The 288,358-nt window shown below is 43.6% G+C and overlaps 11 protein-coding genes and 3 pseudogenes across 12 annotated transcripts; 4 read left to right on the forward strand and 10 right to left on the reverse strand.

The window, feature by feature from the left end:
* The first annotated feature begins 13,907 nt into the window (after nt 1–13,907).
* FOCAD (focadhesin) lies at nt 13,908–162,691 on the forward strand. Of its 2 annotated transcripts, none has more exons than XM_066613797.1 (44): nt 13,908–13,989; nt 16,710–16,801; nt 18,193–18,267; nt 18,579–18,733; nt 24,131–24,232; nt 32,055–32,156; nt 34,317–34,527; nt 37,306–37,512; nt 40,389–40,476; nt 42,304–42,506; nt 48,491–48,748; nt 60,474–60,578; nt 62,543–62,644; nt 64,870–65,000; nt 65,982–66,108; nt 95,735–95,869; nt 97,885–97,935; nt 99,954–100,037; nt 102,060–102,195; nt 105,354–105,542; nt 107,649–107,770; nt 119,937–120,029; nt 121,431–121,519; nt 123,227–123,268; nt 124,010–124,118; nt 124,751–124,867; nt 127,426–127,664; nt 129,276–129,365; nt 134,445–134,592; nt 134,745–134,864; nt 137,040–137,162; nt 138,414–138,491; nt 140,918–140,989; nt 142,441–142,543; nt 143,393–143,473; nt 144,504–144,632; nt 146,011–146,126; nt 149,648–149,908; nt 153,886–153,975; nt 155,792–155,969; nt 157,121–157,218; nt 158,557–158,808; nt 159,957–160,032; nt 162,275–162,691. In XM_066613797.1, exons 2-44 carry the CDS (start codon nt 16,745–16,747, stop codon nt 162,346–162,348), a joined length of 5,418 nt encoding a protein of 1,805 aa, XP_066469894.1. In that variant the 5' UTR covers nt 13,908–13,989; nt 16,710–16,744; the 3' UTR covers nt 162,349–162,691. The 2 variants fall into 2 exon arrangements, with proteins under 2 accessions (XP_066469894.1, XP_066469893.1); XM_066613796.1 differs by having other exon boundaries at nt 13,913–13,989; nt 16,713–16,801.
* LOC136642244 (5S ribosomal RNA) lies at nt 106,773–106,889 on the forward strand (annotated as a pseudogene).
* On the reverse strand, nt 137,594–137,713 carry LOC136642424 (5S ribosomal RNA; annotated as a pseudogene).
* A 487-nt stretch (nt 162,692–163,178) lies between the features above and the next one.
* Nucleotides 163,179–181,791, reverse strand: HACD4 (3-hydroxyacyl-CoA dehydratase 4). Its single transcript, XM_066616075.1, has 7 exons — nt 181,656–181,791; nt 178,844–178,947; nt 175,971–176,098; nt 170,358–170,470; nt 168,466–168,572; nt 167,469–167,600; nt 163,179–165,789 (listed from the first exon to the last, which is right to left on the reverse strand). The coding sequence occupies exons 2-7, from the start codon at nt 178,938–178,940 to the stop codon at nt 165,707–165,709; spliced, it is 660 nt and encodes a 219-aa protein (XP_066472172.1). The 5' UTR covers nt 178,941–178,947; nt 181,656–181,791; the 3' UTR covers nt 163,179–165,706.
* LOC136643036 (5S ribosomal RNA) lies at nt 170,158–170,277 on the reverse strand (annotated as a pseudogene).
* Nucleotides 181,792–193,795: 12,004 nt separating the features above from the next.
* On the reverse strand, nt 193,796–194,350 carry LOC136638543 (interferon beta-like). The gene has a single exon (XM_066612585.1). The coding sequence runs from the start codon at nt 194,348–194,350 to the stop codon at nt 193,796–193,798; it is 555 nt and encodes a 184-aa protein (XP_066468682.1).
* Nucleotides 194,351–213,834: 19,484 nt separating this feature from the next.
* Nucleotides 213,835–214,416, reverse strand: LOC136638544 (interferon alpha-5-like). The gene has a single exon (XM_066612586.1). It carries the CDS (start codon nt 214,414–214,416, stop codon nt 213,835–213,837), a length of 582 nt encoding a protein of 193 aa, XP_066468683.1.
* Nucleotides 214,417–222,419: 8,003 nt separating this feature from the next.
* Nucleotides 222,420–223,001, reverse strand: LOC136638545 (interferon alpha-5-like). The gene has a single exon (XM_066612587.1). The coding sequence runs from the start codon at nt 222,999–223,001 to the stop codon at nt 222,420–222,422; it is 582 nt and encodes a 193-aa protein (XP_066468684.1).
* A 15,482-nt stretch (nt 223,002–238,483) lies between these two features.
* On the reverse strand, nt 238,484–239,041 carry LOC136638546 (interferon tau-9-like). The gene has a single exon (XM_066612588.1). The coding sequence runs from the start codon at nt 239,039–239,041 to the stop codon at nt 238,484–238,486; it is 558 nt and encodes a 185-aa protein (XP_066468685.1).
* Nucleotides 239,042–244,310: 5,269 nt separating this feature from the next.
* Nucleotides 244,311–244,889, reverse strand: LOC136638547 (interferon alpha-8-like). Its single transcript, XM_066612589.1, has one exon. It carries the CDS (start codon nt 244,887–244,889, stop codon nt 244,311–244,313), a length of 579 nt encoding a protein of 192 aa, XP_066468686.1.
* Nucleotides 244,890–249,276: 4,387 nt separating this feature from the next.
* Nucleotides 249,277–249,834, forward strand: LOC136638548 (interferon tau-9-like). The gene has a single exon (XM_066612590.1). The coding sequence runs from the start codon at nt 249,277–249,279 to the stop codon at nt 249,832–249,834; it is 558 nt and encodes a 185-aa protein (XP_066468687.1).
* Nucleotides 249,835–261,853: 12,019 nt separating this feature from the next.
* On the reverse strand, nt 261,854–262,435 carry LOC136638549 (interferon alpha-5-like). Its single transcript, XM_066612592.1, has one exon. It carries the CDS (start codon nt 262,433–262,435, stop codon nt 261,854–261,856), a length of 582 nt encoding a protein of 193 aa, XP_066468689.1.
* A 4,724-nt stretch (nt 262,436–267,159) lies between these two features.
* LOC136638550 (interferon alpha-8-like) lies at nt 267,160–267,741 on the forward strand. Its single transcript, XM_066612593.1, has one exon. It carries the CDS (start codon nt 267,160–267,162, stop codon nt 267,739–267,741), a length of 582 nt encoding a protein of 193 aa, XP_066468690.1.
* An 11,577-nt stretch (nt 267,742–279,318) lies between these two features.
* On the reverse strand, nt 279,319–279,897 carry LOC136638551 (interferon alpha-8-like). The gene has a single exon (XM_066612594.1). It carries the CDS (start codon nt 279,895–279,897, stop codon nt 279,319–279,321), a length of 579 nt encoding a protein of 192 aa, XP_066468691.1.
* Nucleotides 279,898–288,358: the final 8,461 nt, after the last annotated feature.

A 288,358-nucleotide genomic window follows, 5' to 3' on the forward strand; every position in this document is an offset into this window, starting at 1 on the left:
TAAACAGTTATTATAAGTTATATACAGATCAGGGACATGGGGGGGGGGTGGCAAGTGAGACAGAACTGCCCCATCGTAATCTATGGAAAAGTAACACAGTTGCTCTACTTGCTTACACCTGAGGAAGCCCTCCTTACACCTGAGAAAGCAGATGTAAGGAGAGCTTCCCTGGGAGTAAGCAGACAGGCAGCTGCAGTGCTTTTCCATGGACTATGATGGGATGGTTCTACCTCACCTGTTGTTCTCCCACTCCACATGTCCCTGATACAGATCCTGGCAGGAGGTCTGGTCTAGAGAGTAGAGCCTCCGTTAGCCCGAAGATAACATCAGGAGGTCGCCAGTTCGAGGACACCAGCAGCTCCCTGAAGGGCTGAGAATGGCGAGACCTTGAAGCAGCTGACAAGCCCAGCTGAGTGATTCCACCTGGTCTTGGTGTGAGCAAGAGGCGTCTTGGCTGCCCTCCATGTGAGAGCTGGAGCTGCTTGTCAGCCCACGTGGGAGAACTGGAGGCCGGAAGTGAGACCAAACCAGGAAGATCCATTCTGAAATGTTGTTGGTTCTTGAAAGAGAGAACCTCTATGACTGTAAAAATTCCCTTGAAGGATTTAGAAACGCCTGTCTATGTAAACCTCCTTGAATAAAGTCAGAGGAGTAATCTGATGACCAGAAAGGTGGTATATAAATACCAAGTTATTATTATTATTATATCCCTTGTAGGGCTCTTAATCTAAGCATACAGAAGGATTTACTGTGTAGGTTGATGAAAGGGGGAAGCTGGATTGTTCTTGAGGGGACAGTAACCTCTCAATCATAATAAGCTGTGTTAGATGGTATAGTAACCATGGAGATTCTTCATGGTTATAGTCCTCACACTGCTGCCCCACAGTCTGCCCAGTGTCCCTAATCTTGGGGAGAATCTCTCCCTGAGAAAAGTGTCTTCAGACAAACACTGAAACTGTGGGATGGGACTAGAAGGGGCAGGCTACATAGTACAGCAGAACTGGGGTTTGCTGGTGCACATTATAACCAGAGATACTCCCAAGTGTTGCTACAAGGTCTGAACAAGGCAATTCTCAGTGTTGAGTTGCAAAGCAACTACTTAGCATTTCATAGGATATTTCAAATGTTCAAAGTACTTCACATACATTACCTCAGCAATCTTTGCAACAACCCTGTAAAGTGGACCACTGTTATTACCCCAAATTGCAGGCATAGGACTCAGGCTGAGAGATAGGTGACTTTTTGAAGGCTGCAATCCTATATACAGTTACTTGGAAGCAAGACCTATTGTTCTTGATGGGGCTTACTTTTGAGTAAATATACACAGGATGGCACTGTTAGACACACATTCCAGGGAGTAAGCTCCACTAAAGGCAAAGGGATTTACTAATGAGTAAGTATGCATAGGATTGCACTGTAAGTCTACTTGGGCTGCAATTCTAACCACACTTTCCTGAGAGTAAGCCTCATTGAACAAACTAGGACTTACTTATGAGTAGACCTGGTTAGAATCAGAGATATCACAGCTCACACTCTTAACTACCATTTCACCAGCTCCCTGTTCTAGCTTATTAAATGCCTGTTAGATGATTGGGGACAGGATTTGGAGTGGCAGGATTTTTATTGTCAAAGTGGCAAAGCCATGTATTTCTTGGAGGGTGAAGGGAGAATCAGAGAATCGGGTACACAATCTGAAGGGTTTGGTGCTCCATGCACATTTCAGGTTGCCACTGAAAAGTTCCTCTCACCTAGTCAGAGGCTGAAGCATCTGAAGTGAGAATGGGATCAGTTCCATGTGTGGCTTAGCTTGGTCCAGGTCTGCTCCTGGCTACTGTTATGAGGTTGACTTTGTGTGGAATTGTTCTGATTGTTACCTGTGAAGCTGTCTTAACCTGGCAGACTACTGATCCATTCAGCCCAGCAGTGTCAGCTCTGATTGGCAGTGACCCTTCAAGATCTCAGTCACAGGTCTTTCCCACCTCATTTAACTGGAAAGCCTTTAAACCAGAAACCCTGGATATTGCATCAGAGACCTTCTGAATACAAAGCACATATTTCACCACTGAGCGAGGAAGCCTCACCTTATAAAATAGCAGCCACTATGTCTGATTTTCCACATAATTCTTTTAATCAAGTTTTCCTGGAAAGCATATATAATCAGTTTTCTATCTGTTGTGGAAGTACTTAAACAGTTTTGAGCCCTAGGTGTGTGAGTGTTAATGAAGCCTCAAAGTCTGTACAGTACATACAGAGTCCAGATACTTTTCTATATTCAGGGCTCTCTCTTTCCATGATAATATCTTATCACCTGTATAACAGCCAAATCTTAACTAATAGACAGTGGAGCAGAGGTTCCAGTGTTGTAAATGGGTAAACACAGGGCACAAGCCCAACCATGTCTACTCAGAAGTAAGTCCTATTTTGTTCAATGGGGTTTACTCTCAGGAAAGCGTGGTTAGGATTGCAGCCACAGTGCCTGCAGCATGCTACTGGCAGTCATTTTGGAGCCATAGCAGTTTCAGTGGCGGTATTGGCTGCTCACCGCTGCAGCCAGCAACATGCTAGAGTGCAGGTAAGTGAGGTGAGCAGGGAAAGCAGTAGGAGGAAAGGGGTGGGGAGGGGGAGGAATGGGGAGCATCTGGGCAGATAGGGGGAGGGAGGTGGTGGATCCCAGCATCAGTGACTTGCGCCAGTATCATAGCCCGTCCCGTCTTCCTTACTCTCCTTCAACTTCACCAGCAAAAAAGCTGGCGTGGATCTGAGGCGACAAACTGGGGAAGTGGAGGCTTACCCTCAGGGAAAGATATGAAAGTAAGGTAACATTGGCCCAAGGTAAGGGAAAGTTGTGTGGCTGCATTGGCACTGGGGGAGTTAGGACTGGACTCTTAGGGTGCAATCCAAAGTGCTCCTTATGCTGGCCCAAGTTCCTTGGGACGGCATAAGAGGGTCGCAAATGTGCCGTAAAGCAGAGGCTGGCATAAGCCTCCGCTGCGGCTTCCCCGCAGCCACTTGCGTCGGCGTGCTTGCACTGGCACAAGCAGCAAAGGTAGGCATGGGGGGGGACGGGGAGGAGGAGGGAAGGAGGCGTTTTTGGGCGGGGGGAGGGCAGGCAATGGGCAGCCCCTGGGGCGGGCACGCGGGGAGCTGGAGGCAGGGCTGGGACCCCGCAGTTATGCCGGATCCCAATCCCCATCCCCACAGAAAACGGAGTGGCTTCAAGCTGCTCCACTCTCCTCGGACTTGCGCTACCTCCAGAGGTGGTGCAGGTCCGAGGAGACCCATTAGGACCAGCAGCCCTTACCCAGGGGTAAGAGGAAGAGTTTCCCCTTGCTTCTGGCTGAGCTGCTGCTGCCAACAAACCTGCATTGGATGCAGCGCAAGCCTCCTGGCTTGCCTGCTCCAGCACAGGTTTGGATTGCGCCCTTAGGTTAAAATCCTATCCACACTTACCTGGGAGTGAGCCCCACTGACTACAATGGGATTTACTTCTGAGTAGATATGGCTAGGATTGGACTCTCAAATCTGACAAAAACATCCCACAATATAACCGTCAGATAAAACGTGTTCAGAATGCCAAGACCTGCTTTTTCTATATCAGGGGTGCCCAAACCCCGGCTCTGGGGCCACTTGCGGCCCTTGAGGCCTCTCAATGCGGCCCTCAGGGAGCCCCCAGTCTCCAATGAGCCTCTGGCCCTCCAGAGATTTGTTGGAGCCCACACTGTCCTGACACAGCATGAGGGCGACTGTTTGACCTCTTGTATGAGCTGTGGGACGAGGGCTCTCTCCACTGCTTGTTGTTTCACGTCTGTGATGCAGTAGCGGCAGCGAAGGAAAGGCCAGCCTTGCTTTGTGCAAGGCCTTTTATAGGCCTTGAGCTATTGCAAGACCTTCATTCATTCATATAAGTTCATCTTTAATATATTCATCTATGTAAACATATGTAAATTTATTCAAATTTTAAATGTAAATTAATTCTTCCCCCCCCCGGCCCCTGACACAGTGTCAGAGAGACGATGTGGCCCTCCTGCCAAAAACTTTGGACACCCCTGTTCTATATGAACCTGTAACATCACCTTCAGGGGCTTTCCTTCAGGTGCCATTTTCGTTATGGCAAAGGCAGGCGGCACAGCATCAGATTGCAGCCACAGGATAAAGACAGGAACATATTCTACATATGGCAAAAAGCAGTTTGAACACATTCTCTACCTGAAAAATAAATGACTCAAATATGTGTTCAAGCCACTTCTAGTTTAGAATGTCTGACTCCAACCTCAATGGCTGTTGCTGCCTTAAGCCTGAAGTAAAGAATAGGCTTTGTTTCTAAGTATGGCTGCTCTTCTACATATATTTTCCTGGAAACTTAGTGCAGGGGCTGGGTGGATGAGCACTTATCTTGAACGCAGGAGGAAATCCCTGACATCTCTTGAGGAGTGATTGGAATACCCGTCTGAAATCCTATTTTTCAATATGCTATACAGGCTTGTGTATATAGCATGTGTATGTAGTCCGCCTTCACTAAACAGGCTATAGGGCAGTGCTCTTCAATCTTTTCCCCCTATAAACAAGTGCAATAATAATATCACATACCCTCAAAATCATACTCTTGAGCTTAGTCTGAAAATGTCTGACACGTAGTATAAAACAAGAAATATAGTTTAAAAGATAATACTAAATATTATGGTTACAAAACAAGCCAGAAAGGTAACTACCAGTAATATTTAATTGTAAGCACAAGCCTATGCTTTTCTACTCAGAAGTAAGTCCTATTGTCTTCAATGGAGTTTACTCTCAAGAAAGTGCACATAGGATTGCAGCCTGAGTTAAATAAACTTGAATTCTCGGTGTACTTTGCAAATGCACACACATTCACTTTTGTTTTATCTTGCAACCCAGTGAAGAATAACAACAACAACAACAACAACAACAACAACAACAACAACAGGTATTTATATACCGACTTTCTTGGCCTTTATTCAAGACTTTATTCAAGGTGGTTTACATAGGCAGGCTTTATTTAAATCCCTTATTAAATAGGGATTTTTACAATTTGAAAGAAGGTTCTTTCTTTCAAGAACCACTACATTCAGGTGTTTCATTCCGATCTGGCTTCACATTCTGGCCTCCATCCTCCCACGGTCAGAGCAGATGGAATAGCTTGGCTTCAGCTTGTCAGCTGCTTCAAGGTCGCATGGTGCCGGTGACCTCGAACTGGCAACCTTGTGGATGTTATCTTTAGGCAGACGGAGGCTCTACCCTCTAGACCAGACCTCCTGCCCTCTAGACCAGACCTCCTGCCCGTGAAAAGCATCTTATGACTCCTTATGACATCTTATGGCATCTTATGACAATATGATTATTGGGTGACCTGTACTTTGAAGAACACTGCTCTGGGAGGAAGAGCAGAATTGCAGGAAAAGAAGCCAGTGGCTGTAAACAGCTTCTCATTCCAATAATCCAGCTTCTCTCACCACATAACTTTGGTCAATTTTAGCAAACACGTTTCTCTCTTCCCTATAAGATGCAGTTTGCACAGCCCTCCAAATATTCAAGTCCATATTGATCAACTCTGGGTGCTCCTCTCCCTCACACACCAGATGGGACTCTTCACTCAGCTGCCACCAGACTGAGGATCTTAGATCTTGGCTGAACTATGTCAGACTGCCAGTGGAGGCTCTCTGACAGAAACCCTCTCCAATACACAATCATCCTGCAGGTAGACAGTGAAGTTCTTACCTAGTTTCCTTGGTGCTCTTCTCCTTGCCCTGCTTATTTTTTATCTTCAGTTTATTCCAACCCATGAACCTTGTCCTATAGCCCTCCCAGTGGTAATGTCCAGAATTGGCTGTTCGTCTTCATTGAGACCTAAGACTCTGTTGGCAATCAAAGCTCCTGAAGTCTTTATCATGGTACTGAGAGCAGCTGATGAACCCTGCATCCTCTTCTCTGAAACAATGTCAGGGCCACTGATGCACCTGCCATTGAAAAGGCGTGGCAAGCCCTGGGTGCCCTCAGCACAACCTTTGCAGCCGCCCTTGTTGTTGATGGCTGTGTTCAATTGCCAAAACCCTGCATGCTTTGGTTCAAGTTTAGGCCGCAACTTAACCTTCCTAGGAAGGAAATCCCAACATGGAATAGCACTTTTACTACCCTTGTAGGATACATTAAATTCTGGCTTGTAATGTCAAGCCAAGTAGAGCAGTAATACTGCTGACTACCGTGCTTGACAAACAGCACCAGGTTCTAAGTGTTCTTTAAACTCAGGTGGGAAGGCCCCTAAACATCCTCCTTCAAAGCATATAGTTGTTGTCTCCTATGATGGTCTGTGTACTGTTAAAGCTCTCATTGCTCGCTTGGAAGCTCTGAAGAAATCTAGGGCTGAGGCTAAGCAGCATAGCAAGGAAGTAGCAAGCCTTTTAGCTCACACTCATGCTGTGCATAGTTAAGAAAGGAATCTCATGCAAATCTTATTCAATCTTTATTTTCTAGGCTTGAAGCCTTGGAGAAAGCTGAAAATTGATGGCTGTATTCCCCGCTGGAGGGTTGATCTGGTGCTTCTCTCCCTGCCTGTACACCTGTTTTGGCTGCTGTACCTATGCGGAAGCATTCTATGATGTATTGATCTTCTTTGGAGACTACAAAGATTTCCTCTGGAGACTAGTTAGACCAGGGGTGTCAAACGTGTTTCATACAGCGAGCTGAAGAGCATTTATCATGCCTGTTGAGGGCCAGAAATGATGTCATTAGGTAGGAAATGATATCATTAAAAAGGTTATAACCAGAAATAAGCAATTTTTTCTCACTAAGGAACACATTAGCTATAAATGACAGAAAATATGCACATCTTGATCATATTTCAGGACATAGCAGAGCCCAATTATCATGCAGGCTGCCCTTTCAGCAGTAACACCTCAGCACTGCTCAGCAGCTGAGAGTTCAAGGGCTGGATAAAAAGCTTCAGCGGGCCGCATCTGACCCATGGCCTTGTTTGACACTCCTGAGTTAGACTATTCTCAATGCATTTAACGCTGCTGTTTTGGTCATCATATTTTGTCACTGATTTGTGTTGCTAGCTGCCCTGAACAACTTCAGAGTGGAGGGGAAAGGCAGGATATATATTTTTGAATATCCAACAGCCCAATGCTATCAGTGGGATACACTGATGAATAACAAGTTCCCCTAGCGCATATCCTGCAGGCCAACATTGTGGAAACCCTTCTGCCATTCTGTAGAGAACTGCCAACAGTGTAAGGCACTCTGAGTCTCACGCTGTCACCAGCAATCTGCAAACTGGACATCAGCTAGTGTCAGCTGGCAGCAGGGGTGGATCAAGGTTGGAATGGAGAGAATCTTGTTGGAAGTAGTGGTTGCTGAATCCTACCTTCTTAGCCTGGACCAGACACACCCCCTGCCCCCTTCATAAGTACACCAGGAAAAGAGTGGGCGTGGATCTATAAGGGACTGGGCAGCCATCAGAAAGGTAAATACAGGGCCGCCCCACATCCACAGATCCCATAGCTGCAATTTCAGGTATCTGTGGATGTGGGAGCCCCAACCCCACACCGTTTACCTAGTTTAAAGGTTTGCTGGGTGAAGAAAATCTTCCTTAAACTGAGCACTGAAAGCCTACAGGCTTATAGTGCTTTACAAGCAGCCTCGAAGCAGTTAGCACACCTGGAAAAAACTGAAGGAGGTCAATACGAAGCACTAATTTCATTTCCTGTTGACTTCGGAGTTTTTTTTTTTAAAGTGTTCCAGCTGTAGGAACATTTGCCTTTAAACCAGATAAATGAGCGCGGGGGGGGGGGCATACTCTGTATCCTCAGGAAGGAGCAAGAACACATCCCCCACAGATACTGGGGCACACCTGAAAATTTTTTCTTTACTTACACTTCCTGGGCTGCCAGATCCTCTGCTGTTGTGCAGGATATGAGTGGACACTGCCAGCAACCCTGTGCACCAGCAGGGTATAGAACTGGGACATAACTGCTGGCTAAACTTATTCCAAATCCTCTATCAATATATCCTTATTGAAGAGGCAACTACCTAACATAAGAACAGCCCCACTGGATCAGGCCATAGGCCCATCTAGTCCAGCTTCCTGTATCTCACAGCAGCCCACCAAATGCCCCAGGGAGCACACCAGATAACAAGAGACCTCATCCTGGTGCCCTCCCTTGCATCTGGCATTCTGACATAGCCCATTTCTGAAATCAGGAGGTTGCACATACACATCATGGCTTGTAACCTGTAATGGATTTTTCCTCCAGAAACTTTTAAAGGCATCCAGGCCAGATGCCATCACCACATCCTGTGGCAAGGAGTTCCACAGACCAACTACACACTGAGTAAAGAAATATTTTCTTTTGTCTGTTCTAACTCTCCCAACACTCAATTTTAGTGGATGTCACCTGGTTCTGGTGTTATGTGAACATAGCTGATTCCAAACTGACATGGACTTGGAGTAGCCATTCCCAGTGCACCATAAGAACAGCCCCGCTGGGTTAGGCCATAGGCCCATCGAGTTCAGCTTCCTGCATCTCACAGTGGCCTACCAAATGCCCCAGGGAGCACACAAGGCAACAACGACTTTGATAACCTTTATTGGCATATTGGGAGTCCACAAGCAATAATAAATATAACATAACAAATAAATAAACTTTACAGGGTATTAGCTTCTGACCTTTGCCTTAGAAACTACCGCTAAAAATTCCGCCACCAAATTGGTGATGGAAGGGGAGTAATGACTAAGGAGAACTGGGAAAGGATCAACAAGGGAAACAGGAAGAGAAGAAAGAAAAGGGTCAAGTAAGTGGGACCTGAGATTATGATGACATTATGATTATCCACTGAAGGAGAATGTGATCCAGAGTACATGGATGTGATCCACAAGGCAACAATAGACCTGCGTCCTGGTGCCCTCTGCATCTGACATTCTGAGGTAATCCACTTCTAAAATCAGGAGGTTACAGATACACATCATGGTTTGTAACCCGTGATGGCCTGTTCCTCCAGAAATTTGTCCAATCCCCGTTTAAAGGCTTCTAGGCCAGATGCCATCACCACAACCTGTGGTAAGGAGTTCCACAGATTAACTACATGCTGAATAAAGAAATACAGGTTGAGTCTCAGCATCCACGAAGGTTCCCTTCCAGGAACCTCTGTGGATGTTGATTTAAACAATGTTTAACATTAATGTTAAACAAAAGCAATTTGAAGATAAACATTCTTTTAGGAACCAGTTTAAAAATATCTGTTTACCATGATAACATGACAGCTGGCAATCAATCTACCTCATTCTCCCTCTGCAGGGCTTAGAAACCCCTTCCCCCTGGAGCACATGGCAGAATGCAAAGCAATTAGAGTGATTATCACTTTGCATTCTTTCGCTGCTCTGGGGGAAGGGAGGAGTCTGCCTAGCAGCTGAAAGAAGCTGTTCTAAGCCAGAGAGGGAGGGTGAGATTGCCAGTTGCCATGATAAGCAGGTTGTTTTTAAACCTAAAGGGATGTTTATCTTTTAATTTAATGGGACCTTGTTAGTGTTGAGGTGCAACCTCAGGTGAAAAAAACCGCTGATAATTAAGTTATACCTGTATTTTCTTTTGTCTGTCCTAACTCTCCCAACACTCAATTTTGGTGGTTGCCCCCTAGTTCTGGTGTTGTGTGAGAGGCAAAAGAGCTTCTCCCTATCCACTCTGTCCACCCCCTGCATAATTTTGTATGTCTCAATCATGTCCCCCCTCAGGCGCCTTTTTTCTAGACTGAAGAGTTCCAAACGCCGTAGCCTTTCCTCATAAGGAAGGTGCCCCAGCCCTGTAATCATCTTAGTCACTCTTTTGCACCTTTTCCATTTCCACTATGTCCTTTTTGAGATGTGGCAACCAGGGCGCAATACTCCAGGTGTGGCCTCACCATTGATTTGTACAATGGCATTATACGTATTATATTAATATAATATTTGAGCCCTGTTCTCTTGCAGGGGAGGCAGCGATGCGATTGCCAGAATCATGTCGCTTTGGATGGGCACAGAGGCCTGCTTCCACTTACCAGAGTCTGGAGCAGACTGCCAGGGATGCGGGAGCCCTGCGCCAGCCTCTGCAGGGCCCCCTGAAGTGCACAGACACTCAAAATAATGATCACAACCCACTTCCGATTTTTGGTCGCAAAACTGGAAGTAGGTCACAATCATTTTTTTGACAGTTTTCGTGCTTCGGGACGCCCTGCGCAGGCTGGCACTGGCATCGCTGCCTCTCCCCCTCCCTGCCCCTTAAAGGTGCAGAGGCCGGGGCTCTCTGGCTGGAGCATCACAACACCCCACTTAGAGAACCACTGCATTAGCTGTTTTATTCTCAATACCTTTCTAATGATACCAGGCATACAACTGGCCTTCTTCATTGCTGCCGCACACTGGTTTGAACTTTTATCAAGCTGTCCACCAGCACCCCAAGATCCCTCTTCTGTTCTGTCACAGACAGCTCAGAACCCATTAAGCTATATGTAAAGTTTGAATTTTTTGCCCCAATGTACATGACTTTACACTTACCTACATTGAAATGCATCTGCCATTTTGCTACCCATTCTGCCAGTTTGGAGAGATTTTTCTGGAGCTTCTCACAATTGCTTCTGGTCACCACTCAAAAAAGTTTGGTGTCATGTGCAACTTAGCCACCCCACTACTTAACCGTCTCCAGGGCATTTATGAACAGGTTATGAAAACCACTGGTCCCAGGACAGATATTTGGGGCAAACCACTTTTTTCCTCTCTCCATTGTTAAAATTATCCATTGACACCCACTCTCTATTTCCTGGTCTTCAACCAGTTCCCAATCCATGAGAGGACCTGTCCTCTAATTCCCTGACTGTAGAGTTTTCTCAGTAGCCTTTGGTGAGGGACCACATCAAACGCCTTCTGAAAGTCCAGATAATATAATGTCCACGGGTTCTCCCGCATCCACATGCTTGTTGAACTTTTCAAAGAATTCTATAAGGTTTGTGAGGCAAGACTTACCCTTACAGAAGCCATGCTGATTCACCCTCAGCAAGGCCTGTTCGTCTATGTGTTTTGAGAGTCTGTCTTTGATGAGGCATTCCACCATCTTTCCCGGTATAGATGTTAGTCTGACCAGTCTATAGTTTCCCGGGTCCCCCCTCCTTCCCTTTTTAAAGATCAGTGTGACATTTGCTATCCTCCAATCCTCTGGCACTGTGGCCTTTTCAAGGGACAGGTTGCATATTTTAGTCAAGAGAGCAGCAACTTCATTCTTCAGTTCCTTCATAATTCTTGGGTGGATGCCATCTGGGCCCGGTGACTTATTTATCTTTAATTTGCCAATTAGGTCTGAAACATCTTCTCTTTCAACCTCTATCTGACTTAATTCCTTGGTCAGGAGCAGCCATTTGGGCAGTGGTATCTGCCTGAGGTTTTCTGCCGTGAAGACAGATGCAAAGAACTCATTTAATTTCTCTGCCATCTCTAAGTCTCCTTTTATCTCCCCTTTCCCTCCAACACCATCCAGAGGGCCAACCGCTTCTCTGGCGGGTTTCCTGCTTCTAACATATTTGAAGAAGCTTTTATTATTCCCCTTAATGTTGCTGACCATGTGTTCTTCATAGTCTCTCTTGGCCTTCCTTATCACCGTCTTACATTTCTTTTGCCATAGTTTATGTTCCTTTTTATTCTCCTAATTAGGGCAAGGCCATTTATGGAAGGAAGCTTCCTTGCCCTTTATAGCCTCTCTAACTTTGCTCGTTAGCCATGTGGATGTTCTCTGGACTTAGTCAAGCCCTTCTTCCTTTGTGGTCTACACTTCTGCTGGGTCTCTATTACCATTGTTTTAAGCTCTGCAGACATCTGCTTAGCACATTTACATATACCCCAAACATTCATGTCTAGGGGTCTTGTAGTCATTCGCTATGACGCCGACACCCACATACTGTCACCATAAGAATATAAGGGATAGGAAATCAGACACCATTCCATTTCAGACAACTAAATTATTGAGATTAATATAATAACTAAAAGAGATAATATAAAATCATGCTTTAATATACCGCAGACACTCTCCCATAAGTCGATCCCACAGATAAGCCGAGGGCAGGTTTGGACCCAACAATTATGGAATTTTCTATAACCCTCAGATAAGTTGGGGGGGGTAAACTTAGGGGGGTGTCTGACTATAGTTTTGTCTGATTTTACCCAAGGCCAGATCCTGAAAAATAACGTACCACTAATTGTTACCCAAGAACTGTAGACTCTCATTTATTAAAAACATAACAAAAGATCATAAGATACATTTTTATTCTTTTTAAATTCTGGTCTTGACCACCTTTTTGTAAACATTACCAGAGTAAGTGCACTGTAAACAACATACCAGCAGAACAGTGGTTCTCAGCCTGGGATTCATGTACTCCCAGGGACACTCAACAGGACCTTTAGGGGTACTTGAAAAAGAATGGAATAATGGCAGAAAAAGGCAGGTTGTGCTCCAGAATGCCTTGCAAGTACCAGCAAGGCAGGAAGGGAGGTAGCTAGTTGGCTGTGAAAGCCCCACCAATAGCTAGTTTTTGGTCATCAATTCATGTATGAACCAGTGATTGAAAACCAGCACAGTCAAAAAGCTGAAACATAATACGGAAAGTGATCAATCACCCAGAATTTCTCAGCACACTTCTCAGCACACTTCTGGTGCAAAACTGCAAAGGCAGAGTCTTCTGTTCTTCAAACAGATGAAATAGGAGAGGGACTCTGATTGTATTCTGTTCTTATTAATATGTAAATTCAGGGGTCCCCAAACTTTTAGCTGCCAGCGCCACATCACTCAGTCTTGCTCTTATGGTGGTCCAGAGTGGATCAATTATAGAAAATAATAGATACATTTTGTACATAACTCTAAGAATTTCATAATATGAGAGAAATATTTGCAACAAAAGCAGCTGCAGGGAAGCTTGCTATCTCTGTTTCAGCAAGAGCAATCCAGTCTAGGAATTGCTTCATTCAGCAGGAGCAAGAATGTAATGGTGGTGGTGGGTGGGGACAAAAGAGGTGGGGGGGGCCTCACAATACTACTACATTACAACAATGCTGGGCTCAATGGTCTGGTCAAAATGTGTTCTTGAGCCAGTTGTGACCTGGATTTCTTGACTGGATTTCTAAGTACAGTATTTTTTTTTTCTTTTTAAAATTGTTCTTAGATTGAAATCTCACATATCCTTTGGACTTATTACATTCTAAATTGATTTACCAATAACTTAAACGTAATGTTTGGGTGGAATGTGTAAGTTTGTATGTTTAAACACCTTAAATTTTGCACTTCGCATGCCCAGGATTTCTTTTTGATTGCAAATAATTGAAATGTTTTACAAGATTCTTTTTTTCTTGTCTAAGTACTTTACGTTCTGTGCTTTGAGTGACTCTGTACAGTCCTGATATGTTTGTTTTTGATCATTTGTAGCTAACTTTGCAAAGCAATGCTATGCATTTCTACTCAGGAGTCAGTGAAAATTGAGTAATTTCCCACTTTAGTTGGATCTATAAAAATCTTCATTTAAAGGTGCTGATTGTTGAGCTGGTGTGTAAACTTGTGATTTTGTTTGCATTTGTTTAAGATTTAGTATAGGCTGTGTAATATTTTTTTTTCTGTTTTTGTATACACTATAATTTTTTTTTTATCCTAGGGCAAGTTTTTTACACACACACACACGGTTTACTCAGAAGCAAGCTCTGTTGATAGCAAAAGGCACCACTCCCAAGCAATCATTGCTCTGAATCTTAGAAACAGAAGAAGAGGGTAGAGCAAGGGCAAACTGCAGCGTCGTTGTCATTACTACGCATGCTCCTTTTCTTTGGCATGCCCAGTCCGGATAGCGAAGCCAAGCCGCCCTTTGGTTGCCAGTTTCTGGCTGAGACTGAGAGCGGCCTCTACTGAGCCTGCGCTCCTGCAGCGCGTTGCGTGGAATGTTGGGCTTGGCATGGATAGTCTCAGTGGAACGCAGGTGAGCGGTTGTTTAGGGTCTCGCGGAATCCTTAGAGTGCTCTATTAGAACGTTGGCAAGCGCTGCCTTCTAGGATGGGACTGGGGCAGGCGTCCAGCAAGGAGCATTGGAAAGTGAAACCTGACACTGACAGCAAGCCATGTAACTTTTTTTTTTTTTTATAGGACTAGGGATTGTTAAGTTATAGTTGTAGCCACTGGACTGTGAGAATGCAACAGTTTCTTTTAGAAAGGAACATATGTTTGAAAAAACTAAAGGAAGGCTGATCTGTGTGTGTTGCTTTGAGAGGGAGGTGTGTTCTGAAGAGTCATGACAAATTAAGAATACATGGTGGTTTGGGTAGACTTTCCTTGATGTAGAGTGAATTTGATTTAGGGCCCAATCCTAGCCAAATTTTCAACGCCGGTGCAGCTGCAATGCATCCCCTAGGCAAAAGAACAAATGTTCCCTTACTTTATGGAGGCCTCCATAACTACCCTCCCACCACAGGATGCAGCGCAAACCCCATTGGCACAGCTACACCAGGGCTGGAAAGTTGGATAGGATTTGGCTTTTAAATATCTACAAAATCAAGGAGCTTTACATGATCAGGAAAGCCGTGGTTTAAGCATGTACTGTACTTTAAATCCGGTTCCCCCCAGACATAATTACCTGTAATATAATTTTGAAAGTGTGTGCTTGCAAAATGAGCTCAAGGACAGTTAGAAGATATTGGTGTGCAGCTACCTCATGGGGCAGAGGGATGTGCCGAAGGACCCTGGTGGGCTTGTGTAAGAGTAGGCAGGCCTTGAAAACCTGATTCCAAGTTGCACATGCATCAGTAGTTGGAATCGGTTCCTTGAACAGGGCTTGGAAGCAAACTGGGAGCCAGCATAATTGTTTTAAAACTGATGGGATGCGTTTCGCATGCCCAGTGCCAGTTAGTAACTTGATGGCCATATTTTGTACTAACTGAAGTTTAAGATTGGCCCTGCAGTAGTCTAAATGGGATGATGTCAGGATGTGGATGACCCTGATGTGACTAGACATATCTCTATCTAGCAGCGGCTATAGTTGGTGAAGGGTGTTTTGTACTGCTGTTGACCCTTGGACTTCAAAAGATACAGACAGATCTAATAGCACCCCCAGATGATGGACGTGATCCTTTATGGGTAGTACCACCCATAACAGGCAACTCATCTTTTTTCAAATCAGACCCATCAGCTATCAACAGGATAACCATCTTGTCAAGCCTGTCAGTTTATTGACTCTGGATAGTCAGTCACAGTGACTAGAAATATGGAATCCATGCTGCAAGCTGTTTGCGCTTGCAAAAAATCATGTGCAACAGCAAAACTGGGTGCAAGCAAGCAGCTTTGTATGGTGAGAGGCACAATCTGTAAGGCAACATGATTTGTATGTCTTTTTGTATTTTGTCAGACAAAATGTGTACTGTTGATATGTGCTTCAGAAAACATAATTCTAATTGTTTGAAGTCTTCCAGGCCTATATGTAAAACATCTACTATACTGCTGAATATTATATTCTTTTTTTTAGGGAATTGCAATTTACTTATGTGTTTACTGCCTTCACTTACAAAGAGTTTGCCTATTACTGAATTGATTCACATAAGTAAATGTTCTCTGTTTTTATCATTGTAATAAGCGGAAGCCAGTTGTACGTTGTGTAGCTTCTTAGTCTGTTTCTGTGTATATAAAAGCAGAACTTACATTTACATATATGTAAAATACATATATGTGACTGTAAATACCATAGTCTTTCGAGACTGAAGGTTGCCAACATTAGACAGTAAATAAATCCTCTTCTATTTTACTCCAAATATATATTAATGTTCACAAATTGATCACTTCATCAACAAAAAATATACAAAAATGACATCATGTAGTTTTTCATACATGGTATATGAAAAACAACAAGGCTTAAGGCTCTGTGTAGTGCCAGGTTGGAGTCAGTACATTATCCAGGATAGCTGCACACTTGAATTGGAGTGTATAGATGGAAGATCCTGCTAGAGGGGGCTTAAACTTGTGTGTGTGTGTGTGTGTGTGTGTGTGTGTGTGAGAGAGAGAGAGAGAGAGAGAGAGAGAGAGAGAATAGGATCAGTGGTGGTATCAGGTTGCTGGAGGTCATGGGGCAAAACCTTGCACACTGCCTCTGTGGACCCAATCCTATCTAACTTTCCAGCACTGATGCAACCATGCCAATGGGCTGTGCTGCATCTTGTGATGGTGGGGGTAGTTACGAGGCCTCCTCAAGGTAAGGGAACATTTGTTCCTCCACCTTGGAGCTTCACTGTGGTTTCATTGATTCTGGAAAGTTGAATAGAATTGGGCTGTCAATGCAATTCTCACCTGATCATGCAGTGGACACTGCCACTGCCATTGGTACTATGAGAGTTCAGGGATCAAGCTATAGGTGGGCCTTCTGATGGGTATGGCCTCTCAGCCAGTGGCTGACCACTGACATCACCCCTGGGTGGGATGAGGGCATCTCATGAGGGCACTGACATCTCCCCTGGGTGGGATGAGGTCAACAACACAGAAAGGAATCTGTGTGAAATTGGGAGGAAAAAGGAAACCGTATGGTGTTTGGGAATAGGTAAAGAGCTATATTTTCCATCTGCCAAATTATTAGACATTGAATTACTGCTGCCTGTTGTGAATAGCTATTTACTTCTATTTGCACTACATACCTATGTGTTGTCATACTTCTCTCTGAAGCAGAAGCTGAATGAGTTTAAGTGAAAGTAGCAAACATGTCAGAAGAAATCAGAAAAAGATTTGATTTTCCTAACAGCCTTATACAGTGTCAGGTAAGTAACATGACATTACTTATTACTTAATTATAGTAAAACCCAAGAAAGAGTATTTGGTATCTCTTGCTAATGTATTTTAATTCTTATATATTTTTGCCTCAGTGGTAGAGCACATGCTTTGCATGCAAAAGTCCTGGGTTCAACCCTTTGTATGTTTAGGTATGGTTGGAAAAGTCTCCTGTCTAAATCCCAGAGAGCCACTGCCAATCAGTGTAAACAATCCTAAACTAGGCTGACCACCGGTCTGACTCGGAATAAGGAAACTTCCTGTATTTTCTAATTTGCTCTTTCTCCTAGGAGCTTAGAGCAGGATATGTAACAGTTTTCCAGTTTGTTTCCCATTCAAAAACCGAATGATCTCTGGGCCAAGAGATGCCTGCCTACTTTTCTTCAACCATTCTCTGGTTGAAGACACATTCATATGAGCTGATCAGGCTTTTCTGATGTTCAATTATATCTCCCGATGGTATGTACCTGCAGCCTTGCTGTGTGGAAAAACATGTTCCCAGGGAACTTAGATTTGAATCACATGTTATAAAGATCACTTTCCTGATTGTCAATTTGTGTAAATGCTTCTCCATTAATTTTTGTAGCTATAGTTGAGTTAAACAGAAACCTCTCTTTACCTCTCTAGGGTATCCAGAATGTGATGAGCACTGTGTTGGACACCTGATCCTCCCATTGTTGCATTCTCCTATGGGGTGTTCATAGTATACAAGCTCTCCCCCTGTACCATACTCTGCCCATCAAAATAACAGTAATTTTGCTATCAATAAATCAAAAACCTTCAAATATAAAAAGCGGAGTTTCTCAGTCTTGAATCAGAAGTGCACTAATTGCAGCTGAATGGAAAATGAGGCTTACAAATTTTGGTCCAGTGGGAGGGCTCAGTCCATCCTTCATGTTAGGTGCACAATAACAATAGAAAACATTTTTTAATGTCACCAGAATAGTTGGATATAAGACGCCCTCTTTTCCCAGCAAACTCACAATGGAGTGCTTTACTTTTTGTCACATCTATAACATTTTTTATCATAGATCTCCATTGGGCAGCCAGGGCTGGCTCAACTGTGCAAGCAACTCTCAAGTGGGACACCAGTATTTTGGTGTGTGCCTTTCCAGCATTGCGTGTGTTTATCACTGCACTCCAGGATCCCCAACAAAGAGGATGCTAGGGTGCAGGTCTTGGATTGTTTGCAGCCATGTGATCTTCTAAGTCATAGCACACCAGCATCGTCCATGGTATAGTCTGGGATCTAGAACCCACCTCTTGGATTTCATGGTTCAAGCTTGTAGGTCAGCAGAATGTCCTACTTGACCTGTCCCTGCAGGCAATGATAAGGAACTTAACCTCAGTTGCCTGCTGGTGATTTCTGTCTCCTTCACAGACTGTGGGCCACCTTGTTGCTGCAGTGCTGAAAGAGAACGTTACATCTAACAAGATCAGCCAGTCCACTAACCAGGTTTGTGGTTTTGCTTTCATTCTTTCATGGTCACATCACCTTGGAAGGTTATATTACGCTATTGCAACACCACTGTGATATTACTTGTGTGGTATTATTCCTAATAATAATATTATGCTGTTTGAGTGGCAAGAATATGCTTTTGTGTGACCCTGGGAACGTTAAATCTTTCTGGCTTCAGTGTAATTCTTTGGAAGGGGGGAGTGAAATTGTATATTTAATAGTATCAGTTTGCAAAACAGAGATTTTTTTGTGTGTGGGTGATTACCTGTTTCTGACTGGACTTGTTTCTCCTCTGGGTTTCATTTCAGACTCCAGCATTGAACTTGCTCTGGGAAAAGTGCAGCAGTGACAATGTGGTTGTCCGAACGGCATGCTGTGAGGCGCTGGTGACGCTTGTTGCACAGGATCGTGCAGAGTTCAATTATGTCCTTAACAGTGCTCTCAACCTGATTCCTTCTGCAAGGTAATCATCGTTTATCTCATTCACACCTTGCCCCACTTAAAAAATGTTTTGGATGTATTTCATCTTAGCTCTCTCTGACAGCTATGTTGCATTCATAGTGATCTTGTGTTTATTCTTCAGAGCAGGAGGCTTGTGAAAGTCTAAATTATGGCAAGAGAGCCCAATCCTATCCCCTGTCAACCTATAGCAGGGGTCTCCAAACCCAGCCCGGGGGCCAGATGCGGCCTGCAGCAAGCCTCTATTCGGCTTGCGGCCAGCCCCTTATCCCCTGAAAGAGGACTGAACACTCGACTGAACATGACCAGAGCTGTGCTCTGATTGCATTTGGAGGGTGTTCTGAGGGCCGGAGAGGCTGAGTGAATGAGCCCACTCATTCATTTATTCATTCATCTAAACTCCATCTCTACTTTATTTATTTAAATTTTATATTTACATTTTTTTCCGGCCCTCAGTACTGTGCCAGATATTTCATGTGGCCCTCTGGCCAAAATGTTTGGAGACCCCTGACCTATAGCATGGAGCATGTACTGCATGCTGGTGGTAACCAGGTGGCCCTGGAAAGATAAGTAAAAATCTTTTTTATTTGTCTCCCTGTAGGCCACCTGGCCTCAATGGGTCTCCTCAAACCTATGCTAGCTGTTGAGCTGGAGTAACTCCAAGGAGACTTAGGGGGTGGTTTGGGGTGGGGAAAGGGAGATAGGTTCACAGCATGCATAGTTATCCCTGAGATCCTCCCCTGACTGAGCCTGATCTCCTCCTCTAAAGCGCACAAGTACACTGTACAGCTGGGACTTGACCACATGGCTGCCAGATATATGCTCAACCCTCCAACCACTGAAACACGCATAAGCTCTCAGTTTTGTTTTTGTTAAATAATTTTTGACAGGTTTGGAACTTGAAAGGTTTGTTTCCTAGGGAAGACCTCAGGCCTAGGTGGGGATGGCTGAGAGCCTTTATACTGCTTGCCTTGGCTGTCTGGATTAATTTGTGAACTCTTTGTGTTATATCCTAAGGGCACAATCCTAACCCCTTATGTCACTGCTTTCTAGCACTGGCATAGTGGTGCCAATAGGACGTGTGCTGCATCCTGCAGTTGGGTATCACTCATGGAGGCCTCCTCAAAGTAAGGAAATGTTTGTTCCCTTACCTCAGAGCTGCATTGCCCTTCTGTCACTGCTAGAAAGCAGTAACATAAGGGGTTAGGATTGTGCCCTAAGTCTGCAATCCTGTATGCACTCATGTGGGAGTAAATTCCATTGAACACAGTGGGGCTTTCTTCTGAGTAGACATGCATAGCCTTGTGCTGAAAGTCTAGTTAGTTATGATTAACTTCCTTAGTCTAGGCTAGTTAGATTTAAGATACAGCTCTTTGTTTACAAGATGAAGCTAGGGGCCGCATTAGATGAGCTTGTGAACGCCTGCTACATAATGCATGTGGGAACTTAATCTTTTTGTAGGGAGGGAACTTTTTGTGTATGTGTATCTGTATATTTTAAATCCTCAAACTTTACAGCTGTAAGAAGAAAAGCTGTCAAGTCCTTTTTGGTCTTCTTGATTTTTCTTAAAAGCAAAGCTGAACACTTTAGGAAAATTGACTTTAGATGTAATGAAACAGAATGACCAGTACCTTTTAATGCATGTAATATAGTTCTTGGCCTAGGCCCAAAGAGTTGACTACTGAAGATAAATAGGTGCCTTTACACCCTGCATCTCTTCTTGTGTTCTTAAATGGGAATGTGCGTCGTGGGGGTGGAGAGGGCAGGAGAGGAGGAATCAATTAAAATAAATAGGTAAAGGATAAAAGGAAGAACAGTTGTGGTGAAGCCTTAAGCTTAATTGGCTACAGGTTTCCTGCTCTTTGCTTTGAGAACACTAGTTTGTTTTCTTGCTTGGGGCGAGTAATTTGGTGTTCCACCTGTGCTGTATTATAGGGTCATGGTAGTGACCCAAGAGTTGGAGTTTCCAGGATATGTACCACTCAAAACATACTTTTTGTCCCTTCTAATTTTAACAAAATTATATTTTAGTCTGAATTTCTTATACCTTACATAAGTTGGTTCCCAAAAAGAAAAGGGAACCTCAACCCTGCCCCCCCCCAAACCCCATAAACTTGCAGGGAACTTTGCGACACCAGTCTTTTTGAGAAGTCAATAATTGAACTTAAAAGGGGAAAAAACCACAAGGCACTTCATCCAACACCAACTGATAATTCAAATTGAATTATACTAAGCCTATTCTGTGGAAGTGCATGCCTTATAATGTACTTAACTGACTGGGGTTAATACAAAGACAACAGATTTGTAAATGCCTGAGGTGGTTAAATAGACTTCCATAGGACACCACAGCCATACACTATGGAAAACAGCACTTTCTCAATAAGAAGTGAAATAATGGTGGACAACTAACCCCAAAGATAACTTTTCTACAATTACTAGTGATTGGTATCTTAGCTAGGGATCCATCTAGTCCTTTCTTGAAACTAGTGGTTTTCAACTTATGAAGAGCTGAGATGTATCTCAAATTCCAACTCACATCATGGAACCTATCTTTAAGAGTCCAGTGAGTGAGCAGGGTGCAGTGAGCATCTGTGACATGCTTTTTTTCAGCCTTTTGGTTGTCAGCATGAGCAACCATTCTATCGTCCTGTCCCTTCTTTTTTTTCAGGTTGGTTGTAAGGAGATTGGACAGAGATTAGCATGGCAACAGTATGTACTCTGCCTTTCAAAACTGAAGGAGAAAAAGAAGTGAGGCGAAGCAGAGTAGAGGAAGTTCCATGGCAGGGAGAGGAGAGCAGATGGAGGGCGGTCAGAAACTGGGAGGGACCACTGAAGATTGTAGGTCTTGTCTCCAGCAAAACATACCTAATCTAAGAATGCTAGTTTTGACTACCATTTGAACTGTGCTAACATGAGCCTCAGTGTCAAACAACAGCGGCAGCACTGCTTTGATCCACATGAGGTTGGGTTGGGACTAGCTTCTGGTCTAAAAAGTACAAGGTGATGGAGATGGTGGGTATTGTTACCCTGTTTATTGTATGTTTTCAGTGTGCCTTTGTGGCAACTAGGCCCAAGATGCTTATTCTGTACCCTGTAGATCAGTGGTTCTCAAACCTTTAGCATTGGGACCCACTTTTTAGAATCAGAATCTTTCAGGACCCTCTGGAAGTGATGTCATGACCAGATGTGACATAATCACGCAGAAAATCTTTAACAAACCTAGACTGCAATCCTACTCACACTTACCCAGGAGTAAGTCCCATTTACGAGGGACTCGTACTATCATTGTTCAAAGCATATGCAGAGTAGCCTGATAAAAGTACAGGTCTGTTACATTTCCCCAGATGCAGTCACATACCATGGTAGCATCAGGTCTGATATATGAGAAATAAAATACTGAAATGAATGGGGACCCACCTGAAATTTGCTCGCGGCCCATCTAGTAGGTCGTGACCTACAGTTTGAGAAACACTGCTGTAGATAGTTTAGGCACAGCAAGCCTTTGTCTAGATCAGCCATTCTCAGCGGAAGCCATATGGTACCCTGCAGTACCCTGGCATGTTTGAAGACTGAAAACTGAAGATAAAAATAAACTATTATCTGCTTGTGTTGTATCCTTGTTTGGTGGGGAAGGGGGAGGGTTGGGACCTGAGAAGAGCTCCTAGGGGCAGCCAAAATAGCAAATTAGGTTATGTTCTGGAATGCTCCTTCATACAAAACAAATCATTAGCGTAGTAATAAGAAATGTTCAGGTTTCTTGGCCATGGTCTATGAAGATTTTTATTTCCTAACATTTTTATTTCCTTACTATAACACTAATAGTAAGAACATAAGAACATAAGAACAGCCCCACTGGATCAGGCCATAGGCCCATCTAGTCCAGCTTCCTGTATCTCACAGCGGCCCACCAAATGCCCTAGGGAGCACACCAGATAATAAGAGACCTCATCCTGGTGCCCTCCCTTGCATCTGGCATTCTGACATAACCCATTTCTAAAATCAGGAGGTTGCGCATACACATCATGGCTTGTACCCCGTAATGGATTTTTCTTCCAGAAACTTGTCCAATCCCCTTTTAAAGGTGTCCAGGCTAGACGCCATTATCACATCCTGTGGCAAGGAGTTCCACAGACCAACCACACGCTGAGTAAAGAAATATTTTCTCTTGTCTGTTCTAACTCTCCCAACACTCAGTTTTAGTGGATGTCCCCTGATTCTGGTGTTATGTGAGAGTGTAAAGAGCATCTCTCTATCCACTCTGTCCATCCCCTGCATAATTTTGTATGTCTCAATCATGTCCCCCCTCAGGCGCCTCTTTTCTAGGCTGAAGAGGCCCAAACGCCGTAGCCTTTCCTCATAAGGAAGGTGCCCCAGCCCAGTAATCATCTTAGTCGTTCTCTTTTGCACCTTTTCCATTTCCACTATGTCTTTTTTGAGATGTGGCGACCAGAACTGGACACAATACTCCAGGTGTGGCCTTACCATAGATTTGTATAACGGCATTATAATATTAGCCGTTTTGTTCTCAATACCTTTCCTAATGATCCCAAGCATAGAATTGGCCTTCTTCACTGCCGCCGCACATTGGGTTGACACTTTCATCGACCTGTCCACCACCACCCCAAGATCTCTCTCCTGATCTGTCACAGACAGCTCAGAACCCATCAGCCTATATCTAAAGTTTTGATTTTTTGCCCCAATGTGCATGACTTTACACTTACTGACATTGAAGCGCATTTGCTATTTTGCTGCCCATTCTGCCAGTCTGGAGAGATCCTTCTGGAGCTCCTCACAATCACTTCTGGTCTTCACCACTTGGAAAAGTTTGGTGTCATCTGCAAACTTAGCCACCTCACTGCTCACCGGCCATGAAAGCCTAAGGCGTAATCCTAACCAGCTTTCTAGTGCTGACATAGCTGTGCCAATGTGGCATGCACTGCATCCTGCAGTGGGGAGGCAGTCAAGGGGGCCCCCTCAAGGTAAGGGCATGTTTGTTACCTTACTTTGGGGCTGCATTGTGACTGGAAAATTGGTTAGGAAAGTGCTGGAAAGTTGGTTAGGATTGCGCCCTTAGATTATATGTTAAAACAAATCACGTTATTTGAGGCTACACCTGTAGTGTGAAGTGGTTTAGCTCAGACATTGATTTACTATCTAAGTAAGAATTTTGTCTGAGAGTGCACCATTGATGCACAGAGATCCAAGAGAGGTACAGATGTTCCCATGTTGGGAAATTAGTGTAAAACCATTCCTTGCTGACAGGAAGATTGAGATTTGCTGAACTTGATGGAACTTAAAATACCCAGCCCTACACTGGTACATGTGTGAAGTTATCTTGTATGCATGTTTGAAGAAGAGTAGAGAAAAATCTCCTGATGACACTGTCTTTTTTTAAAAATAGGAACGTCCATGGTTTGATAAAAATAGTTGTGAAACTACTACAGATGCAGGCTGTGATGGTGAAGAAATCTGGAGAAGAAATATGCGACTTGTATGCAATCAGGTAAGCTTTACATGTGTAAATACCGAGTGACATTTGGAATTATGGTAACATACACTGCATGTGTACCTACAGAGATTTTAAGAAAGAGCTGTCATGTCAGATGCTGATGCTCTGAATCAATTAGAAGAAAAAAAAGCTGCACTTTAGTCTGTGTTCTTATGGCCTTACAAAAACCTGCAGTAGCGGTTCCCAAACTCCCGGAGAGTAAGAGTTTGTGGGAGAGGGGCAAAGGCAGCGACACGATTGCCAGAATTGCGCTGCTGCTGGGGATGAAAGGGTTTTTTTGTTAACCTGCTGGGGCAGTACTGACCTCCCTTGGGGCACGGGGAGCCTGTGGATGCCTCTGCAGGGCCCCCCAAGCCTCACATTGTCTAAAACTAGCTATCATTTCCGGTTTGTGGTTGTGAAACCGGAAGTGGGTCTCGATAGCTATTTTTAAATATTCCGAGGCTTGGGGAGCCCTGTGGAGGCATCCTTGCACCCCTTGGAAGGCAGGTGCTGCCACTACTGACTATAAGAAAGCCCCTTTGTCCCTGGCAGCAGCACAATCCTAACAATCCTGCCGCTGCCTTCACCCCTCCCCTGCAAAGACTTACAGAGGTTCTCAGATTTCCGCAGAGCTTGGGAACCACTGGTCTATACTATACAATCCTAGACTCTGTAGGATTGCAGCCTAAAGAGTACAATCTTTTGGCCCAGTCCTGTTGACCTACTGCACCTCTGGAATGTGCGTCCCAGCAGTGCAGTGCGCTTTGTGGCGGCTGCAAAACATGGCCTGCCATTCTGCATGACTGGGCTGTCACTGCAAATGGTGAGTGGTGGTACCCAGGCAACAGCCAGTGGAATCACTGGCACCCGTGAGGCAGTGGTGGGCCATAGGTGGGGAGGGGAAGTAGCCAGGGGTGGGGAGGAGGCAGGAGGGAATAGATCTAGTGGCAGTGGCACACTTCTGCACCTCACTCCCCCTTTTCTGTCCTTGAACATACGCCACCCAAATAGGTGGCATGTGTTTGAGGAGACCCATTGGCGATAGGTCAGCCTACCAGAAGGTAAGTGCAAAATATTTTCATTTACCTTCTGCAGACTCCCCCCCCCCAGTAGAATGCAGCATACACCCTTTTGCACAGCTGCATTGGCGACAGTGGCAGGGGATAGGATTGGATTGTTTAATTTGTAAAGTCCTTCATTCAAAAAATTTGTACTGAAGGACTCCATTTTTCTCTGTCTCATCTCCATGCACAATATGGGAATGTTAATGCTGATCACTTTAGGATATCCAAGTTCTGTACAAACTTTCCACTGTTGTTGTTGTTGATGAAAGTATTCATCAAATATGTAGCTGTGTTGACATTTGGAAGCATGTTTCTCCTACCCAATACATTCAGCTGATTTCACCTCCCCCCCCCCCGCCCCCTTGGCTTGTCACCAAATTGTGGAATTGAAATTCCAGGCAGGAAGAAAAATGCTTTAAAAATGCATATGTGAGGTAGTAAAGTGCTGCGCTGTGTTATGGAGAGAATCGGGGTCACAGCTGTATGCATGAAAATGCACGGTGACCGCTGACATTGTTTCCTCATACACGAAAAGCAATCTGGCTGTCTCTGAATTTATGATGTAAATGAAATTGTAGCTTTCCTATAGTCAAGAGATGTAAGGGGGTTGGGGGGGTGACCTAAAGGCTTCAGATAATTCAGTTTTTGTTGGCTCCTTTGGTTGGAGCTTTCTTTGTTTCATCAGGGACTGTTGCAACACTGACTCCTGATGCACAAATATGAATCAATCAATCAATCCTGTAGACTGGCCTTGTGCACATTTATTTCAATGAGTTTTCTAATTGGTTGACAGCTCTGGAATTAATGGCCCATGGAAATCTTTGCTCAATCACATCACTTTTTGGTACATGATATTGACTCTGTTCACACAGCATACAGCAGAAGATGGTGTCTCTCTCTCCGCCATGTGGTCCAGTGTATTGGGGCCACTTCCTCCTTTTGAAGCAGAAGTATCCAGATGTTCAGCTACCTGGTATACATCACTCCATGTTGGTCTTCTGTACAAAATCTTTAAATGACCCACCATAACTCCAAAAATTTTCACAGTAGTGGCGGGTGGGGCTGGAGAGGGAAGAGTTCCGTGGTGGCAGGCCACAGCAGGTGTAGGACTGATTATGGTTCCTCTGTCATCGGTGCTCTTGATGTGAGCAACCCAGCCCAGTATTGCTTTATCTAGTAGGGGGGAAAAATTTATGGTGGTGGGGGTAGATGAGGTGGGAGGGGGCCCCATACATAATTATTATGCCACTGGACTAAGTGGGCTGATCAAAAGCCATTGGTGGGCTGAATATGTCTCATGGGTCTTTGCTTGGGAGGCTTTAATGTTGGACAGGTACTCTTATGTTCAAAGATATGTGGCAAACATGGATCCGGGTGCCTTGACTTTGTACTTTGAGGTGCTTGTTTAGTTATGGTGTGTTTTCACAAGTCTGATTACACTTTAAATATTCCAATAATAATGCTTATGGCTACCAACTGCCCCCAGAGACTTACCTTCAGAGACCCACGAGGAGGAGCCTGGAATCAGAAAAATGGCAGCTTTATTTTGGGGGTATATACAGAATCATATTTTTAAGAGGACACCCCCAAAAATCTCCTCAAAGGCAAAATAGGGGCAGTGATGTTGCATGGGCAGGGCAAACAGAAAATGGGTATTAGACCTGATAAATAGGGACAAAGTGGGGTATATGTGCTTCCCTTCATGGTAGATATCTGCAGATGAATAGGTGCTGGAGTGGAAGCAATTGGCAGAGGAAGCAATCTTAAAATAATTGCTCTGCAGCTCTCTTCTTGTGTGTACTGTATTGATAGCTCTCAGATACAGTTACAGAGAACCTTTCTGTATGCCCTTAACCCTAGATTATGGATCAAATTGCTTGTTGGCCACACGTGTGGGAGCAGTGGCGTAGCTAAGGAATCTGGCACCTGGGGGTGCAAAACAGTTTTACACCCCCTGCCATACGACAAAATCTGGATGTAATTGCAGAGATGTGATAATGTCACCACCAATTTCTTCTGGATTAAGGTGAACATGGAGTGGTTGCACCTTTTTTTTTACCTTTTTTTCTGAAAAAGGGGGGGGGGAGCGATAAAACCACAGGTCACTCAATAAATCAGTAACTAATAAAAAACCAGTGGCCAGCTTGATGACACTCACACAATTGAAAAGGAGTTCTAGTATTATCATTAAGAATATTTATGTACCACTTTTCAGCAAAAAGTGTTCAAAGTTGTTTACAGACAAGATCAAATGACTAAATGGCTCCCTGTCCCAAAAGAGCTCGCAATCTAAAAAGATGACACCTGTCTTTTAAAAAAAGAAGAATCCCAGTAAACAGCCACTAGAAAAGACACTGCTTAGGTGAAGAGGGTCAGTTATTTTTCCCCTGCTAAATATAAGAGGAGCACCACTTGAAAAAGTTCCTGTTTACCTAGTCAGCAGTGGTAACTGTATTATGATACACAGATGCATAGCTGGTCAGTGTACAGCCCCGGAGTACACTGGTCACTTCACTGCCCCTCCAACTCTGCCCCTTTCAACCCAGAAGTAACTGTGATGTTGACACTGCAGTTACTTCTGGGATGCTGCGGAGGTGGTGGGCAGGTCCTCCTACTGTCTGCCTCTTGGCACCGTTGTTGGGAGAGAGGCTGAGCAGCTTTGCTTCCAGCAAGCAGGTCAAGAATGACTACTGCAGAGGCAACGGGCAGGTCCTCCTACCGCCTGCTGTCGCTGCAGTGATTCTTGTCATAGTTACTGGAAAAGAGGCTGACCAGCTTCGCTTCTAGCAAGTGCGCTGGGAATGCCCCCTCCAGGAGACACAGAGTGCCATCTGGTACCATGTGGTAGTGGTACCACTGAGCCTGCCTCAGGTACATCGCTGTGTGTGAGTGTTTAAGTTAAATAGCAGCTTGGGAGGGGGAAAGCAGGGCTGGGAGTGTGGCCCACATTTTCCTTATGCCATATCCCTAACAAAAATGTTACCTTTACACTGCTAGTTGGTGCAAATGGACTCTTCTGGTCTTATCGCAGTTTTGAGAAGAGGGCTTGTTTTCATCAGGATTGTGGCATAAGTAGAAGGTTAAACACCACCTCCCCACGTGCCATGGTCCAGTTCGTTCCCCTGTAATATTATTTCATATTTTTTTAAAAAAATGTCACACATGCAGAGCCAAACTATGCATTTCATGTAATGTATAGTTGGACATTCCATGTGTGGATGAAATAAGCAGGAAAGCAGTTGCTCTAAGACAGCCACACGTATTAATTTAATTGCAGTGCTGCAATAATTACTGTGAATGCAGTAATTGCAATAAAGCACTCTGGTATGGCTAAGTGAACAATGGAAATAATAATTATGATGATGGGCCCTCTTTGACTGGCACCTCTATTTTGTTCTAATACATTTACCTGAATGGTGAAGTTGAGGTCCTTATTCTCAGCTGCACTGAATTAAACACCTTTGGGAACTAACCATGTGGGGGGAGGGGGAAGTTGCTTTTGCTTTGGAAACCACAGAGTATTATCAGAGCAGGATATTAAAATCTTGTGAAGCCCTGCAGCTACGTTGTGTCGACTGAATGGCAGTGGCCTTTGAGTTCATGAGGTCATTCATACGCAATCGTGGTGTATTTCCCCCAACAGAAGGATTAATATTTGTGGTTTGCTTGCCTGTTTGGTCTCTCCAGACAGTCTCCTAAAGAAAACAAAGGACATCTAGTTATAGATTAAAAAAAATAAAAAGAAACCATCCTTCCATCAACTGGGGTAACCCATCAGCCCTTTCATTTGGCTAATGGTGACATTTATGGCTCTTTAAGTAAAATGAAATGCATTCACTTACCCAGTGTCCTAATAAGGTCACAGGGAATATTAAAGCACTAATACAAAGTGTTTCAAATTAGATTTCAAATGTACATTAGTTTATTTTGAAGGAATAGTCTATTACTATCTGTATTGCCTCTCATTGTGGAGAATATGGGATGTCATTGTCTTTCAGTCCAGAGATAGCTAAAACCTGTTGAGGTCCCACTTAGATTGTTCTCTTAGGCTGCAATCCTGTACACACTTGCTGGGAGTAAGCCCTGTCTACTACTAGCACAGGATTGTGCTAGTAGTATCTCTAGAGTCTGAATGCAAGATTGTACTCCTTAAAAGTAGGAACAATTCAGGGACAAGGATCCCTTTAGTTATTTTATTTTCTCTGTAAACTACTTTGTGAATTTCTTAGTTGAAAAACAGTATATAAATATTTTTAATAATTTTAATAATACAGCAGTATTGGGAGCTCTCAATGTACACAGGGAATGTGCGCAAATATTAAAAACACATAAATTACAATTTCCCATAGGAACCAGTGTACTGTAACTGGTATACGTTAGGGCAGCGAATGTCCACCTTTTTCATCTCATAGTACACCGACAAAGTAGTAAAACTTTCAGGGCACGCCAGCGGTTTTTTAGATTTTTTAGATTGTGAGCCCTTTTGGGACAGGGAGCCATTAGTTATTTGATTTTTTTCTCTGTAAACCGCTTTGTGAACTTTTAGTTGAAAAGCGGTATATAAATACTGTTAATAATAATAATAATAATAATAATTTTTTGACAATCGCAAGGCACAACACATGGTCAGTGCCCAAGATGTCATAAAGGGAGGTTACTGGGAGTTAATGGCTACTGATGTCAGTGGTTGAGGAAAAAGTGATGAAAACAAAGATGCCAGCAAGGAAACAGAGAAAGCAGGAAGTGACATATGAATGCATTTTCCTTTTCTCTCTTTTACCTTCTGCCTTTAGGGAAGACCCCTCTCCCCCCCCCCCCAAGCTGCCAGGATCTAATGGGTTTGCTTGTTAGCAACTGATTAGCAGCTAATTGACTGTGTTATTTCAAAAACTGCCAGCATAAATTAGACTTCCAGAATTCACTTGCAAACTGCACTATATCCAAAATGTGGAAATTAAGACCATGTTAATCAAGAACTGCCTGCACTGTATATCTAAATTAGAATGGAACTATAATGGTTTCATTTTTCAAGAAAGCAAATCTGCCTGCAGGCCGAAGTGCTTGATTTCCACAGTCCCTGCTTACTAGGTACAATCTCTCTTTTCTGATAGCTGTCCCTGGCAAAATGCTATTACTGTTTTTTTGCCTTTTGGAGATCTGCTAGAGGTGCACTGGCCTCTTCCCCAGAGTCTCTAGAAGTTCAATAACCCGGTTATTGAACTTCTAGAGACTCTGGAGATGAAGCCAGTGCACCTCTAGCGTGAACCCAAGCACATCATCAGCATTTTATTTTGAATCTAGCAGGCATGCTTCATACTGCTTACTGCTTCCCACAACTGCCTGCCTAGATTGTGAACATTTACTAATGAAAAATTTACCCAATTTCTAACTTATTCCAGCATGCTTGACTTTTCGCTATAGAAGGTGCTACCAAATCTATTATTGGATTAAGCATTCTGAACTTCCATGTCATAAGCACATAAGAGTCTTGCTGGATCAGGCCAGGAGCCCAAGTAGTCCAGCTTCCTGTATCTCACAGTGGCCCACCAGTTGCCTCTGGGTGCACACAAGGCAACAAGATACCTGTATCCCAGTGCCACTCCCTTGCAGCTGACACTCAGAGATAGGCTACCTCTAAAACTCACATGCGGTCATCAGTTTAACAGTGTGCCTCAGAAACAAATGCAGAGCAGGCTATTGGTTTACAACAGTAAATGTGTACATTGTACGCCTCAGTTTTCAGCATTGTGCGATTGGGAAGAATAGGACTGGCCCATCCGTGAAGCCAACTGAAATGGTTGTCGGGCAGCCCAATCCTGAGCTGCCCAGGGTGCCCAGCTTCGGTGGCACCAAAAACAGCTGCCACTACATCCTCTGCACCCCAGGTTACTGCAGACGGCACTTTTGTCCCCTTCTCCAGGGTAAGGGAAGCAGCTCCGCCATGGGGCTACTCACGTTACTGCTGACCAAAAGGTCGGCGGTAAGGTAACGGCGTTCGTGTAGGGCGCAGAGCCCCACACGAACGCCTTGGATCTGATAGAGCGGAGCTTCACTGGACCTGCCTCCCTCCCCCTGGCACGCCTCCCACCCGCCCTCTCCCCGCCTCCGCGTCACTCCCCAGATTGGAAAAGGAACAGACAGAGAGGAAGAGGAAATGAGGGGAGGGGATTGGAGTGCTGAGCTAGTACATTGGAGAGTGGGAGCAGCAGGCACATCATCCGGTAAGGAGGGGGCGGCATTTGCCTTGTCGCTTCATGTGTCAGGAGGTCTTTGGGCCTGCCCTGGGGGGAAGGGAAGATGTGGGAGCTTAGGCACTGATCTTTGTGAGGATAAGGGCATTAATGAGTACACAAGAGTGTCACTGTATTCGTCTCTGAAATGGTGGATGGTTTGAACTTCTTAAAAATGAGACTTAGTTCAATTCTTGTGAAATCTTGACTTGTTTCCCATGTGTTTTCAGCCACGTGAAATGAAGAGGTGTGGCAGGAAGGGAATAGGAGAAAGCACATGACAAAGATATGCAGCAACAGTTATTATTAAGATACATTTATCAGCATCTGTGGTTTGGCTGCTTGGCCTTGCTTAGGGGCTGCCTCTTTAAATTAGGAAATTTAGTTTGCACACCTTATTTGTACAGCTTAGTATTTTATTCTGTGTTTTGATGAAATACGTACTAGAAACTTTAATTGCTTCAAGTTGTATTTGAAGGTTATTGAGTGTCGCTTGCTCCAAACCAGGTTGCATTCTTTGTATTTATTTATTGTTTCCAGGAAGTCTCCTCATCCCTTGATCACCATACTTGAGAACAGACCGGACTGCTGGCCAGTTCTCCTACAGCAGATGACAGCCTTTTTCCAGCACTGCCCAGAAAGGTAGACACACTGATTAGCCTATATGTCCATGAGATGGGGATGAGAGTGAGGTGGCCTATACACCAGCAACATGCAGTCCCTGAGCCATTTTGTGTGGGGCCTGAAGGTTCTTATTTGAATTCAAGCTTAAAACAATTCAAAGCAGTGGTGTTTCTGCCCTCAAAGGAGTGGTGTTTCAGAGGTATATGGCATTTTCCAGCATATCAAAAAAGATGTTAAGATAACAAAGTATAAATTCTTTGTTTTTTAACTCTTTAATGCCACTGTACTACATCAGAATATGTGTGGGATATTGCTTTTTGGAATTGCTCCCTCATATAAATCTCCCTGTATGTAGAAATCAACAGTGTTGGGGGTGGGGGAGACTAGACATCTCCTCCTTGCTCCTTTTATCTGGTGTGCTCCCTGGGGCATTTGGTGGGCTGCTGTGAGATACAGGAAGCTGGACTAGATGGGCCTATGGCCTGATCCAGCGGGGCTGTTCTTATGTTCCTATGTTCTTATGCTATAGAAATCTTCCACTGGATTTGTAGCTTAGTTTTCTCTCCTATACTCAAACTCTCCTGTAAAGCAGAGCTTCCCGTGCTGGATGCAGTCCGTGCACTGGCCAAGCTGCTCGGCCAAGCTGCTCAGGGTGAGTGCAGAGGATTGTGGAGTAAAAGCTCTGCTCCACTTGGTGAGGGCTACATGGGATGAGGTTTGGGCCCTTCCTGCCCTCCCTGACTGGCTTTATGGCAATTTTTAGGTTTTCTTTTTTTTTTAGCCAGTGTGACCCAGAAGTGTCAATGACATCATTGTGTTGCGCATTATTGACACTTCTGGGTTCTGTGACAGTCGGCAGTATGAACAGGGCATCACAGGCCTGGTAAGTTTGGGAAGCTCTACTGTAAAGGGAGACTTTGATGTTCAGACGTTTTAAAGTTATTTCCCCACTTCCTCATAAGGTGAATCAGTTGTGTGGATTGTACAAGGTGCTCTTCTGCATGATTCAGTTACCTCTAAGTGTATCAGTGAGGATTTTTAAAGTGTTGACATGGTTTTGTTGTTGCAGAATTCAGAATGGTGTATGGTGTATGGTGTATGGAGTATGGTGGGATAAGTGTGTGTTACCAGTGATAAACTGGCTGCATATGAAAAGGTTAGATACATACAACTAGTATAGATTTATTAATTGCACATCTCAGCATAGTGCTGCATTTCTGACATATGCTTGACAAGTTGTCTGGTTGGGCAGCCATGTTGATTAATGGGTCTATGCTAGTTGCATGCAACTACCCCTTTCATTTGATGCCAGTTTATCACATGATAACATGTTGAGACCCTGCAGTGAGTTTTATACTTTGAAGCATTGCATAGGAAGGCGAATGTAGGTGAAAGGACACTCAGCATGCAGTAAAAGGTTTTGCCACTCCTTTAGTAACAAGGGTGGTCATGCTTTTTTCCCTCTCCTTTTGGTTGCTCCCCTTTTGGTTCAGTGCCATAGATTTACATACAATGGTCAAATGTGAATGCATATCACCCAGTTGGTGCTACATTGTCTAGGGCAGGGGTGTCCAAAATTTTGGCAGGAGGGCCACATCATCTCTCTGACACTGTGTTGGGGGCCGGGGAAAAAAAGAATTAATTTACATTTAAAATTTGAATAAATTTACATAAGTTTACATAAATGAATATATTAAATATGAACTTATATGAATGAATGAAGGTCTTGAAATAGCTCGAAGCCTATAAAAGGCCTTGCACAATGCAAGCCCGGCCTTTCCTTTGCTGCTGCTACTGCATCACAGACCTGAAACAGCAAGCAGTGGAGGAAGCCCTCATCCCACAGCTCACGCAAGAGGTCAAACAGTTGCTCTCATGCTGAGAGCAGTTGTGTCAGGCCAGTGCAGGCTCCAGCAGATCTCCAGAGGACCAGAGTCTCATTGGAGACTGGGGGCTCCCTGAGGTCTGCATTGAGAGGCCTCGAGGGCTGCAAGTGGCCCCAGAGCTGGGGTTTGGGCACCCCTGGTTAAGGGTAATCTCTCTTCCCAGTCAGTATCACTCAGTTCTCCATTTCTTGTCAATCTCTGAATTTGTCATAATTACACTGAAAACACAATTTGCTTCCTCAGTGTTCTGTGGTTGGACTTTTGTGTGATCTTTTCAAATTCTTTTCTTCAGCTGTAGTGCAGAAAGCTCACATGTCTCTATAATGACACCATTTCTAAGATATCTCTACTGTGAGCCTTGCCAACAACGGGAACATGCTGAATTACGAATGGGTCTGCTTCGAGTCTGCCTTCAGCCGTTTGGGCACAAGAACAAAGAAAAGCCCTCTGTCCTTGAGTGTTATCTCCTTCAGCTCTTCTGTGACTTGGTTCCACATTGTCAGGTGGGATTTATGTCTAGTCTGTCTGTAAATGCACACAGTTAAGGAGCTTTTGTTGGTACAGGTGCAGGGAGGAAGGGAGAAAGAAGTAATGCATAGACCAACAGTTTCCAAACTGGAGACCACTGTGTCTGGGAAAAGCCCTCCCCCTCCCAAAAGGCACTTAGCATTCTGCCATGTCACCACTTATTTTCCAAGCCAGTTGCTGCACAGGGACACTCTGGGCAGTTGCGTGTATTGCCCTGTATCCCAGCAGGCTCTGCAGCAGGATGTCAAGCAAACACAATTGCCCAGAGCGTCCCTGTGCAGCAATCAGCTTGTAAAATAAGCTGTGACATGGCAGAATGGTATGTGCTGCTCACAGGGTGGGGGTGGGGGGCTTTTTCCAGCTCGCAGGCCGGGGTTTGGAGAGCCCTAGTGTAGACCACAGAGGATATCCAGAACTGAAGTAAAAAGGTGTTTCATAGTCCTGTGTGGTATGTATTCCCCAAGTCTGATGTGTGCCAACATAGGATATTTACTATGTTGAGCTCTCCCCCCACAACCAAAAAGAGGGTCAAAGATTGCAAATTAATACCACACTTAGCAGAGATGAGAGAGTTGGTGATTGGATGCAACAGAGGACAGGACTCCTGTTCCTTTAAAAGTGTGTGGAATAGCAAACTTCTGTACAAATGGCTTTCTCACACCTCTAGCACTATGACACAGCAAACTGCATCTACCAGCATGCCCTCTTCTCACTTTACCTTTCAAGCCCTTCATGGTTTGGGTTTTAGAGTACATGAAAACATCTTCTCCAATATGTGCTTACTTGAGGTAATCTTTGGAGGATTTTAAGTGACTCCTGCCATTTAGGATGATGCAAATGAAGACTTGGACGAGGGCTTTCTCGATGTTCACACCCTGTTTGTGGAACAGGGACAGCTGTTTCCCTTGGACAGCTTGTCTGGTGTCTGCTTTGGCATCTTTTGATGTAGATAAGTGTTGTGGGAGGTTTGGGTGTGTGTAGGAGTCTCCAACAGAGCAAAATCAAACGGCAGCACAACAGAAACTCGAGGCTGATGTCCAAGGCAATCTCTCAGAAGGCAAAGAAGCACTTGACACGAGAGGTAGGTTCCATCACCAAGATATATTATATACAAGGATATTTACAGCAACACTGGTCAGTCATACAGCAACACACATATACGGCATCCTGATTCCTATTCCTTAACACTCACCACCCTACACGCTCACCCTCACTCACCGAGGAGTGTTTGTCTGCGGCCTTGGTATATGCACAAGGCACACCCACAATCAGCTGCACAGAGTCAGCAATCAGGAACAGCTGCTGCCTGTTACGTGCTACAAACAGACTATAAACCATAGTGTTTGTTGCATTCCCTCCTGTGCACAGGACCTGAGTGATTTCCTGGGTTCAGACCTCAACAATAAGGACTTTTATATTATCCTAAACCAGTGGTTTGTGCACAATGGCACCTTAGGGCACTGAAGCACACTCACAGGAGCGCCATGAGATGTCCCTGGTCTATCCTCCAACAGTTCTGCTGGGTGCTGCTATCTTGGATCTCACATGATTTGGGTCTTTTGAGATTTTGTGAGATCCAGGATGGTGGCACCTGACTAAGCTGGGAAGAAGACACTGCAGGGGTACCATGTCCCCGGCAAGTTTGGGAACTCTATCCTAGACTTTTAATTGTTCTTATGCTGTTTTCTTTCTGCTGCTCTTTCTTTGCATGGTTTTTATTGTCGTTTTTGTCGTTAACTTTGTAGGCCTCTTAAAAAAATGCTTTTATTCATCAGCAGCATATGAATTCTTGAAATAAATAAGAAAATACAATATAAATACTATTAAAAATACAGGAACTCTGTCATCTACTGCATCTGGTTACAATACATGAGATTATCAGTCCACATATTTCTAGGGTCACAGTTTTGTTTTTTTGCTTAAGACATTCCTTCTCTGTGAGCAGGTGGCTCTTGGCCTTTCTCCAGATTATCTTTAGGATTGTGGAGCATCACTTTTGGAGCTCGTGGAGGCCTGGAGTATTTGCTCTGCAAAAAGCAGCTTGCTGTGTGTGCCAGCTTTTTCCACCACTTATTGTTATACTCTCTAACTGCTTACCTTGAAACACTGGCCACAAGCATTCTCATGAAGGAATGGCTCCATTTCCATTATTATTTGCTGCTTTCATTTTCCCCTATACACTCTTGTGGAGACTTATGGAAGAGAGTGGGAGGCGGTTTGCAGGATGTCCTGGCTTCTCCTCATTAGGAGATTCTCATGTGTGAACCTCCCTCTCCAGTTTGTTTGGAATGTATTGTTGGAGGACAACCACGTCATCATAATGATCTTGTTTATAATGGTAAATAATTAAATGACAGGACAGATTGATGTAATGGTTGACTACTCACCCCCCCAGCTTTTAATGGTAACCTACCAAAACTATAAAATCACTTGACATTTTCCCCCCTGCCTAGGAGCAAAAGTTCTAAGGAAGGAAGTCTTGTGAATGATAATGAAGTTAAGCCATTTCTTCCCAAGGTTGCATATTAAGGTCTGATTCACATATGAAGGACACTACTTGATTATGTGCTTAGGAATCTTGAAACTGACACTACTGAAAAGCATTCTGTGAAAGTTCTGTGTCTCTTATTTGATCTATGTTGGCTCACTCTCACTCTCAGGCCCATTATTGCCTGATGCTCTTGATAGTAGGTGAACCTATATGCAAAAATACACTCTCAATCTTGGTTTTTTTCTCTCTCTTCCTTTTGCAGATAAAAGATCTGCCACAAATCACAGAAACTCTGCTTTTTCTGAAGGAGTTATTCCAGAGTCTGCTGCGCTACCCTCTTTTTTGGAAAGTCCAGTTACACCAACTCTGTCTGCAGTTTTTGTGCTTCTGTGAGGTTTGCCTGCATGCCACAGGGGAATGCTCATCTTTAATTTGCTTAATGGAGGAAAATATTGAGTGCTTGAAAGAGGTAGGCTGTGAACAGATAATTTTCTCATGTACCTTAAATACTTGACTCGGTCGCTACCAAACTCATTTTACTTGAAGACATTTGTGCCCTAGAATATATCTGGTCTATGTTCATGTATAGCTGTAGCAGGCATGAAGAAATGAAAGGATTCTTGATGGTGTCTGTTGACCTCATGGTTAACGTGAGAACCTTTGTCCCATTATTAAATTCACATTCATCATGTGAATAGGAAGTGTCTTAAAAACAGAGAATACATAGATGCTTCCATTAATTGGGAGTTTTTGGGTGTTTACTAAAGTCCTTCAAGACTGTACCACTTCAGAATGCAAGAAGAGAATTGTATGATTGACTATTCTTCTGTATCAAAGACTTTTCATTTGAATGAGACCAGCAATAGATGGTCTCTAGTCACATTAGTTTTATATATACAGGGAGGGTTTTTTTTTTAATGTTTGGAAGCATTCCGCTGTCACACCCATAAACTCTTATCAGTTGTTCCCAAACTGGTAGGTTGTGACCCACCAGCCAAGAGAGCACTTCTCCCTGCCTTTTTAAGGAGTGGGGAGGGGGGGAAGGCAGCAGCGTGATCCCCAGGATTACACTGCTGCTGGGGATGGGAAGGAGTTTTTTTTAATTACCTGCAACCAGCGCTGCAGTCCTGGGGGGGTCCGGGGAGCTCTTTGCAGGGCTCTCTATGCCTTTAAAAGTCTTTAAAAAAAAAAAACAGGCACTTTGGGTTTTGTCAAGAAAACAGGAAGTGCCCTTTTTACTCTCCATAGGGCACAATCCTAACCAGGTCTACTCAGAAGTAAGTCCTATTTTGTTCAATGGGGCTTACTCTCAGGAAAGTGTGGTTAGAAAGTGTGGGCCTTAGGGCCCAATCCTATCCAATTTTCCAGCACTGATGCAGTCATGCCAATAGGGCATGTGCCTGCATTCTGTGATAGGGGTAGTCACAGAGGCCTCCTCAAGGTTAGGGAACATTTGTTCCCTTACTAAGGGAGCTACATTGAGGCTTCATCAGCACTGGAAAGTTGAATAGGATTGGGCCCTTAGACTTTTACAGGCACAGGAAGCCCCGCAGGGAGCTTCCTGGACTTCCTAGGACTGCAGCAGTGGCTGCAGGTAAGTAAAAAAGCACCCCTCCCATCCCCAGCAGCAGTGCAATCCTGATGATCACACTGCTGTCTTCCCCGCTCCCTGCAACAGCTTACAGTGCTCCCAACTCCCTTGTAGAAGTTTGGGAAGCAATGCTGTATTCCATAATTGTACACTTCAGAATGGATGCACTGTGTCTCATTTCTGAACATTTAGATTGGCATTTATGCCTAGGATTTTACTCTCCTGCAGTAAACTAGAGAAAACTGCTGCAGTCCAGGCGTTGGTAAAACTAAATTTGCTTGCTTCAGTACTGCAAAGATGCATGAATGATTGTAATAGGACTGGTTTGATCCTTCCCAGGTCCCATGAAAGGAATCACAGAATGGCTCCTTCCCATGACATCATTGTTACCTCTCACAGAAGTAATAATGATAGTATTATTATTACAGGTTGGGCATCCCTTATCCGGAATTCCGAAATATGGAGTATTCCAAAATATAGAATGCCAACATGACTCTACATTTTTGCCTAAAGGAATAAAATCATAAACTGTGTTTCATGTACAAAATTATTTAAAATATTGTATAAAATTACCTTCATGCTATGTGTGTAAGGCTGCAGTTTTCACACTCTCCGGGAGTTTGAAACCTGCAGTAAGTCTTGGCGGGGGTGGGGGGGGAGGCAGCAGGGGAAGGGGGAAGGCATCCCCAGGATCGCGTCGCTCAGGGGGCTGGCTGCAGGGACTGGGATGTGCTCACCAGTCCCTGCAGCAGCCATCCCTGTGTGTGGGGAGCCCTGCGCGGGCGCCTGCAAGGCGCCCCAGGTCAGGGAAAGGTAGAGTGGGGCGATCTGCTCTGCCTCCGCAAAAGCAGAAGTGGAGTGTGATCGCCCCACTCTCCCTTTCTCTGACCTGGGGAGCCCTGCAGGTGCTCGCTCAGGGCTCCCCGCACACAGGGACGGCTGCTGCAGGGACTGGTGAGTGCACCCCAGTCCCTGTAGCCCCGTCAGAAGAGAAAGCAGAGCGATCCTTCTCCGCTTCCGGTTTTGTGGAGTGGGGCGCAATCGCTCTGCTTTCACTTTTCCTGACCTGGGGAGCCCTGCTGAAGGTTGCGCAGGGCTCCCTGCACTCCTGGGAGGCTGCAGGAGGCTTGGTCCAGTGCACCCAAGCCCCTGCAGCCCCCCTGAGCGGCGCGATCCTGTGGATCATGCTGCTGCCTTCCCCATCTCCTGGCTGCCCTCACCCCTTAAGAGGGCAGAGGCCAGGACCCACAGGATGGGGGGTCAAGATGCCCCAGTTGGAATACCACTGGTATAAGGGGTATATGAAACATAAATGAATTTTGTTTTTCAACATGGGCCCCCTCAACTCTCATTATGTATATGCAAATATTTCAGAATACAGAAAAATCTGATATCCAAAACACTTCTGGTCTCAAGCATTTTGGGTAAGGGATGCCGAACCTGTACATCCCAACCTATTATAAATAAAAAAGTTGCATTGCCAGCTTCTCACACGAGACTTCAGATATCCAGTGTTCCCAAAGCAATGCGAGGAGAGGTCAGCTATGGCATTTCTCAGTTCTCACATCTCTGAGTTACACTGGAAAAGGCTCTAGTTTGTTTCTTTTAGGGACCAAGCTTGGACTTACCCAGTATATTCAACATGCTGTATTTTGGAAAAACAAGGATGCGAAATATTGTCACGATTCTTTGCTTTTCCACAAGCTGTTGTCAATGAAGAGATTTCAACTTGATTATCTTTCCTTCTTCTGCAGGGCTTTCCATTTGAGATGGCTATAATTGAATTAGGTTTGCTCTTGTTGCAAACTCCAGCTAGTCAGCAAAGTCCCATCTTAAACTTTGGTAAGGTTTTGTTGTAGAAATATCTGTGTTCAAGTTGTTTGCTTTCATGTCATCTTTTTGTTCATCCAGAGACTTTAGCTGATGTCTATAAGTTCTATTCCCCATTTTCATTGCATTGGAAATAGTAATCAGAATGTAAATTAGGAGGAGTTTTTTCCCTTTATCTTCTATTGTATCCTTGGCATAGGTGTGTTGGAGCAAGTCTTCACTAGATACAATCCTAACCCACTTTCTAGCACTGTCATAAGGGCAATGCAGCTCTGAGATAAGGGAACAAACATTCCCTTTCTTTGAGGAGGCCTCTGTGAGTGCCTCCCAACTGCAGGATACACCACACATCCAATTGGGACAGCTATGCCACAGCTGGAAAGTTGGTTAGGATTTTGGCCAAAGCTGGACACTTTCGTCTTGCAATTTCCGTTAAATTGGCCTCTTGGGATTTGGAAGGTTGAGTCTTGGTATTAATGTTTTTTACTGCTTTATCTGCAACTTTAGGATTCAGTTTTGAGCTTTGAGGTTCCATACCTAAAAGCTGCCTTGATTTGACTTGGTGAATGTGTTTGGCTCACTTTCTTTGCGGGAGGGGAGGGGGGTCAGGAAGAAATTTCTCTTTCCACCCTAAGTCAGATTGGCCAACAGCCTTGGCAGGACGCTTTCTGCTGTGCAGCTTGCCTTTCTTTGTGTTTCTACCACCTACAGGATCCAATCTTCCCTATTTCTCTCCTGCCCTATTTTACATTCTGCTGCCTGCCTTATTTTTTTCAAATATAATCCTATTTCTTTAATTTTAATTTTTCATCACAATCTTTACCGCTCTTTTCTTTTTTAATCATAACTTTCTGTTTCTTACATGCAAATGTATTCCTTCTCTGGCTGCTGATGACCTTTCATCTTTGTCTGGTGCTGTTTCTTAACTTTGCAACACTTTACCTGACAATATTCATTTAATTGATTCTTTCCTCTTTATTTCACTTAGGGTGGAATCCTAACCCCTTATGTCAGTGCTTTCCAGCACTGGCATAGCAGTGCCAGTGGGACATGTGCTGCATCCTGCAGTTGGGTGTCACTCACTGAGTCCTCCTCAAAGTAAGGGAATGCTGGAAAGCACTGACATAAGGGGTTAGGATTGCGCCCATAGTCTCTAATTGTGTTTGGCCTTTTTTTGCCAGTGTTTTATTTTCATTTATTTTCTTCTTCATTTACATTGTAAACCCCTTGGTTAGTTCCTATCTATTAATGTATATTGTACAGTGCCTAGTTTCTTTTTTTGGACCTTCCCAAATCATTTGTGTGCAGAGGATCAGTGGGAAAGTGCAAGGCCCTGAATTTGTATAAGGCCCTATAAGCAGAGAGTTGATCTTTTGGGGTCTTCTCACTTTGAATGATATAGTAATTGTAGCACAAAGTCAAGGTTTATAGTGGGGCTACCAATTATCATAACTGTTGAACACTTGTGGGACCTATTCCTATTTACCAAACATGTGGAGGTTAGAAGCGGGGTCAACCAACATGATTCCATTCCCCTTCCTCACTTTTCATTCTATGTGGGGATGTTACATGAGAAGGGGGCTAGTATAGTTCAAGTACTACAGAGAGAAGCTTAATATCACTTTGCTGCACCCAATTACCATGTGATGTAGAGGCATCGATTGCCAAATAACTGAATGTTGTACATATGTGCTCCAAACTAGAATGTTATCACATTCTGGTGGGCAATTCTTTGTTTTGGACAGTAGATTTTATCACAGTGCAGGACTACTGCCTTTCTCATAACACATTACCTAGAATGTTTTCATTCCAGGTGCAATTTTGCTTTTACCCCACTAGCCATCAAGCTGCTTTCCTATCCAGAAACCAAGACAACTCTCCCCACAGCCCTCATCCTGGTGATGCCTGCACTACAGATCTTATCTTCCACAACGATTGAGAACTGTGTGTCTGAGGATGATGGTGGCATCACTAGGCAACAGTTGGCCATAAATCTTCTGGAAATTATACAGCAGGAAGAACTGAAAGTGAAAAAGGAATCGGTGATGTTTCCATTCAGATTTTATCGGTTTTTTGGTGGGAAGCATATAGTACAGTGCTTCCCAAACTCCTAGAAGGGAGTTGGGAACACCCTAAGGGCCAAATCCTATCTAGTTTTCCAGCTCTGGTGCAGCTGTGCCAGTGAGGCATGCACTACATCCTGTAGTAGGGGAATAGTCACTGAGGCCTCCTCCAGGTAAGGGAACATTTGTTCTCTTTCCTCAGTGCTCTATTGTGTTTGCACTGACACTGGAAAGTTGGATAGGACTGGGTCCAAGGTGTGTGTGTGTGGGGGGAGGGGCTATGGCAGCAATGCAATCTCGAGGATCATGCTGCTGCTGGAGATGGGAGGAGGGTTTTTACTTACTGGGACCCAGCGCCAGAGTCCTGGGGATCTGGGAAGCCCTCTGCAGGGCTCTCTGTGTCTTCAAACATATAAAAAAGGGGAGGAAAAAGAGCGGACACTTCTGGTTTCATGGCAAAAACATGAAGTTCCTTTTCTTCTCCTTTTTTTAGATGTTAGGAGATGCGGGGAGCTCTGTGGAGGCTCTCTGGGTCCCCCAGGACTCAGTCGCTGGCTGCCAGTAAATAAAAAATATATCTCCCGTGATCCTAGGCATTGTGTTGCTGTCTTACCTCCTCCCTGCTCTTTAAAGGGGCAGGAACAAGTGCTTCCCTGGCTAGTGGGTTGTGACCCATCAGTTTGGGAGCTAATATAGTGTATATATCGCTCTGATCTTTTGGTTTGTGTTAATGAAGCATGTTCCATCTCACCCCATCCAAACCTAGCACTGTAAGAGTGAGAGCCAGAATGAAATCTGAATTAGAGCATGGATGATTGATGTGTTGAGAGGGTAGACCACATCCTGTTTAACTCTGTGACTGAGCATGTGTGTTAGCTGTTAGCAAAGCTGAAGTGTGCTATTAAGTGCTTCAGTCCACATGAGACTGACAGCTACAATGTACTCTTCAAAGTAGCATAGTGGCAAAGAGACAGAACTCTTACAGCCCAGTTCATTTCTTGTCTCTGCTATTATTGGACTACAGCAGTACTGCTCTTGATTCTGTCATTATGGCAGCTTGGAGTGGTAGAGAATCAGGGCCTTAACTATGATTGCTCTTAAGCTCTTCCACCTGAAGGTGTTAGAAAACCTATGTCTCTGTTGAGTTTTGGAAAGAGTTTAAAACTTTCCCCCTGTGTCTCAGTGATTTTTCTGGTTTTGCAGCTGGTTCTTGGATCTTGGCTTATTTTTGGTTGAGATTGCTTTGAAGTGGTTTTATCATTTTTGTATGTTTTCCTGTTAACAGCTTTGAGTTCATGGGAATGCAGTCTACAAATTCTTTTGTAGGTTGATGGGTTAAGATTAAATGATGGGTTTAAAAAAGCTGTTTCTCACATTGAACTGAGAAAAGCAACAAGATTCTTAAGAGCAACTCTTAAGAAAGATGTCTCCTAATCCTATACAGATTTACTTGTAAGTAAGATTTGATCAACACATACAGCAGAAATGAGATAGTAGAATGGACTGTATTACTTCAGGTTGCAGATAGAGATGCCGCTGTTAAATTGCCCTCTATATAAAAATACTCCCTGAAAGTAAAGACCAGTACATTAGGGAGAATGTTTCTAGCCTAGAGCACTTGCTATTGTGCTACTTTTCTGTTCACAGAGGGTTTTTAGTCATAGGAAGTTGCTTTATACTGAATCAGACCATTGGTCCATCTATGTTAGTATTGTCGGCACAGTGGTTCCAGAAAGGACTTTTCCTCTGCCCTACCTTGGAGATACTGGGGGTTGAAGCAAGGTCCTTCTACATGCAAAGCAGATGTTTTTCTTACTGAGCTACTACCCCTCTCTTGATGTAGAGAGCAGTCAAAAATGTGACTTCCCCACCCCTGCAGTCTGGTAGAGTATTTCTACCTCCTCATTCTGTAGCGTGGGTAGACCGGGCCTCAGTCTTACTTTAAAAATTATTTTCAAATAGGTGTGACCTCAGACTGTAATCTCATGCACACTTCCTTGAGAGTAGGTTCCACTGAACAGAGAGAGACTTAGGGTGCAATCCTAACCCCTTATGTCAGTGCTTTCCAGCACTGGCATAGTGGTGCTAATGGGACATGTGCTGCATCCTGCAGTTGGGTGGCACTCACAGAGGCCTTCTCAAAGTAAGGGAATGTTTGTTCCCTTACCTCAGAGCTGCATTACCCTTATGTCAGTGCTGGAAAACACTGACATAAGGAGTTAGGATTGTGCCCTTACTCTCTAGGAAACATATGAAGACTTGGGTTGTCATGCTGCAAATACAAGCATCTCTACCATCATACCTTTTGATAAGAATAGCACTGATCTATTACAGCACTCATCATCCTGGTGTGATTGATATCCATTTTAACCCATGGGAGCAGTGCATTTTGGGCTACTGCAGTCCCCATTTCCTAATTGCTAGGAATGTCTCTAAGTAGGGCTGTTTAACATCTTCAGTAGGGCTGTTTCACACCGCACTCAGCTTCCGGAATTGTTTTCCTTGTGCAATCCCAAGGTACTATTGTATTTGGAAGTAACTTCTGTTGAAGTTGGTGGCACTTATCTCCAAAGGCCTTCTGTTTAAACTCCACCTACTGCCCCTTCTTTAAAATAGAATGGCAGTTTCCTATTTCTAGAATGTAGCTGCTTGGAGAACAGTGGCTTTTATTTTAAGGGAAATTGTGATATGCTGAAGCTATTTTGAAAATCTTAACAACCATACATCCTTCTGACCATCTTTAATGGCACAGAAAACACTTGTCTTGCAGGACTGGATTCCTGCGAGATAGGTCCTTAAAATCTTCTATGTTTCCATATTAGGAAGCAGAATGAAAACAGTTGAAGATAGTAAGAGCCCTCTGGGAGCAGTGAAGGGGAAGCGTTTACATTTAAGCAATTCCATCAGTCAAAGTGGCAACTTTGCAGGTGGCTGGATCTTAATTTTCTAGGTGCAATAATTGAAAGCAATAAATGGGGGGCTAACAATCTAAAATATTCTTCTACATGAAATGGCTTTTTAAAAGGTCATTTAGAGTACAGGAGTATTATACTCCCCATTATCCAAAATGAATTTACATTACATTGAGCAATGTAATTAAAACGGGTGTGTGCCATTCAGTGGAACTGCTTTGGCTGCTCATTCAAACACCACTTGGCAGATCTGAACCCTGAGAACAAAATTGTCTTCTGTCATTAAGGCCCAATTTATATGTTACCTTAGAGCCAAACTAGGCAAAACAAGGAATGCATCATTGCATTTCATCTTTTCAACTTAAAAAAAAAAAAAAGACAGTCACTGATGGGACCCCCCCCCCCAGTCTGGATCAGAACCACATTGGGAGTATGTGTTAAACTTTCCCCCAAAGCTGTCTTCCAGGTGAAAATCATGCATCCCTGAAGCTTCTACTTTCTTATGGAAGAAAAAAAAAAGGCACTTATATGGCTTTTCTCCTGGGGCAAATAGCATCTTTTTGTAACCACATATTTATGTGAAGAGGATCCCAGGGATAAGCAAGAGGGAGGAAGTTCCTGCATGAGTCTTGTGCAGTGGTTCCTTCTCTCTTCCCCCCCCCTCCGCCCCCCCAAACAGTTTGCTTGGTCTGAGAGATCCTCTGAATGCAGTTGACCCGAGGACCAAGCCAAGGCAGCCAGTGGCAGTGTGCTCTGACTGCCCACCTACAATGCTGCCACCTCCCCGGTAGATAGGTGGAGGGAATGCCAGAAAGGGTTGGAGGAGGTACAAGGAAGCTGCAGGGGAGAGGGGAAAGCTGTGACGGGTCCATACACATGCAGGACCTAAAAACATAAAGTGCCGAGGATCTGGTACAACCTCATGCCAGCTATACTGCTGTGGTTCTGATCCAGATCAGACATACCTTGGCAGGGCTGCAGTTAGGTTGGGGTTAGTCGATCCACCTAGAGTACTGCTTCATTCCTTCTAGAACAGGGGTGTCAAACTCGTTTCATTCAGAGGGCCGGACTGCATTCATCATGCCTGCTGAGGGCCGGAGGTGATGTCATTAGGCAGGAAGTGATGTCATTAAACAGGTCACAACCAAAAGTAAGCACTTTTTTTCTCACTTAAGAACTCATTAGCTGCAAAAGACAGAAGAGAAAATACACAAATCTTGATCATATTTCAAGATATGGGAGTGCCCAATTTTCATGTGGGATGTTCTTTCAGCAGTAACACCTCAGCAGCTGAAAGCCTGAGAGCCGGATAAAAAGCTTCCATGGGCCGCCTCTGGCCCCCGGGCCTTAAGTTTGACACCCCTGTTCTAGAACGTCTGAGGAAATTGGCTTTTTAATAATTTGTGATATGACAACCCATATTTAAACAATGTGAACTTGTTTGACAGGAACAACTGCAGTTTAAAAAAGTAAATCTGTGTTGGTCTTCTCTGTCCTACCCACCTGGAACTCAGAAGGAGCTCTGCTCCTTCAAGATTTTCCCTGGCTTAGGGTGATTTTTCATTATCACAACAATCATTCTTTTGCTTGCTTAGTGATCTTGAATGAACATCTTACATTAGCCATTAGGGCGATGAGTAGAGCAAGGTGCTTAAAAGTGGACAGAGAAAAGTCTATGTATGGAAACAGCTTACAAGCCAAAATATATTACTCCTCCTTCCCTTGGGTTGTTAGGAGTGCTACTTTAAAAAATCTCTCTTCTGGGAACGGAATATAATTACAGTACTCTCTATATTAAAGAAGTGGAGAAAATTTTAGCATAGCAGAAACCTCACAGTTCTTGGAGCTTGGAAGCTGGTCATAACTTTTCCAACAGAACTCTCTCATGCTTTCCTACAATGATTAGCATTTTGGGAAGTAGAAGGGGATTGTAATATTGTAATCACAGCCAGTGGTATAACTAGGATTCGCATCACCTGGTGCAGGAGGCTGGCGCGTCACCCCATGTAGTGGGCGGGGCAATGCCCCAGGTGGGCGTGGTGATGTACCATCACCCCGCCCCAACTGGTTTTCTGGCTGCACCTTTTGTTAGAACACAGATATTTCAATGTGGTTTGTTTCTTTGCATTCTGCATGAAATTGCGCATTGATTGATATATAACATGATGGTCTTATTCCTCCAAATTCTGATTTTAGTGATTTTGAAAACTTGTAGAGTCTCACACACACACACCCCGTGTCAACTTACTAACAACTTATTGCAGCAGTTCTCAAACTTTTAGCACTGGGACCCACTTTTTAAAATGGCAATCTGTCCAGGACCCATTGGAAGTGATGTCATGGCCAGAAGTGACATCATCAAGCAATTAAAATAAATAATTAAATTAAAATAAAATAATTAAATAAGGGGGAGCCAGCCCTGTTCCACCAAGTGAATTTTCTCTGTGTCTGCCTGCAATAACACCCCCCCCAAAAAGAATCAGTGAGATTTCCAGCCCTCCCCAGTGCCCAGTTTAAAGTTCTTCTATTTCAAGCATATCAAGATAAAGACCCACCTGGCTTTACAAGTGCAAAATAGAAAACATTCCCCCTACCAGTTGAAGCCTCTTATTTTTGTCCTTTTTTGTTGGGGGGGGGGGGGCTGCCTTCTGGATCATTTGTTGTGCTCCAGTTCCATCGGGCCCATCCAGTTCCATCAGGCCCATCTTGGTGTCCTCACATTCCCCTTTGCCTGTCCTGATCAGAAGCCAAGGCATGTCTGCCTACTTGCAAGTAAACGTGACTGTGTGGCTTAGTTTCGCTTTCCATAGGGCTCAATACACTTGCAGTTGGGAGGGAGGAACTTTATTTGAAGGGAAAAGCTTTTATAGCCATAGGATGGTGTCGTATTATTCTTCATGTGTATTTTAGGCAAATAACTGAGGAACAATTTATATTGAATTTTCATTTTAAATTAGAGGCCCGTATTTGAAAGTTGAGTGGATAAAAAACTTAATCTGGCCTTTCATAATTCTTTTCATAATTCTGCCTTTCTTTTTTGGTTTCCATCAGACCTCCTGTGAGCCCTTCTTCCCCATTACCGGTTCTTATGGTTTCTTGCATACCACCTGGAAGATCCTTGTGTCCACGAGGGAGAAGTCTTCCATGTCTGACTGGTTGTCTTCTATGAAATCCATGCTCCCTGTTACAACTCAAGTCCCTATCCATGTTTTCCTTCTGCTTGCCTACTTGCTTGTTCACGAAAATGGGGCTGGTCTTCGTAGCGTACTGGCTGCCACTACAGAAATAGCCAAAGCAGATTCATCCCAGGTAAGAATAACTATAAATACAGATTTAGGGGCCTGCAGCCAACTTTGGCTGAGTGGTTAGAAATTGACCTCTTTGTGTACTTCTGCACTGAAACTCCTAGTTCACCTCATTCCACTCCCTGCTCTTTCACTTTGCAGCCTCAAGGCTGGCTTCCTAAAGCTTTAAATGAGACTGTTGCCTCAGGTTGCAGAGGCTACTTTTGCCTCCTCATCCTGCTGCCCAGCCACTCATACAGTCTTTGTTCTGTTGCCACTGAAGAGAGGAGGCGCTCTAGCTCAGCTCTGTGGGCAGCATTCTTTTCTCCAGCATGACCGTATCTCCAGCCCCCCCCCCCATCTTGAAAGTTGGTGCAGGAGAACGTAGTTGTGCGAATTTTGCCTGGCTGCTAACTAGGAATGCCATCACTGCACCTTTAGGTAAGGGAATGGGGGGTGGAAGTGCCAGAGGACTAGATGAGCAGTGTTTTGGTGCCTTACTTTGGGCACCAAGATACCTAGGGCTGTGCTTGGTCAGATTCCTTCTGGTTTTCTTCTCTTTCTTTTGTTCTGCAGGTCCACTCCGTTCCGTTTTCCTGTTTTGGGTTCAGAAATTATCACGTCCATATTTATATTCACATTTACTTTATTGGGATAACTAGCATAATTTCTTTTCACATTTGATTCAAGTAGTGTTCCTATTCCTCTAGGCGTGATTCCCTCCGTGTGTGTGTGTGTGTGAGAGAGAGAGAGAGAGAGAGAGAGAGAGAGAGAGAAATTCTATGCATACTTTTCTGGGAATTCTGAGTAGACATGCATAAGGTTACACTACCAGACTTCAGATAGCTGTGTAAGTGCAAATTAAAAACCTAGCTTACTCCTCTTTCATCCAAAAGGTAGTCATCCCTGAACCTCCATGCATGGAAGGGAGATGCTCCTACAAAACAGTGTCCTTTTGCAATACCAGCAGATGCAACTGAAGCAAGGAAAATAGGGCTGAAGGCTTGTTGAAGGCCTCGTACTGTACTATATTGTACTGTACTGTACTAAAAGAAGATGCACCTTTACCCAAAGCTTTGCCCCCCCCAACAGTGTGTCTTGTGAATTATACAACATCTGGTAACTTTATTTATTGTTTATTCAGTCTTTCACTCAATTGCTTAGATCAGGGTTTTTCAAACTGGGGTGTCATGACACCCCAGCCTATGGGCCCTGGCCTCTACCCCCTTAAGGGGTGGGAGCAGCCAGGACGCAGGGAGGAGGCAGTGGTGTGATCCCCAGGATTGTGCTGCTCAGGGGGCTGTAGGGGCTTGGCTGTACTTACCAGAGCCTCCTGCAGCCTCCCAGGTGTGCAGGGAGCCCTGCGCGACTGTCTGCAGGACTTCCAAATGCTTTAGAAGTGAAAGTGGAGTGATCGCACTCCACTTCTGCTAAACCGGGAGTGGAGCGCGATCGCTCCACTTTCACCTACGCAGCTTTAGGGAGCCCTGCAGACGCTTGCGCAGGGCTCCCTGCACCCCCAGGTGGTTGCAGGAGGCTCTGGTAAGTGCACCCAAACCCTTGCAGTGCCCTGAGCAGTGCAAACCTGGGGATCATGGTGCTGCCTTCCCCCTGACCCCGCTGCCTTGCTCCCGCAAGGTCTTATAGCGGTTTTCAAACTCCCAGCAACTTTGAAAACCGCTGGCTTAGATTGCTGTGCATGGCAAACCTCCCAGAAAGGCCACCTATTTATTTATTTCATTGTGCTCAAAAGCACAGTCTTTGAATATCTTAATTTGTACAGGAAAGGGTAGAGTACATACTCCAGTGGCAACCCAGCCAGCTGCCCTTAAATGAGGGAAAGAAGTTAATGAACATTCTTCCTCTTTTTTTTTTTTTTTGGTCTTTAGACTTCTGAAAGCAGCTCTAGGCTTTTTCTGAAATCTTTCTTCCTTGGCTAGTCTCTGTTTCTGCTCTGTTTCTACTAGCTTCCTAAGCAGCCTGGGAGCCTATTCATGCCCCCTTCCTATGCATGAATAGGCTCCCCAACATGCAATATTCACAGTTCTTGGATGGAGGGGTGGTTTGAACCCGTGGGCCTCTTGCCTCATGATTCCTTCCTTCTTGATCAGCTGCCATAAAAACATGGCGACTTGACTGCATTCATGGCCAGGCTGCTGTTCCCTCTGCAGTTCACCTTAGATATCACCCCCGTGACATCCCTCTTTTCCTGGCATTGACCCTGTTCCTGACCTTGGAGCAGTTGAGGGGGTACTCCTTGAAGCACCACACTATGACAAACATCTTTCTGTTTTCTTGGCTGTTTCTACTTTGTTTTCATAACACTTTTCAAAGTAATAAAAGAAGAGCTGGTAGTCTGATGGGCAGTCACATCAAGATCAGTTTGATGGTGGCTGTCTCACCAGAATAGCTTCTTGTGTAGGCAAGCCGTGTTTTTATAAGCATGTGTGAATCTGCCCTCAAGCCTCGCTGTTGGTTGGAGGTATTAAAATGTCATAATGTTCACATTGATTAAAATGCACAAAACTGTCTGACGTGGCAAATACTTTACAATGGGGAGGATAACACAAAGGTGTGAAATATTTTGCATTTATATGCTGGTGACATTGAAATGCCATGAAACACTTTATTACTGTTCCTTTAAAACATTGGTCACTGTAAAATCATTGAAGGATACAGAACAGTGCTCTTCTAATGGCTATTTATGTACCAGAAAGTACAACAGCGATGTAGTAAAAACAAAACACTTCTTTGGAAATCCTATAGACGATCACTGTATTTAATTTCCTTGTGTGTCTCTTTGTTTTTAGTGAGATCCACTCAAAATGCAAAAAAGGCCAAAACAATGATAGCTAGAAAATCGCTCCATATAGTTTGCAGCTCTCAGTGGGAACAGCTGTCTGCAGATGGTTTGTTCGGGTTGCTTTTATTGTATTAATTGAAAACAGATAAATGGGAACTACTTTACAAGAAATGGGGAGCTTGGGAATTTTCTTTTAAACCTCAAATGGCTTGGGTTGTCTTTGTTTGAGGTCTTCCGTTTGGAATAAAAAACAAATTTGCTTCCTTGGCTAGGTAATGGGGGAAAGGGGGGGATTGGAACCATAGAGAGCCTGGTGCCAGTGGTGGTCTGCTGTAAATTATTTGCATAGTCATGGATCAGGATATGGGTTAACCCCAGGTCAACCACATTGCCTGCTACAAAAATGCATTTTGGATCTATAAACCTCAGGTATTTGAGTTGTTGGGAAGTTTAATGGTTGCATTTATTATTAGCAGAAGGGCCCCAGATTTTGTAGCAACTTTTCTTTAGATCTGCATACATGGCTTACGGTAGAATATTGAAAATGTTGAGAATTAAGTAGATTAGAAATATTGAGAATTAAACAGATTTTTCTCCTAAGTAAAATTCAGGCAGGAGTTCTTAATTGTGAAGGCAGTAAACAGTCTGTATGTGAAACTGGTGATTTGGAGAACAACAGGCAATAATTAGAAGAGTGTAAATTGTAACTGAAGTACTGAAAACAAGGACATTTTTTTTGCAAGGACAGGCTATTGCGAGCAATTTGGTAGTTACTTTACAATGTCAGAGCCCTGAGACTTGGAGAGGTGGAGTAGCATTGTGGCTAAGCTGCCTTTGAATCTTGTCTCTGCCATGAACTCATTAGGTGGCTTGTGGCAAGTCCTTCTGTCTCAGCCTCAGCTTCCCAGTTGCGGCATGGAGATAATAATACTACGAGTCCCACCCTGCAATATGGGGATAATAATACTAAGAGCCCAATCCTGTTCTTCCCCCCCTTGCATCTATGTAGCGGTGCCAAAATCCTGCATCCTGCTGCTGCATCCTGTGAGAGGTGAGGGGGTGGCGCCAGTTGAGGAGATCTCTTCTGATTGTTCCCTTACCCAGAGGTAAGCCTCTGAGGTGCAGAGGGGTCTACTTGGACCTGTGTGGACCTGCACCACAGGATCATATCTAGGAAGGAGGTTATGATTCAGCAGCGGATCTGCTGTGCTCTCCTCTGCCCCTGTTACTGCCCTGTTCCACCCTCCCGCCACCCCTCCTGCCTTCCCCCACCACATTACCTTTGGTGACAGACAGATCAGGATCCACTGGCATGAGCTGACCAACTCCAACTTTTCTGCCAGTGTTCTGGCAGCACGCTACTGAACATGCTGCTGGAGTGCCTTTTATGAGTGGCGCTGACTGCTTTATGGCAGTGCCAGTGGAAGAGGTTCTCCGTCATTGGCCAGCCCCTTTTGGATTGGGCCATTACTCACTTTACAGGTTTGTTGTAGGGACAACATCAAGGTAATTCATGAAGCATTTTTCACACTCAAAGTGCTAAATAAATGTGAAATGTTATTTTTTTAATAAGCTGCACACTGGAACTAAGTTTCGTTTAAATCTCTGGAGCTCAGCATTCACATAAATGCGGCTTAAAATTGAGTCGCATTAGGAATAATCGTTGTGGGAAATATATTTATTAACAAGACATTTTCACTATTTGGCAGATGAAAAATCAAGCATCCTAATTTATACATTGTTACTTGGGATGATCTTGAGATACTGAAAGTATCGTGGTAGGACTCCAGAGTCGTGTCTTGTTACTGTGATAAAAGTTAAATTTTCTACTAGAATCTCTATTGGGATCTATATGAGGCTGTGCCCATGTGAGTTAGGAATGCCTCCGTATACCCTGAAACCCAAACCAGGCAATTTTTCACTCCCTGTAATTGAGTCATGTTGAGCCTGCTAATGGGAGCCATAAACAGTTACTTTTTTGTTCTAGTTAATGGTAAAATTTGAAATGCTTTTCTGCAAAGAATGTGAAGCATCTAACTCTTGGTGTCTTCTTTCTAGCCAACATAATAAAGCAATTGTGGCGCTGGCAATACGGTGTAATTTTGAAGGCTGTCTTTTAAGACCTTGAAATGAGCAGATTCCTCTCCGTCAGGAATGGATGCAAGTCCTGTCATTCTCCTGAGCCTTGTTGCCTTGTGCCTTGAATGTATTGCACAGTAGGTGATATGAAGACACTGCGTTCATCTGGGGAGGGCTAGGGCCCTTGGCACCTGATCGCTAGGTGTGCACAAGCCTTGCACTGTGGGAGAGAAACCATCAATTTCATCCCTGAGTTTTGATTTCAGAATGTAATGAATGCAGATATGATGCCTTTTTTGGTTCCCAAAAGGGAAGACAGAATGGAAAGCTTGCTACCTGGCATATTCAGACAGATTTTTTTTTTCCAGTATTCTTTGCTTTTACGTTTAACTGTTTATGGCAAAACTGAAATTTTGGGGATTTTTTGTAGCTATGTTGCTGTGTGTTAAATTTCTGTACTGATCCAGCACATGGGTGATTTCTTGATCTGTGAACTAAAGTCACAACCAGGATATCAGACATGTATCTTTTAGAGTCCAGGATGCTGCAGGAGAAGAGGAAGCAGCAAAATAATACAGTGGGCCCTCGGTATCCATGGGGGATCCATTCTATGACATCCCACGGATACTGAAATCTGCAGATGCTGGAATTCGTGGGGGGCCTGGCACAGCACCTCAATTACATTAGGGCTGCACTGGCCCCTCTGGGGGCTGTACCGGGCCTGCAGCCCACTCCCTGCCTCCTCAGAACACCCCTCTGGCACGTCTGCAAACTGGAATTGTTTCTGGTTGCATCAGAGAGGTGTTCTGAGGCTGGAGAAGGCCTGTGGAATGGGCTGCGGGCCTCCATGCACCTCAGAACATCTTCTAGTCATTACCAGAAGTGATTTCCAGTGATGTCTTGGAGGCCCTCTGATGTGGATGGTAGAATCTGCAGATGCCGAGTCTGTGGACACCGAAGGAGCACTATACATGTGAAGCTCTGTGCACACTACAAAAGCGCTACGTAGATGCATATTATTACAATTCTGCAGTATTTTTACCATATTTGCACAGCATCCCTTGAAGAGTAGGTCACCATTATTCCCATTAAATAGATGAGGTATTAATGTTCAGTAATTTGCCCAAGGCCATATAGGGAGTTCATATTAGAAGTGGGACTTGAACCTGTGTTTCCCCACATGCATCTGTCACTGAGCTGAGTAGGAGGTAACTTGTACCCAAAGCGAGAGAGCGTACATGCTTACTCTGTGATAAAGCTATTTAAATGAATATGTGAGGGATGGCCCTTATTGGAAGAGGAGAGAGGTGGTGGCCTGGAACACTGTCCAGAAGCATAGGAATCCTTGAGTGCATATGGAAGTAGCTTGGCTTAGACAAAATCACTGCAGAGGCCACATTGCCTTGTTCTGTTTCTAAAAGACTTTAATACAGTTTTCCTAATCGTATGAATTGTCCCATTGTGCAAAAACAACAACAACAAAAAACTGTTGTTATGCTGTGTGTGAATCCAACCGTGCTGTAAGAGGAAAAAATTAAATCGTTTGACTGAGAGGTCATTTGTGCATTGTAGCACAAGATCTATTACCATTATTAGAGGATTATGAGTCTTTGGAGAATATTCCCCTTTTTATGGCGTATATCAACTTCGGGAATAAAATATTTGGCTGGTAAATGACACCCTTCTGGGGAATTCATCTCAAGAAGTATTATTGTTTGTACTTTTGCTTTTTAAAAAATCCTACGGATAAAACAAAATGTGATCTTGTTCAGGTAAAAGTCTGAGTATTTAAAAAGTCAATAAAACTTAGTTGGTTGTCTGAAAGGTACCTTAAGCCATGATGACAGTACTGTAAATCTTCTGGTCTTGGGAACCAGGGTGTGGTGGTTTTGTAGTGAGTGAATATAGGATTTCAGTACTCATTTTTTGGTAGTTTTGTTGCTAGAAGTTCAGAAGTTGAAAGTGGAGCATATCAAGTGTGACACAGATCAGAGAGTAGCAATAGATTGTGTTGATGCTATAATGAATAAATAAATCTTTGTTGACTGGAGAAGATACTGAAAACTCAATGATGGGTACTCTGTAGCTGAGTAGCAACAGGGCAGCTTATTGTTCTAGAACAGGGCTCTCCAGAATCCAGCCCATGGGCCAGATCTGGGCATGCACGACTGGCCAGTATGAAAGTTGGGGGCAATCTGTAGTGTGAATGGGAGGCCCCCAGGCAGAACGGTAAGCTCCGTCTGCGTTGGGAATGGCTTTACTGGCGCAAGGCAATCTCCAATTTGGAGGCCGCTGTTCTAGAATATGCACTCTTTACTGGATGTGTTAAAGTACTAAGCAAGGTGAATAATAGGTATTTTCTGCTTTTGCAGTCTTCTTTGGGTGATTTGTAATGTAGACTCTTTGGACTATATCCCACATATCAAATGCAAAAGCAGTTGTTCTGCTAGCTGGGGAAGGAACATCACATGCAGCAAAATACCAGGACCTGAGTGCTGGGAGTACCAGATGTACTGGCATCAGAACAGCTTAAGAGAGCATGTCTGGATTCCCGCAACAAATGAGTAATATACACTGATTGTAATTAAAAAAAAGAAGCGGGCAAAAATCCTGAAGGACTATATTTGTCTACCTTTATTAAATATTTTAAATAGAAACACTATTTAAAAACAAGTGCACTGGTATTTGGTTTTTTTTTTTAAATATACTTAATATGTAATTATTTGGTGAAAGCTCTACCTCTGTTTAAACATACTGAGACAAGCCTGGCATTTATATGTTTTGTGTTTAATCATTAGCACCAACAGAAGCGTTTAAATTTTGAGACAGGCGACGAGAAAGAAATTCATTACATTTCTTTGTCCGAACCAGCTGAAAGGTTTTTAAAGCAGGCTACTGGTTCTGCGGCTGAACGAATGCCAAGCTGAAAGCAGGTCATAAATGTGCTGAAAAGTTGTATTTGATGAAAGTATCATATTTTCATACCAGCTAATAATCTGAAGGCATGTTAGTTCTGTTTGCAAGACCAACATGTTAAGATTTGACATCGTTGTGAAATGCAGATTCTAGTTTTGGGTTTTTTTAAAGACAAATTGGTAAACCCTTTGTCAGGCACCTAATGGAGAGGGTTGACCTAATGCTGAATCTTTGGGGATGGTGAGGGATTGAAAATGCTGTGTTGCTAAGCAACGCGTTCAGTGGATTTCTGAGTGTGCTCATATGCACTGAGAGTTAATGAATCTGGAGGGTGATTGCTGGAAAACTGTTGAAAAAACAGATGCTCACTTAGCATTGGCAAGAACCTCGCTTTGCTTTATTTACGTTTTAGGTTAGGAGGCGGCTTTTATTCCTTTTTTTTTTTAGAAAAGCTATTATCTTTGAACAAAATAACATGAAAACATTTATATTTTGCGGTAATAAGTAGATGCCTATAAGATAAATATATCTATAAGCCCTGTAAAAGTTGGTGTGTGTACATGCATGTATATACACATACATACATACATCTGTGTGTATATATATCATGTACTTATGTATATATATGTTCATGAGTCATGTGAGCAAACACACAATTGTATATGCTTGTTCATCACTGACCATAGCCCTGGTGTAGACATTGGTACGTATTTTAAATATTTTTATCTTGCCAATGAGTCGCTCTCCTTTCTGTGGACAAGAGTAAAGTTTAGCAGAGAATCAAGCTTTGTCTTTGGCAAGATGGATGAGTTTTCCTAAGCATGGAAAGTCATACACCAGTAGTTCTCAAACTTTTAGCACCGGGACCCACTTTTTAGAATGAACACCTATTAGAACCCAACAGAAGTGATGTCATGACCAGAAGTGCCATCATCAAGCAGGAAAATTTTTAACAATCCTGGGCTGCAATCCTATCCACTCTTGTCCAGGAGTAAGTTCCATTTACTATCATTGTTAAAAGTATATACAACCTGCAAATGTACAGCTCTGTAACATTTCCCCAATGCAGTCACATGCCATGGTAGCATCAAGTCTAATATATGAATAATAAAATATTGAAATAAATGGGAACCCACCTGAAATTGGTTTGCGACCCACCTAGTGGGTCCCAACCCACAGTTTGAGAAATACTGTTGTACACTCTAAACTTTCCACCAAAATTGTAAGCTTCTGTGATCAAAGGAATTCAGATTTTTTCTCTTCTAAAAACAGAGCAGAGAAATATCACTTTTAAAAAAGTTCCTTAGTTTTAAGGGAATATTATAGTTTTGAAGCCAACATTTTCTCAGCTAAGATATTGTGAAATACGTGACAGTAAGACTAGTAAGTACTTTTTCAGGCGTTCCTATCTAAACTGTAATTTTAATGTATTTTTTAATGTTTGAAGTAATCTTTGCTACTCTTGCCAAGGTAGACATCATGGGAACACTGCCTAAACCTTTGAAACCATCCAGCATTTGAGTGTTTGGTTTCTGTTTAAGGTTACATTAATTTCAGTAAAATATTTATCATGTGAAAGTTTTTCAAGATAAAAAATTACGTTCCTTAAATAATTCTAAATTTCTAATGTGATTATAGATGATCTGTTTTTTATGTCTGTTAAGACATACATAAAAAGTGTTTAAACAAACCTCTCTTTTCCCAAAATTAAAAGAATTCAGGGGTCTTTCTGCCTGGGATTACATCTCAGCTCTTCTCTTCTGCACTTAAACTGGACTTTGTTCAGCCTAATGAGTCGCAGCTTCATTCTGCCCCAATTGGATATAGCCCATCAGGTGGAAAGGAAATGAGATGATTATATGGGGAAAATCTGGCCAATATCTAGTCTCGGATCTTCATGGTGGAAGATTCATTCTGCGTCTGAACCTGCTTATCTGATGCCTGTTTGGCCCTACTGTCCACACCTTCCTGGATTTGGTCCATAGGGAGCTTAATCCTTTTTCCAACTGATTATTTGGTTTTATAATGTCCTAGGGATGCTTTAATCATTTCTCTGAGTTATTGCACAGATTCTGACTTCTTTCGAGCCTATGGTCTTAGTAACTCAGAGAGAGTAAGTTGTTTGTGCACCAGAAACAATGAAGTTTCTAGAAATCCACCCACTTTTGTACACCCACCCAGTGCACAAAAAGTGGACCGACCGTTTTGCCTCTAACAAATGTTGGCCTCTAACTCACCTGTTATGCCATCAAGAATAACTTTTTTTTTGTATTCGCCAGTAATGTAAGAACTATATGAAGAAAGTAATACTGTATAAATGGAAACATTTTCATGCAGAGCATGTATTCTATTATTAATTTATGACCTTTTCCCATAACCTCTTATATTCAGTCAGTAGAAATGAATAAGCTCTGAGATGCCATAATTTGGTTTGGGAAATTGGACTGAAATCTGTTCTTGCAAGAGCTGTATGCTTTGTCAAATATTTGAGTGTGCTCTGCTTTTATGGAGACATTGGTGGTGGGGTTTATGCATTGTAGGGTTGTACCTTACCTGTATGTGGAAACTGCAAAAGAGATGTGAATAATTCCAGTCAGGAAAAAGCTAATTGTCCTTTGTTGCTCACCAAAAGCTCTAAGGTGGCATTTTCATTTTAGAGAAATCCACATTTAAAAGGGTGTCATAGTTTTGTTACTACATTTGTCATTCATTACACAAAACTGCAGTGAATTGAATACAATGCTGTATAAGGATGAGAATTAGATATGTAGAATGCTGAAGCGCTGAACAGTTTGAATGTTTGCAGCAGAATGTTTGCAGGAGCATCAGTCAGCTACTTAGCATCCAACGAGAGAAAAGCTTTAATAATAAGGCCAACCCCCCCCCCCCTTTCAAGAGATGACAGTTCTGCCCAGTTGGGGTAATCAATTCTATTTCTGCAGACTATTGTTCACCATACAAATAATTTTTGTTGCATCAAGCAATTTGTTTTCAAAGGAAAAGTACACACTCTGATAAATAAAGCAAAAGTTGGTGACCACGAACTTATTCACAGCTCCAACAAAACCTAAAGGTGCACTCTTGTGTCCATCAGGACTAAATCCCATTGAACTCACTGTGATTTACTGTCTGGATGATCATTCATCACATCCCCCCCCCCTTTCTTGTCCTCCTATTATCTCTCCATTGCTGGTGTTGAGATTTTATATATCACGGGGACTGGATCATGTTGCTGCTTGTTTAAAAACAAATGTTATGTATGCTGACATTTAATCAACATGAATGCCAAAACTAACTGTGGTGTCCTATCATAATGAGGTTAGAAGCCAGAATTCTGTAATGCTCTTAGAAGTTATTTAATTTCCTGTCGCACCCAGGAACTGAAATAAAATTTCAGAAAGGTTCAAAAATTGAGCTGTCTCTGAAAGAATTTAGTGTTAGGGCTCCACTGTCTAGTCTCTCTGCCTGTGTGCCCACAGACTAATAAGTGTGGGATTTGGTTTGAATTTATTCTCTGGTCTCCAGCCAGCATGTCCAAACTCGGGGATCATTGAATACATTCTAAAGTTACAGTAATTGTGGTGGAATTGGATTCCAATTTGGGTGGAATCCAAAGCCAAAAACAAAAGAACTGATCCTCATTTAGGAAGCAAATAGTAAAACTGGAGTGGAAAACTTTATAATATTCCACTGGCAAATTTAATGAATGGAAGTTTTGAAATGACAAGAGCCTTCAAATAACTTTTGCCACAACAGACACAGAACTGAACTTCGGATGTCAAAAAATAGCGCACATTCCTTGTTCACTATTTTTTGTTATAACTTATTTTTTACTGGAAGATTTTGAGAATGTAACAAAAAAATAAAGATGATGTTTATCATTGCTTCTTGTGTCATTTATTGTATCAGTAACACAGGAGTCTGTACTGTATGTGGATTTCATTTATTTTAGGTGCCAAATCTGATTCCGGTCCTGATGTTTAAATTGGGAAGACCACTGGAGCCTGCACTGTATAAGGATATCTTGTATACTTTGCCTGCTTTGGGTGTGCACAAGGTCAGTATGAACATTTAACTTCTCTACAATATTATTGTTATTTTTTTAAATCTGGTTGGTTTAAACACCTGTAACAATGATTTTTTTTTTGTTGGTGGATTAATCCCATTAAGTTCAGTGGGGCTTACTCCCAGGAAAGTGTGTTTATAGGTTTGCAGCCTACAACATTTTTATTATGCAGGTAACCCAATCCTACCCAGCCTCTCCCATGTTGAGGCAGCGGCCCTACAGGCTGATGTAGCGGTACAGACTACAGTGCATCTTATGGGAGAAGTTGCAATGCTGGAGGTCTCCTTGGGGTAAGCCCTACGTGCTGCAGTGAGACAACCCAGACCTGCACCTGCTAAATAGCTGGCACATGCCCGAGTTGCCTTGTGTCAGTGTTTCTGGCCCAGGAAGGGTGATAGGATGCAGCATGCACCACTGCCTGTGATCCTGGCCCCCTCCTGGGCCTGATCTGCCCACACCTGCCCCCATTGCCACCTTCCCTTGCCCCATCACACTCTCAGTGAAGCCCCATGACCCCAAGTGGCGGTAACACTTGAATCATGGAAACTTTAGGTCCAAATCACCATGTTTCAGAGCTCTGAAGTAGTTCTAGCTGCAGGGGTTAAGAATGCATTCTAGAATTTTCTTGATTGTAAGCCCATCATTACTGGAGTAGCATAGAAGGCAGTTCCCCATAGTTTCTTCCTATACTGCTTCGGGCTGAAGGTAAGAAGGGCCTGTGCAATTGGCCCTGCTCAAATGGTTCTGGGCTTCCAGATGTTACTGCAATAGTGTAGGAAGAATCAATGGGCAAGTGACTTAGGTCACAATCCTAACCAACTTTCCAGCTCTGATGTAAGAATAATGCAACTCTGAGGCAAAGCAACAAATGTTCCTTTACCTTAAGGAGGCCTCCCTGACTGCCCCCCCCAACTGTAGGATGCAGCACATGCCCCATGGGCACAGTTGTGTTAGTGCTGGTAAGTTGGTTAGCATTTGGATCTTAGTATGTATAATGGGACCATCAGAGGTTAGATACAAGGAATTGCTGAAAGACAGGTGAATTCTAGAGCAGTGGTTCCTAACCCTTTTTATGGTCATGGATCACTTTGAGAATCCGAAGAAAGCTACGAACTCGCCCCCTGAAAAAATGCGCACAGACACATATACACAAATTTATTTTTGCTCCTGGTTCACAGAACTCCTTAGCCCCAGGTTAAGAATTTCTGTTTTAGAAGGAAGGGAGTGTTAATAGGGGGGACTTGGAAAAACTGATGAAAGAGGTAGGATAGTTACCACTTTTCTATCAGGCAAATTATGGACTATTCAACCATTTACCAGTTTAGTGGGGTAAAATAAGTAGGCCAGCAAAGAGTTTTATTGCACACAAGTTACATAATTTTAATTGCTAACTATAAAGTTGGAAAACAGGTTGTTTAATAATACATAAAATGTCATTCCATAGTATCTTATTGTACAGTATTTTCAGCTTTCAGAATGGGTTTAACCAAATTGCACAGTGTATTATGGATTCAATCCACTAACATCCCTACTGAATAGTCATAGAAAATTTAGATATATAGCCAGCTTACTAATACTTTTGATTAAGCATAAAGGTTTCTAGGCAGGGGTGCTAAGTGTGTCAATCAATAGGCCATGCTGGTTTTCCCTCACATTGAAATGACAGATTGGAATATCAGCTGTTTAGCCCGGTCCCAACATGGGATTATTGCCCAGCCCGGGACCTTTGTACAAATTTTTCCAGTATTTCTTCCAGTGTGATGAAAAATTGTGCTGCCATCATGGTTGAAAGTTGTTGTCTGTATCTTAAGTATTTGGCATAGAGAAATTTGGCCTTGTTGAGGATGTTGAATTTGTTACAAAATTCATCTCTTTGGACATGTACTACGTTATAAATGACTGTGGAAAAACATTTTGTGTTATATATGAATGCAACAAAATTTGATCTCTTTTAGGTCTGTGTTGCCCAAATTCTTCGTGCACTACAGGTTTTGGGAAACACACCGAAGCTTCAAGCCATTACTTTACGACTGATGACGTCTTTGTGGGAGAAACAGGTTGGTAGAACTATTAACCAAAGTCTTGAAATGTTGCTTAAATTTTTTATTTTGGATGGTTCATTGTGCCATGGACAATGCAATTCTATTCCCCTCTCCCATCTGTCACAAATCCCTTGTGCTGGTTCCCAAATGTTGTGAACGTGCCGTACAGCACATTTGCGGCTACTCATGAGCAGGCTGGGCCAGCACATGAATGTGCACTGGCCCAGTGGAGCTGGAGTGGCGCTGGAACAGGGTGGGTTTGTGCCAGCCTGGGTAGGCTGGCACAGGTGGATGGGAGCAGGCAGGGGGAGGGAGGAACGGAGACGAGGAGGGGGCGTTTCAGGGTGGGGGAAGGGAGGTCTGGGGGAGGATCAGGCCCAGGAGGTGGGTGGGCTGGCCACAGTGGCAGAGATAGGGTGGCCAACCCCTGTCTCTGGCCTGAGAGTGTTACTTGGGCTGCTTGTAATTGTGCCTGCAAAATCACAGGAGCAGATCCAAGTAGCCCTTAGGGCAGGGGTGTCAAACTCGTTTCATACAGAGGACCGAAGTTAGTGTTCAGGGCTCCAGCTAAGGGCTGGAAGTTATGTCAATAGGCAGAAAGTGACATCATTAAGCAGCTGATGGCCAGAAATCAGACCCTGTTCTCATATAGAAACTCATTAACTACAAATGACAGAATAGAAAGTACACAAATCTTGATCATATTTCAAGGTTTGGGAAAGCCAAATTTTCTTGTTTGCTGCTGTTTCAGCTGTAACACCTCAGCAGCTGAGAGCCTGAGGGCCGGATAAAAAGCTTCTGGGGGCTGCATTCGGCCCCTGGGCCTTATGTTTGACACCCCTGCCTTAGGGCATTGCTTGGGTAAGAGGACTAAAATCCCCTTACTCTGAGTTGCACCCCAGGCCTCGCCAAACCTGCATTGGATGCCGCACAGGCTTGTTGGCCTGCCTGTTCCAGCGCAGGTTAGGATTGCACCCGAAAAGTTGCAAATCAGCAACTGTAGCCTGAGTGCTTATTGTTTACTTTCAGCAGTTTCAGCATAACTCCAGGTCAGAGTAACATTACATAGAGCTAGTCTATGTGACTGAGGGCCCAACCCTATCCAACTTTTTAGCACCAATGCAGCCGCAGTGCAACTGAAGGTAAGGGAACAAATTTTCCCTTGAGGAGGTCTCTGTGACTACCCCCCCTCCCTGCAAGATGCAGTACACCCTGTTGTCATGGCTGCATCAACTCTAGAAAGTTGGATGGGATTGGGCCCTGAGAGACGGAGAGCTCAATCCTGTGCTCGGTGGTATGGCTTTGTGCCACTGAACGCTATTGCAAACGTGCCTTAAGGCACGTTTGCAAGCCTGCCTGCCAGCTGGTGCTGGGCTAGTGCAGGGTGGTTGCCCAGCTTCCGCAGCTCGGTGGTCTCCTGGACTGCCGAGTCATGGCATGGTAGGCGAGGGTGGGGATGGGGGCGGGGAGGAGGCGTTCCAGGGTGGGGGGAGGCTGGCAGGGGGTGGAGAGAGGACGGGCGGGAGGTGTGACATGGAGGCGTGATGGGGAGGGGGCGGGTTGGAGGCGTGTTGGGGAAGGGAGGAAGGCGGGTCCGCGGCAGGATCCAAGGTGCTTGGGGAGGGCTCTGCGCCCTACACTAGTGCCTTTACTTTACCGCCAAGCTTTTGGTCGGCGGTAAAGTGAGTAGCCCCATTGTGGGGCTGCTTACCTTACCCGGGAGAAGGGGGCAAAAGTCCCCTTCTTCCGAGGTGCCTCTCGCAGTAGCCCGGGGTGCGCAGGATCCGGCGGCAGCCGTTCTCGGTGTGCCGAACCTGAGTGCCCCGGCAGCTCAGGATTGGGCTGTGAGTTGTGAACAAGGTCAGCCCTTATTTATATCTTGTGTAAGTCATAAATTCTCACTAGGCAAACTACTGTCTCTTGATATGTCACCCTGTTCGTTTGAGGTATTGGGAAATGCTGACCTGCTTTAGTGGATTTGTAAGGATTACTAAGCTAATGTATGTGAGATAGTTTGAATATACTAAGAGCACTGTATAAATACTAAGTATTTTCGTTTTATGAATAAATAAAAAAATAAAACTGACTACAAACCTTGAAAATTATATTATACTGTTTGCAGTCGGGGATCAAAGAGCATGTAGCATTGTTTGCAATGTAAACAACTTTAGGAAACTGCAAAAAATATAGTCTTGCCTGGTTACTTAAAATTGAAAGTTGCCAAATCTCCTTTTGTTTAGGATCGAGTCTATACAGAGCTACAGAGATTCATGGCGATGTCTGATATGGCTTCTCTCTCTGTTAGCAAAGATACACAGTGGGAAAAGGTGATTGCTAAAGCTGCTTCTATCAGAGATATTTGTAAGCAAAGGTAAGCAAACTGGTTGCCAACATTATTTCAACATCAAATTGCTTTTATGATTCTGTTTGTAAACACCTGAAGTGTTTGCTAGACAGTTTGGAGGGTTGACTACCTAAAAGTGCCTGTTAAGGGGAACTGTACAATGGGAGAGGCAAGCTCTCCCCACTGCAAGAGACTGAAGTGTTTTCAAAGCCCAGTGCAAGGCCTGTAGCCCTGGTTCTGGCTGCAGAGAATGCAAACTCAGCTATGGTTTTGCAACATGGCTGGAACCTGAGTGCTTCTGCTCTTTCCCCCCTCCCTTTCCCCCAGGTCTTTCTTCTCCTCTTCCTATCCTGCTTCCTCATAGCCCCTGATTCTTTATCCCCTGCTTTTCCTGGATTTCCCATAGACATTAATGTCCTGCTCCCCCTCTTTTCTCTCCTCCTCAATTTGCACCATCATGACCCCCTTCTCGTTATATGGATTTATTCTTTCTATTTTCTCCTATATAGAAACTGCTGATCCTTAGGGCCTAGTTGTACATTGCATTTTTTTTTTGTGTGCATTGCATTTTATTTTCATTGCCCCAGATTCTGTATTATCTCAATAAAACGTTCTGTGGTTGCAGCTATGTTCTCCTTGGTCCCTGCACACACAGTAGATTTCCCCTGAGGGGTAATGTTGCAAGTATTAGAGGATGCCCAGTAACAACAAAGTCTGTGGCTCATTCATAATCCTTTGAACCATGGTTCAGAAGACTGGGATTGTTATGTTCGAACTGGTTTAATATGATCATTACAGGTGAAGATGGCATCAACTGATTCAAGCAGCTGCAAAAGGGTGTGCTACCAACCAAGTCCCTTAAATATTTGGTCAGCAGAGTTCCAGTTTAATTCCATTTCCTTTCTATGGGGAGAGGAAATGCCTTCACCATGAAGAATTTTGAGAGTGGACCAAGCTGAGCTTTCTAAACATAGCCTAGAATGACTAGCAACTTTTGTGTTTGATTAGGCCATACCAGCATGGAGCAGATATGCTAGCTGCAATTTCGCTGGTATTAAATGAATGCACAAAGCCGGACCAAGCCACACCTGCTGTCCTGGTGTTACAAGGTCTTCATGCACTTTGTCAAGCAGAGGTAAGTTTTTTGGAGCTCACATGGTTGTTTTTCTTCCTCAAATTGCATATCATCTTCATCTTAGCTTCCTAGCAGCTGCTGTTGTAATAACTACCGTATTCCCTTCTGATTAAGTAAACCTCTCTGTTTCCTTAATAGATTAGCTGCAGGAGTGTGGCCATTTATTTCTCATGAGTTGCATTGAGACTTGCCAACAATGTGCTTGTCATTTTATGCCTAATTTCTAAGTATGGAGGAAATGGAATTCCTTTATATTTTTCTCTAACTATGTAATATGAACATGCTGATCTTTGAGCATGTCTGTGATAGAGATGCAGGCTAGTGTTTATGATCAGCACCTGAAAAAAAAAAATGTCTGCCATTCCAGGCTTTGGCTTTTGTTCTTATCAACCTGGTAAGGCTTCTCTTCAAAGCCAATGTTTTTTTTGGAGAGCAATGGTTATCTTCATAGCTGCAGCTGCTATTTTCGTCCTCAGGATACAGGGTCTATAAAGCCGTGTGTTCTTGAATGTATTCAAGATGAATAGGAATGAACCGCCAACTAAAATATCAGAACACGGTGACAAAGAAAAATGAAGGATTTGTTTTGGTGCTACATAATTTTTATCTTTACAAATGAGCAACTTTCTTTATTGAAAAAGTCCTACATCCTTTTTCTTGTGATTGAAACTTTTGCCCACTACAGACTGGTTCATGGCCTGCTAAAGGAAGGCGTTGATTTGTGCGTAACTTGATTTCTGCCATATGACTGTTTGATTCTTCTCCTGTCATGGTGCTTGAGGCTTCCAATTGTTCCCCATGTTGCTTCGTAGGTTTTTGTAATTCAGTGTTACACGAATGGATTATCACTACTGCTGTTCTTTGGTCTTCCTTCCTCATTCTTTTGTAGGCTGATAATACTGAGGTGGTTCTGTAGAACACAACCTAAAGACTGGTAGTTTTGAGGTTGAAGGTGGAAAGGAAGGTATAAATAAGCAGAAGGCTACTTCTCAGGGGATGTGGGATTGACTGGCAAGCTCTCCTGTAGGAAGAATTGGTGGGTGAATCCTGTAGGAAGAATTCCATGGGTGGAAGAACTGGATTATATTTTATGTGTATAATTGTGAGCAGCAATTTTCAACCAGTGTGCTGTGGCACACCAGTATGCGTGAGTGGTCCACAGGTGTGCCATGGGAGTTTGGCGAATTTATTTATTTATTAAAAAAATATAATTTCTTAATAGGCCCATTGAGGGATGTGAGTCCCCCACCAGCAGCCTATGGTGTGCCTTGTCGATTGTCAAAGATCTAATGGTGTGCCTCGGCAACTTTATTGCCTTGTCAGTGTGCTGTGAGATTAAAAAGATTGAAAATAGCTGATTGTGAGGTACTGTGGCAGCTAGCACCCCAAGACAACCTGTGCCCAAAATGACCCTACAGGAAGATAAAAAGGAGTGGGAGAGTGCTAGTGGCTGGTTTGTAAAAAAAAACACCAGAGTGGGGAAGTACAGAGGGGGAAGAAAAATCAATCAATCGAACCTTTATTAGGCATAAAAATTAACACGTAATATCTCTAAACAATCCAATATATAAATATATGTTAAAAAGCGAATAAAAGTAAAGGTTAAAACACAACAATTTACTTGCGCAGCAACTCCAGGTTGCTTAGGACCAACAGATTAGCCCTCTTCAAGTTACTCAGGTGTAAAAATTTCGCAACTGGAAGGGTCACGAGTTCAGAATCTTCCGCCAACAAAAATTGTAGGCAAACATTCTCAGGAAGACCTTTTTTAGTTCTTAATAATGGGAGAAGGTACTGGTCTCTGGGCACTTGATTGCTAACACAGTGCAAAACAATGTGTAAAAGAGAGTCTGCCTCTCTAAGGCCACAGTTACAGACTCGTTCTTCCTTCGGGGCATTTCTAAACCTGCCAAGTAGGTCTTTAGAAGGCAACACATTGCAGAGAGCTAATGTAAAAGCCCTCCTTGCGAAGGGGCACTCCAAGAAGGTCAGATACTTTGGTTGTTGATCAAATGTATTACTTAGGTGGGAATTCAGGGGCGAACACTTTTTTTGTGCTGCACCCAAAATCTCTTGCCTTTCTATATCAGTTAATCTTGTTATCAGGAGCCTAATAGAAACCTCAGGTGTAGCAGCTCCTTGTAGATCTGCCTCGATGCCCATTTGTCTGATTTTCTTATAGAAAAGAGCTAAGCAGGGAGATAACAGTGGGTCAGTCAGTTTCCCTTTTAACAATGGGTTTTGATCAGGGAAGAAAAATAGAGGGGCAGCAGATCAGGTGCTGAATAGTTCACCCGTACCACTATGGGTTCAGAACATGGATAGCCCATGAACCTAAAGTGATCTGCCCCCTCTACCACAAAGCTCATTTGTTTGAGGGGGGATATGGACACACATGGATCAGAGAGAAATTGACTCAGAAGGACAGAGACAACTGCTTCTCAAAGTCTAGTCTTTCATGAAGATAACACTCAAATGATGAATGTCTTGAGTATCTGGAATTACCTGACAAGGGGATGTTCTCTGACAACATTAGAAGAGACAGGAATTGGATGGGAGTAGGGCTGAATGGTCTGCATAACCGTACAAGAACTTTGATGTAATTGTCTTAACATTTATTATTTTTTAAATATAATTACTGTAACAAAGCATTGTGAATAAGATGCTGAATTTGAGATCATGAAAAGGTTCTGTAATGTCTGACAATGCTTTTAAGACGTTTATTGAAATTTCTAGGCTAGAGAATACTGTTTAGGTAGCATTAGAATAACTTTTCTTGGAGTACTGGGGAACCCCCATATCCATGAAGTGTGGATTAACTTATCCATGGATGCGGCAGGGCCCCCCACGTCCCACCCTCTGGAGGCGAGGGGACCTGTACTCCCCTCACCTCCAGAGAGTCTTCTGAGCCTGGCAGAGTCCGCCCATAATCTCTTTCAGGCTCAGAATGACTGAAAATAGAGGAAAAAATCTACTTACAGTTTCTCCATGTAAACCTTGTAAAGTTTACATATACAGGTTGAGTCTCCTGAGGGTTCAGTTCCCAGAACTCATGTGGCTAAAATTGCATTATAGCAAATCCATTTAAAAAACAATGTCCCTTTGCTGGGTGATTTGAAAACACTCTTGCTGACCATTGTGATGTAAAACAGAGTCATTAGGCAGACAATCCATCAATCAGTCTCTCTTCAGGTGCTTAGAAAGGCTTCACTCCACTCTGAGCCAGGGACCCTTCCCTTCACCCAGAGCAAAGTGATTATCTTTCTTTCACATGCTCAGGGGGAAGGGAGGGTTCTAAGTGCCTGGTGAAAGAATGATTGCTGGATTGTCAGCAGGCTGCTCTCTCTCCCATTAATGAGGCCATTGTTAAAGGACTGTTTTCCTTTAACTTAAAGGACCCTTCTCATTGTGTTGAGATGGATTTTTCCACATGTGAAAAATCCATTGGTAATTAGGTTATACCTGTAATTGTTTTCATGATTGTCTCTCTACAACAGTAAGAAAAGCAGTTTTTTAAACAGTGATTTTAAAGGGATGCATTTTTCCTCTTCTCCAGGGATCAGCACATTCCTTCTCATTTGCAGTGGCCATTTGTGTTGAGTCAAATCTGTGTATAAAAAATCTGTTTACAGGTGGAGCCTATTTATCCGCGTTAGTTCCGTTCCGTGACTTGGTGCGATTAACAAAAAACGCGTTGTGCTAAATTCCATAGAGTTACACAAATATGCTGCAGCCTGACACTTCTGGATGGAAGGAAAATAAGGCAGCTCTTATCAATCCCCTCCCCTCAGCTCCCTTTGCTGGGCAATTTAATCCGTACTCAGCCCTCCCCGTTGCCAGCTGCCTGGCTTCTTTCATAGTTGGGATGCTGATCTTTTAAGAGTTCAGCCTTAAGCGTTTCTACCTAGAAGTAAGCCCCATTCCAGTCAATGGGGCTTACTCCCAGGAAAGTGTGGAGAGGATTGTAGGCTATATCTCATGCATTGCTTGGTGGGATGGCTTGCTTGTGTCAGTGATAGTCTGCACCATGGGGGGGAGGGGTTGCTTGTGTCGGTGATTGCCTGCACCATCTCAGTGGGGGGGGGGAATTTGGCAAACACTCCCTGGGTTTTTTAAAGCAATCCCCTCTGTTGCTACCACACCTGCCTGTGTGTGTGTGTGTGTGTGTGTGTGTGTGTGTGTGTGAGAGAGAGAGAGAGAGAGAGAGAGAGAGAGAGAGAGAGAGAGAGATCAACCTTGCTGCAAGTGTTCTGGCTACAGAGATTTTCGCCCCCCTTCCCCTCTTCAGCCTCTTTGCTGGCTCAGGGGCTCCAGGAGTGTTACTGTTCCTGTGCAAGGGGAACCTCTTGCAGGGCTCCAGGGCTGTTTCCCTGCCTGGGCGAGGCAGAGCCTTTTTGCAGTGTTTTGGGATGCCTGGAAATGGAGCGAGCCAGCACAGGGCATTAAGATAAATCTGCAGATAAAAAATCCGTGGATAAATAGGCCTCACCTGTATAACAAAGTTGGACCTGTATAATGCTTTATAAAGCATTAAAAATGTCACTTCTGGTTTTCATGGAGAAACTGGAAGTAGCGCCTTTTGTCTATTTTCAGACATTCAGAGCCTGGCAGAGGCCATGGGTGGATGCGTGTGCTGGGCTCAGAAGACTCTCCAGAGGTGAGGGGAGTGCAATATCCATGGTGATTCTGTGGAACGGAACCACCTGTGGATACAGGGGCATGCCTGTACTTAAAAACATAAGAATGAAAATCTAAAAGCAAACTCCTGGACTAACTTTTGGCATGACTTAAATATAATGGTTGTCCTGTATTAGAATATAATGGATTACATGAAATAGGAAACGATGCACATGAATTACTCATACTGCTGTAAAGCTCTGGGCTTGCTTTGGGGTGATTTATGAAGATGGCCAAATCTTTTTGTGCTTTTGTATAATGGAACCCTTTAATGAGACTTACAGTGTTCACTGGCTTGCATGTCAGGCCTGGAAATTATACATCATAGTTCTTGCCAGACCACATTTACTAATTCTTGGCAAATCTTTTGTGTTTTTGCCAGCATAATTTAACAGAAGCCAGCATACTTTCTATGAGTTTATGCACCCTAGCTTATAATAGATTTCATGTGTAAAATGTATTAGGCAGGCCAAGTAAAATTCCAAGATGAAAAGACTAAGTGTAGTTTGGTTCTTTGGTGTGTGTTTTTTTCTTAAGCTATCCCTTTTTCTGGAAGTAATTCTATACTGTTTACTCCCTGATTCCACATTTATCAGGCTTTGACAAAAAAATGGGGGTGGGGAAGAAACCTGACTGAACAGAATAGCACAATGAAAATTCCGATGATGACAAATTACATCGGTTAGTGAATTTGACAACTAGAACAAAATGGTACCTTGGGCATTCTTAAAATAACTTGGCTATTAAAACTGAAATAATGTATTTCCACAAAAGCAGAAACTAAGCTTTTTTTATGGTTGAAAAGGCTTTTCCCTGTGCAGGTACAATAGCATTTTGCAAGATTTTTATTCCTTCCAGGTTTCCTGTCAGGCCTGGCTCTAATGTTTGAACAAAGTAAGGGCAGGGGGCTTGCATGTCTTAGACTCCATAGTTTCTCAGGAGTGTTTATCTCTCAGGTTATTGTGAGGTATACAAAACCAGAGCAAATGTAGTCAGTCATCATCATCAATGTGTAGCTAGAACATTTGACACTTGGGGTCCATATTTTTGACATCCCTGCCCCATACATCAAAATTAATTAATCTGGGCTTCAAGTCTGGGTGGGAGCCCAGGTCCACCACTCCAGCAAACCTCAGCCACAGAGGCCAAAGTTCAACCAGAAGCCCAGGTCTATCACCTGGAAGAGATGGCGCCAGAGAGCAGGTCTACCACCTGGAAGAGATGGCTCCAGAGGGCAGTCAGAATGGGAGCCCAGATCTACCTAGCAGGTAAATTTGGGCTCCAAGTACAGGCTGGAGCCCAGGTTTACCCACCCAACAAACTTCAACCACAGAGGCAGAAGTTCAGCTGGGAGTTCAGGTCTGGTTGACCTGGGCTCTGGAGTTAAGAGTGCTCATGCCCCCCCAACACACACGCTGGATCCATCCCTGACTCAGTGACATACTACCCCTGTATCTAGAGGTTCAATATAGCCATCATGATTAATAATCACTGATAAGACTATAGTCCACCATGAATGTTTAAATCCACTTTAAAAGTCATCTAAGCCAGTGACCAACAACACCCAACCTTCCCACCAATCGCATCACTAGGGTTGGTGTTACCCAGTCTGGTAACTCATGGTGTAACCCCATTTATTTATTTTACTATAGAACAGTACAGGTTACCAAACCATTCAGTAACCAACAAAAAAACAGTGACCAACGATGACACTCACACAGCTGAATAGGAGTTTGAGTTTTAGCTCTGATACATGGAAAAGGGAGCTGACTCACAATAACATTTTATTGGCTCCATGCTGTGTCATAATAACAACTTGTTAGCTCTTGTAACAGTCAGGCTCGTTGGTCAGTTTTGAGTTAACGAAATCCACTTTTTGTGACATTGGGCAATTGTATTTCCTTTTTGGTTATTTGGCTATTTATAGCTTTTGATAGAACACAGATATTTCAATTTGGTTAGTTTCATTGCATTCTGTTGTAAATTACACATTGAATGGTATATAACATGATGTTTTATTCCTAAAAAACTACAATTTCCACAATTTTGGTCAGTAGTAGTGTCGCCGTTGGGGCCCCCCCCCCCGGTATCACTTCATTAACACCTTATTGGTTCCATCATGTGTCATAATAACATTTCATTGGCTTTTTGAATAATCAGTCTCATTGGTCCGTTTTGAGTTAAGCAAATCTACTTTTTGTTACATAAGACTTGTATTTTTGTTTTCTGGTTGTTTGGCCATACCTTTTGATAGAATGGAGATATTTCACTCGTTTGTTTCATTGCATTCTGCTGTGAATTGTATATAATGTGATGCTATTATTCCTAATAATCACGATTTTAGTGATTTTGTTCACAAGTGGTGTCACTCCCCTGCAGCTTTGCACCTGGGGCCCATGGCCCCCTTAGCGCCCCCATTTGTACGCCACTGATCAATGTACTTTAAAGTGACAGCTACTTTTTCTAATTTTTTAAGTGGTAAGTTTTCAGGAAGGTAGCTTTGTTGCAGCAAAACCAACAAGGAGTCCTGTAGAACTTTAAAGGCTAATCAATTTCGTTCAATCTAAGTTTTCATAGAATGCTTATTGTGGATTTAGACACAGTGGACTGCAGGCAGGGGCAGATTCAGTGTTTATAGGAGCATGAGCACTACCTTAACTCCAGAGCCCAAGTCAACCAGGCAGGTAGACCTGGGCTCCCAGTTGAACATTGGCTTCTGTGGCTAAAGTTTGCTGGGCAGGTAGACCTGGGTTCCTGTCTGGGCTTGAGCCTAGATCTACCTTCTGGGTAGACTTGGGCTCCCATTCTGACTCTGCCCTTTTAAGCTGCCTCTTCCAAGCAGGTATACTTGTGCTCCTGGTTGAACTTTGGCTTCTGTGGCCAAAGTTTATTGGGTGAGTGGAACCTGGGCTCCCATCTGTACTTAGAACTCAGATTTACCTGCCACTTAGATCTGGGCTCCCATTCCACAGTGGGCGCGATCTCGCTTCCCGCACCCCACCCAGTGGGTGTTTCCCCTGGTGCCTGACTTTGCTCCCCATCCCAGCGGCACCCTTACCCACTGGCACAGCAGTTGGGGGGAACACACCCATGCCCCCCCAGGATCCTTCCCTGACTGCAGGCCATTAAAGCTTATGCTGAAATCAGTCTGAGATATATTACAAGACTCTTTGATGGTTTTTCTTTTTTGGTAGTTAAATCATGTCTATATCTAAGATCAGTGGTTTTTAACTTGTTTTGGAATCTTTTCACCAACTACTGAAATATTTTTGTCCTTTCTTCTTCTGAAGCATCACTGCTGATGAAGCTGCAGATTTTAAAATGCACCAAACCCAATATGTACACGGATTCAGGAGATCTGCGTGTACGTTGACATGTATATAGGTTGAAAACATCTGGTTCTTGCTAGTCCAGTGGTATTGTACCTCTGCAAAAGCATCTCCAAAGAACCAACATACCATACCTTCACAAAAGTGCCAACACATGAACCTGTAAACTCAGACATCTGTAACTTGGGGAGCTAGTATAGTGCAAATAGTGGAAGCGTTGTTGTTTCCATCCAAAAGCCACCACAGCACCAGACTGTAGGCACCATTGAAGAGGACCAAAATGTTAGTTTTCTTTATTTTAGTTCTAATGTTTTGGTACTCTTTAATGGTGTCTATGATATGTTGTAATGGTACCTACAATAAATATATAGATTTTCATTTTGTGTGTGTTTGCTTTGGGGAGTCAGCATTTAGATCTTGGGATATGAGGCTTTCAAGGTTGTTTCAAATTGTATGAAGGCTTTAGTTGTGATCAGTAAGAGTATTGGTAGTGTTGGCACGCTGGTGTTGCTTGTGTTTATTGTTTGCCTTAAAAAAAAATTGCAGTGATTGTGAGCATTTAGCTCAGTGATTTTCAATCTTTTTCATCTCATGGTGCACTGACAAAGTGCTAAAATTGTCAAGACATACCATCAGTTTTTTGACAATTGACAAGGCACACCATGCTGCTGGTGGGGGGCTAACATCCCCCAATAGCCCAACTAATAAACGACCATCCCCAGACTCCCATGGCAAACCTGTAGACCTTTTGTGGCACACCAATGTGCTGTGGCATAGTGGTTGAAAATAGCTAGTTTAGATCCTTTGATGCCACTTAGTTTTTCGAACTCAAAATTATTTACGTGCTCTTGCAAATGAGCCTTTTGGACTCCTTCATATGACTTATATAACAAATCCCTTGCTCTTGATAATGCCCTTATACATCAGGATGACTTTACTGCTGGTGGAATGTGCGGCTATAAGTCATAACACATCCTAATAAGCTTAAATGGTTATTAGAAAAGAGAAAGAAGCTATTAGTGGTGAAGGTGTCAGTATAAATCATAGGCTATAGCTGATGGAAACTGGTTGCAAAACATAGTTATGATGTCTGTGACCATCTATAAATGTTCTGTAGACCTGATGGCAACAGAGTTAAATTATTCAGCAGCAGATACTTAAAAAGACAGTAGGGTCCCATGTAATCAAGACGGTATACAGTTAGAAGGTATATGTATAACTTAGGAGGTATATAATTAGTGAGTCAGAACTCACTTGTGTTGAGTCAAGATGCCACTTATAATTGACCCAAAGAGGTCACTGTTGATACATGGTGCTTTCCCTCAGCTGTTCTATGTTCCTTTCACAGTTTTCCAGTGATATACTGACTTGACAGTTAATAAAAATGGATATTAACTTGAAACTTGACTGAGAGTCATTGAGAACTGTCTAGTCATACAGAACGGTTCGTGTACACTAGCTCTGTGTTTCCACACTCAGTAGTAACGTTTGAAGTTTCTTGCACTTTTTCCTCAACTTGCTGTGAGTGCTGAATTTCTTAAATGAGACTGACCGAGCATGAGTTTTTCTTTCTTTTTTTTTCTTTTGAGGCATAATTCAGGTCTGGCTTCCACACTAGCCTAGAAAATAGAATAGCTTCTGATAATGCAGAATTTGGAACGTCCCTGACATACTGCATTATTTTAAATTGGATATTATTTGTGCATTATTTGAAATAGGGAGGCAGGTAAAAGTAAGTTTTATATCTTCCTATTTACATTCACTTTCATTAGGCATTGTTGCCAACACTGCTCTCATACATGTGCACCTATGCTTACCGATGCACGTACAAACACTCACAATCTAGAGTCCAAGTTTGCCCAGCTCAGAATTAATCTAAATTGGGGGAATTTATAACTAGAGAGACCAGAATGCAGCAAATGGCTGTTTGGGGGCCATTGACTGGTTAGCATAATGAACAACCTCAAAGTGCTTCTAATTAGACTAATGATATGGTTGTTTTTTTTTTAACAGAAGAATGTAGATTTTATTGATAGATATTTAAAAAGAAGGATAAGGCAACATTTACACACTCAGTTGCATAAAAACTTAGAGGTCACGGGTGAATGATACTTGAAAATAGTTCCATTTGGACAGGCATGAGTTAAAGTGGGAAAAAGGGAAGAAGTGAGTGAGAGAGTCAGACTGCCAGCTGGGCTGAGTTTCCTCTGCCTGAGAGGAACCAATGAAAGACTGGGAGAAGATTAGCAAGTGGTTTAAAACAGGTATTGGGGAATGGAGGATGTTGGAATAAATTGCTGATGGGGTTAGAACAGTGTTTCTCAAACTGTGGTTGGGACCCACTAGATGGGTCATGAGCCAAATTCAGGTGGGTCCCCATTCATTTCAATATTTGATTTTTAATCTATTAGGCTTGATGCTACCATGGTATGTGACTGCATTTGGGGAAATGTTACACATCTGTACTTTTAACAGGCTACTATGTGTATGCTTTTAACAATGATCGGAAATGGGACTTACTCTTGGATAAATGTGGGTAGAATTTCAGCCTCGGATTGTTAACACTTTTCCTGCTTGATGATGTCACTTCAGGTCATGACATCACTTCTGGTGGGTCCTGATGGATTCTCATTCTAAAAAGTGGGTCCCGTTGCTAAATGTCCGAGAACCACTGGGTTAGAAGAAAGAGAATGAGAGAAGGAAAATTACTTATCCTTAGTCTCCTAGGTCAACTGGGGTATGATGTTCTTCTGCAAAGTGAGGCAAAGCTTCGTAGCCATGTGTCCTGGATAGAAAAAAAAACCGCAGCTGAAAAGGTGACCCTGGGTGAGCAGAGAAAGTAGCTCCTCCAGAGCTGAGGCAGGCTATCAAGACAAAAAGCTCTCCAAGCAGGAAAAACCTCACAAAGATAGTCGGAACAGAGATCTCTGTTGGAAGGAGAGATTACCAAAAGCAGTGTGGATGCCTTCAGTGGGGAAGAAAATGCCAAAATTCTGCTCCCAAAGCAGGAGAAGTTATAGAATTTGAACAAAAAAATACAAAGACATTCCTGGGTGAATAAATGGTATTTGGCACTGGATGTGCAGGCAGGAGTTTTCTGGGCTTGATTGGATTAAAGTGTGTCCTTCCAGGAGGGCACAAAGGTTTAATTGCACTCCAAATGGAGAGGTTCCTGAAAGAACAAAAGGTATGGCAGCGTGTGGGCAGCATCCGTGCTTAGGTCATTGGTGGGAAAGACATCCTGGAGTTGGAGTCTAAGACTGCAGTCCTATACACCAGGGGTCTCCAAACCCTGGCCCAGGGGCCAGATGCAGCCCGCAACAAGCCTTTTTCTGGACCGCAGCCAACCTCTTGTCCCCTGAAAGCCTCTGGCCCACTCAACGGAACGTGACCAGAACTGTGCTCTGATTGTGACTGGAGGGTGTTCTGAGGGCCAGAGAGGTTGAATGAATGAGCCCATTCATTCATTTATTCACTCATCTAAGTTCCATCTCTAGTTTATTTATTTAAATATTATATTTTAAAAAAAAAATTTTCTGGCCCTCAGCACCATGCCAGATATTTGATATGGCCCTCTGGCCAAAAACTTTGGAGACCCCTGCTATACACTCTTACTTCGAAGCAAGTCCCACTGAATTACATGGGACTTACATGTAAGTAGAGAGGCATAAAACTGTGCTGAGGAAGATTGTTCAGTTGGCCCTGGCCCTGAGCAGTTAAGCTTAGTATATTATTCTGGAAGACTTGTGCTTGCAGATGAGATTATGGCAAGGTGGGGAACCTGAGTTTGCAAAACTTTAGAGCAGGGGTGGGCAAATTTTTTTGGCGAGAGTGCCTCAGAGATAATGGGGGAGTATTAATACCCGGGGAAAAGCAGAAAACACATGGAGATTATAAAGGCCTTGCTCTAACTTGGCCTGCAGCTTGCATCTGGCGGTCACGACCGACAGTCGCGGGCCAGCATAGGCTCCAGCGGTCTCCGACAGGCAAGAGGCCCATTGAAGACTGGAGGCTCTCTGGGCAGGATTGGAGATTGAGTCCCCAAGGTCCGCAAATGGCCCTGGGCCGGGGTTTGCCCACCCCTGCCTTAGAAGAAGGGGACACACAGATGCCTATAATGCTACAACTTTGCCTTTCAATCAATAACCCTTACTTAGCATGATCTTTATTAGAGGGAGCCATGCCTTAACCCCTTCAGGGCAAAGTCCTGGCTGACTCTCAGGAATGTCAGCTGAGGAACCAAGATAAAATTAGGAGAGACTGTGCACAGTCAGAAAGTGAGGCCTTTGGCAACAGCCTGCATTGATGCCAGCATTTGATTGCTGCTTTACTGGTAGAATTCTCATTGGTTTGCCACCATCTGTTGCTTCTTCAGTGCTAAAACTGAATTGTAAGAGCCACCCATTGTTTCCTAGCATTGCTTGCACATCAGCGGGATGTTGTGGATCATTCTGGAATTCTTGGGCTCAGGTTCTGTCAAGAAACAAAAGGGAGGCTTCAGGAGTCTGTAGAGCAGCTACAGTGGCCAACCTGCTTTTCCGACTGGGAAGCCAAGTCTCAGGCAGCAATTGTATAAGGCTATCAGGGCCCCTGTTGGCTCCTCAGGCTGCCTGATGCAGCTGGGCTGACACAGTATATCATTATCAGGGTTGCTCTGTGGACCAGCATGAAGCCAGCAGTTTCCTGCATCCATGAGCTGCCCTGGTGATCAGAGAGGTAAGGTACTTGGGTCTTGCTGCCAAACTTTCCCAGTTCCAACATGGTAGTGCTATGAAGCCCCTCCTATTCCTTTTTCATCCTACCAAGCTGTATAGTACAGCTATTCTCAGCCCAAGAAGGGAAAGAGGGTCAAAAATTGGGAGCAGCCGCAGGAAAGCAGAAGTGAAGTAGTTCCCATGATAGAAAGTGATGTTAATTTCTCCTGAAAATGTTTGGTAGTGTGAATACATCCTGCATTAAAAGTGACATAGGAGAGAAGTGTTTTACACTTCAGAATAGAATAAGAGTTTAAAATATTGCACAAACTCTTTTAAGCATCAAGAGTTAAGAATGTAAATGTATCCCAAATTGGTGTACCCCCTTGTGTGGAAGCATTAAAAGGATGCTGGCAGCTGCCCTAAGAGCTGTGAAGTTATAACCTTGTTAATCTTTAGAGATGGAAATGATCTATTCATCCAAAAACAACAATAAAGCAGGAACAATGAGCAGAAAGTTTAAAACAAACTTACCACGGGGGCTTGTACCCAAAGCCTTTGAGCGCTGTCTGGAGTTACAAAGATGCTTTCTGATCAGCAACTGCCCTGTTGTGTCAAAGCTAATAGGTGTCTCCATAACATGGAGCAAAAGCCCTTTCATCTTCTGTGGTTCTTAGAGGGTGTTGTACTCTCAAATAACAGCAATGTACAATTGAGCAATAACTATCAAGACATAGGGCATTTCCTGGGGATTCATGACCGAGGGGAAGAGTTCATTGCAGGCCGTTTATCATAAGAGAGAGTCGGCTGTTCTCCCGGAAATGCACCATGCCAAGATCATTAGTGCTGTTATTACCTTTGTATTTGTTTACTTTTTTAAAAAAGCAACAAAAAACCCTAACATGGGGAAGAAAGCATAATTTTGTCTCCCTGTGGTTTCTTTACAGCTCTACAGGGTATCCGACTCTCAATGGGTTTGGTTGCTGTGCTTCATTATTCCAGAGAATTCATTTCTTCCAGAAGGCACCAATCAAATGTCTAGGTTTTTACTCTTCTTTAGGGTGTAAAAATAAGTTATTATGGAAATGCTGCAATGTACTTGAGAGCCCCCAAGAAGGTGTCTAGAATAACCAGCTGTGTACAGTAATGTTTTTAAATTGTGTGGATTTTTATGTTGAGTTTCAGAGATGATTTTTTTGGCTAAATTATTATTATTTAGTGTTGTGGTAGGATGCTACTCTCCTGTTTGGTTTTATTGTTGCAAACTCAATATTCCACTTGAGTTGGGGGGTGGATATTTGTGCACAATGAACCTGTATACAATTTCAGTCTCCTAGAAGGATTGGAAAAGATGACAGTGTTTTTCATACTATAAAACCTTTTTTCATTTCAATTTCATAGGTTTTTGTTCGTGGCATTAGTTTCTAAGGGAATTTAAATACAGACATCCCTCTGTATCTGAGGGGGATACATTCCCACCGCTACCTTGGATACCCAAAACCATGGATATCAGTGAACTCTATACTTTCAGTTGCGCAGAAAGCAGAGACCTCTATATTGTTAAGGAGAAATTAGTAGCAAATTGTTAATGGCTGTGGCTCCAAAGCATTTTGGGGTGATAACTCGTGATCTGCTCCACTCAGCCTTTTCGGCAAGAGCTTGATTGCCCACTGTGATGAGACTGCAAGGCACTTTGCAGATAAAATTAATCGTATTTGTTGTGACTTGGGCTCTGGTTTAACAGCTCCAGAAGCTGTTTCTACAGCATCTGTCAATTCCATTGTTATAGATAGATTATTTTCAACTGTTAAAGCCTGAGAATGTGGATAGGGTCCTCTGGAGTTTGAGACTGTCATTATGCCCGTTTGACCCTTGCCCAGCTTGGCTAATTTGATCTGCCAGGGCTGGCCTGGCCAATTGGAACATATTGTAAATTCATCTTTGCAGGAGGGGATAATATCTGTCATCCTGAAGATCCCAATTGTGTGCCCCCTCTGGATAAAAAGCATCTCTTGATTCCACCAGTTTAAACAACTACTGACCAGTATCCAATCTTCCTTTCTTGGGTAAGGTGATTGAGCAGGTGGTGGCATCTCACCTTCAGGGGGTCCTAGATGAGATAGATTATCTGGACCTCTTCCAATCCAGCTTTAGGTCAGATTGGAAGGGGTCCAGATACAGAGACAGCCTTGATCACTCTGTTGGATGATCTTCACCAAGGACTAGACAGGGGAGTGCATCCCTGTTGGTTCTGCTGGACCTCTCAGTAGCCTTTGATACCATCGACCATGGCATCCTTCTGAATTGGCTGGCTGAGCTGGGGATTGGGGGCACTGCTTTGCAGTGTTTCTGCTCCTTAGCTGACGGGTCTCAGATGGTGATGGTGGGTGACTCCTGTTTGGCATCCTGGCCTTTACAGTGTGGGGTGCCACAGGGTTCCGTTGTGTCCCCCATGCTTTTTAACATCTACATGAAACCGCTGGGGGAGATCATCCAGGGATTTGGAGTGAGGTATTGCCAGTAGTCTCATGACACCCTTCTCTATCTCTCCTTACCATCTTGTTCCAGGGAAGCTGTGAAAGTCCTGGAGTGCTGTCTGAAGGTGGTTGGGTCTGGATGAGGGCCAATAGGTTGAAACTGAATAAAGAAAAGACATAGATCCTCCTGATTAGGAAATCCTCAGTGCAGGTACTGAGTCATCTGTCCACTCTGAATGGGGTTGTACTCCCCCCTGCAGGAGCAGATGCACAGTTTGGGAGTGCTCCTGGACTTGCAGCTCTCCCAGGTGGCAGCGGTGGCCAGGGGTGCTTGGGTGGCCAGCCCAGATCTAGCTTGTGTGCCAGCTGCAGCCGTACTTTAGTTGATCGAACTGGACCTGACTAGGTCTATGGCCTAGTGACTTCAAGATTGATTACTATAACGCACATTATGTGGGGCTGCCCTTCAAGACGGTTCAGCAGCTGCAATTAGTACAGAATGCGGCAGCCAGGATGGTTACTGGAGCTAGGTGTTTTGATTCTGTTGGACGGCTGCTTCAGCAACTGCACTGACTGTCCATTTGTTTCCAGGTAAAATTTAAGGTGCTGGTCTTGGCCTTTAAAGCCCTTCACGGTTTGGGGCCAGTTTATCTGAGGGACTGCTTTTTTACATATATCCTGGCCCAGCCTCTTAGGTCATCTGAGGGGACTTTCCTGCAAGTGCCTCCTTTCTCCCAAGTTAGGCAGATGGAGGGAAACCTTCTCGCCTCCAACTGCCTCTCGGTAGTGGTAACATAATTATGGAACTTGAGATCTATCCCTTCTCTCCTGGCTTTTTGGCCAGGGCTCAAAATATTTTTGTTCTGTCTGGTGTTTGGGTGATGGATTGTCTGCCTCCTACTGCCTCTGTAGCAGTACCTTGGTTATAAATAGTTTGCCCTCCTCTGAATGGTTTTTTTTTTTTTTGTGATTTTATTTATTGTTTGTATATTGTATATTTTAGCTAGAATTGTAAGTCACCTTGGGCATCTGCTCCAGCAGAGGAAAAGTGGGGTAAAAATATTTTAAATAAATAAAATAAATAACTTGCCCTCAAGGCGTACTGGGGACTGCTAGTACGTATTTCACTGACTGCAGAATAGCTTCAAAATATCTGTGAATAGCTTCAGGGTGGCTTCAAAATGGCTGCCACAAATTCATCATGACTGCCCTTCACCCTAAGTCTAATACTGCTTCTCTCCAGCCTGATGTGAATGGAGACAATTCAGTCTACTTTTCCACCCCCTTATCTTGCTCCTTTCTCACACAATCCCTTTAAATGGAACAGTAAGTGCGGGGCACACTGGAAACTCCCAGTATGTCCTGCATTTCCTGTTCCGTTTAAAGGAACTGCATGAGGAAGGAGGAAGGAAGAGGGCAAGGAAACGGATTGCCACTTCTCATGCAGTTATTTGGGGTCTGTGTGGCAAGAGTAGCAGTGCAGAATTTGTGCTTCAAGCAGTGCCTGGGCTCAGGCCAGGCCTGAATGTTAGACCCAACGTGGCGATGATCTATTGTATGATTAATGTGGCATGTATGTTCTGTGTTTACCGTCTGCCAGTTGAAGCTCCAGTGGAGTCAGGAGATAAAAACCTGCCTGAGACTATCAGTTGCGCTGCTAGGAAATAATTTATTACCAGGACAGAATGGGAAGCTGATGTGTTGGGTGGCATGAGAGTGGCTTTGTTGGTTACTAACCATGCTGGAAATGTTCAGTTCAGTTCAGTTCAGTAGACCTTTATTGGCATAAAATACAGAGAAAGAACAAAACAAAACAAAAATATACAAAGACACCACAACATAGACATCAGTCTTTTCCTCACATACTGCCCAGAGTTCCAGAGCTCTGCCTGGCAATTACCCCAGATAAAAAGGCAGCGACCCTATCAAGGGTCTCAGAGTCAGATGTGGAAAGGAGAGACTGAAGCATGATTAAGTCCTCCCAGCCCTGCATCCTAGTTAGCAAAGGGCCTAGATATTTCTTGCGTGAGACATCATGAAGTGGGCAGTAGAAAAGGGTATGTGTTATGGTCTCAATACAATCCCTACCACACTTGCATTTCCTCTCCGAGTAGGGAATACCACTGAACCTGCCCGATAACACGGCTGATGGAAGAGCATTACATCTTGCAAGTGTGAATGCTCTCCGAGCCTGTGGGCACTCCAAGTGATAAAAGAAGGAGGCCAGTTTCCCAAAACTGATTGGAACATGGAGATAGAGTGGAGAGCATGTGGTTCTGGCGGCACTAAACAGCTCTTGTTGTTCGATGTCAAGAATTCTTTCTTTGACGATTCTGTAAGCAGCATCACACCCAATCATGCCTAGCTCTGCAGTGTCCAGCCCTATTGACTTGAGCTTGGTTAGAAGATCAGTGATCTCTAATGGCAGGACTGAATCCGACAATAATTGGAGCATTAGACCAGAGGGGGTAGGGTTAAATAAAGTCCTAAACCAAAATTTCAATAATCTAAGCCAAGCAGTCGTCTTTAGCCGAATTAACCCCACCTCAAGACACAGAACCGAGTAGGGAACGCACCTGGGTAAACCCAAAATCTTCCGCAGAAAGGAGGCTTGAATGCGTTCTAATGGTTGGGTAATAGCCTTATACCAGATGGGAGAGCCATAAAGGACCAGGGAAAGAATCTTTCCCTTAAATGCCTCCAGAGCAGCTGGAACATAACCATTGCCGCAGGTAAAAAAGAAACGGGAAATAGCTGAGGACGCCAGTTTGGATGCGTTCTGCACTGCCTTACGATGAAAAGCCCAAGTGAGCCTGTAATGGAAGTTGATTCCCAGGTACGTGAAATGCTTAACCTGCTCCATTTTATTGCCATTACAAGACCACTTAAAAGCCTTCCATCTATTGGCAAATATCATTATCTTAGATTTAGCATAGTTGATTTGCAATTTGTTGGACAGAAGATACTCTTCAGTGCGATTCAGCAGACGTTTTAGGCCAATCCTAGTACGGGATATCAGTACTGCATCATCCGCATACAGAAGTAGCGGCACTTGGCTTGCGCCAAGCTTCGGGCAATGGCTATCTATTTCCTTCAGGGATGGGGCAAGGTCGTTTAGAAACAGATTGAAAAGCATGGGGGCCAAGACACAGCCCTGTTTGACCCCTTTGTTGGTAGCGATGGAATGAGTTAGATTCCCACTCCAGGAGCGTCTAACCCTGCATGAAGTATTTAGATGGAGGGACCTAATCAGTAGCAACAATCTTTTATCAATCCCCATGTTTTCCAACTTGGACCAAAGAAGCTCCCTATCCACAGAATCGAAGGCACCTTTCAGATCAAGGAAGGCTACATAAAGGCGAGCCTTGCATATCCTAACCTGCTTATGGGCCAAATGAGATAGGATCAAACAATTGTCCAAAGTTGATTTGCCCCGACAGAAGCCAGATTGCTCGGGGCCTAAGATGCCTTGCGAAGTAACCCAGAGAGTAAGTTTATTGCATAGATATTTAGCATAAATCTTACCTATTACAGAAAGCAAACTAACGGGCCGAAAATTTGCTGGAAATGAATAAAAGTGAGTACCACCAGTTCCAGTAGGAATTCCCAGGAGCCAGTGAGCCAGACCCCTGCATGAACTGAGAGCACATATCAGTTGGTGCGGGGTGGGGGGAGAATAAAGGTTGGTTGCTGTTTGTTTTGCTTTGGGGCTGATTGTAAGAAATATAAGGTTGCGTCTTCCCCAGTTGTGCTTTTGTTCAGAGCACTCTAGTTCAACAGAAAGATTTAGATCTGGGCCATGATCCAAACACACCAAAATCCTGTAGGCTCTACCCACATGACTTCCCCCCCCCGGCTTCACCCCTTGACCTACTCTGGGATTCACAATGACCCTGCCCAGGTTGCTGCTGCTGTTGTTGTTGTTGTTGTTAACAACAACAGTATTTATATACCGCTTTTCAATGAAAATTCACAAAGTGGTTTACAGAGGAAAATGTTAATAATAATAATAATATAATAAAATCAGGTAACTAATGGCTCTCTGTGCCAAAAGGGCTCACAACCTAAAAAGATGCAAAAGAACACCAGCAGACAGCCACTAGAAAAGACACTGCTGGGGTGAGGAGGGCCAGTTACTCTCTCCCTGCTAAATAAAAGAGGAGCATCCACTTGAAAAAGTGCCTCTTACCCAGTTAGCAGGGTCAAAAGGTTCTGCATACTTTATGTAAAACCAGTTCTGTGATTCCACAAACCAAGGGAAGATTGGCTGTCATTTCCAGGAAGTCTGATCTGCTGTTACTGTTCTTCTCAATGAGATAAATCTGATATGGTCCAGAACACAGTATAAAAATCATGACTGTGAAGTCATATAGCAGTTATAGCTAGTTAACTTTTGTGCTTGCAAATTACAGCTTTTGAAATATTGCTTTGAAATCGATACAATATGGCTCTGCTTACCGCAATATATCCTGCATTTTGAATGTGTTGCCTTTTCTGGCTTAATATCTTGGCTAATACTGAATTGTTGTTGGATCACCTCTGTTTGAGAAAATGCGATGGCAAGTGATTGGTGTTAAGAATATAAGGCTGATTTTTTTAAATGTTCCAAATAATGCCAGTGATTTAATGAATCTTAGCCAAATTCCAAAAGCACTCAGAAAAGATCAGTCACTTTGGAGACCAGGGAAGTTTGAGTCTAGCTACCACAGAGAAGTCTAGCTCCTTGGTTACAAATCATGATCAGTGAATGAACACTGCCAAGTTGGAAATAATGCTGTGTCTCAAAGTATGGTAATGGATAATGCCGCTGTGCTATCTTAGTGAATGCAAGTCTTGATTTAGGTGTACGCATTTTTAAAAAAGCATTAATCTTTTGAATGGTTGAATTTGGAAGAAACTTCAACCCCAATGTCACACTGAATGATGCTTTCTGATTGTGAGTGATATGTAGGTATGGTGTTCTGTTGTATAATACGACATATGACTGAGGAAATTCATAGGAGAATAGTTGTGCTGGTGGATTAGAGTTTAGACCTGACAGCTATGTGTTCCTGTCATAGAAGTGTGAGGTATGCTGTGCAGCTAGTAGGTGTGGCGCCAAATGTATGCTTTGCAGGGCTAATTCACGGTTTTATTCCACCTACTTTCCTATAGTTTCCCCAGGAGTGTGGGGCAAGTAATTGAGTTGTGTGAACCTCTGCCACCTTATAAAGGATGTTGAATGCAGTTGACACATAACCCTCTGTGTGTAGTCTGTTTGTGACACAAAGGAGTGAATGGAACATATGGTTGTAAGCAGTGATTATTCACGGCGAGTTTGAGCATGGGTCAGAAACTCGCTATCATGCCCCACTCCTTACAGACAGGAGTGGGGTTGGACCATGTGAACTGCACGGTGGTGGAGACCAAGTGAACTAGCCCTAAGAGGATGATTCATTCCTTGACTCCCAGAATGTGATGGTGTACCTGCTATACCTAAAATCTTCTTTAGCAAATTAGTTTGTAAAAACCGCTAGGCTAAGCTGACCCTTTTGTAAAAACACATCCTGTATTGTGTTTTTGCTTATGCAGTAGTTTACTAAATACTTCATAGACCAGATAAGTAATTACCTTCCCACCCCCACCCCTACTCACATTGACTTATGAGCCTGAGGTTCTGTTTTGTTTCTGTTTTTCCATGCAGCATGGAACTTGACCACTTCCTCTCTTAATTCATCTGCAGTGTTCTAATGGAAACCCTTTCAGGAGATGATCCAAGCCAATTTTTGCTTGAGGCGGAAAATGGTGCCCCACTGGTGAAAAATAAATGTAGTATTTGGAATTTTGCTGTCATAATGGTACTCCACCCCCCACAGTCTCCAATCACTGCCATGACTTACCTAATGAAAGGCCATTTTTGCCTTTCTATTCTGTACCACTGTTTGCTTGTGGCACGTCATGGTCTGGCTGATTGGGGGGGGGGGTGAAACATGAATATCTTGAAAGAAGGAGTGGTTCAAAAGCATTTTGACTCCCTACAGCTCAGTTAGGGTCACTCTGGGTTTCAGTGTTCCTTTTAAGGCTCTGTGTTGTACGGCTGTTGCCAAGCTGGAAAGGATTCCACTTAAGATATTTAAGTGTCTGGAAGGCGAATCCTATGAAGACAGGCAGAAGGAACTAGATACACTTAGCCTGGGGAAAAGAAGATTAATATACTGACAGAGATCTCCCCCTTTTTAATATTTCAAAGGATCTTTAATAGTGGAAGGGAAACAGTTGCTCCATATATCCACAGAGAACGGAAAAATAAGCATTACTTTTTACTTAATAATTAATCCAAAGTCAAATATGGAAGGATGTAATACATTAAGGCTGCAATCTTATATATGCTTACCTGGGAGTATCCCAACTGAACTCAGTGTGACTTTCTTTTGAGTAGATGTGCATTGTATTTTGCTGTAAATGAAGCTCACATCAGATATTACTAAGTTTTTTTTAATTTTTATCCTACATTGTATTATAAGTTAAAGATTTTTCTACCATCTCATTTCACTTTCTTTATCAAAAGAGATAAAGATTGCATACCCTCACAAACCAAGGAAATAAAGGCTTTTAAAAATGGCATTTTATTTTATGCTACTTTGAAATGGAATAATATCTACCAAATTATCAAGGTTGATTTTGTTCAATTTCAAAGCAGTATAAAATAAATAGTTTTCATATTTTATGACATTAAATTATTATATTTATGCATTTTATACTGCTGTGTTGGCTTACAGTTGTTATTAACAATGGCTTGCTTACACAATTTCTGGTTGAATTGAATATTTATGGTGTTAAGAGTTCAGGATTGAAGTTTAAAGCCCCTTGTGCAGAGCACGAATACATACAAGGAACAATAGCTTTGGTCCAAAAATGCCTTCAGCTGGCAAAGCTATTTTTCCTAAAGGTGGTTTTTGACTTAACAGAAGAGTGTTGCATGAGAAAATTAATTCCAAATCTAGAGGAGTTCCTCAAGAGTTTCTATGTGCAAGGCTTTGTATGATATGCAACCATGTTTTTTGCTGCTCATTAGTATAACCTGGATCTTGATCATCCTGTTTCTTGTAATGTAACCAAAACCCTAATAAACTATCGATCTCTGTGTGCATCAGGTTCATGGAACAGTCATTTCTCCTTCTACAAAAGAGGACATATGTTGTCCTCCCATACAAGAGAACATGTTGCTGAAATCTGGCACATGATCCTATAGGTTTGGTGCTAGACCTTGATATAAAATATAAGATCAGTATGTTTGAGGTTATGTTTTAAACTCTTGTACATGTGCTTGTGGAACAAAGATGACCTTTTCTTCTGTACAAGCTTAACTTATTCTTAGGAAAAGCTTTCAGAAGATGGACATTGCCATTCTGTAGTGCTTTTTTTCTTTTCTTAAATATGGTATGTAATAAGGCTGCATAAATGCAATATAATTTACATTTATTCTTCTTTTTGCAGAATAAATTGGTCTATCATTTCTCCAATTAATTTGTGAATATAGTATATCATTATGACCCCTTCAATGCTGGGATATTTTTTCTCTCTCTCTCTCTTTCTCTCTCCCTCTCCACTGCAGATGAATTGGTCTCTCTAATTCCTGAGAATAGTGTTTTTGAAAGTGGGGGTGGAGAAGTGTCATTTTCACTCAGCATATAATCAGATTAAGTTTCAGTAGCTGTCAACATTAGTTACACTGGAATTGTATTCATGGATCTGCCTGTTTGTTAAAAAGACTTAACTGAATAGGCATTCCTGGAAGCTTTATCTTGACAGTTTTTGAAATTGTCCCCTAAAGTGTTTTCACAGCCTCTGAAGTGGCTGCTTAATTACTTTTTGATGACCAGTATGCTGATTATTTTTCCAATATAAAAATGTTGCTCCAGTGTATTTCATTAAGTCATTCCCTTTATGGCGTGGACTTCATAGGAGTGCTCTCAGTTCATTTCTAAGCATGGATAGATATTTGATTCTCCCACTTGGCAGAGGCATCTATGGCTTTGCTTATAATTTTGTATACATTATGAAATTCTCTCTGACATCTACTTCCTTGATTTTGAATATGAAGCAGATGTGTAACTCTTAACATTGCGCCCCCCCAATCATGTGTTGACCTTTCATTTCAGGACTTGCAAGTTTTGGGGAAAAAAAATGTTTTCCAGACAATGTTATCATCCATCCATCCACCCGCTTCCACTATATTGAAGACTTGTATGATGCATAACAATAGGAGATAACTAAAATGGGTCGAATCCTGCAGAAATGGTAGCAAAGTCTGAAAAGTTGAAATTCCTTCAGGGAACCTTGTACACTTCTGTCAAGAACTGACCGCAGGGAAATCCACTGAAGTCTTTATTACAATGACTTGCTCCCTGCAGAGATGGGGGGGGGAGCGGGTGCCTTGGATAACCTGGACACTTTCATACAGGGGAGAGGAATGGAGAATGTAGATTAATCGCCTATCATGCAAAAGACTTGACTGTCAGATTCATTCATTACAGCTATGATTTTATGTGCTGTGGTAGATAGCTGCAGTGGACGCGGATTGGTTTGGCAGCTCTGTAAACTGGGTTCTTAAACAAGTTGTCCTTAAAAGGTGCAAACATTTGTAGTATAAAACAAAGCCTGAATAGGATCAATGGTGTTTCAAGGTGCCACTGGTTCCAATTTCTATCATTCTGTAGTTAGCATTTGCTACTTTTAGACCAGTGGTTCTCAACCTTTAGGAGCCTGTGGACCACTGAACCAAAAATGGGAATCGTTGTGGACCGCACCTCACCTCCCTGCACATAACGAATATGATGAAATTTGTAATAATTAAAGAAGATTTATTAGAGATTTATTTTTTATAGAGATTTGTGGGTTGCTGCTTTCATTGTTGGCTGTGGCTACAGGCAGTCCATTCACCACCCTCTCTGGTGATCCATGGAGGAGCACTTGTTCAACAATCTTTGGAAGTGATTGAAGGTTATCATTTTTTCCCCCAGAGATCTTGCAGACCATTTCTCGTGCCTCAAGGACCACCTATGGTCTATGGACCACAGGTTGGGAGCCCATTTCACATTCTTTCTAAACTCCCACTGCAAAACTGTGTCTCTCAAGATATGTATAAGGTTTCAGATGTATTAGTTGATACTAACTGATATTGATATGTACCATTTGTGTCGTATCAGTCCCAGAGACATAGTTATAAAACTATGCAGTGTTTTGCAGTGTTTCTCAAACTGTGGGTCAAAACCCACAGGTGGGTTGCCAGTCAATTTTTAGGTGGATCCCCATTCATTTCAGTATTTTATTTTTAATATTTTAGACTTGATGTTATACTGGCAAGTGACTGTATTTGGGGAAATGTTGCCGATCTGTACTTTTAACAGGCTACTATGTATATTCTTTTAACAAGGATGGTAAATGGGACTTACTCCTGGACAAGTGTGGGTAGGATTGCAGCCTAGGATTGTTAAAAATTTTCCTGATTAATGATGTCACTTCTGGTCCTGACATCACTTCCAGTGGGTCCTGATCGATTCTCATTCTAAAAAATGGGTCCCGATGCTAAAGTGTGAGAACCACTGCTTTAATGGATCACCTTTGTTGTTGTATGAGCATTGAAAGTTTTGGTTTACACAGACTCTTTTTTCACATAGAATGGAAAGGTGACTAAAACTTAACTACAGAGGGTGTGGCAGGTTTCCTTATTAGCCCAGGTATTTTTAAGCTACAGGTAATTGGTTTAGGCTTTAGGGCATGATCCTAACCCACTTTCTAGCACTGACATGAGGGCAGTGCAGCTCCTGGATAAGGAAACAAGCATTCCCTTATTTTGAGGAGCCCTCCGTGAGTGCCCTCCAACTGCAGGATGCAGCACATGTCCCATTGGTACCGCTATGCCAGTGCTGGAAAGTGGGTTAGGATTTGGGCCTTAGTCAGCAATAGTCACAGTTTAGTCACACTTACAGCACTTTTCTATCCAATGCTGGCTCAGCAGGTCTGCCGGGTCCATACTTTATCCAGTGTTAGATTACACCAGGCAGGAGGCCTCCCTGGGGCAAGGAAACATTTGTTCCCTTACCCTGTGTAGCGCCCCAGCCTGCTCAAAGAGGTTGCTTGGATTTGCGCCAGCTATTTAGAACCAAATAACACCAGGTAACACCAGCAGACCTGGGATGGAGGATAGGATGCAGCGGAGGCCTGCTCTGCCATCCTTACCCCTCTCCTGGGCCTGAATTGCCCTTTCTCCACCCTCCCCCTGCTTTGGAACACCTGCTTCCCATCGTCGGAACACCCTCCTGCCACACTTTCCTGCCCCTCCACCTCCTGTCACAAAACTTACTTGCGCTTGCAGCCGTCAGGTGGAATGTGGCACCCGTGGGACTGCGCAGGTCTTCCTGCCTGCACCACTTTCTTGCAGGATGTTGGAAAGTGCTTTACAGTGCTTTGACAACACCCAATGCTGGCATTGCAGCACCAGCACCCTCATTCATAGGATGCCATGCTTCAGACACACAGCCTGGGACCCAAAGAACTTCTTCAGGTGTAGCCAGTGGTGCATATTGTGTATGTGATAGTTTGCTTTTTTTCCTTTTCACCAGCAACTGCCCATGCCGTATTACAAACTAGTTTTTGAAACTCTCCCTCCATTTCAAAGGTAGTTTTGCCATGTGGCCTTTGTAATATGTGTGCACTGGTGTTTGTGAAACATAATTTCATTGCACCCTTGGTTGCACATAATTAGTTGCACAGTTTATTTGACCCAACTATATAATACAATCCATTTGTCAGAAAGTGTATACAGTATTAGCAATTGTATTTACTGAAGAACTCAGTTGAAAATCAGTTGACTTAATAGATGGTGTTAATACCACTTTGACACTGACTAATGCATTGCTTAGTCCAGATGTATATTGCACTTCTTTAAATGGTTGCTTTTCCTGAATTTTATTCTTATAGCCCTCGGGTGGCTCATCTTGGAAACAAATTGCTTCAGTGTTGTCTTATTAAGCAATAATTTTGACACAAATAGACACTCACTGTGGCGCTGGTGATAGCTTGCTGGGTTCAAGAAGTCTTTCCCTAATAAAGTAGTATCAGATCTTCTGAAAAAAATAGTTCTTCTAAATGAAAAGAGAAAAACCTTGAGAACCTAAATGCTGTGGGCATAAGAAGAGCCCCACTGGACTATCTAGCCAAAGGCCCATCTAGTCCAGCTTCTTGTATCTCACAGTGGCCCACCAAATGCCCCAGGGAACACACAAGGCAACAGACACAATCTGTGTCCTACTGCCCTCCCCTGCATCTGGCAATCAGAGGCAGCCTGCCTCTAAAACCAAGAGATTGCACATACCTACCATGACTTGTAACTGGTCATTACTATACAGGTAAGCATCGCTTCATGATGGGGGTACATTCCCTAAACCCCATTGTTAAATGATGCCGTCATTAAACGATGACACCTTTGTCACCCTTTTAAAGCCTCCAGAGGTGAGGGGAGCTGTGCTCACTTTCGGAGGCTTTTCTGAGCCCTGCAGAGGCCATGCGCGTCCTCTTGTGGCCTCTATGAGGCTCAGAATGGGCAATTCAGCCTAACAAAAGGGAACCAGTTGTTATGCCTTATGAGGCAAGGAGAGGCCCAGGGGAAGCCCTCCAGGGCTTCCCCGGCCCTCCTAACGCCTTTCAAAGGAATACAGATCTTTCTTCCTGTTTCCCTTCAGAAACTGGAAGTTGTGTTTTTTGGCCTCTAAGTAATTCTGAGTCCCGCAGAGGTTGCGGATGGACGCATGTGACCTCTGCTGGCCTTAGAAGATCCTCTGGAGGCGAGGGGAGCTGAGCCCCCTTCGCCTCCATAAGGTGTGGGAGCGTTCCCTTGGAAAGATCCATCTGGCTGCTACTGTGTATTCATATGAAATAACGAGGGCTCCTTTGGACTGCCTCAGACTTGTGTTAGAAGAAACAGCATTGGATTAAGGTTAATTTCAGAAATTCTGTCTCCTTCCAAAACTGTTGTGTTTTGTTGCAGAACCACCAACAGTGCATTGTTATGTTGTGAATACATTTCTCAAAATCTCAAAGGTGGCAAGTACAACTACTGGAATGTCTTTTCTTTGTAACACTTTTTTTTTAGTAGAAAAGAGATTATATATTTGGTTATAATAAAACAAATATTATTCCAGTCTTGTAAAGTATGGTTGATTTCTGATATATAAGAAACCTCAGACTTGATACCGTGGTGCAGGGCCATCCAAACCCTGGCCCAGGGGCCAGATGCGGGGTTCGGACAAAACTGTCCACCTGGTAAGCAGATGTTACCATTCTTTTGGGTCACCATGTGTATTCCTAGCAGACTGGAAGGCAGGGACACTGGGCAGTTGCATCTGCCCCGACATCCTGTCATGCAGACTTCTGGGGTGCCAGGCAACAGACTCAGCTGCCCATAGCATCCCTGTTCCCCAATCTGCTAGGAATACAGGCTGCGACCCAGTGGAACTGTAAGATGAGGTCTGGACCACATTTTCATTGTGCAACGGTGGCGAGTTTGGCCACCGCTGCCATGGTGCAATAAAATCTGAAAACAGAAGATAGAGCAAATCTAGTCTTAGATTTAAGTAGTCTTCTGAATGATGGTGTTGGCCTAGTAATAACTCTGATCTGTCCACTTAGTTCATGAAGTAATTAATGATGCACTTGCACATATGTGTAAAATGAGGAAATCCTCTCATTGTTTTCTGCCAGGCAATTATAGGACATAGTTTGATTATTAAAAATCCCATCTTCAGACAGTTCTTTTTTATTTTATTTTAAATCTCCCCAAAACAATCTCGGATTCATTTTTAAATTAAAGTCCTTGTCCATCAAAACTGAATCTTAAGGAGATTTGTCTACCAGGTTAGTAATCGAGATGTACCCAGCATTCTTGTGGATCGATATTCTTGGTTACAACTGCTTTGTCATCCTGTTCTGTTTTGACCAAATATTTATACTGTGTCTCAGTCATCAAACTTCATTTTGCATATTGACCAGATTATGTTAATAGTTATGTATGTAACCCCCTCCTCAGTCTCTCTGTGATCAACATTGGGTCTTTGATCCACCCTCAATCACTCCAGCCAGGACTAGTTTTAATCTGTGTATGTGTGTTGGCAAAATTTGTAACAATTGCTTATTAAATGAGATTCCTTCTGATTTCTTGGGCATGGTTTGTAGGAGGCATATGCCACAGTGCAGCTTTGATCAAGTCTACATCTGGTCAGTGCCTAGATGGTATACTACCTGCGTTTTGCCACCTTCCACAATAGAAGAAAGGTAGAATACAGTTGTAATACAGTCAAGTCACATCTTTTGTAGGGGTTGGGTTCCAAAGTCAGTGTGTAAGACAAACATTGTATATACTCAAAATCACAATTGAAAATGCCTTAAATCCAAAAACTACATATTGTCTCTGTAAAAATTGGAATTGCATTACGAGATTCGCAGTAGATTCACATCTCTTGCCTCACACTCATTCTGGGGCATATGCTCACTGTGTGGAATTGCCAACACTATGTAAATGGTTGTTTTTCTTACATTTCTATGTAAATGGTTGTTTGTCCCCTTTTTTTGCTGAACTTGGATGGTTCAATTCACATAAATTAAACACAAATATGATGTACCTGTACATATATCAATTTACAGTCAGTTCTCCTTATCCACTCAGGTTAGTTTCCTGGAAACCCTAGGAGACAGCAAATCTGCAGACAACGAACCATTGATGCTATGGGATAAGTGGGGTTAGGTACACAGGGTACGGGGGGGGGGGAGGGATGCCTTTCCTGCAATCAGAAAAATCCATTAGAGTGCAGCAGGAAGTGCCAAAATATCTCTGATTGCTGCAGAGACCTGCAGGCTTCAGGAACCTTCAGAATGGGACCCGCAACCAGCGCTGACCTCTTTAAAATGACCCACAGAAGCTTCCACCGGCCATTTTAAAGGGGTCTATGCTAGTCACTGGCACCATTCGGAAGGTACATGCAGCCTCCAAAAGGTCTCTGCATATCAGGTAATGAGAACAGTGGCACAGATAATGAGAGAAGATAGCAGATAATCGAATTCGCAGATAGCAAATTTGCATATAAAGAGAACTGACTGTATAACATTTTTAACACATTGGCTGTATGTGTAATGAATATCAAAAGCATACAATCCACCTGATGGTAGGCAGTTTTTGGTCACTTCAAAATACTTTTTTTGTTTTTGTTTACATCTATGAAGGAGTTATGCTCTGAAATGTGATCTAACTTATTGTGTGAGACTATTATTAAGTGGCTGCTTGGTTCTCTTTCTGTTTTTAATCCATAAATTAATTTCTGACCCAGTGTAAATATATAGAGAAAGGTATTGAAGAAACAGTAGGATTTGCTTATTTTGGATTGTGTTTAATGGGCATCCTTCGTTTCCCTTCCAGGTTGTTTGCATCCGCTCAACATGGAACGCACTCTCGCCAAAGCTGAGCTGCGATACCCGACCGCTCATTTTAAAAACCCTGAGTGAACTGTTCTCCCTTGTTCCTTCATTAACGGTGAATTCAAATGAGTATGAGGTATGTGCCCTGGCCCTGAGGAGCACACTTTCTTTAGAGGTGTGTTAGATGCTGTCTAAGATTTCAGGAGCGTTCCCATCATCTTGGCTAAAGGTGAATGGCTTTTTCACTTACACAGCACTTCAGAATTGTTTAGCAACTGTTTAGCAAATGCTGCTGCTATTATTATTATTAAGCGCCCATGTAATTCAGGAGTGCTTTTTGAGACTGTGCACGCAATTTGAGTGTGTCCACCTCCAGAAGTGAATGTTTTCAGTTCAATGTTGGATTCTCTCTGAAAGTGTCTAAATCAAAATTGCTTTATATCTCTAGTTTATGTGGTACACATCAATGTTTAATTCCTTAAAACAGTAGTGCTTTGTATCAAGCCTACCTAAAACTCTCAGATTCTCTTGGAAGCCCAACTTCCTTTGTCCTAAATATTTACCACATTTTTATTCATCCTTTCCTCCAAGAAACCTACATATGATTTATATTTAGAACTGTGTAAAAAAAAATACCCCCCTTCCAATTTGCCAACCCATTTGTGGATAGTGAATTGGAGGGGTATTTGGGGGGGAGGGAAAATTGGTCAAAAAATTCAGGTGTGAGGGCACATAACAGGATAACAGCAAGATTCTTTTCATTATTTTTAAAACAATTTTGCCGCAGTCACAATGGAGGTCCTCTTGAAACCACTCCTCGCCTAAAGGGATTTTGAATCTGAGTGCTAACTTGGATAAGCCTTGAGCTTTGCCCAGCTGATAGACTGATGAAAAAGTCATCACTATTGATGACAGAGGGCAATGTAAAGACTCTAGTCTACCCTGTAGGAAAATGTATTTGGAAAAGGCCACCTTAGCTGGGCTAACCATTTTATCTATCATGAAGGCATGACCACCCTACGTGGTGGAGATGGGGGAAGGCAGGAAGGCTTCTGAGAGCAAATCTTCTGACAGCAGGTGGTTCTTCATTGGACATGAGGGACAAATAACATTGGACAAATAACGCATGAGGTTCAGAGGTAGGACACATTTGAACACAAATTTCAGCTGTTTTGCACAGCATGGAAAGTTACATGCTTGATTCATGAAGATGCTTATTTAATTCTTTTTTTGAGTAAACATCTTGCCAAATCTTTGGTATTAACTGTGTTTCTAAACTATGAACAAATGTGATAATTTTCTTCCTTTTTCTGATGCTACAGATCTGAAATGAGCTTTCACATATCAGGCCTTAGTTATAATTGAGACCCTCTTTCAATATTATCTGGCCATATAGCCGGCTTTTCATATTGTAATATGCCATCACCACATACTTAACAAAATGCTTCTGCCTTCTCTTTTCAGTGGAAAGTGGAGGATAATGTTTTCATAAGTGACTTGTATGACTTTAGCAGGCTATAAATGCCTTGGTCCTGCTAATGTAATGTAGACCACAACAGTGTCAATGGTCTATGAATTGCTTTCTTAAGAGCACTTAAAGGTCAGATTCTTTTTTTCCTAGCAAAAATGGCACTTGTGTGCACTTTTATCATACGTTATTGGCTCTTCCATGTAATTTCTGACCTTTTGAAACTTTGCTAGTGAGCCAAGGCCCATTATACTACATTTAGAATTGTCTTAACTATTCTAGCTACTGAAAACTACTGCAAACTGGGTAAGATTTTGTTACCTAGTTGGATGAATGGAATCCACCTGAGCACTCCATTCCTAGATACATAGATTTGGCTGCCCAGTTAGTGCTCAGATGGCAGTCTCAGTAGGAGGCTTGGCTACTCTAGACATAAGGAGAGAACAAGTCTACATTCAGCACATGGCTGTCTAGAAATGGTGCTTTCAAACAAAGTCTATGACAGGAGAATGTTCCAGAAGCTTTTATGGGGATTAGGAGTGTTCAAAAGGCAAAAAAAATTGGAGGGGGGAAAAAAACAGGCATTAATCACAGGTGTTCTTCATGTGAATTTTCCATCCTGTTGCCCAGATAAAAAGAAGGTATATATTATTAAATGGTGTTATCTTTTTCTGATCTTGTAGCAATTCAAAGCTCAAGTTGTCAGCATCCTGTGGAGCTTCGCACAGAGCAAGGTGATGTGCTGAAAAATGATGACAGTGTGGTTTGACAGTGGATATATTTTCACAAGTAGACGTTACTAAGGTAGCACAGGAGTTGCCAGAACACCTCTCTTCTGTGTTTTGGTTATGTGCTTCCCTTCTTTCCAAAGCATTCTGGCTACTGAACCTGATGTAGGAAAGAGCAAATATATTGGTGTACAGGTCATGCCTCGTTATCCATTGGGGTTCTGTTCTGGAAACCCCAGTCAATTAAAAAAAAATCACTGCATACCAAATCAGTAAAAAATAGCTTCAAATACCCTGGTTTCTTGCTCCTCCACAGTCGCTCCAGAATGCATTGGTATAGACACTATACCATATTCTGGCACTAGATGGGGTGAATAATGGAATCTAATGGAATGCAATTATAATTATTTAGCAGTTTGAAGGTAAGAAATTGGATTTTGGTGCTTTTTTCCTTGTTACAAGGCATTTAAAGGTGGACCTCAGTATCAATGGTGAGTCAAATCAGTGGATACTGAGGTTCCACCTGTGATGTCATTTATTTGGGATCTGCAAGAGGGATCTGAAGGCCTTAGGAATGGACCTCAACAAGTGGGAAACCCTGGCCTCTGAGCGGCCTGCTTGGAGGCAGGCTGTGCAGCATGGCCTTTCCCAGTTTGAAGAGACACTTGGCCAGCAGTCTGAGGCAAAGAGGCAAAGAAGGAAGGCCCATAGCCAGGGAGACAGACCAGGGACAGACTGCACTTGCTCCCAGTGTGGAAGGGATTGTCACTCCCGGATTGGCCTTTTCAGCCACACTAGATGCTGTGCCAGAACCACCTTTCAGAGCGCGATATCATAGTCTTTCGAGACTGAAGGTTGCCAATATACATACATTACTCAGGTGATGTGGGTTGAACAAGAGGAAGCAGATATTTGGTTCCATGTTAATATAAACACTGGGTATTTCAACTTACGCCATCATTTCAGTATTGTCTGGACTGGGCCGGTGAAATTTGTTGTATTCTGCCTTGTTATAATATAGTCAGGATGGCTTGAATCACACATCAGTTGCAAATACTATAAATAATGCACATTCTTAAAAACAAAAATTATACAGTCACCACAGTACAGAGTGAAACGGTAGCAGAAAACCAGATGAAGTACAATGAGCAACCAATGTGTATTTTGTTTATATGTTCAACCCGCTGCATGTTGGGAATGTTTTAAACTGATAAGCACAATAGCTAAATGCAGTGCCACATCTTTTCTGGAATGCTTGTAATACAGAATGGAGTCCAGGGGCTTCCTTACACTGTATTTCTTTATCATATATTTGCATTCTTAAAGGCTTTTCTATAGTGCTGTTTTATAATATGTGGACAATTTTTCAGACCATTCTAATGGGGTGGGGTAATGAGTTGGGGTAGTTCAGAGCACACCATTGTGACAACTCCACCTTTTATAGTGTGAACAAATGAAAGATCTAGAGTAAAAAGGATATGGTTTACAAAGACCTTTTCTGTTGTAGTTTAGTAAATTTTGTTTCTTAAGTAGTTCAAAGATGGGAACGTCGTTTATAGTGATCGATTATCGGAACACATTTCTGCTAAACCTCTCTGCTAAGGATGGATCAGCAGCACATGAAATCTGCTTTCAGGTTCCCCAGATGAATGGTTATTGGTGGTTTTAATTGTACAAAGTATTGTGCAATTATTATCTATTGTTTTGCCAAGAACATAAAGGAATGGGTGTTCCAAGTAAACATTTATTAGATTCATATTAAGATGTTCATACCTATGTTCAGAGATCATCTCCCCATAGCCTCCTGTACATCATTACTTCCAGTGCCAACTACCTGCAACCTAGTTTACCCATCCACAAATTCAGGGGAACCTACTGGTTGGTTCACATTCACATTTTGGGAAATTATTTGTTTGTCAGCTGCCTTTCTCCAGTGTGATTGAGTCAGCAATACAGGTTTTATCGCTGTTTATCTGCCATCACTGAATAGTAATGTAACGTATGTTCATAATATTGTTCTTTAGGTTTCTGTTGTAGCCATTGCTGCCTACAAATCGCTTTCAGAATTTGGCTCTGAAGAGCACACCATCCTTCATCTGCCTGAACAGGTAGCTCTTTCCTCCTTTGAACATAGATTGGATTTAGATATAATGTGAAACCATGAGTTTGTTTAGCTAAACCATGATTTTATTATTGGCCTTGTTATTGGCCTGGGCCTATTTAGCCACTTTTAGGTCAGTTGGGCTCAGCTCATGGGCAGTGTTGATTACTTTCCTCGTAGCCCCTGCTACAGCACCCTGTTAACCTGTTTGGGTTGCCAAATGGGGCTGGGCCAAATAATGCCACTCTGGGTCTGGGGGCAGGGTGTCTTATTCTCAGTCAGGTCATTTGGGAAACCTGAGTTGGTGGGGCACCTATCTCACCACCACATCTCCCTGAATTATTAAAAATATTAATCTAATACTTTTCAACATAAAAATTCCCAAAGCAGGTTACATTGTTGAATAAACGCTTTCCTGTCTCAGACAGCTTATAATCTAACAAAAGATGCAGAGAAAACAACAGGAAACAGCAACTGGGTCCAACTCTGTACTATTGGGTGAAGGATAGTCTCTCCCCACTAAATATAAGAGGTGCACCACAAAAAAGTCCTCTGCCTAGTTAGTAGGGTTAAATGGCACTCCTGTTCATTATTATTCATGTATATTTCTTACCTACTGTCTTTGTGCTTTTAATCACATTAATGCTTGCCTGAATGATCATGGATTCATGTAAAATTTTGTCTTGGAAAATGGTTTACCAATGCTGCAGCAGCAGCAGTAGTAGCTGTTTATATCAGGGGTGCCCAAACCCTGACCCTGGGGCTACTTGCGGCCCTCGAGGCTTCTCAATGCGGCCCTCAGGGAGCCCCCAGTCTCCAATGAGCCTCTGGCCCTCCAGAGATTTGTTGGAGCCCACACTGGCCCGACGCAACTACTCTCAGCATGAGGGCGATGGTTTGACCTCTTGCATGAGCTGTGGGATGAGGACTCCCTCCACTGCTTGTTGTTTCACGACTGCGATGCAGTAGTGGCAGCAAAGGAAAGGCCAGTGTTGCTTTGTGCAAGGCCTTTTATAGGCCTTGAGCTATTGCAAGACCTTCATTCATTCACATAAGTTCATCTTTAATATATTCAGTTATGTAAACTTATGTAAATTTATTCAAATTTTAAATGTAAATTAATTCTTTTTTCCCCCTGGCACCTGACACAGTGTCAGAGAGACGTTGTGGCCCTCCTGCCAAAAACTTTGGACACCCCTCGTATATCAAGGGTGGGCAAACGTTTTGGCAGGAGGGCCACATCATCTCTCTGACACTGTGGGGGGGGGGCCTAGGAAGAAAAAAATTAATTTACATTTCAGATTTGAATAAATTGACCTAAATTTACATAAATGAATACATTAGAGATTATATGAATGAATAAATTTTATTGAGCTTATTTATAATACACATGAGAACTGTAATAAAGCACTTTGAACCATTTAGAACCATATGAGAACTTTGCCACACACCTCTTGAACAGTGAAAACATGCAGACCAAGTCAGACACATGGAGCCAGAAGCACAAGTTGTTCAGAGGCAGTTGCGGGGTGGTGGTGGTGGTTAAAATAATGCCCAGAGAAAAGCAGAAAGCACATGAAGACTATAAAAGGCCTTGCTCTAACTTGGCCCACAGCTTGCGTCTGGTAGTCACAACCAGCAGTCATGGGCAAGCATGGGCTTCAGCAGTCTCGATGGACCAGAGGCTCATTGGAGACTGGGGGCTCCCTGCAGGCTGGATTGTGGGATCCAGAGGGCTGCAAATGGCCTGCAGGCTGGGTTTTGTCCACCCCTGATCTATATACTTGTAGTATTACAGCATTAACAGGACATATTTCTTTACCCCTAAATTGTCAAAGGTAAATATTGGAGTGTTCTTTTCCTAGCTTGACCTGAAGCCAGTTCTGCCCAAAATTGCATATACGCCACAGGGATCAAATATGTACACCTGTGGGCTGGGCAGAAATGAGTTAACTGAAGCACACTTATTGGAAGGTATGTGTGACACATGCATACACTTCCTCTTTCATTGTCTCTTTCATCTATACAGGCAAGACCAGAACTAGAGCAACAAGAAGAGATGGAAGAGGAGGAGGAGGAGGAGGAGGAGAAGGAGGTGGATCTCTCTGTTCCTGGGGCTTCATATATCAAATTGATGTTACTCACACCACCTCCTGTTTTACCAGGTACAGTATGTTCAGAAACTAACAGGGCAATCCTGAGCTGCACTTTGGCTAGAAGTCCCTTATGCTGGCCCAGGAGGACTTCCTTGTAAGTCGGCAAGGCCAGTGTGCAAAGGTGCGCCGGCCTGTTGAGGCTGGAATAAGCCTCTGTGCAGACGGAGGCTTTGAGTCTTGCGTCGGCTGATACAAGGCTCTGGGGGGGAGAGAGGGAGCGGGGGGAGCGCGGGCAGTGGGCGGCCCTGGGGGTGGGGGGGAGTGGGAGGCGAGGCTGGGATCCAGCAAATGCTGGATCCCAACCCTTGTTCCTGGGAAATTTGGAGCAGCGTGAAGCCGCTCCGCTCTCCTTGGACTTGTGCCACCTCAGGAGATAGTGCAAGTCCAAGGAGACCCAGAGGTGCAAGGGTCGCTTACCCAGAGGTAAGGTGAAAAGTTTCCCCTTACTCTGGCTGAGCCACTTTGGGCACCTATCCTGCACTGGGTGCAGCACAAGCCTCTTGGCTTGACTGTTCCAGCGCAGGATAGGATTGCGCCCTAATTCATTTCCAGCCAAACTTTTAATAATTACTTGCAAGTCATTTCCAAAATTTGCCGCTTAAGTGATCAACTTAAGTAAGTTGTACTCAGCAGTTGGCTTGGATCAGTGATGCTGAAGACCAACAATAGGAGAGGGCCTCCCCTTTGTGCCCTGTTGATGAACTTGCAGAGAGGCATCTAGACAGCTGCTGTTTGAAACAGATTGATGGGCAATTCTTATGTCATTTTTAGTAAATGGCCAATCCAGTATTAGGGAGAGTTACTCAACATGACAGACCAATAAACGGCTGATGACATCTGCAGATGTGCACTTATTCTCATGTCAGATTTGTCAAATCTTTATGCTAACTTTAAATAGTTAGCTTCGAAGAATTACTTCAGATATATAAAATTTAATAAACCTTAGAACAAGGGAAAATGTTTCACAAGTATATAATGTGTTAAATGCTAACTGGCATATTTGGAAGGGAGGGAACAGGGTGCCCATGCCTTTCCATTAACGTTACTCATTTGTACAGGGCCGCGCATATTATCCGAGTGGGTTTGTTCCCAGAACCCTGTGGATCCAGAAATTCATAGATGTTGGAATCCATGGATTATGGGGACCCCCAAGCTTCTGAACCCCACCAGAGCTGTGCTCTGTTCAGATCTGGAGGTCCTTCTGAGGACTCCAGAGGGCCGAAAAGGACAACTTCTGGTTTACAGCTCAAAAGACCTTCTGAAGATCAGGGAGGCTGCATACAGGAGGGAGGCATACAACCTCAGAGGAACTTCTGGATACAACTGGACCACACCTCCTGTCGGGTTCATTGGTCTATAGTTCACCCACCCCATGGGTACCAAACGTGGGTATTCAAATCTGCAAGTACCAAACCCACGGATAATGAGGACAAACCTGTACAACCACTTCTTGGATATTGAGGCTTCCTAATTGTACAGCATCTGCACTAATGCTAGCAAAAAGTGTACAATACAGGTCATGCCTTGTAATCCACTGGGGTTCCGTTCCGAAACACTCAGTGGATAAAAAAAAATCAGTGGATACCAGATCAGTGGAAAAATAGTTTTAAAGACCCACTTCCAGGTTTCTTGCTCTAGACTGATGCATTCTGGGGCGACAGTGGAGGAGCAAGGAACCCAGTAGTGGGACTTTAAAGCCATCTTTAACCCCGAGAAGCTTGCAACTAGTGTGGTTTAACAGCACAAAGGTAGGAAATGGGATTTTGGTGCTTTTTCCCTTGTTACAAGGCATTTAAAGGTGGACCCCGTATTAGTGGCGAGTCAAATCAGTAGATGCCAAATCAGTGGATAACGAGGCACAACCTGTAGATGTAACAGGAAACCATGGTTTCCTATTTGACCTCATAAAACATGGGCTATCATGCTCCTCTTTCTTGCAAAATTGGAGTCTCCTGCTTGCACATCTCCAAGGCTCAGTCATGAGTGGCAAACTGTAAGAGATATAATTGGAATATCCTGAAAACACATACTTATTTTTTTGTTCTGCCTAGCAGATTTGGTTTTATATTTGGGGGGGGGGGGGACAGGACGGGACTCCTGGCTTCCTACGAGTGTAAATATCAGATTTGCTTTCATGACACTTTCCTCTGGTTGCTGTATTATTATTAAAAGAAATGAAAGATTAAAAAAAAAAGAAAGTAGGCTGGAAAACTGAGAAGAGGTTGAAGGTGAAAATGCAGAGGCATTCCAGAGCCTGACTGGGTTTTGTTAACACATTCTTTGACACTTTGTGTATGTCTGGTTTACAAGAGAGAGCATGTGAATGATCTTTAATCCCACATTTGCTGCAATCCATAGGAAACCCAGTATTTTATCTGGAGCAGGAAAATGTGCATCAAAGCAACGAGGCTAATGTGAAACAGTTGTTATAAGACCCCATTAAAAACTTTTCATTATATAATAAAAAGCACTAACAGACAGTTAAACCTCACAAATGTTGCCAGGCCCTGGCATTTCATGGTGAGGAAAGAGCAGCCCTGCTGTGGGATCCTCTTATGCAGTACTACTGCAAATAACTTTTGCAAGCCTCATAATATTATGTGAGTTCTTTACAACTGTAGTGGTGGACATGGCTAGTGTTTAAAAGTCCTGGTTCAGAATCGCTGATCAACCTATTAAGTTCTCTGAAATGGAAATATCTTTTTTTGTGCATGATCTTTAAATAGCCAGAAGCTTTGTGTGAATGTCGGTGGGAGACATTTTGGTGCTGCAGCGGCCAAGGTAAAGGTTCACTTTAGCTTCTGTTTTTTCCATACGGGTGACCTCAGCCTTATGATCAAACAAAGGGTGCATTGATCAACATATAAAACTGCTCTGGCTGTTTGTTTTTTCTTTTGAGCTTGAACATCTGACACCATTTATTGAAGGTTTCCTGAGGTGACGTTTTGAGTGGGAGGTGAATGTGAAGTCACAAAGGCTTGCTCAGGAGCTATAAAAACCATGACCTTGAAACTGTCAGCTGAATATGGAGTTACCAGTTATTTCAGCATAACATTCCCAGATAATAGCTGTGGTTCCACATCAGTTGGGTGGTTCTGGTTTCCTCAGTCAATCACTTTCTGTTTTCTTTCTGTCTCCGGTCTCCCCTTTTCACCCTCCCCTCCAAGCATTTGAGGATCTTGCGGCATCACTTGTGAAGCAGGAGATGGCCAACATGCCTCGTGGCATATACCATTCAGCACTCAGAGGAGGTGCTGTTAGATCCGATCAAGGGAAGACTGTATCGGGAGTCCCAAGCTTTATGCTGAAAATGTATGAGAGGAATAGGCAACCAGGACTAAAGGCTGGTCTTGCAGGTAAGATTCTTCTGGCAACAGCCAAGCCCTTTCATGTGGCCAGAGTACCTGGAGGCAGCTGAAAGCATGTTTTCTATTATATCAGGTCACATTAGGCCTTCTGAGCCTAATGTGTTTTTTGTGTTTCTCTGCATTGTCTTCTGCTACTCTGGCATTCTCGTCACAGCTACCATTTTCTTTTGATGCATTGTCTGATAACACAGGCCAACACACATTTTGCTTCCTTAAACGTTACACAAATTCCTGGGTATATTTGTGGTGCTGATTCAAAAAATGGCATCCGTTTTGCCTTATCATGTCTAGTTTTGGAGACATGGCATAGCCTCTTTAGTGAATGGTTCAAGCAGCTTCCTCATGAGGAAGCCTACACCATGTCTTCCTCATGAGGAAGTTGCTTGAACCATTCGCTAATGAGGCTATACTGTATCACCAAAACTAGACGTGATAGGGCAAAACAGATGCCATTTTTGGAATCGGCACCCCAAATTCATATCAAACCACCATAAAGTTTGAGAAAAACTTTTCTGACCCTCAATTTTGTAGGCCTGTGTAATCTGGCTGTCACTGTAAAGAGCAAATGCATGGTACAGGTTGTGTGACAGCAAAAGCCAGCACACCCAGTTCACGTACAATGGCCAGTCTTATTTTTCCTGTGTTGGAGCTTCTCTTGACCCGGAAAGCACAATCAAGTTTTATAAGAGATTAAGGAAAAAGAATTTGAATGATTTTATTCAGTATCCCAGAGATTAAAAATTGCTTGGTGAATGGCACCTTGATACAGACAATTAGAGGAATGCAGGGCAGCTGAGAGAGGTGCTGGGGCTTAGATTGTATAAAAACAGAAAGTCAGGACTAGAGGTGCAGCATTTTTCAATCTTTTTTCTCTTTTGCAAGTACCATGTTTCTGGGTACCACTTTTGCAGGTACCACCACTGCCATTGAAGTGGCAGCAGTGCACAGGAGTAAACAACTTGCTCCACAATTGCCCCTGTGGCAAGGGGGAGGCTTCACCAGCTGCTGCTTTCCCCAATATCTCTTTCACTCTGTATCCTCATTCTCCAAACATTGCCCCATTTGAAAGGCCAGGCAACTGCACTGTCACATACTTGCCCTCTGGTACACTATTATGCCAGCCATCTTCATTTCCGGTAATGCTGAACCACAAGCTGCGCCATGTGGTCACTGTGGCAGTGAAGCAGAATGCCACTGCCGTAATGTGATGCATCACTGGTTGAAAAGCACTGGTCTGCACATGCCCGATCTCGTCTGATCTCGGAAGCTAAGCAGAGTCAGGCCTGGTTAGTACTTGGATGGGAGACCGCCTGGGAATACCAGGTTCTGTAGGCTTATACCATAGTCTTTCGAGACTGAAGGTTGCCAACCTTATTAACCATCAACTGCCCAGCACAGAGGTTTTGAACCCATTTCTCCTTAATCTAGAACTAACAGCCCACTCCTGAGCTGCCAGGCGCCCAGAGGAGCAGTGAAACCAAAATGGCGACCGCTGCATCCTAAGGACTTTGGGCAGTTGCTCGGGGGAACACCCAAGCCCCACAATGGGGCTACTCAAGTGTATGCTAGCTATTTAGCTAGCACAGAGTTGAGCAGCCCCATGTTGGGCTGGAAGGAGCAGTCAGCCATCTTAAAACACAGCGAAAGTTGCAGTGTGTTGGTTAAATACTGTTTGGCTGAGATCCAGAAATCTTGAAAGACTGATGGGCTATTTGAATATGCAGCACCAAGGAATAGGGCAGTGTAGGAGGTAGAAAACCAATTAAGAAGGACTTCCCTCCTCCTGAGCCAGGGAAAAATACAGCGTAGTGCAGTCTTCTGAACTGAGGCGGAGGCATTCTGAGGCAGTATATTGAGGTGCTACACAACAAGTGATTCATACGTTACTGCAGTTCATAGGAAGTCATTAATCAGCCATTTACTTCCTTCCCAGTTCTGTATTGAACTTGAGAATTACCGATTGCTCCAAAATCCTTCAGTTTTTTGAATTTCTGTTTTCTCAATTTTTGGTTCACACTGTAATAAAGTTAACAAACATTCCAAAGGTGATTAAAAAAAATCAGTAATAATATATGTACACATTATTTTTTTTAGCTGGCATGTTGCTGTGTTATGATCTTCCAGTCCACTTGGGCAAGGATGGCAAACCTATCAGCCGATTTCTAGCCAGTAGGGGGCGCAGTTTCCAGCAGGTGTTAGTAGCACTCATCCACGAGGTAAGCGCTGCTGACTTTCCTCCCGTATGCACTGCCATTTTGCATTCTTTTGAGTCCCAACCTGGTTTCCATTTGCTTATTCTAATTAGGAAATAGTAGCTGCAAGCTGTGTGGTGCTGTAATTTACTCTTAATTAAGTAACCTTGCTGTGAAAAACAATTAAAGAGAATGGGACATATAAATACATCTAATAAAATGCTCTCTTCGGTGAAATGTTTTCTCTGAAGATCACAGGTTTAAATCAAAGCTGAAGTTTTCCCTTTAACTCTTTTTAACCATTCTGCCTAATCCGATTACAGCACTGTCAGATTTGGGTTTGTCTGAAAAACAATTAGGGGATTGCATCCCGGGGAGTGACCTTTACCTCCTTGTTACTGTAATAAAAACACAGCATATCTCTTAATTGTTCCCAGCACCCTGGGATATTGCGTTGATGTCGCTGATTGTGTGCATTAAGATTTTGCAAACTGGAGCCTTAACCTCCTCTATGAAATTGTGACTTTAGATGGAGGAAAAAAGAATAAGAAGTGAACATTCAATTGATCGTTATAGAATATAAGCAGGACCTTGTTATCAAATATTTTCATTGAATAGAGCATTATAGCTATTGTAGCAATGGATCTTTGGAATCTGCAAGCAGCAGGAAAGCAGGCAGGAGAAGAGCGCATGAGAGCAAATGTAGATGTGTTGGCATCTCTCTGAGAGCATCAGAGTTATGCTTGCACAACATTATGGGTAATGGCATAAATCTCTGGAGGAAGGTCCTGGTCACACACCATAGATATAAGTGATGTAATTATTCATATCCGTTCTGGCATTAGTGAGACAGCCATGTCGGCAAAGTAAGAATATTTCATCCGTGCTGCAGAGGGTCTCTTATGTTAATATTTCTGGAGGGAGTTGTGTTGAAAGCTTGAATGTATCAAAACTGCCTTCAGGATAATGCTGTATTCATAAAGCTCAGCAGGCAGGGCAGGTGGAATGGTGCTTCACTTCATTACTCCTCTGATGCCCATCTGCTTTTATTCAACTAACAGGTACTCTTCAGGGCAGGTTAAGGCAGCTATTGAAGATGGTTTGGACTTATGTGGATTCATAAACTCTATTTCAGTGAAGAGAACAGAGTTTTTCAGAAGAGATGAGCATGGTCTTAATGGCTTTATCCATTTTTCAAAAGCAGCAACTAGGCTGCAACTAGACCTTACAGAGAGGATGTGTGGCTGCTGCCAAAAACAGCAGCCCCATATCTCTTCATTCTCTTTCCTCCATAATATCTAGTAGCCATACATGACATAATTGCAAGTTTTACACCCGCCTTCATTGGCTGTTACTTGTGTGGAGGCAGTGAAACTCATGGTTACTCTTGGGGTTAAAGACAGCATTAAAGACCCACTTCTAAGATTTTGCACCTCCATTGTCACCCCATGCATTGGTATATACTGCACTGCATGCCACCACTAGATGGGGTGAATAATGAAATGAAATAATTCCATTAGATTCCATTATTCACCCCATCTAGTTGCTGAATGTGGTATAGGGTTTATACCGATACAGGTTCTGCCTGTATTGCTGTTTTCAGTGGCAGCCGCATGTCCTCTGTGATGTCAAGTTCCAACCCAAATTAACAATTTTTTTAATATGGTCCCAGTAAAATGTTTTGTCCATAGTGCAAATTTTTTATTCTTGTGAAAAGCAAATAAAAACATTAAATTGAGGTTCTACCACTTGTGTAAAGTATTTGAGTACTTGTAAACTGGGGTAGTCTAGTGGCTAAGAGACTGGGATGCAAATCAGGACTTCCCTAGTTCAAATCTTGCCTCTCTTCCATGAATCCTCCGTAGGTAGCCTCAGGCAAGCCAACTCCTCTCATACTCAGCTTCCTGGCTGCAATATGGAGACCATAATGCATTTTACTGGGTTGTTCTAAGGATAGCATCATGATAATTAAGAGTGGCATCAGAGATAAACCAAAATGGACAATGGTTGAGGACCCATCAGAGGGCTTACTAGACCAGACTGACCCTTGAACCCTCAGTAAAGTGGCAATGGTAGTGCCCAGTGAACACTATCAGGGAGCACCATAGGGTCTAGAGTAGGACTTTTCCCAATGGCCCGTAGCAACCTGGCATTGATGTTAATGGTTATATATTTCAAGTGCCTTGCCCACTCAGAAAGTGCTACCTAAGTGTAGCACTTACACATTATGTAAAAAATGACATAAACAAAATAACAGAAACTTGGTTTTCCTGCATTGTATTTCATAAAGGTATGAGAGCTGACTTTTGGATAGAAGTATTGAATATACTTGAGGCTCACCAACTGGCAACTCCTGGGTAAAATACAATTCTCCCAGTGATGCAGTCTGACCTCCTAGTTGCCAATGTACAGCAAAAATGCCACAGTAGAATGTGCCTACTGGCCATTCTGAGGTGGGGTGGGGAATGTTAGTCAATTACCTTCAATTCCTTTGTGAAAGGCAAAATTAACTACTGATCAGAATGAACATCAAGACAAACCTAATCTACTTAATATGCCTGCCCTCCCTGTCTGAAATCCTTTGCCAGTGGACTTAGCAGCTGCACACCCTTGTCAGTCTCTCTTTTCTTAGCTATTATTATCTGTGGTTCCTAGTAGAAAAATCCTTCCCCAAATTTAGCATTTTTTTCTGGATCCCACTGTCACACACTTAGGTTTAAACAGCACTTATTCTTCACTTTCTAAAAAGTGGCATGTCTTTATTTTATTGGATAGCCTCAAAATTTTTTGTTTTGTCTAGTAGTGCATTTTCTTTAATTCATTTTGGCTTGGCAGGTATCCAGAAAACGTGTATCCATTTTTCTATTAACTCTGTGGTGGGATTGGGGGCAGACGGGCAAATTGAGAGAATAATGACGGAGACGTACATCTGACATATGTCTCCCTGAAAACGCAACCTGAAAATAGTTCATAACTGTATTGTATAGGGTGAGAGGAATTATCGTAGCAATGATTTCCCTACTCCTGGTGTTTAATGGCAGAGTGAAAAGTAGCTTGAAATGCTATTTCTTTGTTAGTCTATTCCTTAACGGTTCTTTGGCAAGAAGGGTAATGCAACATCTGGTAACTACAGGCATAAAATTTTGTGTTTGGGTTGTAATGGCTTTTGTTCCCTGTGCTTCTCCTTTTGGGCTTCTACTGGCTCTCCCCAATGGGGATCAAAACCATTGCTTTATCAAAATGAAAGCCAGGAAATGAAATGCATATACACCCAACAGACTGGACAAGCAATTATTCGTTCATTCACGATGGGATAGAAGAAGAGAAAATGATGTGAAACATTTTATTTTTTCAGTGTTTCTATTGGACCTTGTGGAGCATGGGTGTGTTTTGAATGTGTGTTGTAATTGGGTGTGCTTTTAAACATGCATTAATGTGTGCACACTTGGGGAAACTATCTTGTGTGCTGGGATCCTCTGCGATGGCCAATGGCATGGCTCAGTGGTTTAGTAGAAAATGAAGAAGATGATGAGGGCAAAAGATGTAACAAACTTTTATTGTGGGGATAATTTAACAATAATAGGGAAGAGAATAAATAAAGCAATTCTTAGAATAAAACTATAGAAGCATCAAGTGTGTTGTCAGTTTCAGCATACATGAGTCAAGCAAGCAAATAGGGGGGTTTGTGGGTTGATGGCTGATGGCAAAGCTTTGCCAAGGACAGAGATTTGCTGGGTACGATGCAGTGTGCTGCAGGCGTCATGGGGTGAATGTGCTAAGACCAGATGATTCTCCTGTTTTAAAACCTGTTAAGGAGATGGAAAAGAGGGCTCTAAAGCAAGCCCAGGAGCTAGATAGCAGCCTTTGTTGGCTACAGAGGGGAAGCAGAGCAAGAGAGATGGAACTGCTTTTGCAGGGAAAGAGGCATATTGATAGGCAGCCCATGAAGATGACTGTCCAGCCCACGCTGGCAGTGGCTTTGATTGCACTTGGAGAAAGAAGGGGGAGGAGTTGGAAAGGAGTGAAGGTGTTACTGATCCTGGTTGCTGGCTTGAAACAATGGTCTGTGGATTGTGGCTAGAATCGAGATGGCAAGGCAGCAACAGGAAGAAGGAAGAGTGAAGACATGTGGGGTATCTGTGACTCAACTTTTTATACCCTTTTGTCCCATGTTTCTATCTCATTTTTTGGGGGGTGAGCTTATCAAACACTTTCTTTTGTGACTTGGTGGGTGTTGTCCTAGTGGCCCAGTCCCAGCTCCTTCCATTGTTCTTGCACCTGCTGAGGGTGCAGTAGCTAGCTGAGAAGACCAGTTGCTTCGTTAGCATGTTCCTTGATTGAATTTAACCATGGAGTTGGTGAGGACTGCTGGAGTTGGGAATCTTCCTTTTGTTTTGCTAACAATTTGTTTGTTCCAATTCAGGAAGATCCTAGGGGGTGGCTTTTATTCACAGGCTCAAATATATGGTGCAAGCAAGGTATGGTCACTGATGGAATTTTCTAAGGAGCAGGCAAAGCTTCTTCCAAGCAAGTTGGATGGGAGGGGGCAATTAAGTGTCACCGTCATTGCACTGTTAATCAAAACTGTGGTCTTCTTTTTGGCCTGTGGGTATAAGACCTTTTCCACCGGTCTTGTTCCTGGATCGCATTACTGGCCTCAGTTGTGGTCTCTTGATAGGAACCTAGCACCACGTATACATGTACACACACTTCTCCCTTTGCACACCTTTAAAAAGCATACAAAAAGACTACTCTGGCAACTGTATGCTTGGGCAAGGTGCCCTGGGTGGATCCTGGAAAAGGTAGGCTGATGCTGAGGATTCTCGCACATAGTAATTCCAATCACCTTGTGTGTTCCATGCAGAGTGAACTCTGGGGTTACAGTGAATGTATGACTTCACTACCCTCTGGAGCAAGCCCAGATTTACTCAAATTTCTGACCTTCTCTTATATCTCTTATAAGCATTTTATAATGAAATCATTTCCATATTCTTTGATTCTCTTGAGTGTGCAATGCATATTTTTCTCCTCCTTGCCTCGCACACGTGTGCATGCGCGCAGCAGCTGACTTTTTTCCTTGCCTACTTCAGAGTCTTCTACTTCTTTAGTTTTTTGTTAGTTTTCCTCTTGCTTTAATTTGAAAATGGAAAGACTTCACACAGAATACCGGTCTTCAGAAATATTATGTGATTATTATTTGGAACGCAGAGCTGGAAAAATGTCTTTAAATAAATGGTTAGATAAAGACTGTGTTGGAAACGGGATTGGTTATTATAGCTCTTCTCTCCTCTGTGAATTAATTTTTCCCTCACAGCTTGTTTTTGTTGGAGAGGTATCTTGAAGTAGAGCATTTAACTTGAATTCCAAGCCTATTTTCTGGCTTTTGTTGTTTGTTTTTTAACTTTAAAAACATATATGTATTTTGCAACTGGGCTTCTTTAGAATCTTTAGTACTTAAGCTCCATTGAAATGTAAATATAATATTGCATTGGTATGGACATCAAAATGATGTGCTTAATGCTTTAAAAAAAATGCTTAATTTAAAACATATTTGGTGTTTGAAATATTATTCCCGAGTGCCCAGCATCAAATGTCTGTAAAATGTTAAACATTCCTAGAAAACCTGGCTTAGTTGCTGGAGTGTTGTAAATGATTTGCAAAGAGCAAAGCATATAGGAGGATTATCAAAGGAATCCAAACATGTGGAAAAAGAGAAACGCACCATTAAAACACTGAAGCAATGTTTGATTTTGTTATATAATGCTGCTTGACAGAATGTGCTTATGATTAGTGAGTTTAGAGTGTTCTTCAGCATCACAGAGTGCAGTACTGCCCAACTGCTGCTTCCTCCAGGCAGGCTTGAAAATAGTAACTGCGAGCATCTTCAGGTTGTGGAACCAATGTGTTTGGGGACGGGCCTCTTATCCACGGGGGTTCCAAACTGCAGTTATGGGCAAACGCCTGTGTCCGCGGATAACTGAAACTACAAATACAGCAAATGCCCGTCTCTGCAACCTGGACCTTCCAAGGGAATCCCAACTCCCCTCGCCTCCAGAGGGCTTCTGAACCCCACAGAGGCCGTGGACATCACTTCCGGATTTCAGTTGAAAACAACTATTCTGAGGCCTGCCAAGGCCGCTGGGCAGACAACCATGGTGCCTCTATAGGGCTCAGACGCCCTTCCAGAGGGTGGAAGGCGGGGGGGCTATCCCTATCCATGGCTATGTGAAACCACAGATATTGGTTCTGTGGGTATGGGGCCCCCCATATATATGTAAAAATCTAAATATAAGCATTCCAGTGCTCAATACATAAATCTAAGTAGATTTGAAAAGTGATTAATTTTATCCTCCTATATTCTGACTTATTAAAACTTATTAAATATGGTCATGTGGAAACTATCTTTTGGAACCCTACGGCTGACATTAATTTCTCCTGTCACCAGTATGCATAGGCCTCTGAGGTGGCACACTCTTCTTGCCTGCCCCTCATTCTACCCAAAGCAGAAGATTCTTGAATATGAATGTAAGATGTCACTTTACCCTAATACCGAACGCTTTCTGAGTCTATTTTCTGCACATCTGCAGTGTATCGCGTTTCTGCACCCTTGGCGGGAACCAGTTGCTTATCTGGCAACTATATGGGATAAAAAAACTCACCCTGGAATATTTTATAGTCTGTATGTATTCTCTGTCAAAATTGCTCAAGAGTAACTTCAATGAACCTTCTGAATTTGCACTTGTAGCGGTTACTGCCATCTGCACTTCATCATAAATTTTGTGTCTCCTTTTAATTTCTTGTCTGCTCTAAAACCCTACATTTTTTCTTTGATTTTTATAAAGTACCTTATTAGTACTGTAACACTTTCCAAAGGAAATGCCTCTTTCTTTCAAGCAACCTACTTTAAAGTAAAGGAACCAAAGGCAGGATTAGAGTGTAATATGGCTGTCTTTGAAGTTTGTCCTTATAAAGGAATCCATGGAGACTGCACTGAATGTAAACACTAAAAATAAGGGTTAATTTGGGGGCAGTGAAAATTGTTTTTCCCTACATAGCGTATTGTCACCAGGGATTAGAAAGTAGATGGTGTGATTGAGGATTCGAAATTCAGTTTAATTTATCTGGTTATGTATTTTAGTTTGAATGTCTTTTAAAGGTTGCAGTGGAAGATTACATGTATAGCTAAAGCATAGAACTAAAAATGTATGTTTGTATTTGCTGTGCTCTTTGTGTGTGTATGGATGGGAGATAATGGGTTACTTTTGATGTTGATGTTGTGTATGTGTATGTTGAGATAATGGGTTACTTTTACCAGCCTGAGGATACTGTTCCTCAGATTGGACAAGTTTCTGGAGGAAAAATCCATTACGGGGTACAAGCCATGATGTGTATGCGCAACCTCCTGATTTTAGAAATGGGTTATGTCAGAATGCAGATGCAAGGGAGGGCACCAGGATGAGGTCTCTTGTTATCTGGGATGCTCCCTGGGGCATTTGGTGGGCCCCTGTGAGATACAGGAAGCTGGACTAGATGGGCCTATGGCCTGATCCAGTGGGGCTGTTCTTATGTTCTTATGTTCCTATGGTTGATGACCGCTTCACTGTGCTACTCTTAGTGTAACATGATATGGGCATTTCTTGCAGGTGTCCATATGTGAGAAAGTTTGAACTGGTCATTTTGCATCCTGAGTGTATTTTTGTGGCATGCATTTTGTTACAGATGTGGTAGATCAAATACTATACAGGAGTTTTTTGGCCTCGTGCACATCAAAACCATGTGGTTTAGGACAGTGTTGATAAATAGATATGGTATTGAAAGGAGAAAACTATTCTTATGTAATGTATCTGTACAAACTGGAACAGTTACAACCACGTCTTTCAGAAGTGGTCTCTTGGATGCAGTGGTAGCAAAGGTGTGTTGTAAATGTCAGCAGGAACAGGTTTAAGATGTAAAACATCTTCTTTTTTTTGCATTTGTTTCTCATGAGAGAGAGAGAGAGAGAGAGAGAGAGAGAGAGAGAGAGAGAGAGATGTTTTCAATAAATAGCGGCCATATATTATTGAAGTACTTGTAATTGATCAAAAGTGACTTAGTGACTTCAGTGACTAACTGTCCCTGAAGTTATGGCACACTGTTTTATTGTTTGAGACATAAGACTTGGTGGTGTGCGTTTGCGAAATTGTTGCAGTCGCCATAGTAATTTTGGTCAACTATTCAAACTGGGATGTCTGGAAAGGATTTAAATAAAACAAAAAACCCCCTCAAAATCTGTTACTTTGGGAGCTTGACTGACCAGTAATAAGCTTCAGGTCTTTCAACACTTAGACATAATCCCCATGAGAGATCCTTTCATGATATATCTCTTAAGTAGAGTTATCAGAGCTTCTGACTGCTTATGGCCACGCTCCCAAGCTGTGTTATAATCGTTCCTCTTTCCTGAACATGTGTGCACTCATTGTTTCTTCCATTTTGGTTTCTGACTGAGAATCTTAGAAGCTAGGCAGGACTTAAGGGGGTGAAGTAATGCTCTTGGGATATGTCATGCCAATAAAGGGCCATTAAGAGGAAGGAAGCTGTAGTTCTACAAGTCATCGTAAGTGTCCTTTCCTCTTGCAAATTTGCAAAGTCTTGCAAATTTGGGTGCCCATCCTGACAAAATGGCTGCAAAAACAAGTCCTGCTGCATACTAAATGAAGGTTTCAAGTTGCCCAGTGCCCAGGTCACCTGGGCAGTCTTTTCAGACTCCTTTGCCCAATAGTCTCTCCCATCGATGACCTGAGCCTGGGTACAGAACCACACACTGCCATGCCTTCTGTCCCTCAGGGACTTCTCTGATTTGGTTGCAATCAACTCGTTTGTGTGCTCTTGGAAGGAAGAACTGAAAATCAAATCCAGGTAAGGGAATGTTTGTTCCCTAACATCAGTGCTGCAGGGTGGCTGCATCAATACTGGAAAACTGGAAAGGAATAGGCCCTTTGTTTTCTTTGTGCAACGCCCTATAAGTAGCTATGCTCTGGAAGCAGAACTTTGTCACTTCTCAGTGGCACACTTTGCAGGTGTCCATGCTGCGTGTTCTAAGGTTTCTTTCTTGGTAGAAGCCTCCTCCATTTAGGTCACTCTCATTCAATCATTCAGTGTAGGTGTCCATGCAGCTGCGTTATCTCGATCTCTTTCCCATAGAAAGTGCTTGGGAAGTCCCTCACTCCATGCTATCCACTTTGTCAGACTGTCTTGCATTTGGGAAGTCTCCCTTCTTAGCATTGCTGTGCCGCTGTTGGGAAGTCTCTTGCTGAGCCCCTTTGCCTTTTGGTGGGCTTTAAGGCCTTTTTATTTAGAGCTGATGTGACAGTTTGGCATTTTAATCAAATGTAATTTTAACAATTTATATGATCCATTGAGGTTTTTTAAAAATTGTTTTTAAAGCTTTACTATTGTTGTTATTCTGCTTTATTGTTGTATCAGCTGCCTTTATCAGCTGCCTTGATTGCCCTCACCAGGAGAAAAGTGGGATACAAATAAATTAATTAATAGGAATTGTCTGTATTGTCAGAAAAATAAGTAAGTGAACAGAGCTGATATTGTAGATCCTTTAGTGCCAAATATGCAAATTAGTTGCTGACCGATTTCCTAAATAACATCAGAAGTTAATGCTTTTTTGATCCAATGTATAATAGGTATCATAAAGCAGCAGATTTTAAGAACCCACTCCAGTGGGAATCCTTTAACTTTTAAAAAATTTTTTTAATAATGAGTAGCACAGTAGAAAATACTGTCAGGGACCATCTTAATCCAATTTATCTTTTGGGTTTTAAAAATATGTATATATTGGAAGTATATTGTCCTGGCACATGCTCCGATTTAATAACTTGATTTTAATAGGCTTCAGATCACTGTCATGACAACTTTCAGTGTTCTTCGTTGAGGCCAACAGTGGAAATAATTGGTCACCGGAAACAAAAATCTAATTATTTTGCCTGCCATAGAATATTATGAGACATAGGAATGCACAGCAGTCATTTTAATTACAGAGCTCTTAAAACACACACACACACACACACACACACACACAGAGCTGTGGGCTTTGAAGTAGTACTACTGAACTGAAACAATCCTGAGCTATGGTTTTTTTTTTAAGTTGCTGTAATAATGACAGTGCAAAAAAAGGAAGAAACGTAGTGTGTGTATATCCATGCATACATAAGCACCTGCGTAAAACTCTGCAGTGGACTCCCATGGCATCCCTACCTAACCCCTGATAGTGCATTTGGAGCTACCACTTCTCAGTGTGGTACATTCTCAGTACTCAAAGGTCAGCCTGGGAAGGTGGGTCCACTGACTGGTGAGAACCCTTGGCCATGGTCCAACGTGACTAACACTGATGCCTCCTCTCCCACATACACAGTGATGGTGTCAAGGGTCAGCCAGATCAGGAACAGTTGAGGATCTGCAGCCATCAGAGAGCCCATTTGTCCTGGCTTGCCTTGATTGCTGGTAGCTGTAGTAATGCCCAGTTTACCATCGGGGAGCACCATGGGGAGCCCAGTTCCCGTCTTTGCCCCAGGACTCTAGCCACATTGTGCTGACACTGTGCACACGCACACAACTGTACACAGAATCTGTGTGTGTGTGTGTGTGTGTCTATAATCAGTGGTCTCCAAACAGCAGACCACTTTGTGCCAAAAGCAGACCGCTTTGTGCCAAAATTATCTGTCTGGCTACAACGTGGTGGAGACAGAGGCTTTCCATTTCGGATTGCAGCCCCCATGTTCTGCTGCCAGTCTTCTCAGAAACTTGTGCTAGGCAGTTGCTTCCACTGCCCATAGTGGTAGATCAGTAGTGAAACATGGGGTGCAGTGTGAAATGGTGTTGTGTGCAGTGTGAAATGGAAAGTCTCTACCTCCACCATGCTGTGTCTGGATAGGTAATTGGCATGCCGTACCTGGCCTGTGGGCTGCAGTTTGGAGGTTACTGTTCTAAATCAAAGGTTTCCAACCTTGTGGAGCCTGAGAACGTCATGGAAATTCTGAGTAGAAATGGCCACCAAAAGTGCACAATAGCTTCTCAGGGGTCAGGCTAGTAAAAAAAAACGAGATCTCACACAATGATCCATCCATCCACCCACATACATGAACATATCTTTTTATCCATCCTGCCATCCTCTGCAGCCCCTGCTGGTGCAGCCACTTCCATTCTCTCCTCTTCACAACCGCCGTTGTTTCACTACTACCCATACTGGTCAGCACACTGCTCCTTGAAGTTCTACTTGGCCTAGCATGCACTTGTGTTTCCAGGGGGAGGGTGTGGAAGTGTGCACAAGAGCTATGGGAGATCCTTTGCTTTCTGGGCTCCTCTGCTATCCACACTTTCTCTTTCACAGTACAAACCCACAAAGTATTCAGCTCAGAGGCTTGGCAGTAATGGTGGCGGAAGCAAGGCAGGTGGTGGGTGCAATCAGACAGATGTGGCATCACACCACATACCGTCAGGCGCCACCACAGGGATCTGTCTTCTAAATTATGCAATGAGTATATTTTGGCCAAACTATATTCAGTCAAAAGGCTTTGGTAAATATGTTAGTTATGGATGTTTTTCTCCCCCATTTTGAATACTTTTAAAAAATAGAATAAATGATTATACTGTAAACAGTCAAAGCAATTAATGTGGCCAAATATCAATGTACTGCTTACAGTGAAAGAAAGTACTACATAAACTCAGCTAGGTCCCAGAGGACTACTTTAGGTAACCCAAAAAGTGACTTGGTGTCTAGTGATTTTTTTTTTGTTTTACTTTTATCTTTGAACCACAGATCCTCACACCGTTTCACATGCTGCTTTTGAAAGCTCCAAAAGTAGCTTGTCATATGGGAAGCTGCTATTTGAGAAACATAAACCAAACCCAAAAGCGCTCTTGGACATGCAGAACGAATTCTGTAGTTCTTGGACATCTAGAGAGTATGTGTGTCTTGTAATGGCCAATCATACGGACGTGAACCATTAGATACAACTTTACCTTTAAAAAAAAATTGGACTGCATTTTGCAAAGCCAAAAATCCTGATCTTAATCAGCAGTATTTCAATCTAAGAGGGTGGGAGAGGGTATATGTGTTCATGACTCCATGATCTCAATTTCTTTTTTTTGTGTTTTGCTTGGTTCTTGCAAGTATAAGAAAGCCCTCTTGTTTGCACTGCAGGTAAATATTCAGCCTTCAGAATGGCACCGTTCTCTGCTTCTACCTCAGACCTGGGCAGGATTTATGGAGAGAACATATCACGCAATTTTACAAGTAAGAGGAATTTTTGTGTACATTTGTGTATATTGTAATTTTGTTACCTGACCAGAACTGTCAGAATGGGGTAAACTTTGAATTTATTTGTTTTATTTATACCCCTCTGATCTTCCATGATGGAGCTCAAGAGAGGCATTCATAGTATTTCTGGGTAGTTTCCTAGCCAGTCACTGATCAGACCCAAACCTGATTAGGTTCAGCAAGGTTGCTGCACTACAGTGCCTTCAGACCATGCTTGGAATTCATTATCTTGGAACTCATGCACATGCTTAAATAAAAGTGGCTATTATGCAAGAACATCGAATAAAACATAATGAGAAAATAGTTTCCGTTTTCAGTAAACAAATATGTTCACTTTCTTATTCAAATTTTGGTTGGATTGGCATAAAGGGGGTTTTTGCTGCTAAAAACTAGATTCAAGACAATACCCTTTTCAGTCAACTAGTGTTGGATTTGCTGTCTACCTACTCTCTTCTTGTGGGTGGTCCAACATGTGCTAAAGAGAAATTCACATTTACCAATTTTCAGAATGACTTACTCCCGTTGTAAACTGGACACATGTTCAGCCATTCACACAATTTGGGTCTCATGTACCTATCCAAACCTGGTTGTTCTGGGAAAACATGGCAATGTGAACTTGCCGTAAATTTCTTACTGTCATAGGGGCTTCTGTAATAGAAGCTTTATCTGATTTTTAGAGCCACTTTTGTAGGAAATGGTATTCATATTTAAGTATGATGAATGACTACAACAAATGCTTGGTCTCGTAAACTTCCTCGCAAAAATTTAATAACGCATATAAAAGAGCCATTCTAAACTTGTAGGTCACAGCCTTGCAGTTCGTTTCCAAGAAATTGTCTTTTTCCCATTTTCTTGGTGTCCTTTATTGGGAAACTTACTTCCTTTAGATTCTAGGATCACATTATATAAAAACTGCTGTGATTAATTCAACAGGATCTTATTTTTAAGGAAGTATTGTGTGTATAGGAAATCATGGTGGGGGAAAGATCCTCATCACATTTTTGTTTAATAACATAGGTAACTCTTGCTCTTCCAATACCATTGTATTCCCAGTCTCAGAACTTACAAACCTACAGAAATGTCCAAGTATGTGGTGTTAAGTTTCCTTTCAAGTCAGTGAATGGTAATTGATAAAGCAAATGATTTTATCTCAGCCTATAGCATAGATCCAGTCTCATTCCTCCAAAGTAAAAACTAGAACTCCATCACTTAACACATAGTTTATTACACTGGTAGGGCCCATAAAGGGCAATTTGATTTGATTGTAGAGTGGACCTCAGGGGAAAGGTTACATCTGTTATGTGAGTGTTCCCCATAGACTTCTCTGGATTACTCTCCATGTAAGGTCTCCTGCTGATTTATGTTGTGCTTGTGTAGGGACGGCAAGCAGAGTTGGAGATGCAGTTAAAGCATGGAAAAGAAGGACCTGCAGAAGTGCAATACAAACAGTTTACAGCCTGGCTCTGGTAAGAGATTGACTGTCTGCTCCTCATCACTTGAAATGTTGGTGGGTAAGAGGAGGAAAGAGCAAGGAGAGCACTTCAAAGGATTGAAAGTTGCAACTGTTACTGACTGTACAAGTGTTGATGATGAAAGCCAGATATGATCTTCAGTTTAAAGGGAAACTGCAAAGGCAAGGTATTGTATGTTAGAATGGCTTTATCTACTGGTCCTTTATATGGTGACTGGGAAATTATGGCAGTGGGAGTGGCAATACATTTGACAGCCAATTGCTTTGCTTTGGTGTAGATATATTTTAACAAGTGCTCAGTGGACTGATAGAAAAGGTGTTTGTCTTTTAAAATATCACTTGATCTGATGTCTAAGCTTAAATTTCTTAGACGGAAATGCTTGATATAACTGAATGTGGTTAATTGTGACTCTCTCAAGACATTCACAGATGGAAAAAGATTCAGTTGTCCTGGTTTCCTGGAATGTCAGCAATAAAGTAGTCCCATCCTTCTAAACTTCCTTTTTTATTTCTTTCTTTCAGTGTATTTCAGAGAACTGAAAAGTAGGCAAAAAAGTTCTCCATGAATTTATTTAGAAAAGTAGGTGGTTCAGAATAGAGGGTAAAATCTAGGTGTCTGTGGATAAAGGTGACTGCTACCTACCCAATTTACTATTATGACGTTGCGTACCTCGTTGGCCAACATATTAGATTTCTCAGGGTAAAAGCAATGTGTTGTATAAGTTTGCACCATTAAATCTTAGTTGCATTGTCTTGGAGATAGGAGGATATGACTCACATAAAGCAATTTTGTATCAGCATCTGAAGTCATGGGAGAGGAATAGGGGAAATTTAGCCCAGGGCACTCCTATTTTGCTTCAGTGAGAAACGATACGTTCAGTTGAGATGGTCAGGGGTGAGGGATGATTATTTAACTGGAATGCACAAAATCACTATGTTTTAATATATTTTCATTTGTAGTTCTTAACTCTCATTTTAAACTGCCTTTAACTCTGTTTGTGTGGGGACAGGTGGCATATACATGTGATAAATCAATAAATTCATGAATGTGGTTTTAGAATGGTGGTTTATTACTAGAGGAAATAGATGACAAAAAACTGGAAGGTTGGACTCAATCTTGGTTTTAGTATGTTTGTTTGGATTCAATGGTGAAAAAAAAAATTCTTTCTACAGTTATAGAGTGGTTGTTTTTGGAGCATTGTGGAATTGGATAAGCTTTCCAGTTACAATTCTTTGAAGATCTGGAGCAGTTTGATTAAGTAACAGACAAATGGATTTTAAATTGTTTTTTTGGAACACACATCACAGTTGTATAAGACTGGAAAGAAATTTATCTCTTTTTTTCTCTAGAGATTAGAATGTAAGCCAATTTAAAAATAAAAATTATCCACCCATGAATCTGAGCGTGTGGTTTAGTTACTGAAAAAAAAATCAAAACAATGCTGTCCCATTATCTAAAATGTTATCTGGGTGCACAGGAACACACAAAACTCGTATATGTGTATTATATGTATATAGATGCAAAGGACAGATTGATATTCAAATTCATGGGATTAACAAAACAGGCTACTTTCACGCTACCAAGTAGGCTGAAATTTGCTAATGACACAATGTGAAACATGCTTCATAAATATTGAGTAGTAGATGTATCTCCTTTTAGAGTATGATTTCATTTAAAATTTGTTTTTTTCTCTTTCACCAGGGTGAGAGACATGCTAACTGATGTAATCAAGGGTACTTCAAAGTAAGATTTTTAAAATTAATAAGTGAAAAATATTTCTTTGGGATGTACTTTTCCTTTTTACCAACTTAGAGTAATAGGGCAGCCAGTCTCCCTTTGGTTGGTCTTCTCTTTTGTTGCACAGGATCTCTTAAGGATGAATGTTATTAGGAGGGGAGGAGCCTCCCTTATAAATGTATGTCCTGTTTTGCTTGAAGCCATGAAATCCAGCAGAAAGAAAGCTCCCTTTTCTTAACAGGGTGGTGAGGAGTGCGCTTTGCAAAAACACATTGCTGCTTATGCTACACACTACCATATCAACAGTTGAGAGAACCAGCAAAAAGTCTGACAGTTCAGTCAGGATGATGAATTGGCATTACTAAATGGTCTTATAATGAAATAGGATTGGCTTTGTGATGATGTGACAACACCGGACTGCCCATTTAATCCCTAATTGCTATGCAGTTGTTGTCTAAAGAAGTATAGGTGGGTCCCCATATCTGTGGGGGTTCCGTTCCAGCCTGCCCCCCACAGATAAGGAAACCGCGGATATGGGGAAAGTTATATAAATATCAGCCCCCATCTGTGTGCACCCTGCTCTAGTAGTCTTAACTACTACACCACACTGTTGAAACATTTTGAGTATCATCTCTTAAATGATAGCCTAGTGACAGACAACCTTCCTTCAGTTTTCTTCTGATTTTTCAAACAGCACCCCATTTTTTTGTTTTCTTTCATTCCCAACTGATTTATCATCTTCAACAGGGATAGCCCAGTGGTAAAAGGAAATTGCATTCTGGCCTTAACAGGCCTTGCAGTTGCTGTATCAAAACACGAAAAGGGGCTTTCTTCAGACACTGAAGAAGCACTTGATGTAAGTTAACATTTTTAATAACATCTGTTGTAACGTTCAACAAATAAATTTGAAGGTTAGTGTGCTCAGAATGTGCAATGTCTCCCTCAGTGCAGGTACCAAATGCTGTAATTTTGTTTGAATTTGCCTGAAATTTCATTTGAAAATGCGCAGTTTTTCTCTATTTCTGGAACAAAACCTGGCGTGCTAATTAGCACAATTTAGATACTTGTCTAAGTACAACTGCAGTTCTAATCATGTTTACCTGGAAGTAAGCCCTATTGAAATCACTGGTATTTGCCTCAAGTAAATGTGGCTAGTATTGTGCTGTTAGTCTTTAGAACCTCTAGAAATAGAACCTCTTCGATGCATATGTTTTGTTGCGTAAATATTTGTGTACTTGCACACACATCTGCTTGGCCATGTCTTAAGAAATAACTAGACAATTACTAGAATTTAGTAGTTCTTGATAATAATGAATAATAAATTTAGAGAATTCCTAATTTCAGGAAACTATTTCTCACAGCTAGCACATTAGTCTGTGAATTTCTGTCCTTTCCTAAAACGTGATCCAAAACTAAACTCAGAAGTGGAAGACTATCTCAATGGGTTTGGGTTACCAGATGCTTATGATACTTTTCTTATTGCTTCAGATTGAGCCAGACTTTCTTCCAACAAAACATTGGATCTCCATGGTGATAGATACCCTTCTTAGTATTGTAGACAGTCACTATCGTCCCAAGGGACGGGTCTTCCCATGGTTTTATCAGGTAAGTACATAAGGATTTATAGATTATATAAAATAAATTCAGTTGTGCTTATTGTACTTGGTTACATTTGGGAAATAAATATATGGAGACTGAAATCTGAATTGAAGAAATCAGATGGACTCTGAAAATAATAGTACAGTATTACAGATAACATCTCAAAATGTGTAAATAAAGGACAAGGAGGGTTAAAGTAACCCTAAACTGGATATTTAGCAGCACTGGGTAAGTTAGAGTGGCTTTTACAGAGACATGAATGGGTGAGCTGCAGTAGCTTCTGAGGACTTAACAGATAGTGCTATCTGAGGTACACAATATGTAACAAGTGACTTGGGAGGAGCTGCTGAAAATGACATTGCTGTATCATGTTCTTTTCTATGTTATCTTACACTTAAGATGATATACTCTGTGTTGTGGCATCGTCATATTGATGGTGCTCTGAGTAGAGGACTATATGTGGAGCAGGGAATCCAATAACATGACAGCAGCATGACATATGATCTAAAATATTATGAAAGTGAGGGGAAGAACTTGACTCAGGTATGTCATTTTTGGTGGCATCCTTGCTTTGTGAGCATCATATACAGGGGGGCCCTGTATCTGTGGATTCACTTATCCACAGATGCAGGGACCCCCTGCATCCCCCCATACCCTCTGGAGGCTCTTCTGAGCCCTCCAGTGGCTGCGTGCATCTGCCTGTTCCCTCTGTGGGACTCAGAATGGCCGTTTGGAATGAAAAGATGTTACTTCCATTTTTTCTGTAAAACCAGAAATGATGTTTTCAAACCTTTAAAAGGTGTTAGGACGGCTGGAGAAGCCCCATGGGACAGTGTTTTGGAATGGAACCCTCACAGATATGGGGCACACCTGTAGTTTCAATGTACCAGACAGTTTGATGGACTGCAGTGTTACATTTTGAGGGTTGCTATTTCAGTATGTTATTTAAATATTTTACTATGGTGGGGATCATTAGCTGTTTGTCAGTTTCCTTAGAGCACAATCCTGAAGTGGCGCTGTGCTGGCTCAAGCCCCCTGTGCCAGCCCAGGAGTGTTGCAAACGTGCGGTAAAGCATGTTTGCATCTACTCTCAAACCGGCAAGGCTGGCACGAGAACATGTGCTGGCCTGCCAGTTGGCTCCCTGCCTGAAGAGGCTAAGTTTGCTCTCGCCTGGGCAGGCTGGCACTGGGGGTGGGAGAGAGTGGCAGGAGGGCAGAACAGAGGCAGGGAAGGGGAGTTTTTGGCTGGGGGAGGGCAAACAGGGAGGTAGATCAGATCTGGCATCGGCCACTGCATCACAAGTTGAATCCTAACCCCTGCTCCCTGAAGCCTTACACATGAAATTGCTGACGCAGAACTGAATAACCTCATGGGGCACAACATGGGGTAAAGGGAAAAAATTCCCTTAGCCCAAGTTGCCCTCCAGCTGGCACCTGCCTTGTGCTGGATACGCGGCAGGCCACTCAGCCTACCTGTTCAGCGCAATTTATGATTGGGCTGCCCAGCGGATAGCACAAAAGGATCCCTGGGCCAGAAAGATATTGCGACACAGTCTTGAGAAGAGGAAAAAGATTGTCTTATAATTATTATTATTAAAAATATTTATATACTGCTTTTCAACAAAAAATGTTCACAAAGTGGTTTAGAGAGGAAATGAAATAACTAAATGGCTCCCTGTTGCGAAAGGACTCTCAGTCCAAAAAGATACAGAAGAAACATCAGCAAACAGCCACTAGAAAAGACACTGTACAGAGATAAAGAGGGACAGTTACTCTTCCCCTGCTGAATATCAAATGAGCAGCACTTGCAAAAGTGCCTCTTAATCATTTAGCAGGGGGTAACTTTCAGCTGATGCCGTGAGCCCCTGCGTTGCCTCAACGTGTCTAATGTCACTTTTTGACAGTGCATACATTCGTCCCGCCTGTGGTAGGTGGAATGAGATTGCACCGTTTGTTGTCTGAATGTGGGTTTTAGGAGTCCATTGCTCTGCTTATAATTTTAGAAAAGAAGTTGTAATGAATTATTCTAAGGTATCGTGAGTGCACAAAAGGAAGTACAGTATGCAATACTTTTTTGAATAAATGTATATTTTGAAATGAATATAATTGATTTATTTTAAAGGCTTTTTTAAACCTCCAGCATTAGAGAGTGTTTCTATGCTTGACACATTCCTTCTATTGGTGCAGCATTTCCTTCCCCCTCCCATTCCCCCTTCTCATGCTTTCTTCTTGGTAAATTCCAGTAAAGGCATAATTATGGAATTAATTAACATTCACAGTGACATTTTTATTTACATATACAGGAACAGGGTCATACAGTCCCATCTGTTTTTCAAGTGCAGATTCACTTGTATTTTCTCCCTGGAAAGCATACGAATTGCTTACTTCAGGGTTTTGAAAGAAAACACTGGTAAAAGCAATTGACGGTTTCCTTTTCAAATAAATTGTAAGTGTAGCTGAAGTTCTTATTTTGCAATTCCTGCAGTGCTGTACAGGTGATGAATTTCCTTCCTGTCAGAAAAGAATAAAATAAGAATCTTTGGGGATTTTATTTTGTCTCCTAGAAATCCTACTCAGGGGAAAATACCGCCAGTGCAATTGCTTGTTCCTGTGCAGCAATGGCTTTGTCTCTCTTGGTGCCGGTTTTTATTGTATCCTACAAGGAGAAGGTTGAGGAAGTCCTGAATATACTGGTTGCCAAGTTACCTGGGAAACCAAATGCGGATGAATCTCAGGCTGTTCAAATTCACATGGGCCTTGCTTTGGGGATGTTTATCTCACGGTTATGTGAAGAGAAAGTCAGGTATGGATTACCTTGTGCAGCAGGTGTGTAAATAACTTTTTCCCCTCCCATGTGAAGCATTTAAATTATGCAGAGCGACATGTTTACATTTCTGCACTTAATGATTCCCAAGGTGTTCTGTAAGACAATTTCATTATCCCTTACTTCCTTGGCCTCCCCATCTTCATTCCCAATGTGCTATTTCAATGTAACATGGTTGACAACCTTCAGTCTCGAAAGACTATGGTATAAGCCTACAGCACCCGGTATTCCCAGGCGGTCTCCCATCCAAGTACTAACCAGGCCTGACCCTGCTTAGCTTCCAAGATCAGACAAGATCAGGCATCTGCAGGGTAACAGTTGCTGCTACAATGGTAACATATTCAGTTAATTTATTCATGGTCTCTTCAGGTTGATGTGGTGCCTGAAGCCCCTTCTCATGTTACATTCAAGGTGCAGGAGCCCTTGCAATATGTCTCCTCCTTGTGCTGTGAAAATAAAACCAGGAGTTCCAGGCCACATGGGCAGAGTTTGTGGTGCAGTTCTCCCCACATTAATATTGCTCCATATTTCCAAGTGGGGTAGTGCTCATATAGAGAGGACCATCAGTGCTTGCTTCATTCATTCATTCATTCATTCATTCATTCATTCAACAAGCCAACAGCAGCAAAGAAATAAGGCATGCTGCAATGCCTTTCACACTGTTGACATAATTTGAGGTGCACTTGCAGCTGTTTTACACATTATGCAGCATGAAAAAGAATTCTAGACTGTTCCACTTCATAATTCAGGGGTGTGGGGGAAGATCTGTGTGATTTTTTTTTTAAATTGGTTCCTGTGTAAAAAAGTTACTTACATGTGGTAAACGAGCCTAGAAAGAGGCTATACCAACTTTCTTCTTACAATGCTAGTTTCCTACTTGCAGATAATGTTTCTTTAAGTTGTAAATAATCAGAACCGTAGCCTCCCTTCATCTAATGTGGCAGGGCCGAAGAATGCTTTGTAATTCTACATTACTTATAAAATGGCAGTATGTGGTGTAAAATCTATGCAGTCACAGACCCAAATTTCCCTGCGTTTGTTATTTAGTGGCTTCCCGTGCCACCAAAACAACTTCAGGTTTCTCAGTTTTCATGTTGTTATTTTTGGTCTTCCCCCAGGCTTTGACCACTTCCCCAATATTTGTCCCTGACTTCTCTTGCTAGAAAGTAGGATCCAAGCAGTAGTACCCCATTACTGGGCTGACCATAGAGCAGTGGTTCTCAAACTTTTTAGCATCGGGACCCACTTTTTAGACCCACTGTTGGGACCCACTAGAAGTGATGTCATTACCCTGAAAATGATGTCATGGCAGGAAGTGGTTATAATAATAAAATTATTAATATTAGTTACAACTGTAGGTGATGATTAGTCATTTGTGGCGGTCCTATGATTATACATAGTATATGAGTTGATTTGGTTCCGATTAGGGTTTGTCTAATAACCACCACACTATTATTTGGATGAATACATGCACCTTCATAATTGCAACTTACAATATGTTATGCAAAAAAGTGCAGCTGATTGTAATACTAGCAATATCATTAGTATTGAAAAGGCAGAAAATTACTTCATGGAATATCTGTCTTGTAGTGATGTACCTGGCAATCAAATGAATGTTCTGTTGATGAAATCCCTGGATACATTAGAGGACTGTTGTTTTGACACAAGTCTAGAATACAAGTAAGTATATTCTATAGTTTTCTGCAATCTGACTGGGTGCACCGGTAGGCTATAGTGGTTGCTTTTGAATTGGGGAGCCCTGAGTTCAAATCCCTGCTTATCCATTAGGCTCTTAACAGTAGCATTCCCAGAGGGGATCAAAGTGCTAGGTTTTGCAGGCGCCTCAATGCGCCATGTAAGCAGCCCCTCCTTTAGCCTTTAGGGCTATTCCCGGTAGCAAGAGCAACGCAGAGAAGCTTCACACAGCTCCTTTATCTGCAAGAAATATTCTGTTAACTTATGAAGATGGGTTATAAAGAATGGATGAAGGGAAATGTATTTAGCCCTGCTGAGCAGCAAGTTTAGTCTCCACTCCAGGCGTTGAAGGAAAGACTGGCAAGGCTGAACATTTATAAAGTCATACAACTCCAAAGTCAGTTTGCTGGCCCATATAGAGTTGCATCACTCTAACAATTTTGAGGTATATTAGAATCTATTAAGGCAATTGGTGTGTTTCAGAAAATGGTGTCCTGGGTGTAAAAGTCTTTAGTCCCTGCTATTAGAGATATTTTCATAGTTTTTGCTTTCAAAATTTATTTAGCTTGCAAGGCACTGATGAATCAATTCTGATGCCCAACTAAAAGCAAGCGGAATCTCTCTCTCTCTCTCTCTCTCTCTCTCTCTCTCTCTCTCTCTCTCTCTCTCTCTCTCTCTCTCTCTCTCTCTCTCTCTCTCATATATTTCTGTTTTGGGTGATAATGAGACTGACAAGGGACCAGCACTGTTCTCAATGTATGGTGTTTATTTTTATTTTTCACATTTTATACTACCCTTCCTCCAAGGAGCTCAGGGTGACGTATGATTCCTACCCTCCTTTTTTTTCCTCACAACAAGCCTGTGAGGTAGGTGAGGCTGAGAGACAGTGACTGTCCCAAGATCATGCGGGAAGCTTCATGGCTGAATGAGGGAGCTGAACGTTGATCTTACGTTTGTTCTGTTATTGCTTGAGGTCCTCATGCAATTTTAATTTGTTTTCATTTTTACAAGCAAACTTGCAAGCTTGCTTAGTTTTCTGAGGCTTGCACCTGCAAGACTTCATTGGGTCATCATCAAGGCTGTGAGGTTCTTTTGGGGAGGAAACACATTCCCAGATTCAGATACAGGCATGCCCCCATGTCCATTTAGAACCCGCTGTGATACCTGAATCCGTGGATACAAGGGAACGCCCCCCACCCTCTGGAGGTGAGGGGAGCTGGGCTCCTCTCACCTCTGGAGGCTTTCTGAGGCCTATAGAGGCCAGGCACAGCCGCTTTAGTTCTCAGAATGGCCGAAAAGGTCAAAAAAGTGACTTTGATTTTACAGTAAAACCAACAGTAACATTTTAAATGCCTTGTAAGGGCCCAGGGAAGCAATGGAGGCTGTGCGGGGGGTGGGGGTCAGGCATGGATCCAATCCATGGTTAAGTGAAACCACGAATTCAGAATCTGTGGATACAGGGGACCCCTGTATTGGATTTTGAGGTTGGTTTGAAGTTCATTTCAGCTCCCTGCATTTAAAGAATTTTCTGTGGGGCAACGCTGTGCTGGCCAAGGCTGCTGGTCAAGGCTAGATAATCTTAACATTCAGGTTTCCAGTGGTTTGCTGTTTCCAATTGAATCATTTATGCTTGCCCTAGCTATGACAGGGTATAAAGCCAAATAAATCAGTGCATTGCCAAACTCTTCCGTCTGAGCATTCCCTTTCCTTTTTGCCTAATTTAATGCACTATGGATATCCTTATAAGCCCCAGGAATGTACTTGCCTTCCTACGGTCTTTGCCTCTTCATAGGTCAGATTCTCTGCAAATCTGAGTCTTGGAAATAGAGGCAAATATCCAGACATGCAAATAAATATAAGTGTATGCAGATTCAGTGTTTTCTTGGCATAGACTATGGACTTGTCTTTGGCACTGAATCGATGCAGCCCTCACTCTAATCTGAGCCTAGTTTAGAATCGGATTGGCATTGCTCTGCTCTTGTCTGGCATAGTGCAAGGCACATATGGCAAAAGGGAGCTGTATCAGCTGCATCGCTTTACATACCCACTGCTTCGTGTTTGAGTGCCCATGTAGCTTCAGATAAAAGCTTTGCAGTCGTAGCCAAATTAGCCTCTTCTGCCAGCCAAGAGCAGATGGAACATTGAGACAATAGGGTGGAGGAGATGAAAGATTAAAGATCTTTCCCCTCCTGTTTGGAGTGTGGGAAAAAGTGAAATAAATAAAACCCCAATTAAGAACACTGTGTGGTACAACCTCCAAGGTGACACAAACATTTTTACTTTTATGAGTCTTGGATCTTTTTGTCCCATTTTATGGTAGATTCTTTAAAAACCATGAGAGTGGCAGAGAACCAGTGTTATTGCTTCATCTTTGTAAGTTACTATACAAGTTACTATGCCTGTGTTGTGTTGTAGTGTTTCACTTCTGCTTCATGTCTTCCACGTAGAAGAGATTCTCTACCACAGCCTGCCTATTCTCTACTATTCTCTACCACAGTCTGTCTTAATAACCTAGAGTAGAGGTGCCTCATTCCTTATTCACAGGGTGGAAGTCTCAGTCCTTCCAGACAGAGAGCTGGAAAGCCAAAGTGAATTTTTCTACACAACCAGGTGGTGCTAGTGCCATCTAGCAGAGAGAGCGTCACTGATACGGAGTGTGCATGCTTCAACCTGGCCTAGCATTGTATACAAAAGAGATGTGATGACTGAACATTGAACCACACTCTTTCTTGCAGCGTTTCAAAACTCATCTCCATTGTGAAAACTGTCTATTCCTACTCTCTGTTTCCTATTTTAACTAGTTGCTGATCTACAGTATAAGGCCACCCATCCTCTTATACCATCGCTGCTAAATTTTTCTCAGGAGTCTTAGATGAGGGGCTTGGTCAAAAGCTTTTTGGGAATGCAAGTATACCAGATCACTCCTAGCTACATACTTGTTGGCATTTTGTAAGAATTCCGAACGGTGGGTTACGCAGGACATCTCTTTGCAATATGTGTGTTATTCTTCAACAGAGTTTGTTCTTATATATGTCTAATAATTCCAGGTTTAGTAACATTTTCCACCAATTTACTTGGAACTGAGTGCAGGCTAACTTTTCTAATTTTCTGGTTCTCCCTGGATTCCTTTTTTGAAACTGGCGTTACATTGGCTACTTTCCATACTTTTATTAAGAAAGCTCATTTTTTTGACAAATTGCATACATGTGTTAGAGGAGTTTTTCTCAAACATTTTCACACTAAGACCCAGCTTTTAGAATGACAATCTGTCGGAACCCACCAGAAGTGATGTCATTAACCTGGAAGTTATGTTGTGGCTTGAAGTGACATCATTAGTTTAGGCTTCGAACCTAAGTTACAATCATCCGAAGGGTCCATGACACAGCATACTCGAGCTGTTATTTTGCATAACTCGGAAGTCAACTTGGAATTCCAGCTCAGAAGTCAAAGCAGAATGCAGACTTGGATCCTTCTCCAACCACACAGCTTTCCCCCCTCTCCAGCATCCCACCTGTCCAGGGGAAAGCACCATGCCTTTCTCCCACTGGGAGCCCACCCTATCCAGCAGCTCTGTACCATATATTTTCAGCTCTGTATTTTCAATGGTGGCTGAGCTAGGTGCTATGTGACCCACCTGAAATTGGCTTGCAACCCGCCTAGTGGGTCCTGACGCACAGTTTGAGAAACACTATCTTAGATCAACAATTTCATATGGTTGCGGCAGGGGGAATAAAGCTTCTGAGTTCTTTTAGCAAGTGAATATAAATTTATCAGTTAGCTCTGAAATCCCAGATGAATACAAAGAATGTCTGAAAACAGGTATGTTTCCCCACTTTTCAGAAACACACCGGCGTTGCGTCATTTTCAACAAACACATTTAGGTGATGTCCGTGTTTAATGATAGGGCTCTGAGTTTTTGCATATTCACTAGACGTCTCACAAATGTATGTCAGCATTCCAACGATGGCTTGGATTATCCTCTGACAGCCTGGGAGAGGATCCCATATCCTCCTTTTGAAAGTAGCAGTATCAAGTGCCAGAAAATGAATATTCCCATTTTTAACCGGAATGAGATGGAGAATGAACATTTCTTTTAAAAGAATTACTACAGTGATCCTGAAGGAGAAGAAATGCAGTTAAATATGTGGGTCAAATTCTTTGTTTAGCTTAGAAAGCTTTGTAATGTTTATTATGGACGCCCCAAGTACCCATTGTAAAAAGCCTATCTCCGATATATTGCTGCCATCTAGTGGGGAAGAGAATGTCATTTTCTTTTTGTTAGTGTGCCATAACAAATAGTTATATGCTGGTCATTTTCCCTAAAGAGAAACATTAGAGACTCACTCTAATGTCTCTCAGTGCCTATTTGCGCCACTGGAAATTTGTGGAAATGGATCAGTAGCAGGGAAATGATTACACCTATGAAAAGAAGGTATAGATATTCACTTTGTTGTTATACAAAGCAAAAAAGGTGTTGATGAAAACTGTGCACAGAACCTGTGTACAGGGTGGGCCTTATCATGAAACAATGTGAAATGGTCGTGTGGAGTGGTAGAGTTGAAAGGGATGGTACGGTGAACAGACAAGACACCCAGCCTGTCTGCCCTGCCCTCTCCAGTCTGCCACTCCAATACTCTTCTGACTTTCTGAGAGCCTGACTTGTCATCCTGTTTTAATTGTGAGATACCAGTGTATTTACAAGTATTACCACAGTTGCGTATGACAGGACCACATGAAAGTGGCTTCCCTAGTGTCAGGATAATGTAGCAATCAAGTCTTAGGGCCAAAATACAAGTTGTGTTAAACACAGTTTGCCCTTCGGCTTTTATTTTGGTAAATAGCAGTCAAAAGAGCGGGAAAGCTACCAGGATCAGCACCATGGCGGCACTTGTTTACCCTTTCATTCCACACAGTGATCCAAATATTCTCCCACCCCCCCCCCCAAAAAAAAAATCCGCGGGGAGGACCTTTATTCTTTGTTATGAAAAACGTTGGCGTTCTGTGTACATTGTTAAAATATACTTTCTAGGCTTACTTAACTTTTCTTTCTAACTCTGTTTTAAGCACCGGATGTATCCTGGGTGTAGGACTTGTTCTGTCACTGATGAGTTGCAGCAGCCAAATAGATGCTCAGCATCATGTCTCTGCTTCCCTGAGTAAACTTTGCAAATACTTGGATGACGCAGAAGACCAGAGCAGAACATTCCAGGAGGTAAAATGGCATTTCACACTCTTCTCCTGCATTTACTGCCCTCTCCATTTTTCCTTCAATGTAAATTTGGACTTCCTGGAGTCATCTGTATATAAAAAATCTCTCTGGCTCACAGTTAAATTATACGGTTTGTATTTTTTTTCTTTACCCAGGTTCTTGCCTACTCAGTTGCCTGTGCCTGTGTCTCTGCTTTCAGTGCTAGACTCATTGAGGCTGCAGAAGCTGAGAAAGTCATGAACAAGCTGCAGAAATTGGTAGAAACAAATCAGCAGGTTGTATCCAAAGTCCTTGTGATCATGTCTTTCATATTTATTCAGTGAGAATTTCTAATTATTTTTTAATTATTTGTTTAGAAGTACTTTTTAATTATTAGTTTAGAACAGTGTTTCCCAAACTCCTACATGGGAGTTGAGAGTACTGTAAGTGTATGTGGACGCGGGAGACCATGCTGCTGCCAGCGATGGAAGGGGAATCTTTTACTTACCTGCAGTCTTGGGTGGGTTCCAGGTTTTCTGGAAAACCTTCTGCAGGGCCCCCTGTGCCTGCAAAAGTCTTTAAAAGAAAAAAAGGACACTTCCAGTTTTTGCAACGGAACTAGAAGTGCCAGTTTTTCTTTTTTCTTTTTTAGACTTTTGCAGGCATGGGGAGCTCCATGGAGGACCCCCTGGACCCCTTCAGGACTGCAGTGTTGGTTGTAGGTAAGTAAAAAAAACAAAACCCTTCCATCCCCAACAGCAGCATGACCCTGGGGATAGCATTACTGCCTTCCCCCTCTCCGCCCTGTAAATGAGCAGGGACAAGTGCTTCCCTGGCTAGTGAGATGCAACCCATCAGTTTGGGAACCACTGGTTTAGAATACAGGTGAACATCACTTAGCGTCATTCCGGCCAGTGACAGCTTGCAGCTGACGGCCGCCACTGGTCCCTGTTCACCATCTCCCAAGCCTCACATGCCAAGGGAAGCCGTACTCTGGAGGCTTTTCTGAGCTTTGCAGAGGCAGCGTGCTTCTTTAATGTATATTTTTCCTCCCTCTCATGGCATATCTGCACTGCAGACATAGTGATTTAGCAGCAATTCCTTCTATCTAAGGGAAGTGTAGGTGCATGCAACTCTGACAGAATTCTTAGCACCTATAAGAAATAACTACAGTTCGCTGAATTTTTTTTTGGGGGGGGGGGGGTGAGGGAAGGAAGCCATGACAATTAAACTAATATCAAATTTGTATAACCCTCTTTATTTATGGGGGGACCACTGATACAGCCCAAGTGAAGAAAAATGAATTATGGGAATAGGTGACATTTTTCCAGAAAGATCGCTTGAGGATACTTATACAGGCTGTATTGTAACATATGCTTGCAGCTTGTTTGGGTTTGGGTTTTTTCTTTCTTTTTGATAATTCCCCATTAGAAATCTTATAATTGCATTTTTCCCCATGCTGCTCTTTTTCAAACATTGACATTGGCTGTTCATGTAGCGTGTAAAGAGTAGCAGAGGAGCAATGAGGGAAAAGAGAAGTGAGGCGTGACCAGGCAAGACATTGTGCCTGCAAGTCAGTCCTGCTGCTCTGTCCATTGCAGATAAATCCACTTGTAGGTAGGCATTTGGCAGTGACATCCCAAGTACCAAGCTTTAAGAGTACTGTGTTCCACACAATACCAATCCAGTTCTATTCACAGGCGTTGCAAAAACTTTCCCAGAGCAGAACAAAACCAAGGAAAGCTCAAATTAGGAATTTCAGCTAGTTAAGGGTGCAGCCTTTATGAGCAATTCCTATAATGTCATGGGACATGCCCCAAGACAACACCTGATGCAGAACTAGCAAAAGGAAAGACAATATATGGCAATATATGGTCTAATGTAATATTTGACCGGCTTTTCATATGGTTTAGCAATATCATGGGTGGCACTTTTCCCTGGGAAAAGAGTTCTGTTCAGGGTGGTTCCCCTACAATGAAGTAACACTTGATTGTCTTTGAACAGAAAGATCCTATAATTAGATATTACAAAAAATATAGGCTGCCACCAAAAATGGGACCCACCATGTCAACTTTGAATAATATAATGTTAGAGTTGGAAATGACCTTAGAGGTAATATAGTTCAATCCCCTGCTCAATGCAGGTAGTGACTACAGCAGCGAAAACCTACAGTGTGAGAGAGCCAACTATTGCTCAAGGCAGGCTGTTCCAGTACCAGCCAGCTCTTATAGTTAGGAAATGTTTCCTAATGTCTGGTCTAAATCTACTTCCCTGTATTTTCAAACCATTAATACTAATTCTGCCCTTGAGAGCCTCAGAGAGCAAATTCTCACAGATAGAGCAAGCCCTGTCTTCTGTGTCATCCTAGTACATTCAAAAAAGGATACTATTGCTTTTCTTGAATAAGTCACGGTGATCACAAATGGTCTTTCTAAGTTGCAACCATTCTTAGCTCTCATGTTTTGTTGCAGACACCTGGTTTTGCCCTAGCACTGGGGAGCATTGTTCATGGGCTGTCTGTCAGTGGACATGGGAAGGCAGAAGACCTCAGTAATAGGCTACTGCCTGCCTGGATGAAAATTGTACTTGCTGAGGTAGGGAACTGTGATTTTTATTGTTGCAGACGATCTGAGTCCATAATAGTCTTTAAAAATACTGTGCTCTACTGTATGTCATTTAGTGACCAAAAGTTTTAGAAGAAAATATATTCAAAGCAATAATCCATCTGCTGTTTTTAAATCATCATATAGTAATAGGACCATGAGGCATGTATGAATGGTGAGAAAGAACACTTTACAATGCACCCACTGCTGTCTTGTGGGTTGCTCATTACAAAGGAAGACTGAATGTGAAAGTCAAGCTGTCTTCTAGGAAAGTTTGTCTGCCATTACCAATCTTCTTACTGAAGAACTTCTATCACTGAGGGTTCTTTTGAATGCTGTTGGAAAAACAACTGGTTCAATGGATTAAAAATGCTGGGGTTCAGGTTGGTTGGCAACCTTCAGTCTCGAAAGACTATGGTATAAGCCTACAGCACCCGGTATTCCCAGGCGGTCTCCCATCCAAGTACTAACCAGGCCTGACCCTGCTTAGCTTCTGAGATGAGACGAGATCAGGCACATGCAGGGTAACAGTTGCTATAACTGTAGTGTATTTCAGCATGATGATAGCGATAGCCAATACAACAATGATGTTGACCTTGTCAAAATCTAACCCAGGGGTGTCAAACTTAAGGCCCGGGTGCCGGATGCAGCCCCCAGAAGCTTTTTATCCTGCCCCAGGCTCTCTGCTGCTGAGGTGTTACTGCTGAAATGGCAGCCCACTTGAAAATTGGGCTTTCCCAAATCTTGAAATATGATCAAGATTTGCGTATCTTCTCTTGTGTAATTTGCAGTTAATGAGTTCCTATAGGAGAACAAGGTCTGGCTTCTGGCCATTAGCTGCTTAATGATGTCACTTTCTGCTTAATGATGTCACTTCCGGCCTTCAGCAGGAGCCCTGAATGCTAACTTCAGCCCTCTGTATGAAATGACTTTGACACCCCTGGTCTAACCAATTAACGGCAGTAGCTTGACTGGTTAGAGCTACAGTCCTTTATATTTTAAGAATAGGTTAAACTTTGTTATGAAGGACCAAAACCCTAAATTTTCATAACCATACAGTTACGAAGGACCAAAACCCTAAATTCCTTATGCTTTTATATTTTTTCTGATAATCTATCATATGGTTGGTGGGGAAGAGAGAGTATCCTTGGACCAGATCTTTCTTGCAAAGAAGTAGATTATGTTGTTCCTTGTTCTGACCATACATTCACATGTTTCATGTTGGTTTTGCTTGGATTTCAGGGAGCCCCTACAATGGAACGGCTTGCAGCAGTTAATGGACTGGTCTCCATGGTGGGTTCCGAAGGAGCCATGATACAGGTAGACACACAAGTCTAGCAAATAGTTTTTAACTGAAATAAGTTCCTTTTAAAAAAGATGTTTAGGAAGACAACATTGTGACTGTATCATTTCACCTCAGCAGGGTTAGGGAAATCCCATTAGGCTGCTGACACACGTTCCTAAACAATACAAATATATGTACGATAGAACAGAAAAACCGTAAGTGGCATTTTCCTTTCATTTTTTCCAGTCCATGAGGCAAAAGGACTGTGGTTTTTAATCTGAGTGTGATTATTTATTGAGAGGTCAATATTTATTATTATTATTATTAATATTATTATTATTAATATATACATATATATCTGGACTTTCAGAAGGCGTTTGATACGGTCCCTCACCAAAGGCTACTGAAAAAACTCCACAGTCAGGGAATTAGAGGACAGGTCCTCTCATGGATTGAGAACTGGTTGAAGGCCAGGAAGCAGAGAGTGGGTGTCAATGGGCAATTTTCACAATGGAGAGAGGTGAAAAGCGGTGTGCCCCAAGGATCTGTCCTGGGACCGGTGCTTTTCAACCTCTTCATAAATGACCTGGAGACAGGGTTGAGCAGTGAAGTGGCTAAGTTTGCAGACAACACCAAACTTTTCCAAGGGGTGAAGACCAGAAGTGATTGTGAGGAGCTCCAGAAGGATCTCTTCAGACTGGCAGAATGGGCAGCAAAATGGCAGATGCGCTTCAATGTCAGTAAGTGTAAAGTCATGCACATTGGGGCAAAAAATCAAAACTTTAGATATAGGCTGATGGGTTCTGAGCTGTCTGTGACATATCAGGAGAGAGATCTTGGGGTGGTGGTGGACAGGTCGATGAAAGTGTCGACCCAATGTGCGGCAGCAGTGAAGAAGGCCAATTCTATGCTTGGGATCATTAGGAAGGGTATTGAGAACAAAACGGCTAGTATTATAATGCCGTTGTACAAATCTATGGTAAGGCCACACCTGGAGTATTGTGTCCAGTTCTGGTTGCTGCATCTCAAAAAAGACATAATGGAAAAGGTGCAAAAGAGAGCGACTAAGATGATTACGGGGCTGGGGCACCTTCCTTATGAGGAAAGGCTACGGCGTTTGGGCCTCTTCAGCCTAGAAAAGAGATGCCTGAGGGGGGACATGATTGAGACATACAAAATTATGCAGGGGATGGACAGAGTGGATAGGGAGATGCTCTTTACACTCTTACATAATACCAGAAGCAGGGGACATCCACTAAAATTGAGAGTTGGGCAGGTTAGGACAGACAAAAGAAAATATTTCTTTACTCAGCGCGTGGTCGGTCTGTGGAACTCCTTGCCACAGGATGTGGTGCTGGCGTCTAGCCTAGACGCCTTTAAAAGGGGATTGGACAAGTTTCTGGAGGAAAAATCCATTATGGGGTACAAGCCATGATGTTTATGCGCAACCTCCTGATTTTAGAAATGGGTTATGTCAGAATGCCAGATGCAAGGGAGGGCACCAGGATGAGGTCTCTTGTTATCTGGTGTGCTCCCTGGGGCATTTGGTGGGCCGCTGTGAGATACAGGAAGCTGGACTTAGATGGGCCTATGGCCTGATCCAGTGGGGCTGTTCTTATGTTCTTATGTTAGGTCTGAAAGTAGCTGAAAAACATCTCTGTGTTGGATACTGTATGTGTTTCTGTTGTTATGCAAGATGTGTGTCATGATCATTGCCCTGTGTGGAGAGGTGGGACTTATACGTTGGTATCCAACAACTTGCAAAGTCTTTTGATATCTCCTCCAAATCCCCATGGCAGGGGATGGCAGGTTTTGCCTTCACTGCAATGTGGTCTTCAAACACTGCATCTTACTTTTTTCCATATAAATGAGTGGCAACCATTCACTAATATATAAGAAAGTAAAGGTGTGAGCCATTGGAGTGAGGGATAACTTTGATTGCTAGTGTCCCCAAGCAGTTAGAACCAAGGCTTCCATGCTAGCACGGGCCTATTGCAGCATTTGCTTCTTGGTCATGGGACAAAATGTCAAGAACTGGCTCTTATCTGGAGCAAGTATTATTTATATAGTGCATGTGGTTACATTGCATAAGCGTATGCCAGGTGTTTTTCCAAGATAGCTTGCAGCAGAAAAAAGAGAACAGAAAAAGTCTGAAATCATGTGATTGTTACTGAGGCAGGACATAGTGTACAGTGGCTCACAAAGCTGGTGTCTTCCCATTTTGCTATGCTTCCTGAAAGGGCAATTGATTGGACATTTTCCAGTTGGACTGTTTCCAATATTATAAAAAGGTTGTCTTAGCTCTTTATATGAAAAATATAAATCTTGTCCAAATGAGTTCTTACACACAAATATGACTGTTTAAGCATTCCAGTGTGTTTGGCTTTACCTTCCATTATTTCATAACTATTATGAAATTATTTCATAACTAACATTTCTTCCAATTTGTTTCTACTCTTAGTTGAAATCTGAGGCTATCCTGTCTTCTCAGTTTCAAAGCAAACTGAATGAAGTCATCAGAACCCTGAGTCAGGTGAGGTGCTCCAGTTGACCACATTTCTCTTCAGTTCTGTCAAGGTGATGAGATTGTCTAGAATAACAGAATAGCTGGAAAGCAGCCCTGAAAAGGCATATGCTGATCAAATGTCCTACCTGCAGTTTTCTCAGAATGACTTGCTCTGGTCTGGGAGTGGTCCATTTCCCCATACCTTCTGTTAAAAGGAGTAGGTGACTAACAGGGCAGTCCCAGGCATATCTGCTCAGAAGTAAGCCCCATTGCATTCTGTGAGACTTACTCTCAGGTAGATCTGTGTAGCAGTGTTTCTTAACCTGGTAGTCATGACCCCCCAGGGCACGGGTGATTTTGAGACATTACATCCTTAAGAAGGATAGCGACTCAACTGGACACCTGTAGGTGCTATTAGTACAGCACTTCCAGTTTTGCCGCTGCCACCATCGTACACAGGTAAATAAAAAGGGAATTTTTTTACTTACCCATGTTTGGCAGCAGCAGCAGTGAAACCTGGAAGTGCTGTACCTACAGGTGACCAGTTGAGTTGCTATCCTTCTTAAGGTCGTAGTGCCTGACCGAAGGTTGGGAACAGCTGCTGTATAGGATTGCATCTTAAGAATCATGGGCTTGATGACGATAATGGGAAGAATCTCTGCCAATTTTACATTAATAAGCTTCCTGAAGTCAAAGCTTTTCAGTAGTTTGTTCTCACTAAGCAGTCACAAAAATATGCTTGAGCAGGAGCTGGGGAAGAGACTGCCCATGACTGCCAGTCGCAACCACCAGACACCAGCTGCAGACCGAGTTAGCACAAGGCCTTTTATAGTCACCATGTGTTTTCTTCTTTTCCCTGTACATTATTTACACCCCCCCCCCCCCGCCCATTGCCTCTGAACAACTTATTTCTCCATGTGTTTCTGGCCTGGTCTATATGTTTTCACTGTGCAAGAGGTGTGTGGCAAACGGTTCATAGTTTTCATGTGGTTTCCCATGCCTGTATTATAGTTCTCATGTGTATTATAAATAAACTTAGTAAAATTCATTCATTCATATAAGTTCATAAGTTTTTAATGTATTCATTTATGTCCATTTATGTCAATTTATTCAAATTTGAAATGTAAATTAATTCTTTTTTCCTGGCCTCCAACACAGTGTCAGAGAGAAGATGTGGCCCTCCTGCCAAAATGTTTGCCCCCCCCCCCACTTTAATTCAATTATCCAAAAACATTTATTCCAAAGTAATTCCAGCATTAATGATGAAAACATATTTGGTTATGTCACCATTTACAAGTTTCAGGATCCAGAGATTTGATCATCTAGATTAAAAAAAAAATGTTAGGGATGTCATGGCTTTGTTTAGAATGCTCACATATGGCTATGGGGAATATACTATGTAAATTAAATTTTTATGCCTGCCTTCCTGACTCATTGATGCTATACTTCTAGTTTATGTATGATGGTTGTACCTACAGATAATCAGCTTTTCCGGGGTGATTGGCCTTCAGACAAATGCAGCATGGCTATTGGGACACCTGCACCTTTCCAGTGTGTCTGCAACCCACAGTCGAACATCTGGTAAGCCTACTAGAGAATTCTTGTAAAGTCTGGTTTACTCCCTGCTGGCATCTTTTGAAACTGGATCATCCAGTCTTTAACAAAAAAATCTGTTTTTTTTTTTTTTTTGGGGGGGGGGGGGAACAAATGAAGGCCAGTTCATACATGAACCTTGGACTCATACTTTCAACATAATGAAGTCAACCACAGTTGTCTTAGCATTATGTGGGAAATTGGTCATTGGATTGTTTCAGCACAGCATCGGTTCATGCATCACCGCTTCTTTCTCAGCTTAGTCTGAAAACTTCTTCTGGTGGGGTAGCTGTGTTAGTCTTTAAGGTCCTTAAAGGTCCTTAAATTTGTTGTTTTTGCTGCAGCAGACTAATATTTATTTCAGCATAAACCTTCTTCATCAGACGTACTACAGAGATCAGCATCCTTGTGGCAAGATTTCCATCTCCTAGTCATAATGTTAAGCAGCAGTGATAAAATGAATCAGCTGCTATTTCATGCTTTCATTAAGTTGCAGCTAAAAATGTGGAATGGGGGAACTTAGTATATAATAGCTCTAAAATGGTTAAATGTATGAATGGAGAGTGGAAAATTAAACATAGGGATGCCAGTCCCCCTGGTGACTATTATTTGCTTTCTGTGCATATGAAGCTTGGTTCATCCAATCAGTTTTCTTTCTGAAACTTGAAAGTTACTGAAAAAAGCTGGGAAGGGTGGTAGTAAGTGCACTTGCATGCAACCTTCTGAAATAGCACTGATGAAAAAACTACAAATCTCTTGATTTTTTTTAAATTTACAAATGGAAAAATGCAAATGATTTGACCTGAATAAGTATTTTATATTCTCCTGCCTTCACAGTTCCTCCAGATTTTAGCTACCTGCCTGAGAAGAGCTTTCTTAGGGCAACCATTGACTTCATTATTGAAAGTGGAAAGAAAGGTAATGCAGCAAATGTGAATAATGGAAATATTTACTCTGTAAAAGGATGTGGGAGAGGTGAGTGAGACAGGAGGGTAATATACTGTCCCCTTCCTGTTGAGAGGGCCTTAATGTGCCATATTCACTGAAAGCACGAAGCAAACTCATTTCTATCATTGCGCAATACTCCCCCAAATGACTTCTTGTAAGTAAGAGTAGTGTAATGCTGGTGTGTTTATAAAGTAAAGTAATAAGTGTATTTGCAAAAAAAGAACCCCAGCAACCCTGCAGTCCATTCATACAGTATTCTAGTTTCTCCCCTGCCTGCTGAATATCAGGGAGGTAAGGAGGCGAGCAAGAGGGAGAGGCTAATCACCGTTACCTACCCACCACTTCTTTTCTTCAAGCATCCTGTCCTGAATTAACTTCATGACGGAAATGTAGAATTGGAAACCCTAAATTTCTCTTATTACATCTGGTTCCACCTTAATTCTGTAGAATTTTGTAGGATGCCACAAAGATGTGAAATATGGAAAGGGCTGCTCTTTCCTGGCAGACTTGGAATATGTCTTACTTCAAGTTGGACAACACCATTTTGAATGGTTCTTCATATTAGGTTGACCATGATGAATTTAGTTCTACTTTACTGTTTTTGCAGCACCCAGGATTGGTTGCAAAAGAGAAGGAGGATTCATTTGGTTCACTATAAGTAGATCAAAAGCATCATTTAATTTAGTTGCATGTTCTGCTTTACTACCTGTAGTAATAATGCATCAGACCAAATGATATGGATGTTAGTGATTCATCAGTCTTACTTTTGAATTATTGCAGTACTTTGTAGCCTTGTTTAGGTGGGGTGTGTTTCATGGTGTGTAGAGTACCTATTTTATTCACTGATTCCAGTGAAGCTCTTGTATGCTCTTGCTGTTCCCATGTTTAAAAAAAAAATCTGGTTTTATTACTTCATAAAAAATTTAGTGTTGGTGGCTGAATTTTTTTTTAATTGACTCCAGCTATGATATTCAGGTTCTAATCCAAGGTTCTGTTTTAGGCCCCGAAGAGATTTCACCTCTCTTGGTTAAGACAGCAATGGCACCTATAGCATTAATTGGAGAAAGCTATCAGTACCCACCTCTCAACTGGGCATCTGTTCTTTCTCCTCTGATGCGACTGAATTTTGGTAAGTTTTTTTTAAATCCACTTAATTATGTTTATGTTATCTTTGTGGATAAGTTCTCTTTGTAAAACTTCAGATTGCTTCTGTAGTTATAGAGCACTAATTTAAAACTCTTTGTGTTCAGTAATCATGTACTGGAAATTGCTCCCTGTGCACCAGGGTAACTGATTGTAACTGAACACTATAGAGAAGAAAAAGATCTTCTCCACATACAAATATGAATGTCCCTATATCTTACCTGATGTAGGATTGGAATTTATCTTTTGTGTTTCCTACAAAATTTATATCTGAGCCATACATTCCATGGTGCAGGAGGGTAAAATGGAAATCACAACTGTACAACTCAGAGACTGAAGTATTTATTTCTTTATTTAAAAACCACCTTTCTCATAATCAGATTTCTCATTAGTTTTATTCAAGGTGGTTTACGTAGGCAGATTATCCTAGACCCAATATGGGTCTTTACAATACTGTTCTATTCATATATAGAACTTTTCAGTCTTCAGATGTTTCCCTTCCACTGTGTGATTATATCTCTGGCTGCAAAGCACATGCCCTCGAGTTTCCACAGTCAGCTACAAATCATGCAGAGCGGGATCTCAAGTTGTTATTGCTCTTGCTGACTGACTCCTTAGCATTTCATTCCACCTTCTCACCGCAGCACACCAGCAACTCCTCTCTCTCCATAGAGGGTCATAACTTGTCAGAGACTTCCAGTCTCATTCTGGTCTTCCTTCTAGGCACCACTGAGCTGCTCCCATTTAGTTGCAGTAGGCAGGCAGCCAGCCAGCTCAGTCTCCAGACCACAACTCCTGCCAAGCTTTACAAGCTAGTAATGGGCCTGCTTCTCTGCTGCAAAATCAAGGGAAAGGAGGGCCATCTATAATCTGTCCCTCCTTCCCTTACCTCTAGCTCAGCATGCACTCATCCACACCATTCCTCTTTCAGATGAAGAGGAGCAGTGCATTCTGGGAATCCAGTATACACTGCTCTTCCTTTTTCAGAGAGAGAGGCTGTACACGAAGCCTTCAAGTAAGTAAAGGGAAGAGAGATTGAGGCACTTCTCTCTCCCTCCCTGCCATGGGGGGAGTGCTTGCTCACTCACTCATCTTCCACCCCACTGACTTGTCCTCCTTGCTCATACTAGATAAGAAGAGGGAGCAAGCAAGTGGGGGGTGGGAGGCCGAGTGATGGAGCATCCGGGGGTGGAAAAATTGGGGGAGATTCAGGTGGCAGGAAGGCATAGGCCTCGCCTGCCATGAAGTAACATGGCCAGCAGTGATGTTAGAAGTTCATTGTAGAAGTTTAGGTTTTGTGTAACTCTGATCTTTTTTCCCCTCTGTGGTTTAAAACTCTGCTCTGTTCATGTGTCCTCTTTTAGGTGAAGAGATACAGCAGCTGTGCATTGAAGTAGCTGTGACTCAGGCCCAGTCATCTCAGAATGTTGCAATGCTTTTGGGGATGTGGGTAGCACCGCCACTAGTATATGGCCTAAGTGTATGTGTCATTACTTTGGAAGCTATAAACCCTAGTGAACTTTCTCTCTCCACCTTGCATGCTTAGGATTTTTCTGCAGTTAGTAAAATGAAAAGTTTGAAACTCCGTTTTTCTAGATCTGAGAAGGGAAGATGCCTCTCTCGCTCCACCCCTTTTCAAACCATTGTTTTGTTCTTCAGTGTATTTTCAGCAAACTTCACTAGTGAGTTGCAGGATGTATGTTTCACCTTCTCTGAGTGTGATGAGGGTTTTGATTTTCCCAAAATGTTGTAAGCATTTCATCAACATTCCCAATGTGAAAACAGTCAGTGAGGCTCCGCACCCTGGACTCAGGCACCAATTATGTCCCTGCATTTTCATGCCACTGCCTTATGCAATGAATGGGAACTGGGCACGATCAGCCTCTGTGCAACAAGCATGCATTATTGTAATTCAAAAGGCAGTTTTTCAAAACTCTCCTCAGCCCATTTTTGCCTGGCCCACAGGTATACACATTTGGTACCTGTTGTGTATATGCAACATTGGGCAGAAATGACTTAAAGGTGGGAAGCTGAATTACTTGTACCCTAATCCAGTAAGCCTTGGTTTAACATAAGAACATAAGAACAGCCCCACTGGATCAGGCCATAGGCCCATCTAGTCCAGCTTCCTGTATCTCACAGCGGCCCACCAAATGCCCCAGGGAGCACACCAGATAACAAGAGACCTCATCCTGGTGCTCTCCCCTACATCTGGCATTCTGACTTAACCCATTCCTAAAATCAGGAGGTTGCGCATACACATCATGGCTTGTACCCCATAATGGATTTGTCCTCCAGAAACTCGTCCAATCCCCTTTTAAAGGCGTCTAGGCTAGACGCCAGCACCACATCCTGTGGCAAGGAGTTCCACAGACCGACCACGCGCTGAGTAAAGAAATATTTTCTTTTGTCTGTCCTAACCCGCCCAACACTCAATTTTAGTGGATGTCCCCTGGTTCTGGTATTATGTGAGAGTGTAAAGAGCATCTCCCTATCCACTCTGTCCATCCCCTGCATAATTTTGTATGTCTCAATCATGTCCCCCCTCAAGCGTCTCTTTTCTAGGCTGAAGAGGCCCAAACGCCGTAGCCTTTCCTCATAAGGAAGGTGCCCCAGCCCCGTAATCATCTTAGTCGCTCTCTTTTGCACCTTTTCCATTTCCACTATGTCTTTTTTGAGATGCGGCGACCAGAACTGGACACAATACTCCAGGTGTGGCCTTACCATCGATTTGTACAACGGCATTATAATACTAACCGTTTTGTTCTCAATACCCTTCCTAATGATCCCAAGCATAGAATTGGCCTTCTTCACTGCCACCGCACATTGGGTCGACACTTTCATCGACCTGTCCACCACCACCCCAAGATCTCTCTCCTGATCTGTCACAGACAGCTCAGAACCCATCAGCCTATATCTAAAGTTTTGATTTTTTGCCCCAATGTGCATGACTTTACACTTACTGACATTGAAGCGCATCTGCCATTTTGCTGCCCATTCTGCCAGTCTGGAGAGATCCTTCTGGAGCTCCTCACAATCACTTCTGGTCTTTACCACTCGGAAAAGTTTGGTGTCGTCTGCAAACTTAGCCACTTCACTGCTCAACCCTGTCTCCAGGTCATTTATGAAGAGGTTGAAAAGCACCGGTCCCAGGACAGATCCTTGGGGCACACCGCTTTTCACCTCTCTCCATTGTGAAAATTGCCCATTGACACCCACTCTCTGCTTCCTGGCCTCCAACCAGTTCTCAATCCACGAGAGGACCTGTCCTCTAATTCCCTGACTGTGGAGTTTTTTCAGTAGCCTTTGGTGAGGGACCGTGTCAAACGCCTTCTGAAAGTCCAGATATATAATGTCCACGGGTTCTCCCGCATCCACATGCCTGTTGACCTTTTCAAAGAATTCTGTAAGGTTCGTGAGGCAAGACTTACCCTTACAGAAGCCATGCTGACTCTCCCTCAGCAAGGCCTGTTCGTCTATGTGTTTTGAGATCCTATCTTTGATGAGGCATTCCACCATCTTACCCGGTATGGATGTTAGGCTGACCGGCCTATAGTTTCCCGGGTCCCCCCTCTTTCCCTTTTTAAAAATAGGCGTGACATTTGCTATCCTCCAATCTTCTGGCACTGTGGCCGTTTTGAGGGACAAGTTGCATACCTTAGTCAAGAGATCTGCAACTTCATTCTTCAATTCCTTAATAACCCTTGGGTGTATGCCATCAGGGCCCGGTGACTTATTGATCTTTAATTTATCAATGAGGTCTGAAACATCTTCTCTTTTAACCTCTATCTGACTTAACTCCTCGGTCAGGAGGGGCCGTTCGGGTAGCGGTATCTGCCCGAGGTCTTCTGCCGTGAAGACAGATGCAAAGAACTCATTTAATTTCTCTGCCATCTCTAAGTCTCCTTTTATCTCCCCTTTCCCTCCCTCACCATCCAGAGGGCCAACCGCTTCTCTGGCGGGTTTCCTGCTTCTAACATATTTGAAGAAGCTTTTATTATTCCCCTTAATGTTGCTGGCCATGCGTTCCTCATAGTCTCGCTTGGCCTCCCCTATCACCTTCTTACATTTCTTTTGCCACAGTTTATGTTCCTTTTTATTCTCTTCATTAGGGCAAGACTTCCATTTACGGAAGGAAGCTTCCTTGCCCTTCACAGCCTCTCTAACTTGGCTGGTTAGCCATGCGGGCACTCTCCTGGATTTAGCGGAACCCTTCTTTCTTTGCGGTATACACCTCTGCTGGGCCTCTATTACTGTTGTTTTAAGCAGCCTCCATGCATTCTGGAGAGACTGGACTCTTTTTACCCTCCCTTTCAACCTCCTTCTAACCAGCCTCCTCATTTGAGGGAAGTCCGCCCGTCGGAAGTCAAGGGTTTTTGTTAGAGGTTTGTGTGTAGTATACATGCCGTTTGTGCTTCTTAGAACTGGGAAGTTTATTGAGGACATTGGTGTAAGACAATCTGTAATATTTAATGATTTATCTAGAACAGGAGTGTCCATAGTTTTTGGTAGGAGGGCCACATCTTGTCTCTGACACTGTGTTGGGAGTTGGGAGGAAAAAGAATTAATTTACATTTCAAATTTGAATACATTTACATAAATGAATATATTAGAGATGGAACTTATGTGAATGAATGAAGGTCTTGCAATAGCTCAAGGCCTATAAAAGGCCTTGCACAAAGCAAGGCAGGCCTTTTCTTTGCTGCTGCATCACAAATGTGAAACAGCAAGCAATGGAGGGAACCCTCATCCCACAGGTCACATGAGAGGTCAAATGGTTGCCCTCACGCTGAGAGCAGTTGTGTCGGGCCAGCACAGGTTCCAGCAAGTGTCTGGAGGGCCAGAGGCTCATTGGAGACTGGGGGCTCCTGCGGGCCAGATTGGGAGTCCCCAAGGGCCTCAAATGGCCCCCGGGCCGGGCTTTAGGCACCCCTGATCTAGAATATCGCATATAGGGGAAGAGGATTCTTAGGGATTTAATTCCTTGTCTTTTCTCTTTAGGTTCAAACCAAGAAATACCTTTTCACATCCCTACCTGTATGGGTGAAATATGTAGCAGAAGACAAATTGCAGGCTTTCACAGAAGTATTTATGGTGCAGCATTTTGAAGCAAAGAATTACTCCCAAAACCTGGTGCTTTGCTGCAGTATTTTGCAAGGGCTCACCCAAGCCATGAGACTTCCTAGTCCTGCCCAATCCATCTGGAGCTTTCTTTGCCGGGCTGTGGAGAGAATATTTGAGCTTTTGCCAAATGAAATTCGGGTAAGAAAAGTAAATATTTATAGTATTAGCACAGCATTGGAAAAGGGGAGGATCAGAAAGTCTGGGGAACTGGGTGGTGAGAGGGGAAAGCATTGCATCTGAAATCCCCAGATAAGCCACTGGACAGGAAGTTTCATCAGGGCTCTTATGCAACTTACCGTAGATACTCACCTATAGTACGTGAAATTTTTGCCAAGTAATCAAGCTCAAATTATCACTTCGCCTTATCTCCGGGTCAATCAGAGGGCAAAGCCTTCCAACTCTGAAAAGTTTTGTTTCTCAGGCAGCAGGCAGGTGCCAAGTTTCTCAAGCAGCAGGCAGGCTCAGCTCCTTAGAAGCAATTTGTTAACCTTTTATTCTCCTTCCTTCTGCTGCAGCCTGGTTCTGCTAGGCAAACGCTTGCAAAGCAGGTCTGTTTTTTGAAACACCAGGATGGAAATCCTCCTTTCCATCTGAAGCAGGCTACAATTCAGTGCATCCTTACTTAAGAATAACACCCATGGAAAGCAGTGCGTCTACTTCTGAGTAAAAAGGGTTGCAAATATATGCAGCTGCGTCTCTCTGCTGTGAATTGAATTGCACATTCCCAGTTATGTGTTATGGGTTGTATGTTGAGCTTCTGGCTTAACACACCAGACACCTTAAAAGTGGATTTGATTCATGGTTCTCCTGCAGTGGTTCCCAACCTTTTTCACTTGCATATCCCTTGGCAGCCCATTTCCATAAATTGTACCCTTCATATTAGCAAAATGTTTGTAATTAATAATACAAGCCCTCATCTCCTCTATATGAAAGCCCAGACTTCATGTATTTATCACAGTGTTTTCTCTTTTTATCTGTTTGAAGAACAGAAGACTCTGCCTTTGCACTGTTTTGCACCAGAAGTGTGCTGAGAAATTCTGGGTGATTGATCACTTTCCATATTCTGTTTCAGCTTTTTTACTGTGCTGGTTTTCAATCACTGGTTCATGCATGAATTGATGACCAAAAACTAGCTATTGGTGGGGCTTTCACAGCCAACCAGCTACCTCCCTTCCTGCCTCACTGGTCCTTGCAAGGCATTCTGGAGCATGACCTGCCCTTTTCTACCATTATTCCATTCTTTTCAAGTACCCCTAAAGGTCCTGTTGAGTGTCCCTCGGAGTACATGAATACCAGGCTGGGAACCACTGTTTTACTAGTATGTTGTTTACAGTGCACTTGCTCTGATAGTGCTTACAAAAAGGTAATGAAGACTAGAATTTAAAAAGAATAAAAATGTATCTTATGATATTTTACTATGTTTTTAATAAATTAGAGACTACAGAGGTAACAAGTAGTGGTGGGTTATTTTTCAGGATCTGGCCTCAAGTAAAATCAGACAAAACTATAGTCAGACACCCCCCTAAGTTTAACCCCTGACTTATCTGAGAGTTATAGAAAATATCTGTGGGATCGACTTATAGGGGAGTATCTGCGATACTTCATATAGCTGTGTTGTAGGACAATGTATCAGAGTTGGTTTTTTAGTTGGTTTTTTTTTAAGAAAAGTGACAACATAAAAATGTCCGCATTGAAAATTGTATCTGCTTCTTGGATGATTATGCAGTTGAAATAGTGAATCAAATCTTGTTTCTGTTGCAGTATGTAAACTTTGCTATTGGTGTTAATGAAGCCAGTTTTTCACTCTTAGGTTGTACATTGATACAATGTCATTGAGGGAACTGAAGATCAGAGTGCATAGGGCAAATGAGAAAGGATTTGTGGGTTGTCTTTTTAAAGAAAACACGTTCCTTTGTGACATTGTAAGGGATATGCACCAAGACAAATGAATTTAGAAGTTGTCCATTAATCATGTGTTAAACATTATGGGCAGGGCAAAATGAATGTTGCTGAATAATTCAGAGCATTGATACTGTGTGTATGTGAGGGGGGATTAGGGAAGTTGTGCAGTTGTACATATGTACATAGGTGTGGCAAATATGTATTCTTGAGTGCAATTAAATGCGCTTTTGTATGCTAAAGAAGTATGCTAGAAGGCTTTATTTTTAGTTACATACTGTTTTTATTATTGTTATTCATTAACAGTGTTTATATACCACTTTTCAACGAAAAGTTGACAAAGCGGTTTACAGAGAAAAATCACATAACTAACGGCTAATAAAAACTAATGGTTTTAGTTTTTATTTTTATGATTCTGCTTAGTTAGCGACAATGCAGCTGCAGACACACTGAGTCAGATGCTGTGGTTCACCTAGACCAGTGTTTCCCCAAACTGCTAGCTGGGGAACTGTGTTTTTCTCTCCATTAAAAGTGGAGGCATGCTTGCCGACAACTCATAGTTGTCTGTGTAGATTCATTTAGCTCCTGGAGCAATGGGCAAACATTTTCTTGTGAATATAGGATTGCCTAGTTTATGGTTCCTGCCACCCTCACCTTTGCCTTGCCCTCTGGGTAACTTTTGGGATTTAACTGCACCTGTTAACTTTAGCACAGTCTGCAGTCAGGAATCTCTGTAAATCCTTCCTTCCTTCCTCAAAATGATTTTCAGGAGTTTTTTCCAGTCCTACCTGAATTGAACCTGGGACCTTTTTCATGCAAAGTTATGGACCGTCCATCACATTACTGCTCCTCTGCTCACTGATCTAGACCAATGCTCTGTCTATCAGAAGTGTAGATGCACTATACTCTATGCAGTGTAGTAGTACAGAGCAGTGGTTCCCAAACTTTTAGTACCAGGACCCACGTTTTAGAATGAGAATATGTCAGGACTCGCCAGAAGTGGCATCATCAAGTAGGAAAATTTTTAACAATCCTAGGCTGCAATTCTACCCACACATCCAGGACTAAGTCCCATTTACTATCATTGTTAAAAGCATATAAATAGTAGCCTGTTAAAAGTACAGATCTGTAACATTTCCCCAAAAGCACTCGCATACCATGGTAGCATCAAATCTATTAAAAATGAAATATTGAAATGAATGGGTTACCTGAAATTGGCTCATGAACCACCTAGTGGATCCTGACCCACAAACACTGTCCTAGAAGCAAAAAAAAAAATCCTGACAACTGGTTTTTGGCCAAAAAAAATGGCTGCAATGCACCATTGCTTAAGAATAACACCCATGGAAAGCAGTGGGTCTGCTTCTGAGTAAAGAGGGTTGCAACTGTGCGCAGCTCAGTCCTTGTTGCTCATCTCCCTGCTGTGAACTGAACTGCACACTCCCAATTACATGTTTTATGTTGTATGTAGAGCCTCTGGCTTAAAACATCAGGCACCTTAAAGAAGGATTTGATTGATGGTTCCACTGGTATGCTGTTTACAGGCACTTACTCTGACAGTGTTTACACAAATATTGTGAAGACCAGAATTTTAAAAGTTAATGAACAAAAATGCATCTTATGAACTTTTATTGTATTTTTAATAAATTAGAAACTGTACAGTTTTTAGGTAACAATTATTGGAAGGTTATTTTTCAGGATCTGGCTTCAGGTAAAATCAGACAAAATTATAGTCAGACCCCCCTAAGTTTAACCCCTGACTTATCCAAGGGTCATAGAAAATGCCATGATTTGGGGTTCAAGACCTGAGATTGACTTATCTGTGAGATCGACTTGTAGGCGGTTGGCTGCAGTACTGCTTTCTGCTTCTTTTATTTTATGTCACCCTCAAAATAGGTTTGGGCATGCACTTATCAAATGGCTCCTGTTTGTATTTTGATATATTTGAGTTCCACCTTACATTAATATGCATATCCAATAACATCAGCAGTAAAATCCTTCTGCTAAGACATTGCTGGAAAGACAGGTGTTTCTTTCTGCACAGTGTAGTCCAAAGTCTGTTGTTGGTGGCTGGGACGTAGCTGTGGTGAATGAATGTATGTGCTGTCCAGAGTAGGAATTTTGAAACAAAAGTGTCAGAGTTTGCTATTTTCATGGTTTAGCAATGCTGTTAACTTTGCTTGATTTAAAGCACACATTTCTTCTCTATTGTTCAGCAAAACGAAGTGAAGATGTATATAGATACAGCCAAATGTCTTTCAGAAATGGCGGATACAGAAGTTGATCGAATTTCCCAAATCTCAAAGGTAATGTAGTTAAGTACTAGATCTTGAGCAGGATCTCCAAACTTTTCGGGATGACGGCCTCATTGCATATCTAACACGGTGTCAATGGCCGGAAAATAAAATAAAATAAATAAATGGAGAACCAATGATTCACTACAATAAGTGGGTGAAGGTGAAAGGAGGAGGGGACCAGAGGGCAAAACTTATTTGCACAGGAAGAGGGTGGAATGGATTTTGAAAAAGGATTGAGGGCAGCAGAGGGAAAAATTGACTTGCACAGGAAAAGGGGGGAATTGATTCTGAAAAAGCATCAAGCAACCTATGACTAAAATCACAAACTTTTTTGTCTCAGTTTCTGCTCTGTTTTAAGTTTAACAAACTTTATATTTATATTCCAGGTCTCCCAGCATCAGTGTAGATCTCATTCAGCCACTAGAGGTGCTGAATGCCATGGAATGGAATAATTTATTTTCATTACATAGCATTACATTCAGCACCTCTAAATGGCTGATGAGGAATATGCCAGCTGTGTTTCTCCATCAGCCACTAGAGATGCTGAATGTAATGCTATGTAATGAAAATAAATTATTCCATTTCATTGCATTCAGCACCTCTGGTGTCTGAATGCGGTGTATACCTGGAAGTGCATCTTTTAAGCTGTTTTTAGCTCTGAGGCTGAAGAATAGAGCAGTCTGCATAAAACCCTCCCAAGGGCTGAATTTGGCCCCCAGGCTGGGGTTTGGAGACCTCAATCTTGAGGATAAAATCTCTTTTTTATTTTATGCTATGTTGTGTTGGCAGTGCATGCTTTTGTGGCATACGTGCACTTGCATCTCATATTTTCAGTGGGTATTAATTTGTTAAAATGTTTTTGGCCATGTTACTAGTGTCTAAATGGCTTAGGAGTTTCCAGATTCTAATGACTCTTCTGCTTTGGTGCCTTACTTTTAACTGTCACTCTCCTTTTTTAACTATCACAGCCTTTTCCTTTTAATTTTTTTACACTGATTTTTCTCAAAGTCACGGCATGCTCATCATTTACTGAATGGCTAACTCACTCTAAATGGCTTTGGATCTAGGTACTAGAAGGACTGTCTCTCCCCATACAAATCTGCCCTCCCCCACAAGGGAGGATGCAGGTGCCACCACCTCTGGAGGTGTGGTTGGTGGTGACTCAGGATAGAACCTTTCCATCACAATGCCCAGTTTGTGGAACTTTCTTAGAATGGCCTCATCCTTGCTGGAATTCCTCAGGGGCCTCAAACATTTCTGTTTCCGCTAACCTTTCATTTTCAGATTTGTTATGTTTTCTATTGCACCAGCACCAATCAGATCCCTCAGAACAAGCCTATTGCAAATATTTTTGCAAATATTGCAAATAGTTTGCAAATATTGAGTCCCTTCGGGGAGAAAGGCGGTGTAAAAATAAAGATGATGATGATGATGATTAGTATTGAAACCAGGGTTAATTTCTGGTTCATGAGAAAAGCATGGCTTGCATTAACCATGATTTGTAATGAAGCACTTATAACATGAAGCCATAGTTAATGTCACAGAGAGGATTTGAAGGAAGGAATTTCCCCGTGGAGGCGAGGATGTAAAGCATGTATTTGTGAAGCTTGGAGCCATCTTTTGTAACTAAAGTGGGTCAAGCAAAACCCAGAGTCAATATGCGCTAAATCAAAATCTAACAGAAAATTCTATTTGGGACATACTGTTGTATCTGGTCTTTTTTGGTAACCAGAAGAAAACACTTCACCTCTTTACATAATTAGCAAAAGCTTGCACCAAAAAGTCTATTTCCTATTCCTAATCTACCTCATGGTTTGTTTTGCAGAACAATTTGGAAAAGGTCACATTAGTCAAAGCCTATTTAGTTTCACAAGGCCGACTTCCTTTGCTGAGATGGAATGATGTGATTAGTGTGGCGGCCGCATACCCACAGAAAGAAATCATTGTTTGGATGATGCTGCACAGTTTCTACCATGCACGAATTGTGAGCCACGAAAACACAGGTAAGACCAAGACAGTGAGATATAAATTGGATAAGTGAATGAAGGAATGAATGAATAAGGGCGCAATCCTAACCCCTTCTGTCAGTGCTTTCCAGCTCTGGCATAGCGGTGCCAATGGGACATGTGCTGCATCCTGCAGTTGAGTGTCACTCACGGAGGCCTCCTCAAATTAAAGGAATGTTTGTTCCCTTACCTTGGAGCTGCATTGCCCTTATGTCGGTGCTGGAAAGCACTGAGATAAGGGGTTAGGATTACGCCCTAAGAGGATGTGTGGTATATAAAATCTCTACTCACTACTTTATCGCTAAAAGGGACCACTAGCCAAACTCTTTATGGCACATAAACTGTATAAGTTTGCTCTGTGTCAGTGTAAATCATACATGACAATATCATTCCTATTGATTAAGATCACTCCCCCCTCACCTTTTTAGATTAGTAGAGCGAAGATGTGCTTTTCTTTTGCCGTTATATTATGGCATCCATCACTGTGCTGTGGCTGTACTTATTCCAAATGTCTTTGCTGTTTCCTGGTTGAAAATAATGATGGTGCTGAAATTCAGAGTTGGGGCTGTGTGGATAGGTTTCAACAGCCTCCCTGCTGCAATACTGCTGCAATATTGAGGTGCAGTAGTTTCTTGTTGGGGTGGGGGAGGCAGAGGAATACAACATTTGTCGAAAGGACGAGGACAGTAGAAGATTTTAGACCTGTGACAGAGAGTGAAAGCTTATTGCTGGGGAAAAATTTGGCTGGGCACCATTTCTGGGTGTTGACACTTTTCTTTTTTGAGCATCCAAGGAGGAAGCAGAATGCTTGATAAAAGCCACAGAATACCTAATATTGGGGAGCTTCTTTGTTCCCAGTTATGCTGTTTGAATCCTACCACAAGTCACCCCATTTGCCATGATAGCTACATGGATCCTCAATGTTCAGAGGTAGCATGACACAGAATATCAGTTACTGGGTAGCAATAATGGGAGAGGGATTCTCCCAACCTCATCTATTTTCACTGGAGACAAGCAGACAGTAGTGCCATTCAAAATGTGAAAAGCTCAAGCTGGAAACTGTGGCATTGTAGATTAACTGAAGTGGGGGAAGATGTCACATTATGGCTAAAGCGCTCAGAATTGTATATGTGTGTTTGCTTTTATAGGAGTCTTAAAGAGAATGGCGTGGCTCTTGGAACTGATGGGATATATCAGAAATGTTTCCTTAAAAACATCATCTATACAAGCTGTGTCTCCCAAAGAGGTACACGACAAGAAAATAATATGTGGCTTTCAGAACAGGAAAACATTTTAGCTTATGATTTATGCCCTTTCATTGGAACATGTGGAAATTTTTCCTTTTTAAAAGTTATCCTATTAGCTTTCATAACTAAAATGCCGATTAAAATATATCAAAGTGGTCTTTTGGAACACATGTTTAAAATCTGGAAGTGAACCATTTGGACTCTTTGCATGAAAGAACAGACATGGAGTCCAAAAGGAAAAATATCAGTTGAAATATATACATCTACTATAGTTTAAAAAAAGGGGGGGGGGTTGTGAGCACTTGGAAAGCCATCTGTGTATTTTGTTAATTACATTAGATGGTTTTTTTAAAAATATATATATACATACTTCTTGTCCTTTTATATTATTCTTGTTTGCTAAAAACAGTTACAACTAATCCATCTTAATTTGTTGCCAGTGCCCCCAAGGTAGCAGCTAGTCCTGAAATGGTGGTGGCTGCATTGTTTAGATTGTGATTTTACAGTCTTAACATAGCCACATTACTGAGAAGTGATATAGAATAGAATGTCCTACACAATAATACTGCTTAGCATTTAAGTAGTAGTGTGTTCAAAGTGCTTTATGCACATTACGTCAGGAATTCTTCCAGCAACCTGCTAAAATAATTCTCTACATTCCTTTTATCTCTGTATTACAGGGGTTTGTAGGGTGTATCTTGCCTAAACCACTTATTGAATTGGTGGCAGAATTCCTCATTTTTAACTCACTCTCTTATTCACTGTGCAACAGTAGCTGTACAGTACAGTAGCGGAGGAGAGCCCCCACTTCTCACCCATGTGTGAGTCAGGGGGCTTTGTTGACTTTGAGCATTGTAAGTACCTTAAGCTAGCTACTGACTATCTAGATTTGTGTTAAGAAATGTATTTTTGTTTTGTCTTCAAGGTAACTTCAACCAGCATGCAAACATATCCAAGTTTAGTGCAGCAATCTTTTGGGAGGGGTTGTGGGCTGAGAATTTTCTATCTGGTGGCCATTACTTGAGTTGTTAGGGTATTAAACCTGCAGGAGGTTTTTCCAAGGTGGCACTCTCTGCCTGGTCCCTGTAGTCTGGGGTAGTGCACCGTAAGCAATCAAGGTTTCTTCCTCCATTCAGCTGCTGGTCTAGTAAAGGAACGTGTGCAGACTAACCTCTAGGTGCTATTGCCTTTGGTCAGCTGGTCTTCTCCCAGGAGTCCCTTTCTCTGACAGGTCTGATCATCTGAACTCAGTGATTATAAATTGTTGCAGGGGTTTTAGAGTTCTCTCCAGACTTAGCTGAGCTCGTTAGCAAAATGTGCACTTGTTTCCTTTTCAGGCTCTTAACTTCCTGTTGTGGATCTTTGCTTGTTCTGTCGTTGCCTGGGCTGACCATGCTGCACCGCTGCTGCTTGGTCTCAGTGCCGACTGGTCTCCCTGGGAAGAGCAAGATTCATCATCAGTATTGTCTGTAAATCATCTGGGCAAGTGTCCAGTCAATAACCTGGCTATCCAAGAGACCCTCACCCTTCTTCCAAGTAGCTTACAAAGTCTGTTAGCTAAAGAGCCTTGGAAAGAACAAATACAAAAGGTATGTAATGATGTTCTAGTAATGCAGTATTTTTCAAACTGTGAGTCGGGACCCACTGGGTGGGTCACAAGCCAATTTCAGGTGGGTCCCCATTCATTTAAATATTTTATTTTTAGTATATTAGACTTGATGCTACCATAGTATGCGAGTGTTTTTGGGGAAATGTTAGACCTGTACTTTTAACAAGCTACTATGTATATTCTTTTAACAATTATAGTAAATTTGTTTATTTATTTATAGAATTTATATCCTGCCTTTCTGCCCGGTAAAGGGCACTTAAGGCGGTTTACAAAAGAAATCGTATAAAAACATAAAATATATAAATATGTATAAAACTAAAACATTTAAAAACAATCAAACACAATAAAACCTGAACCCAAAATTAAAATAATTTAAAAAAAAAAATCCATGCCCCCTTGTGTCAGCATTAAATGGGACTTACTCCTGGGTAAGTGTTGGTAGGATTGCAGTCTATGATTGTTTTTTCCTGCTTGATGATGTCATTTCTGGTCATGACATCACTTCTGGTGAGTCCTGACAAATTTTCATTCAAAAGTGGGTCCTGGTGCAAAATGTGTGAGAACCACTGTAGTAATGGATTCTATAACATACTGAGAATTTCTAACATTTACTGAACTTGTACTGAGTCTCATGTATTTATTGGCTTATGGTGGGTGGGTTATTTAATATATTTTTTATGTTTAGCTATTGGATCATTTACAGACAGAGAGGTTAAATGTGCGAAGTGGGAGGGGGCTGACATGTACTATGTCATTATCATTGCAGCCCCATTTCCAGCAGAAGTCATCTGGAGAAGCAACAAGTTCTTTGCCTCCCCCCCCCCACCACCACCAGTAATGAAATAGTGTACATTGAAATCGTATGCATTGGGGAGTGAAATCATTTCAGGCATACTGAAGCAGAAAAAGGTTTAAGCTCTTCCTTCTTTCCCTAGCTGCTTCTCAATTCCCAACTGTTTCCACCATTTTATTGAGTTATTATTGGCTTGTAACATTTAGTTTGGGCTTCAAATTTGAACAGAGCTGAAAGTGCTGGTTTTTTATTTCCTCAGTAGATTGGCTAAATGCAATTGATGTATGATGATCCGGAATTGTTTACTGATACCTTAACTTTTAATTTATTCCTAGTTTATTGACTGGCTGTGCAGCATAATGGAAAGCTCAAATGAAGTGCTGTCCCAGTCTTCTAGAGATCTTCTGAGAGGTATTATATAGTTATTAGGTTCTTTCAATATGATTAAGGACCAGGACTATGTTAGTTTCTAAACAAAACACATTTATGAAAGGACAAATACAGGTTTGCTGTGAGGAAACACCCCTCCCCCATCTCAAAACAAGTATCTCCTATCTTATATACTCTGCAGTTTCAGCCAGCTGGTACAATGTTTTACTTGCCATGTTGGCATTATAGTTTACTCTTCAATTGTTTTAAGTCCTGGATTTTGCTACAGCCCCCCCCCCCCCCCAGTCTTACTCAAATTAAGTCTAATTGGTCTCGGCGGAACACATTTCTGACCCAATGGTTGAAAGTTCTAAGGAATTTTCAGGTGCCATGAATTTGGTCCCGGTTGTCTAATGTCCCAGTCCTATCCGTCTCCCCTGTTGGGGTAGCTAGCATTTGTTTGTGCACACCCCAATGAACACTCGAGACAACTTGAGCTGGGAGAAAGGGCCACTTTATTACCAAGTAATATATTATAGGAGAGGCAGAGAGAGACCTGCAGATGCAGGGGCAGCAGAGGCCGGACCCTCGGAAGGCACCAGAATCGTATCTGTCCCCCAGGTTGGGCATGCACCCGACTCCAAGCCAGGTCCCATTACAGGCGGCGCAGCTTATCCAGGTCTTCACCCCATGCAGGGGTGAGGCAGCCGGACTGCAGGCAATGACACCTTGAGTTGCCGAGCCTCTGAGGTGGCCCTGCAGTCCTGGTCAGGGCCGCGTCCCAGCCCTCCTGCTGCTGGGCTCCTGAGGACTGAAAGTGGGTTCTGCCCTGCCTAAGCCACCTGAAGGTGCACCCCAAAGTCCAGTTCATGCACCACCTGCCATAAAGTGACCAAGGATAGTAGGAAAGGGGAACCCGTTGACCCCTGGCAGTCTGGGATAGGCGAAAAAACTGCCTACCACCAGCCAATCTTGGCAGATAGCAAAAAATTCCTACCCGGTCCCAAATGGTGACCAGTGAAAACTCAGACTGCTCTAGGGACGGGTGGGTGGGTGTCAGCACCGTGCCCACGTGCAAAAGTGGGCCGGGTGCTGGTGCCCTAAGAACCCTCTGGGCCCGCCCAGCTCCCAGTCCCTGTCCAATCCCCTTTCAGGGGAAGAGGCTCTTGTGTTCCCGGCCAGCCAAACAAAGCTCTGATCCCGCTTCATACTTTGCGGGATCGGCATACACTGGTGGAAGTTGCTTTATAGCTGTTGTAAAACAGCCTCCATTGACAAGTGCAGCAGACCCACCAGCGAGGAAGCCACAGTGGCCTCCCACATGCTGGTGGGCCCATGGACATGCCCCAGAGCAGGTAAGCCTGTGCAGGGGTTTGGAGGGAGGCAAGGATTGAACAGGGGAGACGGTGGATGGAATGAGGCAGTGACGGCAGCGGGCCTGATCCACTTGCATGTAGCAACATATCAATTAAACTGATGCAGGTCCAAGTTGCCCCATAGCAGCTGCTGGGGTTTACCCGGGAGAAGGGGATAAATGTCCTCTTACTCCAAGGAGACCCCAAGCAGCCGAAAATCCCCTGGGATGCAGAGGAAGCTGTGCCAGTACTGCTGCATCGCCACATGGAGATTTAGTTAGGATTGGGCTGTAAGTTCTCTGATGGAGAAGATCTATCTTAATTTTATAGTTTGCTCTTTAATGTAGATAGTTGCTTTTGGGAAAAAAATTGAGAAACTTAAACAGATTAGGATTACTTTCTGGAACACCAGTATTGTTTAGTGTTGGAGCTTGATCCATAACTGATGTCAGGTATTCAGATGCCCATCATGGTTAACTTGCTTCCTGAAGTGCAGTGAAATCGACACATTCTACTAAGCAATGTACACCAGCTTCCATCAGAAAGGCAGCTGACCTATTATGACTCGGTTAGCTCTGCTTTCACCTGCGATGGAAACTGGCTGCTTGTAACCTGCATGCCCTCTTAGGATTCCAGGTCTATGACCCAAAGCAGCTTGATTTGCACTGATGGGTCTTTTTTGAAGTTGCATGTGAGTCTCTAAGTTTTGAGGGTTGGCAAAAGAGGAATGTATTGTTGTTTTCCGTGTTGCTACCATCATTTCCATGCTCTTATCACAGTGGTGTTTCACTGAAGACGTTGCATGCTGCTCTACAGTGTCTGAATGAAACTGTTTCGGGTTGTACATCCACGTGCACTTAAACGTTATTGTGGAGGCGTTTCTCATCCCAGTATTGACTAATACTATCAAATGTTGTTTGTTTTCTCAGCTTCACTGTTGGCCCTGAGGGCTCTCCCAGAGTTCAAGAAGAAAGCAGTATGGACAAAGGCCTATGGCTGGTAGTCAGAGTACGCCATCTTCACTTATGTTGAAAAAGCCAGAATTAGTGAGAGAAGTGGCAAGACATGTAATGCTAAAGAGCATGAGTGAAATGCACTGTTTCCATTTCAAGGGGATTGTTCTCAACCCCTCTTCCTGCCGCATGTTTTGATTGAGCCAAAGAAAGTACATTTCAATTGGTTTGCCTTGGTGAAAGTTTGATTTAAGTCCAAACTGCAGTGTTTCATTTTGTGAAGTGTAAAGAAGTATGAATTGAGAGTTTACAGACATACAGCAACCCTTCAGAATTTATTGGCTACAGCTTTTATGTCATCTGTTGGAAAAATTAAAAAACTCTACCTTGAAATCTTGACTGTTGAATGTTTTTTGCATGTTAGAAGACATGATGCAGAGTGCTTCATATTTGCAGAGATTGTCATCTGGATTGTAGTAAAAAACATCATGTTGACAAGTTGTACATCCAATGTGGGCTTTGAACTTATTTCTCAAACTGCTTGAGATGTCACAGAAGAGGCAAGTTTCAAAACCTCTTTGTGATCTAGCACGGGGGCTTGCTGTTCAAAGGAAAAAGTTTGGGCATTTCTAAAGAAGCTCTTTGGATCCTGGCCCATAGCTTTATAGGTACAGAACGTAGCATGTGTTTATACTATTCAAAAGCCATGCTATTAATAATATGACCAGTTGAGATATTTTTTGGTATTTTATACCTGTTAAGGTATGCACAGGCCTTGGATTTTTGTTTATAGCTCTCTGACCAAACTTTTCACCATATACCATGAACGAAGTTAGATGTACACAAGCTAATCTATTAACAGCACAGTGTTTACAGATAATTTATATATAACTTTTTATTGTAATTTGGTGCTTTAATGGTCTCATGTCTCATCACAATAATTCTGTGAGGATCGTTATGCACATTTTGTGTAGTGAACATTTCTTGGTTTTGAAACAGATAACTATTTGAGTCAATCTAATGTCATAAGACCACAAGAAAAGCCCTGTTGGATCAGGCCAAAGACCCATCTAGTCCAGCATCCTGTTTCCCTCAGAACATACTGATTCAGGCCACTGGTATGCATTATGTCCTGAGGTTTGTATGCACTGTACATACATGCCTCCAAATACGCATTTTAATTGTCTTTGAATATTAATTAGGCAGCAAAGATCTTAGGAACTGTTTGTACACATCACACTTTTTTTGTACAATCAAATTGTTAATTCTGTTTGCAATCTGAATTATTCAACTCTTTAAGCATTTTGCATTATTTTCCAACTGCTGCCTTATAATTTTGACTTTCACAGTTGCAACATTACATTTTAAAGTATAAAGGTCAAAAACTGATATATCATATAACCTTCATCTAAGTTAACCTTCATCTAAGTAAGTTAGACAATAAGTAAATGAACAAGCCCAATGGCTGGTGTGAGCTTGGGCCCCAAAGCCAACCCTAAATCTCTGCTCAAATATCTGAAAAGGAAATTAGGAGGGCAATCCCTCCTTTACAGTACATAAAGAAATTCCCTGTGAAGAAGAGATGGAGAAACTGTGATGGAGATGTGTTAGGTTTCGCTAAAACAAAGTGCATAAACAGTGCCTTGATTTCTGCCCCTGGTACAATACAACATATTGACTTTGACATTACATCCAAGACAGGGCAGTCCCGCTTCTAGCAGTTGGGGGGGGGGAAACACATGGCCCTGGTGTGACTCCCCTAACTGTGTCAACCTACAGTAACTGGCAGTAACACGATGACATCACCACCAATTATTTCAGTGTTCTGAGCTGCCGAAGTTATTCTGCAGGCTCAGGTGATAAGTGGAGGTGGAAGTGCTGCTGGGTGTGGCATGGCTTTTCAGTCTCCCTGCCGCACCACTCCAATGTCTCCTCCTAAGGAGAAGCTGGAAAGATGAGGCAGGGAAGTGAGATTACAAAAAAAAAAAGCAGCTGAAACTGGAGGAGGTGGGGGGCTGTGGTAGGGCTTTCAGGGGGCTCCTACGGACCATATATTGGACCACCATTACTTAAGATAACTTTACAAAGTTCTGGTCCTTCTCCACTTGCAGTGAATTTACTCTTTGGTCACAGAGTTGTCTTGTTCAGATGATATTTTCCCACCTGATTTGTACTTGAGGAAAGATTGGGAACAGATCATCCTACATTTCCTCTGACCCTATCTGAAATTCTGGAGATTCTGCGTTCATTTCAATATGGGATCTCTCTGCCCTTGGAAGATGAAACCCTGCTTCCAATCTCTAACCAGAAAAAATCCTGGAGACAGGCATTTATGAACAGGGTCAGTGACAGAAAACAAATGTCTCTTTAGCTGCTTTACACTACATTTTAAGAATTTAAGCCTGTGCAATTCAAGGTCTAATAATAAAGTACAACTCCTTTTCTGAAGCAGCTTAAAGAGTCACTGCTATATAACGACTGCAACATAGCCATTGTTCCTGTAATTCAGCCTATATCTTTTGATGTACAAGTGGTCTGTGCTTTTAATTAGGCTCTGTTAATCAGAAACATTCCTAGACATCACTGTTTCTTGTGGTTCTTTGCTCCATATGGCATTCATATTGCAGATTTCAGATTCTGTTGATCAAAATATTGGATGATTAGTATATGTCACACCAATTTTGTGTTTAACTTTTCCTAGTGAACTGGTTGGTTTTTCTCTTTTCCATTCATTTATTTTCATGGCATATCTTGTAATATGGCACTTTGTAATTTCATGGCATTTCTTGTAATATCTTCACATGATGCAATGGCTTCAGGGCTATATCCTACTTTTCAGCATTATTTGTTGCCAAAAATATTCTGATGCAATAATATACTTTTGGGAATGATCTGTTCATTTGGGAGGGTTTTTAGTTTGCTTTGTGGCAGCTCTGTTCATGGCAATAATTCCATGGGCAACTTTTAAAAGTTAGCTCAGATGTAGGTGCACATACCATACCCAACAGAAGAACCTCCATAGTGCATTTAGAGCTCTTAGGAAGCAAATTATGCAGACCATTGAAGCATGACGAGGGAGGCATTGTGAGTGCTCCTGTACCTGTCACTGGGACCAGGACTTTTTCTTTCTTATTTTCCCTTCTTATGTACTCTACAACCATTAGTGCTAAAAAAAATGCTTTAAGAACACCAGTTCATGTGTCTGGTGCACACGTGATTCACACAATCTTGATTTAGCTATTTTTTTTTTTAAAAGTGTGGCATGCCCCACATTGGAAGTATTCAAATTATGGACTCTCTTGCTGTGTTGTTTTTCAAAATAATATCACAGTCTTCATTTTATAACACAGTGTCAGTCTATCAGCAGGGCATCCCAAGCCATTTTCCTCATTGCCCAAAGAACAGAAGCTAGCTTCTTTTTGCTTTGACGGTACAGCTTTCCAGATGAGCCTTCCGTTCTTTGTAGAGATATTGAATGATGAAGTATGTACCTAAATGCAAACCACAACATGTTTTAAGTACAACAAAGGATAAACCAAGTGCACAACAGTGTCTTGTTCTTTGACTTTATAGCAATTAGTTCCGTAGTGATCTTCCAAATTCTCCTTCCCAACACCATACATTAAACATCACGCACTAAAGCTGGTCAAACACTGCAAGGAAATATATACAATCCAAGTTCTTGACTTGAAGCAGTCTGCATTCAAATATCCCACAAGTTTGAAGCAGTGAAAATTTTTAAGCCTAATTTCACCAATAGCATATGAGTTTGTAAACTTTAGACATACACAGGATACTTGACAATATGAGGATGATGTTTTCACATAGGACAGTCAACTTTCTTCTGAGTGTTTGGTACTATGTGCAAAGGTTGATTTATAAAATTTCTAGACCGCTTTTCAATTCAGAAAATACCAAAGTGGCATTAATACAATGAAAATGACTGAAATAATTTGCCGTTAAGCAATAAATCAGCATTTAAAACAACATACAATTACAAACAAACCACCAGAGTGTTGATTAATAACACAGGCCTACAAAATTGAGGGTCAGAAAAGTTTTTCCCAAATTTTATGGTGGTTTGATATGAATTTCAGGTGCCGATTCCAAAAATGGCATCCGTTTTGCCCTATCACGTCTAGGTTTGGAGACACGGCATAGCCTCTTTAGTGAATGGTTCAAGCAGCTTCCTCATGAGGAAGCTATGGTGTAGGCTTCCTCATGAGGAAGCTGCTTGAACCATTCACTAAAGAGGCTATGCCGTGTCTCCAAAACTAGACGTGATGGGGCAAAACGGATGCCATTTTTGGTATCAGCACACAAATATACCCAGGAATTGGTGTAACATTTAAAGAAGCAAAATGTGTGTTGGCCTGTGAATTGACAAAATTTGATTTGGCAAAATAGCAGTCTTCAATAGACATCTGATGTTAAACAAGAGTATAGCCAGCGGTCCTCCCTTAATTTGGAACACAATGTGGAAGAGAAATCATATGCACATTTTAGCCTATGTTGGTTTAACTTTCATATTCTGGGGGCTGGCTTGGACAATGTTTCAATTTCCTTAATGGGCCCTTTGTGATAATGGACCTTCACGCTCACGGTTAATTTTCCTAACTGTGTGAGAGAGAGATAATCCAAACTACCCATGATGCAAAACCTGAAGTAAGTTTAGCAATAAACATAGAACGGCAACTTGGAAGGTCCCCCCACCGCACAGCATGATTAATAGAAAACGAGGAAGGAAGGGAGAAGGGACAGAACATGTACACAAGGTTAGCAAACACATCTGCTGTCTTTTAGGGTCAGTTAGAGACTTAAGTACCATCTGAAACTATCCATACATGACTTTAAATCTAGCATATCTGGCGGTATTGCTTTTTTCCTCTCACAATCCAGATACCACTGGGTAGCATCCAGAGAATTGTGTCTGTGAATGCAAGCTCCTTCTGAGAATGGAAGAAGTGGTCTGCTCACTCAATGGCCCCTTCTGCTCAAGCAAGGACCTTTGTACAAGCAGGACACTCCTGCCGTTCTCGGAAGATGCTTCAGTTTGTAGAGCATGTACCTGTTCTTGAAAGCGTTAGTCTCGATGCCAGCTGTTGTATTGGAACTGGAGCCTGGGCTATGTTTTGCCTGTGCTGTATTTGTCAAGAAATTAAAAGCTTACCTCCAAACAATATTGCCATGTACAATTTTAGCACATAAGGAAAGTAGACAGATATAGCAAATGGGAAGGGCAGTTGCGTAGAGTAAGTCCCAGCGGTTTCAAAGTGAGGCAGTGATTCACATATGGCAAATTCTAGGAAAAATTAAAATAAAATTGAGTTAGAATTGAAAGATCTTAAGAGGACAATGTTAAAGATCTTAGGCCTTCCTAAGATCCTCTGTAGAGTTGATATATCTATAGTTCAAACATTGCTGGAAACCAAACATAGTTTTCTTTATTGTTTACTACAGAGGACTGTAGGTTGCTCATCCTTTTGTCTCTGGTAAGCAGATGTGTATTGTTTCAGAAACCAATTTATCCAGAAGCTAGAGCAAGACAAAAGCACTGTGAGTGCCTCTTTAACTTCAACTTTCTTAAGCATTTGGGTGTACTCAAAGGAATGCAAACAAGATTCTGCTCATATAGTAGGGCTTTTCCATCCCTCCTCCCCATTGCCCCTGCCTGTGCCCCCCTGAAAATTCACTCTTGAAGGTCAGGAGACTCTCCAGAACAGTATGAGGGCTGCGATAGAAAGGGAGAATCAGCAGAAACTAGGGAGATGCCTTCACATGGTAGTGCCTTTCCAGCCCTCGATGTCTTCACGTTTAGGAAGGCTGGAGGCATTGCGGAGATGTGCTCCATTTCTAATTCTGACATTTTTGATTTGAAGGACAAAATGCAGTATTCAGAATCTGAGCTCGATAGTTTTCGAATTTCCTGACAACGGTGATTTCAGCACTACTTCGGGATACTATATATAATCTGCAATTTTCACCAGTCCAGTTTTAAAGAAAAAAGGAGAACACATGGAAGCAGAAAAAGGCTTCTGGTTGCATGATCCATGGTATATGAACCTAACTGGAAAATGTTTAATTAAAAAAAGAAAATACTAGAATGCCACTATCAAAACTGTAGAGCTGCTTTAGCATGCAGCCTTTCTCATGTGTACTTCCTTTACCTTCAGCCAAAACTGTCAGAGGATACAAAGGAATCCATAGTGTATAATGGAGCCACATCAGTCCTTGGAAGTATATCCTTGTCACTGCTAACATGCAGTAAGTATATCTAGAATAAAAAGCAAGTGGAAAGATGATGAAAGGAGGGTTGCTTTTACCATGGAACAAGTTGAAGAATGCACATCAAATGCTGCTGAAAGCTGCATACCTTCTAAGGAATTTGCACTGATATGCCTCACCAGATTCCCCCCCCCCCGAGCTGGAAAACTGAAGCACTAGATTAGCTTATTTGTGTTTTTTTGTTATTGTAGTTGACATGGAATGTCCCCCCCCCCCATATTTTTATTAATTTGCAGATTTTTATATCGCTTTTCTTTATGTTACAAAAGCTGGCATCCAAGGTGATTTACAACCTACATAATAAAATCACAACACTACAGTATCCATAAAATAAAACCCTAAAAGCAGCAGCATTAGTCGAATTCAGTATATGTATCTTCATAAGGACGTTCTGCTGCTCTATTTTGTGTTGCTCTATTTCAAGACAATTTCAAGTATTTCAAGGCAATTCAGCAATTTTTAAAAAGTCCAACTGCTTTTGCTAACTCATCCAAGAATATCAGAAAACTCAATTCAACAGAATTTCTTTAAATGATGCTCCCTTGCCCCAAAACCTTTCCGCAAACATCTGCCTGACGGCCAGCCTGTCCCAATAACTGCAGCTTCTTGAAAGCAAGAGCAGTCTTCTGTTGGTGCAAGAGTCCATAGCATAGCTAGATGTTTTTCAGATTTACTAGGTGGTCGCTCCTGCCCTGCTTCCGTGACTTAGGTCACACCGTCAACATATAGAAACCTTGAGAAACCTGTTTGCTCACATTTTTAGTTGCTTGTCTATGTGCTCTCAACGTAAACGTTTAAACAAAATTTAAGACACCAATTTCATCAACAGTATATCTGAGTACCGAGGAAACATTTCATACGCTCGTGCTTTTTCTGTGTTTGAAAGAGCATTAAGTGGCATGTACCTATCACTGGCAAGGTTAAATACCATAGATAGGAAGATTTAATAGGTAAGAGAATTACAGCCCAATCCTGCGCTTCCCAGTGCCCAGGGTGGTAGCGGTGCCAAAATGACCACTGCTGCATCCCATGGGGCTGGGAAGCAGTCCCAGGTCTATTCGAGGTAACGGAGCTTACGCTTATGCCCCTTTACCCCCTGTGATACCCTGATGGGTCTCCTCAGATCTTTGCCCGCTACTGAGCAGGCAGATTCGAGGAGACCCTTATCAGATCTCCCAGCCCTGTAGGGGGGGTTAGGATTTACCTCTGCCCCCCTCCAACCCATCTCTTCCCCCCTCTCACCATGCCCCGACATGCCACTCTGCTGCTCAGCGTTCGTCCAGAGCTCCGGGCAGTGTTTATCTGTCCTCCGCACGGCGCCGGCTCAGCACAGGCTTGAGCTGAGGCAGCGCAGACACTGTCCTAGTGGTAGGTGGCACAGGCATGCCTTATGGCACATTTGTGACACTGTGTGCAGACACTGCGCCGGCACAGGCCTGTTAGGATCAGGCCCTTATATTCTTCATGTTTGTCCTATGTCATTTCTTCATGGAAGTCCCCCAGATAATGAAATCAGATAACATATGCTGAATGTTACTGGTTGGCAACCTTCAGTCTCAAAAGACTATGGTATAAGCCTACAGCACCCGGTATTCCCAGGCGGTCTCCCATCCAAGTACTAACCAGGCCTGACCCTGCTTAGCTTCCAAGATCAGACAAGTTCAGGTATCTGCAGGGTAACAGTTGCTGTTGCTGAATGTTGCTAGGCTAGGCTAGTCTTAAAGAAACTCCTTCATTTAGCTTTTGGGGGGGGGGGGTTATACCCATTTCATACCTGACCACATCCATGAAGCTCCAAAAGAAAAACAAGATGCATACAACATATTTCCCTTGAACTTCTTCTTGACTGGCAATCACAACAAACAAGATGGTAATTCTTTCTGTGATCTGGAAAGAGAAATAGATGATCACATCTGTAAAAAATTTTAAACCTAAATATACTGCTCTATGTCAGAAAAGTGGGTGTGAGCAGTAATGTCTGTATTATAGAGAGGGGAAGAGGGGAAGGGAATGAAATCCACACACCCCACCCTTTGTTCTCTCCAATTTTACCAGATCATGTACCTCTGCAGCATTCTATCAATGGTAACCAAGGGAGGGTGCCAAATAAGGCCACTGGAACTCAAGCAATGGGGGAAGGAGAGATTATTTTAGCTTTAAAGTAGCTATAGCATGGTACTTTCCATACTGGTTCCTAATCAACTGTTTTTGCCACTAAGTTCACCTAATGCAAGCTGTTTCCATATACCAGTTAAATCCACAGGATTTAACTACATTTATGATTCAATCTTATGCACTTGCATCCTGCCACTGTCAATGCTACAGTACCACCATAAATGGAACACTGTTGTTGAGTGCATAAGAACTCCTGCCCTTTTTTTTTTTAAGCCATTTCTGCCCAACGTTGCATATATGCAACAGGGATCAAATGTGTACAACTGTGGGCTGGGCAGAAATGGGTGAACCCTTTAATCAAACCAAAAACAAGTTAACATCCCATTAAGCCTGCGCAGTAGTTTTGCTATCTCAGATTTGCCGCAGGCTTGCTCAAATACAATTTCAGCAAACCACAAGGACAGTTACCATATGTCTCTTAGACAAAAGTATGGTAAGAGATCAAGCTGTTGGCTTATTATTCAGCATTTTAGTGCAAGATAGTATTTCCTAGGTCAGATAGGTTTGTCTGATGGAAACAAATGGAAGTCATTTTCTTCTGAGTACAAAATTATTTTGAATAGAAATTGCCAGTCCTCCCCCAAATACCAGCTTGTTCATGAGCTCGAAAGAGAAAGCATTTTTCATCATTGGAAAGAACTGGCAAAATATAAGAGAAAAAACAGGGCATTCATCTTACCCAGAGGTCTCCAAACCTCGACCCTGGGACTAGATGTGGCCCACAGCGAGCCTCTATCCAGCCAGCTTCTGATCCCCTGAGAGCCTTTGGCCCAGTTGACCAAACACAACCAGAGTTGTGCTTGTGGGGTGGGGGAATGGGGGTCCATTTAAGTGTGTGCTTTATTTCTTGGGCTGTGTTTGTGCTTGGAGAGTCCTGGACATTGGAGCCCATTCATTTATTAATTCATCTAAGTTCCATCTCTAATGTATTTATTTAAATTTTATATTAAATTTTTTTTTCCAGCCCTCAACACTGTGCCGGATATTTGATGTGGCCCTTCAGCTGAAAAGTTTAGAGAGCCCTGATCTCAGCATTAGCCTTCTTTGCAGTTGCTCAGAAGGTTACCGCCTTTGTGTCCCCTGTTGTGTCATCATAAGATGATGAAAGAATTGCGGAAGGAAACTCCTGATTAGTCAAGAGCTCTCTTCCTCACTTCAAACACCGATGCAGATCTTGGTCATGTCAAACTATAGTCTGAAATGAAGTTTCAGTTTTAAGCTTCTTGTTTTAAGACAAATAACCACAAAGGAAACCTTCAGTAGGCAAAGCAAATAGGCTTTGCTTAGGAATAAAGAACAAGATAGTGATTTATATCACATTATAAATCCTGTGTATAAATCCAGGGAAGTTCCTGTGTACTTCTCTGATTTTGCATTTAGTGTTCACTGTGGAAGTGCCAAACACCCACTAATCTCTGCATCCAAAAATACGTACATTTCAGCTCATAAGCCTGCATCGTCTCTTCGAAAGAGAAATCGGAAACTAGAACACTGTGCAGTCATTTGACAACATGTAAACACACAGTTTCATTTTTCATTCATGCTCTAGTTCCTGAAGATCAAAGTGGAATTTCCTCGCCTGCATACAGCAACTCCCCGATCTCTGGGCAGCTGTTCAGGTTTTTCAGATACAATGTTGTGGCTTGAAGGCAGTGAATAAAACTGTAGTATTTAAGGCCAAATTGCCGGTCTAAGAGATTGCAGATGTTCTTGGGTTCCAGAAAGAATTTCTCTTGTTTGATGAAAAAAGAAACCAAGACTTTGTGTAATCCACACAGGCGACATTTTTAAACACAGAGAGAAACCAACAAAAAAGTACACTTGTAGTTAGAGCAGGGGTGTCCAAACATTTTGGCAGGAGGGACACATCATCTCTGTGATACTGTGTTGGGGGCCGGGGAAAAAGAATTAATTTAAAATTTGAATAAATTTACATAAATGAATATATTAGAGATGGAATTTATATGAATGAATGAAGGTCTTTCACAATATTAAAGGCCTTGCACAAAGCAAGGCCAGCCTTCGCTGCCACTGCTGTATCACAGACGTGAAACAGCAAGTAGTGGAGGGAGCCCTTGTCCCACAGTTCAGGTGAGAAGTTGAACAGGCGTCCTCTTGCTGAGAGCAGTTGCGTTGGGCCAGCATGGGCTCTAGCAAGTCTCTGGAGGGCCAGAGGCTCATTGGAGACTGGGAGCTCCCCAAGGGCCTGATTGGGAGCCCCCAAGGGCTACGTGGCCCCCAGGCCAGGGTTTGGCACCCCTGAGTTAGAGAATAGAAGCCCACCCTGCCCACATGCACACTTTGGCCCAGACCATGGAGCATCATGTTGAGCAACAAGAAATTTTAGTGCCCAAGGCAGGAAGTCCAAGAGGCATCACCTCTGGAAAAAAAAAAATTCATTTAATGGCTAATAATTTAAATCCCTAATTGAGTGCCATAAGCCTGCAACCTCCACCTAATATTGTGGGTTTAAAAAAAATATATATTTATAACCTATCTTTACAAAGGAAAATAGTCAAGGTAGTTTATAGTGAAGGAAATTTTAAATGCTCATCAACTGATAACAGAATAAAATGAATAGAATGCCAAAGTCAAAACAGCCAGAAAATAATTCTACAGTAAATGAGCTGAAAGGGATATTTTTTGGCTGCATCCAGAGAGCCAACACAAAGTGACATCCTGTCATCTGTAGGGGGGCATTCTATAACCTGGCACTGGGGTCAAGAAGGACCTCTCTTTTATTGTCACTTGCCATATCATTGGGGGTTATGTTGTTCAATGGAGTGCCTAATCTGGCTGACCTGGGAAGAGCCTGGTCTTGAACTGTTAAAGGCTTTGCAGATTAAGACTAGCACTTTGCATTGGAAGTGGACAGGAAGCAAACTGCTAAGTAGCCAGGACCACTGAAACAACAGTGAAGAACAACAGTTACAGTACTTTGTGTCAGATTGTTCATTCTGTAACAGTTAGAGCTTCCAAGGAGTTTTTGGAAGACAGCCCCAAACAGAATGTGTTGCAGTAATGGAATCTGGATGCAGCTAAGGCAGGAATCACTGACCATAGCCTGGTCTGATTTATCCAGGAAGAACTGCAATGGGTAAACCAGTGAAAGTCTCTGAAAAGGTTTCCTAGGCACTGCTGAAACTGGGGCATTCCTGGGCACTGCTGATTTCAGAAGCACAAATTCTTCCAGAGGATAAGTAGAAACCCTGCCCAATAGTACTTTCATATTTTTTGAATTAAGCTCCCATTTGTGCTTCCACATCCAGTCATTCACTGACCCCAGATACCAAGATGCTATGGGCCAGACCTGGGAAGCGCATCTAGTATACTTGCGTGGTGGTTCCAGACTGAGCCAAAATATTAGCTGGTGGCCCACACATTGTTAGTGAGAGAAATGGCACAAATCCAATGTGTGTAGATGGAACTGTGTCATGTGTCTGTTGAAGCTCTTTCTTCCTTTCCCAGGAATGCTGAAACCCTCATATCATCTTTCTGTTTCTAATAATAATGAAGTTTTCTCTTCCAAATGAGAGCCCACCAGACTTTAACTATAAACCCAAGTGGAAACAAAACACCTGCTCCACTATAGCACCTGAATCACTTCTCTAGTCACCTAATAGCTGACTGCACCCAAAAGAACAAGGCACAAGCAACTCAGTATTATGCACTCTTCATGTCCCATTTATTTCCATGGAAGCATGCCCTTGATCATTAATACCAATGGGATACAAAGGCTGCAATCCGGTACATGCTTTCCTGGAATTCAATGAGACTTACTTCTGAGTAGACATGTATAGGATTGCATTAAAAAGCACTTAACTTTATGTAGATTGTACCCTGAAGTTTTCTTCTTAAAAATGCTTTGTGTTATTTCACACACACATAATGGCTGTGGCATTGAACACCCTCTCTACTATTATTATTATTATTATTATTATTATTATTATTATTATTATTATTATTATTAACAGTATTTATATACTGCTTTTCAACTAAAAGTTCACAAAGCGGTTTACAGAGAAAAATCAAACAACTAGTGGCTCCCTGTCCCAAAAGGGCTCACAATCTAAAAAGATGCAAAAGAACACCAGCAGGCAGCCACTAGAACAGACAGTGCTGGGGTGAGGTGGGCCAGTTACTCTCCCCCTGCTGAAAAGAGGAGCACCCACTTGAAAGTGTGCCTCTTACCCAGTTAGCAGGGGTTACTATCATAATTTGTGGGTGTTACAAACCACTAAATCCCATTGGAATCAGTGGTACTCAAGTACACAGTGAAACTCTCTCAGTGGTTTCATTTCACATGTTCTTGCTCAGGAGTAAGACCCTTTGACATCAGTGCAACTTGTTTCCCCATAAATATTCACAGGAATGAGGTTTTTTCTGGGTTGCACGCAGGCAGTTCTCTATATTTCTAGTGCACATGCAAGCCATGGATGAGCTGTAGAGGAAATATAATCTAAACGTCTTCAAAACTAATTGTTCTAAGGAATACAATCTTTATCTTTCTTTGCTGCAGGAGAAATGATAAAGTTTGTTTAAAAGGTCAGAACAGTTCTGTGGAATGCTGATTATATCACTTCTTCTGCATGTTCTAACAAAACATGAACTCTTACACAGACATCTCAATTTCCCTGAATGAGTGCAAACCTTTGACCACTCCATTTCTTTCAGTTCTCTCTTTTCCCTTTCCAAACCAGTAACTGCTTCTAAAAGGCCCTTTCAACCTCTGCTAGCTTCAAACCCCTGTTAACTGGACAAATAGGCCTGATCTGCTGACATAGGGCAATGCGGATTTGCGCCAGCTATGTAGCTCCCACAGGTCCCAGTTGCCCCATTTTGGCTGCTGGAGCTTACCCCGGGGCAAGGTGACAGATGTCCTCTTACCCTGTGGAGACCTCCAATAGCTGCAATTCCCATGCAAGATGCAGCATAGTCTGTACTGGTGCCACTCCATCACTGTGTGGGGATTTGTGCTGGTTTGGTCTCCCCACTGGGTGCTCTCAAGTGATGGACATGGTTTCATGTATGAACTGGCTCTAAGATTTACTTCTCAGAGTGGAGAATATTCTAGTTTGACCACAAGGATTTCTGAATCATTAAACACACACACACACACACACACACACACACACACACACACACACACACACACACACACACAAAACCCACAACCGATTGAAACCCAAATAGCAAGCCCATTAAAACTTACCTGGAAAAGCTTTGGGACAAAACGGTCTTTCTCAAGGCCAAGCCAAATATGCAAGAGCTCCAGGACAGATAACGATTGGCAAACACGCATCACAAGTCCAATAGAATAGAAAGTATCTGCAACAGAATCTTGAACCACAGGGAACAAGAGCAAAACATTGACTCAGAAGTCTGTTATCCTCTCTTTGCAGTGCACCCTGCTGCTCTCTCCAGCCATTAAGATAACAGGAAGTTAATACTGTCCTAGTTTTCTGGAAAGTGACACTGAAGTTTCTCAAGGATTTCCTGTGGCATTGTATGTTTTCCTAGAAGACTAAAAGGAAACTTGGCGTACACACTATCATGTTGAAGCTATATAGCTGCCACTAGCACCAACCACAACTGTGCAGGACTTCTAACAAGATTTCTGACGGGAAACAGATGGGCTGCATTCGATGGTGACTGCTGTGTTCCCAAGACAGTGTATGGAAGAACCGCAGAAGCTATAATTTGGAGATAGTGCAGCAAAAATAATTCTAGTGTAAGTTTTGGCACTCTCCCTTTCCATAGCCCCAGCCTAGATCACCTCCTCCCTGCTATTTCTGAAAAAAAAAACACTAAGCCATCAGCCCTAGTGCTAGGTTTACCACAGTGGCGTCACTAGGATTTGCGTCACCTGGTGCGGGAGGCCTGTGTGCCACCCCATGTAGTGTGATGTACATGGTGATGTACCATCACCCCACCCCCACCGGTTTTCTGGCTGCACCTTTTGTTAGAACACAGATATTTCAATGTGGCTTGTTTCATTGCATTCTGTATGAAATTACACATTGATTGATATATAACATGATGGTCTTATTCCTCCAAATTCTGATTTTAGTGATTTTGAAAACTTGTAGAGTCTCTCACACACACACCCCATGTGAACTTGCTAGCAACTTATTGCAGCAGTTCTCAAACTTTTAGCATTGGGACCCACTTTTTAGAATGACAATCTGTCCAGGACCCATTGGAAGTGATGTCATGGCCAGAAGGGACATCATCAAACAATTAAAATAAATAATTATAAATAATTAAATTCAAATAAAATAATTAAATAAGGGGGAGCTACTCCTGTTCCACCAAGTGAATCTACTCTGAAGTAAGTCCTAGTGTGGTCAATGGGGCTTACTCTCTGGAAAGTGTGGGTAGGATTGCAGCCTGTGAGCCCAATCCTATGCATGTCTACTCTGAAGTAAGTTCCATAGTGGTCAATGGGGCTTACTCTGTAGTCTGCCTGCAATAACAACCCCCAAAAAGCATCAGTGAGATTTCCAGCCTTCCCCAGTGCCCAGCTTAAAGTTCTTCTATTTCAGGCACATCAGAATAAAGACCCACCTGGCTTTGCAGGTGCAAAATAGAAAACTTCCCCTTACCATTCAAGCCTCTTTTTTGTTCTTTTTAGGGAATGGAGGCTGCCTTCTATTGCACTCCAGCTCCATCAGATCAGAACCCTTCTGGTGTCCTCACATTCCCCTTTCCCTGGCCTGACCACCAGCCAAGGCACGTCTGCCTACTTGCGAGTAAACGCAACTGTGAGGCTGCTTTGCTTTCCATAGGGCTCCATAGACTGGGAGGAAGGCAGCTGGGAGGGAGGAACCTCCTTCTCCGGTGTTTTTGGGGGCTGCACTCATTGGATGAGGACCATTCTGATGTCCTTGAAGCCTCACAGCCTGCCTCGACTGAGGCAAGTCCGCCTACTCATGAGTAAACGCGACCACGTGGCTTCATTTCGGGCTCAGACTCGCAGCTGGGAGGGGGGAGCTTCTTGGGGGGCTGCATTCATTGGATCTGGACCATTCTGGTATAGTTGGATTTCTCTCAGCCTGCCCTTTCCAATCGACTATGGCAAATGTGCCTACTCACGAGTAAACGCACGAGTAAACGCATGATATGGCTCGCTTTCACTTTCCATAGGGCTCCATGCATTTTTTCCTTCTGGTTTTTTGGCCATAACTTTTGAATGAAAGGAGTGATTTCAATTCTGTTTTTTGCACTGCACTCCGCTGGCCATTCTGCATCCAACGGTGTATGGCATGACATGGTAGCTCCTAATGTCACACCTCCAGGGTGTGTCATTCCCCCAGCGCATCACCTGGTGTGGCCAGCACCCCCCCCCTAGCGACGCCAGTGGTTTACCAGAATACTGTTTAGACCTCAAGTGGTGATCTGATGGGATGCACTAGTCATCTTTGCCCTTGCATGCTGGTGCTTCTTCTGCTTGGCAAAGACAAAGAGTTCTGAGACTCCATGCTTGAGTCTTCCTTCTCCTCTTTTCCCTCTTGTTGCCCAAACAGTAGGAGGAACAGAAACTATAAGAATCGATGTAGAAGGAGAAAGAATTCCTTTCTGGTCATTCATTCATGTGGATAGCCTACACATGATGGGAGTGGGGAGCGTGTGCCATCAGGTTCTGCCCCCACCAAAGTGCTCCTGAAGACTCGCCCCCAGTTCACATGTATAGCGTTAATAAAAATTAACACTTTTTATTCTGTAAGGGTTGCCTTGACATGCCCATTATTCATGGAAGTGGTTTGCGTGCAGTTGGCGTACCTAGCACCACTGGTTACCGGAGTGGACTGCTCTCATTGCTGCCTCCAGCCTACTGCCCTTGGTTGTCAGAAGCCATGGGTAGACCTGGTGTCTGCCTTGAAATCTCTCAGGGGAGGCCAGGTCTACCCAGAATTCAAAGCATTGCATAGACCTGGCCTCCACCTCAAGATCTTGGAGGGAAGGTCAGGTCTACCTTGCCATTTGTATCGGTTCATGTCATAAATTAGCCCTTCATTTATTCCTAGAGTTATAAAGTGGATCCCTTGAAAAGCTGGGACAAAATAGGATATTAAAGGAACCTACCTTCTCCAAAAGACAGAAATCTGATTATCATATTGGTAAAGATCCAGGAATGTCCACAGAACTGGATTAAATAATAGCCGAAGATGTAGGCATTCATTGCACAGCTGTAAGGGAAAGAATGATGAATTCAAACAGCAGAACTAAAACAGAACTAGAGTAGTGATGGATTGTTAGGCAGCGATTCCATATCCAGAATGCACCAGACAAAGTAATAACACTTTACTATTAAGGACAAAAAGTGATGGCTTCATTGAAACAATGACAGGGATGACCCTGCCTATGTCACATGATCAGGAATGAATGAAATGGGAAGCAGTGGTTATTTTGATCAAGATGCTTCCCTTTACTGCAGCTCTCTGATTGTGTCAGTTGTGATCTTATCTGCTGTTGCTGCTCCTACATTGTTTTTAAGTACTATGTTTTATTTTATTGTAAGTCGCACTGGGTGGTCGATTTTGTCCTGGTCCAGAAAGGTGGCATAGAAATACTTTGGACAAGTAAATAAAAGGTTGTCAACAACTGGGGGTGGAGCAGGGCTGCTGATGTCTTCTTTGCTGAAGCATTACAGTAGATTTTCAACCAGTGTGCCATGGCATATTGGTGTGCCACGAATGGTCTCGAGGTGTGCTGTGGGAGTTTGGAAGAGGGCAATTTATTAGTAGAGCAAATGGGAACATGACCCCACACCAGCAGCCTGGTGTGCCTTGTTAATTAAAAAAAAAAACTGATGGTGTGCCTTGCCAATTTTAGAATCTTGTGAGTGTGCCATGAGATTAAAAAAAGAGGCTGAAAATTGCTGCAGCAGATCGTAGAAGCACATTGGAACAAACAGCTGTGTGACTTCTGCCTTTCTCAATGCTGGGGGTGTCAAGGTAGGTGGGGTAGGAAGCAGCACACAAAAGGAATATGCCTGAAGATTAAAGGAATGTGCTGTGTTGCTCCTCAGCTCATTACAAACAAAACAACATGCAAAAACATTCTTCATAGTTCACTTTTCATTACACAGGGACAAAGAGGTGGGGTGGGAACATAAGAAGAGCCCCGCTGGATCAGGTCAAAGGCCCATCTAGTCCAGCTTCCAGTATCTCAGTGGCCCACCAGATGCTTCAGGGAGCACACAAGACAACAAGAGACCTGCATCCTGGTGCCCTCCCTTGCATCTGGTATTCTGAGGTAGCCTACTTCTAAAACCAGGAGTTTTCACATACCCATCAAAGCTTGTAACCTATGATGGACTTCTCCAGAAATGTGTCCAATCCCCTTTTAAAGGCATCCAGGTCAGATGCCATCACCACATCCTGTAGCAAGGAGTTCCATAGACTTATTACATGTTGGGTAAAGAAATATTCTCTTTTGTCTGTCCTGACTCTCCCAACACTCAATTTTAGTGGATGTCCTCTGGTTCCGGTGTTGTGTGAGAGGGAAAAGAACATCCCTTTATTCACTTTATCCATCCTCTGCATAATTTTGTATGTCTCAATCATGCCTTCGCCCTCAAACACCTTCTTCAGGAAAGATCCATAGCAGAGTTTAAAGACCTGTTCTTAGATATAGTCAAATTAGCTGCACAATCCTATGCATGCTTACTCAGAAGTAAGTTCCACTGTGTTCAACAGGCCTTACTCTCAGTCAAGTTGCCTGAACAGCAGTTCTATACAAGATGCTGGAAGTGATCAAAAGCCATTTTTTTCCCTGAGACTTCTCCGACCACTTCTTAGGGTCTCATGGACCACAAATTGGGAACCAGTGCTATGCGTACTTACCTGAGAATAGCTCCTGTTGAACATAATGGAACTTTTTCCAAGCAAGTCCATGCAAGCCCAAGTAGCTATTCATCAACTTGTAATGTTCGTCATGGATCTGAACCGTTTGTTGTGCATGTCTTCTTCTTCTTTTTTAATCTCAGGATAACTATAGCAACCTTGTACACATGGCTGAACAATCCTTCCAGGCAGGTCTCCTTGTGAAGCAAAGAGCTGTGTGTAGCAGGCCATGTTTTCAACACAGCGAGCTACACAATTCTACAAAGGCTGGTGTACTGGGTTCCTGTGAAGCGCTATCAGACAGGACCTAAGAATATCAAACAGGACCTTGGATTCAAATCTTCACTCAGACAGGAAGCGCACTGGGTGACTCTGGGTTAGGTGCAGTCTTTCAATTTAATCTACCTTGCAGGACTGTTGTAATGATAAAAGGGGGGGAGACAATGTGCATTGTCCTTGGCTCCTTGAAGAAAGGACGGAACATTAATGCAATACCATAAAATGTTGAGGTTAACTATGGCGTTTTCAAACAACCTCAGGCATTTTCTGATCCAGCAACTGAAGAGCTTGGGAAAAAAGTTTGCCAACTTTGCATTTGAGGAAGAGAAAGTGATCCGAAAGCCCAGACATTTGGTAGCTCAAGTGCTGCTGCTGCACCCTGATGGTTTGTGGTGGGCTAACCTGGGGCATGAGTTCCAGGGCCGGCTGGAACTGGGGGAGGGTGGGGGAGAGCCCCTAAGAGTGCCTTGCCAGGCTGCTTTCTCCGCAGAGTGACTTGTGAGGTTCAGGTGGGGCTGGAGAGACCCAAAGGAATCCGCACCTCGCCCCGATGGCCAAACACCCTCCAGACCCCTGAGAGCCCTCCGAGGCCAGTCCCATCAGAGTTAATGGGGCTTCCTCCCGGGGAGGGTGGCAGCCTCCGTGCGACAGCGCAGCTGATGCGATCGGGCGCTGACACTGGAGGAGGACTTTGGCTGCAGGAAGCTTCCCCCCTCGGGCGTGTGGGGCAGCAGGGCTCGAACCACAGGAGGCTGAGCTCTGCCCCTTACCTTGGCCCGGGGACTGCCACTCTGGCTGGCTGGCTGGCTGGCTGCGGAGGCGCGCGGCAGCGTCTGCGGGCTCCTTCCTGCCTACTGCTGCCCCAGCTGGGCTGCAACGCTGCCGGGCGCTCGCCCTTCCTCCTCCTCCTCCTCCTGGCCTCGCCTTCCCCTCCTCTCCAGCGCGTCAGAGCAGCCAGCACGCAAAAACAGGCAGGCTTCGCTGAGAAGGGAGCGACCAAAGTCAGGACCTCCTTCCAGAGCTGGAGGCACCAAAGCCTGGCTGATGACTGCGCGGCAGTGTCTAGGCAGGGGAAAGGCGCCCGAGGGGGCACATGACTGGCACGTACCCAGTTGTGCAGGGCATGCCGAGAGGGATGCTCTCTGCCCTCTCACACAACACCAGAACACTAACATGGAGACAAAACAGAATATTTCTTTACCCAGAGTGTACTTTAGTCTGTGGAACTCCTTGCCACCAGGCGATGGCACCTGGCTTGGATGTCTTTAAGAGGGAATTGGGCACATTTCTGGGGGGAAAGTCCATCACACATTACAAGCAGTGATGGGCATGTGCAACCTTCTGATCTGAGAAGTAGGCCACCTCAGAATGCCAGATGCGAGGGAGCCGCAACAGGATGCAGGTCTCTTGTGTTCCCTGAGCATCCTCATGCCTTGCAGATGACCAATTTCTCATGTGATAGAGCACAGCTGGAGCTCCTCTAGCTACACAATCCTAGGCACATCTGCAAGGAAGCCAGCTAATAATCATATTTAGCATTTGCGCAGCGCTTTCAAGGTAATGCACAATGAAGTGTTATGACCAGTGTGGTGAGCAAGTATTATTAGCTTTGTCTTGCAGTGGACACCGAGTGAGAAGGGCTTGCCCTCTGATTTCAAGGCAAAGGCAAAATTTGAAATAGGGAAGTCAAGAGTTATAGTTCGGCCACTATTTTGCACCAGCCCCCGAGCTGCCCCAAGACATCCTGTGCCTGAGGTGGCCAAATGTTGCTCCCCCCCCCCCATCTGGTGATGTGCCTGCCTCTGTTCCTCCAACACTCTCAAACCCAGGGGTGTCAAACATAAGGTCCATGAGCCAAATGTGGCCCCCAGAAGCCATTTATCTTCCCCCCCCCATTATCATTGGACACTCCCGGCATGACAATTGGGCTCTCTCATAACTTGAAAAATATGAATAAGGTTTGCACATTTTCTCTTCTGTCATTTGCAACTAACGAGTTTCTGTGTGAGAACAAAGTGCTTATTTCTAGCCGTCGTTTGCTTAATGATAGCCCCTCCTGCTTAATGATGTCACTTCTGGCACTAGCAGGCATTATGAATGCTAACTTCAGCGCTCTGTTACGAAACAGGTTTGACACCCCTGCTCGAACCCTCTCCTCCACCATACTTTGGTTTTGTTCCTCTCTTCTTTTCCAGTCTGGGACAAGGAGGGTGGGATGGAATGGAGGACAAGGAGGAATGGGACAAGGGGGATGAGTGGAGACAACCAGATGGATGGAACTGGATGCCTCCTGCTGGGCTGTTACCTGAGGCCACCACTTCAGTTGGCCTCATGAATGGGCCGGCCCTGCAAGCTCTCAATCTGAGCTGCAGCCCACCCACGCAATAAACACCTGGATGCCCTGCATTGACACCAATGGCAGAACGAGCAGTATTAAAGCTGCCTGCATGGACTGAGTGCATCTGAGGATTGTTTGGAGAAGCTGATGCTGTTTACTAGACCTTCCTTCCAATTTGTTAACATTAGACTGTTGTTGTGTTGCAGTTTTTGAGCTCTATTGTCGTTTTATTTTGCCTCCTAGTGTACGGTGTAGAAATGTAACTCTTCACAGTGCAAACAGTTACGATTACAGTACCCAGAAATGCCAATCATTCTTTGGAAGTGATTGTCATCAGAAAATAACTGCTCAAGAACTCTGGTATGTCAATGGCAGGGATATTTATGCTGCCATCAGATGATGGGTGGCAATGAGGTTTCAGTAATAAAATCAGGTCGTGTTATTGCCCTCACAATGACAGCTATGCAGTTCAGTCCTGTGCACATCTACTCAGACATTAACCACGTTGAGTTCAATGAGATGTACCCCTAAGAACTGCAGCCTTAGAAAGCCCGATGCTGTCAGTGGTGTCAGACAGATCTTGAGACTCCTGACTCTGCTTCTCGCAAAGGTGATGATAGCAAAGAGGGCTCCTGGGAAACAGATGTTTGTCAGAGTCCTCTCTACTCTGTGCCCAGGTGTTCTTGCTGTGACTACTGCTGCCATAACTGCCCTGAGCAGATGGTGTTTGCGCCTCTCATCCCTTGGAACAGTCAAGGGCAATGGCTGTGGCAGGCATTAGTTTGTGGGGACAAGGATGTATAAAGGACCCTGGCTGGGTGAATTGCTGCCCACCTAAGCCATAGTTGCCACTGAATGTAGTTCAGTGGTAATACACATGTTCCGAATGCAGTGGCAGCCCAATTCACAGTGCAATCGCATATATTAAAAACATTGTTCAGAGCAGCATAAGATGTGGCAGAAATTCTAGGGTGCCATTGAATCTGCAGCTGTGCTAGCAGGAGCACCCTGGAAACTAGCATGACTCCATGCTGGCTGCCACAACTCCAGCCAGTGAAAGTGCCGAAATAGGGCAGAGACATGGGAGGGCCTTGGGGGGACAGGAAGAAACTAGCAGATGTCATATCCCAATTCCTCTCCAGACAACAGCCACATCTCAAATGCCAGCATGTTATCCCAGTGTTGAAACTGGCATATGATCAAAATTCATCCAGAGAAATCAATGGGGAGCAAAAAAAAACACCAAAAAACAAAACAAAAAAAAACTCACCCTTAAATCCCAACACCCTCCACCCCATCCATAGTGCTGCAATGGAATAGAGAATACTGACTACACAGCCAATCACAGCACACCAACTCCATGACTTAAGCCACTGTGGAAAGACCATAGCAACTACCACACAGTCATTCCTGCAGGAAGAGATAGCCTTCCTATTCCTGCCTTGGCCACCAACCTGTCTGCCTTGGAAGGACAGGACCCAGGCTGCCCCTTAACTTGGCAGGAGTTGGGCAGGAGGTCTGGTCTACCCTCCTTGGGCAGGAGGTCTGGTCTAGAGGGTAGAGCCTCCGTCTGCCTGAAGATAACATCCACAAGGCCGCCAGTTCGAGGCCACCGGCACTGTGCGACCTTGGAGCAGCTGACAAGCTGAAGCCAAGCTATTCCATCTGCTCTGAGCGTGGGAGGATGGAGGCCAGAATGTGAAGCCAGATCGGAATGAAACACCTGAATGTAGTCGTTCTTGAAAGAAAGAACCTTCTTTGAAAATGTAAAAATCCCTATTTAATAAGGGATTTAATAAAGTCTGCCTATGTAAACCGCCTTGAATAAAGTCTTGAATAAAGACCAAGAAAGGCGGTATATAAATACCTGTTGTTGTTGTTGTTGTTATTGTTATTGTTATTATTATTATTATTATTATTATTAACTGCCCCTTACAGATGACGTACTGCTTCCCCAGCCATCTCCACTTGGAGTGGAGTCAAACTAGGCAAAGTAACGAGATGTGATTTCCTGGGACTGTGGTGGCTCAACACATGTGTGACACATCTACATGTCCACAATCACTTGTGTGATACTGGTACCACTGGTTGAAAAGCACAGGCCTAGAATGTCTGGAGAATCTGATGATTACCAGACAGAATTTGGTTTAAATCCCCAATCAGGAAGCTCATTGGATGACCCTTGCTGGGTCACACTGTCTCATGGGTTTGTCATGAAGAGCCACAGAACTTGCCACTATGCCACTCATTATTGTCAGTCAGTATAGGCAATACTGGGCTCTTTGAAATGATGTTCTAATGCAAAAAAGGCAACTTAAGGGGTAGGTGTGTGGTAAGCTGCTCATCTAGTCTCAGGCGGGAGTAGGGCAGGAGGTCTGGTCTAGAGAGTAGAGCCTCCGTTAGCCTGAAGATAACATCAGGAGGTCGCCAGTTCGAGGACACCGGCAGCTTCCTGAAGGAATGAGAATGGCGAGACCTTGAAGCAGCTGACAAGCCCAGCTGAGTGATTCCACCTGCTCTTGGTGTGAGCAAGAAGCGTCTTGGCTGCCCTCCACGTGAGAGATGGAGCTACTTGTCAGCATGCCTGGGAGAACTAGAGGCCAGAAGTGAGAACAAACCAGGAAGATCCATGCTGAAATGTTGTTGGTTCTTGAAAGAGAGAACCTCGATGATTGTAAAAATCCCCTTGAGGGATTTAGAAACGCCTGCCTATGTAAACCGCCTTGAATAAAGTCAGAGGAGTAATCCGATGACCAGAAAGGCGGTATATAAATACCTAGTTATTATTATTATTATTAGTTTAGTGCCAGGATGGGAGATTTGTTACCTGCCCTGCCTATACTGTATGGGAGAGCTTGGAAGGCGAATGGGGGTCTCCGTGCTGCACATTCTCCAATCAAATTGCCATCCTTTATACTAGGCTTAAGAACCCCATCCTATCCTCACCCCCACCCCCGCTGGTGCAGCCAAGACACAAATGGGTGTGCAGTATTCAGTGGGGCAGATTGTGAGGTTTTGGAGAAGAAAGGGGATTTAAATGTTCCACAGTGGGTTTCCTTGGACACGTGTCGGCAAAATTGCAAGAGCAAGGACATAAAGGGGGCAGGGAGGCTAAAGAAAAGGGAATCTGGTGTGTGCCATCACCAGGGCCTCCAAGAGGAATTTTATCAGGGGTACAAATTTACTTTTGAGCCTCTTCCCAAAAGGGTGGGGAGGGGTGAAACATAGCAGTGGAGAGTGACAAGAGGATGGGCAGAACAGGTTTGGGGAGGAAGCAAAACAAGGCAGAAGAAGGGTGGCAACAGCCAGAAAAGTCTTTGGAGCCAAGGTCTACTGTGGTTCCCAATACAGATCCCAGGTCTAACTTCCTGCACAATGTTGGCAGCTAGCTACAATAATACAGAAAACCGAGCACACTACACACTCCTAAGTCTCTCCAAAATCTTCTAAATTTAGAGAATCATTGCAGAAAATTAGTATCATTGTATTTAGGCTCACACTAGAATGGAAAGTGTCCTGTGAGGACCAAAACTCACTTCTGCAGCAGCTGTAGTCCCACAGCTGTGTCCCTGAGTTTCTATACCAGTGGTTCTTGCTTGTGTAACAATGCCCCATTCCCTTTAAGGGGCGGGAGCAGGGGGAAAGCAGCAAAGCAATCCCCAGGATCCCGCCCCTGTGGGGGAGGGGGGCTATTTTTGAACAAACCATACGTGCTCCCAGAGGGTGGGGGGAGCCCTGCGGAGCGCTTGCAGGGCTCCCCACGGCTTCTAAACAGTGAAAGTTCCAAGCGCGATGAACTGGAAATTCCACTTCCGGTTTAATTGCGCTTGGAACTTTCACTGTTTAGAAGCTGCTGGGAGCCCAGCAAGCGTTCTGCAGGGCTCCCCCACCCCCTGGACCCTGGGAGGAAGTATCATTTGTTCAAAGATAGCCCCCTCCCCCCTCCTGGGGATCGCTTTGCTGCCCCTGCCCGCGCTCCCGCAAAGACTTGCCCCAGGAGTAAATCTCCCAGGAAGTTTGAGAACCACTGTTCTATACATTTCTTCATGTTCAGTGGGTCCACAAGCCAAAGAGTTTGCCAGAAGCAGGCCAGTTTCCTCCCAGATTTGACACTGTGGACGCAGTCCAACCAGCTTTCCAGAACTGGCATAGCTGTGCCAGTGGGGCATGTGCTGCATCCTTCATTTGGGGGGGCAGTCAAGGAGACCTCCTCAAGGTAAGGCAATGTTTGTTCCCTTACTTCAGAACTGCATTGCCCTTACCTCGGTGCTGGAAAGTTGGTTAGGATTGTGCCCTTTGTTAATTAAGGAGTGTCATATATGCATTCCTCAGTCCAGCAGATATGGGCTTGTGGCAGCAGCTGCCACTACATGCCAGAGAGTTTGGGTGAGATCAGTGTCCTATCATAATTTTCGAAGCCTGCCGACTACGCCAATTTGTCCTGTCCAAATATCTCAACTCCCTTCCAATGCCCGCTTTTTGGCTAATTAACACCCTCTTTATCTCTAGGAACAACAGCTGTGGTGTGCAAAGGAATGAACACAGAACTCCTTATCTACAGCAACTAACCAAATTTATTGCTATAAACACAGGCACTCCCTGCAAGTCCCCTTGTCCAGAGGCTTTCCCTCCCCAAAACTCCACTTAACTCAGTGGTTAAAGGTCTAAAGCCTCCAGTCCAAGTCCAATCCAATCTCCAAAGCACAGTCCAGTCTTCTGAGGCAGAGTCCCTCCTCTCCAGCAGTGTTCTCTCCAGCAGAGCATCTCCTCTAGCAGGGTCCTGGCAGTCCTGTCTTCTGTGTCCTCCAGCAGAGTCCTGGCAGTCCCCTTCTCCTGTAGTTCTGGGTCAGGCTTCCAGCCGGGTCAGCATCCTGCTCTGGTCAGCCTTTGCTTCTTCTGAAGCTGCCTTTTATCCTGCAGCCCCCTGTTGGGTCCAAATTCAGCTCAGCTGTGAGCTACCTTGTTAAGTCCAAATTAGGCTCAGCTGAGCCATCTCTTCAGTCCTTGTCCATTCAAAGTCCCATCAAGGTCAAATGAAGCTCAGGTGTCCAACCAGGTCTCCATTGGCCTTGATTGATTACAGCTGTGGAGCCAGCCCTTCCCTTCCCAGGACTGTCAACCAGCCATCAAAACAGGGAATTGCTGTCAACACCACATCATCCACCTGATGATCTTCTGATCTTCCATTATAATCAGAAAATGTAAGATCCCAGGATATTTCTAGGCCCCCTCCTTTGGCTTCTGGGCCTCCCTGGGCCCAGGTACAAATTACCCCCGTCTCATGGGCCCTTGCCATCACCTCCAGATTCATCCTCTCCTGCAGCTTCGCTCCCAGTTTTGCCCACCTCTGTTTTACCTGTTCCAGCAGGTATAGGCAGTTCTGACAATGAACTAGGAGCACTGATACCTCACACAGCAGCGCTCCCAGAATGGCTGCTGATGGAGTGCTACATGCTCCACTACCCACTGTCACAAAAGGCTGCTCTTGACAACCCAATCCTCAGTAGGGTTGGTCTGTAAGTTTATTGGGGCTCTACTCTCTTTCCAGATGGGAGTGCCCTTGGCAGGTGGCAATCAATTTGGGGTGGCAATCAATCAAACCCCATGCTTCCTCCTAGCCTAAGAAATCCCCCTCAGTGCACTTCTGGCTTGAAGGGGATAACGGCTTTTACAAACTTGTAACATCTGGAGGGGGGGGTTTCAGGAACTCGCATGTCCATCCCTGGACTCTGATCCTCCACTCCAGGATACTGTGAACTGTCCAGAGCTCAAGTAGGACAATGCCTTCCTTTGGAATTTTCTTTTTTGATGTTCAGTGGATGCTGTACTGAGCCACAGCCTCAATATCCTGTGGCTCCTGCAAAGCTATGAGCCTGTTCAGATGGTTTTGGTTTTGATTTCTTTCTTTCTTTCTTTTTTTAATTACCAAGGAATGTTGTTTGTGTCCTTGGAGATTTCCCTGAATATGCAGAAACCCACCCCCTGCTGTAGGTGGTCCCATTTCACAGCCCTACTGATTGGCTTGGCAGAACCAAGTTTGCAATTAGTATAGGGTTCTTGAAAGGATGCAGGTGGACTCAATTAAAACATAATATATTTTTGGGAACATGCCTTGAGTTTTAGCTGCATCTGTTTCTTCTTCATTGAGGGTGAAGCTCATGCAGTTCAATTTTCATTTTCTGCAACTGTCCATTTATGACCCCTCCCCATTTGTTGAGTGTGATGATGGAGGCTGGCAATGTCAATATCATGTTGATGGATGCCCTGGGGATAAAATTATGCATGGGATGAATAGAGGGAAGTTATGTTCCCTCTCACACAACATCAGAACCAGGGAACATCAGAACCAGGGAAGCTTTAGAACATAAATATTTCTTTACTGAGCACATAAATCTATGGAACTCCTTGCTACAGGATATTGTGATGACACCTAGCCTAGATGTCTTTGAAAGGGAATTGGAAAGATTTATGGAGGAAAAGTCCATCACATAATACAAACCTGCAACTTCCAGGTCTTAGAAGTAGCCTATGGTATTCAGATGTACCATAGGCTGCCAGAGATAGATACAAGGGAAGGGCAACAGGAAACAGGCACGAGTTCTGGTTGGCCACTGTGAGATACTGTAAGTTGGAGTAAATGGGCTCGTGGCCTGATCCAACAGGGTGTTTTTTATATTCGAGTTCTGAATTTCAAATACTCAGCTTAAATTTCAAATTCAAAATCCAAATTTTTAAGTTCAAAATTTCCACTTCTTCAGTTCTGATTAAAGGGACAGCCTAAGGTTTGCATTTTGTGTGCATAGACACATGCCCCAAAAACACAATTAGAGAGCGCACATTAGAGAGAGCAGGAGTATACACTGATTGATGATTCATGGAGCGAGCCCCACTTTGAGGTGATTCCAGGTAGAGTTGAGTTTTGGAAGTGACTTGACTCAGAATTCCTTTTTCTACACAAACCTTTATTCATACAATCCTTTTGTTCACTGTGTATATCAGTTCAAGGAGCAACAAAACAGTTCATATAAAAATACAAGTGAAATAAATACATTTATGAAAATATAAATAATCCATTTTAAAACATGTCAGTAACAAATATCCTTACAGCGCAATAAGAAAATAAATAGTAACAGTGCAATATTAAGTGACCACTTGCTCAATTCTACAGAACATCTTGGCTGGTTTCCACCCACAGTACATTCTTTAAACATAACTGGCTGAAGATTCTGGTTGGATTCAGTTGACTGAGATAATGCAATTGAAGATGGACACAACTTACTTATAAACACTTTGACTGTTCCCTTTAAAAATAAATTGTTGGACGGAGTGTGTCCTTCTCTAGGATCAGTTCTGCCTGCAGACCTTTAGAAATTCGAATCAAGTGAATTTTCCCAGTCAAATGCTCCTCCTGGAGATCCCCCTGCTGGTGAAATTTGACCTAGAAGTGATCCTTCCTCAGCTTTGGGTAGCTTGCATGAGATTTCGCTATCCAATAGGAAGCATGTAGTTCTTGGTTCTCAGAGACTTTCAGGGTTGCTGTTGGAAAACACGCGCGTGCGCGCGCATACACACACACAGAGGTTTTGATCCTTTCCCTATCTGTGTTTTGTTGATGTCAGGTATTCCAGTTAGCCAGCACCTGAATCAGAAAATCTGATCAAGGAACATATGCAGACAACAGGACTGTTATAAACCAATTTGGCAGATTGACTTTTCCTTGATAAAAAGAAGCAGAAGCAACCATGGGTGAGAGTCCAGGAGGAGACTGGATGTTGTTCACATGGTTCCAGGGTTTGATCACGTGGCTGGAACACAAATGAAACAATTATTAACTATATTGTCCACATTTATACTTATTGGTTTATATGCTGGTGAACTGAAAATCAGGAAAGCTCAAATCTATGCATCATTGACAGGGCACACATTCTACTGGATCATGTCCTCTGTAGTGGGCAGGAATAGAGACAGAGACCCCTCTCACTCCCCTGTGAAGCATCCTGTGGGCCATTTTGTCCATTCAGCTGCTATCCCAAACCAATATAATAAACCATGGTCAACTTTTTTCTTCTTCTTTTTAACAAGGCATCTGTGCTAGTGGTGATCACAACTCCTTGGCTGTCAGCGGTTTGGAGAAACACTTTTATTCAGAGGCTAGAGCCTACATCCCCTCTGGTAAATGTTTAAAAGTTACATTGTTACTTGTGGCTCCCTGCTGATAACCTATAAGTGCTGACAAGGTAGCTTGTCAGTCCTGTGTGATTAGAATGAAACAATTCATTCTATGGCAGATTCATATGGCTCCTGTATTCATATGGCAGAAAGACAGCCAAAGGCTGGAAAGAGACAGATCAATGTCTACACATGCTATTTAATGTAATTGGTCAGTAGTTCTATTAGCCAATGGGCCTTAGACCTTGAGAGGTGTCCCAAATTCAATGGCTGGTGAGATCAATGCCAGTGAGTACATAAACTCAGGCAAAGCCTTTGTATGGGGCAGACATGACAGGCAAAGTCAAACAAACAGGACCTGAGGAGGAAGGCAGGACTGAAGTCCTGAAGAATGAATGAAGCTGAGGAGGGAGAAGATGACCTGGAATAAAAATGCTTAAAATGTGTAGCACTTTCTGAAATATACGTACATTATGCTACACGCACATTGTCTTGATGTAGGGATGTCCTTTCAAGAAGCTCTGTAAAGTATGCACTGTACTGTTACCCTCATCTTGGTGCTGGAGAGTTGAGGCTCAGATTTGCCCATGGTCACCTAGTGACTTCCTGGCCGAGGAGAGAGGTCAGACCTGGGAGGTTCTGATTTGCAGCTCAGATTTGGCTATTTTTCTGTATTTTTTGTCTCTTTTAACATAAAAGATAAAAGTGCAGTGGCAGCAACTGTTACCCTGCACATGCCCAATCTTTCTTGGAAGCTAAGCCGGGTCAGGCCTGGTTAGTACTTGGATGGGAGACCGCCTGGGAATACCGGGTGCTGTAGGCTTATACCATAGTCTTTCGAGACTGAAGGTTGCCAACCATCCAAAAGTGCAGTGCCTGATGATACCTTGGGCACTGTAAGTAGCTAAGCACTAGTGAATGTTTCTAGCTAGATTACAGTCAGGGCAATGATTTTCTTTTATCTCTTTCCCATCCAGCCAGCTTGCAAACTTCATCTTAGCAAAGTGAAGGGGGGGGAGGGGCTGTGACTTTCAAGTAGCATGGCAGCTCCACCTGCTGGTTGCTGTATCCATTTGACCAACCTTTTCTTTATGCTTTCCAACCAGATCCAGGCATTTTCTGTCTGCTTGTACTTTTATGACCCACCTTTCTTTCCCCATTTTGTTTGATTCCTTTTCTTTTGGATTCTTAATAAGCTAGTTATATTTTGTCCCTTTTTTTGACTAGTCCATGTTCACAGCTAATTCAGTGGGTTGTCCTAGGGCAGGGGTGTCAAACATAAGGCCCGGGGGCCGGATGCGGCCTGCGGAAGCTTTTTATCCAGCCCTCAGGCTCTCAGCTGCTGAGCCATGCTGAGATGTTACTGCTGAAAGGGCAGCCCACTTGGAAATTGAGCTCTCCCATATCTTGAAATATGATCAAGATTTGTATATTTTCTCTTCTGTCATTTGCAGCGAATGAGTTCCCAAGTGAGAAAAAAGTGCTTATTTTTGGTCATGACCTGTTTAATGACATCACTTCCTGCCTAATGACATCACTTTTGGCCCTCAGTGAGCATCATGAATGCTATTTGGCCCTCTATATGAAATGAGTTTGACATCCTGTCCTAGGGGATGTGTTCCCCAGATGACCCATCTCTTCCTGGTTCTGGTAACCTGGGATAGTGGCAGCAGATATAAACTACCAAAGTTTCCCCCTGTCCAGCTGATGGTCCATGAAAGGGAAAGCGGGGAGCAGGAAGGGGTGCAGACATGCTGCAACTAGACACTACTCCCCTTGGTCGGCTTGCCTCCTCCCTGGGAGTCTCTGTCCCTGACAGCCACCATCCAGGCCAGTTCTGCAACTTGGTCAGGTTTCTGAACCTTCATCAGCTGAGTGCCCTGACCTGAAAGGACTGTATGAACAGATCTAACCAGGCTGTGTATATTTAAGTTCTGAAAATTCCAACTGGGATAAATAGTTTAGAAACAGAAATATTGGGTGTTATTCTTTAAAAGGGGTGGGACCTAATCCAAAAGTATTGGAACCCTTAATTCAGTGGTTCTCAAACCTTTTAGCACTGGGATCCACTTTTTAGAATGACAATCTGCTGGGACCCACCAGAAGTGATGTCATTAATCTGGAAATGATGTCATGGCCAGAAATGACATCATCAGCAGGAAAATTTTTTAATACACCCATATGACAAAATCAAATCTGATTAAGTAAACAAATCAAAAGTTCCTGGTAAGCGTAAGTTTACAAATTTATTTGAAATAAAGAAAAACCCTCCCAAGTAGCTGCTGATCTGTTGAAGAAAAGTCCCCAAATATCCCAAAGGCTGCAATCCTATCCAATTAAGAATCAGCATACCTATCTTTGGATTTCTCCCTTGAAATGTATTTCACTGTGCTTACCTTACTTTTAATCCTGAAGCTTGTTCAGCAGCTGATCAAGTCCCACGAAACAGCTCTTCCACGTTTCTTGTCGCACTGCCTCCCAAGCGCACAGGCTGTATTTTTTGTCTTTCAGGTAGGTATGGATTCTTCGGAAGTAGGCCAGCAGGCTTAGTTTTACACGTGGATCTTTAAAACTGGCCTCCTTGCCAGTTGCTGCAGTACAGCACCTCTTCCATTGCACACTTTGTTGGTACAGGGCCTCCTGAAGCTGGGCCGTGACTCTCACGTTCCAGTCTGCTTGGGTGAAATTCTGCTGAAATATTTTGGAGATCTGCTCCAGAATGAACATCATTGCGGTTCTTCCATCCTCCTTACTGGACCTCAGCAGTTTTTTCATGGGGAAGACAAAGTTGGGTATTTCATAAGGACACTCTTGAGGCAGCTCTGGCTTTCCCATTTCTTTCAGCAGCTCTCGGCTTCTCTTGTTCTCATTCTCCTGATTTTGCACAATCCGATCACATTTCAGAGTGATGACTCCCGATGCCAGCAGACAAAGAAGGCAAACTCTCTCCAGGGCCATAGTGGTGGCTTCCTTTAGGTGGTTCGGATGGAGGCTTTGAAAGACTGGAGCTTCAGCAAGATCTCCTCTCTATTAGACTTTGGAGCCATGTCTCTGAATTTATCCTCCAAAACTTTCCTGACATCATTGCCTACAAAGAGAAAAAAAAATTAATCAGTTTTTAGTTTCAGTTTTTATTTGTAGGCAGTTTGGAGTTTACTTCCCCCTGCTTGACTTCAAGTGAAAAAATGGACCACTGTCCATTGGATGCACTTCATTTATACATATTGCAAATTAGGTATAACATTCTACTGTTTATTTATATCTTATTGAAAGAATTGTTCTTCTTGACAGTGGTAACTGACAATAGTGTTTTGTATTGAGTCAGCCTAACCATGAGTCATCTGATGGGTTTTGTTTTTTAAAAAAAATCTGTCTTGTGTTAGTTGATTTGCATTAGGAACTACTGTAAGCCAAACAAGAGACCTCCAACTATGTGGGGTCTCTAGCCCCCCGCCCCCCCCATTGCAAAATTCTTAGCATTGCCATTTTGGATTTGGAATGAAATTTCTATCAAAGGATCTTCACTACTGAAAGCGATACATATTTTCATGTCTGTCCCATCCCTCCAGCCCTTTGGCCAATATACCTATATTTGTCAGTGACCAGGGATGAAGGCCAGCAGAAATTAGATGGTGCAAGATAAGTGACAAACAGCTCAGTCCTGAGCTACCTGGGGCACAGGGCTGCAGTGGCACCGAAAATGACTGCTGCCACATCCTGCACACTTTGGACAGCCACCAGTGGCTCCTCTGGAGAAGGGGATTTTCGTCCCTATCCCCCAGGTAAGGGGAGTAGCCCTGCAATGGGGCTATTCAATTCACTGCCAAACAAAAGGTTGGCGGTGAATCAAAAACCTCCATGTCAAGCGGTGAGCCCGACGCAGAGGCTTTGAATCTGGTGGAGCATCACTGCAGCTGTCCCGCCTCCCTCTTTCCCTGCTCCCTCTCCCCGGCACACCTCCTTCCCGCCTCTCCCCATCCCCCCCACTTACCTCTCCGCTGCTCGGTGGTCCGCACAACCGCTGAGCGGCAGAGGTCAGGCACCTGCTTGGCAGTAGCCCAGCACCGGCCAGCACTGGGCCACCACTGGCACTCGCCCGGCGGTAGGACCCGCAAATGTGCCTTACGGCACGTTTGCAACAGTGCGTGCCAGCAGTGAGGCAGCGCACCAAGCTCAGGATTGGGCTCTCAGGGCCCAATCCTATCCAATTTGCCAGTGCCAGTGCAGCTGTGCCAATGAGGCATGCACTGTATCCTGTGGTGGGGAGGCAGTCACAGAGGCCTCCTCAAGGTATGGGAACATTTGTTCCCTAACCTCGAGGCCGCATTGCGGCTGCACCGGTGCTAGAAAGTTGGACAGGATTGGGCCCTATAAATTTTGCTGCTTTAAAAAATGGCCATTGCAACCTAATGCCTCCCATCATATTCACTTTGGCACAATGTAGTTGGGGTGGTGGTGGTGAGCTCTTTCTTTCTGTGTCATTGTTTTTCACTGAAATCTTTCCACCGCTTCCATTCATGTCTCATAGAGGGATACATTCAGGCACCATATAAAATGACAACATTTTGCTCTGGCTAGTAAAATGCTGAGATTTCAGCTTACTTCCAGATACTGTCATTCCCAGACCCACCTTATAAAGCACTCCTGGAGCCTTCTCCATCCTCTTATTCCTTTGGCCGCCCTGGCCATCTGAGCTGCTGGATTCTTGCCTCACCCTGCCCTGTTCATTGAGCATGAGAGCCAGAGCAAAAGACTCTGTCAGGAGCACCATCCCACCTTCCGTGCCCAACCTATCTTACCCAGCAGAAGTGCGATGAGCAGTAGTGTGGGTGTGGACTAAGGTCCACTGTCACTCATAATAGACCCTGCTTCATTCATACCTAGTATTATCTAATGGAGCAAGACAGAGACTCACTGGCATACCTAAAGGGGGGACAAAATACTAAGTTTTTTTTCAGGTGTGGGGACACCCGCTAAAGGGCCCCTACCCTTTACCTTCAGAGCCAGTTGAAGTTGCAGAAGCCTTCGCTTTTTCAGCTACAACTGACTCTACAGGCAAGTGGCAGGGGCGCTTTACACAGGCGTCTCTGAACTTGAAAAAACCCGTTTTGCACCCCCTCCAGGAACGCCACTCTGATTCTGCTAGGCGGGTACCTTTTCTTCTACAGTGCCTGTATTCTCTAGCTAGGTGAAATAAGGTCACTGAACCAACCTCCTCCCAGCAGTGTGAAAAGACTAGAGTGGCAGGAAGATTGAATTCCAGTTCTGCTGGAAACCTAGCAGGAGGTTAGGGGGTGCATGAGGGGGTCCTGCTGGGGGCATGTGGACCAGATCTGCAGATGGATGAAACCATGAATATGGGGTCTGTGGATACGGGAGCCTCCTTGTCAGTGAGTTTTTTCTAGTATCCTATTGAGTCTTATCCAGGAGGATAAGACCCATGAGAACATAGGGTCCCCTAGACCAGCCATCTCAGTGGGACCCATATGGCCCCCTAGGGAGCCCTGGCATGTTTGAAAGGGGCTACAGGTTGGTATTCAATAATAAATGATTTTATGCTTATTGGTTTGTGTTGTGTTGGGAGAGGGGGGCCTGGAGTCTGAGAAGTGCTCCTAAGGGGCCATAGCTAAGAAAAAGTAGAGAATGGCTTCTAGAGCCTGATCAACCCTCAGGCAATCCCACACTGGGATTTGTGAACTGGCATCCAAACATCCCCATGACAATCCCTTTTGGTTTCTGTTATAGGAGGAAGAGGGAAAGCAGCAGCTGGGATGGCTTTACAGCAGCAAGGAAACATAGAAGGAACAGAAGTCAAATTCAGCAAGTGGATTTGAAGCATCTTTCTGCAGAAGACTTTGAGAAAGAAACAGCAAGGCAGATAAATGTGCCTGTGGTCATCCTAAATAGTCAGTTATGTGCAGGGCTGGCCCAAGACCTCCTGATGCCTGGCAGTCCAATCCTATGCATGCCTACTCAAAAGTAAGTCCCATTGAGTTCAATGGGGCTTACTCCCAGGAAAGTGTGGATGGAATTAGGCTTTGAGGCAGCATGCCAAATAATGATGCACCAGCCTCAGCTCCTCTCGCTCTCCATGTTCGTTCTTAGCACTCACCTCCCCCAGTCCAGGGAGTGGAAAGAGAAGGAGGAGCAGTAGAGGCAAGTGGGCAGATAGAGATAGGCGCTCCCACCAATCTTTTTGCTGAAGTGACTGCTTCAGTTGACCTCATGGATGGGCCAGCCCTGGTTCTATGTCTCTGGCACAACGGAGATGTTTTCAAAAAGTCTGTGTTGGAGGGAATAGGCATTGGGCCAAGACCTGGAAGCCCAGAAGTAGAACTTGAGTATAAAGAAATCACAGCTTTGGCCCCATAACTGCCACCAGTCTTTGGAATTTTTTAAAAAGATACCTTACTTTCTATTTGTCACATGCTAGCAAAAAGCAAGGGTGGTGTTTTTTGTTGTTGAATTTTTTTAAAATTACAGGCACAGAATGTCCAAGACTTTAAAAAAGAAATTATTGTAGCTGAAACTGGGGGGGGGGGGGGTGCTGTGATCTGCAGGCTGCTTGCCAGGATGATGCAAGTTCTACTGAAATTACCAAGATTTATTTCTAAGTTGGGTATGAAGACTGTGGGTGTGATTGACATCTTTATAGATCTACACATCAGGGCCACTACAGTGAGCAGCTACTATGCAATAAAATATTCCAAGCTATTTCTACATGTATTTCTACAACTTGAAGGCCTCCATTGGTTCCCTGAAGCATTCACCTTATGAATCTCTTGGTGAAACCTTTCCCACTATTAACCACTCCCATGTTTATGGTGTTATGCTTGCCATACTCCTAAGGCGTGGGGATCTAGGAAAAAATAACTGGTGCTGCAATCCTGAACTCACTTACCTGGGAGCAAGCTCCACTGAACATGCTCAGGATTCTGTGGTAAGTCATTTACAGAGGTGTTTTGCCACCCTGGAAATGTTCTCAGGTTGCAACCAGAGATTTGATATTTACCTTTAAATACTTTGCTGTGAAGAAGGGGAAGCAGCTGTTTGTTTCTGGGCTACAACCTGACAACTCTATCAAAAGGCAGTCCCAGCTTGCTCACTCATACCATGGATCTGTAGGACCTTTAAAGCCCTATACTGCTCTGGGCCAGGGTATCTTAGAGATCGCCTACTCCTGTACAATCCAGAGAAGGCCTTTTTGCAAGTGCCACTGCCTAGGGAGGTATGTGGGGTGGTGGCAAGAAATAGGGCCTTCTCAGTAGTGGCACCAACGCTATGGAATTCCCTTCCCCTTGACTTAAGAATGGCTCCCTCTCTTGAAACTTTTCAGCGAGGCCTGAAGACCCTTCTGTTTAAACAAGCCTTCTGAGTTCTCGGCCTTTTTAACATCTTTTTAACATCTTTTAATATTTTTTACAGGCCTGATTTTTTTATGATTTGCTGCTGCTCTATGCTCTTTTTACCTGACTATATTTTATCTGACTGCTGTTTTTATGATATGTGTTAATATGTTTTTTATTTGTTTTAAATTATGTTTTAAATCTGTTTTAACCTGTTGTAAGCCGCCTTGAGTCCCTTTGGGGAGAAAGGCGGGGTAAAAATAAAGTTATTATTATTATTATTATTATTATTATTATTATTATTATTATTATTATTATTATTATTATTATCTGTCCCACAGTATTCCAGGTTTGTGCTTGCTCTCATTCCCAGATAGACTCAACCCCACTAGCAGTGCTTCTTCCCCTTCATTGGCTGAGTTACTTACACTTCACCCATTGAATTATTCACCAGGGACCTTTTATAAAAATCTTTTGCTTCCCTCCAATACCATTCATTCTTACCTGCCTCCCACTGCAAGCTGTTGGCTTACTTATCCTACATAGTGAGATCGCCTTCCCACTTATTGCTACTTTCTGAAGCAATGATATTTTGTGCCCTTTTAAAACCCCTCACCAAATTTCAAAGACCCAGGGCCAAATCCTATCCAATTTTCCAGTCCTGGTGCAACTGGGCCAATGGGGCGTGCACTGCATCCTTTGGTGGGGAGGCAGTCACAGAGACCTCCTCAAGGTATGGGAACATTGGTTCCCTAACCTTGAGGCTACATTGCGGCTGCACCGGTGCTGGAAAGTTGGATAGGATTGGGCCCGCAGTCACTTAAGGTAGTTGATTAGCAGGGGGTATTCATTTCTGCCCACTCTTTGGTGCTGGAAAGTTGGATAGGGCTGGGCCCTCAGTTTCCCTGAGCAGACCCTAGCTTGTATTTTGCTTCCTTTGGCCTTACAGCATCTGTTTAGCACTTCACATGAATTATCTGGTTATAATCTTTCCAGTAGCTCTGAACCATGAGTAAAGATCATTAGTCCCTATATTGCAGCTGGGGCTGGGTGGGAGTAGCTTGCCTAAGACAACCTGGCAAGTACATGACAAACATGAGATTCAAACCAGAGAAGTCCATCACACTCATTTTAGTCCCTGTCTTACATCTACTTATTTACCTGCATTGAGCAATTCTATGGGCATCCTTTATTGTCTCCTGTCAAGCCTTCAGGTGGTGCTAGCAATGTACAGTCAACTTCTCTGTAGCCAACTACCATCTCACCTCTGGTCCTGGCCCTAGAGGTCCGCTAACAGGCGGACATAAAGCTGGTGGACTTTCCTCCATCACTTTCCTGATGGCAGGAAATCTTCATCTTGTCAATTGTTGGCTGGCCCAAGTACAGGGCCTGTAAAATTGTTATATATAGGTAAACCCAAATCACTTTCAAAAATTTTTTCCCCCAGGTAAAATAGGGTGCTTTCCCAATCAAGTATTCAACAGCTTTCAGCAAAGTAATACAGCCTAGGGTTACCAACTGATCTGAAAAAGTGGTCTGGCCTGCTGTTGTGCCTTTAACATCAGCTTGGTGTTCAGAAATCAGCAGGTGAAACTTTCATAGCATGGAGAGAAGCATTAGCATTGGTCAATGTCTGCTCAGGACTCAGTTACAAGGACCACTTGAAACGCAATGGTTAGTTTATGCATGCATGCAGCCATCTACTTTTGAAAGGCTACTTGAAATAAAACATAGGCATAGGCTTAGCACCTGGTGGGAAGTTACTTATTTGCTCTCAGAGTTGCTGAATCATGTATGAATTATAGCGTTCTCAATTATCGTGCCAGTGGGGTTCTTGTATGTTTAACAATCGCATGAAAGCAGATGTTCAGTCAAGGAAACTTTTGCATCACTGCAGCTTCACGCAAGGAAAAGCTTACTGACTGAATTTCTGTTTGTCTCACAGCAGCAAAAGGCATAGGAGCCCTGCCAGAAAAAAGTTGGCAACATGATGCATTTTGGACCATGCTATTGAAAGATGCTATTGCAAACATCTGGACCAGAAGGAAAATAGGGCATCATATCTAATCTTTTTCCCCATTAATTACAAATGTGAGAACATTTTAAAATGGTTTTAATCATGTTTAAAGTGATTAAGAAAGAAAATACACCTGTCTTTTAAAGCTCTTAATTGTATTGCTGTTATTCTTGACTATAGCCAGTTGTTGTTTCATATTATGCTTTGCTATTTTTTTTCTTGTGTTCTACAGATTGCAATTCTTTTGGCTTCAGGGAGGAAAAACTAGTTCAGTCAGTGAACTGTACTCTGTTTCTGTTTCACTTTCATAACCTCATGCTGCAACACTCCACTAGGTGATTCCCTTCCCTTTAAAAGGAGGGCTTTTTTCTCATTTGAAAACCAGAATTAGTTTCAACTGAAATTGAATCAACTGAGTAGATCAGAAAAGCGGTCTCTTTGAACAACATGTGGTAAATCCCCACCATGTTCAAAATACTTTCTGAATTTAGATTTGATTATGTCATTTGAAAATTTTTCTTTTAAAAAACCACAGGTTTTCCAGTGCAACCCTGTGTCTGAGTGGTGCCAACAGAACATCTGTGCAATGCCCATCAAATCCTAAGCCCATTCAGCACTAATGGGGAGGGGGAAACAAGAGCCAAATCAACTCTATGGAGGCACAGCCTGCTTAGAAACTCTGCCCCCATCTATAGAAACACCAAGCCTGTGCAGCAATTAAGGTTTGGCAGCTGGACAACAGCTCCAGTTGGGTTTCCTGTACAAGAAGCCAATCACTGCAACCCACCCAAAGCTGGTGGCCAGGGAAGTACTGCCAGGGTGAACCAATCCTTCCACAGCTATTAGAATGGAGTGCCTGCTCTCTCTAGGTCAGGGGTGGCCAAACCCACGGCACACATGCCACTAGTAGTAGTGGACATAAGAACATAAGAACAGCCCCACTGGATCAGGCCATAGGCCCATCTAGTCCAGCTTCCTGTATCTCACAGCGGCCCACCAAATGCCCCAGGGACCACACCAGATAACAAGAGACCTCATCCTGGTGCCCTCCCTTGCACCAGGACTTTCTAAGTGGCATGTGCAAAGTCGCCATGTATTTTTTAAAAAAAATCTAAATAATAACAAAGAAAGCACTGCAGTAGTTTATGGTTTGCTTGATTTTTTTTGCTACTTCTTGCACAGAATTCACCCAAGTTTCTAACACTGCAGTGGGAGCACTCAGGGCAGCCATGTTACCAAAAGGGCTGTTTTGCTTAGGGGAATTATTACAGTGCCCTTATTGAAACATTAGGATCGTAGGCTGGATAGCAAGATGGCATAATGCAGAGAAATTCCCTTTTGCTTAAAGAGAACAGGCGAACAGGCCTTGCTGAGGGAGAATCAGCATGGCTTCTGTAAGGGTAAGTCTTGCCTCACAAACCTTATAGAATTCTTTGAAAAGGTCAACAGGCATGTGGATGCAGGAGAACCCGTAGACATTATATATCTGGACTTTCAGAAGGCGTTTGACACGGTCCCTCACCAAAGGCTACTGAAAAAACTCCACAATCAGGGAATTAGAGGACAGGTCCTCTCATGGATTGAGAACTGGTTGAAGGCCAGGAACAGAGAGTGGGTGTCAATAGGCAATTTTCACAATGGAGAGAGGTGAAAAGCGGTGTGCCCCAAGGATCTGTCCTGGGACCGGTGCTTTTCAACGTCTTCATAAATGACCTGGAGACAGGGTTGAGCAGTGAAGTGGCTAAGTTTGCAGATGACACCAAACTTTTCCGAGTGGTGAAGACCAGAAGTGATTGTGAGGAGCTCCAGAAGGATCTCTCCAGACTGGCAGAATGGGCAGCAAAATAGCAAATGCGCTTCAATGTCAGTAAGTGTAAAGCCAAGCACATTGGGGCAAAAAAATCAAAACTTTGCATATAGGCTGATGGGTTCTGAGCTGACTGTGACAGATCAGGAGAGAGATCTTGGGGTGGTGGTGGACAGGTCGATGAAAGTGTCGACCCAATGTGCGGCGGCAGTGAAGAAGGCCAGTTCTATGCTTGGGATCATTAGGAAGGGTATTGAGAACAAAACGGCTAATATTATAATGCCGTTGTACAAATTAATGGTAAGGCCACACCTGGAGTATTGTGTCCAGTTCTGGTCGCCGCATCTCAAAAAAGACATAGTGGAAATGGAAAAGGTGCAAAAGAGAGCGACTAAGATGATTACGGGGCTGGGGCACCTTCCTTACGAGGAAAGGCTACAGCATTTGGGCCTCTTCAGCCTAGAAAAGAGGCGCCTGAGGGGGGACATGATTGAGACATACAAAATTATGCAGGGGATGGACAGAGTGGATAGAAAGATGCTCTTTACACTCTCACATAACACCAGAACCAGGGGGCATCCACTGAAATTGAGTGTTGGGAGAGTTAGAACAGACAAAAGAAAATATTTCTTTACTCAGCGTGTGGTTGGTCTGTGGAACTCCTTGCCACAGGATGTGGTGATGGCGTCTGGCCTGGACGCCTTTAAAGGGGGATTGGACAAGTTTATGGGTTTTTTTGTATAATTTTGTATGTCTCAATCATGTCCCCCCTCAGGCGCCTCTTTTCTAGGCTGAAGAGGCCCAAACGCCATAGTCTTTCCTCATAAGGAAGGTGCCCCAGCCCAGTAATCATCTTAGTCGCTCTCTTTTGCACCTTTTCCATTTCCTCTATGTCCTTTTTGAGATGTGGTGACCAGATCTTATGTTCTTATGTGTGACTGTGGGGGGTGGTGGTGGTTGTGTAACCATGAGCTTGCGGCTTGACCAGAGTCCGGGAAATGTGGCTGTATGCTGGGAGAACAGTTTAGCTTGCATGATATTATAGTCCATAACAACATAACCAGATATAGAAAATCACAGCTAAAAGGCAAAAGGGGATTTTCACCTAACAGCCATACTTATTCTGCTTTATTTGCTCTTGTTGGAAAATGGGGAGAAAGGCAGGAAAAGAATGACAGACAGGAGAGAAAGCCAATTGGGCAGATACTAGTGAGTGCAGAGATGGCCAATGAGATCAGCAAAGCCAAGGTGGGCCAGCTGGAGGAGATGCCATCCTCAGGAATATCATCAGGAAAGAGATCCTAAGATAATTTTTGAGGGTGAGAAGGTGAGTAGGCAGGGTTGTGCAGAAGGGCAATGAACATGCCTTATATGGACCTTGGAACAAGACCAACTGGGCTGAGCTGGGCTAAAGGTCCATTCAGGCCCCTTTCTGGTCTCATCAGCAGCCAGCCAGGTGTCTTTGGAAAGCTCTGACTAGGCAACAGCACCCCATGTTTCTGTTCTGTTTCTTCTGGCACTGAAAGGTATACTGCCCTTGAACTTGGAGGCTCTATTTGACTACTGTGGAAATGACTAAAAATGATATTAGGGTGGAGTGGAATGTTCACGATTCTCTGCATAAAAAGTGGTACGTGGCATGCTGTGGGTTGGTTACCCCTGCTCTAGGTGAATGCCAGGTACTCCAACCATTGCCACTGCTGGCCAAACACTAACCTGGTGCTCTTTTCTTTTCTAGGAGTGTGGGAAGAGTAGTCATTACCCACAGAATTCTAGTGCAGCTCTGGCAATGTCTCAGGTACTGTGCTCTCACCCCCCAACAGGGCATCACTGTACAGTATGTGCACTCAGGTGGTGCCACTACCACACACAAGCACTGAATATGCTTCCTGGCCCAGAGGCCATGTGCCATTGTTGCTGCTGCTCTTTCCTTGCAACACTCTTTGTGTTTCTCTTAGCTCTCCATAGGCACCTCTTCCACAGAGAGTGAGAACATGGGACTTTTCAGATACCCATTCCTGCAGACCACAAGGGAAGTCCACAGTGTGTCTGTCAGCAATTTGATTTCAGCTGCTCCCCTGTGAGTTTTCTGACCTACAGTACTTGTTTCAAACAAGTCCCTGTCGCTATGTAAATTCCATGACAGATAGTGAACTAACCAAACTAACAGAGGGCCAAATCCTATCCAATTTTCCTGTGCTGGTGCAGCTGTGCCAATGGGGCATGTGCTGCATCCGGTGGTGGTGGGACACAGAGACCTCCTCGAGGTATGGAAACATTTGTTCCTTTATCTCAAGGCTGCATTGCGGCTGCGCCCGGGCTGGAAAGTTGGATAGGATTGGGCTCTGAGGTAACCAGATCTCATTGACTGCTACTTTACTGTCTTCCGTACAACTTGCAAAGGTACAAGAGTGTGTCTCGGATGGGACAGTTGGCAACCCCATTTTTGTGTTTCTCTCATACTGTTCAATAATCATTTGGACTTGAACCCACTTGTCACTTTCTTAGCAGATAGGGATCTCTTCTTCATACCTTTATTGTGTCTTACCTCAGCTGGCCTCTGGCTGAGATTCTACAGGGCTCTACAATGGAGATGCTTTAGGTCACTACTCCTCTCTCCTATACACTTTCCCTTCCTCTCTGTCTCCATCTTTCTTTTCCAATCCAGGGAGTGAGAGGAGGTGGAGGACCAGTGGTGGCCAAAGAGTGGGCAGAAATGAATACCCCCTGCTAATCAACTACCTTAAGTGACTGCGGGCTCAATCCTATCCAACTTTCCAGCACCGGTGCAGCTGCAATGCAGCCTCAAGGTTAGGGAACCAATGTTCCCATACCTTGGGGAGGTCTCTGTGACTGCCTCCCCACCACACGATGCAATGCACGCCCCATTGGCACAGCTGCACTAGCACTGGAAAACTGGATAGGATTGGGTCCTGCCATAGCTGGCCTCATGAGTGGGCCAACCCTGGGAGGCACTGTTAGCATGACTGGTACATGCTGAAGGTGTTGCCATGGAGTCTGCTGGCTGGGCTGCAACCCTCTGGGATTTCTGCGTCTCCGTTTTCATGTGTTGCATGTGTCTCTGTTTTCGGGCAAAACAGGACCTCTTGGAAGACACTCGGCTTTGATTCAGCAGCTTGCCTCTTATTATTATTATTTTATTAATTTATACCCCGCATTTTTGCCCAATGGGCACACAAAGCGGCTTACAATTTAAAAGTACAACATGAAAAACAATTAAAAACAATTTACAATTTACAACAATTACAATTTACAATTAAAAACAATTTACAAAAACAATTAAAAACAATTTACAATTTAAAAAATCTAAAAACAAACAAACCCCGTGGATTTTCATATAAGAAGCAAGAACGCCAGCCAGCCTGTCAACAATTAAAAGCTTTTTGAAATAAAAAGGTCTTCAGTCCACGCCGAAAAGTTAACAACGAGGGAGCAGTTCTCAGTTCTAAGGGGAGGGTATTCCACAGTTTGGGGGCCACCACCGAGAAGGCCCTCTTCCTGGCTGCCGCCCCTCTCACATCACTTAGTGGCGGCACAGTCAAAAGGGCCCCCCCAGATGATCTAAGAGCACGGGCAGGATTGTAGGGAAGGAGGCGGATTGTAGGGAAGGAGAACTCTTACAAAGTTCTCTCTCTTCTTGATCAAAAACATAACTTAGGAAGCAACACTGAATAAATACTGCCCCCCTGAGACCAATCCAGACAGAGCAAAGGGGGTGGTGTTGAGATAGTTGATTCAAACCAGTATAGAGAAAGGGCCTAATATATTGATAATCTTCCAATAAATACAAGAGATCTGGGTTGAAACATATATGCTCCACTATATTAGCACATCAACCATGTATATAGTATAGCAGTGTTTCTCAAACTGTGGGTTGGGTTTCTCAAACTAGATGGGTCACGAGCCAATTACAGCCCATTCTTTTCGATGTGTATTTGATTTTTCATATATTAGACTGGATGCTACCATGGTACGTGACTGCATTTGGGGAAATGTTACAGATCTGTTCTTTTTACAGGCTACCATGTATATGCTTTTAACAATGACGGTCAATGGGGCTGGGTTGGTGTGGATAGGACTGCAGCCTTTGGAATGTTTGGGGAATTTTTTTTAAACAGATCAGCAACTGCTTGGGAGAGCTAGGAGAGTATTTTAAATAAATTTTTTAACTTACTGTAAACTTTGAATTTACTTACTTTCAGCCCAGTTCTATTCACACTTTCCTGGGAGTAAGCCCCATTGAATGCAATGGGACTTACTTCTGAGTAGAAAAGCATAGGATTGTGCTCTTACTTACTTAGATTTGATTTTGTTGTATGGGGTGTGTTAAAAGTTTTCCTGCTTGATGATGTCACTTCTGGTCATGACATTACTTCCTGATCACTTCTGGTGGCTGCCAACAGACTGTCATTCTAAAAAGTGGGCCTTTAAAACTTTTAAGCTTCACACCATGCTAAAGAATTAGCCAAACTCCTTTCTCAATAGCACCATCTTGTGGCGATGGTGCCTTTTTAAAGAAAACATTTATTATGAATGACTCTCTTAAAGTGAAAACTAGATAAAATGCAGGCAAAAATATGTAGGGATCATTATTTAAATTTTGGAGTAACTTTTTTAACTTGCATGTTGGAGCGCTCAAAGTGACGTGCAAGAGTGAAAACAATCTACAGGGTGTCTCAAAAAATGTACAGACATTTTAATGAGCTCTAACTCATACATTATTATTATTATTATTATTATTATTATTATTATTATTATTATTATTATTATTATTATTATTATACATAATTCCTAGTAGAAAATCTGCAGCACTCAGACATCTAAGAGAACCAATTGAGGACATGTGTGGAACCATCCCTGGTACTGGAACCTACTTTTTAAATGACAATCTATCAGGACCTATCTTTACTAGACAAAAAAAAAAAAAAGATCTGGAAAGAAAAAAAAAGTTTTTTTGTGGGCACATACACACACATGGGATCCACCTTCCTTTCTTGAGAAAACCAAGTCTCCCAATGAGAAACCCATCACTCTATCTTGCACCCGATCCTTTCCCATGAAGGAAGTAACTTGTATGCTTGTTATCAGTGGGGCTTGGCAGTGCTGTCCTTTGGAACGCCTTGTGTGTTTGCCCTAAAGAGGACTAGGGAGTCATCCTTAAAATAAAGACACAACTACATGGATGAGCAATGAAATGCATGTGATGGGAATGTATGGGTGTTCCTTTCTCATCATGAGTAGCACACACAGGGCCCAATCCTGTCCAACTTTGCAGTGCCAATGCAGTCACAATGCAGCCCCATGGTAAGGGAACAAATATTCCCTTACCTTGAGGGAGGCCATCCTGTCTGTCTCCTCACTACAAGATGCAGCAGCTGCCCCATTGGCTATATCAGCCCTGAAAAGTTGGATAAGTAGGATTGGGCCCACAGTTTCCCTTCCTCAGGAGCTAAGGCTGCAGCAGAAGATTCCTTCTTCTGTGGACACTGTGATGTTACTCCATCTATTTAATTAGACACTGTGAATGCTACTCCATCTATTTACTTAGCCTTTATCTGAAGCGATCAGAATGACACTTCAGGAGTCATTTTCAAAAAAGAGCTTCCTATAGGTCTGCAGACACACTCCACTAAAAATTGTATTTTATTGGTTTGATGATGAGTGACCTATAATGACCAGGGCAGAGATCCACTTTTGCATGAGCAGCAGCAAGAGTGAAATGCAGAACTAAATTGCCAGAAAGAGCAGAAAAGAATGATCACCAGGAGCAGCCCTATGATAAAGCAGGGTGAAGGGGGCAGTGAGACAGATCTCAGGAGCAACATGGTGGCTGATTCAGCATGGGTAGTCTTCAGAGGTAGGAAGGCAAAGTGCCACTACACTACTTTTCTCTTTCCCTTCCTCATAGAAAACGGAGAAAGAAAATTGAAAGGAGGAAGAAATGGGTATTCTTTTATTAGGAAAACATAGGACAGGAAATGGAAGGCAGCAGAGAGGGTATCAATTGGTGCTGGGCTTCAGGTACCAAATTGTCAGTGGCTGGCACTGCTAATAATCAAAACAGGGCTACAGCCAGTTGCCCTCATGTCTGCCCTTCAGTGGAATGGGATTGTGATGGATTACTCCTATTATGCTAGGATTTATTTCCACAACTGGTGTTATGTTTTGGTTATATTGTATTCCATGTTATATATTAGGCACTGTACTGTAGTTTCCTGCTATGGCCTCAGACTGATGCAGGCCACTGTCTGAGCAATAATTACCTATAGCAGTCCTAACTACATCAGTCAAAGCATTTAACCATAGTCCAGTGACTCACTTGTTGTACTGGATACCTAATTAAGGGCCCAATCCTATCCAATATTCCAGCTCTGGTATAGCCACAATGCAGCCCCGTGGTAAGGGAACACATGTTCTCATACCTTGAGAAGGTCCCAGTGACTGCCCCTCCACCACAGGAAGCTGCGCACACCCCAATGACTCAACTGCACCAGCACTGGAAAATTGGATAGGATTGGGCCCTCAGGCTGCAATCCTGAGTTGCATTGCAGCTGCACAGGTGCTGGAAAGTGGAATAGGATTGGGCCCTGTATCTCTATGATTCTGACCATGCTGTCTACAAAACGTATTGCAGTTGCTGTAGAGTAGGAGAGGAGGGGGAGAAGCAGTTGGGCTCTGTGAGAATGCCAGGTAGAATTAACAGGGAAAGGGGAGGGGGAAATGGGTTACTGGTCTACAACATTTAAAGGTATCATTTGATTAAAGCACCAACCCACGGAAATTCACCTTTTTTCTAACTCAACATTACCTGTAGAAAAACACATCAATAATCTTTATGGAACCAACCAGAACAGACTGTAACCAACTAGTCATGATATTAGCACCACAAAAGGCTCCCTGTTAGCTTGTTTTCTAAATTTCCTAACAAATGACCATTTACAACTTGCAGGTTCTCACTGGTGTGAATATTTGCTGCTGGACAAAAAGAAAACATAGATGTATCAAAAATAGACCTTCCTTATCCCACCCAGATTAGTATAAAGGGAAGGGCCAAGATCACAGACATAAACCCATTCAGCCAGATAAAGTTATACAAAGCGAAAACAAAGCAAAAATAAATAAATAAATCAGAGCTGGGCTAAAAGCCAAAGATCACCTCTCCTTAATCTGCTGAGACGATCAATCCAATGTGAAGGAGTCTCCAAACAGGACAACTGGAGAGAGATGGGGAAGAATATGGAGACCCCCAAGTTGTTTCAGCAGTGGATGCCAGGCTTTGGACATCTCCTTGTCAAGAATCCGATTCCCCCAGGCTTTACCAGTGATTTGCAGAGCAGCCTGTCTCTTTCAGGAAGGCCATAGGCCCCCGGAGTCATAATTTCTCAGCAGAATCATGCAACCATTGAGTAAAAAGAAAGGACTTTAGCCACGGGATGTTCAGGTACGTGTATCCAAATGGAGACAATGAGTAGTGTCCCATGGAATCAGACAACTAAGTGGTACAGCATCTATGAGCATCATCAGGAGGATGAAGGGGGCTTTTCTACCCCCTTTAAACAAAAGATCAGAAAAGGCCTGAATTTTTAATGGTTCCCAGAGTAGAAAGTGCTGAAATGTTCAGGGTCACTGGTCTATAAAGGAGTATAATTCTTTCCATTTGAACACGTCTCTATACTCCCTGTCCTGAGAAAGGTACCTCTATCTACTCCTTATCTATATCACTCCCTGCCAGGGTGAGAATTCCTTGGCTGGTTTTATTATCTGTACCTTCTCCCTGATCATCCAAACGCCCCAATTAAGTTTCCAAAGGAATGTATCCAATTGTAAATCTTTTGGGAAGGCAAGATCTCTGCAGAAGCGATGAGAAGAAGGCATGCTTCTCCCAGCATTCCTGCCACAGATCCTGACCTTCGATTCAGTGAGCCTGTGTAAACCTGTTGAGACAACTGATATCTAGATCTATGTCCAAGGCCAACACATGTGTTAGGGGTGGGAGTAATGCTATCAATGGGCTATTTATCCATTGTGGCAGATGAATTTCCCTTATGCTGGTTTGCTCTGTCTGTGTTTGAGATGAGCCTTATGCAGACAACCTGTAATACGGGTATAATGAACTCCTGGAAAGGGGAGAGGAAGCCAAGGCTCTGCTCCTGACTTGCACACACTTCTAGCCTTGTCTGCATTTTCAGAGTGCAGAAGAAGTATACATGCGTGCACATGTGCAGAAAAGCCAATTAATGCTTGGAGTCTGGAATCGGGGACAAAACATAGAATATTTATGATTATGTTCATAATTCTCAGAGGTAATCTGCTTGGGTAGAGTGAACAGGAGAGAAAATGAGAATGGGGATGTGTTCTGCAAAACACATCCATTGTTGTCAATGCCAGAGGGATTTGGCACACATGGGATTTTTGTTGACTCCTTCTGTAGCCCTCTGCTTTCCCAACATATTCTTGAGGGTTGGGGGACCCTCCAGAACAGGGGAGCATGTAGCTTGCATAGAGAAGGTACTGTAGCAAAGAAGAGCAGCAAAAATGGTCCCTTCACAAATGACATACCTTCCATTTGTGTGTATGGGAGGCTTTGGAATTCAAATCATAGCAACTGAATCAGTGTACATTCCTCCTGTACGATGGTACAGAATAAAATGCTTGAAGCACCAACTTGAGCAGTTGATAATAGTAAATTTTGATGTGTAGTACCTCATCATGACTCTCCTGCAGCCATACCAACAATAGCAAATAACCCCTCCGACTTTATTTCCTCATTTCAGGGCCTGATCCTATTCCACTTTTCAGCACTGATGCAGCCATACTACTGGAGCGTGGTGGAGCAGATGGGTCGCAAGCCAATTTCAGGTGGGTCATATTCATTTCAATATTTTATTTTTAATATATTAGACTTGATGCTCCCCTGGTATGTGACTACATTGGGGGAAATGTTACAGACCTGTACTTTTAGCAAGCTACTATGTATATTCTTTTAACAATGATAGTCAATGGGACTTACTCCTGGGTAAGTGTGGGAAGGATTGCAGGCTAGGATTGTTAAAAATGTTCCTGCTTGATGATGTCATTTCCATGACATCACTTCTGGTGGATCTTGACAGATTCTCATTCAAAAAAGTGGGTCCCAGTGCTAAATGTGTGAGAACCACTGCAATAAACAAAATAAACCATATTGCTTGGAGTTGCACTTTTTAATAAGAAATTTTAATCTTTTATTATATTCTATCACTCAAAGTTTAAAATAAATAGTAATAAATATTAGCAAGCAAGTATGCAAATAAATAAATAATTACACATGTTCACATTAATGACCACCAACATAAATATCAATCACAGTTTCCGAAAGAGAAATAACCTCTTCACAGTGTTCTAAGAGGACCAATAATTGTAAATGGAATAAAATTGCTCAGTATATAAATAGTCTTAATAATAATACATAATAATATATTTGATTCTGCACATTTCATAAAGGACTAGCTTCCCTGAGACAATGTTTTCACTTTAATTGTGATTTTTGTCCTGCACACAGTGTTTCCATTGAGGCTTGTGTGGGTACAGATGTTTGGAGAGTTTCTCAATTGTGCATTTTACTTGACCACTTTGTCCCCCAAAGAACAAATTCTTCCATATTGCTCAGGATAGCATTTTTCAAGGCACAGACTCTGATTAGGTAGGACTTCCTGTTTTCTCAGGCTGTGAAAAGATACCATGTCTGTTTTCTTCCCCACAAAATATGCGAGAATCTAATATAAAATTTTTTCCTATTCTTTTCAGTAAAATTAAACTATGCGTGTTCATCAGGGTTCAAGTGGTCTGAGTATGTCTCTGGTTGCAGAACTTGTGGATGCAAGGAATCAACCAATGAGACTTGAGAAGAGTTAAAAAAGCAGAAAATGTATTGAATCTTTTGACTTGTCAATTCGTTTTGTCTTGCCAGAGTCTTTTGTCTTTCTCCCCATTTGTTCCTTTATCTTCTCCATCAGTGTTGTAGTTTTTATTGCTAAATTGCATGTTCATATTTTGACAAACTATTCCAAATTGTCGGTGTCTGCTTGGAAGTCTCAGTATGTACAGTGGCACTTTTCCCAATGTGCATAAGTGTGCATAGGGTTGCAGCCTTTGTGAAAACATTGAGATACAGATGGGATAGAAGAGGAAAGAGCTTATGTTATTGGAGGAACATTTTGTCTTGGATCATGGAAATGCGTCATTGGAAGAAACAAGAGAAACAGGAATGATTCTGAAGGTCTGTTACAATTGCAAATTCATTCAGCTGTTCTCATTGCATTGGTGACTGCAGATTATGCTGAAGAGAAAAAGAGAAGTGGTTAAATTTCTCTGTCAATTAAGAATTTGTTTCCCTTTTTAAAGTCATTGTTAGAAATATAGAACCTTTTGAGACACAGGTACTTGAATTTTTGATATTGAGAAAAATGAACCATAGCTTTCTTCAAAACGTTTGTGACATTTTTAAGCAAGAGGAACTGTATGATAATGATGTGTGTGGAAAAAAAAGTTATAAATATTAAATCTGTGCATCTATTACTAGAGGATGAGTATAAATGCTATCACCATATGAGAGTCATATGGGACTCTCCCACATAGTTGACACTTCTGGTTGCAGGGAAAAACCCACATAACCTCCACAAGCCTCTGTGGTGGCCCCGTTTACATGGTGCTCAAACCACATAGAACAAATCATAGAAACCTCCTGGCTTCTGGATTCAGCTGCCTAAAGAAAGAACTTAATTTCCATCTAAAAGGCAGTTTGACCTGGGACTCTGAATTCTTACTTGTTGAATGGTTCAATGGAAGAAAAAGAGTATTCTTAAGACTAACAATATTTATCATTAGTGTTCTGCATATTCTAATGAGTATAGAAAACAGTAAAGCTGATGACAAATAACAGCTGTCGTAAGAATGACAGATGCTTCTCAAGTGAATATCCACAAGTTTGAGATTGGTTAAGAAAATCTAACTTAAGCCTACAAGATTTATGAGACCTGGGAAAATACGTTACCACTGACCTTTGCATACACTGAAATTTGAGGCAGATCTTTAGAATCTGCTCAGAAAAGTATTGGATAAAGTTTGAGAAAAAGAAAATGAACTAGAATATAAGATTTAAAACTTTCTTAGTATGGTGTGCAATTTCTACTTCCTGAATTGGCCATTATGAAATCAGAAAAGTTTAGATTTTCATTTAATACAAAAGTATGACATTTAAGAGTATCCTGTACCTTCATTGCTGAATCTTTTGGATGAGTTGACTGATCAGCAGAAAACACTGATGAACTTCGGTCTGGGCACTCTCCCAGGCGCACTGGCTGTACTGTTCCTCTCTCAGAAAGGCCTGGATTCTTTGGAAGTGAGTCTTCACTCTTAGTCTGGTGAGCTGGAACTGCTGCAGTCTTGGTGACACAATGCCAGTCTGCCTCTCTGCGTTCAAGCATGTTTTCAAATCTTTCATTTGCTCAACTAGTCTTTTCTGGAAAACGTCCATGGAATTCTCATCCCATGCAGATTCGGTATAGTTTTGACGGAAGATCAGTGATGTCTGCTGGAGGATTTCTTCAATGGCCACTTTGGCATTCTCTTCTAGGGACATGTCAATGCTTCTGAGCATGTCTTCGCTGGGCAGGAATTCAGTTCCATCTTCCATGCATTGCAGGTGAACGATGGGACTCATCTTGCTTCGCAGAAGTTGCAAGTTGCCCTTGTTTGCCTCATGGAGCCTCCCACGAAATTTGCTGCAGTCCTGAGCTGAGATTTCAGTGCAGAAGAGCACCGCTAGACACACAAGCAGGCACCCCTTTGTGATCATTTTGGAGATGATGGTGTGTGCTCTTGACCAAAGTGTAGAATCTTGGAGATTGGATGTCGGGGAAGATGTTCTGGTCTGTGGTGCATCTTTGGACCATGCCTGGTATTTAACTTTGAGGGCCAGAGTTTTGGTTTTCCCTTTTCACTTTTGCCTTTCTTTCAGCACTCTGCTTTCACTTCTGATCTTCCTTTAAGTTTAACGATCATGTCGACCCCCAATGCTATTCTGGGCCGATGTCAAAATTTGGGGAACAGATTCCATTTGTGGTTCATCACATTTCTAAAAGACCATGAATTAATGTGAAAATGAGTTTGGTGTGAGTGAAAATCAAAAGTACCTTGCTGCATCAAATCTGAATTTCTTGAACTTTACGTCATGAGCGCAGAATGATAAACTGTTGGAATTTCTTGTTTTGTAAAAAGGCTGTTCTTTGGCTGTCCCATGCGGAACAATTTAATCAGCCTTGACTGACCTCAGTCCTGAAGTCACATAGGTCTGATACACAAATGCAAGTTTTCTAGGACTTTAAACATCTCTTCACTTCAAAAGAACTTTTAAAGCATTCACAAGGTTCATAAAGTACATTCCCTTTTGCGCTAAGCAAGATCCACATCCTAAGTAACTTCCCTGGGGCATATGCTGTAAGCACATGCTGTGGTCTCACATCTTGTAAACATTCACATCTTGGACTCCACACATTCAGGTTTCCCCTTTGATTTCAACTCCATATTCGGAATGTGGGAGTCTACTGTTCTGCTTAGGTATCCATTGCTGTCATATTCTTCTGATCTTTGTTTCCCAGCCTCCCCAGTCTGCAAGACCAACAGCAAGTGAGGGTTCCTTTTAATTCTTTCTCTTCATGGCATCCTTATTTCTATGGACAAGATAGTGTTACATGCCAGGTTATTGTGTTGTGGCTTGCATAGGGGAAGCCCTTCCTTTCCAAGCTGTATAGGCAGCTGAGTCTGGAAATGGGGGTGCTCCGTGCCCCAATCTACATTGTCTCTGGAATGCCACACATTTTAAAAAATTATTAAAAAGAATTTGTTTCCAAGTTGATCTATAGAACTCGTGTTGATAGTAATATATACAGAAGTGATCCTCATAGTCCATCAAGTTTGTTAGGGAAGGTAGCTGACGTGAACTTCTGCTATTCTCTCCCCTCCACTCTTACCCATCAGCACATAAGCAGACCCCTTAACACTTTCTATTCTGGCAGGCTCTCTCTGCCTTGTTTCTCTTCATGGTGCTGAAGCTTATCCATCATGGCATTTCTGATTTGTTGAACTGTTCTTCTGTTAGTGTGATTAGTTATCGTTTTAAATTAATTGCTTTTTATTATGCATTATGATGTCAGTCCCTTAAATGAAATGGAATGACTGAATACTTAAAACACTGTAATTAAAACAAATGTTAGTATCCCGAGTAGAATTGTTTTCCAGTCTATCAGCGGAAAAGAACTGAAGCTGAAAAACCAAGAGAAAGCAGTGCAGTAAATACAATATTGTGCATGACAACAGAGAATGGCCTCAGATTTATCATAGAGGCCATGTGGGGCAGTGATATTCTTGCAGCCCAATCCACTGTTGGGCTTACGCTGATGGATCTTGTGATCCGTCAGTGTAAGCTCCATTCCAGAAGCATGAAAGCTGCACTGGTCATGTGCTTCAGAGCCACCAGTCCCACTTTAGCAGGGAAGTCTGTGCACAGTTACTGACTTTTTCCTTGAGGGAATCACAAGAGAGCTTTCAAAATATCCTAGAGTTACCGCCACCCCCACAACGTTTTTGTTCCCTTTTGTCAATCAGTGGAATCATGCCATATCTGCTTTCTTCAGCACTAAATGTGGAAGAACCTTGCATCTGTTTTATCCCATTTTATACAATAGGATTAAGTGCTGTCTGCTTAGCACAGAGATGTCAAACTCATTTCATACAGAGGGCCGAAGTTAGCATTCAGAGCTCCTGCTGAGGGCTGGAAGTGACATCATAAGCAGAAAGTGTCATCATTAAGTAGCTAATGGCCCGAAGCAAAACTTTGTTGTCATATAGAAACTCATTAACTGCAAATGACAGAAGAGAAAATACGCAAATCTTGATCATATTTCAAGATTTGGGAAAGCCCAATTTTCAAGTGGGCTGCCGTTTCAGCCGTAACACCTCAGCAGCTGAGAGCCTCAGGGCTGGATAAAAAGCTTCTGGGGGCAGCATCTGGTCCCTGGGTCTTATGTTTGACACCCCTGGCTTAGCACAATCAGGTGGTTTGAGCATCCTATTTTAGGAGCAGAACTTCCTAAAGCAAAGAACATTTATCCCATGCAACTTAAGAAGAGCTGCAGAAATGGTGCTGGATACTGTTATAGTTGGACAGTTTCTTTCTGTCTTTCCAGTATCTTTACCCATATGTTCCTTTATCTTCTGTATACCTTCATTCCTTCATTGATAGATCTTCTCTACTTTCATTGATAGATACCTTCACTGATAGATTCACTGATAGATAGATCTGCTAATGAAGATCATCTTCATTATCTTCTTCATTGCACTGTCACATTTCCATATTAGGTTATTATTGCTTTGACTTGCAATTCCAAGTTGCCCATGTTTACTTGGAAGTAAGTCCCAGTAAGTGAAATGGTACTGGCTTCCAGGTAAGTGTGCTTAGAGTTTCAGCCTTCATGAAGTCATTGAGAAGCAGCTCAGAGAGTAATGGAAGAGCAGATGTTTGCTCTCAAGAGACATGTCATTGAAGAAATTAAATGAAAGAGGAATGATTTGGGAGATCTGCTCTAGTTACAGACTCATTCAGCTGTTTTTGTTACATCACTGACTGTGGGTTAAGCTGGAGGGGGAAAGAGAAGTGTTTCAAATTCCCCAGTAATTTACAACTGTTTCCTTTTAAAGACATTATTTGACACAGTGCCATAGCCTTGAATTACACAAGTATTCTTGAAGGAGAGTTTTCTATGTGAATTCTTTTGCATTTAGACATTTTTGTTCTTGACCTGATCCTTGGTTTTGTTATCATTAGCAATGTGATTGTTCATTCACACAATTATTTGGGGGGTTCCTTTCTGATTTTCAAATACCGCAGTTCTTGTGCAATATGTTTTGTTTCATTACTGGAAAGATTTTCATGAGTCAGAGCTGGATCCAGACTTCTGGGCCTCTCTAGCTTCCTCCAAAACCTTCCCCTGAGCCACTGTACAGACAAGTACAGACAGACAAGAGACAAGTACAGTACAGACAAGAGAAAGAGAGGAGGAGCAAGTGATCATGGTTGACAGATCACACTCTCTTGCTACTTCTCAGTCTCAGGATGGGGAACATTGTACTTCAGAATGCTAACCAGAGAGTGCACCAGCCAGACCTTCTCTGGCCAGACTCTGAATGAGAGAATGGAGCACTTTCTGCCTCCAAGACTTTTTCCTGCTGACGAATGGCCCAATCCTATGGTCCTGCTGTACCACTGGAACCTGTGTTCTGCTGCCACCACCACACATTTAATGGTGGTCACAAAATGTGATGCACCATAGAGCACAGCCTAGCTGCTGCCGCAAAAGGTGAGCAGTGGCAGCCAGGTGTCAGCAGCCCCCGCGGGAGCCCTGGCACCGGCAAAGTTGGTGTGGTGGTGGGTGGGTTGTGTGTAGATTAGGATGAGCAGAACAGGGCTGGGACTGGGGAGAAGTGGGGTGTGTGCTGAGGGTGGAAAGGGGACAGTTATTGGCGGCAGCAGCTCTGCTGATATGCTGACCCCCTTCCAGGCCTTGATCCACCAACCCAAGTCCACTCAGACTTGCACCAACAGAACTGCTGACACAGGACTGAGCAGACCCACTGGGGCAACAGAGGCTGACTCCCAAACAAGGGCGCAAATGTTCCCTTACCTGGAGGAGACCACCACGACTGCCCCCTCCTGCAGTATGCGGCGCTTGCTCCTGTGGCACGGCTGCATCAGTGTGGTTGGTATTTGGATAAGGTTGACCAGGAGGTCTGGCTCCGGTGGTAGATCTGTCTCCTTATATACCTAAATATCTGGGGATGTCAGTTCTAAACAAGTGACTGAGAGCTGTCAATGTGCTGGTAATGTTGATGAGTGGACCCTTGTTGAGAGAAAGGAGTTACTGTCAGCCAAGCATGGGAGGCAAAGCAGCCAGAGAGAGGCCAGTCAGAGAAGGAATCCAGCTGGAATGAAGGCGTTCTATGAAAGATTGGAACTATTGTACTGTAAAAATCCTTATGGAGGTTTAGAAAAGTCTGCCTATGTAAACCACCTTGAATTAAAGCCTGAGGCGAAATCTGATGACCAAGAAAGGCAGTATATAAATACCGATGACGATGATGATAATCGGTTCTTCCATCTCAGGTTGCCAGTACACATTCAGACCATCATGGTCTTTATCTCCACTGGCTCAGGGCACCCACTGCTTCTCTGGAATCTGATGGAAGGTGGACCTAGGGGTCCTAGGTTCTGCCAAAAGTTAGCCCAATTTGCTGATGGGAGTTGGAAGGAGCTTGGAGGAATGGCAGTTTGAGGCCCAATCCACACAACTGAGACCCAGTGCAGGGCTTTGTCAAAGAGTCTCCCACATCCAGGCTTCTGGCGCCTTCTAAATAGAGGCTCCTGAACTTTGTGTGTGCATGAATTGGAAGAAGTAGGACGGCACGTTGCTTGCTTATTGTTTATTTATATAGCATAAGCCGTGTACATGGCACTCCACCCAGTGTGACAAGATAGGTCTCTGCCCTCGGGAATTACAATTTAGAGGTGTTGACACAGGGGAGATAACAAAGAGAAGATAGAGGCAAGGATAACTAGGGAAAGCCGGATCAGTTCCATGAGGTTGGATGAAAGGCCTAAAGTGGTGTGCCAAAGTTTTCATGGTGAGTTTTGTGGAGGGGATTTGAAGGAAAGCATCCTGCAACGATTCCAGAAATCAAGTCCAAGTATAAGGGGCAGCAAGGAAGATTTGAGGAGAGGGAAGATCTTTGGGGAGGGTTGAGGGGATGGAGCTGGAAGAGTGAAGATTGCAGTTAGGACTGTAGTGGGATATGAGAGCTAAGAGGAAGGGAGAGACTTTGCCAGGAGCCAAGAAAGACTGACCCAGGGCACCCACTGCTTCTCTGGAATCTGATGGAAGGTGGACCTAGGTTGGATGAAAGGCCTAAAGGGGTGTGCCAAAGTTTTCATGGAAAGGGGTGAGTTTTGTGGAGGGGATGTGAAGGAAACCATCCTGCAAGTATTCCAGAAGGCAGGTCCAAGTATAAGGGGCAGCAAGGAAGATGCAGCAGAGCAATTTGAGGAGAGAAGATCTTTGGGGAGGATTGAGGGGATGGAGCTGGAAGAGTGAAGATTGCAGTTAGGACTGTAGTGGGATATGAGAGCTAAGAGGAAGGCAGAGACTTTGCTAGGAGCCAAGGAAGACTTTGAATATCAGGGCCAGGTGCAAATGCAGGAGTAGATAAGAAGTCAATGAAGAGTTGCAAGGATGGGAGTGATGGGGGCAGTGTGATGATGGAGATGAATGACTGTAGCATGGGAGTGCTGGTGGGAGGCGAGGGGACAAAGATGTGCAAATAGAAGTTCGGTGAGAAGGAGGCTGCAGCAGCCAAGGCGAGAGGAAACCAGGGCATGAACTTGAGCTTTGCTGAAAAGGTGATGTAAAAATAGTGTAAAGGGAGAAGCGACAAGATTTGTTGCAGACTGAATATGAGGAAGAAAGGAGAGACCCGTCAGCTGAGGTGAAGCTGATGCTCAGTACCTGTGTCTTCACTTGGGAGCAAAAACAGGAAGTGGGCCAGCTGGACCAGACTCACTCATATCCGTCCGTCCGAAAAGGAGAAAAACGAGATGCCACCCCTTTCAACCACACTTTTCGTATTGTTGTTATCCAGATGTGTAAAATAATTCACAATAACCATATTGCTTCCACTTGCAGTTTTTAATAAGAATAATCTAAAAACATTCCATCACTAAAGCGTACAATAAATAATACAAATAAATAATACAATAAATAATACTAAAGACAATAAATAAGTTGACCAGCAACATAAATACTGGAAAAAATTTCTTATTCTTCTTCAGAATATTATATACGACTGCAGTAGCATTTCAAAATATAAATAACATCTTCAAAGTGTATAAAAGAATCAGTTTAAATTATATAGAGCTAGAGGATTTTGTATTCTGCCCACCAAATGAAAATAATTTGCCCTGAGATACTGTTCCGTCACCCTTCTCCAGAACAAAACTCCACAGATTCATTGAGGTGTTCTCTGGTGGTACCAGCCTTGGGGTTGGTTTTTCCTGCGGATTATAAATTGTGCAAAGAACCCTTTCCACACTGATTTTTCCATCATAGACTCCTTGCACATGTTGCAAAGGATTCTGTGGCATATTCGAGGGCACAGACACCTTTTCCATAGGGCAGTAAGTCTTCCCCTTGCCCCATGAGAATCAAATGTATAGCCTAAGAATATCCATCACCTGCACCTGCACACAATATAGGGGGATCAGCAGTGTGGGTCTACAGGGTTGTTTGCCTGCCATTACCCCCATTTGTATGGGGAGCTTGCCAAGAACCCTAATTTTTCAAAATCTTCGTTCTCTGGGTGGTTCAGATTTGTCTGTCCTCACAAAGATGCCTATTCAGCACAAAATCTTGATGGAACAAGGGCCCCTTCTATCCCACTGTGTTCTATAGGATTGTACTGTGCTGTAGTGAGGTGTTGTGAAGGATGCCTTATTTGTCTTTAGGTGCAGAACCTGCTGCTGGAATCCATGCTGCAATGTAAGCAAGGATCATCCACCCTGTGACAATGGAGGTGAAGAGTAGAAACAGTGTCAGAGAATCTTCTGATAAATTCTTTGGGATCTCCAAGACTCACTTGGAGTGAGTCATCCTTTCTCTTCTCTAGAAGGCTTTGTTGCTAATTCCAGACTGCACCTTAATATTTTTAAGAAGCAGTGCCAATTTTTCCATGATTTGTTAGAAGTGTCATTGTGCTTAGTGAAGCTTAATCATAGGATTGCAGCAATAGTGATGCAATTTAGGAACAGAGGAGATAAAAAAAAAGGAAAGCGTAAATTATGCAGGAATCTGGTCGAAGGTGAATGATTTTGGAGCTCCATCCACATTGTAGTTTCATTCAGCTGTGTTCATTGCATCATTCACTGACTACTGAAGCTGAAAAGAAAAGAAAAGGAGAAGTTGTTAAAGCCCACATAAATTTAAACACATATTCCTTTTAAGTCATCAGAAATATGAAACATTTTGAATGAAAAGGGCTAAGGTTATGTTGTGTGATGAAAATGACAAAGTGGGTTGCACTGATGCTGGGTGGTGCTTTCCTACGAGTGACAGATGCCTGCCAATAACACTGAATGTTCTCTTCTGAGGTTGGGGTGAGTGAAGGCCTTATCACTTAAGGGGGTGAAGACAGTGAAACCTGGGAATAGACCTCACCACTGACCGTTCTGCACAGTGAAATCTGAGGGACAAAACTTTAGGATTTGTTCAGAAAAGCATTGGATTAATTTTTAGAAAAAAAGGAAGGGCTTAGAGATAAATTAGTAAATAGAGGCATGCACCGCTTAACAACTGTTCACTTAACAATGGACCGCATATATGATGGTGGCCAAAGCACAATAAAGAGGCTCTTAATGAGGCAATTGCGTCTCCCATAACCTGCAGCAGACTGTTTTCACATCAGAGAGGCTCTTAATGCAAAGAAGAAGCTATCTATCTCCAGTAGCCTGTGCAGCTAGCTAGTGTCTGGCAGAGAGTGTCTGTTTACACAACAAAGGCAATCATTTGGACTGAATGTTCATTTAATGACCTAATCACATAACAACAAGGATAGGAGAATGTATCCCATTCGTTAAGTGGCACGCACCTGTACTTCTTAGCATGGTGTACAGCTTCCAAACTGTAAATTGGCCTTGAATTAAAACATTTTCAATTTGGTTTAATACAAAAGTGCAACATTTAAAAGTACCCTGTACCTTCATTGCTGAATCCTATGGATGAGTTGATTGATCAGCAGAAAACACTGATGAGCTTCGGCCTGGACACTCTCCCAGGCACACTGGCTGAACTGTTCATCTCTCAGAAAGGTCTGGATTCTTTGGAAGTGAGTCTTCACTCTTAGTCTGGTGCGCTGGAACTGCTGCAGTCTTGGCGATTTGATGCCAGTCTGCCTCTCTGCGTTCAAGCATGTTTTCAGATCTTTCATTTGCTCATCTAGTCTTTTCTGGAAAACGTCCATGGAAGTCTCATCCCATGCAGATTCGGTATAGTTTTGATGGAAGATCAGTGCTGTCTGCTGGAGGATTTCTTCAATGACCACTTTGGCATTCTCTTCCAGGGACATGTCAATGCTTCTGAGCATGTCTTCGCTGGGCAAGAATTCAGTTCCATCTTCCATGCATTGCAGGTGAACGATGAGACTCATCTTGCTCCGCAGAAGTTGCAAGTTGCCCTTGTTTGCTTCATGGAGCCTCTCACGAAATTTGCTGCAGTCCTGAGCTGAGATTTCAGTGCAGAAGAGCACCGCTAGACACACAAGCAGGCACCCCTTTGTGATCATTTTGGAGATGATGGTGTGTGCTCTTGACCAAAGTGCAGAATCTTGGAGATTGGATGTCGGGGAAGATGTTCTGGTCTGTGGTGCATCTTTGGACCATGCCTGGTATTTAACTTCAAGGGCCAGAGTTTTGGTTTTCCCTTTTCACTTTTGCCTTTCTTTCAGCACTCTGCTTTCACTTCTGATCTTCCTTTAAGTTTAACGATCATGTCGACCCCCAATGCTATTCTGGGCCGATGTCAAAATTTGGGGAACAGATTCCATTTGTGGTTCATCACATTTCTAAAAGACCATGAATTAATGTGAAAATGAATTTGGGTGAGAGTGAAAATCAAAAGTACCTTGCTGCGTCAAATCTGCGTTTTTCAATCTTCTTGTCATGAGCTCAGAATGACAAACTGTTTGGAATTTGTCAAAAATTCCTTGATGTTCTTTTACTGACCCGTGTGGAACAATCGAGAGAGATTTGACTGTCCTGCCTTTGTCCTGAAGCCACATAAGTCTGATACACACATGCATGTATTCTAGAATTTTAAGGCCCGCCACCCAGAAGGCCCGCCACCCAGCAATGAGACCATATTGCAAACCTAAAGATAGCAGCAGCTGCCATGGTGCAACAAGCAGAGCTGCTGCATGCAAAAACCGTGTGCTTGAAAAAGTCCTCCCATCCAGCCTGGCCTCCCTAATGCAAGTTTTAGGATCCTTTTGTCCTTGCAGCCCAGAAGTAAGTGGCTTGTGACATCGTTGCATAATGTGTTTTGTGTCATTGCTCGTATTTACTTCCAGGTTCCAGTGCTGGGAATAGCATTACTGGCTAGATAGATTTGGGAAGTGCTTCCATTGCCCTTGGTTCAGGCTAAGAGAACCACAACTTGGCCACGTTGTCACACCATAGCCTTAGCCTTGGAACCACTCTCGTGTCTTCTCCCTTTCCTCTCCAGTTCTCGCCTCCCTGGTTTTCCAGACTCAGATCTTTCTTGGATAACCTTCCTACTGCCCAGATATGGCTTCGTAGGTTTAAGCGTGCCCTGCAAGCATTGTGCAGCTGTTCATGGAATTATCCAGGTAAGGAAAGCAAGGCCAGCTTTATGCTAAATCAGTCATGCAAGAAAGTGCTCTGATGAACCAAAGTGTGACCTTCCTTGAGACCTGTGGGGATCATTGGCTTTTTGCCATGAGTCCTATTAAGTTATGATACTAGCCTGGATCGTGGTCTCCTGGCAGGCACCCAGCACCATGTACACATGTCCACCAACGTTACGCATCAAGTAGAACAAAGAAGACAACCCTCTCTTATTTTAGCTTCATGAAGTTTTTATTTATTTAAAATAAGAACAGGCAATAAATAAAGGTATTCAAGTTAATGACCAGCAATATTAGTATCAATTCTAATTCATTGAATAGGAATTGCATCTTCACAATATTCCAAGAGGATCAATATTTTAAAATGGTACAAAACTATAGTACATTTAATCTGGACTCTATATATGGGAATAATTTGCCTGAGAGATTGCTTGCATTTCACATGTCACGTTTTCCCCATACATGATCCCACTGGGGTCTGGACAAGTACAGATCTTTGGAGAGTTTCTCAGCTAATTATCAATTAACTTTTTTATTAATGTTTCTATACCAGACAGTCCAATAAGGAACCACTGCTGTTCTGACATGAAGTTTCCCCCACTACAGAGATTATGGGACATGTTTCAGGCACACATTTTATTACGTGGGCTGTAGCAAAACTATAGGAGTGCAGATGGTGCAAACATCATAGGGTGGCATCATTGGAGGGGGTGACAGAGGGGGTGACACCCGCCATAGCGTGGCAAGGCAGCTGGTGCAGAGGAGCTGCAGTGGGACAGACACCTCTGGTTCAGACATTTGGTGTACGTGCTTGGCTGAGGAGCCAATGGGTGAAGCTTCCATCTGTGGGATTATGACTGAACGCCTCTAAGTCAGAATCCCCCCTAAGTGTAACGATACCGCAGCACTGCGGAGCCTCGGTTGGCCTCAGGTAGCCGGGCCGGGAACAGGGGGGCTCTTCCGCCGGCCCCTTGTGGAGAGCCGTCCGAATTGGGAGCGGAGCACAGCTGGAAGAGGGCCACCTCTCGCCCGTAACGCACCGCACGTTCGTGGGGAACCCAGTGCTAAATCATTTGTAGACGACCTGATTCTGGGTCAGGGTTTCGTATGTAGCAGAGCAGCTCCCTCACTGTGATCTATTGAAAGTCAGCCCACAACACAAGCTTTTGTCGTCCCCCCCCCCACGGCAGCGCCGACGCCGTCCTGGCGCAGGGAGCCCAGGTCTACCCATTCTAAGTATAGGCGCAGGGAGCCCAGGTCTACCCATTTTAAGTATAGGCGCAGGGAGCCCAGGTCTATCCATTCTAAGTATAGGCGCAGGGAGCCCAGATCTACCCATTCTAAGTATAGGCGCAGGGAGCCCAGGTCTACCCATTCTAAGTACAGGCGCAGGGAGCCCAGGTCTACCCATTCTAAGTATAAGTTGGATAGGCCTGGGCTCCCTGCACACCAAAATCCCTCGAGGGAGCCCAGGTCTACCCATTCTAAGTATAGGCGCAAAGAGCCCAGGTCTACCCATTCTCAGTATAGACGCAAAGAGCCCAGGTCTAACCCGTTCTAAGTACAGGCGCAGGGAGCCCAGGTCTACCCATTCTAAGTATAAGTTGGATAGGCCTGGGCTCCCTGCACACCAAAATCCCTCGAGGAAGCCCAGGTCTACCCATTCTAAGTATAGGCGCAAAGAGCCCAGGTCTACCCATTCTCAGTATAGACGCAAAGAGCCCAGGTCTAACCCGTTCTAAGTACAGGTGCAGGGAGCCCAGGTCTACCCATTCAAAGTATAGGCACAGGGAGCCCAGGTCTACCCATTCTAAGTATAGGCGCAGGGAGCCCAGGTCTACCCATTCTAAGTATAAGTTGGATAGGCCTGGGCTCCCTGCACACCAAAATCCCTCGAGGGAGCCCAGGTCTACCCATTCTAAGTATAGGCGCAGGGAGCCCAGGTCTACCCATTCTAAGTATAAGTTGGATAGGCCTGGGCTCCCTGCACACCAAAATCCCTCGAGGGAGCCCAGGTCTACCCATTCTAAGTATAGGCGCAAAGAGCCCAGGTCTACCCATTCTCAGTATAGACGCAAAGAGCCCAGGTCTAACCCGTTCTAAGTACAGGCGCAGGGAGCCCAGGTCTACCCATTCTAAGTATAAGTTGGATAGGCCTGGGCTCCCTGCACACCAAAATCCCTCGAGGAAGCCCAGGTCTACCCATTCTAAGTATAGGCGCAAAGAGCCCAGGTCTACCCATTCTCAGTATAGACGCAAAGAGCCCAGGTCTAACCCGTTCTAAGTACAGGTGCAGGGAGCCCAGGTCTACCCATTCAAAGTATAGGCACAGGGAGCCCAGGTCTACCCATTCTAAGTATAGGCGCAGGGAGCCCAGGTCTACCCATTCTAAGTATAAGTTGGATAGGCCTGGGCTCCCTGCACACCAAAATCCCTCGAGGGAGCCCAGGTCTACCCATTCTAAGTATAGGCGCAGGGAGCCCAGGTCTACCCATTCTAAGTATAAGTTGGATAGGCCTGGGCTCCCTGCACACCAAAATCCCTCGAGGGAGCCCAGGTCTACCCATTCTAAGTATAGGCGCAAAGAGCCCAGATCTACCCATTTTCAGTATAGACGCAAAGAGCCCAGGTCTACCCATTCTAAGTACAGGCGCAGGGAGCCCAGGTCTACCCATTCTAAGTATAGGCGCAGGGAGCCCAGGTCTACCCATTCTAAGTATAGGCACAGGGAGCCCAGGTCTACCCATTCTAAGTATAGACGCAAAGAGCCCAGGTCTACCCATTCTAAGTCCAGGCGCAGGGAGCCCAGGTCTACCCATTCTAAGTATAGGTTGGATAGGCCTGGGCTCCCTGCACACCAAAATCCCTCTAGGGAGCCCAGGTCTACCCATTCTCAGTATAGACGCAAAGAGCCCAGGTCTACCCATTCTAAGTACATGCGCAGGGAGCCCAGGTCTACCCATTCTAAGTATAGGCGCAGGGAGCCCAGGTCTATCCATTCTAAGTATAGGCGCAGGGAGCCCAGGTCTACCCATTCTAAGTATAGGCGCAGGGAGCCCAGGTCTACCCATTCTAAGTATAGGCGCAGGGAGCCCAGGTCTACCCATTCTAAGTATAGGCGCAGGGAGCCCAGGTCTACCCATTCTAATTATAGGCGCAGGGAGCCCAGGTCTACCCATTCTAAGCATAAGTTGGATAGGCCTGGGCTCCCTGCACACCAAAATCCCTCGAGGGAGCCCAGGTCTACCCATTCGCGGTATAGACGCAAAGAGCCCAGGTCTACCCATTCTAAGTACAGGCGCAGGGAGCCCAGGTCTACCCATTCTAAGTATAGGCGCAGGGAGCCCAGGTCTACCCATTCTAAGTACAGGCGCAGGGAGCCCAGGTCTACCCATTCGAAGTATAGGCGCAGGGAGCCCAGGTCTACCCATTCTAAGTATAAGTTGGATAGGCCTGGGCTCCCTGCACACCAAAATCCCTCGAGGGAGCCCAGGTCTACCCATTCTAAGTATAGGCGCAAAGAGCCCAGGTCTACCCATTCTCAGTATAGACGCAAAGAGCCCAGGTCTAATCCGTTCTAAGTACAGGCGCAGGGAGCCCAGGTCTACCCATTCAAAGTATAGGCACAGGGAGCCCAGGTCTACCCAGTCTAAGTATAGGCGCAGGGAGCCAAGGTCTACCCGTTCTAAGTATAGGCACAGGGAGCCCAGGTCTACCCATTCTAAGTACAGGCGCAGGGAGCCCAGGTATACCCATTCTAAGTATAGGCGCAGGGAGCCCAGGTCTACCCATTCTAAGTATAGGCGCAGGGAGCCCAGGTCTACCCATTCTAAGTATAGGCGCAGGGAGCCCAGGTCTACCCATTCTAAGTACAGGCGCAGGGAGCCCAGGTCTACCCATTCTAAGTATAAGTTGGATAGGCCTGGGCTCCCTGCACACCAAAATCCCTCGAGGGAGCCCAGGTCTACCCATTCTCAGTATAGACGCAAAGAGCCCAGGTCTACCCATTCTAAGTACAGGCGCAGGGAGCCCAGGTCTTCCCATTCTAAGTATAGGCGCAGGGAGCCCAGGTCTACCCATTCTAAGTACAGGCGCAGGGAGCCCAGGTCTACCCATTCGAAGTATAGGCGCAGGGAGCCCAGGTCTACCCAGTCTAAGTATAGGCGCAGGGAGCCCAGGTCTACCCATTCTAAGTACAGGCGCAGGGAGCCCAGGTCTACCCATTCTAAGTATAAGTTGAATAGGCCTGGGCTCCCTGCACACCAAAATCCCTCGAGGGAGCCCAGGTCTACCCATTCTCAGTATAGACGCAAAGAGCCCAGGTCTACCCATTCTAAGTACAGGCGCAGGGAGCCCAGGTCTTCCCATTCTAAGTATAGGCGCAGGGAGCCCAGGTCTACCCATTCTAAGTACAGGCGCAGGGAGCCCAGGTCTACCCATTCGAAGTATAGGCACAGGGAGCCCAGGTCTACCCAGTCTAAGTATAGGCGCAGGGAGCCCAGGTCTACCCATTCTAAGTACAGGCGCAGGGAGCCCAGGTCTTCCCATTCTAAGTATAGGCGCAGGGAGCCCAGGTCTACCCATTCGAAGTATAGGCACAGGGAGCCCAGGTCTACCCAGTCTAAGTATAGGCGCAGGGAGCCCAGGTCTACCCATTCTAAGTACAGGCGCAGGGAGCCCAGGTCTTCCCATTCTAAGTATAGGCGCAGGGAGCCCAGGTCTACCCAGTCTAAGTATAGGCACAGGGAGCCCAGGTCTACCCAGTCTAAGTATAGGCGCAGGGAGCCCAGGTCTACCCATTCTAAGTACAGGCGCAGGGAGCCCAGGTCTTCCCATTCTAAGTATAGGCGCAGGGAGCCCAGGTCCTCTCATTCTAAATATAGGTTGGATAGGCCTGGGCTCCCTGCACACCAAAATCCCTCGAGGGAGTCCAGATCTACTCGGCTATACTTACAATGGGTAGACCTGGCTATGCACGTCCTGGCCCCCCGGGCTGCCAACCACAAACCTCCCACTGCCCAAGCGCTACCCCATGGGGGGACCCAGCTTCCCGGGCTTAATTTTCAGCTTGGGGGGGCGCCGCAGCCGCACCCTCAAGGCAGGCAAGCGGGGGGGGGCACGGGCAGCCCAGCCCGCCTCTCCTCCCTCCTTCGCTCGCTATGCGCGTGGCTGCCTGCAGATGCTCCCCACCCCTTACGGCTAGGACCCCCGCCCAAACCTCCCGGCACCCAGCCGCCCCGTCCCTCCAGGGACACTTTCATACACTTGTCCACCACCACCCCAAGATCTCTCTCCTGATCTATCACAGGCAGCTCAGAACCCATCAGCCGATATGTGAAGTTTGCATTTTTTGGCCCCAACGTGCAGGACGACACTTATTTGCATTGAAACGCATTTGCTGCCCGTTTTCCTGCCAGTTTGGAGACATCCTTCTGGAGCTCCTCACAATCGCTTCTGGTCATCACAGCTCAGAAAAGTTCCATGTCACCTGCAAACTTAGCCGCCTCACTGCTCCACCCCATCTCCAGCTCATTTCGGAAGAGGTTGAAGAGCACCAGGTCCCCAGGACAGGCACGCTGCTTTTCAGCTCTCTCCATTGTGAAAACTGACACCCACTCCATGTTTCCAGGTCTTCAATCCAGAAGAGGCCGGGCGCAGCATTCTGCAGGGCGGGGCTGGCAAAGGGACCTGGCCTCCACACCGCTCAGTCCCTCAGGGAGCCCAGCCGGATGGACCTGGGCTCTCTGGAGGCAAAGTCCCGCCTGGAGTCCCGGTCTACCCCTTGTAAGCATAGCTGGGTGGACCTGGGCTGCCCAGAGGCAAAGTCCCTCCAGGAGCCCTGGTCTACCCATTGTGAGTATAGCCGGATAGACCCGGGCTTTCTGGAGGCAAAGTCCCACAGGGAGCCCTGGTCTACCCATTATAAGTATAGGCGCGGAAGTCCCAATGGGTTCGAATTTGACGTGCATGCACGGGAAGCGGTTCCAGGAGGCCAGGCAGAGCCAGGGGCCGAACCCCGGATGTCTGGACGGCGCACCCGGCTCAGGCGTGTCCTCCCGGGTATACAGGGACGGGGTTTTTGGCCTGGTGCTCACTGGACTTGGGCTCCCGAAGTCAGGGCTCTCCCGGGGAGCGCTGGTGTGCCCGGGCCAGGCAGCACCAAGTCCATCACAGGGCCCAGGTCTACACGGGCGGGAGCAGCCCCTGTCCCCCCTCCGGTTGTGATGCGCCAAGTCCGGCAGGGAGCCCAGGTCCACCCGGGCCGGGCACGCCCGATGACAAAGTCCCGCAGGGAGCCCCAGTCTACCCATTATAAGAATAGGCGCGGAAGTCCCGATGGGGTCGAATCCGACCCGCCTGCCCGGGAAGCAGTTCCAGGAGGTCAGGTAGATCCCAGGGCCTTCCGACCTATGTCTGGCAGGCACACTGGTCTCGGGCGTGCCCGCGGAGATTTCTGGAGACAGGGTTTTCAGAACCCTCTGAGGACCGAGCGAGGTTTCCCCGGCTGAGCGACCCAGGGCCGAGCGACCCGGGGTTACGGCGCACCCTGCTGGTCCTCCGAGCAGCAGGGAGCATCCCCCTTTGCCCCCTCAGTGGCTGGGGGTGTGGAGCGGTGAGGCGGGGGCCCAGCATCGGGCGGCCCTGTGCTCTGGGTCCCGGAAGCCTTCGCGAGGCCCCCTTGTGCCCGGCGTCAGGGCCAGGAGAGGGGTGTGGACGGGTCCCCGTGCTCGCCAGATTCACCGCGATCGATTTGGCCCCCGCAGCCCCTTTGGGGAGGGCCTCCGTGGGCCAGCCTCTGTGCTGGTGCTTCGGGTGGGGTGGTGCCCTCCGATGACCGCCCCCGCCTGCCCTTGGTCTCCTCCTCCCTCACCGCCTGCCATGGCCCGCCCGCCCTCTTGCTGGGGATGGGGCCAGATGCTGCCGCAGGTGGGGCCTGGTGACCAGCGTGTGCTTCTGCACCCCCGCCCGCCCCGCGCTGCTCCTGTTCCTTTACACAGAAGGGCCTGACAGATTGATAGCTCTTTATTGATTCTGTGGGTGGTGGTGCATGGCTGTTCTTAGTTGGTGGAGCAATTTGTCTGGTTAATTCTGATAACAAATGAGACTCTGGCATGCTAACTAGTTATGTGACACAACCTCCTCCCATTGGTCGGCATCCAACCTCTTAGAGGGACAAGTGGCGTTCAGCATGGCTTAATCTTTGAGACAAGCATATGCTGCTGGCAGGATCAACCAGGTAGCCACCTGAGATTGAGCAATAGTGATGCCCTTAGATGTTTGGGGCTGCACGCGTGCTACACTGACTGGCTCAGCGTGTGTCTACCCCCATTTGTGATGGGGATTGGGGATTGCAATTATTCCCCATATAGAGAAATTCCCAGTAAGTGCAGGTCATAAGTTTGTGTTGATTAAGTCCCTGCCCTGAAGCAGATCAGAAAGAGTGGAGCCATGGAGGTGACAGCAACTGCACTGGGTGACCCAGTATAGTGTTGCCACTGTACATGAGCCATTCCTACTATGCTGTCATTTTCCATTTGTTCCTTTGTGCTCAGTATGTTTTCCTCATGTCTTCTGTATATCTCCTTCGTGATCTACGAGTACTTCACTGGAAAAGTTTGTGTTTCCTAATGGCTTCTTCATATGCTGACATGCAATTCCAATTTGTCCATGTTTACTTGGATGGAAGTAAGTCTCACAGTATGTGCAGTCACACATACTTCCAGGTAAATATCAATGGGTTATATCAATACATCAGTAGGTTGGTAGCCCTTGTGAAACCACTGAGCAACAGATGAGATGCAGTCAGAAAGAACAGTGCTTTTACTCTCCAGAAAAATATCCCCGAAAAGAGTGTGAAAGAGGAATCTCTGGTCAGGTTGCGATTCATTCAGCTGCTTTTGTTGCATCACTGGCTCTGGGTTATATTAGAGGGAAAAAGAACTGGTCAAAACTCCCCATTAATTAAGCAAAGTTTTCCTTTTAGAAGTCATTCTTTGAAATCCAACATAGAAGATTTTGAAACAGTCCTACTAGGATTTTCTACTTTTCCGAAGAATGATGGATGACTTTCTTCAGAATCTTTCAGTGACTCAAAAATAGCAGAATGGTTGGCGTGGAAGAATGTTTTGGGGGGTGTATGGATTCAGTTATGTGTTGTCTCAATGGCATCACTAGGATTCATGTCAGCTGGTGTGGGAGGCCTGCACATCACCTCATGAACACCCTAGGTGGTGGGTGTGGTGATGTACCATTGCCTGCTCCCATTGATTTTTTGGCTGTACCTTTTGATAGAACACAGATATTTCAATGTGGTTTGTTTCATTGCATTCTGCTTGAAATTACGTGTTGATTGATATATAACATGATGGTCTTATTCCTATAAACTCTGATTTTAGTGATTTTGAAAACTTGTATTTTCTCACACACACACACACACCCTGTGTCAACTTACTAACACCCTATTGCAGCAGTTCTCAAACTTTTAGCACTGGGACCCACTTTTTAGAATGACAATCTGTCTTGGACCCATTGGAAGTGATGTCATGGCCAGAAGTGACCTCATCAAGCAAATAAAAATAAATAATTAAATAAGGGGGGAGCCAGCCCTTGTTCCTCCAAGTGAATTTTCTCTGTCTGCCTGCAATAGCACCCCCCAAAAGAATCAGTGAGATTTTCAGCCCTCTGCGGTGCTCAGTTTAATCAAGCACACATCAGTATGAAGACTCACCTGGCTTTGCAAGTGCAAAATAGAAAACATGCCCCATACCAGTTCAAGCCTGGTGAGGCTGCCTTCTGGAGCATTTGTTGTGTCGGATCGGGACCATTCTGGTGTCCTCACATTCCCCTTTGCCTGGCCTGATCACAAGTCAAGGCACATCTCCCTACTGATGAGTAAATGTATCGACGTGGCTTCGCAGCTTTTGGGGGCAGCATTCATTGGATAGGGACCATTTTGGTGTCCTTGGATTCCTCTCAGTCTTCCCTTTCTGATGGACTATGGCAAGTCACCCTACTCATGAGGAAACGAGTTTGGTTTCACTTTCCATAGGGATCCATGCATTTTTTTATTTCCGGTTTTTTGGTCATAACTTTTAAAAGAAAGGAGCTATTTCACTCTGGTTTTTTGCATTGCATTCCTCTGGAAATTCCACATCCAACAGTGTATTTAACGCATCATCCCCCAGTGCGCCTTACCCCCTCTTGCGTGTCACCTGGTGCGGCCTGCACCCTCCTAGTGATGCCACTAGTGTGTCTCTATATTTTTTTCTTAAGAATTTCCACTGAGTTGTCTTTTCAGGTGCATTTGTACGGCAGGCAGCTGTTCTCTGTTATGTGAGCCCATTTGAGAGGGAGTTAGATGTGTTTGGGCAGGAGGTCTGGTCTAGAGGGGTAGAGCCTCCCTCTAACATCCACAAGGTCGCCAGTTCGAGGCCACTGGCACCGTGCGACCTTGAAGCAGCTGACAAGCTGAAGCCAAGCTATTCCATCTGCTCTGAGGATTGGAGGCCAGAATGTGAAACCAGATCAGAATGAAACGCCTGAATGTAGTGCTTCTTGAAAGAAAGAACCTTCTTTCAAATTGTAAAAATCCCGGTTTAAGAAGGGATTTAAATAAAAGCCTGCCTATGTAAACTGCCTTGAATAAAGTCTTGAATAAAGACCAAGAAAGGCGGTATATAAATACCTGTATTTATCATATTATTATTGATCTCACCACTTGGTCAGGGCAGATCACAATGTTTCCACAACAGCTGACACCTCTGAGATTCTTGTGATCTCTACATACCAATGTGATTGCACCATGCATACTGTGCCCAAACAACGGTGGAACACAGGAAAAGTACTGTCACATTGATTCAGATGTATTCACATTTCCTTTATTGTCATAAAGATACAAAAACATGACTTTAAAAAAATTAAAAGTCCTCAACTACCTTCGATAACTGTTACAGTGGAATGTACTGTCCTTCTCTGTTACAGTGGAATGTACTGTCCTTCTCTTAATGATACCCCTGGGGGCTGGGGATAAGAATAGGCCCTCAGTTTGGCTGTACTTGTCGTAAGAGGCGACTAAGCAGCCACTGGGTAGATGGGACTCATCAGTCTGGGAAGGCTTCATCTGAGAGAAGGAAAACTCTGATCCCAAACCTCCACTGCCTTGTGGCTGCATCCAGTTATGGAAAAGGCTTCAGGAGTCAACCTTGCAAAATCCGGAGCTGAGTCCCTGAGGCAGTTCATGGCTGAACACAGACACGTTCTACCTTTCCATTGGACCATTTCAGCGATGTGGAGAGGGGGGATTTGCTGCATGGGTAACAGCCTATTCCCCATACCTACTTTACCCAGGCTTCGCGCACTGGAGAGGACACTCTATTCCACAACCACCATTCAGAGCGTGACACCATAGGCTTCCGAGACTGAAGGATGCCAACCAAGATCTCTTAATGACTAATTTCAAAAATATTGCCACTTTCACAGTTAATTCAATATTTACACCTGCAAGGAGAAACCAAATTTTTTCTTGGTCAGCCCCATTCTTGTTCTTTTTGAGGAATTTTCTAGAGGGGCCAATGCAGGATCATATGATGTAAAGATTCAACCACACTCATTGAGCAGCTACATGTTTTTGCCTCCAGTGGAGTGCTTCTAAAACTGCCATATAGTACTTCTGAAGGTAAAATGCAACTTCTTATGAGAGCAAAGGCTCTGCCCTTGTTAGGGCATTTTTGAAAATACAAATAAACGGCCATTTGACCATATCTAGTAGGAAGGGGCGAGCAGATCTTATTGTTCAGACACCACAAGTGCTGCTGCTCAATATCTTGGAGTCTTTGTTTAATCAGATGGAAAGTTTGCAGCAGTTGGAGTGCGCAAGAGGAGCATCTCCCTCGAAGAGACGATGGTTGGGGTTATAGTAGATTTTAAGCCAATATTTAAAGAACCTCAACCAGGCCACTCTCAAGCTGGCCTAACCCTGCTTCAAGGCAAAGTGCAACTTGATGACATGCTAACCTTCCAACAAAATTGGCTCTCCATATAGAATTAGAGGAATGCTTCAGATGTATTTGAAGGTCTCTTGTGTGTCATCTGAAGGAAACCCCACATTTCTTCTCAATTTATGATTCAGTGGGAAGGGAGAAAGCTTTTCATAGACCTATCAAAAATGGTTGTTAGCCTTCTGTATATTCTTAGAAAATTATATCTGCAAGCTGTGAATGACAGCTGTTTCTCAAGAGCAATGACTATTCCCTTCTGGGCATGAAGCTGATGAAGAATACGTGTCTTCTCCCTGCCCTCATCCTCCTCCCCCCAACTGAAGGTAAGAAATCCTCATAATATAAGGGCTCAGGAAGGATAATCTTGCAGGAACTCACACTTGGCCCCTAGACTCAGTCCACTCTCTTTATTCAGATGCTCAGATGAAGAAAAGGGGTGAAATTGCCTCTGGGATAATGGACTGGCTTAATATTTGTAAGTCCCATACAATTGTTAGGTACTTGTTTCCTAGTCTCTGCCACACAGCATTACAGGAATGCCCATCTTTCTTGCCTCAGAGCTCTCCACCCAATCAAGGCCGTTGTAAGGGTGAATCACTCCCTTTGTTCCTCTTCACTTTTTTCCCTGTCTTCCCTGTTCAGTCTCTGGTTCCATCCTTAGCTGTTTCTGCAGTCTTGTCACTCTCTTGTTCCACACTCCTCTCTGGTCTCCCCCAGTCTGCACTCATGCTCCCCACTCTTTTGCTCAATCTCCCAGTGGCCAGCCTTCCCTGATCTCTGTCCAGTCTTGCTTCCTCTTGCTTATTCTCCACTCTTGTTCTTGTATCTTCAAAGTCTCTCCCCGCTTTCCTGCTCCTTCTCTGGTTTCTGGCCTCCACTGGCCTCTTCCCTCTGCTCTCTCTCAGGTTTTCACTGACCCGTTCTCCAGCCTCTGAACTCTGCCTCTGCCTTTCCTCCACAGTCCCAGATGTCCCCCTCTGCTGGTTTGTTCTTTCCTCATTCTTTTTGTCCTTCTGCTCATGGACTCTCACTCTCCATTCCACCTCATCTCCCCATGGGCTGTCCTTTCAGTCCTCCTGTCTTCCCAGGAGTTCCACTTGATGGTTCCAGCCTCCTATGTGCCAACCTGCTCCATGGATCTGAACCAACTTATGTAGCCAGAAGCTGTGGTGATGACAAGTGGCTCCATTTAAGTTGGAAAAAAGCCATGAAATCTAAGGAAAGGCTCAATCACTGAGTTAACCTTCAGAAAAATTCAAGGCTGTTAGAATGAACTTAGAGAAACTCCTGAAAAGGCAAAAAGTTTTAATGCAAGTAGCAACAGCTTCCTGATGGCCTGTGCAGTTATATACCTGTAATTGGCCTCTAAGACATAAGTGCGGTTTGATTTTGATCAAATACAAAAGTATGGTTTTTGAAAGTCCGCTGCACCTTCATTGCAATACGTGATATGTGGTGAAGAATAAGCTTAGTGGGTAAGTGGGGGATGGGGGTCAAGGTGAACCAACAGAAAATCAGTGGTTACTATAGCCAAACAAGAGATGACCAGGGCACAAAGTAGAGTTTTGCCAAGAAAAAGGCTACAGAAGTGAAGAGTCAGATTATGAAGAACACAGAGAAGGGTGTGTTTTGACTTAAGCAAAAAATTAAAATTGACCCAACTGTATCTGTCTGAAAAGGGTAGATATGATAGATATCGCCGTTTGGGCATAGTAGATCACATTGGATCTTTGCTGCAGAGTTGAAGCCGTTGGCTGCATCATTCACAAAGTGTCCAAGTCACATGGAATGCATCACAGAAACAGTGCTGTCTTGTTGGTTCAGATGCATTTGACAAGCACTTGTGTGTCATCTGAAGGAAACTCAGATGCCCCGAGACTCCCCTTCCCCACTCATAGCCTGCATCTGCCGCTCACTTCCTACTGCCTGTGGAGCCCCTGAGGGCCCCCTGCTGTGAGCACCACACCTCTCACTGTTTTCAGCAGTGGCCTAGCTTCTGCAACTTGTGCTGCCACAGCGCTCATTCTCGCAGTGCAAGGCCCCAATCAGATTTGGACCTTAGAGCTTGTGTGTTGAATTGGGCCAAAAAAATGGAAATCGACCCAACTGTAGTATGAGTACTGATGTAATTGAAATACTCATAAGGTCGCCATGTTGCTTCTACTTCATGTTTTTAATAGTAGTAACAGTTTAAACTTTCCAAAAGCAAGGCATATTATAAATAATAGAAAAAAGTTAATAAATAAGTTGACCAGCATACATACTGATTGCAAATGTTGAGATATAAATAACATTTTCACAGTGGTTTTAAAAAGTCAAGGTTTAAAACAGATAACAGATCAAACTACAGTATGTCATAATTTGCACACCGTATCAAAACCGTTTCCCTGAGATTGCAAAGTGCCGCCCTTCTCAAGCGCAAAACTCCGTTAATCCCTTGGTGTGTGCTACACCTTGGGAGTGTTTTTCTTCCCCAGTTGATTATGAATGGGGCAATATTATGAACAGGCAGTGGAAATATGTCCAGGTTTTGCTGGTGCTGTGCTCAGCAGTTCTTAATCAGAGATAACCCTGCAAGGGATTGCAGCGCAGTGATGCCACTGAGGAACGCATGAAGGGAGAAAGGGAAGAGGAATTTGCAGGGCAGGAATACAGAGGAAGGGGAATGATTCTGAAGCTCTGTCCAAGTAGCAAACTCATTCCGCTGTTGTCAGTGCATCACTCGCTGACTTCTCTTGAAAGCTAAAAAGAAACAGAGAAGTTGTTAAAAGCCCCATAAATCTGAACTTTAAAGTCATTATCTGAAATAGAAAACATTTTCATTTTTGACATACTTATCACAACATTCTCCAATCCTATGCCTATGTACCTGAGTTTATGTGCTGAGAAGCATAAAAGAGCTACATCTGAGTAGACATGCATAAGATTGCACTGTGAATCATGTGATGAAAATGACAGAATGAATTACATAATGTATCCAAAACTGTTCTGTGAGTGACAAATGCCTCCCAACAGCCCTGAATGTTCTTCTCCGAGGTTAGGGTAGCTACAGAATATCTCACTGAGGTAGGCAAAGGCAATGAGAGTTTGGGATTAGACCTGATCATTGAGATTAGCTGGCAGTGACATTGGCGGCAAAGATTAAGAATCTGTTGGAAAAAAAAAAACTTTTGATGAATTTTGAGCACAGCAAAAAGTGCTTTGTTGTAACTGATGCAACAACAAAATCTATGCGTGTCATTCTAGTCAGAACTAAGTCCCATTAAGGCTGATCCCAAGTAAACTCATAGGATTGCAGCCCAAGAAACTTATGGTAGTTTGTAGGCTATACATTCTAAATTGACTTCTATGAAATTTTGTTTTTGGTTTAATACAGAAGTACAACATTTAAAATATTCTGTACCTTCATTGTTGAATCCTTTGGAGGAGTTGGTCGATCAGCACAAGACAATGATGAACTTCAACCTGGACACTCTCCCAGGCACACTGGCTGTACTGTTCCTCTCTCAGAAAGTCCTTGATTCTTTGGAAGCGAGTCTTTACTCTTAGTCTTGGCGATACAATGCCAGTCTGCCTCTCCACGTTCCAGCATGTTGTCAGACCTTCCATTTGCTCATGCAATCTTTGCTGGAAAATGATCATGGAAGTCTTATTCCATGCAGATTCGGTATAGTTTTGACAGAAGATCAGTGCTGTCTGCTGGAGGATTTCTTCAATGGCCACTTTGGCATTCTCTTCCAGGGACATGTTAATGCTTCTGAACATGTCTTTTCTGGGTAAGAATTCAGTTCCATCTTCCATGCATTGCAGGTGAACGATGAGACTCATCTTGCTTTGCAGAAGATCCAAGTTGCCCTTGTTTTCATCTTGTAGCCTCTCACGAAAATTGCTGCAGTCCTGAGCTGAGATTTCAGTGCAGAAGAGCACCGCTAGACACACAAGCAGGCACCCCTTTGTGATCATTTTGGAGATGATGGTGTGTGCTCTTGACCAAAGTGCAGAATCTTGGAGATTGGATCTCGAGGAGGATGTTCTGGCCTGTGGTGCATCTTTGGACCATCACTTGTATTTATACCCAGGAGAGAACTTTCCCTTTTTCATTTCCAGTTTCTGAAAGTTTCCCCCTCTCAAAATAATCTACTTTCACTTTTCTCCTTCCATCATTTATACCCAAAACACTATTCTGAGATGATATAACTTTTAGGAACAGATTTTCTTTTTCCTTTTTCATATTTGACAATGAAGTCAAATTATAATATTGTTGATTGGAAAAATCAGAATCTTTTACCAGTCCAACTCTGAGCTTCTCAGACTTCATCTTGTCATATCAAAATCATAAGTTGTTCATATTCCTTGTCTTAAATAAGATGAGACTGAACGATTCAGCAACTAAAGGTGTTCCACCATCTTTATGCAAGTTGTTATGGTGCAGTTTTTCTGAAACATTTTAATTACAAATTGAAGTGTTTTTTAAAATTAGATTGTACTCACTGCAAATGTGAAACTACAGTGTACTGTACAGTTAATGCAAAAATTAGGAAAATTTTATGATATAGACTGAAGCCCTCTACATTAAGTTGGAATCATCACACATTAGAATGTGTTTTTTTTTTTTAATCTTAGGAATGTTGTGATGTTAGACTCACTGATCTCACACTGGATATAAACCTGTTGTGTTCCCTTCATTCCTACAGTGGGAAGTATCACCTTATCCAATTTCTGATAGACATCACATTTCTTCATGTGTAAGAACAGCCCCATCAGCTCAGAAGGCCCCCACAAATAGATGCTCAACAGATGCTATGCTGTAAGGCAGTGTTATTCAAACTGTGAGGCGCAGCTCTTTAGGGAGGTGCCAGGAACTCAAAGGGGAGGCGTGGGATGTCCTCTCGTGGCGATATAGTCACACCCCTAGGCAGCATATGAGCCTGTCTTCTGCCCATTGTCTTCGCTTTTTTTTTAAAGCAGAAGAAACGGGAGTTGCTCAGCTGCGAGAGTGGCTGCTGCCGCTCCACCCTCTTCCAAGCATGCAGTCCTCACTGATCCTTGTCTGGTTGGTTTCTTGTTCCCAGCCTGGGATCGCTTCTCATCAAAGCAAAATCTCTCTTCCATGCAGTTGGCAAAGGGGGACGGGAGAGACAAGCACACACTTTACTTGGCCAGGAGCAGAAAAAGGGTACTGTTTTTAAAGTGATTTATTAATCTTGTTGTTTGGCTGAAGAGGAGAGGCTGTATTTTTAAAGTCATGAATCTTGCTATTTGAAGGGAATACTTATCAGCCAAGTGATTGCCAGCCCAATCCTATCCACACTTTCCTGGGAGTAAGGCCCGTTGATTCTAATGGGACTTACTTCTGAGTGGACATGCATAGGCTTGAGCTGTGCCTCTCCTAGTCTAGGAGACAAATCAGCTTCCTAACCAAACCCTTATCAGCTCTGATATATTTTCAAGGTCAATTTTTGTTTTCCCCACCAGCTGCTGGAAAAATTTAATTGGGGCAACAGAGGCTTACTCCCAAACAAGGGAGCAAATGTTCCCTTACCTGGAGGAGACCACCACGACTGCCCCCTCCTGCAGTATGCGGCGCTTGCTCCTGTGGCACAGTTGCATCAGTGTGGTTGGTATTTGGATAAGGTTGACCAGGAGGTCTGGCTCCGGTGGTAGATCTGTCTCCTTATATGCCTAAAGATCTGGGGATGTCAGTTCTAAGCAAGTGACTGAGAGCTGTCAATGTGCTGGTAATGTTGATGAATGAAGCCTTGTTGAGAGAAAGGAGTTACTGTCAGCCAAGCATGGGAGGCAAAGCAGCCAGAGAGAGGCCAGACAGAGAAGGAATCCAGCTGGAATGAAGGCGTTCTATGAAAGATTGGAACTATTGTACTGTAAAAATCCTTATGGAGGTTTAGAAAAGTCTGCCTATTTAAACCACCTTGAATTAAAGCCTGAGGAGAAATCTGATGACCAAGAAAGGCAGTATATAAATACCGATGCTGATGATAATCTGTTCTTCCATCTCAGGTTGCCAGTACACATTCAGACCATCATGGTCTTTATCTCCACTGGCTCAGGGCACCCACTGCTTCTCTGGAATCTGATGGAAAGTGGACCTAGGGGTCCTAGGTTCTGCCAAAAGTTAGCCCCATTTACTGATGGGAGTTGGAAGGAGCTTGGAGGAATGGCGGTTTGAGGCCCAATCCACACAACTGAGGCCCAGTGCAGGGCTTTGTCAAAGAGTCTCCCACATCCAGGCTTCTGGAGCCTTCTAAATTGAGGCTCCTGAGCTTTGTGTGTGCATGAATTGGAAGAAGGAGGATGGCTCCAGGATTATCTCCACTGGCTCAGGGCACCCACTGCTTCTCTGGAATCTGATGGAAGGTGGACCTAGGGGTCCTAGGTTGGATGAAAGGCCTAAAGGGGTGTGCCAAAGTTTTCATGGAAAGGGGTGAGTTTTGTGGAGGGGATGTGAAGGAAACCATCCTGCAAGTATTCCAGAAATCAAGTCCAAGTATAAGGGGCAGCAAGGAAGATTTGAAGAGAGGGAAGATCTTTGGGGAGGGTTGAGGGGATGGAGCTGGAAGAGTGAAGATTGCAGTTAGGACTGTAGTGGGATATGAGAGCTAAGAGGAAGGGAGAGACTTTGCCAGGAGCCAAGGAAGACTTTGAATATCAGGGCCAGGTGCAAATGCAGGAGTAGATAAGAAGTCAATGAAGAGTTGCAAGGATGGGAGTGATGGGGGCAGTGTGATGATGGAGATGAATGACCATAGCAGCGGAGTGCTGGCGGGAGGTGAGGAGACAAAGATGAGCAAATAGAAGTTCAGTGCGAAGGAGGCTGCAGCAGCCAAGGCGAGAGGTAACCAGGGCATGAACTTGAGCTTTGCCGAAAAAGGTGATATAAAAATAGTGTAAAGGGAGAAGCGACATGATTGTTGCAGACTGAATATGAGGAAGAAAGGAGAGACGGGAGCTGAGGTGAAGCTGATGCTCAGTGCCTGTGTCTTCACTCGGGAGCAAAAACAGGAAGTGGGCCAGCTGGACCAGACTCACTCATATCCGTCCGAAAAGGAGAAAAACAGGATGCCACCCCTTTCAACCACACTTTTCGTATTGTTGTTATCCAGATGTGTAAAATAATTCACAATAACCATATTGCTTCCACTTGCAGTTTTTAATAAGAATCATCTAAAAACTTTCCATCACTAAAGCATACAATAAATAATACAATAAATAATACTAAAGACAATAAATAAGTTGACCAGCAACATAAATACTGGGAAGAATTTCTTCTTCTTCTTCTTCTTCAGAATATTATATATGACTTGGCAGTAGCGTTTCAAAATATAAATAACATCTTCAAATTGTATAAAAGAATCAGTTTAAATTATATAGAGCTAGAGGATTTTGTAATCTGCCCACCAAATGAAAAAAATTTGCCCTGAGCACCCTTCTCCAGAACAAAACTCCACAAGATTCATTGAGGTGTTCTCTGGTGGTCCCAGCCTTGGGGTTGGTTTTTCCTGCAGATTATAAATTGTGCAAAGAGCCCTTTGCACACTGATTTTTCCATCATAGACTCCTTGCACATGTTGCAAATTCGAGGGCACAGACACCTTTTCCATAGGGCAGTAAGTCTTCCCCTTGCCCCATGAGAATCAAATGTATAGCCTACGAATATCCATCACCTGCACCTGCACACAATATAGGGGGATCAGCAGTGTGGGTCTACAGGGTTGTTTGTCTGCCATTACCCCCATTTGTATGGGGAGCTTGCCAAGAACCCTAAGTTTTCAAAATCTTCGTTCTCTGGGTGGTTCAGATTTGTCTGTCCTCACAAAGATGCCTATTCAGCACAAAATCTTGATGGAACAAGGGCCCCTTCTATCCCACTGTGTTCTATAGGATTGTACTGTGCTGTAGTGAGGTGTTGTGAAGGATGCCTTATTTGTCTTTAGGTGCAGAACCTGCTGCTGGAATCCATGCTGCAATGTAAGCAAGGATCATCCACCCTGTGACAATGGAGGTGAAGAGTAGAAACAGTGTCAGAGAATCTTCTGATAAATTCTTTGGGATCTCCAAGACTCACTTGGAGTGAGTCATCCTTTCTCTTCTCTGGAAGCCTTTGTTGCTAATTCCAGACTGCACCTTAATATTTTTAAGAAGCAGTGCCAATTTTTCCATGATTTGTTAGAAGTGTCATTGTACGTAGTGAAGCTTAATCATAGGATTGCAGCAATAGTGATGCAATTTAGGAACAGAGGAAATAAAAAAAAAAAAGGAAAGCGTAAATTATAACTGCAGGAATCCGGTGGAAGGTGAATGATTTTGGAGCTCCATCCACATTGTAGTTTCATTCAGCTGTGTTTATTGCATCATTCACTGACTACTGAAGCTGAAAAGAAAAGAAAAGGAGAAGTCGTTAAAGCCCACATAAAGCCCACATACATTTAGACACATATTCCTTTTAAGTCATCAGAAATATGAAACATTTTGAATGAAAAGGGCTAAGGTTATTGAAACAAAGTAGTGTGATGAAAATGACAGAATGGGTTGCACTGATGCTGGGTGTTGCTTTTCTACGAGTGACAGATGCCTGCCAATAACACTGAATGTTCTCTTCTGAGGTTGGGGTGAGTGAAGGCCTTATCACTTAAGGGGGTGAAGACAATGAGACATGGGAACAGACCTCACCACTGACCGTTCTGCACAGTGAAATCTGAGGGACAAAACTTTAGGATTTGTTCAGAAAAGCATTGGATTAATTTTTAGAAAAAAAGGAAGGGCTTAGAGATAAATTAGTAAATAGAGGCATGCACCGCTTAACAACTGTTCACTTAACAATGGACCGCATATATGACGATGCTCAAAGCACAATACAAAGGCTCTTAATGAGGCAATCGCGTCTCCCATAACCTGCAGCAGACTGTTTTCACCACAGAGAGACTCTTAATGCAAAGAAGAAGCTATCTATCTCCAGTAGCCTGTGCAGCTAGCTAGTGTCTGGCAGAGAGTGTCTGTTTGCACAACAAAGGCAATCGTTTGGACTGAATGTTCATTTAATGACCTAATCACATAACAACAAGGATAGGAGAACGTATCCCATTCGTTAAGTGGCACACACCTGTACTTCTTAGCATGGTGTACAGCTTCCAAACTGTGAATTGGCCTTGAATTAAAACATTTTCAATTTGGTTTTATACAAAAGTGCAACATTTAAAAGTACCCTGTACCTTCATTACTGAATCCTTTGGATGAGTTGATTGATTAGCAGGAAACACTGATGAGCTTCGGTCTGGACACTCTCCCAGGCGCACTGGCTGTACTGTTCCTCTCTCAGAAAGGCCTGGATTCTTTGGAAGTGAGTCTTCACTCTTAGTCTGGTGAGCTGGAACTGCTGCAGTCTTGGCGATACGATGCCAGTCTGCCTCTCTGCGTTCAAGCATGTTTTCAGATCTTTCATTTGCTCATCTAGTCTTTTCTGGAAAACGTCCATGGAAGTCTCATCCCATGCAGATTTGGTATAGTTTTGACGGAAGATCAGTGATGTCTGCTGGAGGATTTCTTCAATGACCACTTTGGCATTCTCTTCCAGGGACATGTCAATGCTTCTGTGCATGTCTTCACTGGGCAAGAATTCAGTTCCATCTTCCATGCATTGCAGGTGAACGATGAGACTCATCTTGCTCCGCAGAAGTTGCAAGTTGCCCTTGTTTGCTTCATGGAGCCTCTCACGAAATTTGCTGCAGTCCTGAGCTGAGATTTCAGTGCAGAAGAGCACCGCTAGACACACAAGCAGGCACCCCTTTGTGATCATTTTGGAGATGAGGGTGTGTGCTCTTGACCAAAGTGCAGAATCTTGGAGATTGGATGTCGGGGAGGATGTTCTGGTCTGTGGTGCATCTTTGGACCATGCCTGGTATTTAACTTCAAGGGCCAGAGTTTTGGTTTTCCCTTTTCACTTTTGCCTTTCTTTCAGCACTCTGCTTTCACTTCTGATCTTCCTTTAAGTTTAACGATCATGTCGACCCCCAATGCTATTCTGGGCCGATGTCAAAATTTGGGGAACAGATTCCATTTGTGGTTCTTCACATTTCTAAAAGACCATGAATTAATGTGAAAAAGAATTTGGGTGAGAGTGAAAATCAAAAGTACCTTGCTGCGTCAAATCTGCGTTTTCAATCTTCTTGTCATGAGCTCAGAATGACAAACTGTTGGAATTTGTCAAAAACGTTGTTCTTTTACTGACCCAAGTGGAACAATCGAGAGAGATTTGACTGTCCTGCCTTTGTCCTGAAGCCACATAAGTCTGATACACACATGCATGTATTCTAGAATTTTAAGGCCAGCCACCCAGAAGGCCCGCCACCCAGCAATGAGACCATATTGCAAACCTAAAGATAGCAGCAGCTGCCACGGTGCAACAAGCAGAGCTGCTGCATGCAAAAACCGTGTGCTTGAAAAAGTCCTCCCATCCAGCCTGGCCTCCCTAATGCAATTTTTAGGATCCTTTTGTCCTTGCAGCCCAGAAGTAAGTGACCTGTGACATTGTTGCATAATGTGTTTTGTGTCGTTGCTATTTGCTTCCAGGTTCCAGTGCTGGGAATAGCATTACTGGCTAGATAGGTTTGGGAAGTGCTGCCATTGCCCTTGGTTCGGGCTAAGAGAACCACAACTTGGCCACGGTGTCACACCATAGCCTTAGCCTTGGAACCACTCTCGTGTCTTCTCCCTTTCCTCTCCAGTTCTCACCTCCCTGGTTTTCCAGACTCAGATCTTTCTTGGATAACCTTCCTACTGCCCAGATATGGCTTCGTAGGTTTAAGCGTGCCCTGCAAGCATTGTGCAGCTGTTCATGGAATTATCCAGGTAAGGAAAGCAAGGCCAGCTGTATGCTAAATCAGTCATGCAAGAAACTGCTCTGATGAACCAAAGTGAGACCTGTGGGGATCAGAGGCTTCTTGCCATGAGTCCTATTCCGAACTATGTATTATAGTATTATGATACTAGCCTGGATCGTGGTCTCCTGGCAGGCACCCAGCACCATGTACACATGTCCACCAACGTTACGCATCAAATAGAACAAAGAAGACAACCCTCTCTTATTTTAGCTTCAGGAAGTTTTTATTTATTTAAAATAAGTACAGGCAATAAATAAAGGTATTCAAGTTAATGACCAGCAATATTAGTATCTTCTAATTCATTGAATAGGAATTGCATCTTCACAATGTTCCCGGAGGATCAATATTTTAAAATGGTACAAAACTATAGTACATTTAATCTGGACTCTATATATGGGAATAATTTGCCTGAGAGATTGCTTGCATTTCGCATGCCGCATTTTCCCCATATATGATCCCATTGGGGTCTGGACAAGTACAGATCTTTGGAGAGTTTCTCAGCTAATTATCAATTAACTTTTTTATTAATGTTTCTATACCAGACAGTCCAATAAGGAACCACTGCTGTTCTGACATGGAGTTTTCCCCACTACAGAGGATTATGGGACATGTTTCAGGCACACATTTTGTTTATTACGTGGGCTGTAGCAAAACTATAGGGTGCAGATAGTGCTAACATCATAGGGTGGCATCATTGGAGGGGGTGACAAGGGTGTGACACCCGCCATAGCGTGGCAAGGCAGCTGGCGCAGAGGAGCTGCTGTGGGACAAGGCAACAGCAAGCCACCTTGGTGTTGCTCCACTTGATAGCACTGCAGCAAATGGCTGATCCGCAGAGCTGACTCCATTCTCAAGGGGAGGCCTGGGAAGGGACAAGTGCACGTCTTCCCTGTGCCAGCTCCTCCAGCTAGCTCCAGTCAACCTTGAAGGTGCGCAGTGGCACCAACCCAGCTGTAGCAGTGAGACCAGCAGCAGCAGCCTCCTTAGCACCCACCTCATTGAGCTGCTCCTTGCACACATCACTGGCTGTGTGGAGCCCCCACAGCCACATCTGCTGCTGCTCCTGGGAGCCACTGCCACATCGGGTGGGGCGGAAGGGGCCCTGCTAGGCTGGCTTCTGGCCTTCCTCCCACCTTTCCTCTTCCACAGAGGCAGTCCAGGAGGGGCAAGACCAGAAAGAGCTGAGCCATGGACGTGACAGCAACCACACTGGGTGACCCAGTGCAGTGGGTCGCTGTACATGAGGTACAGTGGAGCCACTGCACATGAGCCATTCCTGTTTTGCTTTCGTTTTCCATTTGTTCCTTTGTGCTCAGTATGTTTTCCTCACGTCTTCTGCATATCTCCTTCGTGATCTACTTCACTGGAAAAGTTTGTGTTTCCTAATGGCTTCTTCATATGCTGACATGCAATTCCAATTTGTCCATGTTTACTTGGAAGTAAGTCACAGTATGTGCAGTCACACATACTTCCAGATAAATATCAATGGGTTATATCAATACATCAGTAGGTTGGTAGCCCTTGTGAAACCACTGAGCAACAGATGAGATGCAGTCAGAAAGAACAATGCTTTTGCTCTCCAGAAACACATCACTGGGAAGAGTGAAAGAGGAATCTCTGGATCAGGTTGCAGATTCATTCAGCTGCTTTTGTTGTTGCATCACCTGCTGTGGGTTATGCTAGAGAGAAAAAGAGAACTGGTCATAACTCCCCATTAATTAAGCAAAGTCTTTTAGAAGTCATTCTTTGAAAAACCCAACATAGAAGATTTTAAAACAGTTGTACTAGGATTTTTTACTTTTCCGAAGAATGATGGATGACTTTCTTCAGAATCTTTCAGTGACTCAAAGATAGCAGAATGGTTGGGGTGGAAGAATATTTTGGGGGGTGTATGGATTCAATCTGTGTGTCTCAGTGGCAGCACTAGGATTCGTGTCATCCGGTGCGGGAGGCCTGCGCATCACCCCATGCAGTGGGCAACGCAACACCCCAGGTGGTGGGTGTGGTGATGTACCATCGCCCCGCCCCCACTGGTTTTTTGTGTGACTGTATCGCTGTGAAAGAACATCCCGCGCCGCCCCTTTGAGTTCCTGGCGCCTCCGTAAAGAGCCGCGCCCTTACAGTTTGAATAACACTGCCTTACGGCATTCCTTCTACTGTTTATTTATTGTATCGATATAAAAGGTTTTTATACCACTTTTCCAACACTCAAAGCTATGTAATGCCAGGTATGTCATTGGCATAACATTTTCCTGGCATTGGGCATGTTCATTACCTTAAGGGGGGGTTTAGAATTTGGTTTCCGTTGAGTCCTGCTTGTCTCTCCCACATCCCACCCATGTCCCTCCCACATCATATCCCATCTCCTCCTCATGGTGCCCTCTCCGCTGGTGGGGTTGCACTGGTATCCAAGCTGTGTCTAGGTTATGTCAGCAAGGCATTTTCCAATGTTGTGCTAGCGTCTGTTGAGCATCCATTGGTGGGGGCCTTCTGAGCTGATGGGGCTGTTCTTACACTGGTGCACATGAAGAAATGCGATATCTATCAGAAATTGAATAAGGTGATACTTCCCAATGTAGGAATGAAGGGAACACAACAGGTTTATATCCAGTGTGAGATCAGTGAGTCTAACATCACAACATTCCTAAGATTAAAAAAAACAAACACATTCTCATTTGTGATGATTCCAACTTAATGTAGAGGGCTTCAGTCCATATCATAAAATTTTCCTAACTTTTGCATTAGCAGTACAGCACACTGTAGTTTCACATTTGCAGTGAGTACAATCTAATTTAAAAATCACTTCAATTTGTAATTAAAATGTTTCAGAAAAACTGCACCATAACAACTTGCATAAAGATGGTGGAACACCTTTAGTTGCTGAATCGTTCAGTCTCATCTTATTTAAGACAAGGAATATGAACAACTTATGATTTTGATATGACAAGATGAAGTCTGAGAAGCTCAGAGTTGGACTGGTAAAAGATTCTGATTTTTCCAATCAACAATATTATAATTTGACTTCATTGTCAAATATGAAAAAGGAAAAAGAAAATCTGTTCCTAAAAGTTATATCATCTCAGAATAGTGTTTTGGGTATATATGATGGAAGGAGAAAAGTGAAAGTAGATTGTTTTGAGAGGGGGAAACTTTCAGAAACTGGAAATGAAAAAGGGAAAGTTCTCTCCTGGGTATAAATACAAGTGATGGTCCAAAGATGCACCACAGGCCAGAACATCCTCCTCGAGATCCAATCTCCAAGATTCTGCACTTTGGTCAAGAGCACACACCATCATCTCCAAAATGATCACAAAGGGGTGCCTGCTTGTGTGTCTAGCGGTGCTCTTCTGCACTGAAATCTCAGCTCAGGACTGCAGCAATTTTCGTGAGAGGCTACAAGATGAAAACAAGGGCAACTTGGATCTTCTGCAAAGCAAGATGAGTCTCATCGTTCACCTGCAATGCATGGAAGATGGAACTGAATTCTTACCCAGAAAAGACATGTTCAGAAGCATTAACATGTCCCTGGAAGAGAATGCCAAAGTGGCCATTGAAGAAATCCTCCAGCAGACAGCACTGATCTTCTGTCAAAACTATACCGAATCTGCATGGAATAAGACTTCCATGATCATTTTCCAGCAAAGATTGCATGAGCAAATGGAAGGTCTGACAACATGCTGGAACGTGGAGAGGCAGACTGGCATTGTATCGCCAAGACTAAGAGTAAAGACTCGCTTCCAAAGAATCAAGGACTTTCTGAGAGAGGAACAGTACAGCCAGTGTGCCTGGGAGAGTGTCCAGGTTGAAGTTCATCATTGTCTTGTGCTGATTGACCAACTCCTCCAAAGGATTCAGCAATGAAGGTACAGAATATTTTAAATGTTGTACTTTTGTATTAAACCAAAAACAAAATTTCGTAGAAGTCAATTTAGGACGTATAGCCTACAAAATACAGTAAGTTCTTTTGGCTGCAATCCTATGCGTTTACTTGGGATCAGCCTTAATGGAACTTAGTTCTGACTAGAATGACATGCATAGGATTTTGTTGTTGCCATCAGTTACAACAAAGCACTTTTTGTTGTGCTCAAAATTCATCAAAAGTTTTTTTCCCAACAGATTCTTAATATTTGCCGCCAATGTCACTGCCAGCTAATCTCAATGATCAGGTCTAATCCCAAACTCTCATTGCCTTTGCCTACCTCAGTGAGATATTCTGTAGCTACCCTAACCTCGGAGAAGAACATTCAGGGCTGTTGGGAGGCATTTGTCACTCACAGAACAGCTTTGGATACATTATGTAATTCATTCTGTCATTTTCATCACATGATTCACAGTGCAATCTTATGCATGTCTACTCAGATGTTAGCTCTTTTATGCTTCTCAGCATGTAAACTCAGGTACATAGGCATAGGATTGCAGAATGTTGTGATAAGTATGTCAAAAATGAAAATGTTTTCTATTTCAGATAATGACCTTAACGTTCAGATTTATGGGGCTTTTAACAACTTCTCTGTTTCTTTTTAGCTTTCAAGAGAAGTCAGCGAGTGATGCACTGACAACAGCGGAATGAGTTTGCCACTTGGACAGAGCTTCAGAATCATTCCCCTTCCTCTGTATTCCTGCCCTGCAAATTCCTCTTCCCTTTCTCCTTTCATGTGTTCCTCAGTGGCATCACTGCGCTACAATCCCTTGCAGGGTTATCTCTGATTAAGAACTGCTGAGCACAGCAGCAGCAAAACCTCCAAGGAAACCTGGACATATTTCCACTGCTTGTTCATAATATTGCCCCATTCATAATCAACTGGGGAAGAAAAACACTCCCAAGGTGTAGCACACACCAAGGGATTAACGGAGTTTTGCGCTTGAGAAGGGCGGCACTTTGCAATCTCAGGGAAACGGTTTTGATACGGTGTGCAAATTATGACATACTGTAGTTTTATCTGTTATCTGTTTTAAATCTTGACTTTTTAAAACTTTTTAAAACCACTGTGAAAATGTTATTTATTTGCAGTCAGTATGTATGCTTTTTAAAACCACTTTTTAAAACCACTGTGAAAATGTTATTTATTTGCAGTCAGTATGTATGCTGGTCAACTTATTTATTAACCTTTTTCTATTATTTATAATATGCCTTGCTTTTGGAAAGTTTAAACTGTTACTACTATTAAAAACATGAAGTGGAAGCAACATGGCGACCTGATGAGTATTTCAATTACATCAGTACTCACACTACAGTTGGGTCGATTTCCATTTTTTTGCCCAATTCAACACACAAGCTCTAAGGTCCAAATCTGATTGGGGCCTTGCACTGCGGGAATGAGCGCTGTGGCAGCACAAGTTGCAGAAGCCAGGCCACTGCTGAAAACAGTGAGAGGTGTGGTGCTCACAGCAGGGGGCCCTCAGGGGCTCCACAGGCAGTAGGAAGTGAGTGGCAGATGCAGGCTATGACTGGGGAAGGGGAGTCACGGGGCATCTGAGTTTCCTTCAGATGACACACAAGTGCTTGTCAAATGCATCTGAACCAACAAGACAGCACTGTTTCTGTGATGCATTCCATGTGACTTGGATACTTTGTGAATGATGCAACCAACGGCTTCAACTCTGCAGCAAAGATCCAATGTGATCTACAAACGGTGATATCTATCATATCTACCCTTTTCAGACAGATACAGTTGGGTCAATTTTAATTTTTTGCTTAAGTCAAAACACACACTTCTCTATGTTCTTGCCATAATCTGACCCTTCACTTCTGTAGCCTTTTTCTTGGCAAAACTCTACTTTGTGCCCTGGTCATCTCTTGTTTGGCTATAGTAACCACTGATTTTCTGTTGGTTCACCTTGACCCCCATCCCCCATCCCCCACTAAGCTTATTCTTCACCACATATCACGTATTGCAATGAAGGTACAGCGGACTTTCAAAAACCATACTTTTGTATTCGATGAAAATCAAACCACACTTATGTCTTAGAGGCCAATTACAGGTGTATAACTGCACAGGCCATCAGGAAGCTGTTGCTACTTGCATTAAAACTTTTTGCCTTTTCAGGAGTTTCTCCAAGTTCATTCTAACAGCCTTGAATTTTTCTGAAGGTTAACTCAGTGATTGAGCCTTTCCTTAGATTTCATGGCTTTTTTCCAACTTAAATGGAGCCACTTGTCATCACCACAGCTTCTGGAGATCATCCAGGGTCAGATATTAGATGAGCCACGTGCTGCAGGCAGCATTAGCTGCGTAAGTTGGTTCAGATCCATGGAGCAGGTTGGCACATAGGAGGCTGGAACCATCAAGTGGAACTCCTGGGAAGACAGGAGGACTGAAAGGACAGCCCATGGGGAGATGAGGTGGAATGGAGAGTGAGAGAGGAGAGTCCATGAGCAGAAGGACAAAAAGAATGAGGAAAGAATAAACCAGCAGAGGGGGACAGCTGGGACTGGGGAGGAACGGCAGAGGCAGAGTTCAGAGGCTGGAGAACGGGTCAGTGAAAACCTGAGAGAGAGCAGAGGGAAGAGGCCAGTGGAGGCCAGAAACCAGAGAAGGAGCAGGAAAGTGGGGAGAGACTTTGAAGATACAAGAACAAGAGTGGAGAATGAGCAAGACGAAGCAAGACTGGACAGAGATCAGGGAAAGAGCAGGTACAAACCTTCTCACTTTCCTCCCCCCTCCCCTTAAAGTTGTTTCCATGCAGTTGGCAAAGGGGGAGGTGAGAGATAAGCACACAGTTTACTTGACCAGGAGCAGAAAAGGGGTACTGTTTTTAAAGTGATTTATTAATCTTGTTGTTTGACTGAAGAGGAGAGTCTATATTTTTAAAGTCATGAATCTTGCTATTTGAAGGGAATACTTATCAGCCATTGATGAAGTGATTGCCAGCCCAATCCTATCCACACTTTCCTGGGAGTAAGGCCCGTTGATTCTAATGGGACTCACTTCTGAGTGGACATGCATAGGCTTGAGCTGTGCATCTCCTAGTCTAGGAGACAAATCAGCTTCCTAACCAAACCCTTATCAGCTCTGATATATTTTCAAGGTCAATTTTTGTTTTCCCCACCAGCTGCTGGAAAAATTTAATTTCATTAAATTAATAAAGAGTTCAGTCCTATCCAAGGAGAATGGGAGAAATGACTAGTTGGATTGGGGTCCACAAGGGTGTGTGTGTGTAATGTTGGTCAGACTGGTTGTTCACAAAGTTCATTTGATAAAACAATTCTATTGGTATGCTTACAAAGTTTAAAAAAATGAGTCTTCCTGGACCAGACAAAATCTGCCTACTCCAGCATCCTGTCTCCAACAGTGATCAGCAGCTGATCATTTATAAAGCATGTATATTGCTGTGTATTAATAATATATATTTTAAGATCTGCATTTAATTAATGATATAATCAATATAATTAATATTAATATAGTTAATATATATTTAATATTATATTTTAATAAATATAATATTATATTATAGTTAATATATTTAATATAGTTAATATTTCTGGCCACTTCCTGTTTAATGATGTCACTTCCAGCCCTCAGGAACATGATGGGGAGTCATGGCCAACAGCCACGGGGGTCAAGGGAGCCACTGGCCGGAAAAGTTTGAGTACCACTGCCGTAAGGAATGAGGAAGGGAAAAACAGGAGTGAAAATCTTGTAACCCACACACTACCCAAGGACAGAGCATAAGATAGAAATGACATTTGGCAGCCAATCACAGCATACCTACCCCAATGTCTAATTCCCTGCCAGAGAGACCACAGCTCAAGGTATATGGCACAGGGCCGTACCTCTCTGACCACCTGCTGCGCACACCTCGAGCACACACACAAACCTGGGTAACAGCAACTTTGGGGAAAGTGCCTTTCTTTGCTTGAAATTTGGCAGGCTATAGTAACACGCTGTGTCTTCTCTGTTCAGCAAAAATGTGGGTGCAGCATCTGTTAATGTGGATATTAAAGCTAAATTTATCAGAGTGAAGTGGTTTAAGATTGCATGTTCTATCTCTTGGTGCAGGACTTGCTGGTAAAACTCATGCTGGAATCAATACAAGGGACATCCAACTTAAGAAACTTGAGAAGACTTGAAGGAGGAGGAGAAAACGAGTTAGAGAATCTTCTGGCTTAACAATTTTTTTTCATCTCTCCAGAATATTTTCTTCTTCTTCTTCCATTCGTGGATGGGTTTTTTTCCTCTTATGTAAAAGCTTACTTTGTTATTTCTGGTTTCTAAACGACATCTTACTAATCGTAATTGTTTTTGAAACAATTTAGTCACAGCAGAAGTAGGACAGCACGTTTTTCTTTCTAGGAATAGGAGGAATTGAGTAGAGATGAACTTATTTCAGACTTTGGCTCAAGTTGCAGTTTCATTCAGCTGTTGGATTGCACTTCATATTGCAGATTAAGCTGACCTTAGCTGGGGCTAAGGAAAAAATTCTTGCACTCTTTTGGTCTTTGGTGGGGTGTTCAATGTATGAATACCGTAAACCTGTGTCTTTCTGTTTTAAAATGTTCACTGAGGTACTCTTTAGATGCAGCTAATTTTCTGTGATGTGATCCATGTGCATCTGGTAGTTTTATACCAATAATATGACCATGTGAATGCAGTAAGGATTGCATGGATCTTTCCTACAGTTGACACCTCCTTGACTCTGGTTATGAAAGCACCAGCACTTCCAGTCATAAAAACGCATTCACTTGAACACTTAGTTGCACCCACAGATGTGATATTCACTATGCCATTTGGCCCTGCATGTTTCTTTTGTAAATTGCAGGCACAGGAGCCCTCATCTGGATTGGGACTGTGATGTGGAGGGAGGGGCTCTGGAATGTTTTGCACCTGTAATGGTCCAAGCCAGATCAGAGCCCCTTGCAACTGCTAGTGGATTTGGAGGAGAGTTTGACATTGATTGGTGCAGTTTCCTGAGTGGAGGCTTGTCTCTCTAAGCAGAAAAGGCCACGGGAACCTTTACTCTGCGGTATGTCTTTCTGGTTTAGTGGTACAGACAAGTGGATGAAGACAAGTAGAGGCAAAATGAGGAACTAAATGAAATATAGAAAATCAGTCATGCTTTGATTGGGACAATATGTAGAATAAAACCACTGCATTCTCTCTCTCTCTCTCTCTCTCTCTCTCTCTGACTAGTGCTCAGGGGAAGCAAGGGAACAACACAAAACTATGACCAGCGAGGAACGACACTGTAGTACTTTGTTCCCATTGTGGTTTCAATCCTGATTACTCCCCCCCCCCCCGTGCACTTTTAAAAATAAGAAATAAACTATTGCTTCCACCGCAAGAGGGATTCGGACCTTTTATGTAATGCCTGTAACAGTAACATGTGTGCATTTTTCCTCTGAAGAATTGGCAGATTGTTCCTGCTTTGGGAGGCATTTCACGCCATCATGGGAGCAGAATAACTCTCAGAATTCAGAGCCTAATGGCCCAATCCTATCCAATTTTCCAGTGCCGGTGCAGCCATGCCAATGAGGCTTGCACTGTATCCTGTGGTGTGGAGGCAGTCACAGAGGCCTCCTCAAGATATGAGAACATTTGTTCCCTTACCTCAGGGCTGCGCCAGAGTTGGAAAGTTGGATAGGATTGGGCCCTAAGGATGCAACTCCTGGCAGCAAGCCCCACTGAATACAGCAGGACTCACCTCCAAAGAAGCATACACAAGATAATGCAGACCCCCTCTTTTTACCATGTCCAATGCTTCACGTTACTCAGCTATATGAAGTAATTGAAATTAGCCATTTTGCTTGGAGTTACAGTTTTTAACAGAAATAATATTTCACATTTTCAATCACTGAATATATACATAAATTAAATACATGCGTTCAAGTTGACCAGCAATACAAATACTGATAGCAGTTACCAGTATACAAATTACATCTTTGCAGTGTCTTAAGAGGATATTGTGGAAGCTTGAAAAGCGCAAGAGCTGTTTGGCAAGGTTGGTCATTGCACTAGGAAGAGAAATGGACAGTTCTCTGAGTTTCTCTCATAGAATAACACCAAATGGGGATAAAAGCCCATTTGAAGAAAAGGGTATTTATAGTCAATCTGTCTGTTTAAACTGCCTTAAGCCTATGAGACTAAAGCCTATGGGTCTACAAGAAAGACAGCCTATAAATACTGTAATCCTGTGGTTTGCAAACTCTCCGGGAGTTTGAAACCCGCAGTAAGTCTTGGTGGGGGCGGGGGGGGAGGCAGCAGGGGCAGGGGGGAGGCAGCGACGCGATCCCCAGGATCGCATCGCTCAGGGGGCTTTAGGAACTGGGATGCACTCACCATTGCTGTGCGCGGGGCACCCTGAGTGAGCGCCTCCCGGGCGCCCCAGGTCAGGGAAGTGGAAAGTGGAGCGATCTGCTCTGCCTCGCAAAAGCGGAAGCGGAGTGCAATCGCCCCAGTTTGAATACCACTGTTGTAATCAATAAAATAAGGGTTTGCTGGCTGCAACGGCTCAGCCAGAGGCAAGGGGAAGCTCTTCCCCTTACCCCTGGGCAGTGGCATCACTAGGACTCACGTCACCTGGTGCGGGAGGCCTGCACGTCACCCCATGTAGTGGGCGTGGCAACACCCCAGGTGGGCGTGGTGATGTACCATCGTCCCACCCCCACCGGTCTTTTGGCTGTACCTTTTGTTAGAACACAGATATTTCAATGTGGATTGTTTCATTGCATTCTGCATGAAATTATGCATTGATTGATATATAACATGATGGTCTTATTCCTCCATATTCTGATTTTAGTGATTTTGAAAACTTGTAGTCTCTCTCACACACATACCCTGTGTCAACTTAATGTGAAAATGAATTTTGGTGAGAGTGAAAATCAAAAGTACCTTGCTGCATCAAATCTGCGTTTTTCAGTCTTCATGTCATGAGCTCAGAATGACAAACTGTTGGAATTTGCCAAAAATGTTGTCCCAGTATGTGAAGAGGTGCTGGCTTCCAGGTAAGTGTGCTTAGAGTTTCATGAAGTCATTCAGAAGCAGCTCAGAGAGTAGCGGAAGAGCAGATGTTTGCCCTCAAGAGACAAGTCATTGAAGAAATTAAATGAAAGAGGAATGATTTGGGAGATCTGCTCTAGTTGCAGGCTCATTCAGCTGTTTTTGTTACATCACTGGCTGTGGGTTAAGCTGGAGGGGGAAAGAGAAGTGTTTCAAATTCCCCAGTAATTTACAACTGTTTCCTTTTAAAGTCATTATTTGGCACAGTGCCATAGCCTTGAATTACACAAGTATTCTTGAAGGAGAGTTTTCTATGTGAATGCATTTAGACATTTTTGTTCTTGACCTGATCCTTGGTTTTGTTATCATTAACAATGTGATTGTTCATTCACACAATTATTTGGGGGGTTCCTTTCTGATTTTCAAATACCGCAGTTCTTGTGGAATATGTTTTGTTTCATTACCGGAAAGATTCTCATGAGTCAGAGCTGGATCCAGATTTTTGGGCCTCTCTAGCTTCCTCCAAACCCCTCCCCCTCAGCCACCTTCTGTACAGACAAGAAAAAGAGAGGAGGAGCAAGTGATCATGGTTGACAGATCACACTCTCTTGCTACTTCTCAGTCTCAGGATGGGGAACATTGTGCTTCAGAATGCTAACCAGAGAGTGCACCAGCCAGACCTTCTCTGGCCAGACTCTGAATGAGAGAATGGAGCACTTTCTGCCTCCAAGACTTTTTCCTGCTGACGAATGGCCCAATCCTATGGTCCTGCTGTACCACTGGAACCTGTGTTCTGCTGCCGCCACCACACATTTAATGGTGGTCACAAAATGTGATGCACCATAGAGCACAGCCTAGCTGCTGCCGCAAAAGGTGAGCAGTGGCAGCCAGGTGTCAGCAGCCCCCGCGGGAGCCCTGGCACCAGCGAAGTTGGTGTGGTGGTGAGTGGGTTGTGTGTAGAATAGGATGAGCTGAACAGGGTTGGGACTGGGGAAAAGTGGGGTGTGTGCTGAGGGTGGAAAGGGGACAGTTATTGGCAGCAGCAGCAGCTCTGCTGATATGCTGACCCCCTTCCTGGCCTTGATCCACCAACCCAAGTCCACTCAGACTTGCACCAACAGAACTGCTGACACAGGACTGAGCAGACCCATTGGGGCAACAGAGGCTTACTCCCAAACAAGGGAGCAAATGTTCCCTTACCTGGAGGAGACCACCACGACTGCCCCCTCCTGCAGTATGCGGCGCTTGCTCCTGTGGCACGGCTGCATCAGGATGGTTGGTATTTGGATAAGATTGACCAGGAGGTCTGGCTCAGGTGGTAGATCTTATACGCCTAAAGATCTAGGGATGTCAGTTCTAAACAACCAGAAGTGACTGAGAGCTGTCAATGTGCTGGTAATGTTGATGAGTGGACCCTTGTTGAGAGAAAGGAGTTACTGTCAGCCAAGCATGGGAGGCAAATCAGCCAGAGAGAGGCCAGACAGAGAAGGAATCCAGCTGGAATGAAGGCGTTCTATGAAAGATTAGAACTATTGTACTGTAAAAATCCTTATGGAGGTTAAGAAAAGTCTGCCTATTTAAACCATCTTGAATTAAAGCCTGAGGGGAAATCTGATGACCAAGAAAGGCAGTATATAAATACCGATGCTGATGATAATCAGTTCTTCCATCTCAGGTTGCCAGTACACATTCAGACCATCATTGTCTTTATCTCCACTGGCTGATGGAAAGTGGACCTAGGGGTCCTAGGTTCTGCCAAAAGTTAGCCCCATTTACTGATGGGAGTTGGAAGGAGCTTGGAGGAATGGCGGTTTGAGGCCCAATCCACACAACTGAGGCCCAGTGCAGGGCTTTGTCAAAGAGTCTCCCACATCCAGGCTTCTGGAGCCTTCTAAATTGAGGCTCCTGAGTTTTGTGTGTGCATGAATTGGAAGAAGGAGGATGGCTCCCGGATGGCTCCAGGATTATCTCCACTGGCTCAGGGCACCCACTGCTTCTCTGGAATCTGATGGAAGGTGGACCTAGGGGTCCTAGGTTGGATGAAAGGCCTAAAGGGGTGTGCCAAAGTTTTCATGGAAAGGGGTGGGTTTTGTGGAGGGGATGTGAAGGAAACCATCCTGCAAGTATTCCAGAAGGCAGGTCCAAGTATAAGGGGCAGCAAGGAAGATGCAGCAGAGCAATTTGAGGAGAGAAGATCTTTGGGGAGGGTTGAGGGGATGGAGCTGGAAGAGTGAAGATTGCAGTTAGGACTTTAGTGGGATATGAGAGCTAAGAGGTAGGGAGAGACTTTGCCAGGAGCCAAGGAAGACTTTGAATATCAGGGCCAGGTGCAAATGCAGGAGTAGATAAGAAGTCAATGAAGAGTTGCAAGGATGGGAGTGATGGGGGCAGTGTGATGATGGAGATGAATGACCGTAGCATGGGAGTGCTGGTGGGAGGCGAGGGAACAAAGATGAGCAAATAGAAGTTCGGTGAGAAGGAGGCTGCAGCAGCCAAGGCGAGAGGTAACCAGGGCATGAACTTGAGCTTTGCTGAAAAGGTGATGTAAAAATAGTGTAAAGGGAGAAGCGACAAGATTTGTTGCAGACTGAATATGAGGAAGAAAGGAGAGACGGGAGCTGAGGTGAAGCTGATGCTCAGTACCTGTGTCTTCACTTGGGAGCAAAAACAGGAAGTGGGCCAGCTGGACCAGACTCTCTCATATCCATCCGAAAAGGAGAAAAACGGGATGCCACCCCTTTCAACCACACTTTTCGTATTGTTGTTATCCAGATGTGTAAAATAATTCACAATAACCATATTGCTTCCACTTGCAGTTTTTAATAAGAATAATCTAAAAACTTTCCATCACTAAAGTGTACAATAAATAATACAATAAATAATACTAAAGACAATAAATAAGTTGACCAGCAACATAAATACTGGGAAAAATTTCTTCTTCTTCTTCTTCTTCTTCAGAATATTATATATGACTTTGCAGTAGCGTTTCAAAATATAAATAACATCTTCAGAGTGTATAAAATAATCAGTTAAAATTATATAGAGCTAGAGGATTTTGTAATCTGCCCACCAAATGAAAACAATTTGCCCTGAGATACTGTTCCGTCACACTTCTCCAGAACAAAACTCCACAAGATTCATTGAGGTGTTCTCTGGTGGTACCAGCCTTGGTCATTGAGGTGTTCTCTGGTGGCGCCAGCCTTGGGGTTGGTTTTTCCTGCGAATTATAAATTGTGCAAAGAACCCTTTCCACACTGATTTTTCCATCATAGACTCCTTGCACATGTTGCAAAGGATTCTGTGGCATATTCGAGGGCACAGACACCTTTTCCATAGGGCAGTAAGTCTTCTCCTTGCCCCATGAGAATCAAATGTACAGCCTAAGAATATCCATCACCTGCGCCTGCACACAATATAGGGGGATCAGCAGTGTGGGTCTACAGGGTTGTTTGTCTGCCATTACCCCCATTTGTATGGGGAGCTTGCCAAGAACCCTAAGTTTTCAAAATCTTCATTCTCTGGGTGGTTCAGATTTGTCTGTCCTCACAAAGATGCCTATTCAGCACAAAATCTTGTTGGAACAAGGGCCCCTTCTATCCCACTGTGTTCTATAGAATTGTACTGTGCTGTAGTGAGGTGTTGTGAAGGATGCCTTATTTGTCTTTAGGTGCAGAACCTGCTGGTGGAATCCATGCTGCAATGTAAGCAAGGATCATCCACCCTGTGACAATGGAGGTGAAGAGTAGAAACAGTGTCAGAGAATCTTCTGATAAATTCTTTGGGATCTCCAAGACTCACTTGGTCATCCTTTCTCTTCTCTGGAAGCCTTTGTTGCTAATTCCAGACTGCACCTTAATATTTTTAAGAAGCAGTGGAAACTTTTCCATGATTTGTTAGAAGTGTCATTGTGCTTAGTGAAGCTTAATCATAGGATTGCAGCTTAATCAATAAATTGCAGCAATTTAGGAACAGAGGAAATAAAAAAAAAGGAAAGTGTAAATTATAACTGCAGGAATCCGGTGGAAGGTGAATGATTTTGGAGCTCCATCCACATTGTAGTTTCATTCAGCTGTGTTCATTGCATCATTCACTGACTACTGAAGCTGAAAAGAAAAGAAAAGGAGAAGTTGTTAAAGCCCACATAAAGCCCACATACATTTAGACACATATTTCTTTTAAGTCATCAGAAATATGAAACATTTTGAATGAAAAGGGCTAAGGTTATTGAAACAAAGTTGTGTGATGAAAATGACAGAATGGGTTGCACTGATGCTGGGTGTTGCTTTTCTACAAGTGACAGATGCCTGCCAATAACACTGAATGTTCTCTTCTGAGGTTGGGGTGAGTGAAGGCCTTATCACTTAAGGGGGTGAAGACAGTGAGACATGGGAACAGACCTCACCACTGACCGTTCTGCACAGTGAAATCTGAGGGACAAAACTTTAGGATTTGTTCAGAAAAGCATTGGATTAATTTTTAGAAAAAGAGGAAGGGCTTAGAGATAAATTAGTAAATAGAGGCATGCACCGCTTAACAACTGTTCACTTAACAATGGACCGCATATATGATGGTGGTCAAAGCACAATACAGAGGCTCTTAATGAGGCAATCGCATCTCCCATAACCTGCAGCAGACTGTTTTCACCACAGAGAGACTCTTAATGCAAAGAAGAAGCTATCTATCTCCAGTAGCCTGTGCAGCTAGCTAGTGTCTGGCAGAGAGTGTCTGTTTACACAACAAAGGCAATCGTTTGGACCGAATGTTCATTTAATGACCTAATCACATAACAACAAGGATAGGAGAACGTATCCCATTCGTTAAGTGGCACACACCTGTACTTCTTAGCATGGTGTACAGCTTCCAAACTGTGAATTGGCCTTGAATTAAAACATTTTCAATTTGGTTTAATACAAAAGTGCAACATTTAAAAGTATCCTGTACCTTCATTGCTGAATCCTATGGATGAGTTGATTGATTAGCAGAAAACACTGATGAGCTTCGGTCTGGACACTCTCCCAGGCGCACTGGCTGTACTGTTCCTCTCTCAGAAAGGCCTGGATTCTTTGGAAGTGAGTCTTCACTCTTAGTCTGGTGAGCTGGAACTGCTGCAGTCTTGGCGATTTGATGCCAGTCTGCCTCTCTGCGTTCAAGCATGTTTTCAGATCCTTCATTTGCTCATCTAGTCTTTTCTGGAAAACGTCCATGGAAGTCTCATCCCATGCAGATTTGGTATAGTTTTGACGGAAGATCAGTGATGTCTGCTGGAGGATTTCTTCAATGACCACTTTGGCATTCTCTTCCAGGGACATGTCAATGCTTCTGAGCATGTCTTCGCTGGGCAAGAATTCAGTTCCATCTTCCATGCATTGCAGGTGAACGATGAGACTCATCTTGCTCCGCAGAAGTTTCAAGTTGCCCTTGTTTGCTTCATGGAGCCTCTCACGAAATTTGCTGCAGTCCTGAGCTGAGATTTCAGTGCAGAAGAGCACCGCTAGACACACAAGCAGGCACCCCTTTGTGATCATTTTGGAGATGATGGTGTGTGCTCTTGACTGAAGTGCAGAATCTTGGAGATTGGATGTCGGAGAAGATGTTCTGGCCTGTGGTGCATCTTTGGACCATGCCTGGTATTTAACTTCAAGGGCCAGAGTTTTGGTTTTCCCTTTTCACTTTTGCCTTTCTTTCAGCACTCTGCTTTCACTTCTGATCTTCCTTTAAGTTTAACGATCATGTCGACCCCCAATGCTATTCTGGGCCGATGTCAAAATTTGGGGAACAGATTCCATTTGTGGTTCTTCACATTTCTAAAAGACCATGAATTAATGTGAAAAAGAATTTGGGTGAGAGTGAAAATCAAAAGTACCTTGCTGCGTCAAATCTGCGTTTTTCAATCTTCTTGTCATGAGCGCTGAATGACAAACTGTTGGAATTTGTCAAAAATTCCTTGCTGTTCTTTTACTGACCCAAGTGGAACAATCGAGAGATTTGACTGTCCTGCCTTTGTCCTGAAGCCACATAAGTCTGATACACACATGCATGTATTCTAGAATTTTAAAAAAATCTCTTCAATAATGGTTTAAGCACCTATACATGCACTCTTCCACCAGACAAGATGTAAGTAATTTCCCTGGGGTTTAAAAAAGTACATTGTTGTTTTCACACATTGGACTGAGATAAGCATCTGTCCTCTGACTGAGGCTTGCTTGACCCTGAGAGGCAGCAGCTCAAAAAGAGTACTGTGGTCCCTGCAAGTATTTGCAGTGCCAGTTGAAGAGAAGCCGCATGGTGCCAGCGACTAGCTCTTCCACTGCGAGTGAGTGAAGTGATTCCATGGTCCACCAAGAGGCTGACTCCTTGCCCATAGCACAGGAGTTCCCAATCTGAGCATCACACTGGAGTGTTGAGAGGCACCTGCCAGGGACATCACAGAAGGCCCGCCACCCAGCAATGAGACCATATTGCAAACCTAAAGATAGCAGCAGCTGCCATGGTGCAACAAGCAGAGCTGCTGCATGTGTGCTTGAAACCGTCCTCCCATCCAGCCTGGCCTCCCTACTGCAATTTTTAGGATCCTTTTGTCCTTGCAGCCCAGAAGTAAGTGGCCTGTGACATTGTTGCATAATGTGTTTTGTGTCGTTGCTATTTGCTTCCAGGTTCCAGTGCTGGGAATAGCATTACTGGCTAGATAGGTTTGGGAAGTGCTGCCATTGCCCTTGGTTCGGGCTAAGAGAACCACAACTTGGCCACGGTGTCACACCATAGCCTTAGCCTTGGAACCACTTTCGTGTCTTCTCCCTTTCCTCTCCAGTTCTCACCTCCCTGGTTTTCCAGACTCAGATATTTCTTGGATAACCTTCCTACTGCCCAGATATGGCTTCGTAGGTTTAAGCGTGCCCTGCAAGCATTGTGCAGCTGTTCATGGAATTATCCAGCTAAGGAAAGCAAGGCCAGCTGTATGCTAAATCAGTCATGCAAGAAACTGCTCTGATGAACCAAAGTGAGACCTGTGGGGATCAGAGGCTTCTTGCCATGAGTCCTATTCCGAACTATGTATTATAGTATTATGATACTAGCCTGGATCGTGGTCTCCTGGCAGGCACCCAGCACCATGTACACATGTCCACCAACGTTACGCATCAAATAGAACAAAGAAGACAACCCTCTCTTATTTTAGCTTCAGGAAGTTTTTATTTATTTAAAATAAAGGTATTCAAGTTAATGACCAGCAATATTAGTATCTTCTAATTCACTGAATAGGAATTGTATCTTCACAATGTTCCCAGAGGATCAATATTTTAAAATGGTACAAAACTATAGTACATTTAATCTGGACTCTATATATGGGAATAATTTGCCTGAGAGATTGCTTGCATTTCGCATGCCGCATTTTCCCCATATATGATCCCATTGGGGTCTGGACAAGTACAGATCTTTGGAGAGTTTCTCAGCTAATTATCAATTAACTTTTTTATTAATGTTTCTATACCAGACAGTCCAATAAGGAACCATTGCTGTTCTGACATGGAGTTTTCCCCACTACAGAGGATTATGGGACATGTTTCAGGCACACATTTTGTTTATTACGTGGGCTGTAGCAAAACTATAGGGTGCAGATAGTGCTAACATCATAGGGTGGCATCATTGGAGGGGGTGACAAGGGTGTGACACCCGCCATAGCGTGGCAAGGCAGCTGGCGCAGAGGAGCTGCTGTGGGACAAGGCAACAGCAAGCCACCTTAGTGTTGTTCCACTTGATAGCACTGCAGCAAATGGCTGATCCGCAGAACTGGCTCCATTCGCAAGGGGAGGCCTGGGAAGGGACAAGTGCACGTCTTCCCTGTGCCAGCTCCTCCAGCTAGCTCCAGTCAACCTTGAAGGTGCGCAGTGGCACCAACCCAGCTGTAGCAGTGAGACCAGCAGCAGCAGCCTCCTTAGCACCCACCTCATTGAGCTGCTCCTTGCACACATCACTGGCTGTGTGGAGCCCCCACAGCCACATCTGCTGCTGCTCCTGGGAGCCACTGCCACATCGGGTGGGGCGGAAGGGGCCCTGCTAGGCTGGCTTCTGGCCTTCCTCCCACCTTTCCTCTTCCACAGAGGCAGTCCAGGAGGGGCAAGACCAGAAAGAGCTGAGCCATGGATGTGACAGCAACCACACTGGGTGACCCAGTGCAGTGGGTCGCTGTACATGAGGTACAGTGGAGCCACTGCACATGAGCCATTCCTGTTTTGCTTTCGTTTTCCATTTGTTCCTTTGTGCTCAGTATGTTTTCCTCACGTCTTCTGCATATCTCCTTCGTGATCTACTTCACTGGAAAAGTTTGTGTTTCCTAATGGCTTCTTCATATGCTGACATGCAATTCCAATTTGTCCATGTTTACTTGGATGTAAGTCACAGTATGTGCAGTCACACATACTTCCAGGTAAATATCAATGGGTTATATCAATACATCAGTAGGTTGGTAGCCCTTGTGAAACCACTGAGCAACAGATGAGATGCAGTCAGAAAGAACAATGCTTTTGCTCCCCAGAAACACATCACTGGGAAGAGTGAAAGAGGAATCTCTGATCAGGTTGCAGATTCATTCAGCTGCTTTTGTTGTTGCATCACCTGCTGTGGGTTATGCTAGAGAGAAAAAGAGAACTGGTCATAACTCCCCATTAATTAAGCAAAGTCTTTTAGAAGTCATTCTTTGAAAAACCCAACATAGAAGATTTTAAAACAGTTGTACTAGGATTTTTTACTTTTCCGAAGAATGATGGATGACTTTCTTCAGAATCTTTCAGTGACTCAAAGATAGCAGAATGTTTGGGGTGGAAGAATATTTTGGGGGGTGTATGGATTCAATCTGTGTGTCTCAGTGGCAGCACTAGGATTCGTGTCATCCGGTGCGGGAGGCCTGCGCATCACCCCATGCAGTGGGCAATGCAACACCCCAGGTGGTAGGCGTGGTGATGTACCATCGCCCCGCCCCCACTGGTTTTTTGTGTGACTGTATTGCTGTGAAAGAACATCCCGCGCCGCCCCTTTGAGTTCCTGGCGCCTCCGTAAAGAGCCGCGCCCTCACAGTTTGAATAACACTACCTTACGGCATTCCTTCTACTGTTTATTTATTGTATCGATATAAAAGGTTTTTATACCACTTTTCCAACACTCAAAGCTATGTAATGCCAGGTGTGTCATTGGCATAACATTTTCCTGGCATCGGGCATGTTCATTACCTTAAGGGGGGGTTTAGAATTTGGTTTCCGTTGAGTCCTGCTTGTCTCTCCCACATCCCACCCATGTCCCTCCCACATCATATCCCATCTCCTCCCCATGGTGCCCTCTCCGCTGGTGGGGTTGCACTGGTATCCAAGCTGTGTCTAGGTTATGTCAGCAAGGCATTTTCCAATGTTGTGCTAGCGTCTGTTGAGCATCCATTGGTGGGGGCCTTCTGAGCTGATGGGGCTGTTCTTACACTGGTGTACATGAAGAAATGTGATATCTATCAGAAATTGAATAAGGTGATACTTCCCAATGTAGGAATGAAGGGAACACAACAGGTTTATATCCAGTGTGAGATCAGTGAGTCTAACATCACAACATTCCTAAGATTAAAAAAAACAAACACATTCTCATTTGTGATGATTCCAACTTAATGTAGAGGGCTTCAGTCCGTATCATAAAATTTTCCTAACTTTTGCATTAGCAGTACAGCACACTGTAGTTTCACATTTGCAGTGAGTACAATCTAATTTAAAAATCACTTCAATTTGTAATTAAAATGTTTCAGAAAAACTGCACCATAACAACTTGCATAAAGATGGTGGAACACCTTTAGTTGCTGAATCGTTCTATCTCATCTTATTTAAGACAAGGAATATGAACAACTTATGATTTTGATATGACAAGATGAAGTCTGAGAAGCTCAGAGTTGGACTGGTAAAAGATTCTGATTTTTCCAATCAACAATATTATAATTTGACTTCATTGTCAAATATGAAAAAGGAAAAAGAAAATCTGTTCCTAAAAGTTATATCATCTCAGAATAGTGTTTTGGGTATAAATGATGGAAGGAGAAAAGTGAAAGTAGATTATTTTGAGAGGGGGAAACTTTCAGAAACTGGAAATGAAAAAGGAAAAGTTCTTTCCTCAATTTAAATACAAGTGATGGTCCAAAGATGCACCACAGGCCAGAACATCCTCCTCGAGATCCAATCTCCAAGATTCTGCACTTTGGTCAAGAGCACACACCATCATCTCCAAAATGATCACAAAGGGGTGCCTGCTTGTGTGTCTAGCGGTGCTCTTCTGCACTGAAATCTCAGCTCAGGACTGCAGCAATTTTCTTGAGAGGCTACAAGATGAAAACAAGGGCAACTTGAAACTTCTGCGGAGCAAGATGTGTCTCATCGTTCACCTGCAATGCATGGAAGATGGAACTGAATTCTTGCCCAGCAAAGACATGCTCAGAAGCATTGACATGTCCCTGGAAGAGAATGCCAAAGTGGCCATTGAAGAAATCCTCCAGCAGACATCACTGATCTTCCGTCAAAACTATACCGAATCTGCATGGGATGAGACTTCCATGGACGTTTTCCAGAAAAGACTAGATGAGCAAATGAAAGATCTGAAAACATGCTTGAAAGTGGAGAGGCAGACTGGCATCATATCGCCAAGACTGCAGCAGTTCCAGTGCACCAGACTAAGAGTGAAGTCTCACTTCCAAAGAATCCAGGCCTTTCTGAGAGAGGAACAGTACAGCCAGTGTGCCTGGGAGAGTGTCCAGACCGAAGTTCATCATTGTTTTCTGCTGATCGACCAACTCCTCCAAAGGATTCAGCAATGAAGGTACAGAATATTTTAAATGTTGTACTTTTGTATTAAACCAAAAACAAAATTTCGTAGAAGTCAATTTAGGATGTATAGCCTACAAAATACAGTAAGTTCTTTTGGCTGCAATCCTATGTCTTTACTTGGGATCAGCCTTAATGGGACTTAGTTCTGACTAGAATGACATGCATAGGATTTTTTTGTTGCATCAGTTACAACAAAGCACTTTTTGCTGTGCTCAAAATTCATCAAAAGTTTTTTCCCAACAGATTCTTAATCTTTGCCACCAATGTCACTTCCAGCTATTTGCAATGATCAGGTCTAATTCCAGGTCTCATTGCCTTTGCCTACCTCAGTGAGATATTCTGTAGCTACCCTAACCTCGGAGAAGAACATTCAGGGCTGTTGGGAGGCATTTGTCACTCACAGAACAGCTTTGGATACATTATGTAATTCATTCTGTCATTTTCATCACATGATTCACAGTGCAATCTTATGCATGTCTACTCAGATGTTAGCTCTTTTATGCTTCTCAGCACGTAAACTCAGGTACATAGGCATAGGATTGCAGAATGTTGTGATAAGTATGTCAAAAATGAAAATGTTTTCTATTTCAGATAATGACCTTAACGTTCAGATTTATGGGCTTTTAACAACTTCTCTGTTTCTTTTTAGCTTTCAAGAGAAGTCAGCGAGTGATGCACTGACAACAGCGGAATGAGTTTGCCACTTGGACAGAGCTTCAGAATCATTCCCCTTCCTCTGTATTCCTGCCCTGCAAATTCCTCTTCCCTTTCTCCTTTCATGTGTTCCTCAGTGGCATCACTGCGCTACAATCCCTTGCAGGGTTATCTCTGATTAAGAACTGCTGAGCACAGCAGCAGCAAAACCTCCAAGGAAACCTGGACATATTTCCACTGCTTGTTCATAATATTGCCCCATTCATAATCAACTGGGGAAGAAAAACACTCCCAAGGTGTAGCACACACCAAGGGATTAACAGAGTTTTGCGCTTGAGAAGGGCGGCACTTTGCAATCTCAGGGAAACGATTTTGATACGGTGTGCAAATTATGACATACTGTAGTTTTATCTGTTATCTGTTTTAAATCTTGACTTTTTAAAACTTTTTAAAACCACTGTGAAAATGTTATTTATTTGCAGTCAGTATGTATGCTTTTTAAAATCACTTTTTAAAACCACTGTGAAAATGTTATTTATTTGCAGTCAGTATGTATGCTGGTCAACTTATTTATTAACTTTTTTCTATTATTTATAATATGCCTTGCTTTTGGAAAGTTTAAACTGTTACTACTATTAAAAACATGAAGTGGAAGCAACATGGCGACCTGATGAGTATTTCAATTACATCAGTACTCACACTACAGTTGGGTCGATTTCCATTTTTTTGCCCAATTCAACACACAAGCTCTAAGGTCCAAATCTGATTGGGGCCTTGCACTGCGGGAATGAGCGCTGTGGCAGCACAAGTTGCAGAAGCCAGGCCACTGCTGAAAACAGTGAGAGGTGTGGTGCTCACAGCTGGGGGCCCTCAGGGGCTCCACAGGCAGTAGGAAGTGAGAGGCAGATGCAGGCTATGACTGGGGAAGGGGAGTCACGGAGCATCTGAGTTTCCTTCAGATGACACACAAGTGCTTGTCAAATGCATCTGAACCAACAAGACAGCACTGTTTCTGTGATGCATTCCATGTGACTTGGACACTTTGTGAATGATGCAACCAACGGCTTCAACTCTGCAGCAAAGATCCAATGTGATCTACAAACGGTGATATCTATCATATCTACCCTTTTCAGACAGATACAGTTGGGTCAATTTTAATTTTTTGCTTAAGTCAAAACACACACTTCTCTATGTTCTTGCCATAATCTGACCCTTCACTTCTGTAGTCTTTTTCTTGGCAAAACTCTACTTTGTGCCCTGGTCATCTCTTGTTTGGCTATAGTAACCACTGATTTTCTGTTGGTTCACCTTGACCCCCATCCCCCACTAAGCTTATTCTTCACCACATATCACATATTGCAATGAAGGTACAGCAGACTTTACAGCAGGTTGGCACAAAGGAGGCTGGAACCATCAAGTGGAACTCCTGGGAAGACAGGAGGACTGAAAGGACAGCCCATGGGGAGATGAGGTGGAATGGAGAGTGAGAGAGGAGAGTCCATGAGCAGAAGGACAAAAAGAATGAGGAAAGAATAAACCAGCAGAGGGGGACAGCTGGGACTGGGGAGGAACGGCAGAGGCAGAGTTCAGAGGCTGGAGAACGGGTCAGTGAAAACCTGAGAGAGAGCAGAGGGAAGAGGCCAGTGGAGGCCAGAAGCCAGAGAAGGAGCAGGAAAGTGGGGAGAGACTTTGAAGATACAAGAACAAGAGTGGAGAATGAGCAAGAGGAAGCAAGACTGGACAGAGATCAGGGAAAGAGCAGGTACAAAGCTTCTCACTTTCCTCCCCCTCCCCTTAAAGTTGTTTCCATGCAGTTGGCAAAGGGGGAGGTGAGAGATAAGCACACAGTTTACTTGACCAGGAGCAGAAAAGGGGTACTGTTTTTAAAGTGATTTATTAATCTTGTTGTTTGACTGAAGAGGAGAGTCTATATTTTTAAAGTCATGAATCTTGCTATTTGAAGGGAATACTTATCAGCCATTGATGAAGTGATTGCCAGCCCAATCCTATCCACACTTTCCTGGGAGTAAGGCCCGTTGATTCTAATGGGACTCACTTCTGAGTGGACATGCATAGGCTTGAGCTGTGCATCTCCTAGTCTAGGAGACAAATCAGCTTCCTAACCAAACCCTTATCAGCTCTGATATATTTTCAAGGTCAATTTTTGTTTTCCCCACCAGCTGCTGGAAAAATTTAATTTCATTAAATTAATAAAGAGTTCAGTCCTATCCAAGGAGAATGGGAGAAATGACTAGTTGGATTGGGGTCCACAAGGGTGTGTGTGTGTAATGTTGGTCAGACTGGTTGTTCACAAAGTTCATTTGATAAAACAATTCTATTGGTATGCTTACAAAGTTTAAAAAAATGAGTCTTCCTGGACCAGACAAAATCTGCCTACTCCAGCATCCTGTCTCCAACAGTGATCAGCAGCTGATCATTTATAAAGCATGTATATTGCTGTGTATTAATAATATATATTTTAAGATCTGCATTTAATTAATGATATAATCAATATAATTAATATTAATATAGTTAATATATATTTAATATTATATTTTAATAAATATAATATTATATTATAGTTAATATATTTAATATAGTTAATATTTCTGGCCACTTCCTGTTTAATGATGTCACTTCCAGCCCTCAGGAACATGATGGGGAGTCATGGCCAACAGCCACGGGGGTCAAGGGAGCCACTGGCCGGAAAAGTTTGAGTACCACTGCCGTAAGGAATGAGGAAGGGAAAAACAGGAGTGAAAATCTTGTAACCCACACACTACCCAAGGACAGAGCGTAAGATAGAAATGACATTTGGCAGCCAATCACAGCATACCTACCCCAATGTCTAATTCCCTGCCAGAGAGACCACAGCTCAAGGTATATGGCACAGGGCCGTACCTCTCTGACCACCTGCTGTGCACACCTCGAGCACACACACAAACCTGGGTAACAGCAACTTTGGGGAAAGTGCCTTTCTTTGCTTGAAATTTGGCAGGCTATAGTAACACGCTGTGTCTTCTCTGTTCAGCAAAAATGTGGGTGCAGCATCTGTTAATGTGGATATTAAAGCTAAATTTATCAGAGTGAAGTGGTTAAAGATTGCATGTTCTATCTCTTGGTGCAGGACTTGCTGGTAAAACTCATGCTGGAATCAATACAAGGGACATCCAACTTAAGAAACTTGAGAAGACTTGAAGGAGGAGGAGAAAACGAGTTAGAGAATCTTCTGGCTTAACAATTTTTTTTCATCTCTCCAGAATATTTTCTTCTTCTTCTTCCATTCGTGGTTGGGTTTTTTTCCTCTTATGTAAAAGCTTACTTTGTTATTTCTGGTTTCAAAACGACATCTTACTAATCGTAATTGTTTTTGAAACAATTTAGTCACAGCAGAAGTAGGACAGCATGTTTTTCTTTCTAGGAATAGGAGGAATTGAGTAGAGATGAACTTATTTCAGACTTTGGCTCAAGTTGCAGTTTCATTCAGCTGTTGGATTGCACTTCATATTGCAGATTAAGCTGACCTTAGCTGGGGCTAAGGAGAAAATTCTTGCACTCTTTTGGTCTTCGGTGGGGTATTCAATGTATGAATACCGTACACCTGTGTCGTTCTGTTTTAAAATGTTCACTGAGGTACTCTTTAGATGCAGCTACTTTTCTGTGATGTGATCCATGTGCAGCTGGTAGTTTTATACCAATAATATGACCATGTGAATGCAGTAAGGATTGCATGGATCTTTCCTACAGTTGGCACCTCCTTGACTCTGGTTATGAAAGCACCAGCACTTCCAGTCATAAAAACGCATTCACTTGAACACTTAGTTGCACCCACAGATGTGATATTCACTATGCCCTGCATGCTTCTTTTGTAAATTGCAGGCACAGGAGCCCTCATCTGGATTGGGACTGTGATGTGGAGGGAGGGGCTCTGGAATGTTTTGCACCTGTAATGGTCCAAGCCAGATCAGAGCCCCTTGCAACTGCTAGTGGATTTGGAGGAGAGTTTGACATTGATTGGTGCCGTTTCCTGAGTGGAGGCTTGTCTCTCTAAGCAGAAAAGGCCACGGGAACCCTTACTCTGCGGTATGTCTTTCTGGTTTAGTGGTACAGACAAGTGGATGAAGACAAGTAGAGGCAAAATGAGGAACTAAATGAAATATAGAAAATCAGTCATGCTTTGATTGGGACAATATGTAGAATAAAACCACTGCATTCTCTCTCTCTCTCTCTCTCTCTCTCTCTCTCTCTCTCTGACTAGTGCTCAGGGGAAGCAAAGGAACAACACAAAACTATGACCAGCGAGGAACGACACTGTAGTACTTTGTTCCCATTGTGGTTTCAATCCTGATTACCCCCCCCCCGTGCACTTTTAAAAATAAGAAATAAACTATTGCTTCCACCGCAAGAGGGATTCGGACCTTTTATGTAATGCCTGTAACAGTAACATGTGTGCATTTTTCCTCTGAAGAATTGGCAGATTGTTCCTGCTTTGGGAGGCATTTCACGCCATCATGGGAGCAGAATAACTCTCAGAATTCAGAGCCTAATGGCCCAATCCTATCCAATTTTCCAGTGCCAGTGCAGCCATGCCAATGAGGCTTGCACTGTATGCTGTGGTGTGGAGGCAGTCACAGAGGCCTCCTCATAATATGAGAACATTTGTTCCCTTACCTCAGGGCTGCGCCAGAGTTGGAAAGTTGGATAGGATTGGGCCCTAAGGATGCAACTCCTGGCAGCAAGCCCCACTGAATACAGCAGGACTCACCTTCAAAGAAACATACACAAGATAATGCAGACCCCCTCTTTTTACCATGTCCAATGCTTCACGTTACTCAGCTATATGAAGTAATTGAAATTAGCCATTTTGCTTGGAGTTACAGTTTTTAACAGAAATAATATTTCCCATTTTCAATCACTGAATATATACATAAATTAAATACATGCGTTCAAGTTGACCAGCAATACAAATACTGATAGCAGTTACCAGTATACAAATTACATCTTTGCAGTGTCTTAAGAGGATATTGTGGAAGCTTGAAAAGCGCAAGAGCTGTTTGGCAAGGTTGGTCATTGCACTAGGAAGAGAAATGGACAGTTCTCTGAGTTTCTCTCATAGAATAACACCAAACGGGGATAAAAGCCTATTTGAAGAAAAGGGTATTTATAGTCAATCTGTCTGTTTAAACTGCCTTAAGCCTATGAGACTAAAGCCTATGGGTCTACAAGAAAGACAGCCTATAAATACTGTAATCCTGTGGTTTGCAAACTCTCCAGGAGTTTGAAACCCGCAGTAAGTCTTGGTGGGGGCGGGGGGGAGGCAGCAGGGGCAGGGGGAAGGCAGCGACGCGATTCCCAGGATTGCATCGCTCAGGGGGCTTTAGGAACTGGGATGCACTCACCATCGCTGTGTGCAGGGCGCCCTGCGTGAGCACCTCCCGGGCGCCCCAGGTCAGGGAAGTGGAAAGTGGAGCGATCTGCTCTGCCTCGCAAAAGTGGAAGCGGAGCGCAATTGCCCCACTCTCCCTCTCCCTGACCTGGGGAGCCCTGCAGGCGCTCGCGCAGGGATCTCCACACACAGGGATGGCTGCTGCAGGGACTGGAGGGTGCACCCCAGTCCCTGCAGCCCCGTCAGAAGGGAAAGTGGAGCGATCATGCTCCGCTTCCGGTTTTGCGGAGCGGGGTGCGATCGTTCCGCTTTCACATTTCCTGACCTGGGGAGCCCTGTCGAAGGTTGCGCAGGGTTCCCCGCACCCCTTGGAGGCTGCAGGAGGCTTGGGCAAGTGCACCCAAGCCTCTGCAGCCCCCCTGAGCGGCGTGCTTCACACTATCATGGAGCTGCCTTTCCCCGTCTCCTGGCTGCCACCGCCCCTTAAGGGGGCAGAGGCCAGGACCCACAAGCTGGGGCATCGCCACACCCCAGTTTGAATACCACTGCTGTAATCAATAAAATAAGGGTTCATTGGCTGCAGCGGCTCAGCCAGAGGCAAGGGGAAGCTGTTCCCGTTATCCCTCGGCAGTGGTGTCACTAGGATTTGCGTCACCCGGTGCGGGACGCACTGCGTGTCACCCCATGTAGTGGGTGGGGCAACGCCCCAGGTGGGCGTGGTGATGTACCATTGCCCCACCCCCACCAGTTTTTTGGCTGTACCTTTTGTTAGAACACAGATATTTCAATGTGGATTGTTTCATTGCATTCTGCATGAAATTACGCATTGATTGATATATAACATGATGGTCTTATTCCTCCAAACTCTGATTTTAGTGATTTTGAAATCTTGTAGTCTCTCTCACACACACCCTGTGTCAACTTAATGTGAAAATGAATTTTGGTGAGAGTGAAAATCAAAAGTACCTTGCTGCATCAAATCTGTGTTTTTCAATCTTCACGTCATGAGCTCAGAATGATAAACTGTTGGAATTCGTCAAAAACGTGCTCTAGTTGCAAACTCATTCAGCTGTTTTTGTTACATCACTGGCTGTGGGTTAAGCTGGAGGGGGAAAGAGAAGTGTTTCAAATTCCCCAGTAATTTACAACTGTTTCCTTTTAAAGTCATTATTTGACACCGTGCCCTAGTCTTGAATTACACAAGTATTCTTGAAGGAGAGTTTTCTATGTGAGTGCATTTAGACATTTTTGTTCTTGACCTGATCCTTGGTTTTGTTATCATTAGCAATGTGATTGTTCATTCACACAATTATTTGGGGGTTCCTTTCTGATTTTCAAATACCGCAGTTCTTGTGGAATATGTTTTGTTTCATTACCGGAAAGATTCTCATGAGTCAGAGCTGGATCCAGATTTTTGGGCCTCTCTAGCTTCCTCCAAACCCCTCCCCCTCAGCCACCTTCTGTACAGACAAGAGAAAGAGAGGAGGAGCAAGTGATCATGGTTGACAGATCACACTCTCTTGCTACTTCTCAGTCTCATGATGGGGAACATTGTGCTTCAGAATGCTAACCAGAGAGTGCACCAGCCAGACCTTCTCTGGCCAGACTCTGAATGAGAGAATGGAGCACTTTCTGCCTCCAAGATTTTTTCCTGCTGACAAATGGCCCAATCCTATGGTCCTGCTGTACCACTGGAACCTGTGTTCTGCTGCCACCACCACACATTTAATGGTGGTCACAAAATGTGATGCACCATAGCGCACAGCCTAGCTGCTGCCGCAAAAGGTGAGCAGTGGCAGCCAGGTGTCAGCAGCCTCCGCGGGAGCCCTGGCACCAGCGAAGTTGGTGTGGTGGTGAGTGGGTTGTGTGTAGATTAGGATGAGCAGAACAGGGCTGGGACTGGGGAGAAGTGGGGTGTGTGCTGAGGGTGGAAAGGGGACAGTTATTGGTGGCAGCAGCTCTGCTGATATGCTGACCCCCTTCCAGGCCTTGATCCACCAACCCAAGTCCACTCAGACTTGCACCAACAGAACTGCTGACAAAGGACTGAGCAGACCCATTGGGGCAACAGAGGCTTACTCCCAAACAAGGGTGCAAATGTTCCCTTACCTGGAGGAGACCACCACGACTGCCCCCTCCTGCAGTATGCGGCGCTTGCTCCTGTGGCACGGCTGCATCAGTGTGGTTGGTATTTGGATAAGCTTGACCAGGAGGTCTGGCTCAGGTGGTAGATCTGTCTCCTTATATGCCTAAAGATCTGGGGATGTCAGTTCTAAACAAGTGACTGAGATCTGTCAATGTGCTGGTAATGTTGATGAGTGAAGCCTTGTTGAGAGAAAGGAGTTACTGTCAGCCAAGCATGGGAGGCAAATCAGCCAGAGAGAGGCCAGACAGAGAAGGAATCCAGCTGGAATGAAGACATTCTATGAAAGATTGGAACTATTGTACTGTAAAGATCCTTATGGAGGTTTAGAAAAGTCTGCCTATGTAAACCACCTTGAATTAAAGCCTGAGGAGAAATCTGATGACCAAGAAAGGCAGTATATAAACACCGATGACGATGATGATAATCGGTTCTTCCATCTCAGGTTGCCAGTACACATTCAGACCATCATGGTCTTTATCTCCACTGGCTCAGGGCACCCACTGCTTCTCTGGAATCTGATGGAAGGTGGACCTAGGGGTCCTAGGTTGGATGAAAGGCCTAAAGGGGTGTGCCAAAGTTTTCATGGAAAGGGGTGGGTTTTGTGGAGGGGATGTGAAGGAAACCATCCTGCAAGTATTCCAGAAGGCAGGTCCAAGTATAAGGGGCAGCAAGGAAGATGCAGCAGAGCAATTTGAGGAGAGAAGATCTTTGGGTAGGGTTGAAGGGATGGAGCTGGAAGAGTGAAGATTGCAGTTAGGACTGTAGTGGGATGTGAGAGCTAAGAGGTAGGAAGAGACTTTGCCAGGAGCCAAGGAAGACTTTGAATATCAGGGCCAGGTGCAAATGCAGGAGTAGATAAGAAGTCAATGAAGAGTTGCAAGGATGGGAGTGATGGGGGGGCAGTGTGATGATGGAGATGAATGACCATAGCAGCGGAGTGCTGGCGGGAGGTGAGGAGACAAAGATGAGCAAATAGAAGTTCAGTGCGAAGGAGGCTGGCGCAGCCAAGGCGAGAGGTAACCAGGGCATGAACTTGAGCTTTGCCGAAAAAGGTGATATATAAATAGTGTAAAGGGAGAAGCGACATGATTGTTGCAGACTGAATATGAGGAAGAAAGGAGAGACGGGAGCTGAGGTGAAGCTGATGCTCAGTGCCTGTGTCTTCACTCGGGAGCAAAAACAGGAAGTGGGCCAGCTGGACCAGACTCACTCATATCCGTCCGTCCGAAAAGGAGAAAAACGGGATGCCACTCCTTTCAACCACACTTTTCGTATTGTTGTTATCCAGATGTGTAAAATAATTCACAATAACCATATTGCTTCCACTTGCAGTTTTTAATAAGAATCATCTAAAAACTTTCCATCACTAAAGCATACAATAAATAATACAATAAATAATACTAAAGACAATAAATAAGTTGACCAGCAACATAAATACTGGGAAGAATTTCTTCTTCTTCTTCTTCAGAATATTATATATGACTTTGCAGTAGCGTTTCAAAATATAAATAACATCTTCAAAGTGTATAAAAGAATCAGTTAAAATTATATAGAGCTAGAGGATTTTGTAATCTGCCCACCAAATGAAAAAAATTTGCCCTGAGATACTGTTCCATCACCCTTCTCCAGAACAAAACTCCACAAGATTCACTGAGGTGTTCTCTGGTGGTACCAGCCTTGGGGTTGGTTTTTCCTGCAGATTATAAATTGTGCAAAGAACCCTTTGCACACTGATTTTTCCATCATAGACTCCTTGCACATGTTGCAAATTCGAGGGCACAGACACCTTTTCCGTAGGGCAGTAAGTCTTCTCCTTGCCCCATGAGAATCAAATGTATAGCCTGCGAATATCCATCACCTGCACCTGCACACAATATAGGGGGATCAGCAGTGTGGGTCTACAGGATTGTTTGTCTGCCATTACCCCCATTTGTATGGGGAGCTTGCCAAGAACCCTAAGTTTTCAAAATCTTCGTTCTTTGGGTGGTCCAGATTTGTCTGTCCTCACAAAGATGCCTATTCAGCACAAAATCTTGATGGAACAAGGGCCCCTTCTATCCCACTGTGTTCTATAGAATTGTACTGTGCTGTAGTGAGGTGTTGTGAAGGATGCCTTATTTGTCTTTAGGTGCAGAACCTGCTGGTGGAATCCATGCTGCAATGTAAGCAAGGATCATCCACCCTGTGACAATGGAGGTGAAGAGTAGAAACAGTGTCAGAGAATCTTCTGATAAATTCTTTGGGATCTCCAAGACTCACTTGGAGTGAGTCATCCTTTCTCTTCTCTAGAAGGCTTTGTTGCTAATTCCAGACTGCACCTTAATATTTTTAAGAAGCAGTGCCAATTTTTCCATGATTTGTTAGAAGTGTCATTGTGCTTAGTGAAGCTTAATCATAGGATTGCAGCAATAGTGATGCAATTTAGGAACAGAGGAGATAAAAAAAAAGGAAAGCGTAAATTATGCAGGAATCTGGTCGAAGGTGAATGATTTTGGAGCTCCATCCACATTGTAGTTTCATTCAGCTGTGTTCATTGCATCATTCACTGACTACTGAAGCTGAAAAGAAAAGAAAAGGAGAAGTTGTTAAAGCCCACATAAATTTAAACACATATTCCTTTTAAGTCATCAGAAATATGAAACATTTTGAATGAAAAGGGCTAAGGTTATGTTGTGTGATGAAAATGACAAAGTGGGTTGCACTGATGCTGGGTGGTGCTTTTCTACGAGTGACAGATGCCTGCCAATAACACTGAATGTTCTCTTCTGAGGTTGGGGTGAGTGAAGGCCTTATCACTTAAGGGGGTGAAGACAGTGAGACCTGGGAATAGACCTCACCACTGACCGTTCTGCACAGTGAAATCTGAGGGACAAAACATTAGGATTTGTTCAGAAAAGCTTTGGATTAATTTTTAGAAAAAAAGGAAGGGCTTAGAGATAAATTAGTAAATAGAGGCATGCACCGCTTAACAACTGTTCACTTAACAATGGACCGCATATATGACGGTGGTCAAAGCACAATACAGAGGCTCTTAATGAGGCAATCGCATCTCCCATAACCTGCAGCAGACTGTTTTCACCACAGAGAGACTCTTAATGCAAAGAAGAAGCTATCTATCTCCAGTAGCCTGTGCAGCAAGCTAGTGTCTAGCAGAGAGTGTCTGTTTGCACAACAAAGGCAATCGTTTGGACTGAATGTTCATTTAATGACCTAATCACATAACAACAAGGATAGGAGAATGTATCCCATTCGTTAAGTGGCACACACCTGTACTTCTTAGCGTGGTGTACAGCTTCCAAACTGTGAATTGGCCTTGAATTAAAACATTTTCAATTTGGTTTTATACAAAAGTGCAACATTTAAAAGTACCCTGTACCTTCATTACTGAATCCTTTGGATGAGTTGATTGATTAGCAGGAAACACTGATGAGCTTCGGTCTGGACACTCTCCCAGGCGCACTGGCTGTACTGTTCCTCTCTCAGAAAGGCCTGGATTCTTTGGAAGTGAGTCTTCACTCTTAGTCTGGTGAGCTGGAACTGCTGCAGTCTTGGCGATACGATGCCAGTCTGCCTCTCTGCGTTCAAGCATGTTTTCAGATCTTTCATTTGCTCATCTAGTCTTTTCTGGAAAACGTCCATGGAAGTCTCATCCCATGCAGATTCGGTATAGTTTTGACGGAAGATCAGTGATGTCTGCTGGAGGATTTCTTCAATGACCACTTTGGCATTCTCTTCCAGGGACATGTCAATGCTTCTGTGCATGTCTTCACTGGGCAAGAATTCAGTTCCATCTTCCATGCATTGCAGGTGAACGATGAGACTCATCTTGCTCCGCAGAAGTTTCAAGTTGCCCTTGTTTGCTTCCTGGAGCCTCTCACGAAATTTGCTGCAGTCCTGAGCTGAGATTTCAGTGCAGAAGAGCACCGCTAGACACACAAGCAGGCACCCCTTTGTGATCATTTTGGAGATGAGGGTGCGTGCTCTTGACCGGAGTGCAGAATCTTGGAGAATGGATGTCGGGGAGGATGTTCTGGTCTGTGGTGCATCTTTGGACCATGCCTGGTATTTAACTTCAAGGGCCAGAGTTTTGGTTTTCCCTTTTCACTTTTGCCTTTCTTTCAGCACTCTGCTTTCACTTCTGATCTTCCTTTAAGTTTAACGATCATGTCGACCCCCAATGCTATTCTGGGCCGATGTCAAAATTTGGGGAACAGATTCCATTTGTGGTTCTTCACATTTCTAAAAGACCATGAATTAATGTGAAAAAGAATTTGGGTGAGAGTGAAAATCAAAAGTACCTTGCTGCGTCAAATCTGCGTTTTTCAATCTTCTTGTCATGAGCGCTGAATGACAAACTGTTGGAATTTGTCAAAAATGTTGTTCTTTTACTGACCCAAGTGGAACAATCGAGAGAGATTTGACTATCCTGCCTTTGTCCTGAAGCCACATAAGTCTGATACACACATGCATGTATTCTAGAATTTTTAAAAAATCTCTTCAATAATGGTTTAATGCACCTATACATGCACTCTTCCACCAGACAAGATGTAAGTAATTTCCCTGGGGTTTAAAAAACTACATTGTTGTTTTCACACATTGGACTGAGATAAGCCTCTGTCCTCTGACTGAGGCTTGCTTGACCCTGAGAGGCAGCAGCTCAAAAGAGTACTGTGGTCCCTGCAAGTATTTGCTGTGCCAGTTGAAGAGAAGCCGCATGGTGCCAGCGACTAGCTCTTCCACTGCGAGTGAGTGAAGTGATTCCATGGTCCACCAAGAGGCTGACTCCTTGCCCATAGCACAGGAGTTCCCAATCTGAGCATCACACTGGAGTGTTGAGAGGCACCTGCCAGGGACATCACAGAAGGCCCGCCACCCAGCAATGAGACCATATTGCAAACCTAAAGACAGCAGCAGCTGCCACGGTGCAACAAGCAGAGCTGCTGCATGTGTGCTTGAAACCGTCCTCCCATCCAGCCTGGCCTCCCTACTGCAATTTTTAGGATCCTTTTGTCCTTGCAGCCCAGAAGTAAGTGGCCTGTGACATCGTTGCATAATGTGTTTTGTGTCGTTGCTATTTGCTTCCAGGTTCCAGTGCTGGGAATAGCATTACTGGCTAGATAGGTTTGGGAAGTGCTGCCATTGCCCTTGGTTCGGGCTAAGAGAACCACAACTTGGCCACAGTGTCACACCATAGCCTTAGCCTTGGAACCACTCTCGTGTCTTCTCCCTTTCCTCTCCAGTTCTCGCCTCCCTGGTTTTCCAGACTCAGATCTTTCTTGGATAACCTTCCTACTGCCCAGATATGGCTTTAAGCGTGCCCTGCAAGCATTGTGCAGCTGTTCATGGAATTATCCAGGTAAGGAAAGCAAGGCCAGCTTTATGCTAAATCAGTCATGCAAGAAACTGCTCTGATGAACCAAAGTGAGACCTGTGGGGATCAGAGGCTTCTTGCCATGAGTCCTATTCCGAACTATGTATTATAGTATTATGATACTAGCCTGGATCGTGGTCTCCTGGCAGGCACCCAGCACCATGTACACATGTCCACCAACGTTACGCATCAAATAGAACAAAGAAGACAACCCTCTCTTATTTTAGCTTCAGGAGGATTTTATTTATTTAAAATAAGTACAGGCAATAAATAAAGGTATTCAAGTTAATGACCAGTAATATTAGTATCTTCTAATTCATTGAATAGGAATTGCATCTTCACAATGTTCCAAGAGGATCAATATTTTAAAATGGTACAAAACTATAGTACATTTAATCTGGACTCTATATATGGGAATAATTTGTCTGAGAGATTGCTTGCATTTCGCATGTCGCATTTTCCCCATACATGATCCCATTGGGGTCTGGACAAGTACAGATCTTTGGAGAGTTTCTCAGCTAATTATCAATTTTCTTTTTTATTAATGTTTCTATACCAGACAGTCCAATAAGGAACCATTGCTGTTCTGACATGGAGTTTTCCCCACTACAGAGGATTATGGGACATGTTTCAGGCACACATTTTGTTTATTACGTGGGCTGTAGCAAAACTATAGGGGTGCAGATGGTGCAAACATCATAGGGTGGCATCATTGGAGGGGGTGACAAGGGGGTGACACCCACCATGGCATGGCAGGGTAGCTGGTGCAGATGAGCTGCAGTGGGAGAAGGCAACAGCAAGCCACCTTGGTGTTGCTCCAATTGATAGCACTGCAGCAAATGGCTGATCCGCAGAGCTGGCTCCATTCTCAAGGGGAAGCCTGGGAAGGGACAAGTGCACCTCTTCCCTGTGCCAGCTCCTCCAGCTAGCTCCAGTCAACCTTGAAGGCGCGCAGTGGCACCAACCCAGCAGTAGCAGTGAGACCAGCAGCAGCAGCCTCCTTAGCACCCACCTCATTGAGCTGCTCCTTGCACACATCACTGGCTGTGTGGAGCCCCCACAGCCACTTCTGCTGCTGCTCTTGGGAGCCACTGCCACATCAGGTGGGGCAGAAGGGCCCCTGTGGAAGGGGCCCAGTCCACAGAGGCAGTCCAGGAGGGGCAAGACCAGAAAGAGCCAAGCCATGGATGTGACAGCAACCACACTGGGTGATCCAGTGCAGTGGGTCGCTGTACATGAGGTACAGTGGCACCACTGCGCATGAGCCATTCCTATTTTGCTTTCGTTTTCCATTTGTTCCTTTATGCTCTGTATGTTTTCCTCACGTCTTCTTCCTCACGTCTTCTGTATATCTCCTTCGTGATCTACGAGTACTTCACTGGAAAAGTTTGTGTTTCCTAATGGCTTCTTCATATGCTGACACGCAATTCCAATTTGTCCATGTTTACTTGGAAGTAAGCCACAGTATGTGCAGTCACACATACTTCCAGGTAAATATCAATGGGTTATATCAATACATCAGTAGGTTGGTAGCCCTTGTGAAACCACTGAGCAACAGATGAGATCCAGTCAGAAAGAACAGTGCTTTTACTCTCCAGAAACACATCCCTGGAAAGAGTGAAAGAGGAATCTCTGGTCAGGTTGCGGATTCATTCAGCTGCTTTTGTTGCATCACTGGCTCTGGGTTATGCTAGAGAGAAAAAGAGAACTGGTCAAAACTCCCCATTAATTAAGCAATGTTTTCCTTTTATTAGTCATTCTTTGAAATCCTGTTAGGTAGAAACCTGGTCTGTCCTGTTTCAAAGCAGAGTGCATACAAATTAACAGACACAGCAGAGTCTTGAATTTGCTGTTGTATTTAGAGCACAGAGCCATACACAGAATAGTTAAAGCAGTCCAGGTCATACACATAGAATATAGCAGTCCAGAGTTACCGTGTTCTAGTCCAGCATCCACATATCCAAGTCAGTCCAAGGTCATATACAGTAATTGTATGACAAAGTCTTCAGCAGCAGCTTTACAGCTCATCCACTGCACTGGTGGAGTTGCATAGTGAGGCTTAAGTGGGCTTCAGCACCCAATCTGAGCCTGCCCAGTTAATTAGGGCATGGCTGCACAGGTGTAGTGCAATCCAGCTAACTCAGCTGCTTGCAACTTTCCTTGAACCAATTGTTTGCAACCAGCTGTGGCTATGTCAGAGCAAAGAGCTAACAATTCCAACAAAGAAGATTTTGAAACAGCAGTACTAGGATTTTTTACTCTTCAGAACAATGGGAAGAATGATGGATGACTTTCTTCAGAATCTTTCATTGACTCAAAGATAGCAGAATGGTTGGGGTGGAAGAATGTTTTGGGGGGGGTGTATGGATTCAATCTGTGTGTCTCAATGGCATCACTAGGATTCATGTCAGCCGGTGCGGGAGGCCTGCGCATCACCCCATGCAATGGGCGGAGCAACACCCCAGGTGGTGGGCGTGGTGATGTACCATTGCCCTGCCCCCACTGGTTTTTTGGCTGTACCTTTTGAAAGAACACAGATATTTCAATGTGGTTTGTATCATTGCATTCTGCATGAAATTACGCATTAATTGATATATAATGTGATGGTCTTATTCCTCCAAACTCTGATTTTAGTGATTTTGAAAACTTGTAGAGTCTCTCTCACACACACACCCTGTGTCAACTTACTAACATCTTATTGCAGCAGTTCTCAAACTTTTAGCATTGGGACCCACTTTTTAGAATGACAATCTGTCCAGGACCCATTGGAAGTGATGTCATGGCCAGAAGTGACATCATCAAGCAATTAAAATAATTAATTATAAATAATTAAATTAAAATAAAATAATTAAATAAGGGGGAGCCAGTCCTGTTGCCCCAAGTGAACCTATTCTGAAGTAAGTCCTATTGTGGTCAATGGGGCTTACTCTCTGGAAAGTGTGGGTAGGATTGCAGCCTGTGAACCCAATCCTATGCATGTCTACTCTGAAGTAAGTTCCATAGTGGTCAATGGGGCTTACTCTGTAGTCTGCCTGCAATAACAACCCCCAAAAAGCATCAGTGAGATTTCCAGCCTTCCCCAGTGCCCAGCTTAAAGTTCTTCTATTTCAGGCACATCAGAATAAAGACCCACCTGGCTTTGCAGGTGCAAAATACCCTTACCATTCAAGCCTCTCTTTTGTTCTTTTTGGGGGGGGGGGGGAGGCTGCCTTCTGTTGCACTCCAGCTCCATCGGATCAGGACCCTTCTGGTGTCCTCACATTCCCCTTTGCCTGGTCTGACCACCAGCCAAGGCATGTCTATCTACTCGTGAGTAAACGCGACTGAGGCTGCTTTGCTTTCCATAGGGCTCCATAGACTGGGAGGGAGGCAGCTGGGAGGGAGGAAACTCCTTCTCTGTTGTTTTTGGGGGCTGCACTCATTGGATGAGGACCATTTTGACGTCCTTGGAGCCTCTCAACCTGCCTCAACTAAGGCAAGTCTGCCTACTTGCAAGTAAATTCGGCCACAGTGGCTTTGTTTTGGGCTCAGACTCACAGCTGGGAGGCAGGACTTTCTCGGTGTTTTTGGGGGGCTGCATTCATTGGATCGGGACTATTCAGGTGTCGTTGGATTTCTCTCAGCCTGCCCTTGCCGAAGGACTATGGCAAGTACACCTACTCGTGAGTAAACACGAGATACGGCTCACTTTCACTTTCCATAGGGCTCCTTCTGGTTTTTTGGCCATAACGTTTGAACGAAAGGAGCGATTTCAATTCTGTTTTTTGCACTGCACTCCACATCCAACGGTGTATGGCATGATGTGGTAGCTCCTAATGCCGCCGTTTTAACGCATGCTCCCCCCAGGGTGTGTCACCACCACCACCAACCCCCTCCCCACGTGTCACCTGGAGCAGCCCGCACCCTCCTAGCGACCCAGTGAAATAGTATATAGCAAAAGCAATTACTTTATTATACGATTATGGGCAAAAACATGGTCTTGATCAACTAGCAAAAGGATCAAAAGGATGCTAAAATGAAAGTGTCCAATAAAAGAAAAACCCTGATCGTCTTTTCTGGGTAGTTTTCCCACCCAGTTCCTCATGCTGTACTAGTTCTGATGCTCACACTTGCAGGTAGGTAAGCCTCATGCAAAGCATTAGATGCTTCCAATGTGCAAAGGATTGTGAGATCCTACTTTTTACAACTTGATGCTGACCAGGTTTCACCTGTGGGACTGGATTCTGGGTGGGGGCTGGATTCACTTGGGTTCCTGAATTTCCCATTCTTGGGAGTCAAGTGAACTTCATGATTCCATGAACTGGTTCAGAGTTTTCTGGTTAGTTGGGGAAGCTGAAGGTATCACTTTTTTTTAACCTATTACTGCCTTAGGGGTTTTTACTGAAATGTGGCTGCTTTTTAACAAGTCATTCCCATTTGTTGCTCTGCCTTTGTAAGCATGTTTTGTATTTTAAACTTGTTTTCAATTTTTGAAAGCTATGCTTTTAAACTTATTTTTTCTAACTTTGTATTTTAGATCTTTATCAAGTATTGATAAAAGCATTGAACTTTTGGAAAGATGGGGTATAAATGTTTTAAAATAAATAAATCACAATTGAACTCAGTAAGACAGGCTAGGTGTGATTAATCTGTCCCATTAATTTCAATCAAATTTAAAATTTCAAACACTCTTAGAATACAACCTTGTGGCTGTTCAGACTATTGTTTATAAAGAACAGCAAACCAAGTTTCCAATCTCCGTACCTTGTGTGCAAAAGGATAGCAGGAGCTTGAGGGACATGCTCTCTTTTGTTCATAAAAAGGCATGATTTGTTTTGACATCTGAACCTGGAGTTGAAGTCTCCTCATTTAAATCAGTGTAAAATCAAATTTGCTTTTATTTTCCAAGTAAATTTTGGAGTAATAAAGGAGAATACAGATGCAAACCAAAGGGTTAATTTAGTCTAAGAAAAGCTTCTAAACTGCCCATTAATTGTAAAATTGGTTTTACTAAGAGAAAAGGATTGAAATCATATAGTAACCTGTCCTCTGCACATGCAGCTGTATATACATAGACTCTCTTCTCTCTGCTCTTGAAAATGGGTAGGCTGCAGGCATGAAGCTCACTAACATGATCCTCACACACACACACACACACACACACACATTTATCTGAGGGTACAATCCTAACCAACTTTCCAGCACTGGCATAGCTGTGCCAGTGGGCATGTGCTGCATCCTGCAGTTGGGGGGCAATCACAGAGGCCTCCTCGAGATAAGGCAATGTTTGTTCCCTTACCTCAGAGTTGCTTTGCCTTTACCTTGGTGCTGGAAAGTTGCTTAGGATTGCACCCTGAGCATCTACATGAGTTTGTATCATTCATACTACTTCAAACCATGGAGAAAAGGCATTTGTCTCCAGCTGGGCTTATTATATATTTCTCTAGTACTCCAGGTAACGTTGGCAGCTGTGACTAAATCTATTCCTGGAGATTGTTTTCTTCTTCCTCCACTGTGATGTAATCTTATTAAACCAAGGAAGTCCGGTTAAAATCTCCAGAATTGCTTTCAAAAGGTAGCTGGAGATTGATGCTGATATCACCAGTGCTAACCTGGCAGGATGGGAATCCTAACTGAGGGTTGGATTCACTGGCGTACCTAGGGGGGGCAAGCAGGGCAAATGCCCCAGGCACTGACCCTCCAGGGGCACTTCAGAGCTTTACCCTGCCCCCACCCCTGCCAGGAGGAGTGCCCAGGAGTGCTGCAGAGAGGCAGCTTGCTGCCTCTCCGTCAGCGCTTGGGTGCTGACTGAGCCTCCCCTCCCCTCCACCTTTATAAGAGGATAGGAGACAGGTGTCCTAGAGAGGCACTTACACTCTAGGGCACCCATCTCATCTCCTCATATAAAGGAGGAGGGGAGGAGGGGCGGTCCAGTCGGTGCCGAGATGCTGCCTGGGAGACAGTGTCCAGCTGCCTCCCAGGAGTGCTCCTGGGTGCCCCTGCTCCGCCTCTGAGGGCATCCTTCAGGGGCGGAGCAGAAGCGGCATGCTCCCCCTCCGACGTCAGAGGGGATGCTTGCCACTTCCTGGCCCCCACGGAGCCTTCTGCGCAGCTTACAAGCTATGTGGAGGCCTCCACTGCAGCGGTCTGGGCCCGCTGGAAGCAGCCCCAGATCGCTGCCATGGAGACCCCCGTGGCATGGAAGGCTCCATGGGGGCCTCAGCTGCCTCCTCCGTTCCCCCTGGTTTTCAAAGGGGGAATGGAGGAGGCAGCTGTGTGGAAGTAATTGCGGTGATGATGATGTCACTGCAATTACTTCTGGGTCACATGTGCAGGGGGCAGGAAAGGGGGTGAAATGGGGTGTGGGGGCAGAATTCTGGGGGTTGCCCTGGGTGTGGGGACCCCATGAACACCACTGGTTGGATTTACTAACTGGAAGGCACATGCCTTGGTTTCCAAACATTAAAGGGAAAATGTAAGCCTTGTGCAAAGCTTCACCAAGGCAATTGCCTCTTAATAAAAAATTATTATACCCATAGCTTAATTAGAGCAGTCATTGCTGGTGATGGCTGGGTTTTTCCACTGCTTTTTAACAAGAATTTTTAGGTTCCTTGTTAAGTACCAAATGGCAGGCATCTAACGTTTGAATATATGCTATTGCCTGACCTTATGCTCCAGCATGGAGATCAGAACTGCGACCATCGATAACATCATTTCAAAAGCTAAAGCCATGTCTGTACCCACTCTGAACCCTTCTTTATTTCAGGTATGTATACCACCTTTCTATCATTAAAATAGTACCTGAGGTGGGTTTGAATCAAATCAAATTATCCATTCAGTCATATCCCACCCTTACAATCAATCAATCCACATAGAAGAGTAAAACTGTGGATCAAGAGCAGCAAACTTAGTTGCGGATGGGCTCCATCCAGTCACATCTCCCCACATTCACTTCAATGTGTGTGAAGAGAGCCCCTGCCTGCACTACTGTATGGCGTGATAAAATACATGCACCTCCTGAGAGGGAACATGGCTCTCCTCTTTTGTCAATGTTTCTTTCTTAAAGCAAAG

Source organism: Tiliqua scincoides, chromosome 2, assembly GCF_035046505.1.
Source record: "Tiliqua scincoides isolate rTilSci1 chromosome 2, rTilSci1.hap2, whole genome shotgun sequence".
Classification (NCBI taxonomy): Eukaryota; Metazoa; Chordata; class Lepidosauria; order Squamata; family Scincidae; genus Tiliqua; species Tiliqua scincoides.

Excerpts from the sequence above, each read along its gene's own strand:
- FOCAD (XM_066613797.1), top strand. The coding sequence starts at position 16,745 with ATGTCAGAAGAAATCAGAAAAAGATTTGATTTTCCTAACAGCCTTATA. Across the intron at positions 37,513-40,388 it reads ATATTGAGTGCTTGAAAGAG|GGCTTTCCATTTGAGATGGC; the intron begins GTAGGCTGTGAA and ends CTTCTTCTGCAG. Across the intron at positions 149,909-153,885 it reads TTTTGCCAAATGAAATTCGG|CAAAACGAAGTGAAGATGTA; the intron begins GTAAGAAAAGTA and ends TCTATTGTTCAG.
- HACD4 (XM_066616075.1), bottom strand. The coding sequence starts at position 178,940 with ATGAATGCCTACATCTTCGGCTATTATTTAATCCAGTTCTGTGGACAT. Across the intron at positions 168,573-170,357 it reads AGCTTCATGGATGTGGTCAG|ATATACTTACTGCATGTTAG; the intron begins GTATGAAATGGG and ends TTTTTATTCTAG. Across the intron at positions 167,601-168,465 it reads TCTGACAGTTTTGGCTGAAG|AATTTGCCATATGTGAATCA; the intron begins GTAAAGGAAGTA and ends AATTTTTCCTAG.
- LOC136638543 (XM_066612585.1), bottom strand. The coding sequence starts at position 194,350 with ATGGCCCTGGAGAGAGTTTGCCTTCTTTGTCTGCTGGCATCGGGAGTC.
- LOC136638544 (XM_066612586.1), bottom strand. The coding sequence starts at position 214,416 with ATGATCACAAAGGGGTGCCTGCTTGTGTGTCTAGCGGTGCTCTTCTGC.
- LOC136638545 (XM_066612587.1), bottom strand. The coding sequence starts at position 223,001 with ATGATCACAAAGGGGTGCCTGCTTGTGTGTCTAGCGGTGCTCTTCTGC.
- LOC136638546 (XM_066612588.1), bottom strand. The coding sequence starts at position 239,041 with ATGATCACAAAGGGGTGCCTGCTTGTGTGTCTAGCGGTGCTCTTCTGC.
- LOC136638547 (XM_066612589.1), bottom strand. The coding sequence starts at position 244,889 with ATGATCACAAAGGGGTGCCTGCTTGTGTGTCTAGCGGTGCTCTTCTGC.
- LOC136638548 (XM_066612590.1), top strand. The coding sequence starts at position 249,277 with ATGATCACAAAGGGGTGCCTGCTTGTGTGTCTAGCGGTGCTCTTCTGC.
- LOC136638549 (XM_066612592.1), bottom strand. The coding sequence starts at position 262,435 with ATGATCACAAAGGGGTGCCTGCTTGTGTGTCTAGCGGTGCTCTTCTGC.
- LOC136638550 (XM_066612593.1), top strand. The coding sequence starts at position 267,160 with ATGATCACAAAGGGGTGCCTGCTTGTGTGTCTAGCGGTGCTCTTCTGC.
- LOC136638551 (XM_066612594.1), bottom strand. The coding sequence starts at position 279,897 with ATGATCACAAAGGGGTGCCTGCTTGTGTGTCTAGCGGTGCTCTTCTGC.